The sequence below is a fragment of the Lathyrus oleraceus genome, chromosome 7, assembly GCF_024323335.1.
Source record: "Lathyrus oleraceus cultivar Zhongwan6 chromosome 7, CAAS_Psat_ZW6_1.0, whole genome shotgun sequence".
Classification (NCBI taxonomy): Eukaryota; Viridiplantae; Streptophyta; class Magnoliopsida; order Fabales; family Fabaceae; genus Lathyrus; species Lathyrus oleraceus.
Window position 1 is genome coordinate 436,223,833 of NC_066585.1, and position 288,358 is coordinate 436,512,190.

A 288,358-nucleotide genomic window follows, 5' to 3' on the forward strand; every position below is an offset into this window, starting at 1 on the left:
TTCTTGAGCACAAGGTCACCTTTTCTGAACACACGAGGTCTGGCCTTCTTATCAAAAGCTTTCTTCATTCTCTGTTGATATAACTGACCATGACACATGCCAGTCAATCTTTTCTCTTCAATCAAATTCAGCTGGTCAAACCTGGTCTAACACCATTTAGCCTCAGTCAACTTGGCTTCCATGAGCACACGTAATGAAGGAATCTCAACCTCTACGGGGAGCACTACTTCCATACCATATACAAGAGAGAAAGGGGTTTCCCTTGTTGAAGTGCGGATGGATGTTTGATACCCGTGCAAAGCAAATGGGAGCATCTAATGCCAATCCTAATATGTCACAACCATCTTCTGGATAATTTTCTTAATGTTCTTGTTCGCAGCTTCAATAGCCCCATTCATCTTGGGTTTGTAGGAAGAAGAATTATGGTGTGTAATCTTGAAGTCTTTACAAAGAGCTTCCACCATATTATTATTCAAGTTCGATCCATTATCAGTAATGATCTTTCTTGGCACACCATAACGACATATAATCTGATTCTTGATAAACCGCACAACAACTTGCTTAGTTACGTTCGTGTACGATGCCGCTTCAACCCATTTTTTGAAGTAGTCAATTGCCACCAAAATGAAACAATGTACGTTCGAAGCTTTAGGCTCAATCATGCCAATCATATGAATTCCCCACATGGAGAAGGGCCATGGGGAGGAAATGACGTTCAACATTGTCGGAGGAACATGAATCTTATCTGCATATATTTGACACTTGTGGCACTTCTTCATAAACTTGCAACAGTCAGATTCCATTGTCAGCCAATAGTAACCTCCTCGCAACATCTTCTTCACCATAGCATGCCCATTGGAATGAGTACCAAAGGAACCTTCATGGACTTCAGTCATCAACAAGTCTGTTTCGTGTCTATCCACGCATCTGAGCATAACCTAATCGAAGTTTCTCTTGTACAATACATCACCATTCAGGTAGAAATTTCCAGCTAATCTCCTCAAAGTCTTCTTATCTTTCAAAGATGCTCCATGCGGGTAAATCTGACTTTGGAGGAAACACTTGATGTCATAACACCACAACTTCTCGTCTTTGATCTCTTCAATATCAAACACATGAGCTGGCCTATCAAGAGGCATCACAGTCAAATTGGGAACCTCATTCCAATACTTTACTACATTTATTGATGCCAACGTTGCAAGAGCATCTGCCATCCGGTTTTCATCTCGAGGGATATGATGAAACTCAACATTTGCAAAGAAAGTTGAAATCCTCCTCGCATAGTCTCTATATGGTATCAAACCGGGTTGATTCGTCTCCCATTCACCTTTGATCTGATCCACAACCAAAGTTGAATCTCCAAAGACATCTAAATGCTTAATTCTGAGATCAATGGCCTCTTCGAGCCCCATAATGCAAGCTTCATATTCTGCCATATTGTTTGTACACTTGAAAGTCAATCTAGCTGTAAATGGAAAATGTGTGCCTTGAGGAGTAATAATCACTACCCCAATGCCATTGCCATACTGATTAACAGCTCCGTAAAATACCATGCCCCAACGGGAACCAGGTTTTGGCCCTTCTTCAAGCAATGGTTCATCACAATCTTTCATTTTCAAGTATAAGTTCTCATCATCAGGAAAGTCATATTGTACTGACTGGTAATCTTCAATCAGTTGATGGGCCAAATGGTCAGCCAAGACACTACCATTGATCGCTTTCTGAGATCGTTATTCAATATCATACTCTGATAACAACATCTGCCAACGGGAAATCCTCCCAATTAAAGCAGGCTTCTCAAATATATACTTGATTGGATCCATTTTGGATATCGACCAAGTGGTATGATTCAACATATACTGACACAGACGCTTAGCAGTCCAAGCCAATGCGCAACAAGTCTTCTCAAGCATAGAATACTAAGTCTCACAGTCGGTGAACTTCTTACTGAGGTAGTAAATTTCAAATTCTTTCTTTCCAGACTCATCTTGCTGACCAAGAACACAACCCATACTATCTTCGAGCACAATCAAATACATGATCAATGTTCTTCCTTCAACAGGTGGAGACAAAATTGGAGGTTCAAACAGATATTCTTTGATACTATCAAAAGCTTTATGGCAGTCTTCGGTCCAATCACAAGATTGATCTTTTCGAAGAAGCTTGAATATAGGCGCACATGTGGCAGTCATGTGTGAAATGAATCTTGAGATATAATTCAAGCGGCCGAGGAAACCTATGACTTGCTTCTCAGTTTTGGGCGTAGGCATCTCTTGTATCGCTTTGACCTTGGACGGATCAACTTCAATACCCTTCTCGCTGACAATAAAGCCCAACAACTTACCCGAACGAACACCAAAAGTACATTTATTGGGATTCAAGTGGAGTTTATACTTCCTCAAATGCTAGAAAAGCTTCAACAAATGCTCAACATGTTCCTCTTCATCAATTGATTTAGCAATCATGTCATCGACATAAACTTCAATCTCTTTATGCATAATATCATGAAAAAGAGTAGTCATTTCTCTTTGGTAAGTTGCACCAGCATTCTTCAAACCGAAAGGCGTCACTCTATAACAGAATGTTCCCCAAGGTGTAATGAATGTGGTCTTCTCCATATCTTCGGGTTCCATCTTGATCTGATTATATCCGAAAAATCCATCCATAAATGAAAAGACTTTGAATTTAGCAGTATTGTCTACCAAAATGTCAATGTGTGGCAGAGGGAAATCATCTTTCGGACTGGCTTTATTCAAATCTCTATAATCAACACACATGCGGACTTTTCCATCCTTCTTCGGCACAGACACAATATTGACCACTCATTACGGATATTCGGCTGTCACAAGGAAACCGGCATCAATCTGCTTCTGCACTTCTTCTTTAATCTTTACTACCACATCAGGATGCGTTCTTCTCAACTTCTGCTTGACTAGTGGGCACTCTGGCTTCAACGACAATCTATGCTCCACAATCTCAGAATCTAAACCAGGCATATCTTGATAGGACTAACCAAACACATCTGAATACTCTCGGAGAAGATTAGTTAACCCCTTCTTATTATCTGGACACAGTCGTGACCCAATCTTGACTTCCTTCATATCATCCTCGGAACCCAAGTTGACTAGCTCAATCTGCTCTTCGAATGGTTGAATGGTTTTTCCTTCATGCTCAAGAAGACGAGACAATTCATCACTCACTTCATCACTTTCCTCCTCAGCCTCAAACACAGGGAATTCAAAATTTGGAGAAGGAGAAGGATCATTGTATTTAATGGGGTTAGAAACCAACCTGCATAATGATTTGATTTTTTGATTTTAGAGAAGTGATTTATGACCAAATATTATGCAGATGGATAGGTTTATTTATTTATTTATGTTTTTTGTGATTACCATTTTCAGAATAAAGCAAAAAGTAAAAACAAAACATCATAGATGTGGATGAATAGAATTAATTTTATTGATGATCAAATTTGAAAATGCCCAACAATATTCACTTCTCCCTTAGGCATAGGAGAAGGATTTTTAAAAACAAATAAAAACAATTACTTAGATCGATGCATAATAATAGGAATATCAACAGCAGTCCAATTGTCGTAAGCCTTTCCATGCGTCACAAAATTGGTGCAGTCTTCCTCTTCGTCATCCTCTAGCACAACAGCTAAGTGTTGTTCATTGTCGTGAATGAACCCTCCGCTACGGAAGTTGAGTTGCACATCCTCTAATCTAGTAGCCGATGATCCTTGCTGAAAACCTAAACTGGTTCTGTTTTTGTTATCGGCGACCTCTACCACTCGCCCCCACTGATCAACAATTCCTTCTTCAACAATCTTCCTTGCATCTTTCAATGAGGACATAGGTGCCCCAACTCTCTTTTCAACAGCAAAGACAAGGCTTGGAACGGAGTTCCAACCTCATCCTCAGCTTCAACATAAGAGAAAGATGACAGGTGGATAACCAACAATGCCTTTTCCCCGCCAACAATGACTAATTTCCCATTCTTGACAAATTTGAGTTTCTGATGCAACATGGAGGTAACAGCTCCCGCCTCATGGATCCATGGCCTTCCCAGCAGACAATTGTAGGCCGGGTGGATATCCATTACTTGAAAATTAATTTGAAAATCACTCGGATATGTCTTCACCGGAAGGCCCACTTCACCAATCACTATTTTGCGTGAACCGTCAAAAGCTTTGACGATTACGCCACTATACCTCATAGGCGCTCCTTGATATGATAACTTTGATAATGTTGACTTTGGCAGCATATTCAACGAAGATCCGGTGTCAACAAGCATATTGTATAAAGTGTCATCTTTGTAGTTCATCGAGATATGCAAAGCCAAGTTATGATTCCTACCCTCCTCAGGGAGTTCCTCATCACAGAAACTGAGATTGTTCCAGGAAATGGTGTTAGCCACAATATGATCAAGCTGATCCACCGTAACATCATGTTCCACAAACGCTTGCTCTAAAACTCTTTACAGTGCTTCTCTGTGTGCTTCTGAACTTATAAGCAGAGACAGTACTGAAATTTTTGAGGGGGTTTGAAGTAGCTGCTCCACCACATTAAACTCATTTTTCTTTATTAATCAAAGTACCTTATCATCATCATTAGTCTTCAAATTGCTGGATTCACCAGACTGATGCTTTGAAGCACTAACATGATCTGCTGCAGGCATTTCCACTTTCTTTTTGATTGTTGAATCTTCCACATCTTTTGGGAACACCGACCCAAACACTCGACCATTGCAGGTCACCTTGGTAACATCAACAATGCTCACGACAAAATTGGTCGTAGGTAATGGAACCTCTTGACCATCCTTCACCATAGTTGCATTATACTGATAAGGAACAGTCTTATCGGATGTGTACGGGACTAGACCCGCCAACCGTATGACCAACGGCGATACCGATCTTTGGCTGATGTTGTTACTGTTACTGCTATCATATTGAATCACCACTTTCTTGGGATTCTTAAACACGGGAACGATCACATTCACATCTTCATCTACATGATGGGATTGTACAATCTGGATCATACCCTCATCCATCAACCGCTGGATGTCCCTTTTCACAATCTCACAACCTCTTGGATTAACACTACAGGTAGCACAACCATCATGGTCATGCTCACAATCGCTCACCAAACAAATTTCCTTGTGCATCATCACCAAGGACAAATAAAACGGACATCAAACACTTTGAACTCCCCAGGGCAGCCATCTACCATGTTGACAGATGAATTTCCATGAGCGGGCAGTGGGTTAGCTTTCACGTTGGGTGCACGGTCCTCAAAAGACACCATTCCACTTTTTACTAGCTTTTGAACTTAATATTTGAGAGGATAACAGTTCTCTATATCATGTTCGGGTGCTCCTTGATGAAAAGCACAACAGAGGTCAGGCTTGTACCACCATGGAAGTGGTTCAGGTATTTGCGGCGGATTTCTCGGTTGTAGCAGGTTCTTGAGAACCAACGATGGGTAAAGCTCTGCATATGTCATCGGAATCGGGTCGAAAGAGACCTTCTTCCTCTCAAAATTCTGTTATTGATGATTGTTGGTATTGTTGTTGTTGTAGGTGTTTGTTCGTTGTTGTGGTTGTTGTTGTTGACGTTGTTGTTGATGAACTGGTGTTGACTGACTGGCTGAAAACACAGGAATTACTGAAGATACTTGATGATGATGTTGAGGGATGGTTGACTCCTTCTGATCTGAGGCCTTCTCTGCCTCCCACTAGTTATTGTGTTGGCTTCATTGTCTTTCTTCTTACCGGAACTGCTTCCGTATGTCTTGTTGGATGATACCTCCTCCTTTGATAGCCGTCCTTCTCGGACACCTTCTTCTAGCCTCATCCCCATGTTTACCATTTCGGTAAAGTCACTGGGAGCACTGGCGATCATCTTCTCATAGTAAAATGAGCTAAGGGTCTTTAGGAAAATCTTGGTCATCTCCTTTTCCTCTAAAGGAGGGTTGATCTGAGCAGCGAGTTCTCTCCATCTATGAGCATACTCATTTCCTTATCCTTTTGAGACAACAATCTCAACTGATCTCGGTTGGGAGCCATATCAACGTTGTACTTGTACTTCTTAACAAATGCTTCACCCAAATCGTTGAAAGTGCAGATTCCTGCGCTATCCAACCCCATATACCATCTTAACGCAACGTCGGTCAGACTGTCTTGAAAGTAGTGGATTAACAGTTGATCGTTGTCTGTTTGGGTAGACATCTTGCGGGCATACATCACCAAATGACTGAGCGAACATGTGTTCCCTTTGTATTTTTCAAAGTCAGGGACTTTGAACTTCATTGGAATCTTCACATTCGGAACCAAATATAATTTAGCAGCACTCTTCCCAAAAAGGTCCTTACCTCTCAACGTTTTCAACTCCTTGCGCAGCTTAAGAAATTGATCTTTCATTTCATCCATTTTCTCATATACGTCTGGGCCCTCAAATGGCTCAGAATGATAAATGGTGTCTTCCACACGAGGCAAGATATGCACTACAGGCGGTGGCACAGACATGACCGGGCTAGATGCCGGCATAGAAGCAAATGTAGGTGCAAAACCTTCAAGCATGAAGTTTGGCGGCATTCCCCACGGGAATCCGGCAGGCATAGTAGGCGCGAAATGAGCGGCAATTACGGGAACAGTAGAGCTAGCCACCTCTGAAATGACAGTCCTCTGAGGAGGAGGAGTTGTAGGTGTTGGAAAAGATTGGCTCTGAGCAACTAAGACTGACTCCATCATGGCAGTCAGGCGGGCGATCTCCTCTTTTAGGTCTCTATTCTCTTGCTCAAGATGTTCCATGATTCTAGAGTAATTGGCGCGAGTATTTATACCGATGAGTCAGCTTGGCTGAAGCACAAAAGAAACACCAATGAGACATCTGGCGAAAGAGAAACCTGTTTATGCAAATGATGCATGAAATACAATGCTTGATTGTTTTTATTTTCGAGGAACTTTATATTATTTGCAAATATATATATAATATATATATATATATATATATATATATATATATATATATATATATATATATATATATATATATATATATATATTATATATATATATATATATATATATATATATATTATATATATAATATATATATATATATATATATATATATATATATATATATATATATATATATATATATATATATATATATATATATATATATATATATTATATATATATATATATATATATATATATATATATATATATATATATATATATATATATAACAGTAATTGCAACAATTGGATATGACCAAAAATTCTCTTTTATTTATATAATTGGAAGGATTACACTGAGTACAATTTCAGAAACCAAATACAAGAGAAAAAGAGACTAGTCATCCTAAGGACCCATAACAACAACATCAGAAGATCTGGCTGTAGGCGCGTACTTCCTTCGAATGCGTTGAATCTCGGTCTCAAAAGAAGCCCTCATCTGAGTCTTCTTGAGGACAAGCTGATCAACAATCTTCTTCCAAGCAACGGAAGGCTGAGGCATGCTAGAGGAAGATGAAACCTCCGGCTCTCTCTGTATCTTTGCCACTCGGTCTTCGAGTAGCTCAATAAGTGTGTCTTGGTCCTTAGACTCAAGCTGCAACTCCTCATGCATTTAGCTCAAAGCATGGAAACGCTCTGATAACATGAAATAATATCACATTCTGGGACTCGATTTAATTAAATTATATTATTATTCGCTTCAATTTATTTCATTTTATTCGATACTACTGGGTATTTTTCCTTCTATTTATCTCAGGTAGCTTATTTGAAGCATAAGTGAAAAAGGAAGAAAAGGAGGTGCAAAAAGGAATGAAGAGAAGCAATTTCACTAAAGCCCAACACAAAACTACAAGCCATGAGCGCTGAGCCTGTGACGAGCGCCACACAAGGTGTGACGAGCGTCACGCCCTGCTGCTTTGTGTTACGAGCGTAACACATGGTGTGACGGACGTCACACCATTCTCCTATATTTTTGGCTTCAGAAATGCAACAGAGGCACGTTGAAGCCTATTATTTCGTTTGACTCTTGGAACGTGAGGATTTTACACGGAAAGCTTTGGAAACCGTTACAAAGTGGACTAGTATAAATAGTCACTTCCTTCCAACCCTAAGTCTCTCTTCTTCGTTCTTTTTTCTTTTCCGGCCGTGCAAGCATACTTTACAGCATTACCTTTTTTACAGTTTTTACTTTATTTGCAATTTTTATTTTCTTTTCCAGTCAATCTTTCAGCACTTAATTAATTTTTCACACAATAGTTTCTACACCGGAAACTATTGTGTATCTTTTACTGGATCTAACCTTACGTTAGATCCTAGATTTTTATTCCTTCACTTTTTATTTTCCTGTCCGATTGAAGAATTCAAGAACAAATCCAACCGGTCTGTGGTGGAGTGTTCAAGATTGCCATTAATTATTCAGGTTCTTTAATTATTGTTTGAATTTATATATGCCCTGCATTATTGTTTATTTATATTGTTTGCCTGAGATGGATTTATTTAAGCATGATGATTGTTTAGATCTGTTTAGCATGTCCGGCTAATTTATTTAGGTATCGGTATGTAAAGTAAGCGGAATGAAGGAATCAAAACTAAGTTGGTTTAATTACGTTTAAAAATAAAATCACTCTTTTTATGGTCTCAATTTACAGGTTTAATACCTAGGTTTTTGTACGAGAGTAAAAGACTAAAGAAGTTAAAATCAATAGAACGAAAGTTTGAGTTTTTAACTGGACAGTGTAAATTGGACATTAATTCTAGATCAGGGCGAAAGCAATTTTTAGAGTTAATTAAATTCTAATCTCTTTCAAAAAGTATTTTTAAAAGTTAAATGTGAGGACGAGAGTTAAGCATTTGAATTTAATTATATAATCTAAGTCAACAGAGCGAGAGTTTGAGACGAGGGTGTTTAAACGATTAGTATTTTCTTAAAAAGAGTTTCTATAGATTCTATTGTTTTCAAAAAGTGATTTTGGACTTAACTAATAAGTGACAGCTACGTTAATTTAAAGTCATGGTCTATTCAACAGAGCGAGAGTTTGAGAGAAGACTTTTAATCAATGGTGTCCACTGAAAAGATTTATTTTAAAACCAAGAAACCAACGAATACTTGATTCCCTAATTATGACGAACTACATACCGATATCCGCTTAATTGATATTTAACCTAGATCTTACTTTAGTTTTAACTTTTCCCCCAAACAATCAAAGTATCATCCGCCTTAGCTTTACGAAGTAACCTTAGAAAACGGTATATCGATTCATAAGTCCCTGTGGGATCGATATCTTTTAAAACTACGTGATAGAACTATGCACTTGCAGTTAGTACCCCAATCGACTCATAAAGTCGCGATCAAGTTTTTGGCGCCGTTGCCGGGGACTTTTATTTAGTCGATATCGTAACTCTTCTGTTACGCTGTAGAGACTAAGGCAATTTTTATTTCTTCTTCTTTCGTTGATTTGTATGCCACACACTCGCTCACAAGGCGAGCCGTTTTACTTATGAATCAACGACATCGAACTATATCTCCGAGTCTTACGACGAATTCGGGAATATCGTGCTGCAAACAATCTCCCTCCTATCGAAATTCCTGATCTCAAAAATCTTCTTCCTTCACCGATACCCGAGATGGCAGAACTAGCTCGTGCTCTTCGAGATTACGCCGCTCCATCGCAAGATGAGCCGCATTCGAGTATTGCTCCACCCGCAATCGAAGCAAACAACTTCGAACTTAAGCCTTCGCTGCTACAGGCAGTGCAACATAATCAATTCTCTGGAAATCCCACCGAGGATCCAAACCTTCATTTATCCGTATTTGTTCAATACGCTGATACTGTTAAAGCTAATGGTGTCACTTCAGAGGCAATTCGACTTCGTCTTTTTCCTTTCTCGTTAAGAGATAAAGCTAGAAGATGGCTTCAGTCTCTTCCTTCCAACTCAGTCACAACATGGAATGAGTTGAAGAAAGTCTTTCTTGCCCGATATTTTCCTCCGAGCAAAACAGCTATGTTGAGAGCCCAGATAAATGGATTTAAACAGAAAGATAACGAGTCTCTTTTCGAAGCATGGGAAAGATACAAAGACATTATGAGACTTTGTCCACACCATGGTTTAGAGGACTGGTTAGTGATTCATACCTTCTATAATGGTCTCTTGTACAACACAAGGTTAACAATAGACGCCGTCGCAGGTGGTGCACTTATGGATAAACCTTATGCCGATGCTTATCAACTTATCGAAAGCATGGCCCAAAACCATTATCAGTGGGGAAGCGACCGAGCAATGGTAGAGAAACCTCAAACGAAAAGTGGCATGTACGAGATAAGTAGCCTTGATCATGTTAATGCAAAAGTGGAAGCCCTTGCCCAGAAAATTGAAAGTTTGAATGTATCACCTCCAACCACCGTGGTTGCCGCAACTTAGAATTGCGAAGTCTGTGGAATCCAAGGTCACACTCCTGCATATTGTCAACTCCTATCAGGAACCCAAGCAGAGCAAGTGAATTATGCTCAAGGAAATCCCTACTCAACTACCTATAACTCAAACTGGAAGAATCATCCTAATTTTTCATATAAGAGTAATAATGCTTTATACGCACCAGGACAAGCTCCAAATCAAGCCCCAGCTATACCTCCTGGATATCAAAAGCCGACCCCATCTACACCTAACAATAATGTTCCTAGGAAATCCAACTTGGAAATAATGATGGAGAACTTCATAGCTTCTCAACAGCAAACCAATAAAGATTTCTTAAACCAGAATATACACACTAGCGAACAAATCAAACAACTAGCAAGTAAAGTAGATGCCCTGGCTACCCATAACAAAATGCTGGAAACACAAATATCACAAGTAGCTCAACAACAAGCGCCTACTGCTGCCCCAACTGGTACATTTCCTGGACAGCCCCAACCTAACCCGAAAAGCCACGCTCATGCAATCATACTAAGAAGTGGAACGGAAGTGGAAGGACCAGTAGATCCAAGAACTGAAAACCAAAACTCTAAAAAGTCAACTGAGGAAGAAAGTACACCTAAGGAAAAGGAAGAGAGTAATAAGGAAACCGTAGAAAAGAAAGAACCTTATGTACCTCCACCACCTTATAAACCACCTATCCCTTACCCTCAAAGGCTTATTAAAACCAAAGATGCGGGCCAATTTAAAAAATTTGTTGACCTACTGAAACAATTAAACGTCACAATTCCGTTTATAGAAGCTATTACGCAGATGCCCTCATATGCTAAGTTCTTAAAAGAAATTCTTTCTAATAAAAGGAAACTTGAAGATAGCGAAACTGTTACACTCACTGCTGAATGTAGCGCTATAATCCAGAATATGCCTCCTAAACTTAAAGATCCAGGTAGTTTCTCTATACCCTGTCACATAGGAAAATTTGTCATAGATAAAGCCTTATGCGATTTAGGAGCCGGTATTAGTGTTATGCCTTTATCCATATGCAAGAAACTAGAAATGGGAGAATTAAACCAACTAAAATGTCTGTGCAACTAGCAGATCGTTCTGTTAGATATCCTGTAGAAATTCTTGAAAACGTTCCCGTGCGCATAGGTCAATTCTACATTCCAATTGATTTTATAATTATGGACATTAGAGAAGATGAAGTTACACCCATTATATTGGGAAGACCATTCTTAGCAACCGCCGGTGCAATCATAGACGTAAAACGAGGACGATTCACTTTCGAAGTAGGAGAAGAGAAAATTGAGTTCATTCTTTCCCAATTTTTGAAAGCACCTGCAATAGAAGACACATGTTACTTCATGGATATCATCGATGAATGCATAAAAGAAACAGAGTTAGAAAATGACAAATTGTCTGACTATCTTGTAGAAGACAAACTCAACCAATGTTTAGCAATAACACCGGACCCTACGCAATGCCTTAAGAAACCAACCCTAGACCTGAAAACACTTCCCAAAAATCTGAGATATGAATTCCTAGACTTAGAACTTGAACGACCAGTGATAGTTAATGCAGACCTAGGAAAACTCGAAACCAAAAAACTCCTGCATATCTTAAGAAAATATCCAACCGCACTAGGGTACAACATCACCGATCTTAAAGGAATAAGTCCTTCTATTTGTATGCACCGCATCATGCTAGAAGAAGACTGTAAAACTTCTAGGGAACATCAGAGGAGATTAAACCCGATCCTGAGTGAGGTAGTGAAGAAGGAAGTAACCAAGTTATTAGAGGCAGGTATCATATATCCTATATCTGATAGCAAATGGGTTAGTCCTGTACACGTAGTACCAAAGAAAGGAGGTATAACAGTTATCGAAAATGAAAAAGGAGAAACTATAACCAAACGAATCGAATCGGGATAGAGAATGTGCATTGACTATAGGAAACTAAACAAAGCAACCCGAAAAGATCATTTCCCTTTACCATTCATTGACCAGATGTTAGAACGATTAGCAAAACATTCTCATTTCTGCTATCTAGACGGTTACTCAGGCTTCTTTCAAATACCAATTCATCCTGATGACCAAGAAAAGACAACATTCACGTGTCCTTTTGGCACCTTCGCTTATAGACGAATGCCGTTTGGCTTGTGCAATGCTCCTGCAACCTTCCAAAGGTGCATGATGGCGATATTCGCCGATTTTCTCGAAAATATCATGGAAGTATTTATGGACGACTTTTCCGTATGCGGACAAAGCTTTGAAGAATGTCTTGAAAACCTAGAAAGAGTTCTAGAACGATGTGTAAAAGTAAACCTAGTACTTAATTGGGAAAAATGTCACTTTATGGTACAAGAAGGAATTGTTTTAGGACACATCATCTCAAATAGAGGAATTGAAGTAGACAAAGCCAAAATAGAGGTAATCGAAAACCTTCAACCTCCGAAAACTGTGAGAGAAGTACGAAGCTTCTTAGGACATGCCGGTTTTTACCGACGATTCATTAAAGACTTCTCTAAAATAACTAAACCTTTAACCGGACTATTGATGAAGGATGCTGAATTCATCTTCGACAACAAATGTTTAGAAGCATTCCAAACGCTTAAACAAGCATTGATCTCCGCACCCATAATGCAGACACCAAATTGGAATGAACCATTCGAAATAATGTGTGATGCCAGTGATTACGCCGTGGGCGCTGTTTTAGGACAACGAAAGGATAAAAAGCTTCACGTCATATATTACGCAAGTAGAACTCTAGATGAAGCACAAATGAATTACGCCACAACCGAGAAAGAACTCTTAGCAGTGGTGTTTGCACTAGATAAGTTTCGTTCTTACTTGGTGGGAGCTAAAATAATCGTTTACACCGACCACACTGTGATCAAGTACCTCTTAACAAAAAAGGATGCTAAACTTAGACTCCTAAGGTGGATCTTGTTGCTACAAGAGTTCGATCTGGAAATCAAAGATAAAAAAGGAACTGAAAACATAGTAGCAGATCACCTCTCTAGACTTGAAAACCTGGAACCGGAAAGAACATCGATCAACGATGATTTCTCGTACGATAAACTTATAGCTACTTTGGAAGAAAATAAAGCTGATAAACAGGTAGAAACCACCTTAGCTATATGTGTTACACCATGGTACGCTGATCTCGTCAATTATTTAGCTACCGGAATAGTTCCACCTACTTTATCCTACCAGCAAAAGAAACGATTCTTCTATGACATAAAACACTATTACTGGGATGACCCTTTACTTTTCAAAAGAGGCCCCGATGGTATTTTCCGTCGGTGTATACCTGAAGAAGAGGTAGAAAATATAATTCAACACTGTCACTCCGCTCCTTATGGTGGACATGCAAGTACATCCAAGACCTGCTCCAAAATCCTACAAGCCGGTCTTTATTGGCCAAACATATGGAAGGATGTGCATGCGGCTATCAAGAAATGTGATAGATGTCAACGCATAGGAAACATATCTAGACGTGACGAGATGCCACAAAAGGGCATTTTGGAAGTAGAGATTTTCGACGTGTGGGGGATAGATTTCATGGGACCTTTTCCACCTTCTTTCGGTAACAAGTACATACTCGTAGCAGTTGACTACGTATCAAAATGGATTGAAGCTATAGCTTCTCCAACAAACGACACACGAGTAGTAACTAGACTCTTTAAGAATATAATATTTCCAAGATTTGGTGTCCCAAGAATAGTAGTCAGTGATGGTGGATCGCATTTCATATCTAAGGTACTCGAAAAACTACTGTTTAAGTATGGCGTAAGGCATAGAGTAGCGACACCTTACCACCCTCAAACCAGTAGGCAAGTGGAAGTGTCTAACAGAGAAATCAAACGAATATTAGAAAAAACAGTCGCCACCTCAAGGAAAGACTGGTCATTGAAACTACTAGAAGCTTTATGGGCGTATCGAACCGCTTACAAAACTCCCATAGGGACAACCCCATTTAAGCTTATTTATGGAAAATCCTGCCACCTCCCGGTAGAATTAGAACATAAGGCCTACTGGCCTATTAAAAATATAAATTTAAACTATAAGGCCGCCGGTGAAAAGCGAGTCCTTGATATAAACGAATTAGAGGAACTCAGACGAGACGCTTACGAAAATGCCAGAATCTACAAAAAAAGAACAAAACAATGGCATGACAAGCGCATATCGAGGAAAATCTTCAAACAAGGCGATACAGTCCTGTTATTTAACTCTAGGCTAAAGTTATTCACGGGAAAACTACGATCTAGATGGTCAGGTCCTTTCTAAGTCACCAATGTTTTTCCCAGTGGAGCGGTGGAAATTAAAGGAAAATCCATTGAACCGTTTATCGTAAACGGGCAGCGTCTAAAACATTATCATCATGCAAAGAACATTGAAGATTCACAAGTCCTGCACTTAGACGTAGTGCCCCCAAATTTTATAGATTATATTTGATAGAGTTTATGTCGAGCTTGCGACATTAAACAAAGCGCTTAGTGGGAGACAACCCACAAATATTCTTTATCTTTATTTTTATTTCTTCTTTAATTATTCTTCTAAATTTTATTTAGTATTCATTCTTAATTTATTTTAACTTATAAAATTTTTATTCTTTTCTCCTTTCGGCATTTGGCCAAATCCTGACTAAAACTCTTGTTTTTCTTTTCTCTAGCTAACACTAACCTGATGGGACAAATTGATCGTATGGGTATCAAATTCAGAGGGAAAGCTCAGAAACAAAAGTTTGAGGAACTAGCAGAGAGAGAGATGCTACCTAGTTTGTATGCTGATGATTGGGCAATGACTGCCCTTGGACTAAGAGAGAGTGTCTTATATTTGCTAAGTCAAATAGGGTGGGAAACCACTCCTATCCGTAGACAATTCGTCACTTACCGGAGACTGACTCTAGAATTCCTTAGTTCTCTGATCTATCTACCCAGCCATGGAAAAGGAATAAACAGAGGTTTCATCCAGTTCAGAATGTTCAACATGGAGTATCAATTTAACATTCAAGACTTTACCAACCTTTTAGGTTTCCCTACCTCTTTTGATACATTCACAGTGAGCCAAGAAGAACTTTTTGAATATAGAGAACTCGAACACTTTTGGGGAAGCTTGACTGGAAATGACGATCCCGAGGAACATGAGTTTCTTTCTGGAAACATACATAACCCGACCTTTCGTTATTTCCATAAGATCCTGGCCCACACCTTATTTGGGAAGAAGTCAAACAGTACCTCAGTTTCACGTGATGAACTCTTCATCATATTTTGTGCTTCCCAGAACCGTCCAGTAAACGGTGCCACTTTTATGTTGGCAAATTTTGACCGCCTTATCCAAGATGAACGAGCACCAATTCAAATAGGCGGCTTGATAACCATGATTGGTAATGCTATCGGATTACGTCAACCTATGCTTGACCTAAGCCCTTTCTGTGGCATTGCGACTATAAGTATACCCTTCCTCTTCAACACTATGTTTATAGCAAACCTAGGGTCTGAAGAGTTTGAGCTTATAACTAACAACCAAGTTCTTTGCCTATTCACCTTGCCTAGTCCAAGGACTAGTGTTCATAACCGCAATAACTGGCTCTACAACCTGAACGGAATACCCTCTCCTGCTAGATCTACTGAATCCATCCAGGACTATGAGATTTGTGACGACCAGATCCCTTATGCTGAATCTGACCCTCAGACACCATCTGGTTATTATGATATTAATCCTCCTCCTCAACCTGTCTCGACCGAAGAATCGGCAATACCCGATCTTAGACATCATATGCTCGGAGCAAATTATAGCACCACCATTCAGGCTTTGATGTCAGAACAGGACGCCCTCAAAGAAGAGTTAGCTAACATGGGACAAGAATTTCTGGGATACATGAACAGTATGACAAATCAGTTCCACGAGTTGCTAAACCGTGTTAACTCCTTTGCCCCTTCGGCCAGAGATCATGCAGATGGATAGAAGTTGTTTTTCTTAGTTACTTAGTTTTAGTTTAGGTTATTCATTAATTTTGTTTCAAATTATTTTAGTATTTGTTTTTCTTTCGCATGTTTGCTTTTGTCTTCCAATGTTACATTATGATTATTTTATGAAGCTATTGATTTATTTTACTTTATTATGACTTATGCAATATCTATCAATAATGCTCTCAATAATGCAAGGCAATTTAAAAGTATCACAGTAGCAAAATAAAATAAACATATGCATAACAAAATAACAACAATAAAATATAATGATAAAAACAAAGTACGTTGCAAGAATGACTGTGTGACGAGCGTCACACAATCCATTACAGTCGTCACACCAAGTGCCTGTGACGCCCGTAACACCCCTGTCACGAGCGTGACACCTGCAGACTATGTGAACGTTACTAACCGTTGGAGACACGACCGTTACACCACCCACTTTTTACCTTCCCCATTTATTCACATTTACCCACATTTATTTACTTTTCAACAACTCCCTTTCCAACTTCCAAATCTTTTCCTATAAATACCCACCATACCTTTCTTCATACACCACAAACCATTCTATAAAATCAATTTCATTTCCCTTCTCCCCTTATTACCTCTTTCAAACCACTTATCGGTATGGCGGGAAACCAAGATTTCGGAAATATCATTTTCCGATCCGAAGATGAAAATTATCAAAGGGAGCAGTTTGAGCGTTTCAAACAGCGAGGCGTCCAATCCACCAGGTATCCTGATTTAAATTGTTTACAAGAATTAGGATTACTTCAAGGTATAGAATGGATGCTCCGCCTCGCTGATTTAACCTTTCTTTGCACTCATAATCAACCTACCTACCCCGCTCTCACCTTAGAATTTTTAAGTTCTTATTCGTACAACACTCCTACCGGTGAAGACGAGTACTTAACCGGTACCACAACCTTCCGCATGTTCAACACCGAGTACTCCCTATCCCAAAACCAATTGAGCACCATGCTACAATTCCCTGTAGAAGGTCAAGTCCACCCTAGGATACCTCCGAACTCTCAGTGGCATATAAACGCCTTCGACCTCTTTAGAAAAATTTTCGGTGTGGAAACCAACAACTGGGATGTATTACTTGCTTCGCATATACATAACCCAACCATCCGGTACTTCATCCGCATCCTGCAAAACACTATTTTTGGTCGACCGAACAACAACAAAGTCAACGCCAAGGAATTATTTTTCCTCCACTGCGTCTTTGCAGCAGATACACAGGTAAACGCTGCCTCCTTCCTATTTCATCATATCCGCGCCCTATGTGCTAGAGGCCGTCAACCTTTTGTAATCGGTGGATTAATCACCACCATAGCACTTGGCTTAAATCTTGGGGATCGACTTCAGAATTTACAATCTCTCCCACCCCTATTTATGGATATAAGCTACTGTCGGTCCAGCCGCCTAATCAAAAACAGGGTAGGTGGAGGGTATTACCTTATGGTGAACAACCAGGAAGTCCCAAGTGTTGTTTTACCCAACATTGCCCTAACAGATGTCACCAATCCCAACCGCCACATCTATGATCTGAATGCTCCCGAAGCTACCGAGCCTACACAAGCAAACCCGCCTCCAGACGAGTTTGCAGAAATGGAGCAAGGTGATCAGGTTCCTGCACAACAATCAGTCCCGCTCAACCCTTCCGATAATGCAGCTGGTCCATCCTCACGACGTCGTCGACGAAGAAGGCCAGCAACCAACGACGACATCATGGATGCTATCGATGGTATGCAAGCGCAGAATCTCGAAGTGATGCAGATGATGCGCCAGATGCAACAACAGCAGGAAGCGAGGAATGCAATAACCGATCAGCGGTTCGCTGAGTTGCTCAGCAGGTTTGACGACTTAGAAGTACGTCAACGATCACCAGGTCCAAGAACCAGAGGCGGCAGGCAGCATTGATTTTAGTTTCCTTTTCTTTTTCTATTTCTTTTATTTTCTTTGAAACATTGGGGACAATGTTTCATTTAAGTGTTGGGGGGGGAAAACCTTGTTCTTTGAATCTTCCCTTTTTCAAGTATGTTATCTTTCCCTTTTCATTGTTATTTCCCTTTCTTATCTTTAAAATATATATATATATATATATATATATATATATATATATATATATATATATATGTATATATATATATATATATATATATATATATATATATATATATATATATATTCTAAATTAAGTCCCTAGTGTGAAAAATTTCCATTATCTATTCCCCTCAATTTTCTTGAGCCAAAACAAAAATTTAACACAATCAATAAATATAAAGGTTGCTTATTTTATCAAACTTGAGTGAAATCAAGACAAAATTATTACCATACCAACGCTCTAAACAAATCTCAACATGTTAGATCAGAAAGGTACCTGTTATACAAGTCCCTGGACTTTTAACTTTATAGTAACCCCGAGTAGTTTATACAAGAAGTCAGCACCATCTTAATAGCAAACTACGTGGAGGGCCAATGAATATAAGTGAATGATTCCCAAAATAAAATATATATATATATATATATATATATATATATATATATATATATATATATATATATATATATATATATATATATATATATATATATATATATATATATATATATATATATATATATATATATATCAGGAAATGCACTAACTAAGTTAGGTGATCCTCACCAGATCATTTAATCTAAAGGTTGCAGATCATACAAAAACATAATACAAAAGATCCATTATGAGTTGGTTCAGTAGGTATCTGGTGCTGAATTGGTAGGGCGGACTACGGCCCGATCCCCCGCAATTTGCAATGGACCGAGAAACGAAGTTATCCGACTAATGTACCAGAGCTTCAAGCTAAAAAGGGGATCAGAATCACTAACCATTCACTCCACTATGTGCGTGAAACGATAAAGGGCTTAATGTGATTTCGCTAGAATGAAAACGGGTGAAATAAGAGAAAAAGAACTAGGCTGGTTATAATAGCATGACTCGAACTGGTTTGCATGAGGTAAGGTTACCGGATGTTGTAACGGTAGTTCTTGATGTCAAGATTAGACTCAGGTTATTTCTAAACAAGGTTTACTTGCAACCTGGTACGAATTGATGTGTGTTTTGAAATTTCATCTGGCTTATTTTTAAACGATTTCTATACTGTATCTTGCTTGAGGACAAGCAAAGGTCTAAGTATGGGGGAGTTTGATAACATGAAATAATATCACATTCTAGGACTCGATTTAATTAAATTATATTATTATTCGCTTCAATTTTTTTCATTTTATTCGATACTACTGGGTATTTTTCCTTCTATTTATCTCAGGTAGCTTATTTGAAGCATAAGTGAAAAAGGAAGAAAAGGAGGTGCAAAAAGGAATGAAGAGAAGCAATTTCACTAAAGCCCAGCCCAAAACTACAAGCCATGAGCGCTGAGCCTGTGACGAGCGCCACATAAGGTGTGACGAGCGTCACGCCCTGCTGCTTTGTATTACGAGCGTAACACATGGTGTGACGGACGTCACACCATTCTCCTATATTTTTGGCTTCAGAAACGCAACAGAGGCACGTTGAAGCCTATTATTTCGTTTGACTCTTGGAACGTGAGGATTTTACACGGAAAGCTTTGGAAACCGTTACAAAGTGGACTAGTATAAATAGTCACTTCCTTCCAACCCTAAGTCTCTCTTCTTCGTTCTTTTTTCTTTTCCGGCCGTGCAAGCATACTTTACAGCATTACCTTTTTTACAGTTTTTACTTTATTTGCAATTTTTATTTTCTTTTCCAGTCAATCTTTCAGCACTTAATTAATTTTTCACACAATAGTTTCTACACCGGAAACTATTGTGTATCTTTTACTGGATCTAACCTTACGTTAGATCCTAGATTTTTATTCCTTCACTTTTTATTTTCCTGTCCGATTGAAGAATTCAAGAACAAATCCAACCGGTCTGTGGTGGAGTGTTCAAGATTGCCATTAATTATTCAGGTTCTTTAATTATTGTTTGAATTTATATATGCCCTGCATTATTGTTTATTTATATTGTTTGCCTGAGATGGATTTATTTAAGCATGATGATTGTTTAGATCTGTTTAGCATGTCCGGCTAATTTATTTAGGTATCGGTATGTAAAGTAAGCGGAATGAAGGAATCAAAACTAAGTTGGTTTAATTACGTTTAAAAATAAAATCACTCTTTTTATGGTCTCAATTTACAGGTTTAATACCTAGGTTTTTGTACGAGAGTAAAAGACTAAAGAAGTTAAAATCAATAGAACGAAAGTTTGAGTTTTTAACTGGACAGTGTAAATTGGACATTAATTCTAGATCAGGGCGAAAGCAATTTTTAGAGTTAATTAAATTCTAATCTCTTTCAAAAAGTATTTTTAAAAGTTAAATGTGAGGACGAGAGTTAAGCATTTGAATTTAATTATATAATCTAAGTCAACAGAGCGAGAGTTTGAGACGAGGGTGTTTAAACGATTAGTATTTTCTTAAAAAGAGTTTCTATAGATTCTATTGTTTTCAAAAAGTGATTTTGGACTTAACTAATAAGTGACAACTACGTTAATTTAAAGTCATGGTCTATTCAACAGAGCGAGAGTTTGAGAGAAGACTTTTAATCAATGGTGTCCACTGAAAAGATTTATTTTAAAACTAAGAAACCAACGAAGACTTGATTCCCTAATTACGACGAACTACATACCGATATCCGCTTAATTGATATTTAACCTAGATCTTACTTTAGTTTTAACTTTTCCCCCAAACAATCAAAGTATCATCCGCCTTAGCTTTACGAAGTAACCTTAGAAAACGGTATATCGATTCATAAGTCCCTGTGGGATCGATATCTTTTAAAACTACGCGATAGAACTGTGCACTTGCAGTTAGTACCCCAATCGACTCATAAAGTCGCGATCACGCTCTTCCCACATACCTTTCTCTCTCTTCATCTTGGAGAGCGCGTCTTCCAACTCCTCTACATCTTGGTTAGGGAGAGTTAATGGCTTAACCACAACCATAGACATAGGTCTTTTACAAGGATAAGGCATCTTCAACTCCAAAGCTGTCTTCTTCACCCAAGTAGTGTAAGCTTCCAAAGCTACACAATTGCGTGGACCTAGCTCGGATCTTCCTTTCCTATGCAGATTATGCCAAGCATGCACAATCTTCTACTTTAAATGTTAGGGATCTTTATGAAGGAGAAGACCGATCCAAAATGCAGCGGAATTTAAAATTTCTCCTTTAGTGATCCTTACGAATGGATATGATCAGTGATAGAATCGTTACCTCTTGTGGCGATTGTAACCTTTGATGCAGATCTACGGAGCGATCATGAATGTTGAACGATGACAACGCCTCTACTCAGTCCACATGAACGGATTCCTTCAATCTCAGTGCTAGCTGCTATGAATGAAGGCATTGAGTGAGAGAGAGAGAGAGAGAGAGAGAGAGAAACAAAATTGCAACTGCACAAATGCTTCTACACAAGGGTTCTATTTATAGAACCACTTGTGTGGGCTGCAAGCTAAAAAGCCCACTCAAGTGTATGTGGCCCATATCTTATAATATGCCAAAATCACTTAAGCGCGTGGTACCTTACCATATTTCGTATTCTACTTAAGTACATCGTACCTTACGATGTTCTATAATTCACTTAAGGGCACCGTACATTACGGTATTCCTTAGTTACTCTATCTCTCATCAATCCGTCCTTTTGTGTGTGACCCTGTAGGTTTTCGCGGCATTGACAATTATATTAAATCACGTATTTAACATAATAAACAGTAAGCGATATCTAGCAACATATCACTGCTACCCAAGACACGAAAATGTCATGTGATCTGACAAATCCTTTTGTGATAATACTTATGTGTACAATTATCCTTTTGCCCTTATACCTATATTGAACACAAAGCATAGGCCGTCTCATCCTTGTCCAGTTCAATATTTGACCCATAGACATTTATCCTGTTACGCAGGATGGGCAAATTTCATCTAGGTCACTCATGTCCCTTAGCATGCTTCGTGGAGTACCCATCAATTGTCTTTATGGTCATCCAGTTACGGACAATGTTTGATCATCAATAAGGCACTCGACTCTACATCTAGGATCCATAGTGGTTTCAGGTCGAAGGGTGGTATACACCATTATCACCATGAGAATAACTTATGACACTTTGCATAATATTCTATATAGTATTCTCATAGTGGGTCAATCCAGTATAAATATTATTCTTAATATTCATACCTATGTTTAAGACTTGATAACTCCTTATCCATGATTCATGAGATGTGATCATCAGTCTACATACATAATAGTCTTAATGCTTTAATGTTATCCCACTTCATAATAAAGCTCGACTATGGATACTTTAAGAATAGTGTCCTTATGTTTAATGTCATCTCATGATTAAGTCACACTTGATACATTAAACGGACTATCTATTCTAGGGACTTTATTAGACAAACATAATAAAGAAAAAGCCTTTTATTATTAATAAATAATTCGATACAAGTACCAAAAGTATTGGCCTCTAGGGCTTACACCAACAATAACCCACTAGCACTAGAGCCAATCAGGCATACCCCTAATGCCCATAGATCTAGTATGACCATCATGCTTCTGCTACGTTAGAGGCTTTGTCAATGGGTCAGCAATATTGTCAAGTGTAGGTACTCTGCATATTTTCACATCTCCTCTATCTATTATCTCTCGAATGAGGTGATAACGCTTAAGTATGTGTTTGGATCGTTGGTGAGATCTAGGTTCCTTCGCTTGTGCGATAGCACCATTGTTATCACAATAGAGACCAATGGGATCCACAATGCTAGGAACTATGCCAAGTTCACTAATGAACTTTTTGATCCAAACAACTTCCTTTGCTGCACTTGAGGCAGCAATATACTCGGCCTCGGTTGTAGAATCAGCAACTATATCTTCCTTTGAACTTTTCCAACTCACAGCGCCACCGTTTAAGCAAAACACATAACCAGATTGCGATCTAAAGTCATCCTTATCTGTCTAGAAGCTAGCATCGGTGTATCCAATTACATCCAGCTCTTCCTGACCTCCATATATCAAGAATGAGTCCTTAGTCCTTCTCAAATACCTAAGGATATTCTTGACAGCTACCCAATGAGCATCACCAGGATCAGATTGGTACCTACTCGTTGCACTTAAAGCATACGAGACATCTGGTCGAGTACATAACATGGCATACATGATAGATCCTATTGCAGATGCATATGGAATCTTATTCACGCGATCCCTTTCTTCCTTAGTTGAAGGGGATTGTGTTTTTGATAGACACAGGCCATGTGGCATAGGTATGAATCCTTTCTTGGAATCATGCATATTAAAGCGTCTCAACACTTTGTCTACGTACGTACTCTGACTTAGGCCAAGCAGTTTTTATGATCTATCTCTATACATTCTGATTCCTAATATATAGGCTGCTTCACCTAGGTCCTTCATAGAAAAGCATTTCCCCAACCAAGACTTTACTTGTTGTAGGGTAGGGACATCGTTTCCAATGAGTAATATGTCATCTATATATAATACCAGGGAAATGATCATGCTCCCATTAACCTTCTTGTAGACACAAGGCTCATCTTCGTTCTTGATGAATCCATATTATTTTAATGTTTCATCAAAATGAAGATTCCAGCTTCTGGAAGCTTGCTTCAATCCATAGATTGATCTTTGTAACTTACATATCTTTTGGGCTTCTTCTGGTATGTCAAATCCTTCAGGCTGTGTCATGTACACATGCTCAAGAAGATTCCCATTAAGGAAAGCAGTTTTGACATCCATCTGCCATATTTCATAATCATGATATGCAGCGATAGCAAGTAAAATTCGAACAGATTTAAGCATTACAACTGGTGAAAAGGTTTCATCATAGTCAACCCCATGGATTTGTTTATATCCTTTTGCAACCAGTCTTGCCTTATAGGTATGTACCTTACCATCCATGTCAGTCTTCTTTTTGAAGACTCACTTTTATCCTATAGGGTTAACTCCTACAGGAGGTGTCGCAACGCGAAAAACAACCGGCGGAAAAAAACATGTTTACAGAGCCGCCACCGACGCTATTCATCCTATGACGGAAAGGGAGCGCAGGACTAACCTAAGAAATGGGAAAGGAACGGTCTTACGACCAGAGATTACAAGGTACGGGAGTCGGTTACGCAAGGGGAAGGTATTAGCACCCCTTACGTCTGTCGTACTCGACGGGATCCACGCTCAAAAGAATAGGAAAAGGTTGCTAATAAATTGCTCAAAAAATGCACACACACTGGAATAATAGAACAGGTGAAGGAGACGGAGGAAGGGGACTCGGCAGGATGTCGCATCCTGGGCTTACGTAGTTTGTCAGAAACAAACATCAGAGTCGACGTAGTTCGGGGAAATAGGAAACATGCTCGCTAGGATATCGCATCCTATGCCTACGTATCTTCTCTATCCAGAGTAAGAATCAGAGCACTCGTAGCTCGGCTAACGCACGCCGAAACAAAAACACCGAAAAGAGACGCTGAGATGTCAAAAGAAACACTCAAAAAGGAAACAGAATGTCAATCCATGGACTTACATCCGACTCCAAACAAACACCAAAAACAAGGAAACAGAATGCCAATACATGGACTTATATCCGACTCCAAACAAACCCACAAGGAAACAGAATGCCAATACATGGTCTTACATCCGACTCCAAATAATAGCACATGCTAACCAGCGAACACCAAAGCAAAAGGTTATCAGATTGGCAAACTAATAGGGAGTCTGGAACTCGAACCTAATAGTCGTCACACAAACACAAAGAGACGCTGAGACGTCAGAAGAACAGAAAGGTTGAACAAACAAACTAATAGGGAGTCTGGAACTCGAACCTAATAGTTGGCAAGCAAAACACACACACACAAAAGAAAAAGGTTGCCCGGAGAGATCTCGCATGATCTCCTGCCTACGTATCTCATCTGGTATGAGAATCAGGGCGACGTAGTTCCCCTTAACAGGGGAAAGGAGACAACAAACTAATAGGGAGACTAAGACTCGAGCCTAATAGTTGTCACAAAAACACAAAGATACGCTGAGACGTCAAAAGAAACAAAAAGGTCAAAGAGACGCTGAGACGTCAAAAAAAGAAAAGGGTGCCCGGAGAGATCTCGCTCGATCTCCTGCCTACGTATCTCATCTGGTATGAGAATCAGAGTGACGTAGTTCCCCTTAACAGGGGAGAAACTCTCTCCTAACCAGAGACCAGGGAAACAACAAACTAAAAGGGAGACTAACTCGAGCCTAATAGTTGTCATGCAAACGATATCCCTAGGTTGAGGTCTCTAATCAGAACCTAACTCACACAAGAAGCAAGTCAGTTCAAACAGCAAATAAACACCAATCACAAATGATCAAGCATCACACACTATATACAACCAAGAGGCTTAGACAAATGGTTGGGCTTTAGTCAAGAGGGGTCATATCAACCTCGACAAACAAGCCAAAACTGTAGGGGTATGCTGAAGCTCTTAACCACTAACATTGAGAGTTAGGGTGAAGCTGATCAAATATGGAAATGAGGATTAGACCTCATGCTCTTAACCCTGGCCTGGGTGAGCTCAAATCAAAGAAAGCGTGGGGATCCAGAAAGAGGGACCCTATTCCACTTGACTGACTCTATACAAAGATCTTGGGTTATGTTCAAGAGCATCAGCACATAGTGCGAGCATAATGAACGACTCACTGAATAACAGGGGATTGATTGCTAATCCCTTCTATCTGTCAATTGCCTCATTTGGAGGTCTTATCAAGTAACATGCCTCACTTGGAGGTCTTTGGCACAAATGTAAACAAACACAAACATTGCCTCTTAAGGAGGACTTCAGCCAAATGCCTGCCAAAAAAGTGACAGGACTTCCAGACTACATGGAGTAAGAAGGCTAAACAACCTCAGTGGTGTATCAACCACACTCCAAAGCAAAGCTCAAGCTAGCTAGCAAGCGACTAATGTACCTGTACAAAAGCTAACCAGTTAGTATCTCAGACAGAAAAACCAACAGTCAACAGTGTAACTTTCCAATATCTACACAATGCAAGTCACAAGTGCAAGCACTCAAGTGGATTCATTACATCAATTGACCTACAACACAACAAAGGTTAGTAATCAAAGGGACTTGCATCTCACAAGGTGAGATCAAACCAATCATTAGTGTCAAATACCTGAAACACTAAACACAATTGGTGAGTACAAACCACTAGTACAAAGACTAGGGTCAAAGGCAAATCAAAAGACCAAAACAGAAGTCAATATTTTACACAAAGCATATTCAATCAATCCACAAGATGTCCTCAAAAGGAAAAAAGCCAATTCACAAGGCAAAGCCCTCAAATAATCAAGGTAAAGCAAGGGCAAGCAAAGTGCACACAATTGGACATCCAAATGAGAAAATCCCAATCAAAACAGTAAAGCATCCAATAATCATGAAATTTTTTATAAAGGCTCCTCATGTTAAGAATGAACATCATACAAAAACTCAACTCCAGAAGAGATCAAATGGCATATGAATGAAAATGTACAAATGCAACATATAAATTGTGACACAAATTGTCACACTACATGTCCATGTGTCTAAAACAGTGATGTTAAATGATAAAAATCTCAAACCAAAGCTCAAAAATCACATCACATGTTAGGATCAAGCATGTCAAATTTCAAGGCAATTGGATAAACCATGAGCATTTTACAATCAAATGAATGCAACATATCAATATGGCATCATGTTCAATCAACAAATCACCATTAAAAATCCAGAACCAGACAATTCATGAAATTAATGCTAAAAAATAATAGACATCAAAACAAGAATATGGAAAAAAGTTTGGATCAAATTGGATCATCCTAGCATTTTTTATGATTTTTCAAAGTTGACTAAAATAAATGGATCAATGCATGAAAATAGGAGGGAAACAAAAATTTGAAATGAAATTAACAAAATGTCTTCACCAAGTATTGAACTCACGCATGGCAGGTTAACAAGGTTAGTAAAAGGCGCTAAAAAAAATTATATCCACAACATGCAAAGCCAGGACTCGAACTCAGGTACTTAAGATTCAATAGGAAAGCAAATTAAATCAACAAAATAAACACCAGCCAGGATCGAACACAAGAGCTGAAGGATCAAGGGCGCTCACAAAATAAATCTACAAAACATGCGCAAGCCAGAGTCGAACACAGGATCCTAGGGTTCAATTGAGCGCTCAAAAATAAGAAATCACAAACGCGCTAGCGTGGAATCGAACCCGCTCACACTCAGTTCATGCGAGGCAAACCCTAAGCAGAGTTGCAGACGGCGGCGGACGGCTGAAACAACCGTCTTCTCCGGCCAGCCAGGCGGAGCGCCGCCACAAAATTATGTAGAATTTCACAAACCATACACCGTTGGAAAGGTCTCGCTACGAGGATCATGAATATCATGTTATCTAAGCCTAATTCCTCATGGATCAAACGGATCGAGGCAAAACAAAATCAACATCCAAACTTTAAATCATCATATCTTCATCAATACTTAACCAAATTTAAATCTACTTATATCAGCATGTTCAGGAGACTGAGATTTACACATCTATGTACATGAAATGGCAAAAAATGATGATCGAATTTTCACCTACCTGGAATGCAGTGTTTAAAACTCGTGTGTTCAAGCTTCCAAAGTCTCCAGATCTACTCCTCTATGATTGCTTTGAAGCTTTGAACAAGAATTGATGGTTGAAAGCACTCCAATCCAGCTCAATCTTCAAGTTCCATTAACATGTTCATGCACTTGTGTAGCTCAAATCTGGACCAATTTCTTCGAACCAAAGCTTGATTCCTACTCAATAATGCTCAATGAACAAGATTATGCAAGAAAATTGATGAGTTATGTGAAGAAATTTCAAGTTTGAAGTGAGAGAATTTTTGGAGGGAAAATGGAATTTTGAGATCTCAAAGTTAGTTATGAGCAAATTCTGTTAGGGTTTGCTATTTATATAGTTCACTAATCACAATGCTAATCACAGTTAGGCTTGGTTAATCTTGATTAATGAATTATGAAATGTTTTTGCAAAATGCCAAAGTGAGCTTGCATGGCCATGTAGCACGTACCAAATCTCATGCAATGCTTGGATTTCACTTAAAACAAATCAATAATCATCATGGAAAGGTTAAATTGCTTGTATATTCCACCAAATTCAAATTATGAATTTTCCCTCCAAAATGCATATGAATGAACACATGATCATATGAACTTTTTCATGCAAGGCAATGATTCATTCGAAGAATATTGGTCAAGACAAGCATTTTGCAAAAAGAGTGGACCAATTTGGAGTTTTGGATCAAAAGTTATGTCATGTTGAACATCCATGTACACTTTGTGATCATTTGGCCATAACTTCTCAACCATTCATCAGATGAACATGATATAGGACTTTTTGAAAAGGGGAGAGAGAGATCTTCAACTTTCATGTTCACCAAAAATCCATTTGAAGCTTCTTTGATGTTAAAAAGTCAAGTTGAATGTGGACCAAAAACTTGCCATTTTTGGAAACTTGAAATTACAGGTCACTTTCCATTTTTGGAAACTTTTGCCATGACTTCAAAACCTTCAAGATAGATGTTTGAAATTAAAAATGGACCTCTTTTGAACATGATTTAGGTATTGAAACTTATTTCCCCACCTCATAGCCCTCAGTTATTGCACAGTTGACTTTTGTGGTCCTCAAATGACCTTGACATGCCCTGATCAGCTTGAACCTCCACCACTTGGGGAAATGGCTCAGAAATGAAACCCTAGCCCATGTAAGCTCAATATAATGATCATGTGATCTTCATCCCATAAAATGCCTCATCTCCTTGAGAAACCCTGGCTGGAAGAAAGTCAATGATCAGGGTTGACCAGAGGTCAAAACCCTAATCCAAAAGAACCTGAGGATGCACTCTGAAATCCTTGGTGATGATAGAACCATGATGATGGTGATATACCCTTGCAACCAAGATAATGTTCAAGACCTTTGAGGAATCAAGAAACCCTGACTGAAGTGCAAACCCTCAGATAGTTGATCATCCATTTAGAGAAACCCTCAGGCTTGAATCATGCAACTTCTCATCTTCTGAAGAGACCTTGGAGGATGACTTTCTCAATTTTCATATGATATGCAAAATGCAATGTCTAATGCCCTAAAATTGAAATTCAATGTGCTAAACTAGTCCCAAGAAGAGGAGGGCAAATTTTGAGGTGTTACAGGAGGCTCTACCAAGGTCCAAACTTGGTTTGTGTACATGGAATCCATTTCAGATTTCATGGCTTCTAGCCACTTCTCAAACTCGGGACCAGTTATGGCCTCTTGGTAGGTCACAGGCTCATCTTGATCCATGAGTAATACATCACCTTGATCAGTTATGAGATATCCATATCTCTCAGGTAGGTGACGTATCCTGCTTGACCTACGCTGGTCTTGTTCTACTTGAGCAGGTTGCTCTTCCACAACTACTTGTGTTTCCTGCTCTAATTCCTTCATAGGTGTATCAATGCTTTGTGATTCTTGAATTTCTTCAAGCTCTACTTTCCTCCCACTGATTCCTTTGGAAATAAAATCCTTTTCTAGGAAAACTCCAGTTCGAGCGACAAACACTTTGCCCTCAGAAGGATTGTAGAAGTAATACCCTCTTGTTTCTTTAGGATACCCCACAAATAAGCATTTGTCAGATTTGGGCTCAAGCTTAGTTGAGATTTGTCGTTTCACATAAACTTCGCAACCCCAAATATTCATGTAAGACATATGTGGTTTCTTACCACTCCATATCTCATATGGTGTCTTCTCAACCTTTTTGGATGGAACACGGTTAAGTGTGTAAGCTGCTGTCAATAGTGCATGTCCCCAAAAGGAGTTTGGAAGATCGGCGTGACTCATCATGGATCGGACCATGTCTAACAGGGTTCGATTTCTTCTCTCAGATACACCATTCCATTGGGGTGTTCTAGGAGGAGTAAGTTGGGATAGGATCCCACACTCTTTCAGATGGTCATCAAACTCTAGGCTTAAATACTCACCACCTCGATCTGATCGAAGAGTTTTAATATTCTTACCTATTTGGCTTTGTACTTCATCCTTGAATTCCTTGAACTTTTCAAAGGACTCTGATTTGTGTTTCATTAAATACACATAACCATATCTACTGAAATCATCAGTAAATGTGATGAAGTACTGAAAACCTCATCTGGCTGGTATGTTCAGTGGTCCACATACATCAATATGTATGAGGGCCAAAAGATCATTAGCTCTTTCACATTTTCCTGTGAATGGAGACTTTGTCATCTTTCCAATTAAACAAGATCTGCATGTCTCATATGATTCATAATTAAAAGAGTTTGGAAATGTGTTTCTCATTTATGTGGCCTAATCGACAATGCCAAAGGTAAGTTGGATTTAACTCATTAGGTTTCATCCTTTTAGTATTAATGTTATAAATAGGCATTTCAAGATCAAGGACATATAATCCATTGTTCATTTGTGTAGTAGCATAGAATATATCATTCAAATAAATTGAGCAACAATTGTTCTTTATTATAAATGAAAAACAAAACTTGTCCAAACAAGAAACGGAAATAATATTCCTGCTAATTGCAGGTACATGATAACAATTCTCTAACTGAATTATTAAACCACTAGGTAAAGTCAATATATAAGTTCTTACGGCTAAAGCAACAACCTTTGCTCCATTGCCAACTCGTAGGTCAACTTCACCTTTTGCCAAATCTCCACTCCTTTTTGGCCCCTGCACATTGGTACAAATGTGAGAACCGCATCCAGTATATAATACCCATGATGCAGAAGTAGATAAACAATTTCAATAACAAAAATACCTGAAGTTGAAGTCTCTACTCCATTCTTATTATCTTCCAGGTACTTTGGGCAGTTTCTCTTCTAGTGTCCAGTCTTACCGCAATGGAAGCAGGTGCCTTCCTTTGCTATGCCTCCACTAGGCTTCAAAGCAGCAACAGTGGGTTTGGATTTGGCAACTTCCTTGCCTTTCCCTTTATCACCCTGCTTGGTGGGTCTTTTGTTCTGTCTCTTTCCATTTCCGATCATCAGAATGGACTTCCCTTTTGACTTCAGATTCTGCTCAGCAGTTCTTAACATGGCTAGCAGTTTAGGAAGAGATTTGTCCATATCATTCATATTGAAATTTAGGACAATTTGACTGAATCTATCTGGCAACGATTGCAAGATCAAATCAGTCGCAAGTTCCTTTCCGAGGGGAAAACCCAACCTCTCAAGGTTTTCCACATACCCAATCATCTTGAGCACATGGGGACCTACAGGGGCTCCCTCAGCTAACTTGCCTTGAAAAAGGGCTTTTGAAACTTCAAACCTTTCATGCCTTGCTTGCTCTTGATAGAACATCTTCAGGTGTTCGATCATATCGAATGCTGCCATGTTCTCATGTTGCTTTTGCAACTCTGAGTTCATGGTAGCTAGCATGAGACAAGCAGTTTCATTGACATCATCGACATGCTTCTTATAAGCATCTCTTTCTGCCTTAGGTAAAGAACTAGGAGGTTCCTCTTCAGGAACAGGTTTCTCCAAGACATACAGCTTCCTATCATGTTTGAGGACAATCCTCAGATTTCGGTGCCAATCCAGAAAATTTATCCCAGACAATTTTTCCTTGTCAAGGATTGATCGCAAAATGTTGCTAGAGGTGTTTGTTGTCATGGTAATCTACATGAAAATAATGAAAATATAAGTATCAATAACATATTTAATTAGGCCTTTAATTAAATATTCTCCCACTATTTTAATCAAAATAAATGACCCTCACCATTTGATTCGAAAAATCCTGTTGGAAGATTTTCTAGTGGGTCGAGATCCACATTTCACTTTGTTTTAAGTCCGCGTAGGCGGATTACACATTTAGGTAGGAACTCCTTCCAATTGTATCTAATACAACTCTCGAATATTTTAGTTGGGTGAATAACTCCTTATTCCAATCCATCACATGGATCATTTCCAACTCTTGCTTCTAAACATATATAATCTTATTATAATTTGTTTAGTTAAGTTTGACCCATTGTTTTAGCAATTGGATATTACAATTATCCCATCGCACCTTATTAATATAGAACATGCACCTCGCGTAGGTGAAACCTACATTATCCAATACTAGTCTTGATGAGTGCTAAAACTTGGAAAGCATAAACTTAATATTTAATTTGAGGGAATTTGAAATTTTTCTGATCTCACCGGCTTATTTATCATATAAGTCGTCTCTCACATGCATCAACATACATTCACATGCATCAACATACATAATGAAACAGTTATGGCCCCTAGCGCAATTGTTCTCCCAAGCCAATGAGAGAACCTAAGCTAACTTAATAACGATCTAAGCTTCTCCAAGCAAGATCTTCAAGGTTGTCCTCCTTTGATATTGAATTCTTCTCTTTCTTCATAACATTAAATTACATAAAAGAAACTCGTTTTACATACGAGGGAGTGATATGAGAAAAGAAGTTACATTAAGAGATTAAAAGAGAGGCACGACACGCAGGTCGTATTTTAAAAATCCAAAACAAAATAAAGGAAAACTAAGACCATAACCGATCACCACAAGACAATAATAATAAACACATTTTTATTATTAATTTTAATTCTTTTAATTAATTAAAACCAAATTAAATTTCGGCGATCGATCACACTACGCAGAGTTAGCGGGGGGTCCGCTGCCCGGTCAACGGGACGGGGTTTCCGCTGCCCGATCAGCAGACGGTGGTTCCGCTGACCGATCAGCGAATGGGGGTCAAGGGGGCAGCGCCCCCTTGCAGGGTTGTAGGGGCAGCACCCCTGACCGAAATTTTTAATGAACAATTCATTTGAAATCGACGTTGTTTTTCGCATCAACACTTGATACTTTAAAGCACAACTCTTGCGCAGTTACAACCCTAATCGCATAACTCTTTGACAACACAACCCTTGTGCCGTCATTAACCCTAATGCACCAATTTCAGACCGTCAAAAAAACCTCGATTGTTGATTCAGTATGATTGATCAACACGTCATTGCTTCACCATACTAATGTCAGATCAAGAAGCAAATGACCATTGATCGCTCAAAGGAAAATAACCATTAAGTGTTTGAATGAACGAAACAGAAACAATATATCATATATACCGTATTTTGCATCAGGATTACTTATATCATATATATAATTTGATCGACCTCAATTGCATAACCTATGGACGATCGATGTATCGCTGCTTCACCATACTAATGTCGGATTCCGAAGCATAGTCAACATCAATCATCCAAATCGTACGCACATGATGCCAAATTTAATTACTTGTTTATTCTTTGATTCATTCTGTCTTTTAATCGTATTAATACAGAAAATACAGAAAATAAACAGCTATCAGATGCATGGTTTCGTAAGTGGCTCTGATACCACTGAAGGAAAAGAGCGATCTAAAACGCAGCGAAATTTAAAATTTATTCTTTAGTGATCCTTACGAATGAGCATGATCAGTGATAGAATCATTACCTCTTGTGGCGATTGTAACCTTTGATGCAAATCTACGGAGATATCACGAACGTTGAACGATGACAACGCCTCTACTCAGTCCACACGAACAGATTCCTTCAATCTCAGTGATAGCTGCTACGAATGAAAGCTTTGAGTGAGAGAGAGAGAGAGAGAGAAATGAAATTGCAACTGCACAAATGCTTCTACACAAGGGTTCTATTTATAGAACCACTTGTGTAGGTTGCAAGCTAAAAAGCCCACTCAAGTGTATGTGGCCCATATCTTATAATATGCCAAAATCACTTAAGCGCGTGGTACCTTACCATATTTCATTTTCTACTTAAGTACATCGTACCTTACGATGTTCTACAATTCACTTAAGTGCACCGTACATTACGATATTCCTTAGTTACTCTATCTCTCATCAATCCGTCCTTTTGTGTGTGACCCTGTAGGTTTTCGCGGCATTGGCAATTATATTAAATCACGTATTTAACATAATAAACAATAAGCGATATCTAGCAACACATCACTGCTACCCAAGACACGAAAATGTCATGTGATCTGACAAATCCTTTTGTGATAATACTTATGTGTACAATTACCCTTTTGCCCTTATACCTATATTAAACACAAGGCATAGACCGTGTCATCCTTGTCCAGTTTAATATTGGGCCCATAGACATTTATCCTGTTATGCAGGATGGGCAAATTCCATCTAGGTCACTCATGTCCCTTAGCATGCTTCGTGGTGTACCCATCAACTGTCTTTATGGTCATCCAGTTACGGACAATGTTTGATCAGCAATAAGGCACTCGACTCTACATCTAGGGTCCATAGTGGTTTCAGGTCAAAGGGTGGTATACACCATTATCACCATGATAATAACTTATGACACTTTGCATAACATTCTATATAGTATTCTCATAGTGGGTCAATCCAGTATAAATATTACTCTTAATATTCATACCTATGTTTAAGACTTGCTAACTCCTTATCCATGATTCATGAGATGTGATCATCAGTCTATATACATAATAGTCTTAATGCTTTAATGTTATCCCACTTCACAATAAAGCTCGACTATGGATACTTTAAGAATAGTGTCCTTATGTTTAATGTGATCTCATGATTAAGTCACACTTGATACATTAAACGGACTATATATTCTAGGGACTTTATTAGATAAACATAATAAAGAAAAAGCCTTTTATTATTAATAAATAATTCGATACAAGTACCAAAAGTATTGGCCTCTAGGGCTTACACCAACAATCTCCCACTAGCACTAGAGCCAATCAGGCATACCCCTAATGCCCATAGATCTAGTATGGCCATCATGCTTCTGCTACGCAAGAGGCTTTGTCAGTGGGTCAGCAATATTGTCAAGTGTAGGTACTCTGCATATTTTCACATCTCCTCTATCTATTATCTCTCGAATGAGGTGATAACTCCTAAGTATGTGTTTGGATCGTTGGTGAGATCTAGGTTCCTTATCTTGTGCGATAGCACCATTGTTATCACAATAGAGACCAATGTGATCCACAATGCTAGGAACTATGCCAAGTTCACTAATGAACTTTTTGATCCAAACAGCTTCCTTTGCTTCACTTGAGGCAGCAATATACTCGATTACGCAACGGAATGTGTCAAACTTAGTAAATGACACTTTCGATTACTCTTTACTATATATCTCTACAATAAAATCCACAATTAGAATGAAAGATATTATTATATAGATCATTTCTATAAAATTTAACATCAATAAAAAATCATTTGATATGAAACAAAATACACAGAATAAAAGAGATATTTTACAATTTTTTTAAGATTTGAAATTAATTGGAGCTTTGAAGTTTATAAATATCTTATTCAAGAAAACTTTTAAAGTTATAATCGGTTGTGTTCCAAATATTTTTTGTGGTTACTCTTCTACGTGCAATTGTGGTTGTCATGCGACACATTTAGTGGCTGATTTAAAATTATGTGCAAGAGTTATAAATATTTTAACTTTAGTTAATATAATTTGTTAGTTTACTCTACTCATTTTTTAGTGGGTATAAATTGTTAGGAAACTACGCAAAATTTCCCCATATTATCAGATTTGTGGAAGAACAAATTAACGCGGAAGCACACAAACTTAATGAAAATAAAATATATAAATTCATTAACCTCTCCTCACATGAAAATTTCACAACTCAATTACACTAAAAGAATTTATTGAAATTATGTTCTGATGATTACAAATGAAAGATACAAGGCTTTTATAGCCAATAAAACAAGAAAGATGAATGGTTATTATTTAACATCTCCTCAAAGTTCTCATAACCATTATTGTTTCTTTTTACTATTATTTTTCTTGTTTCTCCTTCATACTTTCTTTATCTCTCTTTTATTTTGACCAACAATCTCCCACTTGAAGAGTGATTTTAATCAGTCTTCACACCTTGGTCAAACAACAACGTTTATCAATTTATTATTCTAGCAGGCCAACTGAAAAAGAGCACAACTTCAGTTTATCAATTGTCACCACCTTTGTTAACATGTCAGCTGGATTCTCACTTCCTTGTGTCTTGCTCAATGTTAGTACCTCATCCTCAAGAAGAGATCTAATGAAGTGATAACGAAGACCAATGTGTTTTTTCTTGAATGAAATGCAGAATTCTTTGCTAGATGTATTGCACTTTGACTTTCACTATACAAAACACTCTTCTCCTGCATGAAACTCAACTCTGTAACAATCCTTGAAGCCATATTAATTCCTTACTAGCTTCTGTGAGTGCTACATACTCAGCCTCAGTAGTGGATAAAGCAACAATCTTTTGTATTCGCGATATCCAACTAACTGCTCCAGTACCAACAGTAAATATATAGCCAGTCGTACTTCTTCGGTGATCAACTTCACCGACAAAGTCTGCATCAACATATCCTTGTACTTTTATTTCTCCTTTGCCAAAGTATAGACATTTCTTTTTAGTGCCTCATAGATACCGCAAAATCCACTTGACTGCTTCCCAATGAGCTTTTCCTAGATTTGCCATAAACCTGCTTACAACTCCCACTGCATGGCCAATGTCTGGCCTAGTACATACCATTGCGTACATCAAACTTCCTATGGCTGAAGCATATGGAATCTTATCCATGAATTATATTTCTTCCTTCGTCTGAGGAGACTGGTCCTTGGATAGGCGAAAATGACTTGCCAAAGGTGTGCTAACCGGTTTGGCATTGCCCATGTTGAACCTTTACAAAATACGACTAATGTACTCTGCCTGAGATAACTGCAAAATTCCTCTTTGCTTATCTCTCATGATTTGCATTCCAAGAATCTTCTTTGTTGGACCCAAATCCTTCATGTCAAACTCTTTTGATAACTTCATCTTCAAGTTTCTGATTTCATCCATATCTGGACCTGCTACTAACATATCATCGACATAGAGTAGCAAAATGATGTAATTGGACTTATATCTCTTGAAGAAACAACAGTGATCGGCATTGCACTTCTGGAAACCTTCCTTGTGCATAAAGCTTTCAAACTTCATATACCACTGCCTTGGAGCTTGTTTCAGGCCATACAAGCTCTTCTTTAATCTGCACACCATATTTTGTTTCCCTTCCTCTAAGAAATCTTCAGGTTGGTGATTGTAGATCTCCTCATCTAAGTCTTCGTGAAGAAATGCAGTCTTCACGTCCAATTGCTCAAGGTAGAGCTCTTTGCTGGCCACAATACTTAAAACTGACCTGATAGTATTGAGTTTCACAACTGGAGCAAAGATTTCAGTGTAATCAACTCCTTCTTTTTGCTGAAATCCTTTGACAACTAGTCGAGCTTTGTATCGCTTAGAACCATCATGATCCTCTTTTACTCGATACACCCATTTGTTGTGAAGTGCCTTCTTTCCACTAGGTAACTCAACTAGTTCCCATGTCTGGTTGGAGATTAAAGACTTCATCTAATCTTTCATTGCAAGCTCCCACTTACTAGCATCTGTGGTCTGACATGCTTCTGCATAGTCTTCAGGCTCACCTCCATCAGTTAGCAACATGTAGTCCATGTATCTCCTATTGGGAACATGAGGTCTAGAAGACCTTCTCAATATAGAAGTTGGAGTACAAGTCTCTGATGCGTCATACTGTTGCTCACTACTTTGTTCAGTTGATTCCTCTAATTGAGGATTTTCAATTATAGGACTTTCTAGGATATCATCAACCTCTGCATAAACTGGGTCATTTAATTTTGATTCATTGGTGCTTGTGTTATGCCTATCTTTGTACATAACTCTTTCATTAAAGACCACATCTCTACTGCGGATCATTTTATTGTTTTCATCATCCCATAGTCGATAGCCAAACTCATCCTCACCATAACCGAGGAAAATGCATTTCTTTGATTTGGGATCAAGCTTATTCCTGCCATGATCACTAATGTGCACATATGCTACACATCCGAAAACTTTAAGATGTGAGAGTTTTACCTCTTTTTCGCTCCATACCTCTTCTGGTATTCTATGCTCCAATGGTACCGATGGACCTCGGTTGATTAAATAAGCTGATGTGTTGACTGCCTCTACCCATAACTGCTTCGGTAAGCCTGACTGCACACGTAAGCTTCTGGCTCTTTCAGTCAAAGTTCGATTCATACGCTCAGCTACACCATTCTGTTGAGGCGTACCTGGCACGATCCTCTCCATTCTGATTTCGTGCTCATAACATAGATTCTTGAACTTGGTGTCTATATATTCACCACCATTGTCAGTTCGGAGCTTTTTGATCTTCAATCCGGTCTCGTTTTCTACCATCGCTTTCCACACCTTGAAAGCCTCAAATACGTCAGACTTATATTTCAGAAAGTATACCCATACTTTCCTAGAATGGTCATCAATAAAAGTCACGAAGTATTTATTCCCGCCAATAGATGAGACGGTAGTTGGACCCCAAACATCAGAGTGAATAAGCTCAAGCCTTTCCTTCTTTGGGGTTCTCCCATTTGTCTGAAAGCTGACTCGCTTTTGTTTTCCAAGTATACAGTCTTCACACATGTCAATTTCTATTGACCTAAGACCTGGTATTTTTCCATTTGAGTGCATGATCTTCATCCCTTTCTCACTCATATAGCCTGATCTTTGGTGCCATAGATTGGGACTTTCATTTTTCGCAACGGCAATCAAGTGACAAGTTCTCGTTGTCTTGTAAAGAGTACCACTCTTTTTACCACGAGCAACTGTCATTGCACCCTTTGAAAACTTCCATTGATCACCATGAAAGACTGTTGTGTAGCATTCACTAGCCAACTGGCCTACTGAGATTAAGTTCTTTGTCAGGTCGGGAATATGTCTTACATTTTTCAATTCCCATTCAGACCCACCTAACTTAATCTTCACTACACCTTTACCTGCAATCTCACATGATTGCTCATTACCGAGGTAAATTTTACCGAGGTTTCCAGAGACATAATTATTAAAGAATTCTTTCTGGGAAGTGGCATGGAAGGATGCTCCAGAGTCTAACACCCAAGACTCTTCCTTATTCTCCAAAGAGCATATCAACGCGTCTTCTCCTCTTGAAGTGGAAGCAACATTTGCTTCATCCTTTACCTCTTGATTCTTTGGTGGGAGTCTACATTGATTTTTCTAATGCCCTTTCTTTCCACAATTCCAACATTCGATAGTCTTCGAATTATTGAAATTACGAGATTTCTGGATTTGGATCATCGGTCCTTTGATTTACCACGTCCATATCCCCTGGTTGAATTTCTTCCTCTTTCCTCTGTATGTAATACTGAAGAGGATGATGATTCACCCAACTCTCTTCGCCTGATCTCTTCACTGAGAACCAGATCACGAACATCATCAAATTTCATCTTTGTACTTCCTGACGAGCTACTCACTGTCGTGACAGTAGCACTCCAACTATCTGGTAAGGAAGACAAAAGTATCGATGCTCGTACTTCATCGTCAAACTCAATTCCAACTGAACTCAATTGGGTTGTTACAATATTGAGTTCATTGATATGTTGTGCAATTGATGTGTCTTCTGTCATCCGAAGTGTAAATAACCGTCTCATCAAATGAACTTTATTTGATGCTGAAGGCTTTTCATACATGCTTGAAAGAGCCTTCAAAAGACCAGTGGTTGTCTTCTCCTTCACAATGTTAAAAGCAACATTTCGAGATAACGACAATCGGATAACGCCAAGTGCTTGCCTATCGAGAAGGTTCCACTCATCTTCCTTCATCGAATCTGGCTTCGTTTCCATGAGAGGTTGATGTAGCTTTTTCTGATATAGATAATCTTCAATCTGCATCTTCCAAAAGCTAAAATCCACACCATCAAACTTTTCAATTTTCATTTTTCCTTCGTCTGCAGCCATCACTCCCACTTAAATCTGATTTTCTGAGGATCTTCTCTAAAAATTTCTTTACTAGAAAAAATTAAAAAATCAACCAACTGGCTCTGATACCAGTTGTTAGGAAACTACGCAAAATTTCCCCATATTATCAGATTTGTGGAAGAACAAATTAACGCGGAAGCACACAAACTTAATGAAAGTAAAATATATAAATTCATTAACCTCTCCTCACATGAAAATTTCACAACTCAATTACACTAAAAGAATTTATTGAAATTATGTTCTGATGATTACAAATGAAAGATACAAGGCTTTTATAGCCAATAAAACAAGAAAGATGAATGGTTATTATTTAACATCTCCTCAAAGTTCTCATAACCATTATTGTTTCTTTTTACTATTATTTTTCTTGTTTCTCCTTCATACTCTCTTTATCTCTCTTTTATTTTGACCAACATAAATTAACAAATTACTTTATTACATAAATTTATAATTTTCAATATTATTTAATTAAAAAATGAAGTAGATCAAATAATTAAATCTAAGAATTGGTCTAAATTAATAAATAATACTATTTTAATATTATTTAAATACTAACGTCCAAACGCGTACTCTGATGTCTGTTTGTCCGCTTTTTTTAATATGAATCTGCGTTAAAATTCAAACGTATTATTTTATTTAATTTTAATTTTAATTAAATTCTTTTTATATTAAATTTTGTGATATGAATATGCGTATAATAATTTAATTTTTATTAAATATATGATAAATAAATATCAATGAAATAAAGTAAAAAATAAAATACATTATATTTATTTATTATATTTATTTATAAGAAGATCTCTCATTTAAAAAAAAATAATAAAAAACTTAAAAGTCTAGAAATTACATTGAACAAAATTCAACATTACTTATGTCTAATGACTGCAGAAAATTATAAAATATGTTTTTTTTTTACATTTTAGGTTTAATTGTCCTTTTTTCCTAAGTTAATGTGTAAAATATAAATAGTGATTTTTTGTATAACAAATTCAATTGCAGTATAGAGATCCCAAATGACTTATCACCAAATAATTACTGTTTTCCAATTTTATTTGAATTTATGATACATTCTGTAATAGTTTTCAAATATACAATAGAGCTTCCATACAACAATGATTTCAAGCAGAACATTGTTTAAAAACTAGAGAAAAACTTGTTTCTACCGAGGTTTTATCCAACACAACCCTCAAAATAATTATACAATAATTCTATAAGGAATTTCTCCAACTAAATCAACTTAAAGCCTGAAAACAGTGTTGAATGGTACAATAAAATACATTATCAATAACACTTATTAGAAAATTGAGTCATATTTATAATTTTTACAACGTAAATATTGCAATCCATCTCAATAAAAGTAAAGTAAAAACAATTAATTTACAAATATTCAATATATCTCTTCCTCTTCTATTTTTTTACTTAAAAAACATCAAATCTTTATTTAAAAAAATATTTTATTCAAAATGAATGTGAAAATTGCACCGTAACTACTTTTTAATAAAAGAAAATAACAAAAATAGTTAAATGCAATTGTCTACGCTAAATGATGTATCAACGGAAACCAAAAAAATGAATAAAGTATCCGAGATGGAAGAAATAAAAAGGAAATGAGAGAGTGAGAGAAAAAGAGGAATAATAATAATAAATGGTGCATTCTTTCTCATTTGTTTCTTGTTTCCCGACATCACAATTTTCCATCATTTTATATCCATATTCTTTCTTTTGATAATTAAGTAAATAACAATATGAGATAAACTGCTTCTTTGTGTTACTCCAGACATGTTGAACATATCAAATTGCTCTAAATTATCATTTTTTTTTACTTTGCACAATTGAACATCTCCATATATTTTTCTCAATTTTGTCATGTTACATGAGATAACTTTTAAATAAGAGAAATTAAAATTAAAGAGAATTAAAATTAAATTATGTGAAATTAGAGAAACGGTTACAAACATATCAAATATCAATAGTAGTTTCCACTGTCCTCCTGTCCACCATTTGTCTTGACTTCATTCTCTTTTTTCTCTTTTGTTCTTTATGAATATTTTCTACAATTAGGTTAAATCGCATAGAAGTTAAGTATCTTTCTTTTCTTTTCTTTATCTTAATTTTCTTTTCTTTCTCTCTTTCATTCTCTTTCTTCTTAAATAAATGGATTAAAAGGGAATGGAAAGTTAATTATTTTGATATAACCGTAAAACAATTTTTACTCATTGATGCATTTTCTATGACCTTTTGTTATTGCAGTTTTTTTGAAAATAATTTTAATATAAAAAAACTAAAATATGAGATGGTAGAAGGTTTTTAAGTGTCTATAGTTGTTTATTATGAAGAGTGTAAAGTGGAATAATAGTGAGTTAATAGGAAAAATTGGAAGAAAAAAAGCTACATAAAAGAAAATTAATATAAAAATCAGCAAAATATTTGTCACCCACTAATAAACATGAGACACGTGGCACATAGGATCATCTCTTGACCAATCAGAAAATCACAATTCAAAATAACAAAAGCAAATTAGTATAAAAATCAGCGAAATATCTTCCACCCACAAGTAAACATGAGACACGTGGCACATAGGATTCCCTAGTTTTTAAATTATTATTATTATTATTATTTATTTTAATAATTATATTTTATCTATAACAATATATAAAAGGAAAACTTGGTTTTGGTGTAGCCTATTTTTCTACCAATTTTACCCTTACGTAACTTACATAATAACTTCTAATAACTTTTATTGAAACCACTATTATCATCTTTCACATAACTTCCTACTATTAATTTATTATATAACTTCCAATTAAAATTAACATTAAATAAAACAATATCATATATATTTTCACGTGCATTTATTAGAAAAGCGGACAGACCGGCACAGAGTGCCCGTCTAGACGCTAGTTTTTATAAAATGAATATGGGTGAAGTTGTGGGCTTTTGTCATATATTTAGACTCACACTTATTGTTCAACCCCATGATTTATTGGTATATTATTTTGATTTGATTATTTTTTAATTGATCAATTGGTTAGATTTTTAACTATTTAGTTAGTTTTAGTTGTAGTTGTTTAATTTTCATTTAATTATTAAGTGGTTAGTGAATTTTTTTATTGCATTACGATTTCGAAGCTTAAATTCAATTTAGCCTTCAAAAATCGTTTGGACGCATAGATTTATGCGCGACTTCTCATAGAGTGATTCCGACATGAATCCACTCTAAGTTAGCTTAGAGCTAAATTCAATTTGCTTTTGATTTCAATTCGGATTCTGGTCCCGTGGCTTACCCTTGAGCTTTCTTACAATGAGTTCTTGATCAATATCAAGATAGTTTTCATAATTTCAAACATTTTATAAATCATTTTCAAGTTAATACGAATCAAACCTCGATTAACATCGAGTGATTTTTCTCAACCAAACATGATATTAAAACTTTTTCTGAAAATAACTCGAAAGAAGAGGACTGTTGGAATCTTTCCAACAAAACCCTCGAATGATCGGTCTCAAGACACACATCTTTTGATAACCATTCATTCTTTTCTTTCGTTCTTAAAACACTTAAATCAACTTCGACAAATAAGGACTGTTGGGATCAAGCATTCTGGCGCAACTCTTTGAACAATTGATTCTTATCAAGCGTTTATTGTCCATGAAACAATTTTCATAATAACCTTGAATGAAAAAAGACTGTTGGAATCTAGCATTCCGGCGGAACCCCGGTTGATTGATCTCAAGGCTTAGGTCTCGTTCTCATCAAACATTTGTCATTCACCTATAAAATACATCCAACCAATTAAACTTTCTTTTCTCGCCGTCATGTGATCTTAAAGAAAACTTTTCATAAACGAAAGACATCTTGTCTTAAGATGATGCAAAGTAATGCTTTACCCATAATCTTTGAGTTGAGATAAGTGACTTTTTCCCGTGAATGATGATACCTAGAAATCCATTCAATGTGATGCAAACACGCTCTCTTCACCTATTTTAGGTAAAGCAATGTTTTCCGTTGATTAATACAAGATATCTTTCGCTAAAATCGACCAACAAACAAAACATTTTCTACCTAGAACTACATAAGCCTTGAATTCTCTACTGCACCTGGAGATACATAGGAGCAGGATTGTGAAATCTTATCAGACTCATTAATAAAAATTAGGTTTAGTTCCTTTTCTTCTTTTCCCTCTAACAATAAAAACCTTTTTAAGTCCTTTCTCATTAATAAAAATTCAAAAACATTTCTCTTCTGTTTTTTTTTCTATCCCAAATAAGTAGAAGATCGTAAACTAACATAAGTTAACATTCAAATAGAAACTCACTAAATGGTTCCCGTTGAGTACAACGGATGTGAGGGATGATAATACTTTCCCCTTGCATAACCGGCTCTCGAACCCTGATATTGGTTGCGATGACCATATCTTATCCTTTTTAGGGGTTTTATCGATATTTCCTCTTTCCCTCTTTGAGAATAAATAAAGTTCGGTGGCGACTCTGTTCATCCCATCCCGCGAGCGTGCGATCGTGATTTGTGAAAGTCGTGTTCTCATTTTTCGAGGTGCGACATAGGCCAAACTAGTGTTGTTTTATAAGGTTGCAACCTTTGATGAAACACACACTTTCAGCAACACTTTTGCTAAGTGTTTCATTGTTTCGCCTACAATAGAACTTTTCAATTGTTTCATTGTTTCGCCTACAATAGAACTTTTCAATTGTTGCATTGTTTCGCCTACAGCAACACCCCAAATTTAATTAATTAATTAATTTGAATTATTTCAATTTTTATATGATTAATGGGTGTTTTAAATTAATTGTGTATGATTGTGGGGGTAGGTATCCTTGAAATAGAAGTATGGAGGGAGTAAGAGTTTGATATAGTTGTTGATAATTAATTAGAATTTTAATTAGTGATTGAAATAAATAGTGTTTTATTCGAATTAATTAAATAAATAATAAAATAACTAGAATATGAGCATCTTAATTAAATAATGAAATTTAGTTATTTTACTTATTTAATGGGGATAATGAGAATTTTTAATAATTAGCCTATAATTATTTTATTTAATTGGTTGAAATAAAATAGAGGAGTAGAAATAGTAGGGAGAAAAAGAAGAATATTATTAGTATTATTTTATTAAAAGAAATTAGAGCCAAGAGGGGTATGGTGGTAAATAAGATGATAAGTGAGGGCAATGGTGGAAGTTCTTAATTGAGGGGGGATTAGGTTAATGATAAAAAAGTTAGTAAGAGAGTTTGAAGGGTTTTATGTAAAATATAATTTTATGGTGAGAAGAGGCAAGGGTTAGGGCTAAAGGAAAACTCAATTGTTAGAGCTTGAAGTGTGCATCTTGTTGAAAAATCTAAGGTAAGGGTGAGAACTTGTTCCAATAGTAAAGAGTATGGTAGAAGGGTGGAATGGAGGAACCTTTAACCTTCTTAGAGTTGGGTGTTTTGATTCATAATTTTGAATTTGGATGTTATGATGGTTTTTATATGATGATTATATGATGAATTATGTGTCCCTTATGTGCGTGTATGTTTCTATTTTTATGATTGAACATATATCCACCATTGTTGCAATTTCGGAGGTTTTAGGCATAATCTTAAAATTGTGATTAAATGATTTAATTATGTTAAAACTGCAAATTAACTTTAGATAATTATATTATTGCATGGGTTGTAATTTTATGAGCGTTTGACTTTTTACGGAATCGAAATCGGAGGTCCAGAAGGCCTCCAACGATGAAAAACGCAGAAAATTCTGCATTCTGTCCGTCACAATCGCGAGCCTTTTGGCCATAACTTTTGATCCGTAAGTCCAAATCGAGTGCCGTTTGAAGTATTGAATATCTGAAATAGAGAGATATAACTTTGTTTCATGGATAAAATAATTTTGGTGATTATTTCATGGATGTTTTAGGGGTTGAAGAAGATGAAAATTGTGTTGGAAATTTTAGAAAACAACAACTTTTTAGTAATGCCTTCGTGCACGGTTATGATCATAACTTTCAACTCGTGAATAATTTTGGATTGGGGTTTAAAGCATTAGAAAGATAACTCTAATATATATAATGTTATGGTGATAAGTTAATTGTTTGAGTATTATTCCTATGCCTACTATGTTGGTGAAGTTTTTGTTCATACGTTCGGTTAATAAATTGTTGACACATCCTGACGATTTTGGTCATAACTTTTATTTTGTAAGTCCGATTTTGATGCCGTTTGAAGCGTTAGAAAGCTAATGATCATACCTATAACATGTTAGTGATTGTTGAGATGTTTTAATAATATTAACATGCCTAGTATGTTAAAAAATTTATTGGTTTCTACGTTTGGTTGATGAATCGTTGCATTGTTGTAATATCATGGTCTGATAATTATGTTGTTATGTCGATGATGTTAAGATATTGACGAGTTGCTTATGTTTGTTGATATTATTCACGTGGTAAAATGAATTGGTTGTTGCATGATGAATGATGTGATGCATAAATGATGAGATGTGTGTGGGGATTCTTTAGGTGAACCTTATTGTGTTGATGCATGTTATTTGAGAGTCATGCATATTGGTGTACGGGCTTTGGTCCAATTTTGGTGAGCCTCGATTCTATGGTGATGGATCAGGTGTGAGTAGCTAATTCTTATTATGAGGGATTATTGAAGTGTTACATATGTTGATGGTAACGAGTTTTGGTGAGCCTCGATCCCATTGTGATGGATCGAGTGCGAGTAGCTAATTCCTATTATGGGGGATTAGTGAAGCGTTACCTATGGTGATGGTAGCGATTTTGGTGTGCTTCGGTTCCAAGAGGAAATTGATCCTATGGTGGGGATCATGGAGTGAGATGAACCTGAGTGTTCATATTTGGTACCATGTAACACCCTTCTAAAATACCCCAATAATTAATTAATTCAACAAAATATAAATCAGAGTAAATATGCAATTTAAGGGTGTCACACTTGACACTTCACACCATTCACCATAATAACTTGTCATGCTCATTTATTAATCAAAATAAAACATTGCACAATTCGCAGCGGATAGAGATCTAATCAATCATGCAAACCATGTAACACATTACATGTACAATTATTCAACAACCAAATGAAAACAAGGTAAAACATCCCGTCCCGATGTTACTTCTACCAGAGCATGACCCACTAAGGAACTACACTAGACTCCAAGCACTAGCTTCTACTCAATCACTGCTCGTTACCTGAAACATAGTTGTAAGGGTGAGTTCCTCAATCGATATAATAAGCATTATAAAATATCATGTAATGCTAAGTAATTTAACACATTTCATCACCCAAATCAGATCACACATTCAGCAACGGCAACATCAACTCAAAATCATAATCATACTCAACCCAACACATAACACACGTATAATATTGGAATACATCCATTCATATTATACGCCATACATACATTATGCAATGAAACTCCATGCATGCGGTACCGACTATTCGTGAACACATAGTTCAACCTCACCGATCAAACCCAGATACGGCTACCAAGCTCACTAGTCCCACTCATTTGAGACCTAGTGACTCACTCACTAATTCCTCACCATGGGAATTAGCTACCACCCCAAGGGCTATGCTATGCACGCTAAATCACCTAGCATGCAAACATCAACAACAATCCACAATAACTCACTCACTAATTCCTCACCATGGGAATTAGCTACCACCATAAAGGCCATACTATGCACGCTAAATCACCTAGCATGCAACCATCAACAACAATCTACAATGGACATATGCTCACACTCTAAGCCATAAACAGTCCATCCACAATTGCATACATAATAGATATATTCACAGCATTATGCATATCATCATACATTATCAGCATATTTATCACAGAAGCATATCATGTCATGCCAAATAATAAATCACAGTATTAGCATACTCTACTAATACCTATACTGCTCAAAACAACGGGAAATGATCCCTACTATATCATACACCAATATAGGCCAAACGTCAAATATGTACACAATATTTGAATATCAATTTTCCACTTTCCAAACAGTGTTAACCGGTTAACGCCCTGGGTTAACCGGTTAACGCAACACAGAACACGCTTCCTGGCACATTTTAACAGTGTTAACCGGTTAACGCCCTGGGTTAACCGGTTAACGCAAGACAGACAGCAATTTCTCATAATTCATAACAGTGTTAACCGGTTAACGCCCTGGGTTAACCGGTTAACGCAAGACAGAAAGCTGTTCCTGCGCTAACACGAACAGAATGCAGATTTCTCGCATTTTTCGCCGTCGGAGGACTTCCGGACCTCCGATTTCAATTCCGTAAAAAGCTACACGTCCAGAAATTTACGACTCACCCACATATAGATTCAATTACAGTTTTAACATAACTTATTCATCACCATTTACAGCATTCCTCATCCCAATTAGGGTCAATTCAATGGCTTATTACTACCCATTACATGTTAACCCATAATACCCATTAAAGGACGATAAACCCCCCTTACCTGAGTTAATCCGGCAAATCCTTTAGCCTCAAGCTTTTCCCTTCTTCAACCCTTATTCTCTTGCTCTTCCTCTTTGCCCTTTCTCACTTTCTGTCGCTTCTCTGGTTTTCACGTGAAAAAAACCCTTTTTACCAAATGGAACTCTTTATATATATTCCAACTTTATTATTCCAATAATAATAATCCAAATAATATTCCAATTATTTAATTAAATTAATAAATATACTATTAACTTGAATTAAATAATTATCATATTTTATCGGGGTGTTACAACTCTCCCCCACTAAAAGAGTTTTCGTCCTCGAAAACATACCTCAAGCGAATAACTCAGGATAAGACTCCTTCATCTGACTCTCAAGTTCCCAAGTCACATTGCCACCTGCTGGTCCTCCCCAAGCTACCTTTACCAAATCAATCTCTTTACCCCACAACTGCTTCAACTCTCGATCCTCTATCCTCATAGGTGATGTTTCAACAGTCAGGTTATCTCTCACCTGTACATCATCTACTTGGACCACATGCGACGGATCAGGAATGTACCTCCTCAACTGAGACACATGAAAAACCTCATGCAAATTCGCAAGTGACGGCGGTAAAGCGATACGATAGGCTACCTCCCCTATCCTCTCCAAAATTTGATAAGGACCAATAAATCGAGGTGTCAACTTCTTCGACTTCAAAGCTCGACCAACCCCAGTTATCGGAGTAACACGAAGGAACACATGGTCTCCCTCTTGAAACTCAAGTGACTTCCTCCTCTTGTCGTGATAACTCTTCTGACGACTCTGAGCAATCCTCATCTTCTCCTGAATCATCTTAATCTTTTCCGTAGTTTGTTGAACAATCTCCGGTCCAACCACAGCACTCTCACCGGACTCATACCAACATAAAGGTGTTCGACATCTCCTACCATACAAAGCTTCAAACGGTGCCATACCAATGCTCGAATGAAAACTATTGTTGTAGGTAAACTCAATCAAAGGTAAATAACAATCCCAAGCACCTCCCTTTTCCAAAACACAAGCCCTCAAAAGATCCTCCAGTGACTAAATCGTCCTCTCAGTCTGACCATCAGTCTACGGATGATATGCAGAACTCAATCTTAGCTTAGTTCCCAAAGCCCTCTGCAAACCTTCCCAGAACTTCGATGTAAATCTAGGATCTCTGTCCGAAACAATACTCGACGGAATACCATGCAAACTTACAATTCTCTCAATATACAACTCAGCTAATCTCTCTAACGGATAATCCATTCTGATCGGAATGAAATGAGCCGATTTTGTCAATCTGTCAACAATCACCCAAATAGCTTCAAAATTCTTAATTGTCCTCGGTAAACCAGAAACAAAATCCATACTGATACTATCCCACTTCCACTCTGGAATAGCCAACGGTTGCATTAGCCCAGACGGCTTCTGATGCTCAATCTTTGACTTCTGACAAGTCAAACAAGAATAAACAAAACTCGCAATTTCTCTTTTCATTCCCGGCCACCAAAATAACTTTTTCAAATCATGATACATCTTCGTAGCTCCAGGATGAATACTCAGGCCACTACGATGTCCTTCCTCAAGAATACTCTTCTTAAGTTCGATAACATCCGGAATACACACCCGATTACCAAATTTCAAAACACCATTCTCATCAACTCTGAATTCACCACCTTGATCTTGATTCACTAGAGTCAACTTATCAACCAAAAGCACATCGGATTTCTGACCCTCTCTAATCTCATCCAGAATACCACTCGTTAACTTCAACATTCCCAATTTAACACTATTGTGAGTACTCTCACACACCAAACTCAAGTCTCTAAACTGCTCAATTAAATCCAATTCCTTAACCATTAACATAGACATATGCAATGATTTCCGACTCAATGCATCAGCCACTACGTTTGCTTTACCCGGATGGTAATTCAAACCAAAGTCATAATCCTTCAGAAACTCTAACCATCTCCTCTGTCTCATATTCAGCTCTTTCTGATCAAACAAATACTTTAAACTTTTATGGTCACTGAAAACCTCAAATCTTGACCCGTACAAGTAATGCCTCCATAACTTCAGAACAAATACCACAGCTGCCAACTCTAAATCGTGTGTCGGATAGTTCCTCTCATGAACCTTGAGTTGTCTCGAAGCATAAGCTACAACCTGCTTATTCTGCATCAAAACACCACCCAAACCCAACAATGAAGCATCACAGTAAACCTCAAATGGTTCTGATGGACTTGGTAATATCAGAATAGGAGCAGTAGTTAACCTTCTCTTTAACTCTTGGAAACCTTCTTCACATTTTGAATCCCAAACAAACGCTTGCCCCTTTCTAGTCAACATCGTCAACGGTAACGCCAACTTAGAAAATCCCTCAATGAATTTCCTATAATAACCTGCAAGTCCAAGAAAACTCCTTATCTCAGAAACTGACTTCGGAGCTTCCCACTTAGATACCGCTTCTATCTTAGAAGGATCAACAGCAACACCACCTCTTGAAATCACATGACCAAGAAAACTAACCTCCTCTAACCAAAATTCACACTTAGACAGTTTAGCAAATAACTTCTTTTCTCGTAGAACTCCTAAAACCACTCTCAAATGTTCAGCATGCTCTTCTTCAGATTTCGAATACACCAAAATATCGTCAATAAACACCACAACAAACTTGTCTAGGTACGGATGGAAAATCCTATTCATATACTCCATAAATACCCCAGGCGCATTAGTCACACCAAAAGGCATTACAGAATACTCAAAATGTCCATACCTTGTTCTGAAAGCAGTCTTCTGAATATCCTCAGTTTTCACACGTATCTGATGATACCCCGATCTCAAATCTATTTTGCTGAACACACTCGCGCCAACCAACTGATCCATCAAATCATCAATCCTCGGCAAAGGATACCGATTCTTGATCGTCACTTTATTCAGTTGCCTGTAGTCCACACACAACCTCATAGTACCTTCTTTCTTCTTAACCAATAACACTGGTGCGCCCCACGGTGACACACTCGGACGAATAAATTCCTTATCCAACAGATCTTCCAACTGACTTTTCAATTCAGTTAACTCAACAGCAGACATACGGTACGGAGCCATCGATATCGGCCTAGTACCAGGTACTAAATCAATCGAGAACTCAACTTCACGCTCTGGCGGTAATTCATTCACTTCTTCAGGAAACACATCAGGAAAATCACACACCACGGCTAGATCGCAAATCACCAGTTTATCTTTAGCCTCCAAAGTCGCTAACAGCATAAACAACTCTGCCCCATCTGCTACTGCCTCATTCACCTGCCTTGCTGATAGAGACAAACTCTTTCCTTCCTCAATCCCAGGAAAAATCACAGTCTTATCAAAACAGTTGATATAAACTCGGTTAAACACCAACCAGTTCATACCCAGGATAACATCAATCTGCACTAGTGGAAGACACACGAGGTCCATCCCAAAGTCTCTACCAAAAATACTTAAAGGACAATTTAAACAAACTGAAGTAGTAGTCACTGAACCCTTCGCAGGAGTATCAATCACCATACCCCATGCATCTCAGATATCTCTAATTTAAGTTTCACAGCACAATCCAAAGATATAAAGGAATGAGTCGCACCTGTGTCAATAATAGCTACGAGAGGAAAGCCATTAATATAACACGTACCTCGGATCAAACGATCATCTGCAAAAGTCTCAGAACCCAATAAAGCAAAGACCTTGCCTCCCGACTGATTCTCTTTCTTCGGCTTAGGACACTGTGGACTGATATGACCCACCTCTCCACAGTTGAAACAAGTCACAGTCTTCGACCGGCACTCTGCAGCCAAATGACCACCTTTCCCACACTTGAAACACTTCTTCTCAGCACTGATACACTCATGGATACGATGTCCAGCCTGACCACATCTGTAACACTTAGCAGGGGCACTGGAGTCTCCCCCACTAGGTCTCTTCATCCCACTCTGTCTCTGGAAACCTTTGCCAGCTGCATACGGTTTTCCACGATCATTCTGATTCTTGCCTTTCCTATCAACCCTCTGCTGATAGCTCTCCGCTCTGGCCTTGGTATCCTGTTCAAAGATCCTACAACAGTCAACCAGGTCAGAAAACACTCTGATCCGCTGATACCCAATAGCCTGCTTGATCTCGGGACGTAACCCGTTCTCAAACTTCACACATTTTGAAAATTCCCCAGTAGCCTCATCATAGGGAGTGTAATACTTCGACAGCTCTGTGAACTTAGCAGCATACTCAGTAACAGACCGGTTGCCCTGCTTCAATTCTAAGAACTCTATCTCTTTCTTTCCTCTGACATCCTCTGGAAAGTACTTCCTCAGGAATCTCTCTCTGAACACCGCCCAAGTGATCTCAGCACCCCCAGCAGCTTCCAACTCAGTGCGGGCAGCAACCCACCAATCATCTGCTTCCTCTGACAGCATATGCGTACCGAACCTGACCTTCTGGTTATCGGCACACTCAGTCACTCGGAAGATCCTCTCGATCTCCTTCAACCACTTCTGAGCACCATCTGGATCGTATGCTCCCTTGAACATTGGAGGATTGTTCTTCTGGAACTCACTCAGTTGACGAGCAGCTCCCAGTCCCACAACATTCGGATTTCCTCCAAGTACTCCAGCTAGCATACCCAGAGCCTCAGCAATCGCAGCATCGTCTCTACCTCTTCCAGCCATCTCTATTCTGAAAACCCAACAAGCTAAAATAATAAGTACTGATAGGGTTACACAACACCTATCCCGTACAGGGGAACAGAATAATTACGACTCGACTCGACCGACTATGCTCTGATACCACTAATGTAACACCCTTCTAAAATACCCCAATAATTAATTAATTCAACAAAATATAAATCAGAGTAAATATGCAATTTAAGGGTGTCACACTTGACACTTCACACCATTCACCATAATAACTTGTCATGCTCATTTATTAATCAAAATAAAACATTGCACAATTCGCAGCGGATAGAGATCTAATCAATCATGCAAACCATGTAACACATTACATGTACAATTATTCAACAACCAAATGAAAACAAGGTAAAACATCCCGTCCCGATGTTACTTCTACCAGAGCATGACCCACTAAGGAACTACACTAGACTCCAAGCACTAGCTTCTACTCAATCACTGCTCGTTACCTGAAACATAGTTGTAAGGGTGAGTTCCTCAATCGATATAATAAGCATTATAAAATATCATGTAATGCTAAGTAATTTAACACATTTCATCACCCAAATCAGATCACACATTCAGCAACGGCAACATCAACTCAAAATCATAATCATACTCAACCCAACACATAACACACGTATAATATTGGAATACATCCATTCATATTATACGCCATACATACATTATGCAATGAAACTCCATGCATGCGGTACCGACTATTCGTGAACACATAGTTCAACCTCACCGATCAAACCCAGATACGGCTACCAAGCTCACTAGTCCCACTCATTTGAGACCTAGTGACTCACTCACTAATTCCTCACCATGGGAATTAGCTACCACCCCAAGGGCTATGCTATGCACGCTAAATCACCTAGCATGCAAACATCAACAACAATCCACAATAACTCACTCACTAATTCCTCACCATGGGAATTAGCTACCACCATAAAGGCCATACTATGCACGCTAAATCACCTAGCATGCAACCATCAACAACAATCTACAATGGACATATGCTCACACTCTAAGCCATAAACAGTCCATCCACAATTGCATACATAATAGATATATTCACAACATTATGCATATCATCATACATTATCAGCATATTTATCACAGAAGCATATCATGTCATGCCAAATAATAAATCACAGTATTAGCACACTCTACTAATACCTATACTGCTCAAAACAACGGGAAATGATCCCTACTATATCATACACCAATATAGGCCAAACGTCAAATATGTACACAATATTTGAATATCAATTTTCCACTTTCCAAACAGTGTTAACCGGTTAACGCCCTGGGTTAACCGGTTAACGCAACACAGAACACGCTTCCTGGCACATTTTAACAGTGTTAACCGGTTAACGCCCTGGGTTAACCGGTTAACGCAAGACAGACAGCAATTTCTCATAATTCATAACAGTGTTAACCGGTTAACGCCCTGGGTTAACCGGTTAACGCAAGACAGAAAGCTGTTCCTGCGCTAACACGAACAGAATGCAGATTTCTCGCATTTTTCGCCGTCGGAGGACTTTCGGACCTCCGATTTCAATTCCGTAAAAAGCTACACGTCCAAAAATTTATGACTCACCCACATATAGATTCAATTACAGTTTTAACATAACTTATTCATCACCATTTACAGCATTCCTCATCCCAATTAGGGTCAATTCAATGGCTTATTACTACCCATTACATGTTAACCCATAATACCCATTAAACGACGATAAACCCCCCTTACCTGAGTTAATCCGGCAAATCCTTTAGCCTCAAGCTTTTCCCTTCTTCAACCCTTGTTCTCTTGCTCTTCCTCTTTGCCCTTTCTCACTTTTTGTCGCTTCTCTGGTTTTCACGTGAAAAAAACCCTTTTTACCAAATGGAACTCTTTATATATATTCCAACTTTATTATTCCAATAATAATAATCCAAATAATATTCCAATTATTTAATTAAATTAATAAATATACTATTAACTTGAATTAAATAATTATCATATTTTATCGGGGTGTTACATACCACATGCATGTCGAGTCGGTGTTGAGTATATTGCATAAGTGTTGCATTTGTATTGGTTGTTATTGATGTGTTGTTGGATAAGATGTTGTTGCATATGATGTTAATGATAATTGAGATGTGGTTTTGTATGATGTTGCTGATAATTAAGAAGTTTTCGTGTATGATGATGATTATGATTTGGATGTAAGAATGTGATATATCGTTATGCATGATTGTGTAGATGTTGTACTCTATTCTTCATTCTATATCGTTATTATTGAAATGAATTCTCACCACTTCTGTTTGAATGTTGCCTTTACATGGGCATCGTGCAAATACTCAAGAGTAGTATTGCTGAAGTAAGTGGAAGGTAGCTCTTAGATTACTTCTTTATTTTGTTACATTTACTAGTGGTACCTTACTCTGATCATGTAACATCAGGTTGGGTTAAACGCTTATTTTATTCCTTATGTCTGATTATGTTGAAGTCATAAGACTAGTTTTGTTGTTGAGAATTCTTAAGATGTTTAGTTGATTGATTACAACTCTCTTATTTTGTTATTACAATTGAAGTTGAGACTAGATGTTATTACTTGCTTTATCTTCCACAACTGTGATGATAATTCTGCTTCGATGATACTTTAAAATGGAAGTGAGCATGCAGTGACAAGTCATGAATGTCTTATTATGTGAATATATAATACCGATCAGATGAGATGGATGTCGTATAAACATCCCAGATATGATTCAGATAAGTGGGATGTCGTGTAAACATCCTTATCACAAATGTGTGTATTGAAATTTATTGTTGAAACCCGTGTTACGGAGCAGGTCATGTGTGTTATGAATGTATGTAACGGTTTCTTATTTTTATTATAATAATTATTAATAATAAAAAACCAATTTTAATGTGGTCCATAGTTTTGGGATTTTGGTTCTGAAAAGGGTATGATTTATTTTGGTTTTAATGTAAATTGAAATGACCATTTAATTGGGTGGTAATGAGTTTTAATGGCTTTAAATTCTTGATGATAGAATCAAGCCTATAAATAGTCTTTGGTCCCCAAAGTTTTCTCTCATCAGAAAAGAAATACACCATCTATATTGAGAGAGCAAGAGCTTGGAAGAATCAAAGACAGTGCACTCACAACACTACAACAATGGCTGGAGGTAAAACCTCTAATTCTATTTCTGCATTTTGTTTTATTGATCTTGTTGTTCTTTTGTTATCATGAACATAGGATCAACATTTGGTATCAGAGCCATGTCATTCATGAATGTTACCGCTGGGCTGTTTTGTTAAACATGTATTTTGATTCTGTTCATATCCATATGATTTCATTTTTACTGATTATTATGCCTTATTATTTAATCTTTGAATTAAATTTGTGCATAAATTAAAATTGATTTATAATGTTATTATTTTGTTAAGAAATTGTATAAGATATCTTATTTATTTAATTTTGTTCTCTCATATAATTGAGTTACTATGTCTAGTGATCGTTATAATTTTGATTAATTTGGATTAGCCACAACATCCTTAAATTAATTGAAATTATTATTTTAAAGTTTTGAGATCACATAAATTATTAGACATAAAATTGTAATTAATTATACGTGGTATAATGAATTTTATCCTACAGGAATTTTTATTATATTAGTATGATTAATTAGGATAAAATGTCAAAATATTTTCATAACTTGCCCATAGGAATTATGAATTGGTACATAATTTGATAGTTTTATCATAAAGTATTAATTTTGGATAGAAAAAACAAAATTATATCATGCACGTAAAATGTGAGGTTTGAAAAATCTATCGCAATTTTTTTTAAAATCTTCTTACATTAAAATTTAGCGCACAGGTAATTTTTATGTTGCAAGATTTATTTTATGGTATGTTTATATTGATAATACATACAATTTGGATAATATTTATGCCTCAAATTTTGACATCAATTTTGTTTATCTTTTTAGCTTCTCAACCTACTAATTTTTCTGATATCTGATGTGATATTCCCGAGCTCAGAGGAGATAACTATAAGGTGTGGAAGGAAATAATTCTCCTCCATCTAGGATGGATGGACATAGATTATGCTATTAGGAAAGACGAACCACCTACAGTTACAGATGAAAGTACTCTAGCTGCAATCGCACTATATGAGCGGTGGGAGAGATCCAACCAGCTCAGTGTGATGTTCATTAAGACTAAGGTCACAGGTGGAATACGTGGTTCTGTCGATCAGCATGAGAATGTCTATGATTTGCTGAAAGCCATTGACGATCAGTTCGTCACTTCTGAAAAGGCTTTGGCAAGCACATTAATTATGAAATTTTCCTCCTACCGACTCACCAATGTGAAAGGTGTGCGTGAGCACATAATGAAAATGCGTGACATTTCAGCTCAACTTAAGAAACTTGAGGTTGATATGTCTGACTCCTTCCTGGAGCACTATGTCTGAATCAAAGGCAGTGCACTCACAACACTGCAACAATGGCTGGGGGTAAAACCTCTAATTCTATTTCCGCATTTTGTTTTATTGATCTTGTTATTCTTTTGTTATCATGAACATAGGATCAACATTTGGTATCAGAGCCATGACATTCATGAATGTTACCGCTGGGCTGTTTTGTTAAACATGTATTTTGATTTTGTTCATATTCATATGATTTTATTTTTACTGATTATTATGCCTTATTATTTAATCTTTGAATTAAATTTGTGCATAAATTAAAATTGATTTATAATGTTATTATTTTGTTAAGAAATTGTATAAGAGATCTTATTTATTTAATTTTGTTCTCTCATATAATTGAGTTACTATGTCTAGTGATCGTTATAATTTTGATTAATTTGGATTAACCACAGCATCCTTAAATTAATTGAAATGATTTTTTTTAAGTTTTGAGATCACATAAATTATTAGGCATAAAATTGTAATTAATTATACGTGGTATAATGAATTTTATCCTACATGAATTTTTATTATATTTGTATGATTAATTAGGATAAAATGTCAAAATATTTTCATAACTTGCCCACAGAAATTATGAATTGGTACATAATTTGATAGTTTTATCATAAAGTATTAATTTTGGATAGAAAAAATAAAATTATATCATGCACGTAAAGTTTGAGGTTTGAAAAATCTATCGCAATTTTTTTAAAAATCTTCTTACATTAAAATTTAGCCCACGGGTAATTTTTATGTTGCAAGATTTATTTTATGGTATGTTTATATTGATAATACATACAATTTGGATAATATTTATGCCTCAACTTTTGACATCAATTTTGTTTATCTTTTTAGCTTCTCAACCTGCTAATTTTTCTGATATCCGCTGTGATATTTCCGAGCTCAGAGGAGATAACTATAAGGTGTGGAAGGAAAGAATTCTCCTCCATCTAGGATGGATGGACATAGATTATGCTATTAGGAAAGACGAACCACCTACAATTACAGATGAAAGTACTCCAGCTGCAATCGCACTATATGAGCGGTGGGAGAGATCCAACCGGCTCAGTGTGATGTTCATTAAGACTAAGGTCACAAGTGGAATACGTGGTTCTGTCGATCAACATGAGAATGTCTGTGATTTGCTGAAAGCCATTGACGATTAGTTCGTCACTTCTGAAAAGGCTTTGGCAAGCACATTAATTATGAAATTTTCCTCCTACCGACTCACCAGTGTGAAAAGTGTGCGTGAGCACATAATGAAAATGCGTGACATTTCAGCTCAACTTAAGAAACTTGAGGTTGATATGTCTGACTCCTTCCTGGAGCACTATATTGTGAACTCTCTTCCGTCTCAGTATGGGCCTTTCAAGATCTCCTACAATACACGTAAAGACAAATGATCAATCTATGAATTAATGACCATGTGTGTTCAGGAAGAAGAAAGGCTTGTAATGGAACATAGTGAGAGTGCATTGCTGACAAGCACTCGCGGGAAGAACATAGCTTTCAAAACTGACAAGTCACAAGCTAATCAGAAAGGGAAATTCAAAATACCACCGCAAGGTGATATCAAGAAAGAAGCAAAGTGTTACTTCTGTAAAACGGGAGGACACATGAAGAAGGAATGCCCTGGATTCAAAGAATGACTTGAGAAGAAAGGTAATTTATTCTCATTTGTTTGTTATGAATCTAATATGACCGATGTTAATATTAACACCTGGTGGATTGATTCTGGATCAACAATCCATATAACAAATTTCTTACAGGGTATGCAAAACCTAAGGAAGCCAGTGGGAAGTGAGCGGACTGTCCTTTTAAGAAGCAGGATGGGCTCACATGTGGAAGCTATTGGAACTTGCAATTTAATTTTGAATAATGGTTTTGTTTTGAAATTAGAAAGGACCTTTTATGTACCATGTTTCTCACGAAACTTGATTTCAGTTTCTAGACTTGTACCTTTTGGATATTCCTTTAATTTTAAAGACACATTGTTTGAATTATTTTATAATTCGGAATATGTTGGGAATGGTATATTGTCTGATGGTCTTTATCGTATTAATTTACAAATCGAATCCATTTATAGTTCAATGCATGTTCAAACTGGCACTAAGCGGTGTAATATTAATGATAATTCTTCTATGTTATGGCATCGGAGATTAGGACATATCTCCATAGAGAGAATTAAAAGGTTAGTAAAAGATGGGGTACTTAATACTCTATATTTTGGTGACTTTGAAACTTGTGTTGACTGCATTAAGGGAAAGCAGACCAACATGTCTAAGAAAGGTGCCAATAGAAGTTCAAGTATATTAGAAATAATTCATACAGACATATGATGTCATGATATGGATGCACATGGTAAGAAATATTTCATCACTTTCATAGATGATTACTCACGATATATGAATATTTATTTGCTTAACAATAAATATGAAGCATTGGATGCCTTCAAAGTCTTTAAGGCTGAAGTTGAGAACCAGTGTGGAAAACAAATAAAGATAGTGAGATCAAATCGGGGTGGTGAATACTATGGTAGATACACTGAGAGTGGACAAGCACCTGGTCCATTTGCTAAGTTTCTTCAAGAACACGGACTATTTCCCAATACACCATGCTCGGTTCTCCGAACCAAAATGGTGTTGCAGAAAGAAGAAACCGAACATTATTGAACATGGTGCGGAGTATGCTTAGCAACTCTAATCTTCCTAAATCATTGTGGAATGAAGCACTAAAGACGGTTGTGTATATTCTAAACCGAGTTCCATCCAAGGTTGTCCCAAAGACACCATTTGAGTTATTTAAAGGATGGAAGCCGAGTGTACGACATATGCGCGTTTGGGGATGTCCGTCTGAGGTGAGGATTTATAACCCACAAGAAAAGAAACTAGATCCGAGGACCATTAGTGGGTATTTCATTGGATATGCTGAAAGGTATAAAGGTTATAGATTTTATTGTCCATCTCATACAACTAGGATTGTGGAGTCAATAAATGCAAAGTTTCTTGAAAATCATTTGACTAGTGGGAGCGATCAAATCAAAAGTTCAATTTATGTGCATGATCATATAGAGTATGAACCTTCCACTTCAAGTAATAGATTGGTTACTATTTACAACATCCCTCAAGTTCAAATGGATGTTGATCAACCAATCATCGAGACTCCACAAGCTACTGATGATCCAGTAAATCAAGTTGGTCATCAAGATAATGAATAATTAGTTGAACAACAAGATCCACAAGAAAATTTTGATCAAACATTAAGAAGATCTACTAGTACAAGAAAATCAGCTATTCCTAATGATTACATTGTGTATCTACAAGAATCTGACTATAATGTTGGAGCTGAGAATGATCCTGAGAGCTTTAGACAAGCCATGAGTTGCAAAGAGTCAAATTTGTGGTATGATGCCATGAATGATGAAATGAATTCCATGAAAAACAATGATGTATGGGATCTTGTAGAGTTACCTAATGGGGCAAAGGCCATTGGTTGTAAATGGGTTTTTAAAACCAAGAAAGATTCATTAGGCAACATTGAGAGATACAAGGCCAAACTCGTTGCTAAGGGATTTACTCAAAAGGAGGGAATCGATTACACTGATACTTTTTCTCCTGTATCTAAGAAAGATTCTCTTCGTGTCATCTTGGCATTAGTTGCACATTTTGACCTTGAGTTGCATCAAATGGATGTGAAAACAGCCTTTCTTAATGGTGATTTAGAGGAGGAGGTTTATATGAAACAACCTGAAGGTTTCTCTTCTAATAGTGGTTAGCATTTGGTTTGCAAGCTTAAAAGATCCATATATGGGTTAAAACAAGCCTCTCGTCAATGGTATCTTAAATTCCATGAAACGATATCCTCATTTGGGTTTATTGAAAACCCCATGGATCAATGTATATACCAGAAGGTCAGTGGGAGTAAAATTTATTTTCTCATTTTGTATGTGGATGACATACTACTTGCAACCAATGATAAAGGTTTTCTACATGAGGTGAAACAATTCCTCTCTAAAAACTTTGATATGAAGGATATGGGTGAGGCATCTTATGTCATTGGCATTAAGATCCACAGAGACAGACTTCGAGGAATTTTGGGTCTATCATAAGAAACCTACATCAATAAAGTTTTAGAGAGATTTAGAATGAAAGATTGTTCACCAAGTGTTGCATCCATTGTCAAGGGCGATAGATTTAATTTGAATCAATGCCCTAAGAATGATTTTGAGCGGGAACAAATGAAGAACATTCCATATGCTTCTGTTGTTGGAAGTCTTATGTATGCTCAAGTATGCACAAGGCCCGACATTGCATTTGCTGTTGGAATCTTAGGAAGATATCAGAGTAATCCAGGTATGGATCATTGGAAAGCTGCAAAGAAGGTGTTGAGATATCTTAAAGGAACAAAAGATTACATGCTAATGTATAGGCAGATGGACAATCTTGATGTGATCGGCTATTCAGACTCCGACTTTGCTGGTTGTGTTGATTCTCGCAAATCAACATCAGGATATATTTTTATGATGGTTGGTGGAGCTATTTCATGGAGAAGTACTAAGCAAACCTTGGTTGCTACTTCTACTATGGACGCCGAGTTTGTCTCCTATTTTGGGGCTACTTCTCATCGTGTATGGCTTAAGAGTTTTATTTCTGGGCTTAGAATCATGGATTCTATTTCTAAACCTCTGAAGATTTTTTGCAATAATTCAGCAGCTGTCTTTATGGCTAAGAACAATAAAAGTGGAATTCGAAGCAAGCACATCGACATAAAGTATTTAGCCATTAGAGAAAGAGTTAAAGATAAAATAGTAGTTATTAATCACATTAGTACTGATTTAATGATCGTTGATCCTTTGACTAAGGGCATGCCACCAATACAATTTAAGGATCATGTAGAGAACATGGAACTTGGGTCCTCCTTATGATTGTATACATACAGCTTATTAATAAAACTCTTATATTGTGATGTTTTCTCATTTTCATGCGCACATCAGTTTGAGAAAATATGTTACATCTGGACCAAGAGTAAACATTGGTTTATTCATCAAGTTAGTTACCATATTACAGATATATGCTTGAAAATAGACATGTTGTAATACATAGATGAGACTACTCGCTTTAAGTGGGACTCTCTCTATGATTCACATATTTATTTCTTGAGTAAGTTTTCCATGACTCATTTATGCCAATAATCAGTTCTATGGATCAAGTGGGAGAATGTAACAGTTTCTTATTTTTATTATAATAATTATTAATAATAAAAAAACCAATTTTAATGTGGTCCATAATTTTGGGATTTTGGTTCTGAAAAGGGTATGATTTATTTTGGTTTTAATGTAAATTGATATGACCATTTTATTGGGTGGTAATGAGTTTTAGTGGCTTTAAATTCTTGATGGTAGAATCAAGCCTATAAATAGTCTTTGGTCCCCAAAGCTTTCTCTCATCAGAAAAGAAATACACCATCTATATTGAGAGAGCAAGAGCTTGGAAGAATCAAAGGCAGTGCACTCACAACACTGCAACAATGGCTAGAGGTAAAACCTCTAATTCTATTTCCGCATTTTGTTTTATTGATCTTGTTGTTCTTTTGTTATCAGGAACATAGGATCAACATGTGTGACACCCTACGTGATTTTATTTTATATTTAATTTACGTGATAAATTATGTGCGGGGTTTAGGGTGTTACAACATAGGCCAAACTATTGTTGTTTTATAAGGTTGCAACCCTCGATGAAACACACACTTTCAGCGATATTTTTGCTAAGTGTTGCATTGTTTCGCCTACGGTAGAACTTTTCAATTGTTGAATTGTTTCGCCTACAACAACACTTTTATCAAATACTGCACTATTTTGCCAACAACAATAGTTTTCAAAGGTAGTATTGTTTTGTATTCTGCAATCCTTCACGAAGTTTTGTCTATTTTCGAATACAAACCTACTGCAACACTTCATAAGTGTTGCATATTTCTAAATTTAAACCTACTACAACATTTCACAAGTGTTGCCTATTAATGAATTCAAAATTAATCTTCACTTGAATATTTTCTTATCATTTTGGAACACACTCAAGATTATTAATTGTTAATAATTTACAACAGTAGTATTGTTTGTCGTCGTGGTGTTGTTCGCCGTGAAGGTGAGTAACAAAAAAAGATGAGCAGGGACGGATGCAGGAGTTTTAATATGTGGGGACAAAATTTATAAATTTGTTATACTAAAACCATAATATATTATTTATAAATAAATATTAAATATTTTTTAAATATTTTTTATTATTTTAAAATTACTAATAATTATTTATTTATTTATAATTATACAATATATTTTATCTTCACAAATCATCTGATAGTTCATAGCTCATTAATTTTTCATTAATTCTAATAAAAATATAGAATAATAAAGATAAGACGAAAACATTCCGCATATTAAAATATTTATATCATTTAATAGATTATTTTAGAATATATTTTAAAATGAAATAAGTATTTAGTACACTATCATTAGTATTACTAAAGAAATAGTATAATAGAATTAAATTTTTAATTCTAGTGGAGGCATGGCCCTGCATAACCATGTATGTAGCTCCGTCCCTAAGCGTGGATGTAGTATGGTGGTTGTGATGTTCTTCTTCGTGGTGGAGCTGGTGGTGTTGTTGTTCTTTGTGGTGGAGTTGATGGTTGTGAGTGATGGTGGTAGACCAAGGGTGTTTATGTGAGGTGACCGTGAGTGATGATGAGAGGAGAAGAAAACTTAGAAGCTCTCGGTTTGGATTAGACAGTGGATTCTTGTCCATACCTAATTACATCAAATAAAGAGAACTATTAGTCAAAAGAAAGTACCCTAGTTTTATTTATAAACAAAAATAAACATAACCAATTTATTATTTTAAATATAAACAAATAACCGATATTTTATTTATATTTGATGTGTTTGTGTCATAACTATTTTTATATTAAAAACTAAATGTTATAAATGAATTATAAATGGGTATTAGTTTAATGTGCTATGAATAAATTAAATATTCTCTCCACGCTAATACAACTACAACAATTAATTCTCTAAAAAATTATAGTGAAGAGTTTCTAGAGTTTTTTAAACTAAAAATATTTAATTAAATTGAAAAAAAATTATGTTATCTTATCTAAATGCTCTTAGATAAGTAACAGTTTAATTATATATACATTAGTAGATATATTTTCTTATACAAAATAAACATGTAAAAATTAACTTTCTTTTTTGAGAAAATGTAAAAATGAAGTAGTAAGTTTGTTTGGTAATATATTCATTTGTGGTCCGTGGATAAAATTTATTCTATTGTAGATATAAAATAAATTCTAAAATAGTGAAGTGAAGAATTAAATTAAATACCTAAGAAAAGTAGTGGGGCGAATTTAATTTTACTCAGAAAAGTAGCTTGGAAGACAACATTCGTCGGTAGGGTTGACCAAGTTATATTCAAATCATGTGCAATCCAGCCTAAACATGAATGGTTACCATAATGGGATAAAAACTGTACAACTATTGCAAATTTTACACCCTAATAAATATACTTTATTGTAGTAAAAAAACAGTTTTATACACTGTTTTCTCGGGACCATATTTAGAAGGAAGCTCATTTTATGCTTACATTTTTTGCAAAATCAATATACATGTATGAAGGGAAATATTCAACGTGGGCTTATGCATAAATCATAAACAAATGATCTGCATTATTATGAAATGCAAAAAAGTGTGATCCTACTAGGTTACCACATGCAACCAGAGTCCACGTTGGACTTTTGAATTTCATTATTGTTCCACTTGTTATCCTTTAATGCTTCCTCCTACTCCCCCAACGGCTCAGAACACGGGAACTTTAATACACACTGATATTTGATGAAGCCTATAAGAACACATTATACAATATCTGCAAGAGATCAAGAGCAGCAAAGTGACAGCTTATCAAAGAAACAAAAGAGCAGCAAAGTGTAAGAAAACGTGTGAAGGAGTTTTTCATTTCAATTGGACATTTATGGGCTTTCAAGTGAAATGGCTTTCTGTGAGTGTTCTACTTCTTTGTATTGTTCTTGATCTTAGTGTTCTTACTCTTGGTGATCACAAGCTTGACCAAGAAAGATTTGGAGATGATTGTCGATTTGGACGTGGACCTCGTTGTAGAGGTTGGGGTGGTCGTCGTGGTCGTGGTGGCTTTGGAGGTGGAGGTGGAAGAGGAGGAGGCTTTGGTGGTGGTGGAGGTCTTGGCGGCGGCGGTGGTGCGGGAGGAGGTCTAGGTGGTGGTGGAGGACTTGGAGGTGGTGGTGGTGCTGGAGGAGGTCTTGGAGGTGGTGGTGGTGCTGGTGGAGGACTTGGAGGTGGTGGAGGTCTTGGTGGTGGTGGTGGTGCTGGTGGAGGAGGAGGTAGTGGTGGTGGAGGTGGATTAGGTGGTGGATCTGGCCAAGGGGGAGGATTTGGCGCTGGTGGAGGTGTAGGTGGTGGAGCTGGAGGAGGTATTGGAGGTGGTGGGGGAGGAGGAAGTGGTGGTGGGGGTGGATTAGGCGGTGGATCAGGCCATGGTGGAGGTTTTGGTGCTGGTGGAGGTGTAGGTGGTGGAGCCGGAGGAGGTCTTGGAGGTGGTGGGGGAGGAGGAAGTGGCGGGGGTGGTGGATTAGGCGGTGGATCAGGCCATGGTGGAGGTTTTGGTGCTGGTGGAGGCGTAGGTACTGGAGCTGGTGGAGGCATTGGTGGTGGTGGAGGAGGTGGTAGTGGTGGTGGAGGTGGATTAGGTGGTGGCTCGGGACATGGAGGAGGTTTTGGAGCCGGTGGAGGTGTAGGTGGTGGAGCCGGGGGAGGTCTTGGAGGTGGTGGGGGAGGAGGTAGTGGTGGTGGAAGTGGATTAGGTGGTGGTTCAGGACAAGGAAGTGGATTTGGTGCTGGTGGTGGTATAGGTGGCGGAACCGAAGGAGGAATTGGTGGTGGTGGTGGAGGAGGTAGTGGCGGTGGAGGTGGAATTGGTGGCGGCTCAGGACATGGTGGTGGATTTGGAGCTGGAGCCGGTATTGGCGGAGGTTCAGGAGGAGTAGGCGGTGGCGGTGGTGGAGGAGGTGGAGAAGGGGGAGGAATAGGCGGAGGTTCAGGACATGGGGGAGGCTTTGGTGCGGGTGGTGGTGCAGGAAGTGGAGGTGGCACGGGTTTAGGCGGTGGTGGAGGTCATGGTGGTGGAGGAGGAATTGGTATAGGAATTGGTATTGGAATTGGGGTTGGTATAGGTTCTGGAGCTGGGCAAGGATCTGGTACTGGAACAGGTTCTGGTATTGGTGGAGGAAGTGGGGCTAAACATTAATCTTATATGGATTTATGGAGTTTTGCGACTTTTGTGGAGATGTTTACAATTTTTAATATAACTCATAATAAACTATTTATGAGTAATGTGCATTTTATGTGACTATTTTTACAAATTATTTTACTAAGTTTAAGGTTAGGAATCTTTTTGTTACAATCAATGCACTCTTATAATAATTTCAAATCATAGAGGGTTAATACTGTTAATAATTATTCGCAATATATTAAGAGTGATGATTAAACTATGTACTTCCTTATCCATTTGTATTTGCGGTGAGTACATTAGAGGTGACTATGTGTGCAATAAGCTAACCATGAAGTCTTTTTATTTCTGAGATATGAATAATTGATGTCTTGACCTAATCCTCTAGATAGATATTTATAGCTTCAACTCTCTCTTGAAGGAAGTCATCGATTTGCACATAAAGTCGAGCATTTGCAGCTTGACTTTGACCCACTTTAGAGCGTGATCGGTGACTTGTTACTCTAATATAGGAGATGTGGTTAGTCAGCTTAGTTATACTCATGACTATTCGGTTAAAATAGGGATACTCTCGTTGTTTGAGAGAAACATATTAGGTGACTATTCTTCTATAATACAAGGGGTATGGTGAGATTGCATTTGCATCTGATATGTGTGCAATCTTGCATAATCTCTTTTTCGACCTCTTATTTTATATTCAAGATATGAGGTGAATGGGTTGACACCATTGATATTCAATGTGAATGGGTCATAATATAATAGCCCATTGTCCCTCAAGCATCTAGCTTATAAGGGAAACGTGGTTAAAGAAGTACATTACAATCCAAAGTCTCTCAAGCATGAGGCTTCAAAGGGCGAAGTGGTTTAAGGAAGTTATAAGAGTTCACATTCTCTCAAACACAATACAAGCAAGGGAAAAGTGGTTAAAGGTGGACATAAAAGTTCACATTCCCTTAAGAAAGAGGCACGCAAGATCAAAGTGGTTAAATGAATACGTAACATTCACATTCCCTCAAGCACGAGGCCTGCAAGGGAGAAGTTGTTAAAGGAGGAAATAATAGTCCATAGTTCCTCAAGTACAAATCATGCAAATGTGAAGTGGTTGAGTTCGATGTTGTCTTCAAAGATGATGTTACTAGTGTGATTAAGGTTGACTTTTATCATAAGCATTTGATTAATGTAGATGATTAGGATTTCAAATTGAATGGTGGTTATAAAACCCTTGAATGTTTCATTTAATGTTGAAAATGATATCATGCATATGGAAGAACCGGTTGATCTGAGTCCTTCATTTTGTGGCATGCTTAAAAAACTAGACCTTTGATGTTCAAATATAACTCTTGGATCAAAGTTTATTCATTTTCTATAAATACATGGAAAACTCATGTCATTTCCATCACTTGTTTGTCTGAACTTTCTAAACCCATAATTGTTTCTTCTTCAACTTACTCTTTATTTCAACTTTAGTTATCCCACAATGCTTTTTTTTACAAGTACTTACCTTATCCCTCTTAATATCTTTCTATTTATAGTATGTTTTTATTACAAATTGAGGTGTGAATGGAAATGTGGTTTAACTTAAGACACGTGAGGGAGATGTGATTTATGGAGTCGTTGTAGAGTGAGTTCAAGGGAGGGAAATGGGAAGGTCAATTGTAAAATTATGGAGATGGAATGTTCGAGATTCATGATGGTAGCTCCAAACGTAGCTCTGATAGTGGTTTATGTAGCGATAGTGATGGTTTTTTGGTCTCTTCTTTCTCAAGACCGACGAGACCGCCAATGGCACTCACTGATGCAAGTATGGAATACTTATTTGATGAAGTGGTATGTGCCAACTCTTTTTATACTAATTAAGGGAGGATTAAAGCTTTTAGGGACGACTTGAATATATCCTCCTCAAAAAATGAAGATGATGTCTTGTTAGAAACATCTATGAAGGGTAAGAAGATATGTATAAGACGACCACAAGAGGTAGAGGAAGAGTACTTCTTTATGTACACATGTGTCTTGTCAGATATAGGGATGGATATTCCTTTTATCTCTTTTGAAGATGGAATCCTAAGAAGTATCAGCATAACTCCCTTGCAACTTCATCCCAATAGTGGGGCCTTCATCAGGGTGTTTGAGATTTCTTGTGGTGGCTTTGGGGTCATGCCTAACATATTTCATTTTTCCTCCTTTTATGGTACCAAAGGGGCTGAGAAGGGGAACATGGTTTCCATAAGCGTCTCCTAAATAGGAGGGTGTTCTCCATATATACTTCTAGCGACAAAAATAGGAAAAACAAAAGTTTTTAGGGTACGGGGGAACATCGTTTCCTAATGTCATATTTATGATGAGGGAATTCAAAGGTCCTCTCTATAGACCTATCAATCATGTGTCAATAGAGGGTTTTAACTATGAAAAAAAATATGCGAAGGTGAAAAAGATGCAGCTAATTTGTTAGAGAATTTGTACACTGTAAGTGTTAGGGATTTGATGGATGTTGAGGAAAATAAAGTAGAGTTTGACGAGTATTTGCATAAGTTTATATTATGCTTGTTTATGTATTTTAGTTTACTTTATATTTTGGTCTCATTGCTTCCATACCTCTTTTTGAGTTCTGGTCTAAACTCTTTTGAAGTCTTCCATAGGAACCAACCTATCTTTTAAGTACTCTTCTCTAGGGTCTAGGTCCATAATATTTATGATGTGGGTGTTGGGCCTTGGTGGCGGGCTGACAACCATCATAACCCTCTTTATCAGCTAAAAGGTATTTCATTATTAGGTATAGTTGTCACACCCCAAAATTTTCCCTCCCTTTTTCATGTTTCTCCTAAACTTTGGTTTAAGATTCATTTATAAGAGGTCAAACCCTTGTTTCTTGACCTTTGGGACTTTGTTTTATAGAGTTTTAAATCATGGTGCACCCAAACCCTAATTTTGGGGCCATGTGTTGGGAAGTTTATTGTGGAGCTTTATGCTTGGTTTGAAGACCTTGATTTGTTGGTTGACATCATGAAACCCTAATCAGGGACACTTGGTACTTGTGGGTCATTTTGGTTTGACTTTTGGTCTTGTAGTTGACTAAAACCCTAATTCATTGGAAGGATGTTCTTGACCACTATATCATGCATCATTAATCATCATGTTTGCTTTGATCTTGAGCATCATTCATTAAGTTGATCATTTTACCTACATGTTTACATGCTTGAGGATTCATCTGATCCAAGGCCTTGTTCAAGCATCCACACATATGCATCCTATTTGGCCTTTCCTAGTCCATTGCCTATGGTGCTTTCAAGTGCATAAGTCCATAGGTCATTGGTCCATGGTTCTTCATTCATTAAAAGTCCTCATGATATGGGGCATGTTTCGTTCAAGTATCCATGTGCATTAAGCCAAGTCTTGGAGTCATTCATTACCTCATACTCCATGGTATGCTTGATTCATTTGATTTCATTAATCCATGTTACCTTATAGGCCATCGACTTAGGTCTCTTGGTGTATTCACGTCTTTGGTTCATGATCTTTTGGTCCATTAGTTTCATTGTTCCATTTATGCTTCATGGTGCATTATAGGCCCATTAGTCATTGGTTTATCATGTGCCCCTAGTCCATTTGTTTTAGTTCGTTTAACTCATGCAATTATGATCCTTGTGATTCAAGTATTTTAAAGGTGATCGATTCATGGCTTGAACATGGATTTCAAGGCAAAAGTTCAATGTGAAGTACAAACATGCATTCAATCATAATGGTCATTCTATTCAAATAAAGTTATTTTCATTCATTCATTAACATGTACAATGTCCATTTCAAAAGAAAATATCAAAAATTGCATTATTTACAAAGGTTGACTTTTTGGTCAGACACTTGACCAAAGTCAACTATCCCATTTTTTCATCCCTAAACACTAATACTAATTACATTCCTATTCTTGCATCATTTCTTGATTCTCCATCATCATGTTGCTTCAAAAGCAAGAAATTACATTTTTTTTACAAGTTTGCCTTGGCCATGCCTTTGAACTTGGTCATGCATTATTGTTCTTTCCAACCATGAACCCATGTTGTGCCTTGGTTGAGACCTATAATCATACCAACATACCAGATCATAGTCCATACTTAAGCAACTAGTAGCATTTCACAAAACTCACCATGGCATGATACATCAATTAACACCACTTGCATCATGTAAAACTCACCATGGCATAATCAAACCCACCATGTTGTAGCCTACACACTTTGCATCTCAATACAGGGCCCTATGATATTAGATCATCACACCAGCTTACACAAACATTGATCATTGAAACTTGCCTTGCCCTGCAGTCCCAAATAATAACCCTATGAAAATCACATGCAGTAACATACATTAATTTTCCCTGCCATGAATTCATTTGTACCAGCCAGGAACTTGCAGCCTTGACTCATCATCATCAATCCACCTGCATCATCATAACCATGTATAACACTCACAACATAAGCAGTGAATCATAACAAATCAAATAACAAGCCATAATTTCCATTCATCACACAAAGGCAATACAATAGAAGCAATTAACATTCAAACCATTCATCAAAGTTAACATTCAATAGCAGTTAACATCTAAACATCAGCAGCAGGGATTTTCAAGAAAATCTAGAAACATAACTTTGAAGTTCCATCTAACCAATTAACATCATCTAATAAATCATTTTAACACTAACACAATTAACCTACATCACCTAAACATCACTTAACTGAACTAACATTTCCATTTCAGAACATTTGAACTTACACTTCAACTCGAAATAAGTTAACTTCTTTTAATAACAAAATTCAGTTAACTATTTAACACTCACTTTCAATTAACATTTTCTCTAACAGAATTCAGAAGCATAACCAACCTAACTAACTAGAATTAACATCGTGATTCACCATTAACTAACTCATGATTCAATAAAGTAACAGAGATATCAGAAATTGAAATTCACTAGTTAACTGATTTCCTATAAATTCTTTCACCATCCTCATTCAGTCATCCTCAATCATTTCTTCATTCGTCCAATTCAATTCAACACTCTCTCATTCTATCATAACTCAGAGCTCTCTCCCTCTCTTGAGTTTACATTTCATCTATATGGATTCTAAAATTTACATTAAGATTAAGAAGAAGAAGAAAGAAGAATAAGAAGATTGAGGAGAAGAAGATTCAAGTAGAAGAGATTTCGAAGGTTTCATAAAAGTTTACCTGAAGTTCAGATGTCTGCTCCGGTGAGTGCATTCTCTTACCTTCATCAATTTGTTGCATACTGGTTATTGAAGCTAGCAGAAATATACCTGAATGTATCGCACGCTCGAATATACAACAGAGTCGGCATCGAACTTTATTTATCCCTAAAGGGATGGGAAAACATCGATAAAACCCGGGGGAAAGAGATATGTTGGGTAAGGAAGTCGGTTATGCAAGGGGAAGGTATTAGCACCCTAAACATCCATGGTACTCCATGGGAACCGTTTTGATGGTTCTCACTTGAATAGGTATTATATCTAAGATTACTCGCAAAAGGATGGGAAAAGGAAAATAAATAGATAAAGCGCTCGGTGAGGATTGGGGCCCTCATGCCTACTGATCGGTCACCATTTTCACTATGTTTTCATTGCCTATCCGACAAGAAACCAAGGATATTGAAACACTGTGTACACATTATGGTACCTTTAAAGTTAATTTTCATTCTCGTAAGTTATTTAAGAAATTTTATTAATTGTTAATTTTATTTTGTGTTTTAGTGATTTTATGCTTTGGTTGTCGTGTTTATGCCTTCCAGGTCCACGGAGAAGATTCAGTGGGTTCAATGTGAGTAAGTGGAAAGTTTTGGCATGTGAAAAAAGAAGGTTTCCTAGTTCAGGAGGCCAGACACGGCCACCCGTGTCACCTGACACGGACCGTGTCAGGAGGAAGTCCAAGAAAGAATAAGCAATGTCCAAAACAGTGGTCTGACACTGCCCCGTGTCAGCGTGACACTGCCCGTGTCAGCCTGACACTGCCCCGTGTCAGCCTGACACAGCCAGTGTCAACCCAAAATGCTAATTTTCCAGTTTTCGGGCTTTTTCCCCGGGCTTAAGCTGCATGGACATTTTGGAGATCTCCACCTTCTGCCAAGGGATTTTCACTATATTAGGAGAGTTTCTACAATAGAAAAGGGGGGGATCTTGGAACGAGGCAAACACAGTATTCTCAAGCAATCAAGTATTACAAAGAGCAAGGAGTTCTGAGAGCGGAAGGTTTTCATGAGCGAAAGCGATTGAAGATCCAAGTCATCCAAATACTTGTAATGTGTAATTTTTATCTTGCATTCGTTTTGAACAACATGAGTAGCTAAACCCCCCAAATGTTATGGGGTGTCCCTGATTTAGAATTGTAACGAATTTGAGTTTACATTTGCATTTATAATATTATTCTTACGGTGACCTTTTGATGTGTTTAATGCTTTCTCTTTCGGACCAATCGAGATTGTTTTGTGGTTATCAATTAGGCTGGATCGCCATTGGTAAGGTTTTCATAAGGTTAATCTACAGTAGATATCACCTAGGACTAGGGATACCCTGTATGAATAAGAGTATTCTTGATATAATAAAGTTTAACTTCACCTTAATTGCCTATGGACATAGAAATTAGGGTAGAATGATTAAAGGTTTTCTCACCAAGGACATGAGAGAAAATACCCTTGAGAACTGGTAGTAACTGATATTTGTTGATGCAATAGTGACTCAAAGTTGTTACAGGGATAAATCATACACCTTCTCTGGCATTGTTCCTCTTACTTTTGCCTTTGCCTTTATTATTATAATTTTGAATTAAAAACCCCAATTATAATTTTTGTTTAATTGAATGATAATTTTAACTCGATATTGGCATGCAGTCCTTGAGATCAACATTCGGGGAATTTCCCCTTTATTACTATAATAGACAAAATAGTACACTTGCTATTTTTTCGATCAAGTTTTTGGCGCCATTGCTGGGGACTACTAAAATATCGAGTTTAATTTTAAGTTCAATTAAAATTTTGTTGCTCGGCAATAAAATTATTTTTTTGTCATTTATATATTTTCATTCACTAATCTGTTTATGCGAGGAGAGTCCTCAGTAGAATTTCTTTTTGATGCAGAAATTGAGAGAACCCTTCAACGAAGACGCAGAAACGTTATATTGGATTCCAAAGAAGAAGTTCCCTCTGATCACTCAGATTCAGAAGAAAAAAAACTATGGCTGAAATCCCTCTATAACAAGGGAAAATGAACAGTCGAGCCATGCGACGTTAAACGAAGTGCTTCGTGGGAGGCAACCCACGCGTTTTTATTTCTAATTATTGGTTGTGTTTGTTTGTTATTTTAGGTTTACACAGTGCCTTGCATAAAAGGGCAAAGGTACTCACATGGAAAAAGTTGGAAAAATGAGCAGAACAACAACTTGACACGGCCCGGTCAGGCTTGCGGATTTGAATTTTGTTTGGAAAATTTGAATTTCGTGTGGGCATGTCGCACTTCCCGCCCCAACCCCCTCAGTAGGGTACTGTGAGTCACCCTCCTTCTATCTTGTTCAAAAATATTGAGGTCAATGTTTAGTTCAAGTGTGGGAGAGGTTTTACTATGCTTTTTGCTTTTATTTTTTATGATTATTTCCCAATTTTTAATTTTTACCGGTTCATATTTGGTTTATTTTTACTATCAGGTATCATGTGCTGCATGTATTTCAGGGTCTTGGTGTACTGTTGAATTAGGTGATGACCATGAGTGGTAGTGGATGAAAGGATCACTCCATTTACGGTTGCTTGTTGTGAAGGATCTTCCCAGAAAGTCGATACTGCTGAAGAAAAGATCGGACGCAACTTCTAAAGCTCAACTAACGTAAGTTCCATATGCATTATGAGTTGAGTAAGAAGCCGCAACATACTAGAAGTACTATGGATGTTGTCAAGCTTTACCTAACATGGTGAGTGCATAAAAATCCAAACACATTTGTTATCATGAGCGATATTCAAGTATGTCTTTATCACTCTGACTTTGTGTAGGTTCTCTGGGAATTTCACTGCATGTATACATACACTGAGGCACGTTGTTTGATTATAGCCCTGAGCCTCTCTAGTCATCCTGTTAATGTTATCCCTTGTTAACCCCATTTGAGCATGTACCCTTTGTTTGTCTAACCACATAAATGTAACCCGCAACCCAAAACACTTCCTTACCCTGTTCGGAGTCAATGTGATGTCATCAAGCTGTGTTAAATTCTAAGTTTGGGGTAAACCCCATAAGTATCAAAAACCAAGGTGAGTATGAAAAAAGAAAAAAAATGACCATAAAAAAAATTCAGAAAATGAAATGTAGTCTATGGTTTGAAAGAAGCACTCACCAAAGGAAGAGCACTCAGTTGAAAAAAAAGAGAGAATATCAAAGAAAAACTGAGCAATTGAAAAAGAAAATAATAAAACATAGTGAAAAGAATATTAACATTGGCTCTGAATCCAAAACCACTTGTTTTCCTTTTTGTTTGTATTTACCACACCATAACCCATGCCCTGTTACAACTCGAAAGACCTCAAAAAGTATGTGTTGTGTGTAGTTGATACGAAAGGAGAAACTATTCAAACTTATGAGTTGATATTGCATATTCTGAATTGAGAGTGAAAACACTTTAACCCCGAGAGACTTGGTGAGAGTGTGATGTAAGTTGATAGGTGAAGCGGTATCTCGATGAGGAAGTGCGATAGAAAACTCATTAGGAAAAGCAGGAACTATACAAGGGAGAGTGAAGGCGTTGGCGAAAGATCTCAGCAGTATCATGGTAAGAATACAAATTTTGGGAAGTGAAACTTTATCGTATAAGACATTACTTGAGGACAAGTAACGAGACAAGTTTGGGGTTGTGATCGGTCACCATTTTCACTATGTTTTCGTTGCTTATCCTACAAGAAACCAAGGATATTGAGACACAGTGTACGCATTATGGTACCTTTAAAGTTAATTTTCATTCTCGTAAGTTATTTAAGAAATTTTATTAATTGTCAATTTTATTTTGTGTTTTCGTGATTTTATGCTTTGGTTGTCGTGTTTATGCCCTCCAGGTCCACGGAGAAGATCCAATGTGTTCAATGTGAGAAAGTGGAAAGTTCTGGCATGCGAAAAAAGAAGATTTCCTAGTTAAGGAGGCCTAACATGGCCACCCGTGTCACCTGACACGGGCTGTTTCAGGAGGAAGTCCAAGAAAGAATAAGCAATGACCAAAATAGTGGCCTGACACGGCCGCCCGTGTCAGCTGACATGGCCCGTGTCAGCCTGACACTGCCCCATATCAACCTGACACTGCCCCGTATCAGTCTGACACTGCCAGTGTCAGCCCAAAACGCTAATTTTCCAGTTTTCGAGCTTTTTCACTGGGCTTAAGCTGCAGGGACGTTTTGGAGATTTCCACCTTCTGCCAAGGGATTTTCACTATATTAGGAGAGTTTCTACAATAGAAAATGGGGGATCTTGGAATGAGGCAAACAGAGTATTGTCAAGCAATCAAGTATTACAGAGAGCAAGGAGTTCGGAGAGCGGAAGGTTTTCATGAGCGGAAGCGATTGAAGATCCAAGTCATTCAAATACTTGTAATGTGTAATTTTTATCTTGCATTCGTTTTGAACAATATGAGTAGCTAAACCCCCCACTGCTAGGGGGTGTCCCTGATTTAGAATTATAACGAATTTGAGTTTACATTTGCATTTATAATATTATTCTTACGGTAACCTTTTGATGTGTTTAATGCTTTCTCTTTCAGACCAATCGAGATTGTTTTATGGTTATCAATTAGGTCGGACCGCCATTGGTAAGGTTTTCATAAGGTTACTCTACAGTAGATATCACATAGGACTAGGGGTACCTTGTATGAATCAGAGTATTCTTGATATAATAAAGCTTAACTTCACTCTAATTGCCTATGGACATAGAAATTATGGTAGAATGATTAAAGGTTTTCTCACCAAGGACTTGGGAGAAAATACCCTTGAGAACTGGTAGTAATTGATATTTGTTGATGCAATAGTGCCTCAAAGTTGTTACAGGGATAAATCATACACCTTCCCTGGCATTGTTCATCTTACTTTGCAAACCCTTATTTTTCATTATTATTTGTCTTTGCCTTTATTATTATAATTTTGAATTAAAAACCCCAATTATAATTTTTGTTTAATTGAATGATAATTTGAACTCGATATTGACGTGCAATCCTTGAGATCGACATTCGGGGAATTTCTCCTTTATTACTATAACAGGAAAAATAGTACACTTGTTACTTTTCCGATCACATACGTATTCTCATTGTGCAATGAGAAAGTCAGAGAAATCGTAGTTCGAAGAACTAGTGATAGGAGGTGAAAAGAAGTGTGATCAAAGTATGGTCTGAACCAAAGAATATTGTTTTGAACTCCAACAAGGGGTGAAAACGTGAACCCAAGAGTAAAACTGGTATGAGCCAACAAGTGAGGGCCTACAACACTGTACTGGAATAACCTAAAAAAGATTGAATTAAGTGTTTGATTACATAGTACAAACAACTCTTGGTTCACAAAAAGGTACTAGATGGAGCATAAATAAATATTGTATTTGGTTCAAAGCATAGGGTATATCACATGAAGTGAAAGAAGGTAGAGTATGAATGCATCAATGGAGGTGAATGGAGTGAAGTGACTGAAGAAGTATAGTTTGAAACCAAAAGTCAATGTATATTGGAATCCATAGGAGAAATGGGATTTGTATCATAGAGGGAAATAAGCATTTGGGCCAAAAAGAAGGAATTAAATGTCTGGCAATAAGCTAAACAACTATAGGTACGAAAGCGAACTATTCATTAGGCGTCCTAAAACGATGTAGATGGAATTCCAAAGAAAGAGTATTTCGATGTCAAAGGAATAATATGTCACTGGGTGAATGATTTATGATCGAAGGTAGATAATGGATTATGAAAGATATGCGTGGCGCCCTAAGGCGGAAGAGGAATAATTAGAAGTATGCTCACCAAGGATTCACATCCTCGTGCATACGTATTCTCAACGTGCAATGAGAAAATCAGAGCAATCGTAGTTCGAAACTACAGAAAGAGAGAAAGGGATCGAGAGTTAAGAAAAGTATAGGTCGCACCAACAGAATGGTATCTAGGGAACTCACAAAAATAACTGGCTTCGAACCCAAGAGCAAAACTGGTATGAACCAACAAGTGAGGGCCCACAACACTGTATTGGAACCACCGAAAAAAGATTGAATTAAGTGTTTGATTTCATAGCACAAACAACTCTTGGTTCACAAGGCGGACTGCTCATTTGGCATCCTAAAAGGATGAGTATGAGACCCACAAGAAAGTATTGTTGGGTGCAATAAAAGAATATATCACTTGTTGGGGGAACAAACAATTCGAGTACAAAGGAGTATAATATCTTGGATCCATTAAGGAATAAACTTTGAACCAAAGAGCGAAAGAGGTATTAACGAGGATGTGGAGGAAACTAGGCATACCCACTCCTGTCATAACCAGAAACAAAGCGAATTAAATGTTTGGGTACAATCCAAACAGCTCTTGGTTCACAAGGTAGACTATTTATTATGCGTCCTAAAAGGATGAACATGGAAACCAAGGAATATTAATATTTGATCTCAAAAAGATGGTATTGGTTGATGAATGAAGAAAGATTGATTGATAAATAGGGTAGCTCGCGAAGAATCTGGATTCTCCTACCTACGTATCCTTATAGTGCATTAAGGAAATTAGAGCTTTCGTAGTTCAGCCCACTAGGGCTGAAAGTAAGATGATTGGAGGCAAAAGAATGTGACTGAATGGTTAAATCAGAATTAGAATGGAGAATAAGTAGACTTGATAGTTGTAGAATAAGAATGACACTAAAGTCTATGAGTAAAGGTGGATACAATAAGCAACGAGCCAAACGTCTCGCACCTAAAGATATCCAGAATGAGTGTAGGAAAGCTCCAGTCTCACTCCTTCTTTACCACTTAAGGCTCATGGCGTGTAGTTCTCGTCTTAACTTTCAAGTGGAGAGAGGATAATCTTTGTTGTTTCTTGTGTTGATGAAGACCTTATCAATCGTTCGATTCGAATTGCACTAAAGTCTATGAATAGAGGTGAATACGATGAGCATTGAGTCATTTGTCCCATACCCAAAGATATCCAAAATATCGATAGGAATTCTCCAGTCTCATTCCTTCTCCATTCTTAAGGCTCGTGTCATACAACTTGATTCATGATTGATAAGTTGTTAATGTAGTCCTTGCTTGTTGCATGATGCTTTATGAAGGGAGGGAGACTTGTCAATCGTATGATTAGAATTATGTTAAAGTCTATGAATATAGGTGAATACGATGAGCGTTGGGTCATTCGTCCTATACCCAAAGATATCCAGAATGGGGGTAGGAATTCTCCAGTCCCACTACTTCTCTATTACTTAAGGCTAGGGGTATTCAAAACCAAACCAACTCAATAGAAAATCGCAAACCAAACCAAACCAAATCGAAACCGCAAAAAACCGCATTTGGTTCGGATTCGTTTGGGTCATTTTTTAACAAAACCGCACGGTTTGGTTTGGTTTGCGGTTTGTATTTTGCAAACCGAACTAAACCAAACCAAACCGCATTATGTTACAATCCAAATTTTACTTATTCCACATCCAACCAAAACATCAAACCTAGTATATCTTAACCTTACAATTACAAACGATTTTCTCTTACTCACGCTTAGGGTTTCAATTTCAACCTTCTTAAATCTCTCATAGTAGTATCGCACATTCTTCTCGTCTTCTTTTCCATGTAGGTTTCGCCTATTCTACTCTAATAAGTCATCTCTTATGTTCTTTATTTTTCATCTTTTATGTTACTATTTTTTCTTTTAATTACATTTTTATCGCACATTTCTTCTCAATCTTGCATCTCTTATGTTCTTTTTTTCATCTTCTCTAATCTCTCATCTCATATGTTTTTTATGTTTTATTATAATGTCTTCGATATTATTTTATACTACTGTTTATATATGTATTTTATTCCACTTTTGTCTAATCTAATTTTTTGTATATTGAATGAAACATTTTTGTCTAAATATGATGAGTTTTTATGTTACTTAGTCATGTATGAATGACTAAATATAAAGTTATGTTGTTCTCTATAGTGTATGTATGGCATAATAAAAATATTATAAAAAACCGAACCAACCGAACCAACGCAAACCGCATTGGTTTGGTTTGGTTTGATTTCTAAAAGTCAACCGAACCAAACCAAACCGCATGTTTTTTTCTCTTGGGGTTCGGATGATTTTTATCGCCAAAACCGCCCAAACCGCACCACGAACACCCCTAGTTAAGGCTCATGCCGCATAATTCTAACTTTGATTTGACAAGCTCTTGAAGATGCCACCTTTGATATACTTGTATTATCCACTGCTTAGTATGACTGAGGATGCCTTGACTGAGAATCTGACTTGAGGCCTCGAGCTCCACAACTTAGAAGAAAAAGTCTTATTAAGTGACTAATGGTCTTTTGGTCACTCAATTTAGACGGTGGGATTATACAAGTTCAAAGGATTTAATTGATCAAAATTACTTTTGATCAATTTGAATCGGAGGGTTTGATTTAATTTAAAAACTAGGTTAGAACTTAATCTAATGGTTAGAATTATATAGACTACCCTAAGGGAACATGTAATTGTTAAGACTTGATTAAAAATCTATGTCAAAAAAGTTCCTAAGAGAACATGCACTTAAATAGTCAAAATGACAAAATAACCCCTAAGGGGTAAAATGGTCAATTCACAAAAAATCCAATCATGAACACAAATTTATTTCTAATTAAAGTCTAATTAGAACCTATAAATTGATTAAATCCTAAGATCTATTTTAACCTAATGTTCAAGAATTTACTAAATTCTACAATTAGCTAAAATCTAACTATTTTCTAATTCCTAATCTAACTAAACTATATTAAAATTTAATTAGAAAACTATACAAAACTCCAATTAATTCCTAAATTCTAATTAAAATCTAAAGCCTAATTAAACCTAATTAAAATGCTAACAAAACAATTACCAAAAATATCAACACAAAGTAAAATTAGAATTGAAGGTAATTGAAATGGTAATTAACATGTTGGGCCAAGGGGGTGCAAGCCCTGAATAAAGAGTGCAGAATTCATCAAAAGGGGATTTGGGCCCAACAGAATAAGCCCAAATACTAAGAAATGTAGTTGGATTTAGCAATTGTGTTGCTAAGCAAAACAGGGGTGTAGCAAGCAAATATTTAACTTAATGGCTAAGCCCAACAGAGTTTGCAAATGAGCATGTAAAAAATTCTGCACTCACTCTTTCATCTCTACACATCATCTTCTAATTCTCATGTCAAAACAGGACCACCACCAGAGCTCCGGCACCACCGCGCCGGAGGCGGCAAAGTTGGCTGGAATCAAGAAAAAAACATTACTTTCTTACTCCTCTCAACCTCTTCTATCATAATCCCTCATCTATTCTAACCACAAATTAATCAATTCTTGAAATTAAGCCATTAAAGTCAAGAACGCTAAGCACAAAATCTGAAATTAAATGGAGGTGGAGGAGAATCAAACCATCAAACCTTGGGGTTTTGATTCTCCACTACATAATCTACGATGTGGTATCAAAATTTCAGTAAACAAGCAAAGATGAAGATTCACCGACCTACAAGACGGAGAAATATCTTGGAACTTGTTGAAATTTGGAGGTGATAAAGATGAAGAAGAGAAAACCAGAGGTATGCTACTTTGAACCTTTAATCTTCTACTTCTACTATGAATTCCTCCTCTTCGAGAACCAACTCTGAAAAATTCTAAATTTAATTGCTGTTGTTGATGCTGATTATGTGAATGTAGGGATGATTATTAAGTGTAAGAGGTTTAGCTCAATTGATAACAAACTTCAATGTGAATCTTTCTCCAATGGTGGTTTGAGCTTTGGTGTAGGGAGAGGAATTGGAGAAGATGAAGTGAGAAAAGTTGAATTTGCAATGAGTAATTTGAGAGTGATCAAGTCATGATTTTTTGCTCCCCCTTGTGTTTATATAGGTTACAGGTTTGGATCTAATGGAGGTTCGGAGTTAGTTTTGATGTGGCTTGGAGTTAGTTTGATGTGGTTTGGAATTACTTAAAATGGTTTGGAATTAGTTTGAAGAGGTTTGGAATTAGTTTGATGTGGTTTGGAGTTAGTTTGATGTGGTTTGAAATTAGTTTGATGTGGTTAGTTTGGGACTGTTATGACAGTTGAGGGATGTTAGAATAGCTTAAAGTTGATGATTTGAAGTGTTGGGAATACTTGGTTTAATGCATGAATGTTATGGTAAGTTGCTGCATGATTATGTAGAGATTTCAATGTGCATTGATGCAAGCATTGGGGTTGGTTTGGAGTGCAAAGGAAATTGCGTTATTGCTGGAAAAATGCACATGAATGCAATAATGCACATGATGCTTGTTAGCAAGTGTTAATTATGAATGAATAACGCACATGAATGCAATATGAATGAGTATCAAACCATAAGTTAGATGAGAAGCGAAAAGGGAGGGCAAATTTTAGGGTACAACAGCTACCCCTATTTAATCTTCTTGAACCTGAACACAAGAATTGCGGAAGCTTTTTCAGGTATTCAAGGTAGAAGAGGATTAAATACTAACGTATCCAAAAACATTCCCGTTGGGAATGGATGTAATATGATGAGAGCCAAGCTAAGGTTAGGATATGGGTTAGTAAATAAAACTGGATTTTTATCTTTGCTTTTCTTGTTTGCACGGTTTCATGTTACGCTAACTGAATGATATGCATGAGGAAACGACATGATTAATGCATGATAGTGATTTTTATACTGGTTACACCAGATGCTCATGTTGCGGGAAGTGGGAATTTTGGGCTAGGATAAGGTTATCCAGACATGATTCTCCGAGACCTACTTCAAGCTCAAAAGTTATTGTCATACCTCTGGATTATATCCGAAACATGGAGAGAGTTTGTACTTGTGTAGCCTTCCTCTGCCCCAATATACTGTAGATTTGCACAAACTGCCCCAGTCACAAGTTAGAGTGATCTCATTATCTGAGTATTTCAAACTGGCTTGCCCCATCGTCTTGAAATTGTATTCCCTTGATCAACCGTCTTGGGAGTGATTGACTTCTCATGCTCTTGAGGTGGTCTGGCACAACATGAGCCTTGAATTAATATTTTTCTCTATCTAGATGATTTAGAGAGATTTGTAGAATCTCGACACGGTTGCCCCAGATTGACGAACTCTTGAAGAGATTTGAGCTGTGGGATATCAGGAATTTGTTCGACCTTCCCAATATGTAAGCTCCCTTGATGCCAAATGATTGTTCGCATGTAAAATCCTCATTTCGAAAATGATAATTGTAGTGTCATGTTCATGCAAGTTTTGAAAATTCAAGTGTGTTCACTAAGGATTATGACATCTAGTGAACGAATCACTGATTAGAATGTCGTATCAATACAGATGACAAGCAAATCTTTAGGAGTCAGCTTAACGTGATCTTACCATAGTATGCTTTCGAAATAAACCATGCTTCAATTAGGACAATATTTTGCACCTTCGAGACATAACCTGCAATCTTTTCACCTTCTCCCATCTGCAGTAACTCATACTGCCTTCGCAATGCCTGTAACTTGACACCTATAACCTTCTCATCACCTTTATAATACTTGACAAGAATATTCCATGCCTCCTTTAAAGATCCAGCATGAGAGATTCAATCGAAATGCGCAGCATCCACTGCAGATTGAATGAAAAACGCATCATTATAATCTTTCTTCTTGGCATCATTGTGGTTGATTCTTAGAGCGTCATTTATGTTGTAAGCAAGTTCAGAGACGCCATTAGTGACCATTTATAGGATTTCTTGGAAACAAAACAAGGATTTCATTTGCTTACTCCATCGATTCCAATTTTTGTCGTCAAGAATTTAAAGAGAATTGAAAATACCATTGTCACCATTTGTCTCTACAACAAATACGATTCACGATCCCTAGAAACACCACCAACATGCAAATGTTTAATCAAGACCAAAAAGAATAAACCAAAATCTATATACTAATTTGTTAGTGTTGAAGCACTTAAATGAGAAAAGTGTTAGAGAGAATGTGGGGAATAAAAAGTAATTTGTATTATTGTAATTTAATTATGTAAAATACAAGTTGTCATACCCCAATTTTGTCCGGCCATTTTGGTTTACTCCATGAGATTTCTTTGTTTCAAAAGTCCCATATTTAGAATTTGCATTTTTTAGAAACATGTATGTGTTTTTTTTTTAAATTAAAAGTCCCATGTTTAGATTTTTTGTATTTTAAATAGAATTGTGTTTTTTTTAATTTAAAAGTCCCATGTTTAGATTTTTTGTATTTAAAATAGAATTGTGTTTTTTTTTAAATTAAAAGTCTCATGTTTAGATTTTTTGTATTTAAAATAGAATTATGTTTTTTTAAATTAAAAGTCTCATGTTTAGATTTTTTGTATTTAAAATAGAATTGTGTTTTTTTTAAATTAAAAGTCTCATGTTTAGATTTTTTTGTATTTAAAATAGAATTGTGTTTTTTTTAAATTAAAAGTCTCATGTTTAGATTTTTTGTATTTAAAATAGAATTATGTTTTTTTAAATTAAAAGTCTCATGTTTAGATTTTTTATATTTAAAATAGAATTGTGTTTTTTTTAAATTAAAGGTCTCATGTTTAGATTTTTTTGTATTTAAAATAGAATTGTGTTTTTTTAAGTCATTATACTTAAATTATAAATTTGTTTTTTAAATTAAGTCATTATACTTAAATTAGAAATTTGTTGTTTTTAAAATTAAGTCATTATACTTAAGTTGGAAATTTGTTGTTTTTTAAAAAAAAGTTGAAATTGACTAGCATAAATAAATATTGAGTTAATTTTTTTTTAAAAAAAGAGCTTAAAAGATAATTACATAATTAAAATTTAATTCAAAAAAATTCCTAATAATCCAAAACAATTGCATAACTGGCCAAAAAGAGAAATTCCAAATTAAAGTTTGTACATGTTACAAGCAATCCCTAAGTTCATAATCCAAAAGATCTCTGTTACATCAGAAATAATTTTATTAAAAAATTGGAATAAGACACAGCAGTTTGTGGCAAATTTCACAGACTTTTCCAAAAGCTCTTTTGAAAGTTCCCAATTCAAAAGCAACTCTTCAGAACTTTTGTCAATCAATCAGCATCAACATCACTTCACCTGCAAAAACCAATTCAAAATCAAAAAACAGCTTATTCAAAAAGCACTTTTCAAAAGCGCTTAAAAAACTGAAAAATAACTAAACAAATTACTCAGTTTGAAGCTTTATCCATAAGGTTAACATAAACATCCAAAAAGCACTTTTGGCATTAGCTTAAAACAGAATAAACCAAATCCCACATAATCTGGGATGGGAAATTCAAAAAGCAAGGAGTTTCTTAAAGACCGTATCTGATCTTCAAAAACGAAAGGGGGGAGATTAACAGCAAGAACAACAACAATAACAGGAACGATATTTTTTTTCTCAAAAGAACCTAATCAAGGACAACAACAACATAAACATGGCCAAGCAATTCTTCAAAAAAACCTAAAACCAAAACGAATACAGCAAGACATCAACAATACAACATTAAAACAAACAGAAACCAAATTGAAACGACGCTACCGGAAACGCAACCCCCAACCGCCGCCGTCACAACCGTCTCACCACCATCAACCCTCACTAACCTCAATCGCAACGGTAACAGAAACAAAGGAAAAGAGAAGAAGGATTTGGCGAGCACCGTCGCGAAACACAAGAGGAAGGAGATTGTATTGACGTCGCGATTTAACGTCATCTATCTTTGTTTATACAACTGCGTGATTCGAGCAAGCAAGGCGATTATCTGTGAATCGGAGAGTGTGTCGTTGACGAGCGCCGGCGTGAAGGGAGCACATCCGTAACGGAGGTGCTGGCTTGCGATGATGGTGAATCAGGATTACGTTAGCATCTGAGAACGGCGAAGTGATGAGGCGCGGTGAAGATGCTGAGGCGAAGGTTATTGATTTTGACTGTTTTTTCATAATCGCTTTTTTCTTCTCCCTATTTCAGCTTGTGTGGTGAATGTTGATGTTAACCTCTTTGAAGCATTGGGCCTCAGGCCCAAAACAGGCTCTCTACATAATACACTCCCATGTTTAGTTCGTACACCTCCCTGCAGTTTGGGCCAAACGTTACCAAGGCCCATTCCGCACTTTTAAAACTCATATGCCTTGTTTTGCACCCAGTTAGTTTAGATTAAGTAGGATTAGACTTAGGATTAGTTGTTAATTAGGATCAATCTTAGGGAATAACAATTAGCTAACTAGATAATAATTAGGATAAGTTTAGATACTTTCAGGATAGTTTAGATTAATTTTTGAATATTAATTAGAATTATAAGTTGATTTAGAATTATTTTAGAATTTTTAATTTGATTTAGAATGATTTTAGATTTTAATCTTTGTTAATATTTTAGAATTTAATTAGATTTTTTTAGAAAATAATTGTAGATTAATTAGAATTATAAGTTGATTTAGAATTATTTTAGAATTTTTAATTTGATTTAGAATGATTTTAGATTTTAATCTTTGTTAATATTTTAGAATTTAATTAGATTTTTTTATAGAAATAATTGTAGATTAATTAGAATTATAAGTTGATTTAGAATTATTTTAGAATTTTAAATTTGATTTAGAATGACTTTTAGATTTTAATCTTTGTTAATATTTTAGAATTTAATTAGATCTCTTTTTTAGAAATGATTGTATATTAATTAGAATTATAAGGCGATTTAGAATTGTTTTAGAATTTTTAATTTAATTTAGAATGATTTTAGAATTTAATTTTTATTAATATTTTAAAATTAATATTTTGGATAATAGTTTAGAATCGAGATTTTCGATAGTTTAATATTGTTTTGAGTTTTAATTTAATGATACTTTTATTAATTGTTTAAACTTTAGTTATTTGTTTTAGATTTAATATTTTATTGCAATTCTCTTGATTATTCCATGTTGATTTCAATTAACACCTAACACTTAACGATTAACTCTAATTTTTAATTACCGCAATTAACATCTAACTCTTTTAAATTCCGCTTCTAACATTTATTTTTTATATTTATTTTATATCATTGTACATTCTTCATCTCATCTTAAAATGAACCTAAAAATAATAAAGACTTAAAAATACAAAAAGATTATAATTCCCATGCCATCAGTTCAAACCAATTTTTAAAACAAATAGAACTTCTCGATTCAAAGTCGAGCCCATTTTAAATGCCTTTGTAAGTCGATCACTTGAAAAAGCATCGCCATCATCCTCACATGGCTTACTCTTGGGCCTTCTTACAATGAGACTTATTCGATTTTAATTAATTCAATTCATTCATAAGAACACAAATTTTAAAACCTCGATCCGACATCGAAAGTTAAATTAAAATACTTAATCACATTTAAAACAACACTTCATTTGAAAATGAAAAGGGGGATGGTTTTGAGTTTTCAACTCCTCTCCTCGATTATTTGAATACGAGTTTTCTTACTCGGTTAGTCAAATGGTCGTCATTTCTAATTCATTTAAGCACAAACAAATCAAATCCTTTTACAACAAGAAACTAAAAGGGAGATAACTTTGAGTCTTCAATTTTTTTCTCCACGACTATTTGAATACAAGTTCTCTTACTTGGTTATTCAAATAATTGTCGTTCCTCTACAAACTTCTAAACCCGATTAAATCAAATTATTTTCATAATAAGCTAAATGAAAAAGGAGATGACTTTGAGTCTTCAACTTCTCTCCTCAATTGTTTGAATACGAGTTCTCTTACTCGGTCAGTCGAACAATTGTCATTTTTTTACAAACATACAACTTAATCAAATCATTTTCATAACAAACTGTACGAAAAGGGAGATGGTCTTGAGTTTTCAATTCCTCTTCTCAAATGCTTGGATATGAGTTGTCTTACTCAGTCATTCAAGTACTTGTGGTTCATTTTAAAAAATACATCAACCATACCCAAACCTATTTTCATAATCACTCAGATGAAAAAGAAAGTGGTCTAGAGTCTTCTATTCCCTTTCCCAATTATTGGGATACGAGTTGTCTTACTCGGTTATCCGAGTATTCGTCATCCAGTCAAAATACATTAATTATCATTAAAATCCTTTTACAATTAAGGATAAAAAAGAAAGCGGTCTAGAGTCTTCTATTCCCTTTTCCCGACTGTTAGGATACGAGTTGTCTTACTCGACTATCCAAGGAATTGTCTTCCAACCAAAAACATCTCAACCAAACAAAATATCCAACATATTAATTCAACTTGTCACCTCCGTGTGATCAAAACTCTTTTCAAAAAGAACACTATTTAATCCTTTCTAATGCGCACAACAAACTAATGCTTAAGCCTCCGCCGAGAGTAGACAAGCCAACGTTTAGCCTTTAGGATGCGATCTAAACAGTCGTTCATTAAAAGACACCAACCAACCGTAGTTCCCCGAACTACGAATGCTCTGATTTCCTTATTATACCATAAGGATACGTAGGCAGGAGATTGCTGTATCTTCGCGAGCACACTAATAAAAAACCTCCTCTTTCCCTTTCTGAGGTTCTCATCCATTTCTATTTTTTAATGATTTTATAACCCAAAGATAACAAACAAACATAAATTAACACTCGAAACACACATTAGAACTAAAAGGTTCCCGTTGAGTACAACGGACGTAAGGGGTGCTAATACCTTCCCCTTACGTAATCCACTCCCGAACCCGAATATGGTTGCGACAACCATTATTCTATTTCCTAAAGGTTTTATCGATATTTTCCTATTCCTTCATTGGGATAAATAAAGTTCGGTGGCGACTCTGTTCGAACATTAATTTTTCCCGCGACCATCGCGAGGAATCGTATTTTTCGAGATGCGACACAAGTACTTACTTGAATCCCAAGTAATTAATATAATTTAATTAGGTAGTGTATTGTCGGTGTAAATTTTCTTTACACCATCATCCAATAGAATTATAACGTTCTGCCATGTCATACCAGTATTTTAAAATTAAATGTGTGATTTGGCGGGATGCACGTCTTTGATTGGTTGACAGTGTAAAAATATTTTACACTGTCAGTGTATAGTCTTCTCTGTGTGTGTGTGTATAGTCTTTTCTCTCTCTCTCTCTCCTCTCTCTCTCTCTCTCTCTCTCTCTCTTCCTCTCTCTCTCTCGCTCGCTTCTCTCTTCTCTCTCTCTCTCTCTCTCCTCTCTCTCTCTCTCTCTCTCTCTCTCTCTCTCTCTCTTCTCTCTTCTCTCTCTCTCTCTCTCTCTCTCTTCTCTCTCTCTCTCTCTCTCTCTCTTCTCTCTCTCTCTCTCTCTCTTATATATATATATATATATATATATATATATATATATATATATAATATATATATATATATTGCAAATATCTTCGAATGATTGTATAGCTATTTGTAAAGAGATATTTTACAAATCAATTTTAAAATAAACAAAATAGTACAAAGTAATTGAAGGCAAGTATAAAATTTTTAAAGTATCTTTCTATGGAAGTAATTGAGGGCAAATATAAAAGCTTTAAATTACCATTCTATAGAAGATAATCTAAAAATATTACTATATAATAACACGACTAATAATATAGTACAAAATAATAATATTAACTTTATTAAATTTAATGATAACGTAAAAATATATTACATATCAAAATATTTTAAAATATTAAATTATATAAATAAATTAAATTTTACAAATTGATTTAGTAGAATACATAATCATTATAATTGACAGTATAAAAATAATTTATATTATCAATTCACCGTCTTTTTTTTCAATTTTATTATGATCTTAAATAATTGATTGAAAATATGTGCAGCTAATATTCACATAATTAGAGGTTCTGGGTTTAGTCTTTTCTAATGTAAGTGATACCGTTGAATTTAATTGGATACATGTCTCTTTCTTCAATCAAGTGATGATATTTAAAATCCCATTATTTTTGAAGAGTTTAAAACTAGTATACAGAAAGTGTAAAACAATATTATACGTACAACCTATTAAAGTTTATATATTTGATGTGTCATATTAATATTAAAATATATATATATATATATATATATATATATATATATATATATATATATATATATAGATATATATATATAGATATATTATATATATATATATATATATATATATATATATAATATATATATATATATATGATTTGGTGGGATATAACCTACATATTCCATTTTGTCATTTTATAATATTATTTTAATTTTAAAATAATTAATATTTTAAATTAATAATTAACATTAAAGATACTTATACCTAATAAAACTAAAAGGTACTTCCTCCATTTCATAAAAAGTATTAGTTATTATTATTTTCTCATTATTATACCTTTATTTATTAACTTTTATTTTATTCAATCATTTTTTTAATTATAATTAATAAAAATATTATAGTAAAAGATATTAGTTTTATTATCAAATTCAATATATTTAATTATTTTTTAAAAAATTAATAAGACATTTTTTAATGAAATGGAGTAGATAAGAATGTGCATTATATAGCCTTGTATTATTTTTTCACGACCCAATTTACAAAATAAATTCTATACACGTCCTAAAGAAATGCATGAAACGAGTGTAAAAAAGAAGAAGCGGTGGCGTTGAATTTGTTATTTATGAAGGCTAATATCCAACGTTGACAAATACATAAATAACGTATGAGTGATCCAACTACATGCACTTAGAGTCCACGTTGGACTTTTTGACTTTCATCATTTTTCCACTTGTTCTCGTTTAAAGCTTCCCGCTACTTCCCCAACGGTTCATAACACGTAATATTTAATACACACTCATACTGGACGAAGCCTATAAAAGCATAGTCGTCAATATCTACTAGAGCAGCAAAGTGAAAGAGTTTTTTTGTAAATTTCTATCGGGTATTTATGGGTTTCCAAGGGAAATGGTTTTCTGTGAGTGTTCTACTGCTTTGTATTATTCTTGATCTTAGCATTTTTGTTCTTGGTGATCACAAGCTTGACCAAGAGAGATTTGGAGATGATTGTCGATTTGGACGTGGACCTCATTGTAGAGGTTGGGGTGGTCGTAGGGGTGGTCGTGGTGGTTTTGGAGGTGGAGTTGGAAGAGGAGGAGGGTTTGGTGGTGGTGGAGGACTTGGAGGTGGATCCGGACAAGGCGGAGGATTTGGAGGAGGTGGAGGTCTTGGTGGTGGCGGAGGAAGTGGAGGTGGATTAGGTGGTGGATCGGGCCATGGTGGAGGTTTTGGAGCTGGTGGAGGTGTAGGTGCTGGAGGTCTTGGTGGTGGTGGAGGAGGAGGTAGTGGTGGTGGAGGTGGATTAGGTGGTGGATCAGGTCATGGTGGAGGTTTTGGTGCCGGTGGAGGCGTAGGTGGTGGAGGTATTGGTGGTGGTGGAGGAGGAGGTAGTGGTGGTGGCTTAGGAGGCGGCTCGGGACATGGTGGTGGATTTGGGGCTGGTGTAGGTGGTGGAGTTGGAGGAGGCATTGGTGGTGGCGGAGGTGGCGGTAGTGGGGGTGGAGGTGGAATAGGTGGTGGATCGGGCCATGGTGGAGGCTTTGGCGCTGGGGGAGGTGTAGGTAGTGGAGTTGGAGGAGGCATTGGTGGAGGAGGAGGAGGAGGAGGAGGTGGTGGAGGCGGTTCAGATGGTGGTTCAGGACATGGTGGAGGATTCGGAGCTGGAGGTGGTGTTGGTGGAGGTGGCGGCGGAGGTGGTGGAGGAGGTGGAGGAGGAGGTAGTGGTGGTGGTTCGGGACATGGAGGAGGCTTTGGTGCGGGTGGTGGTGTAGGAAGTGGAAGTGGTACAGGTTTAGGTGGTGGTGTAGGGGGAGGTCATGGTGGAGGAGGAGGAGTTGGTATAGGAATTGGTATTGGAATTGGAGTTGGTGTAGGAGCTGGAGCTGGCCAAGGATCCGGCAGTGGTACTGGTTCTGGCTCCGGTATTGGTGGAGGAAGTGGAAGTAAACATTAAACATGATGAATACATGAAGCTATGTGACTTTAATTTTCAACGTACCTTAAAATGAACAACGTGTGAAAAAAGTCTTTTATGTTTATTGTTATTAACTCCATATATTACTATTGTACTGTGTTTAAGCCTTTAAGGTTTGAAAACTTATTATAATCAATGAAGATTTTACACTCAAATATGTAACTATTAGCATTCTACTACAAGTGGGATCAAACTCTCAATCTTTTTATCACTTCACCTCTAAATTTTTACTCTGCACTCTTATAGATATTGCTTATGATATGATCCTATGTTAAAAGAGAAAGAAGATAAATGCGACAAGATATTAGAAAAAGATAGTAAATTAAAGTTTAAAATTAATAAACACAAACAAAACTACAATAACAAAGTTTCTACTAGTAACATCTTTCACTTAGATCATATGTAACTTCTTATTGTATTTAATTTTTTTTATATACAATGTGTTTATTTAGTATTTGTCAACATTAGGATAAGCTTTCAAAATTACTTCATTACATAATTCATAAATAATATGAAATAAAACATGGATTGGGTTTATGTTACCACTATGTTTTCATGGTTTGGGTACTACACATATATTATGTTTATATCCATAGATTTAGAAAATAGGCTTACCAATTTCCTCTCATTATTAATTTATCATCTTTTGAATTTTCTTTGAAATTAAAAACAAAAAAAAATGCTATAAACAAATTGACATTTTGGTTTAGAGGTTTCATTTGCTATCAATTGCCCCGATGATTTTTTACATTTTTTCTTTTTTAATTTTAAAGAAAAGTCATGTTGTTTATGATAATTGAGTGCCATTCCAACAATGTCATAAAAACTTAAATTTTTAGTGAATTCGGCAAGGGGGAATATCAATCACAAAGAAGGAAGAGTTGATGGATCAAAGTCGCTCAAAGAAAAGGCGGAAAGGCCAAAATTGCAACTAAGCTTGATAAATATATAGTTGGACTTGGATATATTTGGTAAAATGAAGTTAAAAATTGTGAATTAAGTTCTACTCAATAGATAGTACAAAATATATAATTTGTAACAATTATTACATCGTCCAAATTAATCATTCCGGTAGAATTTATTCAATTAGGTACATATTTTTTCATTATTAAGTCCTTTTTTATTACGGTTGAAATTACAACCGTGATAGAAAAAAATATTTATATGATAATGAGTTTGAATCTTAATACTAATAATTTTAATTCTTTTATATTTTTAAATAATTTTTTATTATAGTTGAAATTTCAACTTTGATAAAAAGTGACGTCGGATGATGAGTTCGAATTTTAATATCAACAGTTATTTTATTTTTTTTATTTTTTAGTCATTTTTCAACACGGTTGAAATTTCAACCGTTGTGAAAAGTGGTGTTTTCCTTTTTTTAATTAAAAATAAATTACATTTTCAAGATATGTATGGTCATAGATGTTTTTATAAACAATCACTTAGTTTTAAATTTATTACTTGAACGATTAAACTAGTAAGTTTTGGGGCATGTTGTGCTAAATTTCTAAAAAAAGGAAGTGTGCATAAATGTGGGCAGATATTGCCTTGAATGCTGACTATTTCGGAAAAATGATTAAATTTGAAAGTAAATGTATCAATGATTTCGACTAAGTCGAAATAGCAACTTAAACGAAAAGAAAAACGAGTAAATGTAGATGAAACGAAAAGAAACTTTATTCGCATAAGTAAAAATTGGTAGGCAAGTACATTTTTTTAGAGACTCGTTCCTCGCTTGCGTATGGGTACTTTGAGTTTTTATTGAAGTTTATAATGATTTTGCCACGTCAAATCCTAACATTAGAATCCCTATTTATAGTACTACAAAACTAATTATCTTCAACATTCAACTATCTTTCATTTGACAGGTCACCTCTACATGCTCTGTCTGCCTTCGATTGATCTTCACGTGTCTTTGTGTTTTAGACAAGACCAAAAAACAGTTATTTGGTTTGATTTTGAATTCGCTTTGGTTGAACCTCCTTCGATCTGTCGAATTTTGTGAATAATCAAACTCTTAGAAATTTCACTAAGTACCAAACCAAATCCTTCATACGTCGAACATTGATGTTTTGCTCCAATGTCTCTAGTCGAAAGGCGTGTAACCTTGCCTTGTGTTTGTGCATAAATTCTAACTAATTCCCTTGTCCAATTAGTAATTGAAACTTTTTGACTAACAAATTGCCCCAAAAAAATGCCACTTTCAATTCATTTTTTAGAGACAGATAACATTTTTGAAATTTCACCACTACTCAAAGTTATGCGTTGACGTCACTGTCATCATGGCTATTACTTATAACGTCTTTTCGAGATGCACGTGTTTAGAAAAACCATCATGGCTTCGAGTTCCTAGGAAAATTATGGATCACACACAATTCCAACTTCCCACTTTCTCACTCTTCGTGGGACACTTGTCAAAAAAGTTTTTTCTGAGTTTATTTTCTTTAAAGGACGGTAAAGAAAAATTGAAGAAAACGAACGATTTTCTCCCAAAGCTATAAATAGCTTTTTCTCATCTTCTTCTAATTTCTTCAATTTTTCTTCATCTTCAGCAAGATTCAAAGTTTCTCTCTAAAAAAATACTCAACCTCCATTTACTTCAACTCAAATGGTATCCACATCAACTCTGGACCAGAAGATTCCTCTTATTGCATCCATTACTATGCCAATTCTTGCTGGAAATCAATTGTTCGTCCCTGAACCTCCTCTTCGGGAAGAAAAAGCCCTTATTTGGAAATCTTATGTATTAATTTCTTTTACTATTTCTGACATTACTCATGCTTCTTCCGGTCCTTTCCTTGATTTTAATGTGAACGTAGAAAGAGTTAGTGAGTTCTTCCTCTATTACCACCGTACAAAACCTCTTGCAACCATAGATCAACCCTTAGATTTTACTTATATATCTACCTGTGTATTTCACTTGGATTTGTATACCAATCAATCTAACTACCTTAATTGGTTAAATAAGGTAGAATCCAAGAAAGTACAGGTTTGGAAAGATCAAAGTCTTTTCGACCTGCTCTAACTATCTAGGGTAAGTCATGTATACAGTCATGTAGCGGGGTATTCGTTACCTTTAGATTTATTGACTAAATCAAAAGTAAACATATAATTCGAGTCGTCACTGCACTTCTATTTATCCAAAGGAAAGGTTAGAAAGCGAGCAAAAACCAAGTAAGAAGTTTTATCAAATCAAAAACTAATAAAAATGTCAGAGATCTGGGTAAGGGGGTTGGTTATGAAATGGGAAGGTTTAAAGCACCTAAAACATCCTTAGTACTCTAAGGGAGCCCTTTTTTCAAAGATGTATTGTAGGTTGGTATTTATGAAAAGATTTGTGCAAACAAGATTGGGGAGATGAGAAAAGAATATACATATTTACGATTTTGTTGTTTGAATGGATAAACCCATTGCCTACGTACCATCACAAAGGTAGGACCAAAACCTCGTAGTTCGGGGTAAAAATCTCAAAAGATTGGTGAATTGATTTGATCAAAAGCCTTAAGGTCTTTTGTTATCAAAGGGAGAAAACTCAACCTAAACCAACAATCCACCATGTGAGAAAAGCTTCAACATACTAGTGAGGGATCCATCCTATAATAAGTATGGAAGACTTATAGTCCAATTACTAAGGATAAGGTGAGGTTTACATCAACCACTATGATAACTCAAACCTATGGCTAATGTTTATGAAAAAGGTTTTAACAAAGGTGGCCATTGGAACCACAAAAACAACTTGAAGTGAGTTGTATTTACAAGTTAGAAGTATTCACAAAATAAGGTCAAAGTTGACTTAAGATTCATTCAAAATAAGTATTAGTGAAAAGAATTTTAAAAAAAAAATCAAAGGCATAAGGCCTAGGTTTCTAGTTTGAAAACAATGTCAATGTTTGCACAAAATGAGTTTGCCTTGGGTTAGAGTGAGGAGAAGAAGAGAAGGGCTAGTCTTAAACATGCAAAGATAAGAGAAGAGATAAAACCCTTGGAGTTCCTCTTCTTGAGATCATAAAGATGATTCAAGATGCTCCTTCCTTTGGACTTAGCAAATAACCCAAACAATCAATCAAATATTATATTCAAGCTCCTAGGATCTCCACTTGACTTGTCTCTCTTAACTTGGCTACTCATGACAATGGTCCTTCTTACTATCTCAAGTTTGGAATCCCTATCACACAAGAGCAAACATCAAAAAGTTCACAACACTAAGAGAAATGGACAAAGAATGAGTTTAGATTAGAAAGTCCTTTGAAGTCAACTTTTAAATTAAGCATTCTAAAGGCATGATGCCTAGTTGCTCTTCAACAAGTTTAGCATTCTAAAGGCATGAGGCCTAGTTGCTCTTGAACTCCTTAAAGCATAGGTAAGGTCCTGATTCTAAGTCCTTTCTCCTTTTTGCATTGGGTTCACAAACAAAGACAAAACAAACACAAAGCAACAATATATTTATATACAATAATGAGCTCAAATGAGCAAAAGGAAAATGACATAAACATAAAGTATGAGCTCAAATGAGCAAAGGGAAAAGCAATATGAATTAATGAGCAAGAAAGTAAATTGCATTAAAGTAAATTGCAAGAAATTAAATGCTTGAATTAAAGTTAGTAGTTAATAGTTAATGTTAGTGTGTCATAAAAGAATTTAGCGTTATGTTAAGCAATCGTAAGTGGACTAATGTAGTAGTCACACCTATCTGAGGCCGGTCAATAAAACTATAGGCAAATAAACACAAGTTAGAGATCATGACTAGTAAGCCAAGCTCCTATAACTTGCCATGCCAAAAGAAAAGAAGGAAAGGCCTTGTATGAATTTTAGGTTTTTTGCTTGACCAAGAAGCAACCTATCTTGGACACAAAGCAACTCACTTGATCTTTAATCAAGTTGAGTTTGATTTGGATCAAAGAAGGTTAAGCCTCTCATATGTCAAGACTAACCACAAGTCATTAACTCATTGGCCAAAATAAAAAGAAGAAGATGAAGATGAAATGAAATGGATAAAGAAAATTCAAATGGAATAATCAAAACACAATGATCAAATGTGAATGAAATCATCATCAACCAATGTAAAACAGAGGAGAAATGAAGGTTAGAAGTCAACAAAGTCAAACATATTTTTTTGGTATTTTTGAAATTAAAATAAATGCAAAATTAAAATGGTTAAAATGTGGTCAAACCTCAAATTCAATTCAAATCAACTTCAACAAGTCCAATTGAATCATCATAGGTCTAACATTGGTCAAACAAGGTTTGACAAATTTTCTCAACATTTTTTTAAAACAGAAACTATTTTAAAACAATTAAAAAACAAATAAAAATAACACATTATGAATTAAAATATCAAATAAATCTCAAATCAATTAAGAAATTGATGAGATTATTTTTCATAGACTTATCATGATCCATATGTGTTAAGAAAATATTTTTGGAATTTTTGAATATCAAAAAGTATTTAAAATGAATTAAAAACTATTAAAAACCAAATAATTCACAAAAAATATTAAATGGAATCACAAAAATAATTAAAAATCAGATTATGAAACTAGATTTTTCAAGAAATTTTTTGCCATTGGTCTCATATTTTTGTGATTCCAAATAAAATAGTTATGATTTTTTTTTAAATAAAAAGGTATAAAAGAAAAATAAAACAGAAATTAGAAAATGCTAAAAAATCAGGAGCGTTGGATTCACTTCATTAATTGACGTGGCAACATCCAAGGGTTCAGAAGCGCGCGCGTACCATGGTCACAAGTCAAATGCATCACACAACGAATTAAAAAAAGTAAACAGAAAGCATGGCCATGATTAGAACGTGTGAGTGAGATCCAAAGGCTCAGGAGGATCCACGTGGGGATGGTGGTGGAAACCACCATCTTCTCCGGTGGACCAACCAACTCCGGCCACCAGTTGCAGGTTTTTGAACCTCAATAAAAATACACAAACGTGGTACCAAAATGAAGTTGGGGTGATGTACATCACCCCTGTAACCTTGGATTGTCCTCAAGATCTCTATCAAGTGAGAAATCTGAGCTGGAAATTCAAGGTGTGCAAACTGAAGTGCTTTAAAACATGAAATCAAAGCCACCACTGGCTTGCCTCTTGCACGAGGACTTCAGAAAACCATTTGAACACAAGCAACTCACATTGTATGATGAGATTCAGATCAAAACAGTTGGATCATATACCTTTGAAGAGCAGCTTTAATCAGCACGATTCCTTCCAACTTTTGCTTCCAATTTGATCTTGAGATGTGATATGAATGCAAGGCTAAGGAATAAGTCTTGAAGATCAACTGATTTTGTTGAAATTCAAGCTTGAATTGAGAAAATAAAAATCAGAATTCCTTTGGTATGGTTGGGTTTTCACTTCTGCAGAGTTTCAGGTTGCCTTAAGGTTGATATTTGAATGAGGGAAGCATTGTATTTATAGCTGGAGCTGATGCCAAGTGAGGGAAAACTCGTGTGCATGAAGCTTTGGGTCCTCCATGCATGGGCCTGTACAGGCACATGTGAGGCCCAAAAATAAGTGAATTCACAAGCTGAGATCATTCCAAGTTGAAATGGACGTGCAATTTGAACTGCAATGGCTTGTGCATGAAGATTCAAAGTGAAATGCATAATTGGTCACAAATGTTCACCTCTTCGAAAGTCATACATAGAAAATCCAAACATAGGCATGTGAGTAATGGTTAGAAAGGTCTTGACATAAGGAACAAAAGCTATGTTGGTAAAAAATCCATTTGGAGTTTGGAAATTTGTGAAATTTGGCCTTGAAGTTTGAGGTACAAAACATGTATAAGTTTCCTTTAAATTTTTTTGCCAAAAGTGACTAACATCAAGCCCTTATGTTATGCAAGTCTTAAATGGAAAAACCTTCAACATAAAAGTTGTATATATCTTTAAGATGATAAATTTAGACTCAAATTTTGCATCATTTGGATTTTGGATGAGAAAGTCATGGGCCCTTGAAGTTAGGCATTTTCAACATTCAATGGTTTTGGTCCAAAGTGACCTATAATGTTTTGTATTATCACATGTGTTTATTTTAGGATTATGAAATTTTGTACAACATAAAATTTGAAGTAGACACCTTAAGCTTTCCAATGAAATTTGTCTCACCTCAAAATCATAAAAAATGAAGAAGTTAGGTCCTTGGGAATTTGACCCAAAATAAGGGTTTCAGTCAAAATGACCTATAATGTTTTGAAATGAATGATGACCTTCCAAGTTTCAAATGAATTTTTTATGAACATGAAAGTTGTTCATATGGTTCTTAAGAATATATTTTCTCTTGGGGTCATCTTCATTTGACAAACACATCAAAAGTTAAGTCTCAGTGGATCTCAAATTAGTCAGATGACTTGACTGGTCAACTTCTCAAGGCCAAACTTCAAATCTTGATGAGTGAATGATTGAGGATACTCACATAAGCTCATATATGAATAAAATAATGAATTAAAGAACTTCCCTTGATTTAATTTGATCATAGGTTGAGGTTGCTTCATAAGCAAGGCACAATTAATGCATAGTTGAATTAGGGTTTCCTTGGGAAACAATCCTTAAGCCCTTTGGTTTATCTTGATCAAATTGGAAAATTGAGATACTTGGGAGACATATATTATGGTTGAGATCTTTGGGAACCATTTTCATGCTTGCTTTCATCTTCATCTATCCATTTCATTGAGCTTAGGAGCCTCCTAGGAGCAAGGGATCTCATGTGATCACTTGAGCTTCAAAACAAAAGAATTTAGTGACATATTTTTGTGATTTTGGTTAGTAAACAAAATAATAAAAGCAATAATATACAATTCAATCATGCTTGGTGGTCTCAAACCAACTCGCACAAGTCCCAACCCAAGGGTTAAGGAGTCACTCATGTTATGATCCTTGAGGCAATGCTATGATGCCATGAGGGATCTTAGGGTCAAAATTAGGGTCTTACAAGTCAGAAAATGTTTCTTGGTGCGTTTCACTTTTGGAAGGGTTCAACAAACATCTTCTAACTATGTTGTGGCATGTTTACACCGACATTGTTTGATGTGGCTACCATTACTAGTCTTCGACCAACTAGCAAAGTCTTCGACCCATTTATCCAAAATGACAATAACATTGGCTTTAACTCAAAGTGTGCTAGCTTTACCAACTTCATCGTTGACCATTTTGACGAGACAACCAAGGAAGTTTCCGACAAAGAACACATTACCTTCTTGTCCCAATGGTTGTCACAATTTGTTTTTTGCTCAAGCTCTTTGCAAGTAGCAAAGTTTGTCACTCTAGCCAACCAACTACATTCTAGGAGAAACGTCTATTTAAGCCAATTATCTCATGCAATGAAAACATTTAGAATCACTTTATGAAGCTTCAGACTTGGCATCTCATGCAATGAAAACATTTAGCCTCGTCAACAATCCCAAAGGCCACATTTGAGCCATCTTTGATGGCTAACAAACCCAACAAACCCGTTGAAGAACCCAAGGAATGGTCAATCAAAGGAAGTAGACTAACATTACTTACTCCTACTGACAAAGGGCTTTTGGCACAATAGAGATTCATTAAATATTGTATGAGGTTTGTGAAGCGTTACATGTTTATTTTCCACATGGCTCCCTTTGTAGATAGACTTTATGGCACTACATGGTTCAGAAGAGAATTCCGTGCACTCGATGTTGAACACCAGGCTGAATCCAATGAGATCTGGAAAGCTTTTTTGACACAAAAACTATTGTCAACAATGCTTTCGACCAAAAAAGGGCCAAATAGGTTTTTCTGGGTATCTACCCAACCTTGTGGATCAATAATTTAGTTTTTTGTCAGCTCAAACCTAATTCCTACTTTCAGTGCAAGAAGGACCTATGCCTGAGCATTGTCTGAATGTCTGAAGAGACATATTTTGAAATACTTGCATGACAATCTAAAGAAAGTTTAGAGCTTAGCCATTTCAAATTCCAAAAATCCTTCTACTGCACTCGAGAGTTTGACACCTGATGGAAGGACTATCAAACTGCAAAATTTGTCAACGTGATGACCAAGACGCATCATCTAACTAAAGCTTTCATTTCCTTGTAGACCAAGTTTGAAAAAAGTACAAGTACTCACATTAAAGATATTTGTGCTTTTCAATGTTACTTAGAAACTGTGTACAATCCTCATGACCTTTGTTGGACCATCTTTGAGGCAACTGCTACTTTAAAAGAAAAAACTTATTGAGAAAATACCAAAGCTAAAATGTCCCTCATATGTGAAGGATAAATATCTTTTTGCTTTGTTTTTTCATAAGTAGAATAATGTATAAAATACTTATAAAAAACCTTCCCAAATAATGGTTTCGACCAAGCATGATATATACAATTATTGCGATCACCTTTATATCAATATCAATCACGTCGAAGACTTATCCGACATTGTTGATGGTGAGGCATTAAGGCTCATTTGATTAAACTTTTTCTCCTTTTATGTCTCTTGGTCTAACTATGTTGCACTTCTGTATAGCTACCGCTTTGAGAAAAGCCACGAGGGATGTTGTCGATGTAGGTGACCAGTATGGCCAAGTGCCAAAGGTAATACTAGCATTTTCTTCTAACTTTGCATTTCATGGTAGAAGTATTCTAACTCATGTTTCAATCTATAAAGTAAAAAAAAGATTATTTCCACTGCTGTTACTGTAACACCCCATTTTTTTATTAGATATTTAATTATATTTTAATTGTTTGAATTATGGAGTTTGATGATTTATTTTATGGCTAGGTGTTGGGCGGGTATGTATTCTTGAGATAGAGGTATAGAGAAATGATATAAGTAAGTAGAATAATTTAAAATTGTTTTGATAATTAAAAATAATGTTTTGTTTATTTTTATTATATTAATCAGTGAAAATAGAATAATTTGGCTAAATATGAGAAATTGAGAAAGTTAATGGGAGGAAGGAATATGAGATAATTAAGTTTGGGACAAGTTGGTGATTTGGAAAAGTTTACCCTAAAAATAAAAAGTTAAGAGAAACATAGGTTTAGGGAGATTTTCACAGTATGTGACATCTGAGAAAAGGGAGCAAAGAGGCAAGAGGCAAAGTAATCAAGGGAAGAGAGTGAAGGTTTCAATTCAGAATTTTTCAAGGAATTCAGGTAAGGGTGAGAACTTATTCCAATAGTAATGGGTATGGTAGAAGGGTAGAATGGAGAAATCTTTAATCTCTTTAGGATTGGGTGTTTTGATTCATAATTTTGAATTTGGATGCTACGATAGTTGTTATATGATGATTATATGATGGATTTCGTGTCTCTTATGTGCGTGTATTTTTATGTTTTTATGATTAAACATATATCCACCATTGTTGCAATTTCGAATGTTTTAGGCATAACTTTAAAACTGTGATTAAATGATTTAATTGTATTAAATTTATAAATTAACTTTAGATAATTAGAGTATTGCATGGTTTATAATTTTCAGAGCATTTGGCTTTTTACGGAATCGAAATCGGAGGTCCAAAAGGCCTCCAACGATGAAAAACGCAGAAAATTCTGCATTCTTTCCGTCACGACCGCGCTCAGTGCGAAAACCTTTTTTGTGTTTTTTGGTCGAAATCGTTTTGGCTATAACGTTTGATTTGTAAGTCCAAATCGGGTGTTGATTGAAGTGTTGGAAATATGAAATAAAGGGCTATAACTTTGTTTCAGGAATAAAATAATTTTGGTGATTATTTCATGGACGTTTTGGGGGTTGAAGAAGATGAAAATTATGTTGGAAATTTTAGAAAACAACAACTTTTTAGTAACGCCTTTGTGCACGGTTTTGATCATAACTTCCAACTTGTTAATCATTTTAGGTTGGGGTTTGAAGCTTTAGAAATCTGACTCTTTGAAATATAAAATGATGGTGATAATTGAATTGTTTAAGTATTATTCTTATGCCTACTGTGTTGAAGAAGTTTTTGTTCATACATTCGATTAATGAATTGTTGACATATCCCGACGATTTTGGTCATAACTTTTATTCTGTAAGTCCGATTTTGATGTCATTTGAAGCATTATAAAGTTAACGCTCAGACCTATAACATGGTAATGATTGTTGATATGTTTTAATAATATTCACATGCCTAGTATGTTAATAAATGTATTGGTTTACACATTTGGTTGATGAGTCATTGCATTATTGTAATATCATGGTGTGATAATTATGTTGTTATGTATGATAACATGAAATAATATCACATTCTAGGACTCAATTTAATTAAATTATATTATTATTTACTTCAATTTATTTTAATTTATTCGATATTACTCGGTATTTTCTTTCTATTTATCTCAGGTAGTTTATTTGAAGCACAAGTAAAAAAAGGGAAGAAAAGGAGGTGAAAAAGGAATGAAAAGAAGCAAATATCAAAAGCCAAAGCCCAGCCCAAAAGCACATGCGTTGTGCCTGTGACGAACGTCACACATGCTGTGACGAGCGTCACGCTTTACACACTTGTGTTACGAGCGTCACACATTGTGTGACGGACGTCACACCATTTCCCCTATATTTTTGGCACCAGGAACGCAACAGACCACGTTGAAGCCTACTATCACGCTTGACCGTTTGCAACGTGAAGACTATGTACACGGAAAACCCTTGGAAGCAGTTACAAAAAGTACCAATATAAATAGTAGCTTTTGGAAAAGCTCTCGGGTCGTCGTTCAATTTTCTTCTTCCAGCCGTGCAAGCATACCATTATTTTTATTTACTGTTTTTGCTTTTAATTGCAGTTTTTATTTTTATTTTCTTTTCCAGTTAAGCTTCCAGCAATTAAATAATTTTTCGCACAATAGTTTCTACACCGGAAACTATTGTGTACCTTTCACCGGATCTAACCTTACGTTAGAATCTAGTTTTTTTATTCCTTCGCTTTTATTTTTCTGTCTAATTGAAGAATTCAAGAACAAATCCAACCGGTCTGTGGTGGAGTGTTCAAGACTGCTATTTAATTACTCAGGTTCATTAATTATTGTTTGAATTTATATATGCCCTGCTTTATTATTTATTTATATTATCTGCCTGAGATGAATTTGTTTATGCATGATAATTATTTAGATCTGTTTAGCATGTCTGGCTAATTTATTTAGGTGTCGGTATGTAGAGTAAGCGGAATGAAGGAATCAAGTTAAGTCGGTTTAATTACGTTTAAAATTAAAATCACTCTTTTTATGGTCACAATTTACAGGTTTAATAACAAGGTTTTTGTACGAAAGTAAAAGACATAAAGAAGTTAAAAGCAATAGAACGAGAGTTTGAGTTTTTGACTGGACATTTTTAATTGGACATTAATTCTAGATCAGGGCGAGAGCAATTTTTAGAGTTAATTAAATTCTAATCTTTTTCAAAAAGTATTTTTAAAGATTGAATGTGAGGACGAGAGTTAAGCATTTGAGTTTAATTATATAACCTAAGTCAACAGAGCGAGAGTTTGAGATAAGGGTGTTTAAACGATTAGTGTTTTCTTAAAAAGAGTTTTTACGGATTCTATTATTTTCAAAAAGTGGTTTTTGACTTAACTAATAAGTGACCGCTACGTTAATATAAAATCATAGTTTATTCAACAGAGCGAGAGTTTGAGATAAGACTTTTAATCAATAGTGTCAACTGAAAAGATTTATTTTAAAACCAAGAAACCAACGAAGAATTGATTCCCTAATTACGACGAACTACATACCGATATCCGCTTATTAGATATTTAATTTAGATCCCATTTTTAGTTTTAACTTTTCCCCAAACAATCAAAGTATTACCCGCCTTAGCTTTACGAAGTAACCTTAGAAAACGGTATATCGATTCATAAGTCCCTGTGGGATCGATATCTTTTAAAACTACGCGATAGAACTGTGCACTTGCAGTTTGTACCCCAAATTCGACTCATAAAGTCGCGATCAAGTTTTTGGCGCCGTTGCCGGGGACTTTTATTTAGTCGATATCGTAACTCTTCTGTTACGCTGTAGAGACTAAGGCTTTTTCTTTTCTTTCTTTCTTTTGTTGATTTGTATGCCACATACTCGCTCACAAGGCGACCCGTTCTACTTACGAATCAACGATATCGAACTATATCTCCGAGTCTTACGACGAATTCGGGAATATCGTGCTGCAAACAATCTCCCTCCTGTCGAACTTCCTGATCTCAAAAATCTTCTTCCTTCGCCGATACCCGAGATGGCAGAACCAGCTCGTGCTCTTCGAGATTACGTCGCTCCATCGCAAGATGAACCGCATTCGAGTATTGCTCCACCCGCAATCGAAGCAAACAACTTCGAACTTAAACCTTCACTGTTGCAGGCAGTACAACAGAACCAATTCTCTGGAAATCCTACCGAGGATCCAAACCTTCATTTATCCGTATTTGTCCAATACGCTGATACTGTTAAAGCTAACGGTGTCACTTCAGAGGCAATTCGACTTCGTCTTTTTCCTTTCTCGTTAAGAGATAGCGCTAGAAGATGGCTCCAGTCTCTCCCTTCCAACTCAGTCACCACATGGAATGAGTTAAAGAAAGTCTTTCTTGCCCGATATTTTCCGCCAAGCAAAACAGCTATGTTAAGAGCCCAGATAAATGGATTTAAACAGAAAGATAACGAGTCTCTTTTCGAAGCATGGGAAATATACAAAGACATGATGAGACTTTGCCCACACCATGGTTTAGAGGACTGGTTAGTAATTCATACATTCTATAATGGTCTCTTGTACAACACGAGGTTGATAATAGACGCCGTCGCAGGTGGTGCACTAATGAACAAACCTTATGCTGATGCTTACCAACTTATCGAAAGCATGGCCCAAAATCACTATCAGTGGGGAACCGAACGAACAATGGCAGAAAAACCTCAAACGAAGACTGGCATGTACGAAATAAGTAACCTTGATCATGTTAATGCAAAAGTGGATGCTCTGGTCCAGAAAATTGAAAGTTTAAATGTATCACCTCCAGCCACCGTGGTTGCCATAACTCAGAATTGCGAAGTCTGTGGAATCCAAGGTCACACTCCTGCAGATTGTCAACTCCTAACAGGAATCCAAGCGGAGCAAGTAAACTATGCTCAAGGAAGTCCCTACTCGCATACCTATAACTCAAATTGGAAGAATCATCCAAATTTTTCATATAAGAGTAATAATGCTTTATACGCACCTGGACAATCTCCAAATCAAGCCCCAGCTATACCTCCGGGATATCAAAAGCCGACCCCATCTATGCCTAACAATAACGCCCCTAGAAAATCCAACTTGGAAATCATGATGGAAAACTTTATAGCTTCTCAACAACAAACCAATAAAAATTTCTTAAACCAGAATGTACACACTGGCGAACAAATTAAACAACTAGCAAGTAAAGTGGATGCCCTGGCTACCCATAACAAAATGTTGGAAACGCAAATATCACAAGTAGCTCAACAACAAGCGCCTACTGCTGCCCCAACTGGTACATTTCCTGGACAGTCCCAACCTAACCCGAGAAGCCACGCTCACGCAATCATACCAAGAAGTGGAACGGAAGTGGAAGGACCATCTGACCCAAGGATAGAAAACCAAAACTCTAAAAAGTCAACTGAGGAAGAAAATAAACCTAAGGAAAAGGAAGAGAGTAATAAGGAAACCGTAGAAAAGAAGGAACCTTATGTACCTCCACCACCTTATAAACCACCTATCCCTTACCCTCAAAGGCTTATTAAGACCAAAGATGCGGGCCAATTTAAAAAAATTGTTGACCTACTAAAACAATTAAACGTCACAATTCCGTTCACAGAAGCTATTACGCAGATGCCCTCATATGCCAAGTTCTTAAAAGAAATTCTTTCTAATAAAAGGAAACTTGAAGATAGCGAAACCGTTACACTCACTGCAGAATGTAGCGCTATAATCCAGAATATGCCTCTTAAACTCAAAGACCCGGGTAGTTTCTCTATACCCTGTCACATAGGAAAATTTGTCATCAACAAAGCCTTATGCGATTTAGGAGCCGGTATTAGTGTTATGCCTTTATCCATATGTAAGAGACTGGAAATGGGAAATTAAGACCAACTAAAATGTCTGTGCAACTAGCAGATCGTTTTAGAGAAGATGAAATTACACCCATCATACTAGGAAGACCGTTCTTAGCAACTGACGGTGCAATCATAGACGTAAAACGAGGACGACTCACTTTCGAAGTAGGAGAAGAGAAAATTGAGTTCATTCTTTCCCAATTTTTGAAAGCACCTGCAATAGAAGATACATGTTACTTCATGGATATCATCGATGAATGCATAAAAGAAACGGAAAAAGACAAATCATCTGACTATCTTGTAGAAGACAAACTTAACCAATGTTTGGCAATAACACCGGACCCTACGCAATGCCTTAAGAAACCAACCCTAGACCTGAAAACACTTCCCAAAAATCTGAGATATGAATTCCTAGACTTAGAACTTGAACGACCAGTGATAGTTAATGCAGACCTAGGAAGACTCGAAACAGAAAAACTCCTGCATATCTTAAGAAAGTATCCAACCGCGCTAGGATACAACATCACCGATCTTAAAGGAATAAGTCCTTCTATTTGTATGCACCGCATCATGTTAGAAGAAGACTGTAAAACTTCTAGGGAACACCAGAGAAGACTAAACCCGATCCTGAGTGAGGTAGTGAAGAAGGAAATAACCAAGTTATTAGAGGCAGGCATCATATATCCTATATCTGATAGCAAATGGGTTAGTGCTGTACACGTAGTACCGAAGAAAGGAGGAATAACAGTTATTGAAAACAAAAAAGGAGAAACTATAACCAAACGAATCGAATCGGGATGGAGAATGTGCATTGACTATAGGAAACTAAACAAAGCAACCCGAAAAGATCATTTCCCTTTACCATTCATTGACCAGATGTTAGAACGATTGGCAAAACATTCTCATTTCTGCTATCTAGACGGTTACTCAGGCTTCTTTCAAATACCAATTCATCCTGATGACCAAGAAAAGACAACGTTCACGTGCCCTTTTGGTACCTTCGCTTATAGACAAATGCCGTTTGGCTTGTGTAATTCTCCTGCAACCTTTCAAAGGTGCATGATGGCAATATTCGCCGATTTTCTCGAAAACATCATGGAAGTATTTATGGATGACTTTTTCGTATGCGGACAAAGCTTCGAAGAATGCCTTGAAAACCTAGAAAGAGTTCTAGAGCGATGTGTAAAAGTAAACCTAGTACTTAATTGGGAAAAATGCCACTTTATGGTACAAGAAGGAATTGTTTTAGGACACATCATCTCGAACAGAGGAATTGAAGTAGACAAAGCCAAAATAGAGGTAATCGAAAACCTTCAACCCCCGAAAACCGTGAGAGAAGTAAGAAGCTTCTTAGGACACGCCGGTTTTTACCGACGATTCATTAAAGACTTCTCTAAAATAACTAAACCTTTAACCGGACTATTGATGAAAGATGTTGAATTCATATTCGACAATAAATGTTTAGAAGCATTTCAAACGCTTAAGCAAGCGTTGATCTCCGCACCCATAATGCAGACACCAGATTGGAATGAACCATTCGAAATAATGTGTGATGCCAGTGATTATGCTGTAGGTGCTGTTTTAGGACAACGAAAGGATAAAAAGCTTCACGTAATATATTACGCAAGCAGAACTCTAGATGAAGCACAAATGAATTACGCCACGACCGAGAAAGAGCTTCTAGCAGTAGTATTTGCGCTAGATAAATTTCGTTCTTACTTGGTCGGAGCCAAAATAGTCATTTACACTGACCACGCTGCTATCAAATACCTCTTAACAAAAAAGGATGCTAAACCTAGACTCCTAAGATGGATCTTGTTGCTACAAGAGTTCGATTTGGAAATCAAAGACAAGAAAGGAACTGAAAACGTAGTAGCAGATCACCTCTCTAGACTTGAGAACCTTGAACCGGAAAGAACATCAATTAACGATGATTTCTCGTACGATAAACTTATAGCTACTTTGGAAGAAAATAACGCTGATAAACAGGTAGAAACCACCTTAGCTATATCTGTTACACCATGGTACGCTGATCTCGTCAATTATTTAGCTGCCGGAATAGTTCCACCTACTTTATCCTACCAGCAGAAGAAACGATTCTTCTATGACATAAAACACTATTACTGGGATGACCCCTTACTTTTTAAAAGAGGCCCCGATGGTATTTTTCGTCGATGTATACCCGAAGAAGAAGTAGAAAATATAATCCAACACTGTCACTCCGCTCCTTATGGTGGACATGCAAGTACATCCAAGACCTGCTCTAAAATCCTACAAGCCGGTTTTTATTGGCCAAATATATGGAAGGATGTACATGCGGCTATTAAGAAATGTGATAGATGTCAACGCACAGGAAACATATCTAGACGTGACGAGATGCCACAAAAGGGCGTTTTGGAAGTAGAGATTTTCGACGTGTGGGGAATAGACTTCATGGGACCTTTTCCACCCTCTTTCGGTAACAAATACATACTCGTGGCGGTTAACTACGTTTCAAAATGGATTGAAGCTATAGCTTCTCCAACAAACGACACCCGAGTAGTAACTAGACTCTTTAAGAATATAATATTTCCGAGATTTGGTGTCCTAAGAATAGTAGTCAGTGATGGTGGATCGCATTTCATATCCAAGGTACTCAAAAAACTGCTGTTTAAGTATGGCGTAAGGCATAGAATAGCGACGCCTTATCACCCTCAAACCAGCGGGCAAGTGGAAGTGTCTAACAGAGAGATTAAACAAATATTAGAAAAAACAGTCGCCACTTCAAGGAAAGACTGGTCATTAAAATTACCAGAAGCTTTATGGGCTTATCGAACTGCTTACAAAACTCCCATAGGGACGACCCCATTTAAGCTTATTTATGGAAAATCCTGCCACCTCCCGGTAGAATTAGAACATAAAGCCTATTGGGCTATCAAAAATCTAAACTTAAACTATAAGGCCGTCGGTGAAAGGAGAATCCTTGATATAAATGAACTGGAGGAACTCAGAAGAGACGCCTATGAAAATGTCAGAATCTACAAAGAAAGAACAAAACAATGGCATGACAAGCATATATCAAGGAAAATCTTCAAACAAGGCGATGCAGTCCTTTTATTTAACTCTAGGCTAAAGTTGTTTCCGGGAAAACTACGATCCAGATGGTCAGGTCCTTTTCATATCACCAATGTCTTTCCCAGTGGAGCAGTAGAAATTAAAGGCAAATCTATGGAACCATTTACCGTAAACGGGCAACGTCTAAAACATTATCACTATGCGGAAAACAATGAAGATTCGCAAATCTTACACTTAGATGAAATGCCTCCAGAATTTATAGATTATATTTGATAGTTTTTATGTCGAGCTTGCGACATTAAACAAAGCACTTAGTGGGAGACGACCCACAATTTTTTTTCTTCCTTAATTATTCTTTTAAATTTTGTTTAGTATTCATTCTTAATTTATTTTAATTTATTAAAAACTTTTCTCTTCTTCTTTCGGCATTTGGCCAAATCCTGACTATAACTCATGTTTTTCTTTTCTCTAGCTAACACTAACCTGATGGGACAAATTGACCGTATGGGTATCAAATTCAGAGGAAAAGCTCAGAAACAAAGGTTTGAGGAACTAGCCACGAGAGAAATGCTGCCTAGTTTGTATGCTGATGACTGGGTAATGACTGCCCTTGGACTAAGAGAAAGTGTCCTGTATTTGTTGAGTCAGATAGGGTGGGAAACCTCTCCTATCCGTAGACATTTCGTCACCTACCAGAGACTAACACTAGAATTCCTTAGCTCCCTGATCTATCTACCCAGCCATGGGAAAGGAATTAGCAGAGGTTTTATCCAGTTCAGAATGTTCAACATGGAGTACCAATTTAATATTCGAGACTTTACCAACCTTTTAGGTTTCCCTACCTCCCTTGATACATTCACAGTGAGCCAGGAAGAACTTTTTGAATATAGAGAACTTGAACACTTTTGGGGTAGCTTGACTGGAAATAACGATCCCGAGGAACATGAGTTTCTCTCTGGAAACATACATAACCCGACCTTCCGTTATTTCCATAAGATCCTGACCCACACCTTATTTGGAGAGAAGCCAAACAGTACTTCAGTTTCACGTGATGAACTCTTCATCATATTTTGTGCTTCCCAGAACCGTCCAGTAAACGGTGCCACCTTTATGCTAGCAAATTTTGACCACCTTATCCAAGATGAATGAGCACCAATTCGAATAGGCGGTTTGATAACCATGATTGGTAATGCTATCGGATTACGTCAGCCTATGCTTGACTTAAGCCCTTTTTGTGGCATTACGATTATGAGTATACCCTTCCTCTTCAACACTATGTTTATAGCAAACCTCGGATCTGAAGAGTTTGAGCTTATAATTAATAACCAAGTTCTTTGCCTATTTACCTTGCCCAGTCCCAGGACCAGTGTTCATAACCGCAATAACTGGCTCTACAATCTGAACGCAACACCCTCTCCTGCTAGATCCACTGAATCCATCCAGGACTATGAGATCTGTGATGACCAGATCCCTTATGCTGAATCTGACCCTCAGACGCCATCTGGCTATTATGATATTGACCCTCCTCCTCAGCCTGTTCAGACTGAAGAATCGGCAATACCCGACCTTAGACATCATATGCCCGGAACTGATTATAACACCGCCATTGAAGCTTTGATGTCAGAACAAGACGCCCTCAGAGAAGAGTTCTCTAACATGAGACACGAAGTTCTAGGATGCATGAACAGTATGACAAATCAGTTTCACGAGTTGCTAAACCGTGTTAACTCTTTTGCTCCTCCGGCCAGAGATCGTGCAGATGGATAGAAGTCGTTTTTCTTAATTATTTAGTTTTAGTTAGATTATTCATTAATGCTATTTCAAATTATGTTCGTATTTGTTTCTTTTTCGTAATCTTTTGTTTTCCTCTTTCCAATGTTACATTATGATTATTTTATGAAGCTATTGATTTATTTTACTTTATTATGAATTATGCAATATCTATCAAGAATGCTCTCTACTGTTGCTACCTACATAACTTATTAAAGAAAAATATATTTATGCACTATTATACAAAGTAGAATAGCATGCAGGGGAAATTTAAATAGCAGAATAAAATAATCTGAAGCAAAACAAAATAATAAAAATTACTATAATTATCATGAAGAACGCTAGCAGTAACCATGCCAAAAAGATTGTGTGACGAGCGTCACACAATCTATCACGGACGTCACGCCAAGTGCTTGTGACGCCCGTCATGCCCCTGTAACGAGCGTAACACCTTCTGACTAGGTGAACGTTACAAAGCCGTTAGAGACGACCGTTACACCTCTTCACCTTTTTACCTTCCCCATTTATTCACATTTACCCACATTTATTTACTTTTCAACCACTCCCTTTCCAACTTCAAATTTTTTTCCTATAAATACCCACCATACCTTTCTTCCTACATCACAACTATTCTATACAACCAAATATATTTTCTTTTCTTTCCTAATTACTTCTTCCAACTCATTCATCAGTATGGCGGGAAATCAAAATTTCGGAAATATCATCTTCCGATCCGAAGATGAAAATTATCAAAGGGAGCAGTTCGAGCGTTTCCAACAACGAGGTGTCATCTCCACCAGGTATCCTGATCTAACTTGTTTACAAGAATTAGGATTAGTTCAAGGTATAGAATGGATGCTCCGTCTTGCTGATGTAACCTTTCTATGCACGCATAATCGACCTACCTACCCATCCCTAACCTTAGAATTCTTAAGCTCATATTCGTACAACACCCCCGCCGGTGAAGACGAGTACTTAACCGGTACCGCAACCTTCCGTATGTTCAACACCGAATACACCCTATCCCAAAACCAATTGAGTACCATGCTACAGTTCCCAGTAGGAGACCGAGTCCACCCAAGAATCCCTCCAAACTCAAACTGGAACATAGTTGCCGCCTTCGACCTCTTTAGGAAAATATCCGGTGTAGATGCCAACAACTGGGAAGAGCTCCTTGTTTCCCATATCCATAACCCAACTATCCGGTACTTTATCCGCATCTTGCAAAACACAGTTTTTGGAAGACCAAACAACAGCAAAGTCAACGCAAAGGAATTATTCTTCCTCCACTGTGTCTTCCAAAGAGATACACAGGTAAACGCTACCTCTTTCCTATTTCATCATATCCGCACCTTATGTGCTAGAGGCCGTCAACCTTTTGTAATTGGAGGATTGATCACCACAATAGCACTTGGCTTAAACCTAGGGGACCGACTCAAAACTTTAGAATCTTTACCTCCCCTATTTAGGGATATCAGCTACTGTCGGTCCAGCCGCCTGATTAAGAACAGAGTAGGCGGAAAATACTACCTTATGGTGAATAACCAGGCAGTCCCAAGCGTTATTCTACCCAACATTGCCCTAACAGATGTCACCAACCCCAGCCGCCACCTCTATGATCTGAATTCTCCTGAAGCTACCGAGCCTTCACATACAAATCCGTCTACAGACGAGTTCGAAGAAATGGAGCAAGGTGATCAGGCCCCTGCACAACAATCAGTCCCGCTCAACCCTTCCGATAATGCCGCTGGCCCATCCTCACGACGTCGTCGACGACGAACACCTGCAACCAACGACGACATCATGGATGCTATTGACGGTATGCAGGCGCAGAATCTCGAAATGATGCAAATGATGCGCCAAATGCAACAACAACAGGAAGCGAGGAATGCCATAACCGACCAGCGGTTCACTGATTTGCTTAGCAGGTTTGACAACTTAGAAGTACATCAACGATCACCAGGTCCAAGAACAAGAGGCGGCAGGCAGTATTAATTTTAGTTTCTATTTCTTCTTTTATTTATCTTTTGTTTTCTTTGAAACATTGGGGACAATGTTTCATTTAAGTATGGGGGGGGGGGGGGGGGGGAACCGTGTTCTTTCTATCTTCCATTTTTCAAGTATGTACCTTTCTTTTCATTGTTATTTCCCTTGAAATTATATAAAAAAAAAACAAAAATATCCTATTATAATATAGATTTATTTTAAGTTAAGTCCCAAGTGTGAAAAATTCCTATTATCTATTCCCTCAAATTTTCATGAGCCATAACAAAAATTCAACACACTCAGTAAGTATAAAGGTTGCTCATTTTATCAAACTTGAGACAAATTAAGACAAAAACTATTACCGCCAAACACTCTAAACAAACCTCAACATGTTAGATCAGAAAGACACATGTTATACAAGTCCATGGACTTTTAACTTTATAGTAACCCCGAGTAGTTTATACGAGAAGTCAGCACCATCTTAATAGCAAACTACGTGGAGAGCCGATGAATATAAGTGAATGATTCCCAAAGTAACAAAAAAAATATTTATATCAGGAAATGCACTAAGTAAGTTAGGTGATCCTTACCAGATCATTTAATCTAAAGGTTGCAGATCATACAAAAGCATAATATGAGTTGGTTCAGCAGGTATCTGGTGCTGAACTTGGTAGGGCAGACTACGATCCGATCCCCCGCAATTCGCAATGGACTGAATAACGAAGTTATCCGACTTATGTACCAGAACTTCTAGCTAAAAGGGGATCAGAATCACTAACCGGTTACTCCACTATGTGCGCGAAAAGATAAAGGGCTTAATGTGATTTCGCTAGAATGAAAACGGGTGAAATAAGAGTAAAGGAACTAGGATAGCTATAATAGCATGACTTGAACTGGTTTGCATAAGGTGGGGTTATCTGAGGTTGTGACGGTGGTTGTTAATGTCGAGATTTAACTCAAGTTACTTCTAAACAAGGTTTACATGCAACCTAGTACAAATTGATGTGTGTTTTGGAATTACATCTGGCTAAATTCTTAAAACAAGTTTTATACTGTATTTTGCTTGAGGACAAGCAAAGATCTAAGTATGGGGGAGTTTGATAACATGAAATAATATCACATTCTAGGACTCAATTTAATTAAATTATATTATTATTTACTTCAATTTATTTCATTTTATTCGATATTACTCGGTATTTTCTTTCTATTTATCTCAGGTAGTTTATTTGAAGCACAAGTAAAAAAAGGGAAGGAAAGGAGGTGAAAAAGGAATGAAAAGAAGTAAATATCAAAAGCCAAAGCCCAGCCCAAAAGCACAGGTGTTGTGCCTGTGACGAACGTCACACATGCTGTGACGAGCGTCACGCTTTACACACTTGTGTTACGAGCGTCACACATTGTGTGACGGACGTCACACCATTTCCCCTATATTTTTGGCACCAGGAACGCAACAGACCACGTTGAAGCCTACTATCACGCTTGACCGTTTGCAACGTGAAGACTATGTACACGGAAAACCCTTGGAAGCAGTTACAAAAAGTACCAATATAAATAGTAGCTTTTGGAAAAGCTCTCGGGTCGTCGTTCAATTTTCTTCTTCCAGCCGTGCAAGCATACCATTATTTTTCTTTACTGTTTTTGCTTTTAATTGCAGTTTTTATTTTTATTTTCTTTTCCAATTAAGCTTCCAGCAATTAAATAATTTTTCGCACAATAGTTTCTACACCGGAAACTATTGTGTACCTTTCACCGGATCTAACCTTACGTTAGAATCTAGTTTTTTTATTCCTTCGCTTTTATTTTTCTGTCTGATTGAAGAATTCAAGAACAAATCCAACCGGTCTGTGGTGGAGTGTTCAAGACTGCTATTTAATTACTCAGGTTCATTAATTATTGTTTGAATTTATATATGCCCTGCTTTATTATTTATTTATATTATCTGCCTGAGATGAATTTGTTTATGCATGATAATTATTTAGATCTGTTTAGCATGTCTGGCTAATTTATTTAGGTGTCGGTATGTAGAGTAAGCGAAATGAAGGAATCAAATTAAGGCGGTTTAATTATGTTTAAAATTAAAATCACTCTTTTTATGGTCACAATTTACAGGTTTAATAACAAGGTTTTTGTACGAAAGTAAAAGACATAAAGAACTTAAAAGCAATAGAACGAGAGTTTGAGTTTTTGACTGGACATTGTTAATTGGACATTAATTCTATTCTAGATCAGGGCGAGAGCAATTTTTAGAGTTAATTAAATTCTAATCTTTTTCAAAAAGTATTTTTAAAGATTGAATGTGAGGACGAGAGTTAAGCATTTGAGTTTAATTATATAACCTAAGTCAACAGAGCGAGAGTTTGAGATAAGGGTGTTTAAACGATTAGTGTTTTCTTAAAAAGAGTTTTTACGGATTCTATTGTTTTCAAAAAGTGGTTTTTGACTTAACTAATAAGTGACAGCTACGTTAATATAAAATCATAGTTTATTCAACAGAGCGAGAGTTTGAGATAAGACTTTTAATCAATAGTGTCAACTGAAAAGATTTATTTTAAAACCAAGAAACCAACGAAGAATTGATTCCCTAATTACGACGAACTACATACCGATATCCGCTTATTAGATATTTAATTTAGATCCCATTTTTAGTTTTAACTTTTCCCCAAACAATCAAAGTATTACCCGCCTTAGCTTTACGAAGTAACCTTAGAAAACGGTATATCGATTCATAAGTCCCTGTGGGATTGATATCTTTTAAAGCTACGCGATAGAACTGTGCACTTGCAGTTTGTACCCCAAATTCGACTCATAAAGTCGCGATCAATGTCGATGATGTTAAGATGTTGACAAGTTGGTATTGTTTGTTGATATTATTCATATGGTAACATAAAGTGGTGGTTGCATGATGAATGATGTGATGCATAAATGATGAGATGTGTGTGGGGATCCTTTAGGTGAATCATGTTATGTTAATGCATCTTATTTAAGAGTAATATGTCTTGGTGTACAGGCTTTAGTCCAATTTTGGTGAGCCTCGATTCTATGGTGATGGATCGGGTGCAAGTAGTTAATTCTTATTATGAGGGATTAGTGAAGCGTTATCTATGTTGATGGTTGAAGCTAGCGGAAATATACCTGAACGTATCGCACGCTCGAACATATAACAGAGTCGCCATCGAACTTTATTTATCCCCAAAGGAAAGGGAAAACACCGATAAAACCCGGGGGAAATAGATATGATGGGTAAGAAAGTCAGTTATGAAAGGGGGATGTATTAGCACCTCAAACATCCATGATACCCCATGAGAACCATTTTGATTGTTCTCGCTCAAATAGGTGTGATATCTAAAGATTACTCGCAAAAGGATGAAGGGAAAGGAAAGAAATAGATAAAGTGCTCGGTGCGGATTGGGGCCCTCGTGCCTACGTATCCTCATATTGCAATGAGGAATTCAGAGCTTCGTAGTTCAAGGAACTAGATGCGGGAGGTGAAAAGAAGTGTGATGACAATATGGTCTGAACCAAAGGATAGTGTTTTGAGCTCCAGCAAGGGTGAAAATATGAACTCAAGAGTAAGATGGCTATTACTAGTACACGGGCTAGTAGGACCGTCGTTGTAGGGTAAATCCAAAAAGATGAAGAAATATGTGTTTGGGCACGGTCCCAAACATCTCTTGGTTCACAAGGTGATGCAAGAAGGAGCACAAAGAGATAGTGTAATTGGCTCAAAGATAACTGGTATATCACCTGGAGTGAAAGAAGGTAGAATATAAATGCATCATGGAGATGAACGGAATGAAGTGACTGAAGTCACAGAATAGGATATTTGGTGTTAAGTGACTGAAGAAGTATTGTTTGAAATTGAAAGGTGAAAGTGTATTGGAATCAATAAGAGAAATAGGGTTCATACCATAGAGAGAAAATAGCTTTAACTGATACATGGACCAGCAGGCCGCCACTATAGGGTGTTTAGCCAAAAAAGAAGGGAATTAAGTGTTTGAGGGTGTAGCCCAAACAACTCTAGGTAGAAATGTGGACTACATTAGGTGTCTAAAAGGATGTATATATAATTCCAAAGAAAGCGGTATTTCGATGTCAAAGGAGTAATGTGTCACTAAGTGAATGATTTATGATCAAAGGTAGGTAATGAATTGTGAAAGATATGGATGATGCCATAGGGCGAAGGAGGAATAATTAGGAGTATGCTCGCCAAGGATTCGTATCCTTGTGCCTACGTATTCTCATCGTGCATGGAGAAAGTCAGAGCAATCGTAGTTCAGAACCACGAGAATAAAAAGAGAGACATTTATCTAAACAACGGGGGCTCACAAGACAAACACCGCTTCAAGGAATGATTATAGTATTGTATAGTAGAAGGAGTAGTATCACTTGCTGGGGAAGCAGATAGTTCGAGATCAAATAATGATAGTATCTTGGATCCAAGAAGGATATAGTCTCTGAATCGAAGAGCAAGGTAGGCACTTACCAATACATGGGCTAGTACGACCGCCACTGTAGGGTAAATCCAAAAAGGAAGACTGATTTAAGTGTTTGGGCATGCCCCCCAAGCAACTCTTGATTGAGGAGATGGACTATCGTTAAGACATCCTAAAAGGATAGACAAGGAGTCCAAGGAGAAGTATGGTTAATCTCAAAAATATGGTATAGATTGAATGAATGAAGAATGATTGATTCATAAATAGGGTATCAATAGATAAGGTAGATTGATAAATAAGGTAGCTCGCGAAAAATCTGAACTCTCTTGCCTACGTATCCTTATAGTGCAATAAGGAAATCATAGCTTTTGTAGTTCAGCCCACTATGACTGAAAACAAGGTGATTAAGGAGGCAAAAGAATAATTGAATGATGGAATAGAAAGAGTGGAATAGACTTGATAGTTACTTGATAAGGATCACACTAAAGTCTATGAGTAAAGATGGATACGATAAGCAACGAGCCATACATCTCGCACCCAAAGATACCCAGAATGAGTGTAGGAAAGCTCTAGTATCATTCCTTCTTTACTACTTAAGGCTCATGGCATGTGATTCTCGTCTTAACTTTCAAGTGGAGAGAGAAGAATCTTTGTTGTTATTGTGTTGATGAAGACCTTATAAATCGTTCGATTCGAATTGCACTAAAGTCTAGGAAAAAAGGTGAATACGATGAGTGTTGGGTCATTCGCCCCATACCCAAAGATACTCGGAATGGGGGTAGGAATACTCTAGTCCTACTCTTTCTCTATTACTTAAGACTCGTGTTGTACAACTTGAATTATGATTCATAAGTTGTTGATGTAGTCCTTGTTTTGTATTGTTTCATGAAGAGAGAGACTTGTCAATCGTATGATTAGAATTATGCTAAAGTCTATGAATAGAGGTGAATACGATGAGCGCTGGGTCATTCGTCCCATACACAAGGATACTCAGAATGGGGGTAGGAATACTCAAGTCTTACTCCTTCCTTATTGCTTAAGGCTCATTCCACACACTTCTAACTTTGATTTGACAAGTTTTTTAAGATGCCACCTTTGAAGCACTTGTATAATCCGCTGCTTAGTATGACTGAGGATGCCTTGATCGAGAATCTGACTTGAGGCTTCGAGCTCCACAGCTTAGAAGAAAAGTCTTATTATTTGACCAAGGGTCTTTTGGTCACTCCATTAGATTGTGGGATTATACAAGTTCAAAGAATTTAATCGATCAAAATTGCTTTTGATCAATTTGAATCATGGGTTTGATTTGATTGGAGAAACTATGTTAGCACCTAATCTAATGGTTAACATTGAACTATGTTATCCTAAGGGATCATGTCATTGCTAATTGTAAATTCTATGTTAGAAAAATCCTAAGGGAACATGTTGATGTTAATTGCAAATTCTATGTTAGAAAAATCCTAAGGGGACATGTTAATGTTGAGACTTTGGATTAAAATTCTAAGTTAAATTCTATCCCTAATGGAGCATGTGATTATATGAGTAAAAATGTCCAAAATTACCCCTAAAGGGTAAAATGCTCTTTTGATAATTTTTAACGAATCTAAAATTCTAATTAGGAAAATTTTAACTGAACTCCTAATTGATCTAATTAACCTTAATTCTAACAATCAAAATTATCTAATTAACAAAACAAATAAAAAACTAATAAAATAGGAGGGCCTTTGCAAAATAGGGGGTATAGGTCTGGTTTGGATGTGTGCTAGAAAAGGAAGACAAGATAGGGTTCAACTGCATGGGCTTCAGTTGCAAAAGCTCAATGCTGAAAAAAGTTCTTTTTAGCCACGGGGTGCAGCAGAAAAATTAAGAGTGAGAGGGTATTGCATTGGGCTTGGAGTGTGACAAGCCCAGAAAAAAATAAGCCTAAAGATTGGGAGTTGGCTTTAAAAAAATCAGCAAAAAATTGAATGTACATGCGTGCTCTTTTCCATGGCCACTCAGATCGCCGACACCAAAGCTCCTCCACGGGCCACCGCGTTGGAAATCGCTTCCGGCGGCGACCACCAAAAATGGACATCAGAACCACCTCCACCTTCATCTCTATCTCCAAAACAAGAATCTAAACTCCAAATTCTCTAATTTCTTGGTCCAAATCCATAACTGAGACCAAATCCTCAAGAATCCCTAAAAACTCAGATCTACAATACACCTCCATGAACAAGATTTAGAGCTCCTCGTGATAGGGGTTTACAACAACATGGTGTAATGTTCAGCACAGCAATAAAAATGAAATGAGATGATGAAAAATGGACCTACCTCCGAAGCTGAGACTTGCTCTGACGAGTGTTGATTGGAGAAGATGAAGACGAAAAATCACTTGTACTAATAGGTACGGTATTGCTTTTACTTCCTTTCGATTAACTTGTCTTTCAATTCTTCTTCTTCAAAATAGCTTTACTTCCTTCCGATTAGCTTGTCTTCCAATTCTTCTTCTTCAAAATACTGTAGTGTGATGAAGTTGAGCTCACTCTTCTTGAAGCTTCAATGTGAAGCTTCAATGGAGTTTTGGAAATTGAGCTTTGAGTATGAGAGGGAGAGGATTCATAAATGATTGCACAGGATTGAAGATGATGTTTGCAAAAAGTGTAGAGAGCCTTAAAATGATGATGAAGGTGTAAATTTATAGTGATTAGGCTTGGGGTTAATGTGGCTTGGAGTTAGTTATTAACAGGTTAGGAGTTAGCTTAGGAGTTAGTTGGGATGAACTCAGTGAGTTTAGGCAGTTAAATTACTGAGTTAGGAATTAATTGGTTAGTTTAACTTAATGGAATGTGTTCAAATGGTTGTTTATGACTAGCTATTGCAGGTGAGAACTTGAATGAAATTAGGCTTAGATGTTAGCTAATGACATGCTATTTTTATGACTTAGGTGTGGGTGACTTGCAGTTGTAGGTTACCAATTGTGTGGTTATGTTATGCAACCTGTGATTTTGGTTTTGGTTATGTTTGTGCAGGTTCAAGGGTATGTGAATTTTGCTGCACTTGTTCTGATGCAGATTTAATGTGTTCAAAATGTATGTGGTTGAAGCTTGATGAAGTACCAAACTTTGAAGTGTCGTCGAGTGCTCACGGTTTTTTCTGGTATTTATGCAGGTATGCATTTGTCGTGAATTGAAAGCCTTGGCTATCTTCAATGGTGGGAGTTCCTGTTTCAATCCAAAAGTCCCATTCTCACAGCAGTGCAAAATTCCTGCAAAACAAGCTATGGGTTGACTCAAATAGGGAATGAGTCAACTCAAACAGAGTTTATCCCAGGGTTCAGTCGACCTGGGAGTCGACCTGTTCGGACCCGCGGCGAAATGATTCAAAGTAAAACTAGAAATGATTCGACGCAAGGAGTGAATGAGTCGACTCAATCAGGATTTCCCAGAATTGAGTTAACCTGGGAGTCGACCTGTTCAAACCCGAAGGGGCAAGGTTCAGGAAAAGAAGGGGATGAGTCGACGTGAGGAGTGAGTGAGTCGACTCACTCAAGTTTCCCAGAATTTAGTCGACCTGTTCGGACCCGAGGGTTTTGCGTCGAGTCATGAGTCGACTCACAGAGTTGAAACCTCCAAATATGAGTTTTTTTTCAATGTATTACACCTTTTTTTCACCTTTTTTGTATGTAATGAATATTTTAGGGATGAAAATGAATGGAATTGACCAATTGAATGAAAATGAATAGGCTTAATACATGAACATGACCATAAACTCAAACCCAAAATCTATAACTGACACATAAAAGCGAGAAACATGAACCTATGGACCAAGCGAAGGCGGATGAAAGTTATGAGACCAAGGACTCGGATTATGACCAATAGACTCGACCACCCAGGGGACAAAATGAATGGACCAAACACACATTGAGTGAAAGTCCACATGAGATTAGGGTTTCCCACATCATCAGATGAAAAGTCGAGTTGAGGGGCCCATCAGGACACATTTTTCTTGCTTAAGGCACAGGTCTTTGAATCAATCAAGATACTTCTCAAACAAAGCCAAAGTTCCATGATCCCCGTCCTTAGGCTTTGGAGGCCTTTGTGCGTTGGTGCAAGTCCAAACCAAGTATTCCTAGTTATTATACAACAGACTAAAACCCTGCAAGTCAAACACTTGGAACCCATGGTAATGAATGGTGCTTATACATGAGTTATTAATGTATACAATTGAAACCTAGTCAGATGGTTAGAAGGAGATGCGAAGAAAAGGGGAGGGCAAATTTTAGGGTACAACAGTTGTCCCTATTTAATTTTCTTGAACCTGAATACGGGAATTGTGGATGCTTTTCAGGTATTCGAGGTGGAAGAGGATTAAATACCGACGTATCCAAAATTTTCTTGAAAGGGTGGTCATGATGTTGTCTGACAGATCTTTAATGCGTGTGAGATATCATGGTGGTGAGTATGATATGCATGGTGCATGATGTATGCTTTATTTTCATAATGCGTGCATGTTTAATTGTTTGGTCAAATGTATGTCATTTGTGAGGAATATGGTTATTTATTGTGATGGGGACTCCGACTCGTCATCGAATATTAGAAGGTGAAGGTTGCGAAATCCAGGTGTCAGCACTATTGTCACGGAACCGCCTAGCTGCTGGAGGATACCGGGACACCGAAACCAACAGGGCATCCAAATGGATGTCACAGGTGTTCGAGCAAAACCATTTTTGAGCTACTGGTCATCCTTTAAGTTCATTGGGATTTTACAGTAATGAATAGTGCTTCCCTTTAGTGTAGCTTTTATTATTCTCCAAAATTTTAAGGCATTATATGAATAAGATAAATCAACCATTTTGCATACAAAATACAGAAGAAGAAAAATACTTGATAAAGGAAACTGAATTTCGTTGATTATGAAATTGTACATATGGTGTATACGAAGATGCAGACACCCTTGATGAGGATGTTGCAAAAATTGAAAAATAAATGAAATGGCAATGGGAAATATTTTGTATATTTTTTTCATTGATTACAACATTGGCCTTAGTCTACTACAGAATTTGAATCCCAAGACCTGGCTTCGCCTGACGATGATTGGATCGATCTTTGACCATCTGATATCTAGCTTGTAGCATAATGGGCTCAAGGGTCACAGTCAATGCTTTTATCCCTAACTTTTTCCTGGACATTTTTTGTTCTTTTCGTCCACCGGGATGCTCCTTTTTGCCTAAGTCGCCCTCTCGGGTTTCCGACTTAGCAACCTTTATATTTGTTCCCTAACTTTTGCATGGACAATTCATTTTTTAGGTCCATCGGGATAGCCGTTTTTGCCTAGATCAATTTGGTGAAGATTAATCTAGCGGGTTTTTGTCATTTCTTTTTAGGTATAATATTTTTTGACTATGTCTGCATTCACTGGCGATGGCAAGTCTTCCACATCCATTGTTGTGAGGATTAGAGACCCACCTAAGAAGGCCTTCTTGATGAAGAAAAGTCCCTCGTAGTTGGGAGTCCATTTGCCTCGCGGGTCTGAGTGAATGGCAGAATAACTTTTGAGCACAAGTTCCCCTACGCGGTACTCACGAGGAAGAACTTTCTTATCAAAAGCTCGTTTGAGACGTCTTTGGTACAACTGACCATGACAAACGACCGCCAAACGCTTTTCTTCTATCAGATTCAGCTGGTCATACTGTGATTGAACTCGTTCAGCTTCATCGAGGTCGGCCTCCATGATGACTCTGAGTGAAGGGATCTCAACTTCAATTGGTAGGACAACCTCCATCCTATATACCAACGAGTATGGAGTTGCCTCAGTGGATGTGCGGACCGAGGTTCTGTAACCGCGTAGAGCAAAGGGTAACATCTCATGCCAGTCCTTGTATGTCTTGACCATTTTCTGGACGATCCTTTTGATGTTCTTGTTAGTTTCTTTTACGGCACCGTTCATCTTAGGCTGGTATGGTGAAGAGTTATGGTGCTCGATCTTAAATTCTTCGCACAACTCCTTCATCATGTTGTTATTGAGATTACTGGCGTTGTCAGTGATGATCTTACTAGGTATCCCATAGCGGCAGATTATCTCTTTCTTGATAAACCGGGTAACCACATGTCAAGTGACGTTGGCATATGAAGCAACTTCGACCCATTTCGTGAAGTAGTCGATGGAGACCGGGATGAATTGATGATCGTTGGAAGCTTTAGGTTATATCATCCCAATCATATCAATACCCCACATAGAAAAAGGCCATGGAAAGGGCACAAAGATCTTGTCACCATATATCTAACACTTATGACATCTTCTGACAAAGTTGTAACAGTCAACCTACATTCTCATCCAGTAATACCCAGCCCAAAGGATCTTTTTGGCTATAGCAGGACCTTTTGCATGTACACCCTCGCAGCCTCCGTGTATGAATTTTATCATCGTACTAGCTTCATGTCTATCCATGCATCCGAGACAGTACATAATCATAATTCCGCTTGTATAACACATCACCATTTAGGAAGAATTTGGAAGAGAGTCTTCTCATAGCCTTCTTATCAGTAATGGATATACCCTCGGGATATTGTCATTTCTCCATAAATGTCTTTATGTCATGGAACCAGGGCTTATCATCAGGATCGGCCTCGATTGCTAGAGAATGTGATGGTTCATCTAAGTGGTCAATATAGATAGCTGGTGCTTCATTCTTCCATTTGACTTTGAACATAGATGCCAGCGTAGCTAGAGCATCGGCTAACTGATTGTCTTCCATAGGAATATGATGAAAAGAGATTTCATCAAAGTAGGGTACCAGTTTTCTGATATGCTCCTTGTAAGGTATCAACTTGATATCCTGAGTCTCCCAATCACCTTTTACCTGACTTGTTACCAGAGCTGAATCACCATATACCTCAAGAATCTTGATCCTTAAGTTGATGTCTGCCTCCAAGCCGTAGATACATTCTTTGTATTCTGCCATATTGTTGGTGTAGTAAAAAATCTAGCGGTAATTGTAAGGTGGAAAACGGTCAGAGACGTGATAACAACACCTATGTCATGGCCTCGAGCATTGGAAGCACCGTCGAACATGAGTGTCCATCGTGATCCTGGTTCAGGGCCTTCCTTGGGGCTTATCTCGAAACCTGGCATAGTGAAGTATCTGATAAACATAATGTTTTCGTCTGGAAAGTCAAACCTCAACGGCCGATAACCTTCGACAGGCAAGTGAGCAAGGTAGTTAGACATAACACTCCCCTTTATTGCTTTTTAGGTCACATACTGAATATCATACTCGGTCAATAACATTTGCCATCGGGCAATTCTACCAGTAAAAGCAGGCTTTTCGAAGATATACTTTATCGAATCCATTTTGGATATCAATAAAGTGGTATGGAAAATCATATATTGTCTCAGGCATCGAGCGGCCCAAGTCAAAGCACAAAAAGTCTTCTCCAAAGGTGAGTAGTTGGTCTCACATTCCGTGAATTTCTTGCTGAGATAGTAAATATCATGTTCCTTCTTGCCCGTGTCGTCATGTTGGCCTAAGACGCAACCCATAGATTCATCGAGTACTGTGAGGTACATAATGAGAGGCCTACCAGGAACCGGTGGTATCAGGTTTGGTGGTTCTTGCAAGTACTTTTTTATTTTATCGAATGCTGCTTGGCAATCATCGTTCCACATAATCAATTGATTCTTTCTCAATAGTTTGAATATCGCTTCGCAGGTAGCCGTTAAGTGTGATATGAATCTGGAGATGTAATTGAGTCAGCCAAGGAAACCTCAGACTTCTTTTTCTGTTCGGGGGGACGGCATTTCTTGGATGGCTCTAACTTTTTCGGGATCAACCTCAATACCTTTCTGACTGACTATGAAACCTAAGAGTTTGCCGGATCGGACCCCAAAAGTGCACTTATCTGGATTCAGTTGCAACTTAAACTTTCGGAGTATGAAAAACAATTTCCTCAGGTTCACCAAGTGATCTCCCTCAGTTTTGAATTTGGCAATCATGTTTTTAATACACAGTGCTAGTTGCTACGAATGAAGGCTTTGAGAGAGAGAGAGAGAGAGAGAGAGAGAGAGAGAGAGAGAAATGAAATTGCAACTACACAAATGCTTCTACACAAGGGTTTTATTTATAGAACCACTTGTGTGGGCTCCAAGCTAAAAATCCAACTTAAGTGTATGTGGCCCATATCTTATAATATGCCAAAATCACTTAAGTGCATGGTACCTTATCATATTTTGTATTTTACTTAAGTACATCGTACCTTACGATGTTCTACAATTCACTTAAGTGAACCGTACCTTACAGTGTTCCTTAGTTACTCTATCTCTCATCAATTTGTACTTTTGTGTGTGACCCTGTAGGTTTTCGCGGCATTGACAATTATATTAAATCATGTATTTAACTTAATAAACAGTGAGCGGGATCTAGCAACACATCACTTCTACCCAAGACCCGAAAATGTCATGTGATCTGACAAATCATTTTTTGATAATACTTATGTGTACAATTACCCTTTTTCCCTTATGTCTATATTGATCACAAGGCATAGACTGTGTCATCCTTGTCTAGTTCAATATTGGGCCCGTAGACAATTATCTTGTTACGCAGAATGGGCAAATTCCATCTAGGTCACTCATGTCCCTCAGCATGCTTCATGGAGTACCCATCAACTGTCTTTATGGTCATCCAGTTACGGACAATGTTTGATCAGCAATAAGGCACTCGACTCTACATCTAGGGTACATAGTGGTTTCAAGTCAAAGGGTGGTATACACCATTATCACCATGAGAATAATTCTTCTCCTTACAGATCTAAGATGAATAGGGTTGTTGAAGCTGCAAACAAGAATATCAATAAGATCATTCAGAAGATGGTTGTGACCTACAAGGATTAGCATGAGATGCTCCCGTTTGCTTTGCATGGGTACCGTACGTCCATCCGCACTTCAATAGGGGCAACCCCTTTCTCACTTGTTTATGGCATGGAAGTTGTACTCCCAGTAGAGGTTGAGATCCCACCATTGCGTGTTTTGATGGAAGTTGATCAGTCTCCAAGTATCCTTATTTTCCGACACTCATTCAGCACCCTTGTAAGAAGTCGGTAACACATTAGTCCACTTATTTTATTGTTCTGTTTAGTTATTTATATGTTTGGTATTATTGTCTCTATTTGTTGAGTACATGTTATATGCATCATCATACTCCATTTTATGTCCTTTGTGGTAGTTCTTTTGATTTCAGGTATAAACAAGTGCATCATAGGGATAGACAAGCAAAATTGGCTATTCGGGCCCTTCGGAAGAAGAAAAAATGAACTTACAAGAGCCCTGACACGACCACCCATGTTGGCCAACACGGGCCATGTCAGGAGAAGAGGCATGGAAATGGAAAATAGGGAGTTGACACGGGTGCCCGTGTCAGCCTCCCTGAAGGGCGTGTCAAGGCATAATGTCCCCCGGAAGCCAACACGGCCAGGCGTGTTGCTTGACACGGCTAGTGTTGGCTTGGGCACTTGATTTTCCAGTTTTTGGCACAGCTTATCCCAGAGGGCATTTTAGACTTTTACGCAAGGAAAATTGTCATCAGGACCTATTTACAGTGGATTTGAATATGGAGAAAGGGACTTTTTACACGATAGAAAATTGGAGACGATCAAGATTAAAGCAGTGAAAAGCGAATAAGAACGGAGATCCTTTAAGTGCGGACGCAATTGAAGATCAACGGAATTCCGACCTTTTTGTAATGTCTCAATTTTACTTTGTATCTTATTTGAATAATATGATAGCCTAAACCCCCAATGCCATGGGGTGTCCTTGAATTGATCATGTAATGACTCTGATGTTTGATTTTCCTTAATACATGTTCTTTGATTTCAATTTCACTGTATGAGTTGTGTAATGCTTTCTTTTTGGCAAAAATTAAGCTTGATGTATGGTTAACGATTAGCAGGACTGCAATGGTTAAGGTTTTCATACAATGAAACTATATTAGAGATCACTTAGGACTAGGGATACCCTATAGTTATCAGATTATTCTTGTTAATTTAAAATGCTTGGTTTCTTTATAATCAACTAAGGACTTAGAGAACCAAAGGTTTCCCTCCGAGGTCTTAGGGGGAAATAATCTTAAGATCCGGTAATTGAAACAATGTTCAGTATTAAGGAGATATACACTCAAGGGTCATTATAGGAGATTTTTATACACCTTCCTTGGCATATCATATTAATCTGTGAAAATATTTATTTGCTCTATTTTTCCTTACAGTGAATTTTACCAAACCAAAACTCTTACTTTTGTTCAATTGAGTGACTGTTACACCTATATTACTGCGCAATCCTCGAGATCGATCTTTGGGAAACATCCCTCTTATTACTACATCGGCGAAAATAGTACACTTGCTATTTTTCCGATCAAGTTTTTGGTGTCGTTGTCGGGGATTGCCAAATATAAGTTTAAAATTATCTCAATTGAAATTTTGCTCTGCAACTAAAATTTATTTACCATATTTGGAATATTCTATTTCGATTATATCAACTAATTTGTGTCTGATATTTGTATGCGAGGTAAGGCCTCAGTTGATTTTCCTTTTGACGCAGAAATTGAGAGAACCTTGCGGGAGAGACTCAAACAAGCTCGATTAGCCAGATTGGAATCAGACAAAGAAAAACTTTCCATCCATTCAAGCTCGGATTCATGTCCCGATAGAGAGATCGAAACTATGGTTGATGTTCCACCATTAGCAGAAAGACTGTTGGGAGACTACGTAGGTGCCAATGCACAAATCGGCAGATTAACTATTACTAACCAACCAGCGAATGTGGCTAATTTCTAGCTGCACCCGAGTACTATTAATCAGCTTGAAAGGAAGCATTTTATTGGAAAAGTGAATGAAGATGCAAACAAGCATTTGCAGAGGTTTCTGACCATGAGCAACACTCTGAAAATTGATGGTCACACTGAAGAAGCCAAGAAATTGAGAATGTTCTCGTTTACCTTAGCAGAAGAAGTTGAAGAATGGTTTTATTCTCTACCTATCGGTAGCATCACAACTTGGGAAGAAATGGAAAATGTATTCTTGAATGAGTATTTTCCAGCATCGATGTTTCTGCGGAAGAGGTATGAAATTTTGAATTTTAAGCAGAAAGACAGGGAAACTTTGGGAGACGCCTATATGAGATTCAAGAGAGTCCAGGTAGCCTGCCCAACCCATAATATGGATGCAATTGAACAAATACATATGTTTGTGAACGGTCTTAAAATAAAGACCAAACAGTTGATTGATACCGCAGCCAGTGGTTCCAAAAAAATTTCAATAGCCACTGGTATCAAGAAGATCATTGAAGATATTGTTGCTAATGAGCACATGGAGTTGTGTGATAGGGGTTAAAGAAAACCATAAGGGGTTATAGATTTAAAGCTGGAAACTAATAAAATCCGTATTGAAGATACTATAGCTGCTGAAGTTGATAAGAAGCTGAAGGCAATGAATATAGGCACCCAACCGGTGGCACAGATCCAACCGGTCCCTACTGTATGCTGTGAAATTTGTAGTGGTCTGAACCAAACTTGTTATTGTTTTTAAACTCCTCAACAAGTGGAGGAAATCAAATTTTTGAAGCAGAACAATCCTTATTCCAACACATACAATCCGGGTCTGAAAAATCATCCCAATTTCTCATGGAAAGATCAAAAAGGAACCGCTCCTCAACATGGTCAGTACCAAACTCAATATCATCAACAACAACATCAACAAGCCCCTAAGAAAGCTGATTGGGAAATTGAAATTGAAAGAATGGTTGCCCATAATGTTCAATTTCAAGAAGAAACCCAGAACAATCAGAAAAACCCCACGGCATCCATAAAGAAACTTGAAGTTCAAATGGGGCAAATCGCTCAGCAACTAGCTTTGAGTTCTCAAGCACAAGGTTCTCAACCTAGTGCAACCGTGACAAATCCTAGAGAGCATAATAATGTGAGTATGGTGACAACACGAAGTGGTAAAGCTGAGGAAGTTGTTGAGTAAGTGGATGAAGAGGAAGACCAATTGATCGAAGTGGACCTTGAGATCAAAGAAAATGAAGTTGTTAGAGAAGAAGTGGCAGCACTGAAACCGGTTGTGTAAGAAAAAGAAATAGTCATTGAGCCCAAGCCGGTTGTTAAGCTCCCATTCCCCACTAGAAACAAGAAAAAAGGGCAACATGAGAAAAAATTTCAAAAATTCTTAGAGTTGTTCAAGAAGCTGGAAATTAACATTCCTTTGTTGGAGGCACTTGAACAAATGCCTACATATGCTAAGTTCATAAAGGATATCATTTCAAAGAGGCGTACCACCGACACTAACCCAATTATTCTAAATGAAACTTGTAGTGCTATTTTATAGGGTATGAAGATTTCGATAAAAAAGAAGGATCGAGGAGTTGTCACTATCCCATGTACTATTGGAGATAGGTCGTTCAACAAAGCGCTGATTGATCTGAGAGTTAGCATGAGTCTCATGCCATTATCTATTTACAAGAAGGTTGGTATAGGGGTTGTGCAAGATACCAGAATGACACTCAAATTCGCTAATCATTCGGTAGAAACCGTATGACACCGTTGAAGACGTTCTGGTGAAAATTGATAAGTTTGTATTTCCGGTGGATTTTGTAATTCTTGAAATGATGGAAGATGAAGAGATCCCTCATATTCTGGGGAGACCCTTTTTGGAGACGGGATGGTGCCTGATAAACATAGAAGAAGGAACAATGACACTTAAGGTTTATGATGAAGAATTGAAAATTGATGTTCAAAACACCATGAGGTACAAGGATGATATTTGTACCAGTCATACTATAGAGGTTTTGGATCAGGTGACGACTTATAATCAACCTTTTCCTACACCACAGTCACCTTTGGAACGAGTGTGAAGTTTGTCCATTTTCAAGTCGGATGAAGAGGTGGACAACGGGGAATCTGAAGTACTTGCCTTATTGGACACACAAACCCCGTGGAAAGGATCTCGACCACGCCGATGAGAGGATTTACGCCTACCTCAATCTAGTGAGGAGAATGAGGAACCTAAGAAGGAAACAGAGTTGAAACAACTTCCTGACAATCTCAAATATGTCTTTCTCGAACCTGAAGGAAAACGTCCTGCTATCATAAACTCAAGCCTTCAGGATATCCAAGAAGAAAAGCTCATCCAAGTCTTGAAAAAGTACAAAAATGCTATTGGATTGGCAATTGAGGATTTGAAGGGTATTAGCCCTACTATGAAGGTTTGTATTGATTACAGAAGATTGAACACAACAACTAGGAAGGACCATTTCCCTTTGCCATTTATTGACCAGATGTTAGAGAGGTTAGCCAGGCATGACTACTATTGTTTTCTAGATGGATACTCCGGGTATAATCAGATTGTTGTAGCACCAGAAGACCAAGAAAAGACAGCATTCACATGTCCATATGGTGTTTTTGCTTACCGAAGAATGTCATTCGAGTTGTGTAATGCTCCTGCCACCTTTCAACGGTGCATGACTTCCATTTTTGCATACATGCTCTAAAAGCATAAGGAAGTCTTCATGGATGACTTCTTAGTTTTTGGATCCTCATTTGATAACTGTTTGACTAATCTCTCTCTTGTTTTAGACAGGTGCCAGAAAACGAACCTAACTCTGAATTGGGAGAAATGTCACTTCATGGTGCGCGAGGGGATAGTTTTGGGCCACAAAATTTTGTATAAGGGAATTGAAGTTGACCAAGCAAAAGTGGAAGTGATCTCTAAACTCCCACCCCCGGTGAATGAGAAGGGTATCAGGAGTTTCTTAGGACACGCAGGTTTTTACCACAGGTTCATAAGAGATTTCTCAAAAATTTCTAAACCACTAACCACTTTATTAGTTAAAGATAAGGCGTTTCTGTTCAACAAAGAATGCACCAAGGCCTTTGAGACATTGAAAAGCAAGCTGATTTATGCACCTATTGTTATTGCCTCAAATTAGTCTCTACCATTTTAGATCAAGTGTGATGCCAGTGATATTGTTGTAGGGACAGTCTTAGGACAGCGAAGAGAGAAGTTATTACATATCATTTACTATGTGAGTCATGTGTTGAACCCAACACAGATGAACTACGCAACCACGAAAAAAGAGTTGTTGGTCGTGGTTTACGCTTTTGATAAGTTCAGGCAGTACTTGTTGGGATCAAAGGTTGTAGTATATACGGATCATGCCACTTTGAAATATCTATTTGCTAAGCAAGACTCTAAGCCGAGACTCCTCAGGTGGATCTTACTCCTCCAAGAATTTGATGTTGAGATATGAGACAAAAGAGGATGTGAAAACACAGTGGTGGATCATCTATCCTGCATGTCACCTATTGAAGAAACAGAAGAAAAGAGACCGATAAAGGATGAGTTCGCTGATGAACACATCCTAGTTGTTATTGGTATCCCATGGTTCGCAGACTACACGAGTTATTTGGTGGGGGGAGTAACCCCCAACGGTTTTGATTCTAACAAAAAGAAAAAGTTTGTTCATGATTGCAGGTTTTACTTGTGGGATGACCCATTCCTATACAAAAGAGGAGTGGATGGGCTGGCCAGAAGATGTGTCCCAGAGGAGGAGCAAAGAGATGTACTTACGGCTTATCCTAATTCGGAGTATGGAGGACATTTCAGTGGAGACCGAACAGCAGCCAAAGTTCTTCAATCAGGTCTATATTGGCCTACTTTATTCAAAGATGCCCAGGACATAGTCAAATAATGCGACAGGTGTCAAAGAACAGGAAACATTTCAAAGAGAAATCAAATGCCGCAAAATGCTATGATGGAGGTTGAATTGTTTGTTGTTTATGGAATAGACTTCATGGGGCCATTTCCACCATCTTGTGGGAAAAATTACATCTTGGTAACAGTTGACTATGTATCCAAGTGGGTGGAAGTTGTGGCATTACCCACCAATGATGCTAAAGTAGTGGTGACATTTCTGAAGAACAATATCTTTTTGAGATTTGGGGTGCCAAGAGAACTTATCAGTGATGAAGGCACTCACTTTTTGAACAAACTGATGGAAAACCTGTTGAAGAAGTATAATGTTAAGCACAAGATCGCCACTCCGTATCACCCTCAAACAAGTGGCCAGGTCGAAGTGTCCAACAAGCAGATTAAGAAAATATTGGAAAAGACGGTGTGCGCATCTAGGAAGGATTGGGCACTAAAGTTAGAAGATGCACTATGGGCATACAGAACAGATTTCAAAACGCCCATAGGCATGTCCCTGTATCAATTGGTTTATGGTAAAGCTTGTCACTTGCCACTAGAGTTGGAGCACAAGGCATTTTGGGCATCAAAATTCTTGAATTATGATCTGGCTAAAGCAGGTGATCCCGCATCCTTCAACTCCATGAGTTAGCGGAATTTCGGAATCAAGTGCATGAAAATGCTAAGCTATACAAAGAAAGGACAAAGAAATGGCACGATCAGAAGCTGCAGAGAAAAGAGTTTGTCGAGGGACAGCTAGTGCTCTTGTTCAACTCCAGATTAAAGCTTTTTCCATGAAAGTTGAAATCCAGGTGGTCGGGTCCATTTTTGGTTCACAAAGTGTTTCCCCATGGAGCTATCGAACTGAAAAGTCCAAATAGTGGGGACACCTTCAAGGTAAATGGGCAACGGTTGAAGCACTACTATCCGGGATAGGAAAGTAGTCTAATTGAGAATGTTCGTCTCCAAAGATGAGGGAGACGACCGTCGAGCCATGCGACGTTAAATGCAGCGCTTTGTGGGAGGCAACCCACACGGTTTTTGTCTAACTATTTCCATGTTTGGTGTGTTTACAGCTTCATTCGTAGGTTCAAGGTTACATCGCGCAGTCCAGAAGAGAATGGTTAATTAAGATTGTCGGACACCGGAAGAACAGGGATAAATCTGAAAATAGTGAAAAAAGTCCAAAAAAAATTGAAAAATCAGGGCCATGACATGGGCGCCCGTGTCAGGCCCAACGGCCATATTTTTCAAATTTTGTCTTTTTGTGTTTTTGTGGACCCCCCTCGAAATTTTCACCACTTAAACACATTTTACCCATAATCCACCAATAAAATATGATTTTTCTTGCACTCTCTCTCTCTCATTTTCATATTATCCTTCTCCTTCCTCTCACTTTCTCTACATTCCTCCATTTCCAAACTCACATAAAGCTCCCAACTTTACCGTCATTCCCCGTCCAAATTGCTGACACCCTTCACGAAAGTTGTTCTACGCGCCATCCTCTACAAAGCTACGGTAATCTTTTTCCGTTTTCCTTAATAAAAAAATTGGGTGATAAATTGTATTTCAGGAAACAAAAATACCGCCGAAAAGAATCTCCAAAGGGAAGTAAGCAGATGCGGAATCATCCCGTCCACGGAAACGGATAATCCACCATCCAAATTCACATGACATAACTTTTGACAACCCGGAGCAGGAATGGAGGTACGCATCTCATTTCAAACGGAAAATCACTCCCACAAGGTACCTTTGCTCCGATACTCTATTTCAATTAGGTATGTCTGAAGAATTGGATAAGATGTCCCATGTGCTTGGAATGCTTGAGTTTGTCCATTGTGAGGCACCAACCTATGAGCGCATCACATTAAAATTTCTGAGCACAATTGAGTTCAAGCTTAAAAAGGGTTGGACGGGTACAAATATGTACTTTGGAGGAACCATGTCTTTTAGGTTGTACAATGTCAACCACGAGTTGACAGTAGAGCAGTTGAGCGAAATTCTTCGCCTACCCCTTTATGGCCCCGGAGCCGTACCAAACAGCTTTGATGCTAAGAGGTTCTGGTTGGCCATTACGGGATGATCCGACTATGTGGCTAAAGGGGCAAAGGCGTAGAGTATTCAAAACCCCTATTTTAGGTATGCCCAAAAGGTTCTAGCTATTACACTGTTTGGCAGGGGTGACAGTACAGGTGTAGCCACCCAGAGAGAGTTGTTCTTTTTGTTTGCCATGGCAAACTGGGTAGCTGTGAGTGTTGCAACATTTGCTGCAGATTATCTGGGTCACATGGGGAGAGCAGCCCAATGGGGAATCTCCATAGGGGGCATCATCACTCAGATTGTCCACCATTTTGGATATGACCCTACTGCACTTAATGAGACACTGGTAGTAGGTAAGATCAAACTTGACATGAACGCATTGGTCCAGCAAGGTATGATTTCACAAGTTTCTGATTATTATGCCTTAATGAGTTCGGTCCAATTTATTATGACTCTTCCTGACCCTGCACGCATTAGCATCTCAAACACGGCCAATTAGCTATATGAAAGTGTCGTCCAAGATGATATGGACGAGCACAATGCTGACACATTTGTTGCAGGTGACCACCAGGAGGAAGAAGTACAGGAAGAGATGCAGGATCAGGAGCAATTTGCTGCTCCACCAAAGGACTCCATGCACCCCGGTGCTGGTTCGTCATATGTGACACCGGACTAACGGTCATGGATACAAACAGAAATTGGCGATCTCTGAGCGGAGCAAACACGCCAAGGAGTAGAGCAAGCCCGTCAAGGGACTCTGATGGATGAGATACACACGATGATGCAACGTATGATGTTGTAATTTCCACCACCACAGTTAGCCGGTGTGAGTCCCTCTCTATCTTGGATTAAAACATTGCGGACAATGTTTAGTTCAAGTGGGGGGGTTATTATTTATTGTTTTTGTTGTTTGTTTTGTTCTTAATATTTTTGTTTTAATTAGTTGTGTGGTACTCTATGTGTTACAAATAAAGGACATTCATGTAGGATAAACGATGAAGCTTGGAGCGATTGGATGGAAGGCACATCCCTCTACTTGCTCTTCTAGAAACCCCCAAAGGTTGATGCTACTGACACGAAAAATAGGACACGACTCTCTGTCACTATATTTTGCAGGGACACTTTGCAACCGAAGAGAAGACGAAGCTACATCACACTGAGAGACATCTTGGAAGCCTGAAAGCTAGACAAAACATGGCGAGAACTACAAAATGTCAAACACTTGTCATCATGATAGTTGTTCAGGTATGTCTTCATCTCTCTGGGTTTGCATTAGAGATACTGAAATTTCATAACACACTATACACGCTGAGGCATTATTTTTGTATTTTAACCCTGAGCCTTTCCAGTCAACCCGTCATTATTACCCTTTGTTCACCAATTTTGAGCCATATTTCCTTTTGTTTGTTATTTTACCATTGTATATAGTCATTAGCCCATACAATACCACACCTTTCATAGATAAGTGTTGTTTACCCTGAAGCTGCTGAAAAGCCTAAGTTTGGAGTTTCATCCAAATTTGGGGACACCGGCAAACCTTAGATAAGTGCAAAAAGATGGAAAAAAAAGTCAAAGAAAAAGAAGAGAAAAAAAAAAGAAAAAAAGAAATCATGAAGGACTTATCTAGGAATATTATAGTTGGCAAAGAGCATGCTTAAAAGAGCGATAAAAGAAAATATATGTGCCAATGAACCTCAACAAAAACGGTGTCCAAAAGAAATACCCCCGAGTTTTAAATTTGAACAACAGTACGAGGGTAATAACACGAAATCTGAGCCTAACCCCTAGTATTCCCTTTCTTTTGTTTTAATTCCCCACCTTACACCTTAGCCTCTCTACAACCGAAAAGTCCTCGAATAGTGTGTGTTGTGTGTTGCTTGTTATGAAGGTATTTGTATTCCAAACCTAAGAGTTGACTTTGCATGCTCTGTTTTCTTGAGTGTAAACACTTTGATCCCGAGAGATTTGGTGAGAGTGTGAAAACCTACAGGGCAAAAGATGTGTCAAAGTTAAAGTGTGGCTAAAGTCGGAAATCATGAAAGAGTAAAATTGTGATTGAAAAGTGAACAGGAGAACGCGAAAGATCGTAGTAGCATTGTCGATGCGAAATTTGGGGGAAACCGTCCTGATGTCTCGAGCATTACTTGAGGATAAGCAATGAGATAAGCTTGGGGTTGTGATCAGTCTCCAAGTCTCCTTGTTTTCTGACACTCATTCGGCACCCTTGTAAGAAGTCGGTAACACATTAGTCTACTTATTTTATTGTTTTGTTTAGTTATTTATATGTTTGGTATTATTGTATCTATTTGTTAAGTACATGTTATATGCATAATCATACTCCATTTTATGTCCTTTGTGGTAGTTCTTTTGGTTTCAGGTATAAACAAGTACACCAGAGGGATAGACAAGCAAAACAGGCGTTTCGGGCCCGTCGGGAGAAGAAAAAAATGGACTTATAGTAGCCCTGACACGGCCACCCGTGTTGGCCAGCACGGGCCATGTCAGGAGAAGAGGCATGGAAATGGAAAATAGGGAGCTGACACGGCTGCTTGTGTCAGATGACATGGCCCGTGTCAACCTGCCTGAAGGGCGTGTCAAGGCATAATATCCCCAGAAGCCAACATGGCCAGGCGTGTTGCCTGACACAGCCAGTGTTGGCTTGGGCACTTGACTTTACTTGCATTTTGGACTTTTACGCAAGGAAAGTTTTCATCAGGAACTATTTACAGTGGATTTGAATATGGAGAAAGGGACTTTTTACACGATAGAAAATTGGAGATGATCAAGATTGAAGCAGTGAAAAGCAAAGAAGAACAGAGATCCTTCAAGAGCGGACGTGATTGAAGATCAACGGAGTTCCTACCTTTTTGTAATGTCTCAATTTTACTTTGTATCTGATTTGAATAATATGATAGGCTAAACCCCCCAATGCGATAGGGGTGTCCCTGAATTGATCATGTAATAACTCTGATGTTTGATTTCCCTTAATACATGTTATTTGATTCCAATTTCACTGTATGATTTGCGTAATGCTTTCTTTTTGGCAAAAACTAAGATTGATGTATGGTTAACGATTAGCAGGACTGCAATGGTTAAGGTTTTCATACAGTGAAACTATAGTAGAGATCACCTAGGACTAGAGATACCCTATGGCTACCAGATTATTCTTGTTAATTTAAAATGCTTGGTTTCATTATAATCACCTAAGGACTTAGAGGTTAGATTGAATACCAAAGGTTTCCCTCAGAGGTCTTAGGGGGAAATAATCTTAAGATCCGGTAATTGAAACAATGTTCAGTATTAAGGAGATATACACTCAAGGGTCATTACAAGAGATTTTTATACACCTTCCTTGGCATATCATATTAATCTGTGAAAATATTTATTTGCTCTATTTTTCCTTAGAGTGAATTTTACCAAACCAAAACTCTTACTTTTGTTCAATTGAGTGACTATTACACCTATATTGTTGCGCAATCCTCGATATCGATCTTTAGGAAACATCCCTCTTATTACTACATCGGCGAAAATAGTACACTTGCTATTTTTCTGGTCAAAAGTCAAGTTGACTGAAGTTGAATGGTGTCAGACCAGGTATGACCATCTGAATTTGATTGAAGAGAAGAGGTTGACTGCCATGTGTCATGGTCAGTTATACCAACAGAGAATGAAGAAAGCTTTTGATAAGAAGGCCAGGCCTCGTGTATTCAGAGAAGGTGATCTTGTGCTCAAGAAGATTCTATCTTTCAAACCCGATTCTAGGGGAAAATGGACTCCTAATTATGAAAGCTCATATGTTGTTAAGAGAGCCTTTTTAGGTGGTGCTTTAATTCTTACAACTATGGATGGTGAGGAGTTCACACATCCTGTGAATGCCTAAAAAAGAAAGGAACAACTCGCTAAGTTGAAAACCTGAAAGGGCGACTTAGGCAAAAATGAGCATCTCGGTGGATTGAAAACCTGAAAGGGCAATCCAGGCAAAAATTAGAGACATAAAACAGAAAAAAAAAATATCCCGATAGATTGAGTACCCCACCTTAGGGAAATTTATGCAAAAGTTAGGGATTATGGAAAGTAACTGCACTCGGTTGATCTGCAGTCTGAGAATACTTTTTGGGCAAGTCATCTGGTTCTGATTCGTCATCTTCAACTGAAGCCAAGAGCATAGTGGATATTGAAGTTGGTAGAAGGATTAGTGATCATTGTATTCAATGTAGTCTTTTTCCATGTAAATTACCATTTTTCAACTTTTGTAAAGATCTATGGAGTCTTGTCATTCATAGACTACCATTCTATTAAATAAAGTTGAGCTTTTTATCCAATTGTTTCTACTCTTATTTACCTTTCAGCCAAATAGAATTAAATTTTATGATGATCATTTTGAAATCGAATTTTAAAATAAAAAATCATCTTTCTTAAAATAATAAAAGCAATTTCTTTTAAAGAGCAATCAATTTCATTAAAGAATATCAACAGTAGTCTGAGAACAGGTAAGTCCTAAAATGTGAAGTATTGTTGGTCTTCCCCAAGCAGTTGGTTCAACAATTCAGTTTTGCCAACCGAGTTTTGTGATCGCCTCCCCAGCTGAGTTGAAGGCGCATATTTCTCAACGGTTTGCATAGATTCAGTACCGAGTTTTGTTGATTCTTGAACAGTACTTTTGGTCTTCTGCGAGGTTGTCTCCCATTTAATATGGTGTTGACCTAAAATTCCCCGCAGAGTTGATGATTCAAATCCTCAGCAAATTTGTTCTCTTTCCCCAACCAGGGCCGAGCCTTTGAGATGGATGATTTATGTCCATCCCTAACTCTTTTTTCTCCAATCGATGCCTCCATCCTGTCGAGATTAGCCGAGTGTTGTATCGATGATTCATATCAATGACATTTGTATCATTCGTGATTATTTTGTTAGCATGATCATCAATCATATATACATATACATACACATTCATATATTTCATTATGCATTGTTATCGCATTGGATTCCTTACTTCTCTGCTTGGTGGTATCCTTTCTCCACGCAGATTTGGTACGTCTGTCCTCCCGCAATGGTAGAATGTCATCTCATTAAGCAGAAAGAATTTAACCTTTCTCATTTCCCCACTGAGTTATTTCCTCATGGATGATTATTATTTCAGTTTCCACCCCAGTTGATAATCTGGATGGAACCACTCCCCCTAAGAATCTATTACCCAGTAACTGATAATATTCTTCTCAATTTTTGAGTACATTACTTTTGCCCAATACCCGGGAAATTGTAATTTACTTCCTTTTGTTATCCCCGGCGGATTCATTTTACGTTTCCATAGGAAGTTTATCCTTGATATGTTCATCCTAATGGATGACAGATACTCTTTCCTTTTGAGTCTATCCTTGATATGTTCATCCTAACCGGTGACAGATATTCTCTTTGTGGTTTTATACCCCGTAAAAAGGTAGTTGTAATCCCTATTTGCTTTCCCCAAAGAGTTAATCCTCAATATGTTCATCCTAACCAATGACGGATTTCCTCCTCTTTGCGGTCTTCTACCCAGTAACCGGTAGTTATAAATCTTGATTTCCCTTCCGAGTCTATCCTAGATATGTTTATCCTAATCGGTGATGGATTTTCTCTTTGGTAATCTATCCAGTAACTGATAGATGTAATTCCTACTTTTCCCCAGCAGTCTATCCTCGATATGTTCATCTTAGCCGATGACAGATATTCTTCCCTTTGAGTTTATCCTTGATATGTTCACTTTAACCAATGACGGATATTATATTCCTTTGGTCTTCTGCCTAGTAACCTATAGTTGTAAATCCCATTTGATGTATTCTCCAGCAGGTTGTTCTTTCCCAGTAACCGGTAATGAATACACCCTCTGTTTTCCTCAGCGAGTCATCCTTGATATGTTTACCCTAACCGGTAACGGATACCTCCCTGTCAGACTATGTTATCTCCTCACCCAATAACTGATAATAGATGATATATTTCTGGTACTCCCGTGTTGAAGATTATTCTTCCCCAGTTGAGTTTGATTCAGGCAGTGCAGTTTTGTTCTGATATACTTGTTTCCCCTGCGGATTTTCATTTTATCTCAGGCCGAGTCCTTCCATTGATTTACTTTCATGGAATCGTCTTGTATCCCCTAGCTTTTTTAGTCGTAGCCTGGCCTACACACATCTTTTTATCCCCAGAGTCTTTGTCTCTCTAGTGAGCTTTCCTTACGGAATGCATTATGCTCCTGCGGACTTTCGGTTTCTTCGGATGTTTTTCCTTTGTGGCCATATTTTCCCAACAAAGATTATTTTAACATTCATATCATATGCATCATGAGGTCTCTTAGGGACTAAAATTTGTTTCTATGTTTTTATTTAAGTCCATTTTACTGAGTCGATACGAAGATTTTAACCTTCATCTCCTCAATTAGAACGTCCTTAAATAGGGGCAGCTGTAAGACCCCAATTTTGACCCTAAGATCCCTCATGCTATCTCATCATATGCATTGAAATTGGGATCACACCTTGGCATCCTCCTTAACCCTTATTCATTGGGTTTGCATTAGGAGATATCACCAAGCACATTTTGATTGTATTCATACTTTGTTTTCATTATTTACTAACCAAAATACCAAAAATATGTCAATGTATAGTTTGTAACTTTTATAGGTAGTATGCTCTATCAAGCTCATATCTAGGGTTTGAGACCCTGAATGCAAGGAGAACAATCAATAATTGGTTCGCATTTGGCTCTAAGCATAATATATGGATCCCCATGATCTTCACATGTCATTTTATTCAAGAAATCATTAAGAGTTTGGAGCTTGTTTTACTTGGAAACCCTAATTCATTTGGGTAACTTGTGTGACTTCTTTGATAAGTTTCTTCAACAATTGATCAAATATTTCAAAGGATACTTCACATTACATCATCTTACCTATATATTACCCTCCACGAGTCCCAAAAATCAAGATAATGTCAAGCTAGTAAGATGGTTCATGGTGGTTGACTAGAGAAAGTCAACTGGTTAAGACTGAAGTTCCCTAGACCCTATCTCCTACAATTTTTGTCATATAAAAATAATTCCAAGAGAAAAGTTACTCTAAATGAAATTTCAAACAACTTTCATGTTGAATTAAAGAGCTAGTTTTTCTTTTAAAGTCAATTTTTATGGTGAAAGATTATAGGTCATTTTGTCTAAACCCTAATTTAGAGGTCAACTTCCCAAGCCCATAACTTGCTCAATTTTTATGAGATGAAAGCCAATCAAATTCCATGGTCAAATCCAAGATGTCTACTTCAAAATTAATGTATGGAATAAGTTCAAATTCAACTTGAAAATGCATGTGCCAAGAGGAAACATTATATGTCATTTTGGGCTAAAACCATTGAACAAGTGATTTCCTCAAATTCTAAAATGCATAACTCCTTCATGACAAATCCAAATGAAGTCAAATTTGTGACCAAATTTGAGAGGTTTGAAAGAGCTACAACTTTGATGAAGGAACTTTTATCTTTGAAGTCTATAGAAAAAGTTATTCTAGGTGGAAGAAGTGAACATTTGACTTGGGACTTAGAAAATTTTCAAATATGTTTGATTTACCAAACTTCCACCTCAAAATTAATCATGATCCAAGCTTCAAATTAAAAAATGTTCAACATGAAATTTGTTCCCCTTGATCTCACATTTCCAAAAAGTCCAAGATCATCTCATTTGGACAAAATATGAAGGACTTGCACATGGGTGCAAATTGAAGAACCATTTGGATAATTTCCACTCCCACTTTTCATACACGATTGCATGGCATGACAACATGATTTCAACATGATTTACACTCAATTTTGGACCTAATTGCATCACTTAATGGGCCTATAGTACGCCCATGCAAGCATGCAAAGAGAATTTCACAAAATTGCCAAATTTGGAAGTGCGTAGAAATCAATCTCATGGCCTATAAATAAGACCCTCATTACTCAAAATTGAGGACCTCATGCCCAAGCTTTGAACCTGCAACCCTAAACCCTAACCATTGAAGGATAAGCTTGAAGACTTTCTTTGAAAATCGAGTTTCAAATCTCCATCTGTTTTGATATTGAAACTCCAAGAGTCCATACCTTTCATTGATCTTAATCATCTCCAACAAGCACCTAAAGAAAGGCCAAGCATAATTGAAAGCAAGATCGTGCCAATCTGAAGCTCCATTGAAGGTGAATTTTCAGAATTTTCATCTCTTCGATTCTCCCTCAATTCTTCACCATTCTTGTTGATTTTTGTTTGTATGAAGTCCTATCAATGTAGGCAAGAAGATTGAGTTGCTTTGAGGTTAAATCGAAGCAACTCAGCTCATGATCCTCAAAATTCAAATCCTTGTATCTTTTTATATACTTGGAATCAGAGAAAATTTAGGCCAGATTCGTGCTCCATAGCATTTTTCCTTCAAATTAGTGTATTCACTTTTCATTTTCCATTGAGTTGAGCTTGGACCAGACCAGTGGTGCTCACCGGAGAAGATGACCGGAGCTAGGGCTCAGGTGGTGCGTTGGATTAATCCAGGCCATCTGATCTGTTTGAAATGTTTTAATCTCACACGTCCATTGTGATTACCATGCCTGCAGTGCATTTGACTAAGGACTTTATGGAATGCGCGCTCCTGGTCATCTGATCTGCCACCTCAATTAATGAGGGAGATCAGATGGCCCTTGTTTTTTTGATTTTCTGATTTTTCCATTTAATCCTTTTATTTTAATTAATTTATATCAATTTCATTTTTAATCCAAAAAATATGAGACTTTCACCAACAAAAAATCAAATATTTTCCTCTTTCATTTTCATGATTTAATTGTTTTTATGCATATTTTTAATTGTTTAAAAATACTTCTGACTTTTCAAAAATTATGAATTTTTTTGTCTAAGGTCCTTTGACCTTGTTTGACCTAGGAAAAATCTCTTGGCCATTTATTTGGCGTTTTGAAGAGGTTTTAGGTTTTTGACCAAACATAATTCAATTTTAATGCATTTTAATTTGAATTTTAATTGATTAATTGTACAGAAATTATGTTGAGCCATTTTTATTGACTTGAGAAGTTTGACTATGTGTTTGGGCCTTGGTCAAGATTGATTTGACTTTTGTTGGATTAAAATCATTGGATTTAGGGGATTGATGAAATGTACGTTTCATCTCCCAAAATGAATGAATGATTTTAATTTGATAAAAGTCCTCCCTTGATCAACTTGTGTTTGTCTCGTTTCCCCTCCCACTTCATCTTCAATCCCATTCTTTCCCATCCCTTTCATTGACCAATGAAGTTTCAATATCCTAAGGCTAATTGGTTCATCAATGACTTTATGTTAGATGAACCAATACAAGTATGGATGAGATAAGTCCATCCTTTGATCTTTTTCTTTTTGTGTGTGGTATGTTTTAGGAGTATGGTTCATTATACCATATCTCTAACATACATTAACACCAAAATTTCTATTACCCGACCTCAGATAGTTGCGACTTCTACATAAGTCCAATTACGATTTCTTAACATAGCGCTAAATTTTGACCCTAAAGGCATATCATTCTAGTAAGTGAGATTGTAAGTCTCCCCCTTTTTATGGTATTGTATGGAAACTTGGACTTTTTTCCTTCCTTTGGAAGATGTCTTGGTTCAAGGATCCATGCTTATGAATAGAGGGTTGAGTGTTCTCCAAAAAAATGACTTAATCAATTGAAAAGCAAGAACATCACTAACATCTAATCAACTAACATGTGACTAACTTTTATTATTCTTGCTTTTAATTTCAAGTCATTTAGTTTATGCAATTTAAATTCAAGCCAATCACCATTTCATTTTTCATTTACATATCATTTAACTTGTTTATGTTTATGTCATTTTTACTTTGCTCACTTGAGCTATATATTGTGATTTTACCTATTTGTTTGTGGATCTTGTTTGTGTTTGTGGTCTTAGGACCTTAAAATACCTAATAAACAACAAAAACCCTAAAAATATTTGTATGGACTGTTGGATTTGATATGAGCTCTTGGACTTAGAACTAGGCAACACTCCATATGCAAAAGGACTTGGCCAATGCCAACATTTCTGAAACCAAATTATTGTGATTTGAGCTTTCATTTGATGCAAGTATTGGGATCCACATGAATTCATTTGCTACATGGTCTTGATACAACTGTTACTTTGAACTTGTGTCTAATGCCTTATTCTGAGTCAATCAATGAGTATATCATCTGATGCATGAGAAGAAGAAGACTATGAAGTTGCTTGCTTGGAAGTGGCTATCTTTATTTTATGCCTTGCTCTTCATTTTGCTAATTGCTTATTGATATTGCTTGATTTAAAGTCCAAAGGGAAAATGGGTTTCTGTATGACATTCTTGTCTGTTGGATTGCATCCCATTGGTCAGATCTTTTTAACTCTTAACTTTTAAATTTCTGCTTAGGATTAGTCTCTTCATCTCCTATCACTTTCTTAAATTTCAAATCTCTCTCCCCTTTCAAAGACTTTATTTGCTTGTGATTTCTAAATTTAGACCTTATTGCAAATTAGAAACTTTGGCTTTATGCCATTGCATTTTTAAACTCTTTTCTCAATCAAACTTGTAAATGAACTTAACTATATTGACTTAAAATTTCAAAAGACAAAAAGAACTAACACTAATTCAAACTTTTGGGCCCCTTTGTGCCTCTTTTAAACTTAACCTTTTGTTAAAATTAATCCACTCACTCTGAAATTGATACCATGAACTATGAGGTTTTTATCCCTCATTTTCATGTTGGTACGTAGGCACAAGTCCGAAGGTCTTGTCAAACACAAAAATATAATTAACGAATTCTTTTATCATCCCCACACTCTATTTATTGCAAACATCTTTTATACCAAAACACATACACACATAAAAAAAAAGGGCTCCCTAGGAGTACCTAGGATACTTTGGGTGTTAACACCTTCCCTCTATGTAACCAACCCCCTTACCTATAATCTTTGGCATTTTATTGGTTTTGATTTGAAAACTTATTATTTTTGGGTTTTGTTCGTACTTTTCCCTTTTCCTTTAGAAACAATAAAAGCGCGGTGGCGACTCTGGTTTTATTGACGTTAAGTTTATCGATAGCTTAATGGTCATGAATTTACCGCTACATACCTCATGTAACATCATATCCTAAAAGTTATCAGAAGGTATTTCATTTTGCCTTTGAATCCTTGTTGAGTGCAAATAAATATTAGAAGACAGAATTGCATCATGCCCAAACATTAGTCGGAAAGGATTTATGTTAGTCACTTCCTTAGGAGAAGTTTGACAAGCCCATATAGCTTGATCTGGTGTTTTATGCCAATTCTTAGGTTTTTGGCCCATGTGTTTTTTAATCAATTTGATTATTATTTTGTTGACCGCTTTGACTTGTCTGTTTTCCTGAGCATAGTAAGGTGTGGGCGTTAGAAGTTTGATTCCAACTTCTGAAGCAAACTCGGCCATATTTCGGTCGGTGAAGATAAATCCTTGATATGTCATTAAGGTTTCAGGTAATCTAAACCTGTAGAGGATATGACTCTGAACAAAACTTATCACCATGTTTTGGTTGACTTTTGCCAATGGTACTACTTCGATCCATTTGATAAAGTAATCAATACCTACCAATATATACTTATGTCCTTTAGAGGGTGATGGTCGAACTTCGCCAATTAGGTCTAATGCACAACCTCTAAAAGGCCAAGGCTTTATAACTGAATGTAATTCTCTAGCATGGAAATGTTGGATCCCAACATGTTTTTGACAATCTTGACATCTTTTGGAAATCTCTATGTAGTTTTTAGCATAGTTGGCCAATATATGCCTATTCGGAACAAAAGTTATTTCATTTTGTGACTTGTTTGATGAGCGACACAAGATCCATTGTGGACATCAAAGACTTATACTGCTCCACTTTCACTAAGACACTTCAAAAGGATCCCTTATGGGGTATTTTTAAACAATTCGCTACCCATGATGGTATAACTTAGGGGCCTACGTTTAACTTTTTGATTCGTTGTTCTTGTAGGATTTTCCAAGTATTCCATAATAGGTCTTCTCCAGTCATTGTTTGACATATTATCAATGGCAAGAACATCATACTCATTGGCTTTCATGTACTTCAAATGTCAATGGAAGTAGGTATGTCAAAGGAAGTGGAATTTGACGTTGGGAAGAATTTCAATTGAAGAAATCTGAAGATTATGTCTTTGATCTCTTCTGTCATTAACCCGTCAAAGCTTATAGATAAGAAAATTGTTGGTGCTAGAAGAATTTCAATGGATGACTTCCAATCTTCTCCAAGGAAGATCCTCCAGAGGTTCTTGAATCTTACATTACTGGTTTCTTGGCAACATGTGTAACTCCAGTTGTATTTTCTTATGAAGAACTCCCAGATCATCCTCTTGATGCGTACTTTCTCAAGAGAAAGAGAAATTCTTAGTCTTCTGGTGATGTCACTTTTGGAATTTCCAGACCCCTCACCAAGGTTACTAGGACTTCTGAGATTCTGAGAGACACATGAGTCCAGAAGAAGAAGTTGTCAGTTCTGGGAACGCTAGAGTTGTTAAAGTGTCTACTCCTTATACTAGACCACATGGTAAGTCTCCTATGACTAAGACTTCATTTAATTATGTTAGTTCTGATCTTACTATTTCATTTATTTCTCTTAAAACATTTCCATCACCATCACCTTCCACTCAATTTGGAACCATAACAACTCCCCTTCCAAAACAACCAATTGTTTCTTTAACAATCCCAATACCAATTCAAACAATAGTTGAATCAACCATCATCACTACTATTCCAATAATTTATGAAACAACAACATTAACCACTACCCCAGTAACCACAATAATTATTCCACCAACATTGCTCTCCCAAATCCTCAATAGAAATGAAAACACTACACCTGAGCCAACCCCCGCTATCACGATTGAACAGCCATCTGAGCCAACACCACCACCAACTTTTAAACCAACCCCCACTGACCCTCAACCTAATCAACCAGAAGACTACTCTTCTAATTCTATCTTTTTCACACCATCTTTTGTCACACTCACATTACCTGTAGTACGTGCCTTTCCAGAAGACACACCCGCTCCACCAACTCTATACTCCCAACCTATCTTAGATAAACTTGTCATTGACACCTTCATGGAACGAATCATAAACAATGAATCTTCTACTCCTGGTTCTTCTAACCAAACCATAAACATCTATTATAACCAAACCATATACATCTCTTCTAACTCTAAGATAGAATATGAACCTCACCCTATCACAAACCCTGAGGAAATTGATGATTTAGTTAGATAGTTCGAGTCATAGGTGAAGCTAGCGGAAATATACCCGAACACATCACACACTCGAAGATACAACAAAGTCACCATCAAACTTTATTTATTCCTGAAGGAAAGGGAAAATATTGATAAAACCCAGGGGAAGAGAAAAAGGGTAAGGAAGTCGGTTATACAAGGGGAATGTATTAACACCCTTCATATCTATTGTACTCGATGGGAACCGTTTTGATTTTTCTATGCTCGGATGGGTGTTACTATCTAAAGATTACTCGCAAAAGGATAACGAAAAAGAAAATAAGAAGATAGAGTGCTCGATGAGGATTAGGGCCCTCATGCCTATGTATCCTTATAGTGCAATAAGGAATTAAGAGCTTCGTAGTTCATGGAACTAATGATGGGAGATGAAAGAAGAGTGATATACTTCTCCTTGTACACAACAATACTTTCTCTTGAGCCCCACCTATACCCTTTTAGGACGATATAGTGGCAGTCCATCTTGTGAGTCAAGAGTTATTTGGCTTGTCCCCAAACATTTAATTTAGTCTTTTGGGGTTTAAACACTGATTTACTCTTCGATTCCAAGTTCTATCCATTTGTGGGTCCCCTTTATACCATCTTGTTGGTGCAATACTTTTCATCACTTTCGATCTCTCCTTTTGTTCTCGTGGTTCCACGAACTATGATTGCCCTGATTTTCTCATCGCGTAGTGAGAATACGTAGGCACGAGGATGCGAATCCTTGGCGAGCATAATTCTAATTATTCCTCCTTCCTCCTTAGGATCCACATCTTTCATAATCCATTATCTACCTTCGATCATAAACCGTTCACCCAGTGACATAGTATTCCTTTGACACCGAAATACAACTTTCTTTGGAATATCCATATACACCCTTTTAGGACGATATAACGGTAGTCCGCATTTGACCCTAAAGTTATTTGTCTCATACCCTGACATTTAATTCCATCTTTTTTGGCTAAATACCATATAACGACGGCCATGCTAGTCCACGTATCGTTTAACGATGTTTTCCTCTATCGTGCAAATCCCATTTCTCTTATGGATTCCAATACATCTTTACCTTCGGTTTCAAATTACACTTCTTCAGTCACTTGTTACCAAACATTCAATTATGTGACTTTGGTCACTTCATTCCGTTCATCTCCATGATGTATTCATACTCTATCTTCATTCACTACATGTGATATACCAGTTATCTTTGAGCCAAATACACTATCTTTTTGTGCTCCATCTTGCGTCACCTTATGAACCGAGAGTTGTTTGGATTGTCCCCAAAAACTTAATTCTCCGTATTTTTGGCATTATCCTATAGCGGAAACCATGCTAGCTCACGTACCGGTGAAAGCCAATTTACTCTTGGGTTCATGTTTTCACCCCTTGTTGGAGTTCAAAAATAAAACCATTTGGTTTAAACTATACTTTGATCACAATTATTTTCATCTCGGACCACTAGTTCTTTGAACTACGGAGCTCTGAATTCCTCATTGCACTATGAGGATACGTAGGCATGAGGGTCCCAATCCTCACCGAGCACTTTATCTATTTTCTTTTCCTTTTCCCTATTCTTTTGCGAGTAATCTTTAGATATAACACCTATTCGAGCGAGAACAATCAAAACGGTTGCCATGAAGTATCATGGATGTTAAGGGTGTTAATACATTCCCCTTGCATAACTGACTTCCTTACCCAGCATATCTCTTTCCCCCGGGGGTTTATCGATGTTTTCCCTTTCCTTCGGGAATAAATAAAGTTCGATGTCGACTCTGTTGTATGTTCGAGTGTGCGATACATTCGGGTATATTTTCGCTAGCTTCACTCATGTCACACAATTTGAATCTTGATTGACAAGCTCTTGAAGAAACACTTTTGATGTGTTTTGCATAATAGTCCACTACTTGATTTGTCTGGGATGCCTTGACTGAAAGTCTAAACCCGAGGCCATAAGATCCACAATATTACAGGAACTAGTCTTACCAAGTGATCAGTGACCATTTATACTAGACATTTCACTATTTAACCGTAAATAAGTCAGGTAAACTGTGTAAACTGAAGCATTTTTAGTTAGATATAAGCTCATTTCTATAATATGAAGTGTGTTGTTACTTGTGAGTTTCTTGAGGATATTTTACACTTTTGGGTATGTTAGCAGGTCAAAAACTAGTCTGGAAGCTCAGGAAATCAAACGTCAGATGCGAAATTAAGCCCGAGCAAGAAAACAGAAGAAAAAAATCAATTCTTGGAGAACCTGCTGTCCATACGCGTATGGCCTTACATGATACGTGTATGGACCTTCCCAGTACGCGTAGCATACGTATATGACCAGAGGGATGGAAAATCTAGCAAAAAGACAAGCTTCTGGTGATACGCGTACCAGACTGGGCAATACGCGTACCAGACTGGGCAATATGCGTACCAGCCTGGGAAATACGCGTATCAGAGGTTGTCTTACGTGCAGTACGCGTTTGAGACTAGGCAATACGCGTATGAGACTGGGCAATACGCATATGGAGCCCAAAATCAGGAAAAATCCAACTGAATAGCTATTTAGAGGGCAGAACACGATTTTCCAGGGGTTGGACGATTTTGGAGAGAAAAAAGACGCGTTTTGAGAGCTGGAGACTCTACAATTATCAGAGGATTCATATGTTCAAGAGTTTTCCGATGATTGAAGATTGATTCCTCCAGAAATTCTGTAATGACAACAATGTTCATCTTTTTTTTATTTCTATTATGAGTAGCTGAACCCCCCATTGCTAGGGGGTGAACCTGATTCTGAATGTGACAGATTTTATGTTTATGAGTGCATTGACTATTTCTTCTTCTCCATTGATTTGTTCATATTATCGTTCTTTATGCTTTATTCGTCGGACCAACGAATGATGATTAATATGAATAGTTTAAGCTGGACAGCGATTATTCATTGATCTGGATAAGAACTTTGGATAGTAAAAATAACCTAGGACTAGGGATTTTCTATCTGACCGGTAATTCTTGATATTTGAATGCTTGAGTATGAACTTAATTATTTATGGACATAGTAATTAGGTTACATAATCAAATGTCTGTTCACTAAGGAATTAGGAATAGATACCCTTGAGGACCGGAATTAATTGGGCAGGAATATTGTCTAAGCCTTCATAAATTATATCTGTTACAGGAAGTTTCATTCACCGAACCCTAGCAATCTTCTCTCATTTGTATCTCGTTCAACCTTTTTACTTGTTTTATTTATTTGCAATTGGTAGTATAATTACTCACAACACAAAAACCAAAGGCTTTTGTCTAATTGAAACAATCTATAAACTCTGTATCGTCAAGCAGTCCTTGAGATCGACAAACGGGGAATTTCCCTTTTATTACTACAGTGAGAAAAATAGTACACTTGCTATTTTCCCATCAAGTTTTTGGCGCCGTTGCCGGGGACTGCCAAAGATAATAGAGTTTATTAATTTATTTTCAATTAGAATTTTGATGCTCTGCATCCAAAATTTTATTTACTGTTAATTTTTTTTTCATTATTATTATAACTAATTTCTGTCAAATCTGTGTATGCGAGGTAAGGCCTCAGCTAATTTTCATTTTGACGCAGAACCAGAGAGAACATTGCGCACAAGGCTCAAAGAAGCTAGAAGAAAGAAACTGGCAAACTCTGACACCGAAGAACCAGCCACACCTGGCACACCAGTCTCTGTTCGCTCCGAAAAATCTGAGTCAGACACAGATTCACATCCAGACACTGTTAACATGGCTGCAGACCCACCTCCAGCGGAAAGACTTTTAGGTGACTATGGCAGACAGAATAACCCAGCAGTGCGGTTGACCATTGTTAACCAACCTGTTAATGTTGCTCACTTCCAGTTACACCCCTCAACTATCCGCCAGTTAGAAAGCAAACCTTTTGCAGGAAAGATCAATTAGGATGCAAACAAGCATCTGCAGAGGTTTCTGACTATGACTACATCATTAAAAATTGATGGGCATTCTGAAGAGGCAAAGAGATTGGTCATGTTCCCATTCACGTTATCTGAGGACGCTGAGGAATGGTTCTATTCCCTACCCGCGGGAAGCATTACTACTTGGCAACAAATGGAAACAGCATTCTTGAACGAGTATTTTCCTGCTTCTGTGTATATCCGTAAGAGGTATGACATTGTGAATTTTAAACAGAAAGACGGAGAGACACTTGGAGATGCATACAAAAGATTCAAGAGATGTTTAGTTGCATGTCCTACACATAATCTGGATGAAACTGAACAAATGTAGAATTTTGTAAACGGGCTGAAGATGAGAACTAAGCAACTCATTGATACAGCTGCTGGTGGCTCATCTAATTTTTCAACAGCGACCGGTATCAAAAAGATCATCGAAGCTATTGCAGCGAATGAGCATTTGGAATTATATGACCGTACTGTGAATCAGCCGGAGGGAAAAATTGACTTGAAATTAGCAAATCAGGTGGTGAAAATGGAAGACCAGATTGCAGCTGAGGTTGAAAGAAGATTGAAAGCTATGAATTTAGGTACCCAGACTGTTGCTCAAGTTCAACCGGTTCAGACTATGATTTGTGAGATTTGTAGTGGACCACATTTTACCATGCATTGTGTTGCAACCGCAGAACAAGTGCAAGCTATAAATTACCTGAGGCAAAATAATCCCTACTCAAATACATATAATCCGGGGTGGAAAAATCATCATAATTTCTCTTGGAAAGATCAGCAAGGTAATATTCAGAACCAAGGACCTCCACAATAACAACCACCTTACCAACCACAATATCAATCGCAACAGCAACCTTATTAGCAACAAGTACCGAAGAAAGCGGATTGGGAGATTGCTATAGAGAAGATGGCGACTCAGAATATGCAATTTCAGGAGGAAACCAGGAATAATCAAAAGAGCACCAATGCATCCATTAAAAATCTGGAGATTCAATTGGGTCAGATAGCACAACAGATAACAAATTTTCAAACACCGGGCTCATTACCTAGTGCAACAGTGACAAATCCGAGGGAGCACCATAATGTGAGTGCGGTAACAAAAAGAAGCGGAAGATCTGTTGAAGATCGTAAGAAGAAGAATGAAGAAGAAGATCAATTGCTTGAAGTGGACCTGGAAATCTTAGAAAACAAGACACCACCTGAGGAAGAAAGTGTAATACCGCCGGTGGTACAAGAAAAGCTCCCTGAACCAAAACACATCATTAAGCTTCCTTTCCCACAAAGAAACAAAAAGAAGAAGCAAGATGAGAAAATATTTCAGAAATTCATGGAGTTGTTCAGGAAATTAGAAATCAATATTCCATTCTCTGAGGCACTCGAGCAGATGCCTATCTATGCGAAATTCATGAAAGACATCATCTCCAAAAAGCGCACCACTGACACTGACCCTGTTATACTAACTGAAACTTGTAGTGCTATTTTGAAGGGTATGAAGATTCTAGTAAAGAAGCCAGATAGAGGTTCTGTGACCATCCCGTGTACCATTGGAGATAGGTCCTTTAAAAGGGCGCTGATTGATTTGGGGCTAGTGTTAGCCTTATACCTTTGTTTATTTACAGGAAGCTAGGAATTGGAAATGTTCAAGATACCAGAATGACACTTCAATTTGCTGACCACTCAGTGAAGAGACCTTTTGGGGTAGTTGAGGATGTTCTGGTCAAAGTTGATAAATTTGTTTTTCCTGTTGATTTTGTAATTTTGGAAATGCCAGAAGATGAAGAGATACCGCTAATTCTGGGCAGACCTTTCTTAGAAACAGGTAGTGGCATGATAGACATGGAGGGAGGTACCTTGACCCTAAAGGTATATGATGAAGAGCTCAGAATTGATGTCCGAGATACTATGAAACATAAAGAGAATATGTGTACAAACCACTCCGTGGAAGTAATTGATCAAATTGTAACTAGCACAATTCAAAGAAAGTTTCCTGAATTACCGTTGGAAAGAGTTCTTAGTCTGTCGGTCAGAGAAATTGAGGAGAAGGATGATGAAAAAGAAAAAGAAGTGCTTGATATGCTGGATACACAACCCCCTTGGAGGAAATCCAAACCACGCAGGTGGGAGGATCTGAGAGCTTCACCAGAATTAGAAGATGAAAAAGGTACTGAAGAAACATAAAAGTGGTATTGGTGTTTTAAATGAGAAGAATGGCGACACCTTCAAGGTTAATGGTCAGAGGTTGAAATCATATAATCCCGGTAAAGGGGGACCAATTGAAACTGTTAAACTCATCTGAGTATGAGGTGTCCCGTCGAGCCATGCGACGTTAAACGAAGCGCTGCTTGGGAGGCAACCCAAGAGAGGTTTGAAATTTCTTTGTGTATTTTTCTTTTTGGTTTATTCAGTTTTTATTTTCTTTTGCTTTGATGTAATCACCTATTATAGGTTGTCTTAATCTAATGAATTTGATTTTGTTTACCTCCATTTTCCTGTTTATTTCGTTAGATATGTGACTATGTCTGGCTATTGGTTATCTTGATCACTTACACCAAATACTTGGGTGTCCTCTCATTCAGTCCCCTTGACTGTAGATACTGTTGTTTATGATTGGACGCACTGGTTAAGATTAACATCAGAACCACAAGCACATGAGCTTTGAACTCAGAGGTATGATAGAACAAGTCAGCTTAACCCGTCCTGGTGAGATCAGAAAAAGCCAAACACTTATCATCATATGAGAGATATCAGGTATGTCTTTATCAGTCTTGGTTTGCGTATGTTCTTTTGTTATTATTAGTTGTACGAATACACACACTGAGGCATGTTTTTGTTTATCACCTAGAGCCTTTCTAGCCATCCCATCTATTATTATTATCCATTGTTTCACCCTATTGAGCCTGTTAATCATTTGATATACCCGTTTTTTCTAAAATCCATGACCTTGTACCTATCCTACCCTGTTCAGAGTATGTGAGGATTGATTTCATCTCTACGTTTATATCTAAGTTTGGGGTTGCTGTTGGAATAGCAACCTTTAAGTTTGGGGTAGCTTTGCAGTACGTGAATAGTAAGTGAATGTCGTATAAAAAAAAAAGAAAAAATAAACAACAACAACATGAAAAGAAAGAAAGAGAAAAGCGAAAAACAATAAAAGAACAGCTTTTGAAAAATGCTACATTCACTATAGATAAAAGGAAAAGAGGATTGCAAAACCCTACAAGAATAATAGGAAAGAAACGTAGTGAGAGAATGATTTCATGTACTCTGAACCAAAAACCTTGGTTCAAATTTCATACCCTACCTAAACCAAAGCCCCGTTACAACCCAAAAGAAAAAAACACCGTTGTTCCAATTTCATACCCTACCTAAACCAAAGCCCCGTTACAACCCAAAAAGACCTAAAAAAGTGTGTGTGATTGTACATGTTGATAGGATGAGAGAATTTATTCAAACTTCTGATTTGATATTGCATATTGTGATTTGAGAGTGATAACACTTTAACCCAGAAAGACTTGGTGAGAGTGTGATATAAGCTGACAGGTAAAGTCATATCTCTGAGGGAAAGAGTTTCTAGCTCGTTGGCTATGTGGAAAAATCAGAAAACCTGAAAAAACATCAAGAGGTCCAGTGCGAAAGATTTCAGCAGTATTGTGGTAAGAACTGTTTTACAGTAAGTTTGGGGTGACATGATCTTTGATGGTAATAAAATGTTACTTGAGGACAAGCAACAAGCTAAGTTTGGGGTTGTGATCAGTCACCATTTATGCTAGACATTTCACTATTTAACCGTAAATAAGTCAGGTAAACTGTGTAAACTGAAGCATTTTTAGTTAGATATAAGCTCAATTCTATAATATGAAGTGTGTTGTTACTTGTGAGTTTCTTGAGGATATTTTACACTTTTGGGTATGTTAGCAGGTCAAAAACTAGTCTGGAAGCTCAGGAAATCAAACGTCAGATGCGAAATTAAGCCCGAGCAAGAAAACAGAAGAAAAAAATCAATTCTTGGAGAACCTGCTGTCCATACGCGTATGGCCTTACATGATATGCATATGGACCTTCCCAGTACGCGTAGCATACGTATATGACCAGAGGGATGGAAAATCTAGCAAAAAGACAAGCTTCTGGTGATACGCGTACCAAACTGGGCAATACGCGTACCAGACTGGGCAATACGCGTACCAGCCTGGGCAATACGCGTATCAGAGGCTGTCTTACGTGCAGTACGCGTTTGAGACTAGGCAATACGCGTATGAGACTGGGCAATACGCGTATGGAGCCCAAAATCAGGAAAAATCCAACTGAATAGCTATTTAGAGGGCAGAACACGATTTTCCAGGGGTTGGACGATTTTGGAGAGAAAAAAGACGCGTTTTGAGAGCTGGAGACTCTACGATTATCAGAGGATTCATATGTTCAAGAGTTTTCCGACGATTGAAGATTGATTCCTCCAGAAATTCTGTAATGACAACAATGTTCATCTTTGTTTTTATTTCTATTATGAGTAGCTAAACCCCCCATTGCTAGGGGGGTGAACCTGATTCTGAATGTGACAGATTTTATGTTTATGAGTGCATTGACTATTTCTTCTTCTCCATTGATTTGTTCATATTACCGTTCTTTATGCTTTATTCGTCGGACCAACGAATGATGATTAATATGAATAGTTTAAGCTGGACAGCGATTATTCATTGATCTGGATAAGAACTTTGGATAGTAAAAATAACCTAGGACTAGGGATTTTCTATCTGACCGGTAATTCTTGATATTTGAATGCTTGAGTATGAACTTAATTATTTATGGACATAGTAATTAGGTTACATAATCAAATGTCTGTTCACTAAGGAATTAGGAATAGATACCCTTGAGGACCGAAATTAATTGGGCAGGAATATTGTCTAAGCCTTCATAAATTATATCTGTTACAGGAAGTTTCATTCACCGAACCCTAGCAATCTTCTCTCATTTGTATCTCGTTCAACCTTTTTACTTGTTTTATTTATTTGCAATTGGTAGTATAATTACTCACAACACAAAAACCAAAGGCTTTTGTCTAATTGAAACAATCTATAAACTCTGTATCGTTAAGCAGCCCTTGAGATCGACAAACGGGGAATTTCCCTTTTATTACTACAGTGAGAGAAATAGTACACTTGCTATTTTCCCATCAAGGGTGTTAATACATTCCCCTTGCATAACTGACTTCCTTACCCAGCATATCTCTTTCCCCCGGGGGTTTATCGATGTTTTCCCTTTCCTTCGGGAATAAATAAAGTTCGATGTCGACTCTGTTGTATGTTCGAGTGTGCGATACATTTGGGTATATTTTCGCTAGCTTCACTCATGTCACACAATTTGAATCTTGATTGACAAGCTCTTGAAGAAACACTTTTGATGTGTTTTGCATAATAGTCCACTACTTGATTTGTCTGGGATGCCTTGACTGAAAGTCTAAACCCGAGGCCGTAAGATCCACAATATTACAGGAACTAGTCTTACCAAGTGATCAAGGGACCTTTGATCACTTAAAATAGACTAATCGATTATACACAATCAAATAATTTAGTTAAAAATCTCTTTTGATCAACTTAATCAAAGGGAATGAATTAATGGTTAATTATATACAACATGTCTAAAGGTCAGATGATTCACAAATCCTAATATAGAGGAACATGCATTTCAAGATCTAAAACCCTAAATACTAAGGTTAATTTGCACAAATTGATCAATTAGGAAATTGGTTTCTAAAAATCAAAATCTAATTAAAAAAACTAATTAAACCTAATTATATCTAATTATAACCTAATAAAAACTCCAAAATTCCTAATTAATTCTAAAATCTAAATCAAGTCTAAAATTCTAACCTCATTAATCTAATAAGATTCTAAAAATTCAATTAATTCTAACATTCTAACCTAATATCCTAATTAATTCTAAATCAACCTAAATTTCTAATTTTCAAGAAATTCTAACCAAAAAATCTAATTAGCCTGATAAAGATTCTAAAGAACTAATTAATCTAATCCTAATTAAACTATAATACGAACAATCTAATCATGAGAAAACAAACAATATGGGATGATTAACTAAAATGGCAATTGGGCTCTAATGGAAAGGGGGAGGTGCAGGCCCATTCAGGAGGTACGAAGCAAAATGTTTGGACGCTCAAAAGCTCATAATTGCATTAGAATATTGCTCCCTTAACGTTCAAACGCTCCATCATACTTCAAGGCGCACCACTACTACTCCTCCATTCACGACAGAATGTAATCGAAGGAAACGACTCCAACTCGCGGTTAATTTCTTCAATCAAGCGTACTTATGAGGGATTCATCTTTGTGCACCAAAATCTAAAAAGAACAGAATCAGATTGAAGAGAAAAAACTCACCGAATCGAAGCTTCGATGCAAACAGGTATCAAAGTCTTTCTCCTTCTTTTGTTTCGATTCCTTATTCTTCTTCTCAAACTCCTTTCTACTACGTGTGTTGAATCGAGAGTGACTAAGACGAAGTCATTTCCGTGATTGTTGCGTTTCTCTGTATTCTTGACGCGTGGTGAATCAAAATGCTTGAACTTGACAATGGAATAAACCGAAACTGGATTGAATGAGAGTGAGGAAGAATTTGTGAAATTCTGAGATTGTGATGAGAGGATTTTTTTGCAGTGTTTTAGAAAAATGATTGAAGCTGATTTTCAATGAGTGTGATGGAGAGAGATTCTGAAATTTGCTGAGTGATCTCAATGATTGGTGATGATTAGGTTTATATAGAGGGTCAGAGTTAACAGACTCCAACTCCGTTAACTTTGCTTAGTGTAAAACATTTAGGGGTTATAAACACAGTTAGATTTTGACAGTTAGATTTAGTTACGTTCAGTTGAATTAGTTGCTTTGTAACTGTTAAATGTTAGTTAGTTAGGTGGTTGATAGTTAGTTAATTGTTGTGAAGTGTAGTTAGTGAACCCTTTGAATTTCAGTTATGATGTGAATCATTTAGTTAACCTGATGTTAGATTGTTGTTTTTCTGATATGAGCTGCGATGAATCACTTAGTTGAATTGGAAGTTGTTAACTCAATGTTAAAAAAGCTGTTAAATCTGATGTTAAATTGAGTTAGATTTTATTAGTTATTAGTTAAAAAAGGTTAGCGCGTTGAACTGTTGAATCAATTAGTGAAACTCAATTAATTCTGTTATAACTGTGCAGTTTCTGTTATAGGTTAATGTTTTTTTATTGTACAGTAGAATTACCTGTTAGTATAGGTTGATTTTGGAGTTAATTATCAATGATGAATATTAGTTAAAGAAGTCATTTGAAAATTATTTAATAGATTTAGTGAAAATAAATTTGGAAAGAATTAGAGCTCGTTTGAATGAGTTTTGCTTTTTAATTTTTAAAAATTATTTTGTAAAATTATTTTAAAAAGTCTTTTTAAGAAGAGAATAAATAAAAAAATTGTTTGATAATTTAACTTTTCAAAATTATTTTAGAAATATGAAAATAAAAAATTCATTTGATAAGCTAATTTTCAAAAACAGTTTTAGAGATGAGAAAATAAAAAATCTCTTTGGTAGTCTATTTTTTAAGAACACTTTTATTAACAAATATATATTGAAAATATTTTTATTATAATTAATAATTAAATTTTGATCTATCAATTTGTGCTAACTACTTTAGGTTATTGGGATATCTTACCTCTGGCGTTCTTTAACTAGGCCTTAGCACACTCTTGTAGAATTTTTCCTCTGAACATATTCAACTGAGAATACTTTGAAAATCTGGATCAGGATCCTCGATGCCCTTCTCTACAGCCGTCCACGTGGTGCCTATTGTCTTCATGCCTTCCTATAATTAGGTTTTTGAGCCGTACTTTTTTAAAAAATAATCTTAAGTAAATTTATCATATATAATTTGTATGTATTTACTATGTAAAACTTTTTAATTGAAATACATGCTAGTGATACATTATTAGATTAATTTTTAATATATTTATTTGATGTAATATAGTTGGATGTATATGTAAAATATTTTAAAATTAATATATATATATATATATATATATATATATATATATATATATATATATATATATATATATATATATTATTTCATTAATGAAAATATAAAAAATCGAAAGAATTAAGTTATTTAAAGAAAAAAAACTGAACTTGAATGCATGAATAAAATTAAAATGATCCGCCATTAATATTTAAGATTTAGTAATGGTTTTATGCTAAACATTTATACAAATCATAATTATTATATTTTATGGATTTTTTTCTTCTGAAAATCCATCGTACAATATTAATATCCTTTTGAAGTTATAAATAAAAAAATAAAAAAATCATCAAAATACCATTAATAAAAATTTATAGTTTTTCGTAAATTTTTACTTTTTGAATTTTTTTTACAAAAAAAAATAAAAAATGAAAACTGAAACTACATATTAAAAACTGAAACTACCTTTACCAATTTTACTTTTTCAGTTTTTAAAACTAAAAAACAAAACTAATTTTCAAAACTACTATTTTAAAAATAGTTTATCAAACAAGTTTTTTAGTTTTTATTTTTTAAAAATTAAAAAACAGTTTTTGAGAAATGATTCAAACAGACCCTTAGTTACTGAGTTGAAAAACCAATTAGTTATTGAAAATTAACAAGATGTTGAATTAGGATTTTCTAAATCTATTATGTTCAAGTGTTAAATAGATTCAATTAATGGGGTTAACAACTTTGGTTAGGAAGTGGAGTGGTTTGATTTGGTTGAAATTGTAGTTTCAATTGTCAAGGTTAGAATCCTAGGTATGCGATGCATTGTTAGCTATTGTGGAATTGGATTTTAATGAGTTAGTGGTGATTTATTTAATTGTTTTTTATGGATTTCTGCTTTATATCCTACAGGCTGCTGAAATAGTAGCAGAGTCGTATTGCCCTGTGGTTAAGAGAAAGCTGATGTTGCATATTGATGTATGATAAGGTCAATAATTGTTGCACTGGGTTTTGTTCCTGCTTGTTCAGAAGGAGTTTCAATAGAATCCAAACCATCTTTTGATAGTTGCTTTTTTTTATTTGAAGTGTGCTTTAGCTCCTTGTGAATATCAGCAGATAATGTGACGGTTGCAGAGAAAACAAGAGTTTACATCCACTTTATTTAGACAGTAGAAATTGTGATACAACTCTGTTCATTCAATGGAGATATTGGACATGGGAAGCATGCCAATTATTGATTGCAATGACCACTTTGATTGCTTTGGATTTGAAGACTTTGGTCATGAACAAGTATGGTTGGATGCTAATGTTTTAGGAACTTTTAGGGTAGATGTTAGAACCTTAGATTAGATGTTAGAACCTTAAGTTAGATGTTAGTTTATGGCTTGTTTTTGGAATGTACATTTGTAATGCATTGCCATGGACTTGAATGGAAACTCTGTATTGAAATGAATTTGTAAATGGAAAGTTTGAAAGTTGAATGAAATTGCATTGAATGGAATGTGTACATGAATGGAAAATGTATATGAATGAAAAACATATATTGAATGTAATTGTAAAATGGAAAATTTATATTGAATTGGATTATGGAAAAGTGTTGAATGGTTGAATTTGAATTGAATGCATCAAAAATGGATGGAAAAAAATGGGATTAATGGTTATGAACTTGAATCTTAAATGCCTACTAAACAAAAATGTGAATTGAACCAAATGACATAACGAACGTACATGATCAATGATACCAAAATCAAATGGACCTATGAATGAATGGTTGACTTTGGTAAACTAGTTGATCAAAAAGTCAACATTTGACCAAAGTCAACTGTGGATCTTAAACTAGGGTATTTTGATGGACTTGAAAATGCACATATGATTTGTAATGTAAACAAGATATGGTTTAAATGGAACAATGGTTAATGCTTAAATGTTAAGCACCATGAATGACCTTGATTTAGAACCAAACTTGATGTATGAATGAATCAACCATCTTTGATCATCTGAATCATATGAATGAAATGAATTAAGATGCATGGATGAATCAAGAATTAGAAGCCCTTATGAATCATCATGGACTAATGACAAACAAAAGACCAAAAGATCAATACCTTAGTGCCATTATGGATCATGAATGAAGGACCATGAGCCTATACAATTAAAACCATCAAAAGACATAAGTCAATGGCCTAGGAAATGTCAAGTAGGATGCATATGTGGATGCTTGACCCAAGCCTTGAATCAGATGAAGTTTCAAACATATAGGTATGTATGTCAACTGTATGATTTCTATGATCACATGGAGTATTTGGATGTTGGATAATGCATGATATGATAGTCAAACACCTCCTCCTAATGAACTAGGGTTTCAAACAAACACAAGGTGAAAAGTCCAGCAACAAAGTACATTAGGACCAAAACTTCCTTGATTAGAGTTTCATGAGGCACACCCTTCAATTAGTGTGTCTTAATCAAGCATGATGCTCCACAAATAAGTCCCTAATGCATGGGCCCCTAATTAGGGTTTAGATAGCCATGATATGGCCCAAAGAGTATCCACAAGGTCTCATAGCCACATCATCAAGAATTAGGGTTTGAATGACCTAAGGAATACCATGATGAGGTCTCATTGAATCTGCATCTCAAAGATCAAGCAAATTAGGGTTTCACTCCCAATATGAACAGATAAGAGCCATGTCACATTCTAAAAGTTTGATCCACAACCAAACCCTAGCTTTGCCAACCAGAAGCTTTGAATCTATGATGATCAATTATCAAGTGTCAATCATGAATGAATGATACATATGAATGAAACATGAATATGTATAGATGAATCCCAAGTCAAAGATTGAGTGAAAAGATGAAAGGGGGGATTTTGGGGTATGACAGTTGCCCATATTTAATCTTCTTAAACTTGAATGGGTGAATTGCGAGAGCTTTTCGGGTATTCGAGGTAGAAGAGGATTAAATATCAAAGTATCCAAAAAAAAATCCCGTTGAGAACGGTTATGAGGTAAGTACATATGGGATATTGAAATGGCAGTTTGACTTTTATATGTTCATCTGCTGGGATTTATTAGGATGTTCTGTGGGGATATCAATTTCCAAAGAGGAACATGATATGCATGTTGCATATAATGTATGCTTTATTTTTATGAGGTGTGGATGTTTATGTGGCCATACATATTTTATTCACAGGGTAGGGTTTCTGGTGTAGGGGAGATTTCGACTTGTCACTGACTATACCAAAGAAACTGTTATTTATGAGAATGTTGTGTGTTACCACCACTTCTGGGGATTTCACATGATCGTGCTGGAGAGCTCAAAGATATATGATCTAATAGGGAAGTCATCAAGACATTTCCAGATATCAAGCAAAAAGTTTCAGACTCCCGGTCATCTTTAGGATTCTTCGGGAGGCAACAACAATGCATAAGGTTTTCTTTTAATGTAGCTTTTATTGTTCCCCAAGTTTTATAGCATTACATGATCAAAATAAATTGGTTATTTTGCAAACAAAATGCAAGAGAAATGAAAAGCAACTGATAAAAAGAGATGAATTTTATTGACTATAAAATTTGTACATACAATGCGTACAAGGATGCAGATATCCTTAAAGAGGAAATTGAAAAAATAGAAAAAATAAAGGAAATGACAATGGTAAATATTTTTTGTATTTTTCCATTGATTACAACATCGGTTGTCATCCACTATAAGATCTAGATCCCAATACTTCGCTTTGATTGACGATGATTGGATCGATCTTTGACCGTCTGAGATCTAGTTGTAGAGATATAGGCTCAAGAATCATAGCTAAATGCCTTTATCCCTAACTTTTGCCTGGATATGTTCTATTTTTTTCATCCACCGGGATGCTCATTTTTGCCTAAGTCGCCCTTTCGGGTTTTCAACTTAGCGAGCTTTATATTTTTTATTTGATCCCTAACTTTTGTATGGACAATTCATTTTTGGTCCATTGGGATACCCCTTTTTGCCTAGATTATCCTTGTGAAAGTCAATCTAGCATACTTTTCATCAACATATTTTTTAGGCATAATATTTTTTAACTATGTCGGAATTCACTGGCGACGGAAAATCATCCTCATCCATAGTGGTAAGGATTAGGGCTCCACCTAAGAAGGTCTTCTTGACGACAAAAGGTCATTCATAATTGGGAGTCCATTTGCCCCGAGGATCTGAGTGAATAACATAATATCTCTTGAGAGCGAGCTCTCTTGTGTGATATACACGAGGAAGAACCTTCTTATCAAAAGCCCATTTGAGGCGTCTATGGTACAGCTGACCATGGCAAATAGGCGTCAAACGCTTTTCTTTAATTAAATTCAGCTGATCATATCGAGATTGAACCCATTCGGCTTCGTCAAGGTCCTCCTCCATGATAAAGTGAAGTAATCTCAACCTCGATTGATAAAACAGCCTTCATCCCATACACTACTGAGAATGGATTTGCCCCAGTGGAAGTGTGAACCGAAGTCCTGTAGCCATGTAGAGCAAAGGGAAGTATCTCGTACCAATCCTTGTAAGTTCTGACCATTTTATGGATAATCTTTTTTATATTCTTATTTGTTGTTTCTATAGCACCATTCATCTTAGGCCGGTATGGTGAAGAGTTGTGGTGTTCGATCTTAAATTCTTCACACAACTCGCTCATCATTTTATTATTGAGATTACTGGCATTATCGGTGATGATCTTGCTAGGAATACCGTAGCGGCAGATTGTCTTTTCTTAAAGAACCGAGTAACCACTTGTCGAGTGACATTAGCATATGAAGCGGCTTCCACCCACTTAGTAAATTAATCAATAGCAACTAGAATGAATCGATGATCGTTGGAAGCTTTCAGCTCTATCATCCCAATCATATCAATACCCCACATAGAGAAGGGCAATGGGGAAGTCAAAACATTCAACGAAGTTGGTGGCACAAAAATAATGTCACCGTATATCTGAAACTTGTGACATCTTCTAACGAAGTTGTAACATTTGACCTCCATTATTGTCCAATAATAACTAGCTCGAAGGATCTTCTTGGCCCTGGAAGGACCTTTTGCATGTACGCCCTCGCATCCTTCATGTATGGATTTTATGATTGTGCTTGCTTCATGTCTATCCACGCATCTGAGCAGCACAAAATCATAATTCCTTTTATATAACACATCACCATTCAAGAAAAACTTAGAGCAAAGTCTTCCAAGAGCTTTCTTGTCAGTAATGGACATGCCCTCAGGATATTCATGTTTTTCCATATATGTCTTTATGTCACGGAAGCAATGTTTATCATCATAATCTACCTCGATTGTTAGACAATGTGTTGGTTCATCCAGGTGGTCGATATGGATAGCAAGTGCTTAATTCTTCCATTTGACCTTAAACATGGATGCCAACGTGGCCAAGGCATCTACCAACTGATTTTCTTCCCTATAAATATAATGAAAATAGATTTCATCAAAGTTGGGTATTACCTTTATAATATGCTCTTTGTAAGGAATCAGTTTGTTGTCCTGAGTCTCCCAGTCACCCTTAACCTGACTGATTACCAGAACGGAATCTTTGTACACTTCAAGAATTTTGATTCTTAAGTCAATGGCTGCCTCTATATCATAGATGCATGCTTCACATTCTAACATATTATTGGTGCAGTCAAAGCATAATCTAGAGGTAAATGGAAGGTGGAAGCCAGTTGGAGAAGTAATAATTACGCCTATTCCATGACCTCAAGCATTGGAAGCACCGCCGAACACGATGTCCATCGCGATCCTGGTTCGGGGCATTCTTGGAGGCCTAGAATAGCGTAGTCTCTGATAAATATGATATCTTCATCTGGAAAGTCGAACCTCAACGGTTGATAACCTTCCACAGGTTAGTGAGCAAGATAGTCAAATAGAACACTCCCATTTATAGCTTTTTAAATCACATACTAGATATCATACTCGGTCAACAATATTTGCCAACGAGCAATCAACTAGCGACAACATGATTTTCAAATATACTTTATTGGATCCATTTTGGATATCAACAAAGTAGTATGGCAAACCATGTATTGTCTCAAGCGTCGAGCAGCCCAAGCCAAAGCACAACAAGTCTTCTCTAAGAGTGATTATCTGGTCTCACACTTAGTGAATTTCTTGCTCAAATAGTATGTTGCATGTTCTTTCTTGCATGTGTCATAAGGCTGACCCAAAACACAACCCATAAATTCATTGAGTACCGTGAGATACATGATAAGATGCCTACCATGAATATGTGGTATGAGGATTAGTGGTTCTTGCAAATACTTTTTTATTTTGTCAAATGCTACTTGACAAACATTATCTCACACAATTGACTTATTTTTCCTCAACAATTTGAATATCGGTTCACAGGTAGCCATTAAATGTGATATGAATATGGAGACGTAATTAAGTCGACCAAGGAAACCTCGAACTTCTTTTTCTGTTCAGGGAGGTGGCATATCTTGGATTGCTCGAACTTTGTAGAGATCAACCTCAATGCCTTTTTGACTTACTATGAAACCCAACAATTTACCAGATTGGACCCTAAAAGTGCAATTTGCTGGATTTAAACGCAATTTGAACTTTCGGAGCCTGGAAAATAATTTCCTTAAGTGTTCCAAATGATCATCTTCAGTTCTGGACTTGGCAATCATGTCATCCACATAAACCTCAATCTCTTGCTGAATTATATCGTGAAAGAAGGTTACCATGACATGTTGATATGTTGCCCCTGCATTCTTCAAATTGAAAGGCATGAATTTATAGAAGTAAGTTCCCCAAGGCATGATAAAAGTTATCTTCTCCATATCATCTGGCGACATCTTTATCTGATTATACCCTGAAAAACCATCCATGAAAGAAAAAAACTAAGAACTGATTTGTATTGTCAACCAAAACATCAATATGAGGCAAAGGGAAATCATCCTCTGGACTTGTTTTATTGAGGTCACGATAATCTACACACATTATGACTTTCCCGTGTTTCTTCAAAACTTGAACAATATTGGCGACCCATTGAGGATATTTAGAAATAGCTAAAACGCCAACATCAAACTACTTCTTAACTTCTTCTCTGATTTTAAGTGCCATGTTGGGTTTGGTCCTTCTGAGCTTCTGCTTAACTGGAGGACATTCAGGCTTGAGTGTTAGGTGATGCTCAACAATGTTGGAGTCCAAACCTGATATATCTTGATAAGACCAAGTAAAGATGTCAACATATTCATGCAGTAACTTGACCAAATCAGAGTGTACATGCTTCGTAAGAGATGCCTCAATCTTCACCTCTTTTTTGTCTTCTTCAAAACCTAAGTTAATGACTTCTATTGGCTCTTTATACGCCTGAATCTCTTTCTCCTCGTGCTCAAGGAGCCTTGCTAGCTCAGCCGGTAATTCACAATCTTCCTCACTATCATATTCAGCTTGGTTGATTGAAAGTTCAGACTTACAATAGATTCTTGCCGAGTTGTTATCAATGGATTTATTTGCTCTGCATGTTATGAGCTTACTTTTAAGTAAATGTCCTTTGTTAGGTAGATGCGGAATAAACCATCTATACAGCAAGGGAATACATCATATAATGGTTCCTTTCTTCTTCTGAGTCTTCGTGTGGATAGAGTAGTAAGTATCAACAAGAATAATGGGAACATGATTCCTGGTTAGAAAAATATGAATAGCAGCCAGGTCCACAAAGTCTTCAATATTAGGGAACAATACAATCACATAGATGAGTAAAGCTAGAATAGCGTTGAAAGCCATCCAACTTCCAGCGTCAGCAAAAGTAGTGGCCTTATCTACCCGAAACTTCGAGGCAAAACCATGAATTCCACCTTTAAGCTTGAGGTTAAGCTCCACTTCCTTCTTCTCCATATGGAGGGCTTCAGCAATAATATGAGATTTAGGGAGTTCTTTAGTGTAGACAAAAGGAACTAGATTCTTAATCCCAATCTACAAAGTATGAGAGTATTCTTCCAGAGTCGGTGTTAACTGATAATCTTGAAAGGTGAAACATCTCAACAAAGGGTCATAAAATTGCACAAGAGTGTGCCCATTTATGGTGTTGACTTCAATGTTAAGATTTCCATAAGTTTTCTTGAACTCGTCTTTGTTTTCAAGAGTCATATGTGCCCATAGTCCTTTCAAAGCTTTCAAATACGGCTCCACAAGCTTGTAGCTGTGAATGCCTTTTCTGTTAGAAGTCATACTTTTATCTTGAGTACTCAATCAACAATTTGGGATCTTGGATTCGTGGAAATGCATATGTAAAAAATGATTTTATCATGATGTAATGACAATGTATGATAGAATGATATGCATCAACATAGATTCAAAGCTCTGGAATATTCTGGATGATCTGTATATTATGTTTGTTGTAAGTTCAAAGGTTTGACATATCATGAGAAACAGGGTATATAGAGTCTATGGTTTCCTGCAAAAAACCTATATCCCCCTCACATGTATGTTATATTCTCCAAAGGTGGTCCCCTAATAGGTCTCCCAGAGTTATCAACTCAAAATGAAAATACCCTTTTGTAGTGAATTCTCGTAGGACAAACGTACTTCCAAATGAATCTAGTCTGGGTGTGGATCTCGTGACAACCTAATGCGCGAAGCACAAGTACACACGACTACCCACAAGTCTACCCTGTATGTATACTCACTTGGGTATTGAGCTTTTCTCATGTAACATCACCCTAACCCAACAACATCATATATAGATATCCAGAATAATAGAGCATACAAATGCAAAACAGTAAAGAAAGCGATAAATATTATAAAGATAAAGTGAGTAAAGCATAAATATAAACACCTAAAGGAAGGAAACAAATCAAATAAACTAGGTTCGACTCCTTTTAGAGACTAGGGAGTATCCCAAGCAGTAGAATGTCCCCAGCAGAGTCGACAGCTGAAGCTAGCGAAAATATACCTGAACGCATAGCATACTTGAACATACAACAGATTTTCCATCGAACTTTATTTATTCCCAAAGGAAAGGGAAAACATCTATAAAACTTGAGGAAAGATAAAATGGATAAGGAAGTCGATTATGTAAGGGGAATGTATTAGCATCCCTTACATCCGATGTACTCAATGGGAACCGTTTTTATTGTTTTAAGTTTAAATGGGTGTTATATCTAAAGATTACTCGCGAAAGAATAAAGAAAAAAAAGAGAATAGATAAAGTGCTCGAAGAGGATTAGGGCCCTCATGCCTACGTATCCTTATAGTGCAATAAGGATTTCAGAGCTCCGTAGTTCATAGAACTAATGGTGGGAGATGAAAAGTAGAGTGATAACAAATATGGTTTGAACCAAAGGATAATGTGGTTTGACTCCAAAAAGGGATGAAATATGAACCTAAGAGGAAAACTGGTCTGAACCAATATGTGAGAAGCCCGAGGCATGTAAGCATTATATACGGTCTGGTCGAAAACAAAGAGAATTAAGTGTTTGGCATCAAGGTAAACATCTTTTGATCCAAAAGAAGACACAATATGAAGCTCAAAGGAATAATGCATTTGACTAAAATAGAGAGTATATCACATGGAGTGAATGATTGGTAAAAGGTATTGTATGAATGTAGTAAATAGTGAATCATGAAGATGAATGGAGTGATTGGGAGAAGTAACCCCAGTAAAAGAATTGGATGTAAAAGTGACCGAAGGGTATAATTTGGAATCAAAGGTAAGGGTATATTGGAACCTAGAAAGGAAATGGTATTTGAAACCAAGAGTAAAGGTGGGATGAAGCAATAGGTGGGGAGCCTGAGGCATGTAACCACAATATATAGTCTGGACGAAAACAAGGAATTAAGTGTTTGGCATCAAGGCAAACATTTTTTGTTATGAAGGTGGACAATTGTCCTAAAAGGGTATATATGGTATTCCAAAGAAAATTGTATTTGGTTCCAAAGAGAGATAATAGGTAACTGAGATGGATGGTTTAATGATTGAATGTAGGTGATATAAATCGTGAAAGATATGGATGATGCCCTGAGGCAGAAGAAAGAATAATTATACTCACAAAGGGTTCGAAGCCTTGTGCCTACATATTCTCATCATACAATGAGAAAGTCAGAACTTCATAGTTCGTGGAACTACGAAAACAAAGAGAAGAGAGATTGGAAGTGATGAAAAATATAACTTGCACCAAAAGGAAATGGTAGCATAGGAGCACACCAAGGTAAATTCACTTTAAACCCAAGAGTAAAGGTTGCTTAGACTAATATGTGGGGGGCCTGAGGCATCATACCACTGTATTAGAATGACCAAAAATAAAGGAATTAAGTGTTTGGCATCAAGGCAAACATCTCTTGGCTCACAAGGTAGGCACTGGTATTTCCCTAAAAGGATAAGTATGTGACCAAAGGAAAATGGTACTTAGTCCAAGGAAACAATTATATCAATATAGGGAACAAACAATTTGAAACCAAAGGAGAATTGCATATTGAATCCATGAAGGAATAAACTTTGAACCGGAGAGTAAAGGTGGAATATACCAATATGTGGGGGTCCTGAGGCATCATACCACTGCATTGGAACAACCAAAAACAAAGGAATTAAGTGTTTGGCATCAAGGCAAACATCTCTTGGTTCACAAGGCAGGCATTGGAATTGCCCTAAAATGATAGGTATGGAACCCAGAGGGATAAGGTATTTGGTTTATAAAGGATGGTATTGATTGGTGAAGAATTAATAAATAAGGTAGCTCACGGAAAATCGGAATCCTCGTGCCTACGTATTCCTACTATGCAATGAGAAAGTCAGAGCTCCGTAGTTCGGCTAACTACGAACAAAGACTGCAAGAAATTGATGAAGTAATAGAAATGATAACTGATAATGAAAGATGAAGAAGACTTGATAGTCATTGGATATGAACCACACTACAGTCTATGAGTAAAGGTGAACACGATGAGCAACTGTGTCATTCGTCCCGTACCCAAAGATATTCAAAATGAGTTAATGGAATTCTCCACTCTTATTCCTTTTTTAATATTTAAGGCTCATGGCATGTGATTCTCATCATAACTTTCAAGTTGATAAGGAAGAATCCTTTGATACTCCTTATGGTGATGAAGACTTTATCAATCGTTCAATTCGAATTGCACTAAAGTCTATAAACAAATGTGAATATCTTGAGAAACTGGGTCATTCGTCTCATACTCAACGATACCTAGACAAGGATAGGAATGCTCCACTCTCATCATTCTTTGTTACTTAAGGCCAATGTCATACAACTTGAATCATGATTGATAAGTTGTTGATAGAGACTTCTTATTGTTGCATTGTTGCTTTATGAAGGGAGACTTGCTAGTCATTTGATTCGAATTATGCTAAAGTCTATGAATAGAGGTGAATACGATGAGCAACTCGGTCATTCGTCCCGTGCCCAAAGATATTCATAATGAGTTAATGGAATTCTCCACTCTCATTCCTTCTCTATTTCTTAAGGCTCATCTCACACAATTTGAATCTTGATTGACAAGCTCTTAAAGGAACACCTTTGATGTGCTTTGCATAATATTCCACTACTTGATTTGTTTGGGATGCCTTGACTGGAAGTCTAAACTTGAGGACTTGAGATCCACAACATTACAAGAACTAGTCTTACCAAGTGATCAATGGACTTTTTTGATCACTTGAATAGACTGAGGGATTATACACAATCAAAGGATTTAGTTAATCAAAATCTCTTTTTATCAACTTAATCAAAAGGAATGAATTAATGGTTAATTATATACAATATGTCTAAAGGTCAGATGATTCGCAAATCCTAATCTAGGGGAACATGTATTTCAAGATCTAAAACTCTAAGTACTAAGGTTAATTTGCACAAATTGATCAATTAGGAAATTGGTTTCTAAAAATCAAAATCTAATTTAAAAAAATAATTAAACCTAATTATATCTAATTATAACCTAATAAAAATCCAAAAATCCTAATTAATTCTAAAATCTAAATCAAGTCTAAAATTCTACCCTCATTAATCTAATTAGATTCTAAAAAATTCAATTAATTCTAACATACTAACCTAATATCCTAATTAATTCTAAATCAACCTAAATTTCTAATTAACAATAAATTCTAACCAAAAAATCTAATTAGCCTAATCAATATTCTAAAGAACTAATTAATTTAATCCTAATTAAACTATAAAATAAACAATTTAATCATGAGAAAACAAATAATATGATATAATTAACTAAAATGGCAATTGGGCTCTAATGGAAAGGGGGAGGTGCAGGCCCATTCAGGAGGTATGAAGCAAAACATTTGGATGGTTCGTTTGGGCCCTAGGCCCAAACATCCAAGGTCTGAAAATGCCACTCGAGTCCAACACACTCAGAAGCCCATCACTTCATTAGAACATTGTTCCATTAACGTTCAAATGCTCCATCACACTTCAAGGCGCGTTGTTGTTTCTCCTCCATTAACAATGGAAGGTAATCGCAGGAAACGACTCCAACTCGCGGTTAATTGCTTCAATCAAGCATCCTTCTGAGCGATTCATCTTCGTGCACCAAAATTTCAAAAGAATTAAATTGGATTGAAGAGAAAAAAACTCACTGAATCGAAGATTCGATGCGAACAAGTATCAAAGTCTTTCTCCTTATTCTGTTTTGATTCCTTCTTCTTCTTCTTAAAGTCCTTGCTACTATGTACGTTTAATCGAGAGTGACTGAGACGAAATCGTTTGCGTGATTGTTGCGTTTCTCTGTATTCTTTACGTGTGATGAATCAAAATGCTTGAACTTGACAATAGAATGAACCTAACTAAATTGAATGAGAGTGAGGGAGAATTTGTGAATTCTAAGATTGTGATGAGAAGATTTTTTTGTAGTATTTTAGAAAAATGATTGAAGCTGATTTTAAATGAGTGTGATGGAGAGAGATTATGAAATTTGGTGAGTGATCTCCATGATTGGTGATATTAGGTTTATATAGAGGGTCAGAGGTAACAGACTCTAACTCTTTTAATTTTTCTTAGTGTAAAAAAGTCAGGGGTTATAAACACTATTAGATTTTGACAGTTAGATTTAGTTAATTTCAGTTGAATTAGTTGCTTTGTAACTGTTAAATGTTAGTTAGTTAGGTGGTTGATAGTTAGTTAATTGTTATGAAGTGTAGTTAGTGAACTCGTTGAAATTCAGTTATGATGTGAATCATTTAGTTAACCTGATGTTATATTGTTGTTTTTTCTGTTATGAGCTACGACGAATCACTTAGTTGAATTGGAAGTTGTTAACTCAATGTTAAAAAAGTTGTTAAATATGATGTTAAATTGAGTTAGATTTTATTAGTTATTAGTTAAAAAAGGTTAGTGTGTTAAACTGTTGAATCAATTAGTGAAACTCAATTAATTATGTTATAACCGTGTAGTTTCTATTATAGGTTAATGGTTTTTTATTGTACAGTAGAATTACATGTTAGTATAGGTTTATTTTGGAGTTAATTATTGTCATACTCTCATATTTAATCTACCTCCACATCACCTTCTTGAACCCTAATTCATTAGCATACATCAAATACATGTCATCTCATATGCATCTATACCTAATGATCCACAATAATCCACAAACTCAAGGCATGAGATTCATCTGTGAAGCTTCAAGATCCTCTGGTCATGTTAGGGTGTGCCTGATCAGTCACCATTTTCATTATGTTTTCGTTGCCTAGCCGACAAGAAACCAAGGATTTTGAGACACTGTGTGTCATACGGTGAACTGACTTGGGGTATTTTGCTTTTTATCGCAATGTCGCGGATAGCAAGAGTCGCCACCGACTTTTCTTTTATCCAATAAGGAAAGGTGGAAAAGAACAGGGAAGACCTCAATAGATTTTGGGTTCGGGAGGTACATTATACAAAGGGAAGGTGTTAGCACCCTTTGTATCCATGGTTATCCATGGGCTCTTAATTGCTGGATCACTTATATTTTTGTCTGAAAAGTGTTCGTGAATCGTTTAAAAAATGTTTCGAAAAGAGAGTTTAACTTTGTAATGATTCTCGTATGAATGTATACAAAGTATTTATCTCGTTTGATTTTGAAAACGGTTTAGAAAAATGTAACTTGGTAATGATTCTAGTATGAATGTATACCAAGTGGTGATTTTCTAGGATTTGCAAAGTGTGAGGGGTGGGAAATGTTTTAGGTTATGATCCAGCAATTGAGAGTTATACCTTCCTAAGGTCGTTATGAACGTTTCCTATCCTTATGAGGGTAAAACTGTCCTTACTATTGAGAAGTAAGTAATTTTACCCTTTGGATGTTTAAGGGTCATCGTAGGGTCATCGATAGGTCATTGAAGGCAACAGTTGTAAGGATACCTTAGCATTCGAAGGGACGATCATCATTTAACCGTAGGCTACACCGAAGGGTCATCGAGGGACGAAATCATATATTCGAAGCAACATCCGAGGGACCATGATTTATTTTATGATGATTTAACCGAAGGGTCTTTGCTAAGTGTATCCCTACATTCGCGGGACATGACCGTTATACCGTAATACCGTAGGGCAGCAAAGAGAGGTCCAAAATCACATGTTTAAAGGTCATATTTTAAAGTCAATTAGGTGATTAGGATGAATCTCCACATTAAAATCAATACATTAAAATTAATACATTAAACTTAATACATTAAAATTAATTAAGCAATTTAGGGTGGATCTTCATAAGGGTATCCCACAAATAAAGTGGAAGGCCTAAACAACACTCTTTTCCTAGGATATGTGAACCTTTACAACATTCAGCAAACGGGTTAGAATACCAATCAGGGTGCAATCGAGGATTACACCGCAAAAGAAAACACAGCAGCATGAATGTCAGGCAAAACAGTGCATAATTAACATAGAATAGATCAGGTTACGCATAGGACATAACAAATATCAACGGCTGTCCCGTTCGCCTCTGCCTCGCCTAGCGAGGTCCTAGCGAATGCTCGCTACATGCTCGCTTAGCGATGTGCTAGCGAGCGGCTGCGGGTTTTGAATTTCAGAACAGTATGATCTCAGCATGCTGCATGCCTTATTGCATTCAATTACAGAAATAATATGGTCAAACACTCAGGATATTTAGGCGTACTGGAATTCACATGCAAAGTCTAATTACATATCCAAAAATTCAATCATGATGTATTATGTATTTAGAGATTTACAAATTGGAAGCATAAAACAATAATGATACACAAACCTGTTTGCAATGGAATGGTAATGCTGAATTGGCAAGTCACTTTTGGTATCGGGTTGAGTTGGGCGGCGGTAACTTTGGTGCGGATGAGCGGCCGTCAGGGTTTCTTCACTCCGACTTCTCTGGGCTACTCTCCGGGGTTGCTATGCCAGGGTTTTCGGCCGTCTCCGTCTCGGTTTTTCGTTCTCCCCTTTTCGTTCTGGAGTTGGGGTATTTATAATACTCCTTTGATGACCTAATGGGCTCAGAATGAAGCCCGAAATTTTCTGTTGTCTGTCAGCTTCGCTAGGCGAGCGTGTAGCGAACGTGTAGCGAACGTTCGCTAGGCGAGCGTGTAGTGAACGTGTAGCGAACAGGCCAGTTTGGGCCATTTTCTGGATTGGGTCATTCGTGGGCTGGACCTTTGTTCCTTTAAGATCAGTGTCATAAAAATGAGTCGGAGTGCCCTGAAAAATGTCTTAAAATATTAATGGGCAAATTTTGGGGTATGACAGCTGCCCCTGGTCAATATTCTTGAACCGAGAGAGTCAGAATGGTATGTACGCCATTCGTGGTCTGGAGGTGGGAGATTATTGAACACTTAGAACGCCCCAAAAATTTGCACTTGTCAATTAGTTAGTCTGGATGGAGATGGGCTTAAAGATGCCATCTAGGAAGTTTGATGATGAGAGCTTCAGAGTGTGTCGTACGTTAGAAGATATCTGAAGTCATGGGTGTCACTGGGTCATACGCCAGACCGTATAGTGAGTCATTCATTAAGCCGTCGACTTCACTGGGGATTTAGAATGGGTCATACGCCGCTGGGGATAACAGATCAGAATGGATCATACGCTAGATCGTATCTGAGTTGCAGAATGGGCCGCCTGTTAGGCTGTATCTGACGAAAAGTAGTCGTACGCTAGACTACACCTCGGGATGTACCGTACGCTAGGTAGTATCTGAGGTATGAAGATCCGAATGGGTCGTACGCTAGACCGTATTGTTGGAGGAGTAATATGTTGTGCCGAATCAAAATGAGATAAGAATCCGAATGAGTCATACACTGTTGGGGATAAAGGATCAGAATGGATCGTACGCTAGATCGTATCTGAGTTGCGGAACGAGCCGTCCGTTAGGCTGTACCTGATGATGAAGGGGGTAGTCATACGCCAGACTACACTTCAGAAATATACCGTACACTAGGTAGCATCTGAGGAGATGAAGGTCTAATTGGGTCGTACATTAAACCGCATCTGAGCAGAATGAGCCGTCCATTAGGCTGAATCTGATCATAAAAGGGGGTAGTCATATGCTAGACTACACTTCAGAAATGTACCGCACACTAGGTAGCATCTGAGGATATGAAGGTCTAACTGGATCGTACATTAAACCGTATTTGAGTTATTGAAGGTCAGAATGGATCGTACGCTAGATCGTATCTGAGTTGAAGGAGTCATATGTTGAGCTGAATCAGAATGAACCGTACGCTAGGCTATATCTGATAGTATTTGTATATGTTGTATTTGCAATAAATGTCTGGGATGAGCTTATAGATGCCATCGTTAGGAGGATGTCAGAATGAATGTTGACATGGAGTGTATCTGAAAGATGTATTTGAACCTGAACGTAATCGATGAAGATGTCCGTCTGAATGGCTCTCTATTTTGACTGTATCAGGAAGATAATTAACCTGAAAAATAAAGTTAGCTTCATGCCATGTCATGATGCATGAGATGTTTTATGCTTTCGAAAATAACTGCAAACGATGTATGCATGCGTATGCTGTGAAATGATGTAATGAATGAATTATGCATCTGAAAAGTTCTTCCTGAGGACTCTACTGGGGAAAACAAATCTCAATCTTCTGGTTGGGAGATACTGGTATCGATGACCCTTTCTTAGTCGGGGATGCTTGATTTCTGTCTGATGGTAGAAATGTTCAACAGAAGCCTGGCTGGGGGTGGAAGAGATGACCCATTTGTCTAGTAATGCCACTCTCTTCTGGGAATGACTGGCTTTGCTGGGGAATAGGATTAGCAACGGATTCATTGGAAAGCATGATTAGACCTTCTCCTCGATCCTGAAGCCTAGTAGTAATCGCTATTTCTATTTTATGCACGCATTTTTGGTAAACATCGATCATATCCAAATGCATATATTAATTCGAATTAAATCAATGGACGTTTATGCAAACAAAACAGAGAAAGTAAAACAAGAGCATTTTTTTTTGAAACTAAAATTATATTGATTTCGAAAGAGGGCCTATAAACAGGCAATTTGTGTACAAGGAGACAAAAATCCTAGTAAGAGGAAATTGTCAAGAAAACAAAGAGAAAGCTATGCCGAAAACGTCCTATTGACTTTAATTCCACTGCTGCCATTATGTCTTCAAGCCTCTCATCTCCTGCTGTCGGATAGAAGTGATTAGCTTGTTCAGTCCTTTGAACTTGGATGAAGCTGTCTGAGAACGGGACATAGTCATACGCTTTAATCCCTAATTTTTGCCTGGACCGCCTTTTCAGGTTTTCGATCCACCAGGATACCCCTTTTTGCCCAAGCCGCCCTTTCAGGTTTTCGACTTGCTGGGTGCCCATTTTTTTATGTTTATCCCTAATTTTTGCCTGAACCTTTTTGGTTCGCCGGGATGCCCTTACTTTTGCCTAGGTACGTCGACCTAGCAGGTCTCTTTTATGCATAGTATTTTTTGACTATGTCTGCGTTCACGGGATACGGGAAGTCTTCGCCGTCCATTGTAGTAAGCATCATGGCTCCACTAGAGAATGCCTTCTTAACTACAAATGGCCCTTCGTATGTGGGAGTCCATTTGCCTCTGGGATCACCTTGTGGTAGAGTGATGCGCTTTACCACCAAATCACCAATATGGTACACCTGTCTCCTGACTCTTTTGTTAAATGCCTGGGTCATGCGCTTCTGATATATCTGTCCATGACAAACAGCCGCAAGTCTCTTCTCATCGATCAAGTTTATCTGGTCGAGTCGAGTCTGAATCCATTCATCTTCATCTAAGCCCACCTCTTTCATGATTCTTAGAGAGGGAATCTGGACTTCCACTGGTAAAACGGCTTCCATTCCGTAGACTAAAGAAAAAGGAGTTGCTCCTGTCGAAGTGCGTACTGAAGTGCGATAGCCATGAAGAGCAAACGGTAACATCTCATGCCAGTCTTTGTACGTCACCGTCATCTTTTGTATGATTTTCTTGATATTCTTATTAGCAGCTTCCACGGCGCCGTTCATCTTTGGCCGGTACGGAGAAGAGTTATGGTGTCGTATCTTGAACTGCGTGCAGAGTTCAGTAATCATCTTGTTGTTCAAATTAGTACCATTGTCAGTAATAATTCTTTCAGGAACGTCGTATCGGCAAATGAGATTATTCTTGACGAATCGTGCCACCACATTCTTGGTGACAGAAGCAAATGAGGCTGCCTCTACCCACTTTGTAAAGTAATCAATAGCAACAAGGATGAAGCGATGTCCATTAGAAGCAGTAGGTTTAATCTCTCCAATCATGTCAATGCCCCACATCGCAAAAGGCCAAGGGGCTGTCAACACGTTTAGTGGAGCAGGAGGCACATGTACTTTATCCGCATAGATCTGGCACTTATGACAGGTTCTGGAGTGACGGTGGCAATCAGCTTCCATGGTAGACCAATAATATCCTGATCTCAGAATCTTCTTGGCCATCGTATGTCCACTAGAATGAGTCCCAAAAATACCGTCGTGCATATCTCTCATAATCTTTTCTGCTTCCTTTTTATCCACACAGCGAAGCAAAGTCGAATCGTGGTTACGTTTGTATACTACTCCATTACTCAGAAAGAACTTAGCGGAGAACTTCCTCAGGAATTTTTTGTCATTGATGGATGCCCCTTCAGGGTATTCCTGAGCTTCTAAATATCTTTTTACTTCGTGGAACCAGGGTTTTCCCCGTACTCCCTCAGTGTTAAGTTCATAACAGTATGCCGGTTCATCTAGTCGCTCAATGGTGATCCTGGGAGCTTCATTGTCCCATCTGACTCTGAACATAGATGACATGGTAGCTAATGCGTCTGCCAACTGATTCTCTTCTCGTGGGATATGTTCGAATGTAATCTCTTCAAAGTATGGGATTAATGTCATCACTCGTTCTCGGTAAGGGATGAGATTCGGATGCTTAGTGTCCCATTCTCCTTTGATCTGACTGATTACTAATGCTGAGTCTCCGTACACACTCAAAAACTTGACCCGCCGGTCTATAGCAGCCTTGAGTCCCAAAATACATGCTTCATACTCAGCCATATTATTGGTACAATGAAAACATAGTCTAGCAGTGAAAGGCGTATGGTAACCCTCGGGAGAAATGATTACCACACCAACACCATTGCCCAATGCATTAGAAGACCCATCGAAAACCATAGTCCATCGGGATCCTAGTTCGGGTCCTTCATCCGGTCCAGGTTCTTCATAATCAGTAACAAGCATGACATCCTCATCTGGGAACTCAAAATTCATAGATTGGTAATCATCCACTGCTTGATGAGCCAAATGATCGGCTAGCACGCTTCCTTTGATTGCTTTCTGGGTAGTATACTGGATGTCGTACTCTGTTAGAATCATCTGCCATCTTGCTATTCTTTCGGAGAGAGCGGGTTTCTCAAATATGTATTTGATAGGATCCATCTTAGAAATCAATAAAGTGGTATGATTCAACATGTATTGTCTTAGTCGGCGAGCAACCCAGGCCAAAGCACAACAAGTTCTCTCGAGCAGTGAGTATCTTGTTTCACAGTCGGTAAACTTTTTGCTAAGGTAGTATATGGCATGCTCTTTTCGACCAGACTCGTCATGTTGCCCCAACACACACCCCATTGAATTTTCTAACACGGTCAAATACATGATTAGAGGTCTTCCTTCAACCGGTGGCATCAGGATCGGAGGTTCCTGGAGATACTTCTTGATTTTGTCAAAAGCTTCTTGACATTCCTCATTCCATATCATCTCTTGATTTTTCCTCAGTAGCTTGAAGAGGGGTTTGCAGGTGGCGGTCAAATGGGAGATAAATCGGGCAATGTAATTCAAGCGTCCCAAGAAACCTCTGACTTCTTTATCTGTACTGGGAACTGGCATTTCTTGAATAGCTCTCACCTTGGCTGGGTCAACCTCAATCCCTTTACCACTGACAATAAAGCCCAAGAGTTTGTCGGATCTTACTCCAAAGGTGCATTTGTTCGGGTTCAACCTCAACTTGTATTTCTTCAACCTCTCGAACAGTTTGTATAAATGATCGAGATGTTCCTCCTCAGTATGAGATCTGGCTATCATGTCATCCACATATACTTCTATTTCATGATGGTGTTAGACGGTGTGGCTAGTGATCGAGAGGGGGGGTGAATAGATCACCTCTTTTAAATTTAACGGATTTAACGTTTTATCAGAGTTTTCAAAGTTGGCGGAAAAATCAGTCCCGAATCGACTTCCGTCTATTCTGAACCGCTACTAGAAAGCCGGACACACAGGTTTAATTGTTGGATTTTAATGAGAATGACAGAAACAATTCACACCAGAAATTTAACTAATTTGAATGCACTTATCCTTAAAGACTATTTCCAATGAACATAATCAAGCTAACCGTTTTGTCAAACAGTTGGTGTGTGTGTGATTGATGATAAACAGCAATGGAGTTTGATTAAAGGTTTTATTGCCGCTGCTGTCTTGCAAAAGGGGCAGTCACCACACACTAACAGAGATTGCAAAAACAGTTTTAAAACGTAAAGAAGATTAAGGTAAGAATACGATACGCAGAGATTTGGTAAGGAAGTTCCCCACGTCGTCCTCGCGTGTGGGTACGTCTCCCTCTCAATTTCAAATGAAATTGAGAACTTTGATTATCAATTATTGCCGAATCCGTTGATACAAGGTTATGATACAAAGACAGAATTCTAAACTCTAAGAACCTCTTCTTGTATAAACCTTCACTTGATCTGAGCACGATCAAGATTTTCCTGCACAAAGTTGCAAACAATTCACCGGTTCCACGACCTGCTTGCGAAATCCCCCGATCTCCAAACGCAACGCTGCGGCTGAATATGTTCTGCAAATGTGACTCCCAAACCCTCAAGAACACTCCAGTTCTTGAAGGACAAACCAGTAGGTTTTTCCTAGAAACCCCCTTCAATCTTCGACTCAGCTAGATCCTCGATCGTTCCACTGCAAACCACAGCTAGATCCTTGATCGTACCACTGAACGTTATCTCGATGCTTCTTTAATCCAAACAACAAGAATGGTTATGTGTAAATGTTCTTGAAGAAAAGTGATTGAGAAGATGAAGAAGATGAAGTCTCTTTCAGGTTTCTAATTGCTCACAAAACAATTGCTCCAACACTGCTTTTGATCTGTGTTCAATTGTTTTCCCTCAATGAATTCGTGTTTTTGCACTGCTGTCACAACCTGTGTTTTATATGCTGCAAAACTGTTGCTGTTATAACATAAAACAGTTTTATGTATTGATGCATAAAAATGTGTATCGATGCATACTGTAAGTAATGTAAATTTTGGTGAATTTTATTATTCATGTATCGATGCAAAAGTCGTGTGTATCGATGCAAGTGCTTATTACACTAGTATGTATCGATGCCTGGTGCGTATGTGTTGATACACAGGCTGTTTCAATTAGTCATGTATCGATGCAGGGATCGTGTGTATCGATGCATAGAGTATTTTGTCTTCCATGTATTGATGCATGACTCGTGTGCATCGATGCATACTGAACTGAAGGATTTTGTGATTTATCACATGCTGTATGTATCGATGCAGAGGCTTTATGTATCGATGCTTACTGACATAAAATGCATTTTAATTGTTATTTAAAGGGAAGTATCAATGTAGGTTTATATGTACAGTTATGCAACAATAGAGTGGGATGAAAAACATAATAAAACACACATGTATCATGTAATGCAATGCACAACCAACATTTGGATGATGATCACACAATTTGCTATCATTAAAAATTAATTCAAGGTAAAGAATTCTCTCACAAACTCCCCCTTTTTGATGATGGCAAATTCTTGGCAAGATGTGTGATACTCCCCCTGAGTTTGTGCATATCTGCAGTTTCTCCCCCTTTGTCAACATCAAAAAGAGGAAGAGACAAATTTATCAAGGTAGCATAGTGTAGCAGGACATGGCAAACAATGGATAACAGGCTATCAATCACAAAGAATGAAGAATAAGGGCAATAACAATAGAGATAAACAGAATTGGAAAAGCGTTTTAAAGATACGAACGAGTTTAAGAGTTACATAAGCTAAACCATAGTGTTCAACAAAAGAAAAACTAGAGCAATATGAGATGAAATGAGATGAAATGCAGGTGGGTTAATTTGGATTGTTGCCACCACAGGACTCCTCATCATGTCTGTCAGGATCTCGGTAGCTTGGCGGAGGCGGAGGAGGAGGCATTGTGTCCGGATTTTGGCCCATGAAGGAGTATTGCGTAAATCGGTTCTGAACTTCAATGCTTCTAAAACTGTCCATAATCCCAGGATTTTCACGGCAGTCATCCATAAAGCCGGACATTTCGTTGTAGAAAACTTGATGCCATTTAACTAAGTCTTGGTGCCAAGCGTGTTGATTGTGATACATCCGTGTATGCTCATCATGCCAGTCCCGATGCTCGTTGTGCCATTCAGATTGTTGAACATGCCAGTATCGTGCTTCTTCATGGCGTTCTTTGTTGACAATTTCCATCTGTTGAAGCATATGAGTGATGTCCGCATTTGGTGTTGGGGCTGAAGTACCACCGGAGAATGGAGGGGCTGTAGGTTCAGGTACGTAGTTGGTAGGAGACCACCTTCGTGGCACCCACTCACCCCAACCAGTATTGGCTTCAGGTTGTGGTGCATCTGTTTCAGCCGCATCCTGCATCTCTTCATCAGGCTGATCTTCAGCAAGATGGATGCGTTCCGAAGGCACGTCAAAATTGTAAATTCTGGTTTTGGATTTTCTTTCGAAGAAATAGAAGCATTTGCGGTCCTTGTCCCACCGATATCCCATATGCGATAGAGTGGCAGAGTCAAACTCTTGAGCTGCAGATGGAGATAGGAGAGGCACAATAGGTATTGCAACTTTCCAAAACTTAAGAATTTTCATTATCTGAGAAGCATAACCTAGAGCCACATTCTTGGAGCTGTCTCGCACAAAGAATAGACGTTTTACAAAGTAGTTCGCCCAATTTAGAAGAACCTTATTTTGCAGAATATAGAGAAGATGTATGCTAGGCCTATCTAACCGAGAGTGTCCGCTGTTTGTTGGACGCAGAATATGTGTGATAATCCAGTGAAGAATACGCGGAGTTTGCTTGATCATACCTGACGTGACGTGTTCATCCTCACTCAACGGTCTATCAATCTTTAGGATAGAAGTTGTAAAGTCCTGCATGTCAAATTCAGGATCAAAATGCAGGTCATGCCAGCACTTGAAAACCATCGACGGAGACGACATTTGAAATACCGTTTCCCAATCAGAGGCTTCAAAGGTATATGTTCTGACTCCGATTGAACACCGGAACATATAGCCTCTACCAGTTTGTAACCCAGCATAAAAGATCCGAATGAAATCCTCATGATAATCATCTTTTGTGGACAGAAACGACCCAAGTCTTTGTGCTTGTAAGAGTTCAACGACTTCATTTAGGTGTAGGTGAACAGCATCTGTTTTATCAAAGACGTGAGGTTTCATGACTAACCTTGTCTTGAAGGACTCTTCAAATTCAGCAGCAACAGCAGGATGAAGTAGCTCTAAGGCATTTGAAGGAACTTCAGGTGGTTGGTGAGAGGTACCGGCTGCTTCCTTTCCCTTTCCTTTTCCTTTTGCTCTGGCTGGAATAGTGCGTGGAGGCATGGTGATGTGAGATTTAGGGTTTTACCAAGTTTATGAGAGAGAGTGAAGATGAGGAGGATTAGGGTTAGCCACTGGTTTTGGGGTTTTTGAGGGCAGATGAGATGAAGTAATGAGATAGGAAGTGATATGATTGGCTGATGTGTCGATGCATGAGAGAGAAAGAAATGCATTTAATTCAGATAGCATCAGTATGTATCGATGCAGATAGTCATGCGTCGATGCCAAGTATTCAAAATTGTCATGTGTATCGATACATGCGATGGATGCGTCGATGCCAAGTGTTTACAATTGCCCTGTGTATCGATACATGCGATGGATGCATCGATACATCCTGAAGCAGTTTTTGAAAAAATTGAATTTTAGAATATATGAATCGATGCAGGCTTCGTTTGTGTCGATGCATACTGATGCTGAACCAGTTTTTAATGAATTTTAATGCAGTATGAATATGCATTATGCACTGTCATGATGATTATGCTCAACAGAGATTCAGAAGTTAAATTGTTGGTGTGCACACAATATGGACAAGGAGTATATGCAAACAAATTTTAGATCAACTAGAATAAGAACATATGTTCTAACATACATAATCACTTAGCAATAAGAAAATTGTAGAAAGGATTGATATTACCTCTGTTGAAGAACTCTTGTGATGGATAATTGACATCTAAAACAGCTCTTATCAACCATGGTGAGGCATAATATAATTAAGAGGTAACATGCTTATGACATCAATTGAGAAAGATCTAGGATTCCCAATTTGCGACGAATGTTGAAGAAAGGCTCCGTTGCCAATGGTTTAGTGAAAATATCAGCAAGCTGATTTTTGGAATCAACGTGCTCAAAGACAACGTCTTCTTTTTCAACATGGTCACGAAGGAAATGATGTCTTATCTCTATGTGTTTAGTGCGTGAGTGTAAAACAGGGTTTTTAGTAAGGTTTATGGCACTAGTGTTGTCACATTTGATAGGAATACGTTTGAGTTGAATGTTGAAGTCTTGTAGTTGCTGCTTCAGCCATAAAATCTGAGCGCAACAACTATCGGCTGCAACGTATTCTGCCTCTGCAGTTGACAAAGCCACAGAAACTTGCTTTTTGCTATGGCAACTGACCAAGGAGTTTGAAAACAGGTGACATGTGCCACTTGTGCTTTTCCTATCTGATTTGCAGCCAGCAAAATCAGAATCGGAGTACCCTACTAAGCTACAATCACTTCCTTTGGAGTACCAAAGCCCATATTTAGGTGTTCCGTGAAGATATCTAAATATGCGCTTCACCGCTTTTAGGTGCGATTCCTTAGGATTTGATTGATAGCGTGCACACATACAAACACTAAACATGATGTCTGGTCTAGAAGCAGAAAGATATAAGAGATATCCAATCATACCTCTGAACCTTTTGACATCTACACACTTACCGTGCTCATCCTTATCTAGATTTCCGTTGGTAGGCATTGGGGTGTCGATTGATTTTGAATCATTCATTCCAAAGCGCTTGAGTAGTTCTCTGCAGTATTTTGTTTGACATACTGCTGTACCCTCATCAAGTTGCTTTATTTGCAGTCCTAGGAAGTAGTTCAGCTCCCCTATTAGACTCATCTCAAATTCACCCTGCATAACCTTAGAAAATTCTTCGACCAAGTGAATGTTAGTTGAACCAAATATGATATCGTCGACATAAACTTGAACTAAAAGAATGTGCTTCCCTTTGTGTTTAATAAAGAGTGTATTGTCCACTTTACCTCTTGAATATCCATGATCAATTAGGAATTTGCTAAGCCTTTCATACCAAACCCGAGGGGCTTGTTTAAGACCATACAAAGCTCGTTTTAATTTGTAAACATGATCTGGATTTTCAGCATTTTCAAAACCGGGAGGTTGTGAAACATATACTTCTTCATTTATGACACCATTAAGAAAGGCACTCTTTACGTCCATTTGGTAAAGCTTAAAATCCTTAGAACACGCATAGGCAAGCAAAAGACGTATAGCTTCAAGGCGAGCAACTGGAGCATAAGTTTCCTCATAGTCTATGTCCTCCTCTTGGTTATACCCTTGTGCTACTAAGCGTGCCTTGTTCCTAGTAATCACTCCGTTTTCATCAAGCTTGTTTCTAAAAACCCACTTAGTGCCTATGATATGATGATCTCGCGGATGAGGGACAAGTTCCCAAACGTCATTTCTTTTAAATTGATTAAGCTCTTCTTGCATGGCCATTAGCCAAAATTCATCAATCAAGGCCTCTTTGGCATTTTTAGGTTCTACTTGTGAAACAAACGCGAAGTGAGAACAAAAGTTACTTATCTTAGACCGGGTCATTACTCCCTTTGAAATGTCTCCCAAAATGTTGTCAATGGGATGGTCTTTTGAGGATCTCCAAGCTGTTGGAAGATCATTCACTTCAGCTGTCTTTTCTTCCTCAATTTCTTCATGACTAGTATCTTCCTCCTTCTCATGGGTAGCTGTTTTGGACTGATCAGTTTCCTCAACAGTTTCCTTGAGTATGTCTTCTGTAGATACACCTGCGTCATCAAAAGAAATACCTTTTCCGACATTTTTCGGATAAGACTCATCAAAAGAAACATGAACAGATTCTTCAACAGTAAGTAAACGCTTATTATACACTCTATATGCCTTACTTGACAGTGAGTAACCAAGAAAAATACCTTCATCCGCTTTTGCATCAAACTTCCCAATGTTTTCCTTACCGTTATTCAAAACAAAACATTTACAACCGAATACGTGAAGATGTGACAAGTTTGGTTTTCTTCCTTTCAAAAGTTCATAAGGAGTTTTGTTTAAAATAGGGCGAATTGAGATTCTGTTTAGAACATAACAGGCTGTGCTAACAGCATCAGCCCAAAAGTATTTTGGTAATCCACCCTCATTAAGCATTGTTCTTGCCAACTCCTCTAAAACGCGATTTTTACGCTCCACAACGCCATTTTGTTGTGGAGTGCGAGGAGCTGAAAAGTTATGCTCAATACCATACTTGTCACAAAACTTCTCAAAGTGGTAATTTTGAAACTCACCACCATGATCACTACGAATTGTAACTATTTTGGAATTCATTTTGTTTTGGGACAGATTTGCAAAAATTTTAAAAGCAGAAAAAGTTTCATCTTTGCTATGAAGGAATATAGTCCAAGTGAATCTAGAGTAGTCATCAACTATTACAAAGCCATAGTAATTTCCACCTAGGCTCTTTGTCCTAGAAGGTCCAAAGAGGTCCATATGGAGAAGCTCAAGGGGTCGTGAAGTTGAAATTACATTTTTAGATTTAAAGGACACCCGTGTTTGCTTTCCCATTTGGCACGCGTCACATAGGTGGTCTTTTGAAAATTTTATTTTTGGTAGACCGACTACTAGATCCTTAGACACAACCTTATTAAGCAAATCGAAGTTAACATGCGCTAGACGTCTATGCCAAAGCCAAGAATCATCATTCAAGGTGACTAGACATTTAGTACTTGTTAAAGGTACATCAAACAAGTCAAGCATATAGATGTTGTTTACTCTTACACCCTTAAACACAATGTTTTGTTCAACATGTTCAATTATGCAGCAAGTTTTTGTAAACGACACTTTATAGCCCATGTCGCATAGTTGACTTATGCTTAACAAATTGTGTTTAAGTCCCTCAACTAAATGGACATTTGAAATAGTAGTGGTGGAGGGATTACCTACACTACCTTTGCCGAGTATAGCTTCTTTGTTGTTGTCTCCATAAGTGACATATCCCTTCTTCTTTGCCTTGAAGTCTATAAAGAGCGATATGTCACCGGTCATGTGCCTCGAGCAGCCGCTGTCAAGAAACCACCTTCTATCTGCGGAGGCAAGGCACTCATCCTACAACATCAAAAGAGAGAAGTTGGTACCCAATTTTCATTGGGTCCAAGTGGGTAAGTGCTAACATGGTTGCCTTTTGGCTTCCATTGGTAAATGCCTTTAGGGACAAGAAATCTCCTAAATTTGCATTTTTCAATGGTATGGCCAGCATGGCAACAATAATGACATAAACCATGATGATGTGTTTGTTGTTTCTTGTTCATTGAATCCTTTAGAATAAAAGAGTATTTTGCATATGGAGGATTCAATGACTTCTTAAACAACTTGGGGTCAACGGCATAAGTAATTTTAGGTTGTAGCGCTTTCTCTAATTTGACCTTAAGAGTGTTTACCTCTTTTTGCCAAATATAACAAGCGTCACAATACCTAACTCTACTACATCCGTCAATGTCAATAGTTTTTGAATTTTCTGCAATACTAGTTTTCAATGCTTCTAAATCAATTTCAGCTTTGTTTACTTTACCTTCCAAAAAAGAGAAAATATGTTTGTCGGAAGATAGTCTTTTAAAAGCATCTACAGCTTCGTTATGCAGTTTTTCAAAAGCTATTTTTAGTTCTGAAAAAGACATAGAGGAGAAATTATCGTAATAGGCTTGTTTTACCTTTTTGTCATTGTTTTTCTTCTTGTGGTAGGACAGATTTTTTTTGTGAGCCATAAGGCACAGATTTGCAGCTTCATCATCATCACTTGAGCTTTGTGTGCTTGATGAATCACTATCACTTTCCCATGCAATATACGCTCTTCTTTGTTTGCTGTACCCTTTTGGCGAATCTTTTCTTTGATCCTTGTACTTCATAGGGCAGTCCGTTTTATAGTGTCCGGATTTACCACAGTTAAAACAGGATCCTCTTCCTCTACTCTTCTTGTTCTCTTCTTGTTTCGAATTTGTAGATTGTTTTCGAAACTTCATGAGATTTTTGTCGGAATGCTTGACTCCATTCTTTCGAATGAATCTATTGTATCTCCTTACAAACAGTCCCATTTCCTCATCATCCGAGTCTTTGTCACTACTTGAATCATTGTCGCTTTGCTCTTTTCGTGAGGACTTAGAGCTAGAAGCCACAAGAGCTATTGGCTTCTTCTCTCCCTCTTTGTCTCTTTTCTTCTCCTTTTCCTTCTTACTTTTATTCTCATATTTTTCAAGACTTTCCAAAGCTTGCTGATGTTCTTCCAGCTTTCCAAACAGAGTTGTAATCGTGAGTCTTGTAAGATCGTTGGCTTCCTTGATTGCTGTAACTTTAGGTTGCCACTCCCTGCTAAGACACCTGAGAATTTTATTAGTAGCAATTTCATTGGAAATAGGTTTTCCAAGAGCATTCAATCGGTTAGTTAGATGAGTGAATCTCTTTTGCATGTCGGAGATGGATTCTCCTTGTTTCATGCGAAAGAGCTCAAACTCTTGATTGAGTGTGTTAATGCGGGACTGTTTTACTTCAGTAGTACCCTCATGGGCAACTTCTAAAGCGTCCCACATTTCTTTAGCTGTCGTGCAATGGGATACTCGATAATACTCATCAACACCAAGTGCTGAAATTAACATGTTACGAGCTCTCCAATCGCACGACCACTTTTTCTCATCTTTCTCATTCCAATCATCTTCTGGTTTAGGTACTATGGCGCCAGCCGCATTTGTCATAGTGATTTGAAACGGACCGTTTTCAATGGCAGCCCATACTAACCTATCCACAGAATTTATATGAACTCGCATGCAGTCTTTCCAGTAGCCATAATTTTCACCGTTGAAAATAGGCGCTCTATTATACGCCCCCTTTGGTTCAGAATCCATACTGTTACAGGCAGCCACAGAGCACCAGTGAACCGGCGCTCTGATACCACTTGTTAGACGGTGTGGCTAGTGATCGAGAGGGGGGGTGAATAGATCACCTCTTTTAAATTTAACGGATTTAACGTTTTATCAGAGTTTTCAAAGTTGGCGGAAAAATCAGTCCCGAATCGACTTCCATCTATTCTGAACCGCTACTAGAAAGCCGGACACACAAGTTTAATTGCTGGATTTTAATGAGAATGACAGAAACAATTCACACCAGAAATTTAACTAATTTGAATGCACTTATCCTTAAAGACTATTTCCAATGAACATAATCAAGCTAACCGTTTTGTCAAACAGTTGGTGTGTGTGTGATTGATGATAAACGGCAATGGAGTTTGATTAAAGGTTTTATTGCCGCTGCTGTCTTGCAAAAGGGGCAGTCACCACACACTAACAGAGATTGCAAAAACAGTTTTAAAACGTAAAGAAGATTAAGGTAAGAATACGATACGCAGAGATTTGGTAAGGAAGTTCCCCACGTCGTCCTCGCCTGTGGGTACGTCTCCCTCTCAATTTCAAATGAAATTGAGAACTTTGATTATCAATTATTGCCGAATCCGTTGATACAAGGCTATGATACAAAGACAGAATTCTAAACTCTAAGAACCTCTTCTTGTATAAACCTTCACTTGATCTGAGCACGATCAAGATTTTCCTGCACAAAGTTGCAAACAATTCACCGGTTCCACGACCTACTTGCGAAATCCCCCGATCTCCAAACGCAACGCTGCGGCTGAATATGTTCTGCAAATGTGACTCCCAAACCCTCAAGAACACTCCAGTTCTTGAAGGACAAACCAGTAGGTTTTTCCTAGAAACCCCCTTCAATCTTCGACTCAGCTAGATCCTCGATCGTTCCACTGCAAACCACAGCTAGATCCTTGATCGTACCACTGAACGTTATCTTGATGCTTCTTTAATCCAAAGAACAAGAATGGTTATGTGTAAATGTTCTTGAAGAAAAGTGATTGAGAAGATGAAGAAGATGAAGTCTCTTTCAGGTTTCTAATTGCTCACAAAACAATTGCTCCAACACTGCTTTTGATCTGTGTTCAATTGTTTTCCCTCAATGAATTCGTGTTTTTGCACTGCTGTCACAACCTGTGTTTTATATGCTGCAAAACTGTTGCTGTTATAACATAAAACAGTTTTATGTATTGATGCATAAAAATGTGTATCGATGCATACTGTAAGTAATGTAAATTTTGGTGAATTTTATTATTCATGTATCGATGCAAAAGTCGTGTGTATCGATGCAAGTGCTTATTACACTAGTATGTATCGATGCCTGGTGCGTATGTGTTGATACACAGGCTGTTTCAATTAGTCATGTATCGATGCAGGGATCGTGTGTATCGATGCATAGAGTATTTTGTCTTCCATGTATTGATGCATGACTCGTGTGCATCGATGCATACTGAACTGAAGGATTTTGTGATTTATCACATGCTGTATGTATCGACGCAGAGGCTTTATGTATCGATGCTTACTGACATAAAATGCATTTTAATTGTTATTTAAAGGGAAGTATCAATGTAGGTTTATATGTACAGTTATGCAACAATAGAGTGGGATGAAAAACATAATAAAATACACATGTATCATGTAATGCAATGCACAACCAACATTTGGATGATGATCACACAATTTGCTATCATTAAAAATTAATTCAAGGTAAAGAATTCTCTCACAGATGGATCATATCATGGAACAAAACCACCATAGCACGCTGGTACGTTGCCCCTGCATTCTTTAAACCAAATGGCATTACTTTATAACAGAACGTGCCCCATTGCGTCACAAACGTAGTTTTCTCCATGTCCTCAGGCGCCATCTTAATCTGGTTGTAACCTGAGAATCCATCCATGAATGAGAACACCTTGTGTTGAGCGGTGTTATCTACCAGAACATCAATGTGCGGGAGTGGAAAGTCATCCTTGGGACTCGCTTTATTCAGGTCTCGGTAATCTACACACATTCGCACCTTACCATCCTTCTTTGGCACTGGTACCACATTGGCAACCCATTGAGGATAAGAAGTAACAGCCAGAAAACCTGCATCAAATTGTTTCATCACCTCGGCTTTGATTTTCTCAGACATTTCAGGACGCATGCGACGAACCTTTTGCTTAACAGGACGACATTCTTCCCTCGTTGGCAGTCGATGCACTACTATATCGGTATCCAGTCCTGGCATGTCGTCATAAGACCAAGCAAAAATCTCTACATAGTCATGTAACATCTGAATCAACCTTCTTTTGACACTGTTTTCCAAGCCTGCTCCTATTTTGACTTCTTTCTTGTCTACTTCGGTACCCAGATTTACAATCTCAACTGACTCCTCGTGCGGCTGTATAGTCCTCTCTTCCTGCAGTAACAGTCTGGCAAGTTCTCCAGGTACTTCACAATCTTCTACACTTCCATCATCGGCTTGGTAGATCGGATTTTCAAAGTCATAATGAACAGTAGTAGAACTATTATCAACAGGATCCAGAGTGGGTATGGATCTGCAATTCGTTACGTGAGTGTGTGTAAGAAAACATAGCTTGTTTGGAAGATGACAGAAAAGACAAAGAGCGCAATATTTGAATGCAAAAAGTCCATTGATTTATTGAATATGAATATGCTTATGAAAATGACAAAACCCTTAACAAATTAGCTATTGTGCCCCGGGCATAGACACAACGCTTGGAGAAGTTCAATTGTAAAAAAAACAAAAATTTGCAACACCAAAATAGACAATAACAATTACTCCTGACTAAAGGAAATCGGGATAGTGTCTTCAGCCTTCCAATTATTGAGTCCGTTGCCAATTGTTGGGAAAATCCAGCTATCCAGGTCGCAATCGCTGTCAGCGTCTTCTACAGCATTAATTTGACTCTTGGCTACCTTCTCAGAGCTAAACCCCAGGCCAAATTTGTCAGACTTGTACGGTACGTCGATCAGTTGACCCCAGCCAGTACAGCCACCATCTTCAACCACAGCTTGAGCGTCCTTCAGGGAAATCATAGCAGGAGGTGTCCGAATAACCTTGGGCACACCGGAAGTTGGCTTAAGGGCAGGATTGGTCGGAGGAACTACTTCAAATGACTGACAAGGAGTCTCAATGAATTCACCATCCATCTCGACGTATCTGAAGGCATGCACACTAGTGACAATGTACTCTTCTTCTCCACACACGGTGACAATTTTGCCCTCTGTGGGATACCTCAGCTTTTGATAGAGAGACGAAGCTACAGCACCTGACCCATGAATCCAAGGGCGTCCCACTAAGCAGGAATAGGCAGGACGAATGTTCATTACATGGAAGGTAGTATTGAAGACTTGAGGTCCTATCTTGATAGGGAGGACTACTTCGCCATGGACAACACTCTTCGCACCATCGTAAGCACGTACCACAATGTCACTAGGTTTCAGTTTGATGCTTTTACAGTCCAGCTTATCCAGCACAGCTGTTGGCAGCACATTCAAGGAAGAGCCATTATCGATCAACACATGAGACAAAGTGATTCCCCTACACTCAATGGAGATATGCAGGGCTTTATTGTGATTCTTTCCCGCTGGTGTCAGGTCAGCATCGGAAAAGCCTAGGCCATTGTCAACAGCCAAGTGAGCAACATAATGTTCGAACTGATCGACAGATGTCTCCTGAGGTACATGAGCGGTCTTCAAGAATTTTATCAATGCATTGGCATGAGGTTCAGAGGATAACAACAAGGATAACATCGAGATCTTAGACGGGGTATGCCCCAACTGTTCTACAACATCAAAATCACTCTTGCGAATGATTTTCAGCACTTCTTCCATTTCTTGTTTGGCAACATCTTCGGGAGTAACTTCGACCGGTGTCTCTGACTGAGAAGGATTGACTGGTTCCTTTCCTCGAGTTTCAAGGACAGGAGGTGAGATTTCTGGAGAGAAGATCCTTCCACTTCGAGTAATTTTACTAGTCCCAACGATGTCATTAGGATTAGTAGCATTGTCAATTTGCTTTACGCCATGGACGTAAACATCACCGCCATAATTCCACGGAATAGCTTTGCTTGAGGAATACGGGATCGGGCCAGGTGCAGTAATGATTAGGGGAGCTACCCTGGGCTCAACAGTAATCTTCACAGGCGCCCTAATAGCGGTAATCTTCATTGGAACTTTGGACCTAGCAATCACAGATATTTCTTCAATAGGGTTTTCCGCCTTAGGAATCTTTTCGAAGAGAACTGTACGATCATCCATCAGCCGTTGAATACCATTCTTCAATTCCCAACAATCATCTGGTTGGGATATACAGAGATTGCAATCTTCAGCACAACCTGGAAATAAACCAGCTTGCAATAAATTCCTCTTTATGATCGGGAGAGGAGATGTTAAGTCCGCCACATTGGAAACGTGATCGTCGTCATCCACGGCATTAACCGTCTTGTCATGATTAGGCATAGGAGCAGTGATGACATTAGGGGTCTCCGGAGGCTCAAACTCAATTTCTCCAGCTTCGATCATATCCTGAATCTTATTCTTCAATGACCAGCAATCGTTTGTATCATGCCCGGGGCTATCGGAGTGATATGCACACCTGGCATCAGGGTTATAACGAGAAGAAGTAGTGTTGGGATTCGTAGGAGGATCTCTGAGGGTGATCAAATTTGCCTTTAGCATTCCCTGCAGTGCCTGTGCCAAGGTCATATTGATCCTGGTAAACTGCCTTCTTGGCCTGTCTTGTTTGGGCTGGAAGTTTTGAGATGGTGGTGCTGCAATCGTAACTGCTCTGATGTCATGGTCACGGTTTTTCTTGTTACGACCCTTTTGACCGTACACAGCATTTGATTCATTCCTCCCCTGATAGGACCTTTTGGTGCTTGCAGAGGCAGCCGCCTGTATCTTTCCACTTCGGATGCCGCTTTCAACACGTTCACCTGTCAATATAAGTTCAGTGAAACCTGATGAAGAACTTCCCAGTAGATGGCTGTAGAATGGGCCGGTCAGTGTGCCCATGAACATATCCACCAATTCTCTGTCAGTCATAGGGGGTTTGACTCTGCCAGCCAAATCTCTCCACTTTTGAGCATATTCTTTAAAGCTTTCTTTAGATCCCATAGTCATATTCTGCAACTGTAGCCGGGTAGGTGCTAGTTCAGAGTTATACTGGTACTGTTTATAGAAAGTTGTTGCTAAATCAGTCCAGGTGCGGATGTCAGAGCTCTCGAGCTGATAATACCATTCCAACTGTGTGTCAGACAGGCTCTCCTGGAAGAAATGGATCCATAGCTTCCTGTCAGTGGTATGCGGCTGAATCTTTCTCACATAAGCTCTCAGATGCATCTGAGGACAAGACGCACCATCGTACTTAGTGAAAGTGGGGATTTTGAATTTGCGAGGAATGGTCACATCGGAGACCAGACCCAAACTTTCGAAATCCAGACCGGGCGCCTTCTGACCCTCCATAGCTAGCATACGTTCTTCCAGCAATTTGTACTTATCATCTCTTGGAGAGTACTGTTCATTTTCATAATCTTCATCGTCATCCTCAGGGTTGGAGAAATCAGCATTCTCTTCCTCTGAATCATTCTCCGCCCCCTCTTCTGGACCATTCGGGATTCCAAACTTGACTCCTGCGGCCTGTCCTTTACGCCTTCTTCCCGGGTTAATGAAACTCACAGCTTTCTTGTCTTTCTTCTTTTCGAGCAAAAGAGCCTTCAGTTTCTCCTGCCCCTTGGATAAGCTTAGCATCATCTCCTTGAATTGAGCATTCTGAGTCTGGAGATCTTTGACAGTTTGTTCGAGATCCATTTTTCTGTTTGTAATGAAGACCGTGAGAACATTGAACTTGTAGAATACCTGTTATGCAGTGTTATGTTATGTTATGCAATGCATGAAATGTTTTCAAGGACTTTTGGAATTTAACTTTGCGTAAATCACCAACAAGAGAGAAATGTTTATTGCTAATTTCTTTGATCAATGTTCATTACAAAAGGAATAATAATAAAAATACAATGAAAGCTCAAGTCTCCCAGGGGCGACTTCTTTTTGGGCGAAGATACGCATTGAGTCTTCGTTCCTCATTAAGCTGACTGGTAAGTTCTAACACTTTCTTCCTTTCTGCGATGAACTGAGTCTCGAAAGTATCCCTTTCTTCTCTCAACTGGATCCAGGATCTCTTTAGTTCCTCAACGTTGGTAGGCATATCTGGATAAGGAATGATCTGAGGAGCACCTCCTTCAGCTTCAGGTTCGACAATCTGAGGTCCGATTGCAAGATATGGCATGACAAGTTCACGAGCTCTGGCGCGTACCCATCTGAGATAAGGTTCCATAGGAATAGAATTTTTCTGTCCTAACGTACCTCTCTTCACCATGCCCCAAGCTCGTACAAATCTTTGACGGAGGCCTTGGGAATCGTTGTCATAGTCGAACATGATGCCTTCGATGATCATTTCATGTGGACCATCTCTTCGAGCACAACCAAACTGTCGCAGAGCTAAAGCAGGATTATAAGTAATACCTCGTCTTATTCCTAGGATTGGTACATTAGGGAACTCGCCACAACGGTTAATGATGGTAACATTTTCCTTGAACTGAGGACACCAACAGATGTCTGGGTGGGAGAGCGACATTATCCTTTGAGACCATTTCAAATTCTGCTCGTTCTTCAAGACTGATTGAGGAAGGTGCGAAATAAACCACCTAGACAACAAAGGTATGCAGCACATGAGAGTCCCTTGCTTCTTCATGGTACGAGTGTGGAGGGAATGCAAAATGTCTCCCAGCAAGGTAGGTACAGGGTTATGAGTGAGAAATATCTTAATAGCATTCATGTCTATGAATTGGTCTGGATTAGGGAATAACACCAAGCCATAGATTAGCAATGCCAGGATGTCTTCGAAAGCACGGACATTCATAACTTTTAAGAATTCTCGGGCCTTATTTGTCAGGAATTTGGCAAGTAAACCCTTAACTCCACTCCTTGTTACCCAATTAGCTTCAATGTCGGACTTCGTCATGTGTAAAGCTGCGGCAACTTCTTCAGACTTCGGAACCTTTTCTAAACCACTGAACGGTAGTTGATCAAGGATAGGTATCCCAAGCAGTCTGGAGAATTCTTCCAATGTGGGTACCAACTGATAATCTGGGAATGTGAAGCAATGATGTTTAGGGTCGAAGAACTGGAATAAAACTCTCATCATATCTTCTTTGAACCCAGTGGTAACTAAATTGAGAAGAGAACCATGTCTCTTGATGAACTGCGCATGATCGGAAAGTTCTGACACTAAGTTCTTGAGTTGAGGAGAGATTGCTACAAGATTAATCCGGATGGTCTTCCTGGGAGCCATAGCTTTACAAAACAGAGCAAAGTTAAATCCCTAAGTCCTTGAAATGGTTATAATGTCATGATATTATGATGTTATGATGTTATTATGTTATGATGTTATGTAAACAAACACAAGCAAGTCACACAACAATCACTCCTAAGTTTTAAGGCTTGCATGAGTTCCATAGGTAAGTACCCTCCCTACTGAAGTCTGGTTGGTTCAACCTGTCCTAGAATAGTAACCGGGTTCTAAAAGGATCTCCAATCATTGACCTTCCTTCAAGTCCACTTCAGTGCAACACCAAGTGGTTGACCGAAGCTTCCCTAAAGTCCAATCTCAAGGAGTGTAGTATCGAGTCTCAACCAACCCCAGTCGGAACCGAAGTCAGTTATCTCACTACTTTCTAATGGCCAGGATGAGTCAATTAAGGTTCTAAAGGTCTGGTTAATGCTTTAATGACACCACGCAGATGCCAAATTTTTCCTCAAGTAAACATGAGGAACATCAGGACATCCAAAGTGTCACATTAACCGTAGCCATCATTTTAACCATTCCAGTATACGCCGGATAGTCGCGATGATCTATTGCTACTTACCTAAGGTACACTAGATCCGGGTGTAGGATCTTTCACTCAAGAATACCCAAGCAATCCCTTAAAAGTAAATCAGACAATTTTAAATAAGTGATCTTGTTTTTTAAGGTAACCTCTCTTGTAATCGTCCCCAGCAGAGTCGCCAGTTCTGTCATACGGTGAACTGACTTGGGGTGTTTTGCTTTATATCGCAATGTCGCGGATAGCAAGAGTCGCCACCGATTTTTCTTTTATCCAATAAGGAAAGGTGGAAAAGAACAGGAAAGACCTCAATAGATTTTGGGTTCGGGAGGTACATTATACAAAGGGAAGGTGTTAGCACCCTTTGTATCCATGGTTATCCATGGGCTCTTAATTGATGGATCACTTATATTTTTGTCTGAAAAGTGTTCGTGAATCGTTTAAAAAATGTTTCGAAAAGAGAGTTTAACTTTGTAATGATTCTCGTATGAATGTATACAAAGTATTTATCTCGTTTGATTTTGAAAACGGTTTAGAAAAATGTAACTTGGTAATGATTCTAGTATGAATGTATACCAAGTGGTGATTTTCTAGGATTTGCAAAGTGTGAGGGGTGGGAAACGTTTTAGGTTATGATCCAGCAATTGAGAGTTATACCTTCCTAAGGTCGTTATGAACGTTTCCTATCCTTATGAGGGTAAAACTGTCCTTACTATTGAGAAGTAAGTAATTTTACCCTTTGGATGTTTAAGGGTCATCGTAGGGTCATCGATAGGTCATTGAAGGCAACAGTTGTAAGGATACCTTAGCATTCGAAGGGACGATCATCATTTAACCGTAGGCTACACCGAAGGGTCATCGAGGGACGAAATCATATATTCGAAGCAACATCCGAGGGACCATGATTTATTTTATGATGATTTAACCGAAGGGTCTTTGCTAAGTGTATCCCTACATTCGCGGGACATGACCGTTATACCGTAATACCGTAGGGCAGCAAAGAGAGGTCCAAAATCACATGTTTAAAGGTCATATTTTAAAGTCAATTAGGTGATTAGGATGAATCTCCACATTAAAATCAATACATTAAAATTAATACATTAAACTTAATACATTAAAATTAATTAAGCAATTTAGGGTGGATCTTTATAAGGGTATCCCACAAATAAAGTGGAAGGCCTAAACAGCACTCTTTTCCTGGGATATGTGAACCTTTACAACATTCAGCAAACGGGTTAGAATACCAATCAGGGTGCAATCGAGGATTACACCGCAAAAGAAAACACAGCAGCATGAATGTCAGGCAAAACAGTGCATAATTAACATAGAATAGATCAGGTTACGCATAGGACATAACAAATATCAACGACTGTCCCGTCCGCCTCTGCCTCGCCTAGCGAGGTCCTAGCGAATGCTCGCTACATGCTCGCTTAGCGATGTGCTAGCGAGCGGCTGCGGGTTTTGAATTTCAGAACAGTATGATCTCAGCATGCTGCATGCCTTATTGCATTCAATTACAGAAATAATATGGTCAAACACTCAGGATATTCAGGCGTACTGGAATTCACATGCAAAGTCTAATTACATATCCAAAAATTCAATCATGATGTATTATGTATTTAGAGATTTACAAATTGGAAGCATAAAACAATAATGATACACAAACCTGTTTGCAATGGAATGGTAATGCTGAATTGGCAAGTCACTTTTGGTATCGGGTTGAGTTGGGCGGCGGTAACTTCGGTGCGGATGAGCGGCCGTCAGGGTTTCTTCACTCCGACTTCTCTGGGCTACTCTCCGGGGTTGCTATGCCAGGGTTTCCGGCCGTCTCCGTCTCGGTTTTTCGTTCTCCCCTTTTCGTTCTAGAGTTAGGGTATTTATAATACTCCTTTGATGACCTAATGGGCTCAGAATGAAGCCCGAAATTTTCTGTTGTCTGTCAGCTTCGCTAGGCGAGCGTGTAGCGAACGTGTAGCGAACGTTCGCTAGGCGAGCGTGTAGCGAACGTGTAGCGAACAGGCCAGTTTGGGCCATTTTCTGGATTGGGCCATTCGTGGGCTGGACCTTTGTTCCTTTAAGATCAGTGTCATAAAAATGAGTCGGAGTGCCCTGAAAAATGTCTTAAAATATTAATGGGCAAATTTTGGGGTATGACACTGTGCATGCATTATGGTACCTTTAGAGTCAATTTTCATTGCAGTAAGTTATTTTAGCATTTTTATTAATTATCATTTTTATTTTATGTTTTCGCAATTTTATGCGTGGGTTGTCTGTGTTTTTGTCCTCCAGGTCCAGGTAGAAGAGCCGAGGGATTTAATGCAAGACAATGAGAAGTTCCAGCAACCAAGGAAAGGAAAAGACTCAGTACATGAGGCCCGACACGACCACCCATGTCAGATAGAAGGTAAAACAAGTAAGAAGGAACCAAAGACAGAAGCCTGACACGGCCCGTGCCAGGTCGTGTTGAAGCATCTTGGGCGTGTCAGGCTGGACAATGAACTGACACGGCCACCCGTGTCAACTTACACGGGTTGTGTCATCCCAGGCGTAGATTTTTTCCCATTTTTGGGCCTTCCACCGGGCTTGAGTTGCATGAACGTTTTGGAGATTTCCACCTTTTTCTTAGCGATTTTTCACTATATTAAGAGAGTTTCTACATGAGAAAAGACCTTCTTGGGACGAGGCGAACACAACATTGTCAGACGAGCAAGGATTACAGAGATCAAGGAATTCGGAGAGCAGAAGGTTTTCATGAGCGGAAGCGATTGAAGATCCAAGTCATCCAATTACTTGTAATGTGTATTTTTTATTCTGAATTTGTTTTGAACAATATGAGTAGCTAAACCCCCAAATGTTAGGGGTGTCCCTGATTTAGAATTGTAATGACTATGAGTTTACGATTGCATTTATAATATTATTTTTATGGTAATCTTTTTATGTGTTTAATGTTTTCTCTTTCTGACCAATCGTGATTATTGTATGGTTATCAATTAGGTTGGACCGCCATTGGTAAGGTTTTCATAAGATTACTTTACAGTAGATATCACCTAAGACTAGGGGTACCCTATATGAATCAGAGTATTCTTGATATAATAAAGCTTAACCTCACCCTAATTGCCTATGGATATAGAAATTAAGGTAGAATGATTAAAAGTTTTCTAACCAAGGACTTGGGAGAAAATACCCTTGAGAACTGGTAGTAATTGATATTTATTGATGTAATAGTAACTCAGAGTTGTTACAGGGACAAATCATACACCTTCCCTGGCATTGTTCCTCATAACTTGTAAACCCTTATTTTTACAGTATTATTTTCTTTTGCCTTTATTTTTATATCTGAATCTAAAAACCCCCAACCATAGTTTTTGTTTAATTGAATGATAATTTGAACTTGATATTGACTTGCAGTCCTTGAGATCGACATTAGGGAATTTCCCCTTTATTACTATAACAGGCAAAATAGTACACTTGCTATTTTTTCGATCAAGTTTTTGGCGTCGTTGTCGGGGACTGCCAAAATATAGAGTTTAGTTTTATAGTTCAATTTAAATTTTGTTGCTCTGCAATAAAATTATTTTTCTGTCATTTATATAATTTAATTTGCTAATTTGTGTATGTGAGGAGAACCCTCAGCTCAATTTCTTTTTGACACAGAAATCCAGAGAACCCTTCATCGGAGACGCAAGAACGCAAGAGTGGATTCCAAAGAAGAAGTTTCCTCTGATCACTCTGATTCCGAAGAAGAACCAATGGCTGATAATCCTCCGATTCCACCTCATCCACCTCCGAAAATACTCCTAGGTGACTATGGAGGTGCAAACGTGCAAGGTGGTAGACTGACCATTGTCAACTAGCCGATAAATGTGACGAATTTTCAACTGCATCCTAGCACAATCAATCAACTTGAGAGAAAACCTTTCACTAGAAAGGTTAATGAAGATGCCAATAAGCACCTCCAAAGATTTCTGACCATGAATACCACTTTGAAAATTGATGGTCATACTGATGAAGCAAAAGAATTAAGAATGTTCCCATTCATTTTGGCTAAAGAGGCGGAATAATGGTTTTACTCTCTCCCAGCCGGCAGTATCACATCATGGGAGGAGATGGAAACTGCGTTCTTAAATGAATATTTCCCAGCATCAGTATTCATTAGAAAAAGGTGTGAAATTATGAACTTCAAATAGAAGGATGGTGAATCATTGGGAGATGCCTACAAAAGATTCAAAAGGGTCTTAGTAGCTTGTCCAACTCATAATATGGATCAGACTGAACAGATGGAGATGTTTGTTAACAGGCTGAAAATAAAGACAAAACAATTGATTGATACAGCAGCCGGTGACTCAACAAATTTCTCAACAACCACCAGTATTAAAAGGATTATTAAAGCAATAGCTGTCAATGAGCATCTGGAATTATACGACGGGTGTACTAGCCAGGTTGAAGGGGTAATTGATCTGAAATTGGAAGCTAATAAAATTCATCTGGAAGACACAGTTGCTGTAGAAGTGGAAAAGAAATTAAAAGCTATGAATATAGGTACTCAACAGATAGCTCAAGTTCAACCAACTCAGGCCATCACTTGTGAAATATGTAATGGACCTCACCACACGGTTTATTGCTTTGCTACCCCTTAACAAATTGAAGAGATAAAATTCTTGAAGTAGAATAATCCCTACTTTAACACTTACAACCCAGGTTGGAAGAATCATCCCAACTTCTCCTAGAAAGATCAGAGAGGGAATGCTCCGCAATAGGGTCAAGGACAATATCAGACTCAATATCAACAACAACAGCAACAACAAGCACCTAAAAAGGCAGATTGGGAGATTTCCATTGAAAAATTAGCCGCTCACAATATTCAGTTCTAAGAATAGACTAGAAACAATCAAAAGAACACCACTGGCTCAATAAAAAATCTTGAAGTCCAAACGGGTCAGATAGCACAACAGTTAGCTTCAAATTCTCAAACTCCAGGTACCTTGCCAAGTGGTACAGTGACAAATCCGCGTGAGCATAACAATGTTAACGATGTAGTAACCAGAAGTGGTAAGTCAATGGAAGAACCAGAAGAAAACGGTATGGAGGAAGATGGATTGTTAGAGGTCGATTTAGAAATCAAAGAAACCAAAAACCAAGATGAAGAAGTAGTGCTAATGCCTGTCAAGGAGAAAGAAAAAGTTCCTAAACCAATCATCAAACTCCCCTACCCTCCGAGACAAAAGAAGAAAGATCAACATGAAAAAAAATTTAGAAGTTTTTGGAAATGTTCAAGAAACTTGAAATAAATATTCCATTTTATGAAGCTTTAGAACAAATTCCAAATTCATGAAAGACATCATCTCCAAAAAGCGCTCCACAAATATAAACCTGATTATCCTGACTAAAACATGTAGTGTCATTATCCAAGGTATGAAAATTCTTGTGAAAAAGAAAGATAGGGGATCGGTTACTATTCCTTGCACTATTGGTGATAGAAAATTCAAGAAGGCTCTGATTGATTTGGTAGCGATTGTGAGTTTGATGTCATTGTCCATCTACAAAAAATTAGGCCTGGGCACCGTTCAAGACACTAGGATGACGCTTCAGTTTATCAATCGTTCTGTTAGGCGACCTTATGGAATAATGGAAGATGTTCTGGTAAAGATAGATAAGTTTGTATTTCCGATTGACTTTGTCATTCTATAGATACCTGAAGATGAGGAGATTCTTCTCATATTGGTCATACCGTTTTTAGAGACAAGACGGTGCATGATCGACATGGAGGTAGGAACAATAACTCTCAAAGTCTATGACAAAGAGCTGAAAATTGATGTGCGAAACATGATGCAATACAAAGATGATATTGGCACAAGCCACACTGTAGAGGTAATAGATCAGGTGATTGCTCAAGAGATTGAAAAGAAAATGCCCCAATCACCGTTAGAATGTGTTTTGAGTTTATCGATTTTTGAAAGTGATGAAGACGAAGGGGAGTCATAGGTACTCGCTATGATGGAGAAACAACCTTAGTGGATTATATCTAAACCACATCGATGGGAAGATTTAAGACCACCCCCACCATCAGAAGACACTCAAGAGCCCAAAATGGGGGCAGATCTGAAACAGTTACCGAGAAATCTGAAATATGTGTTTCTTGATGCTGAAAAGAAATGACCAGTTATTATCAATGCAAGTTTACAAAGTGTCAAAGAAGCAGAACTCATTCAAGTACTAAGAAAATACAAGAGTGCGATTGGATGGGCAATTGAGGATTTGAAAGGTATAAGCTCGACAGTTTGCATGCACAAGATCTTGATGGAAGATGACCACAAGCCGATGGTTCAACCACAATGAAGACTTAACCCAACCATGAAAGAAGTGGTCCGCAAAGAGGTTGTAAAATTGTTGGATACATGACTAATTTACCTCATATCCGATAGCTCATGGGTTAGTCCAGTACACGTGGTACCCAAAAAGGGGGGAACTACTATGATAAAAAATGAGAAGAATGAGTTAACCCAAACTAGAACTGTTACAGGTTGGAGAGTTTGCATCGATTACCGGAGGTTGAATATTGCAACAAGAAAAGACCACTTCCCTTTACCATTCATTGATCAAATGTTGGAAAGGTTAGTCGGTCATGACTACTATTGTTTCCTTGATGGGTACTCGGGATACAATCAGATTGTTGTGGCTCCTGAAGATCAAGAGAAGACCGCCTTCAAATGCCCTTATGGTGTTTTCTCTTACAGGAGAATGCATTTGGGTTGTGCAACGCATCTGTCACTTTTCAGAGGTGTATGACATCCATATTTGCTTACATGCTCGAAAAGCATATGGAAGTATTTATGCATGACTTTTCTGTGTTTGGTTCTTATTTTGATAAATGTTTAACTAACTTGTCCCTTGTGTTAGAAAGATGCCAGTAAATAAATTTGATCCTAAATTAGGAGAAATGCCATTTTATGGTACATGAAGGGATGGTGTTGGGACACAAGATTTCCAACCGAGGCATCAAAGTAAACGTAGCAAAAGTGGAGGTGATAGCTAACTTACCACCACCAGTGAATGAAAAAGGCATCTGAAGCTTCTTAGGACATGCGGGGTTCTATCGCAGGTTCATTAGAGACTTTTCCAAAATCTCCAAACCATTAACAAGCCTACTAGTGAAAGACACACCTTTGCTTTTTGACAAGAAGTGAGCGAAGCTTTTGAGACCCTGAAGAAGAAACTAGTGTCTGCTCTCATAGTTATTGCCCCTGATTGGTCTCTCCCTTTTGAGATCATGTGTGATGCAAGTGATAATGCAATAGAGGCAGTACTAGGACAGCGAAAGGTGAAGCTCTTGCATTTGATCTACTATATGAGCCATGTGTTGAACCCCACTTAAATGAATTATGCAACCACTGAAAAAGAGTTACTCACGGTTGTTTATGCTTTTGAAAAATTCAGATCATATTTGTTAGGATCAAAGGTAATCGTTTATACTGATCATGTAGCTTTAAAATATCTTTTTGCTAAATAGGAATCAAAACCACGGTTGTTGCGATGGATTCTACTTCTGCAAGAGTTTGACCTGGAAATCAGAGACAAAAAGGGGAGTGAAAATATTGTTGCTGATCACTTATCTCGGATGTCTCCAATCCAAGAAACATAAGAAAAACACCCAATTAGAGATGAGTTCATCGACGAATGTATCCTAGTCGTTACTAGTGTTCCTTGGTTCGCTGATTACGTAAATCATTTGGTAGGTGGACTAATACCTAATGATTTTGATTTTAACAAAAAGAAAAAGTTTTTGCATAATTGCAGGTTTTATGTGTGGGATGATCCGTTCTTGTACAAAAAATGAATATATGGGTTGGTTCGGAGATGTGTCCCAGAGGAAGAACAAAGGGACATCCTCAGAGCTTGTCATAACTCAGAATATGGAGGACATTTTAGTGGAGATAGAACAACAACAAAAGTCCTCCAGTCTGGGTTGTACTGGCCTACACTGTTCAAGGATTCCCAAGGGATAGTGAAAGAATGCGACAGATGTCAGAGGACAGGTAACATATCAAAGAGAAATCAGATTCCTTGGAATGCCATGTTAGAGGTAGAACTGTTTGATGTTTGAGGAATAGACTTTATGAGACCTTTTCCATTGTCCTTTGGAAAGCATTACATTCTGGTCATTGTTGACTATGTGTCAAAATGGGTGGAAGTCGTGGCATTACCCACGAATGATGCTAAAGTGGTGGTCGATTTCCTAAAAAATTACATCTTCGCTCGGTTTGGGGTACCAAGGGCACTCATCAATGACGAAGGTACCTATTTTCTGAACAAGCTGATGGAGAGTTTGTTAAGGAAATACAATGTCAAGCATAAAATTTCCACACCGTATCATCCCCAGACAAGTGGACAAGTTCAAGTATCGAATCGGCAGATAAAGCAGATTCTGGAAAAGACTGTCAGTGCTTCGCGAAAGGATTGGTCGATCAAATTGGAGGACACGCTATGGGCATACAAAACAGCATTCAAAACCCCCATAGGTATGTCCCCCAACTTGTTTATGGTAAATCATGTCATTTATCGCTCGAACTCGGGCATAAGGCATTCTAGACTACCAAATTCCTGAACTATGACCTTTCTAAAGCGGGGAAATCTAGGATTCTTCAACTACAGGAGCTAGAAGAATTCAGGAATCGAGCATATGAAAATGCAAAGATATACAAAGAACAAACAAAAGCGTGGCATGACTTGTTAGACGGTGTGGCTAGTGATCGAGAGGGGGGGGGTGAATAGATCACCTCTTTTAAATTTAACGGATTTGAAATTTAATCAGAGTTTTCAAAATTGGCGGAAAAATCAGTCCCGAATCGACTTCCGTCTATTCTGAACCTCTACTAGAAAGCCGGACACACAAGTTAAATTGCTGGATTTTAATGAGAATGACAGAAACAGTTCACACCAGAATTTTAACTAATTGAATGCACTTATCATTAAAGTCTATTTCCAATGAATAAAATCTAGCTAACCGTTTTATCAAACAGTTGGTGTGTATGTGATCGATGATAAACAGCAATGGAGTTTGATTAAAGTTTTCTTGCCACTGCTGTCTTGAAAAAGAAACAATCACCACACACTAACTGAAATTGCGAAAACAGTTTGAAAAACGTAAAGAGGAGTAAGGTAAGAGTACGATACGCAGAGATTTGGTAAGGAAGTTCCCCACGTCGTCCTCGCGTGTGGGTACGTCTCCCTCTCAATTTCAAATGAAATTGAGAACTTTGATTATCAATTATTGCCGAATCCGTTGATACAAGGTTATGATACAAAGACAGAATTCTAAACTCTAAGAACCTCTTCTTGTATGAACCTTCACTTGATCTGAGCACGATCAAGATTTTCCTGCACAAAATTGCAAACAATTCACCGGTTCCACGACCTGCTTGCGAAATCCCCTGATCTCCAAATGCAACGCTGCGGCTGAATATGTTCTGCAAATGTGACTCCCAAACCCTCAAGAACACTCCAGTTCTTGAAGGACAAACCAGTAGGTTTTTCCTAGAAACCCCCTTCAATCTTCGACTCAGCTAGATCCTCGATCGTTCCACTGCAAACCACAGCTAGATCCTTGATCGTACCACTGAACGTTATCTCGATGCTTCTTTAATCCAAAGAACAAGAATGGTTATGTGTAAATGTTCTTGAAGAAAAGTGATTGAGAAGATGAAGAAGATGAAGTCTCTTTCAGGTTTCTAATTGCTCTCAAACAATTGTTCCAACACTGCTTTTGATCTGTGTTCAATTGTTTTCCCTCAATGAATTCGTGTTTTGCACTGCTGTTGTAACCTGTCTTTTATATGCTGCAAAAACAGTTGCTGTTATACCACAAAACAACTTTATGTATTGATACATAATAGTGTGCATCGATGCATACTGTAGGATATGTGAATTTTTGGTGAAATTGATTATTCATGTATCGATGCAAAAGTCGTGTGTATCAATGCATGTGATTATTACACTAGTATGTATCGATGCCTGATGCGTATGTGTTGATACACAGACTGTTTCAATTAGTCATGTATCGATGCAGGGATCGTGTGGATCGATGCATAGAGTCTTTTGCCTTTCATGTATTGATGCATGACTCGTATGCATCGATGCATACTGAACAGAAATGTTTTGTGATTTATCACATGCTGTGTGTATCGATGCAGAGGTTTATGTATTGATGCATACTGACACCAAATGCATTTTAATTGTTATTTAGAGGGAAGTGTCAGTGTAGGTCTATATGTACAGTTATGCAACAATAGAGTGGGATGAAAATTATAATAAAACACACATGTATCATGTAATGCAATGCACAACCAACATTTGGATGATGATCACACATTTTGCTATCATTAAAAATTAATTCAAGGTAAAGAATTCTCTCACAAACTCCCCCTTTTTGATGATGGCAAATTCTTGTCAAGATGTGTGATACTCCCCCTGAGTTTGTGCATATCTGCATTTTCTCCCCCTTTGTCAACATCAAAAAGAGGAAGAAACAAATTTATCAAGGTAGCATAGTGTAGCAGGACATGGCAAACAATGGATAACAGACTATCAATCACAAAGAATGAAGCATCAAGGTAAAGAATCATTCACAAAGAATGAAGAATAAGGGCAATAACAATAGAGATAAACAGAATTGGAAAAGCGTTTTAAAGATACGAACGAGTTTAAGAGTTACATAAGCTAAACCATAGTGTTCAACAAAAGAAAAACTAGAGCAATATGAGATGAAATGCTATGAGATGAAATGCAGGTGGGTTAATTTGGATTGTTGCCACCACAGGACTCCTCATCATGTCTGTCAGGATCTCGGTAGCTTGGCGGAGGCGGAGGAGGAGGCATTGTGTCTGGATTTTGGCCCATGAAGGAGTATTGCCTAAATCGGTTCTGAACTTCAATGCTTCTAAAACTGTCCATAATCCCAGGATTTTCACGGCAGTCATCCATAAAGCCGGACATTTCGTTGTAGAAAACTTGATGCCATTTAACTAAGTCTTGGTGCCAAGCGTGTTGATTGTGATACATCCGTGTATGCTCATCATGCCAGTCCCGATGCTCGTTGTGCCATTCAGATTGTTGAACATGCCAGTATCGTGCTTCTTCATGGCGTTCTTTGTTGACAATTTCCATCTGTTGAAGCATATGAGTGATGTCCGCATTTGGTGTTGGGGCTGAAGTACCACCGGAGAATGGAGGGGCTGTAGGTTCAGGTACGTAGTTGGTAGGAGACCACCTTCGTGGCACCCAATCACCCCAACCAGTATTGGCTTCAGCTTGTGGTGCATCTGTTTCAGCCGCATCCTGCATCTCTTCATCAGGCTGATCTTCAGCAACATGGATGCGTTCCGAAGGCACGTCAAAATTGTAAATTCTGGTTTTGGATTTTCTTTCGAAGAAATAGAAGCATTTGCGGTCCTTTTCCCACCGATATCCCATATGCGATAGAGTGGCAGAGTCAAACTCTTGAGCTGCAGATGGAGATAGGAGAGGCACAATAGGTATTGCAACTTTCCAAAACTTAAGAATTTTCATTATCTAAGAGGCATAACCTAGAGCCACATTCTTGGAGCCGTCTCACACAAAGAATAGACGTTTTACAAAGTAGTTCGCCCAATTTAGGAGAACCTTATTTTGCAGGATGTAGAGAAGATGTATGCTAGGCCTATCCAACTGAGAGTGTCCGCTGTTTGTTGGACGCAGAATATGTGTGATAATCCAGTGAAGAATACGCGGAGTTTGCTTGATTATACCTGACGTGACGTGTTTATCCTCACTCAACGGTCTATCAATCTTTAGGATAGAAGTTGTAAAGTCCTTCATGTCAAATTCAGGATCAAAATGCAGGTCATGCCAGCACTTGAAAACCATCGACGGAGACGGCATTTGAAATATCGTTTCCCAATCAGAGGCTTCAAAGGTATATGTTCTGACTCCGATAGAACACCGGAACATATAGCCTCTACCAGTTTGTAACCCAACATAAAAGATCCGAATGAAATCCTCATGATAATCATCCTTTGTGGACAGAAACGACCCAAGTCTTTGTGCTTGTAAGAGTTCAACCACTTCATTTAGGTGTAGGTGAATAGCATCTGTTTTATCAAAGACGTGAGGTTTCATGACTAACCTTGTCTTGAAGGACTCTTCAAATTCAGCAGCAACAGCAGGATGAAGTAGCTCTAAGGCATTTGAAGGAACTTCAGGTGGTTGGTGAGATGTACCGGTTGTTTCCTTTCCCTTTCCTTTTCCTTTGGCTCTGGCTGGAATAGTGCGTGGAGGCATGGTGATGTGAGATTTAGGGTTTTAGAGAGAGAGTGAAGAAGAGGAGGATTAGGGTTAGCCACTGGTTTTGGGGTTTTTGAGGGCAGATGATATGAAGTAATGAGATAGGAAGTGATATGATTGGCTGATGTGTCGATGCATGAGAGAGAAAGAAATGCATTTAATTCAGATAGCATCAGTATGTATCGATGCAGAGGGTCATGCGTCGATGCCGAATATTCACAATTGGCATGTGTATCGATACATGCGATGGATGCATCGATGCATCCTGAAGCAGTTTTTAAAAATTTGAATTTCAGAATGTATGGGTCGATGCATGCTTCGTTTGTGTCGATGCATACTGATGCTGAACTAGCTTTTAATGAGTTTTAATGCAGTATGAATATGCATTATGAACTATGTCATGATGATTATGCTCAACAGAGATTCAGAAGTTAAATTGTTAATGTGCACACAATATGGACAAGGAGTATATGCAAACAAATTTTATATCAACTAGAGTAACAACATTTGTTCTAGCATACACAATCACTTAGCAATAAGAAAATTGTAGAAAGGATTGATATTACCTCTGTTGGAGAACTCTTGTGATGGATAATTGACATCTAACACAGCTCTTATCAACCATGGTGAGGCATAATATAATTAAGAGGTAACATGCTTATGACATCAATTGAGAAAGATCTAGGATTCCCAATTCGCGACGAATGTTGAAGAAAGGCTCCGTTGCCAATGGTTTAGTGAAAATATCAGCAAGCTGATTTTTGGAATCAACGTGCTCAAAGACAACGTCTTCTTTTTCAACATGATCACGAAGGAAATGATGTCTTATCTCTATGTGTTTAGTGCGTGAGTGTAAAACAGGGTTTTTAGTAAGGTTTATGGCACTAGTGTTGTCACATTTGATAGGAATACGTTTGAGTTGAATGTTGAAGTCTTGTAGTTGCTGTTTCAGCCATAAAATCTGAGCGCAACAACTACCGGCTGCAACGTATTCTGCCTCTGCAGTTGACAAAGCCACAAAAACTTGCTTTTTGCTATGCCAACTGACCAAGGAGTTTGAAAACAGGTGACATGTGCCACTTGTGCTTTTCCTATCTGATTTGCAGCCAGCAAAATCAGAATCGGAGTACCCTACTAAGCTACAATCACTTCCTTTGGAGTACCAAAGCCCATATTTAGGTGTTCCGTGAAGATATCTAAATATGCGCTTCACCGCTTTTAGGTGCGATTCCTTAGGATTTGATTGATAGCGTGCACACATGCAAACACTAAACATGATGTCTGGTCTAGAAGCAGAAAGATATAAGAGAGATCCAATCATACCTCTGAACCTTTTGACATCTACACACTTACCGTGCTCATCCTTATCTAGATTTCCGTTGGTAGGCATTGGGGTGTCGATTGATTTTGAATCATTCATTCCAAAGCGCTTGAGTAGTTCTCTGCAGTATTTTGTTTGAGATACTGATGTACCCTCATCAAGTTGCTTTATTTGCAGTCCTAGGAAGTAGTTCAGCTCCACCATTAGACTCATCTCAAATTCACCCTGCATAACCTTAGAAAATTCTTCGACCAAGTGAATGTTAGTTGAACCAAATATGATATCGTCGACATAAACTTGAACTAAAAGAGTGTGCTTCCCTTTGTGTTTAATAAAGAGAGTATTGTCCACTTTACCTCTTGAATATCCATGATCAATTAGGAATTTGCTAAGCCTTTCATACCAAACCCGAGGGGCTTGTTTAAGACCATACAAAGCTCGTTTTAATTTGTAAACATGATCTGGATTTTCAGCATTTTCAAAACCGGGAGGTTGTGAAACATATACTTCTTCATTTATGACACCATTAAGAAAGGCACTCTTTACGTCCATTTGGTAAAGCTTAAAATCCTTAGAACACGCATAGGCAAGCAAAAGACGTATAGCTTCAAGGCGAGCAACTGGAGCATAAGTTTCCTCATAGTCTATGCCCTCCTCTTGGTTATACCCTTGTGCTACCAAACGTGCCTTGTTCCTAGTAATCACTCCGTTTTCATCAAGCTTGTTCCTAAAAACCCACTTAGTGCCTATGATATGATGATCTCGCGGACGAGGGACAAGTTCCCAAACGTCATTTCTTTTAAATTGATTAAGCTCTTCTTGCATGGCCATTAGCCAAAATTCATCAATCCAGGCCTCTTTGGCATTCTTAGGTTCTACTTGTGAAACAAACGCGAAGTGAGAACAAAAATTACTTATCTTAGAACGAGTCAATACTCCCTTTGAAATGTCTCCCAAGATGTTGTCAATGGGATGGTCTTTTGAGGATCTCCAAGCTGTTGGAAGATCATTCACTTCAGCTGTCTTTTCTTCCTCAATTTCTTCATGACTAGTATCTTCCTCCTTCTCATGGGCAGCTGTTTTGGCTTGATCAGTTTCCTCAACAGCTTCCTTGAGTATGTCTTCTGTAGATACACCTGCGTCATCAAAAGAAATACCTTTTCCGACATTTTTCGGATAAGACTCATCAAAGGAAACATGAACAGATTCTTCAACAGTAAGTAAATGCTTATTATACACTCTATATGCTTTACTTGACAGTGAGTAACCAATAAAGATACCTTCATCCGCTTTTGCATCAAACTTCCCAATGTTTTCCTTACCGTTATTTAAAACAAAACATTTACAACCGAATACGTGAAGATGTGACAAGTTTGGTTTTCTTCCTTTCAAAAGTTCATAAGGAGTTTTGTTTAAAATAGGGCGAATTGAGATTCTGTTTAGAACATAACAGGCCGTGCTGACAGCATCAACCCAAAAGTATTTTGGTAATCCACCCTCATTGAGCATTATTCTTGCCAACTCCTCTAAAACACGATTTTTATGCTCCACAACGCCATTTTGTTGTGGAGTGCGAGGGGCTGAAAAGTTATGCTCAATACCATACTTGTCACAAAACTTCTCAAAGTGGTAATTTTGAAACTCACCACCATGATCGCTACGAATTGTAACTATTTTGGAATTCATCTTGTTTTGGGACAGATTTGCAAAAATTTTAAAAGCAGAAAAAGTTTCATCTTTGCTATGAAGGAATATAGTCCAAGTGAATCTAGAGTAGTCATCAACTATTACAAAGCCATAGTAATTTCCACCTAGGCTCTTTGTCCTAGAAGGTCCAAAGAGGTCCATATGGAGAAGCTCAAGAGGTCGTGAAGTTGAAATTACATTTTTAGATTTAAAGGACACCCTTGTTTGCTTTCCCATTTGGCACGCGTCGCATAGGTGGTCTTTTGAAAATTTTATTTTTGGTAGACCGACTACTAGATCCTTAGATACAACCTTATTTAGCAAATCGAAGTTAACATGCGCTAAACGTCTATGCCAAAGCCAAGAGTCATCATTCAAGGTGACTAGACATTTAGTATTTGTTAAAGGTACATCAAACAAGTCAAGCATATAGATGTTGTTTACTCTTACACCCTTAAACACAATGTTTTGTTCAACATGTTCAATTATGCAGCAAGTTTTTGTAAACGACACTTTATAGCCCATGTCGCATAGTTGACTTATGCTTAACAAATTGTGTTTAAGTCCCTCAACTAAATGGACATTTGAAATAGTAGTGGTGGAGGGATTACCTACACTACCTTTGCCGAGTATAGCTCCTTTGTTGTTGTCTCCATAAGTGACATATCCTTTCTTCTTTGCCTTGAAGTCTATAAAGAGCGATATGTCACCGGTCATGTGCCTCGAGCAGCCGCTGTCAAGAAACCACCTTTTATCTGCGGAGGTAAGGCACTCATCCTACAACATCAAAAGAGAGAAGTTGGTACCCAATTTTCATTGGGTCCAAGTGGGTAAGTGCTAACATGGTTGCCTTTTGGCTTCCATTGATAAATGCCTTTAGGGACAAGAAATCTCCTAAATTTGCATTTCTCAATGATATGGCCAGCATGGCAACAATAATGACATAAACCATGATGATGTGTTTGTTGTTTCTTGTTCATTGAATCCTTTAGAATAAAAGAGTATTTTGCATATGGAGGATTCAATGACTTCTTAAACAACTTGGGGTCAACGACATAAGTAACTTTAGGTTGTAGCGCTTTCTCTAATTTGACCTTAAGAGTGTTTACCTCTTTTTGCCAAATATAACAAGCGTCACAATACCTAACTCTACTACATCCGTCAATGTCAATAGTTTTTGAATTTTCTGCAATACTAGTTTTCAATGCTTCTAAATCAATTTCAGCTTTGTTTACTTTACCTTCCAAAAATGAGAAGATATGTTTGTCGGAAGATAGTCTTTTAAAAGCATCTACAGCTTCGTTATGCAGTTTTTCAAAAGCTATTTTTAGTTCCGAAAAAGACATAGAGGAGAAATTGTTGTAATAGGCTTGTTTTACCTTTTTGTCATTGTTTTTCTTCTTGTGGTAGGACAGATTTTTTGTGTGAGCCATAAGGCACAGATTTGCAGCTTCATCATCATCACTTGAGCTTTGTGTGCTTGATGAATCACTATCACTTTCCCATGCAATATACGCTCTTCTTTGTTTGCTGTACCCTTTTGGCGAATCTTTTCTTTGATCCTTATACTTCATAGGGCAGTCCGTTTTATAGTGTCCGGATTTACCACAATTAAAACAGGATCCTCTTCCTCTACTCTTCTTGTTCTCTTCTTGTTTCGAATTTGTAGATTGTTTTCGAAACTTCATGAGATTTTTGTCGGAATGCTTGACTCCATTCTTTCGAATGAATCTATTGTATCTCCTTACAAACAGTCCCATTTCTTCATCATCCGAGTCTTTGTCACTACTTGAATCATTGTCGCTTTGCTCTTTTCGTGAGGACTTAGAGCTAGAGGCCACAAGAGCTATTGGCTTCTTCTCTCCCTCTTTGTCTCTTTTCTTCTCCTTTTCCTTCTTACTTTTATTCTCATATTTTTCAAGACTTTCCAAAGCTTGCTGATGTTCTTCCAGCTTTCCAAACAAAGTTGTAATCGTAAGTCTTGTAAGATCGTTGGCTTCCTTGATTGCTGTAACTTTAGGTTGCCACTCCCTGCTAAGACACCTGAGAATTTTATTAGTAGCAATTTCATTGGAAATAGGTTTTCCAAGAGCATTCAATCGGTTAGTTAGATGAGTGAATCTCTTTTGCATGTCGGAGATGGATTCTCCTTGTTTCATGCGAAAGAGCTCAAACTCTTGATTGAGTGTGTTAATGCGGGACTGTTTTACTTCAGTAGTACCCTCATGGGCAACTTCTAAAGCGTCCCACATTTCTTTAGCTGTCGTGCAATGGGATACTCGATAATACTCATCAACACCAAGTGCTGAAATTAACATGTTTCGAGCTCTCCAATCACACGACCACTTTTTCTCATCTTTCTCATTCCAATCATCTTCTGGTTTAGGTACTATGGCGCCAGCCGCATTTGTCATAGTGATTTGAAACGGACCGTTTTCAATGGCAGCCCATACCAACCTATCCACAGAATTTATATGAACTCGCATGCAGTCTTTCCAGTAGCCATAATTTTCACCGTTGAAAATAGGCGCTCTATTATACGCCCCCTTTGGTTCAGAATCCATACTGTTACAGGCAGCCACAGAGCACCAGCGAACCGGCGCTCTGATACCATTTGTTAGACGGTGTGGCTAGTGATCGAGAGGGGGGGTGAATAGATCACCTCTTTTAAATTTAACGGATTTGAAATTTAATCAGAGTTTTCAAAATTGGCGGAAAAATCAGTCCCGAATCGACTTCCGTCTATTCTGAACCTCTACTAGAAAGCCGGACACACAAGTTAAATTGCTGGATTTTAATGAGAATGACAGAAACAGTTCACACCAGAATTTTAACTAATTGAATGCACTTATCATTAAAGTCTATTTCCAATGAATAAAATCTAGCTAACCGTTTTATCAAACAGTTGGTGTGTATGTGATCGATGATAAACAGCAATGGAGTTTGATTAAAGTTTTCTTGCCACTGTTGTCTTGAAAAAGAAACAATCACCACACACTAACTGAAATTGCGAAAACAGTTTGAAAAACGTAAAGAGGAGTAAGGTAAGAGTACGATACGCAGAGATTTGGTAAGGAAGTTCCCCACGTCGTCCTCGCGTGTGGGTACGTCTCCCTCTCAATTTCAAATGAAATTGAGAACTTTGATTATCAATTATTGCCGAATCCGTTGATACAAGGTTATGATACAAAGACAGAATTCTAAACTCTAAGAACCTCTTCTTGTATGAACCTTCACTTGATCTGAGCACGATCAAGATTTTCCTGCACAAAATTGCAAACAATTCACCGATTCCACGACCTGCTTGCGAAATCCCCCGATCTCCAAACGCAACGCTGCGGCTGAATATGTTCTGCAAATGTGACTCCCAAACCCTCAAGAACACTCCAGTTCTTGAAGGACAAACCAGTAGGTTTTTCCTAGAAACCCCTTTCAATCTTTGACTCAGCTAGATCCTCGATCGTTCCACTGCAAACCACAGCTAGATCCTTGATCGTACCACTGAACGTTATCTCGATGCTTCTTTAATCCAAAGAACAAGAATGGTTATGTGTAAATGTTCTTGAAGAAAAGTGATTGAGAAGATGAAGAAGATGAAGTCTCTTTCAGGTTTCTAATTGCTCTCAAACAATTGCTCCAACACTGCTTTTGATCTGTGTTCAATTGTTTTCCCTCAATGAATTCGTGTTTTGCACTGCTGTTGTAACCTGTCTTTTATATGCTGCAAAAACAGTTGTTGTTATACCACAAAACAACTTTATGTATTGATACATAATAGTGTGCATCGATGCATACTGTAGGATATGTGAATTTTTGGTGAAATTGATTATTCATGTATCGATGCAAAAGTCGTGTGTATCGATGCATGTGATTATTACACTAGTATGTATCGATGCCTGATGCGTATGTGTTGATACACAGACTGTTTCAATTAGTCATGTATCGATGCAGGGATCGTGTGGATCGATGCATAGAGTCTTTTGCCTTTCATGTATTGATGCATGACTCGTATGCATCGATGCATACTGAACAGAAATGTTTTGTGATTTATCACATGCTGTGTGTATCGATGCAGAGGTTTATGTATTGATGCATACTGACACCAAATGCATTTTAATTGTTATTTAGAGGGAAGTATCAGTGTAGGTCTATATGTACAGTTATGCAACAATAGAGTGGGATGAAAATTATAATAAAACACACATGTATCATGTAATGCAATGCACAACCAACATTTGGATGATGATCACACATTTTGCTATCATTAAAAATTAATTCAAGGTAAAGAATTCTCTCACATGACTGATGCATTCAAAAGAAAGAATTTTAGGAAGGACAACTGGTGTTGTTATGTAATTCCGGGTTGAAGTTGTTCCCTGGAAAACTAAGGTCAATATGGTCGGGACCTTTTATGATACACAAGGTATTCCCACATGGAGCCATCGAGCTTAAAAGCCCAGCAAATGGAGACACTTTTAAAGTAAATGGGCAGAGAGTAAAGCCATACCTCCAAGGGCATGAGAGTGGTATGATAGAGAAGGTTCATCTTACCTAAGAAGAGGGACGACCGTCGAGCCATGCGACGTTAAACAAAGCGTTGCATGGGAGGCAACCCACTGAAGTTTAATTCTAATAAGTATGTGTGTTTTGTGTTTTTATTGTAGGTTTACACAGTGCTCTGCACTAGAAGGGAAAAGCAATCAAGTACATACATGAGTCATAGTGGATAGAAGAACCGGACCTGAGGAAAAGAGAATGAAAAGTCTGAAAATCGGGCAAAATAGCATCCTGACACGGTCGCCCGTGTCAGTTGACACAGCCTGTGTCAGGGTCATGGGAAAAAACTGAAAATGAGAAAAATAGTAGCTTGACACGGCCCGTGTCAGGAGTACTGAAGGAATGAAAAAGAATTGCTTTTGGCAATGGCTTGAGACGGCCGCCTGTGTCAGATGACATGACTCGTGTTAGGAAGCCTAAAACCCCACGCCTTGGACAGTGGCCTGACATGGTCGTCCGTGTTAGATGATATGGCCCGTGTCAAACATACAAATTTGAATTTTTTGAATTTTTTTTGGATTGTGTGGGCCCACCCATCTTAATTACCCACTAACCATTCATTACCCATCCATATCCCTTCCCAAAACTCATATTTTCACCACTCATCACTCATTCTCTCTTATATTTTCATCTTCCCCACACTCTTTCTCTCAAATTTCTTCATCCTCCATTAAAACCCTTCAACTAAAGCTTCCATATTTACCACCTTCACAACCCAGAAGCCAAAACTCTCTTCATGACTCTTGCTCCATTTTCCGCCCTTATCCTAACCATGGTTTCAAAATTTTCTAATTCCAATTCCAAATTTTTCGATTTTCCATTTTTTTTGCAGGTCCAAAATGCCCCCGAGAAGGATTTTGACAGGAAAGCAACAGTTGGCCGAGACATCGAGGTCACGAAAGAGACCCAGCCGGAACCCGAATCCGCATAATATTGTCTTTGACAATCCAGAGCAGGAGAAATGGTATCAAGTTCATAGGAAGCGAAAGCTCACACCTACCAGGTATATGTGCGAGCAAACCCTTAATGCTTTAGGTCTGAAAATTGAAGTGGACAAGATGTTCCACGTACTGAGGATGCTGAAATTTATGGGCCTTGAAGCACCGACTTATGAGCGCATCACACTCGAATTTTTAAGCATGTTGGAATTCCAACTAGTAAAAAGGCGGATTAACACAACAAGGTATTATTTTGGTACTTTAGTTTCTGTCTTTTCAATAATTAACATGAATTATCTGTGGAGGAATTGGCTGGGATTCTCCGACTCTCGCTGTACGGACCAAGGGCGGTCTCGAATGTGTTTTCGCCAAAAGATTTATGGATTGCCATCACTAGGAGGACGTATTGCACCTCCAAGGGTGCTAAGGCCTCCGACATCCAGAACCCGTGTTTTCGCTATGCCCAGAAAGGTTTGACATACACCCTGTTCGGACGGGGTGATAGCACGGGTGTGGCAACTCAGTGGGAGTTGTTTTTCATGTACTCGATGGTGCAAAACCAAGCCATCAATATTGCTGCCTTTGCAGCTGATTATTTGGGCAGAGTTGGTCGGGCGGACTCTGGGGGTATCTCTATTGGAGGCATGATTACCCATATCGTAGAGCATTTTGGGTATCATGTGGTTTTGCTTGGTGACACCTCGGTGGCCGGTAAGACTAAAATTGATATGGCTGCTCTGATACAGCAAGTTATGATTTCCGTTGCACCAACTTACTATTCTATTCTCATTCATAAGAGATTTATTACTGCACTTCCTGATCCGAACAAAGTAAGTATTAGTGACTGTGAAAATTGGTTATATGTGAGTGTTAACCTTGATACTAAGGAAGGCTATGACATTGAGAACTTTGATACAGGTGAACAGTTTGCAGGTGAACGGAGTGCGGATGAAGTGGTAAATAAAGAGGATGAGCCTCATGAGCAATTTGTACCCCCGCCTCAAGAACCTTTCCATCAGGAAGCAGGGTCATCATCCATGACTAATGGGCCTGGGTACAGACCGAGCTCGACAACCTGAGAACCAAGCAAAAGCGGCAAGGCATCGAGCAGACTCGACAAGGGGCAATGTTGGATAAAATGAACCTCATGATACAATAGTTGATGTTGCATTTTCCACCTTCACCTCCTCAGTAGTGCACTGTGAGTTTGCCTCCTTCTACCTTGTTCGAAAACATTGAGGCCAATGTTTAGTTCAAGTGTGATGGGAGGTTTTATTTTGCTAGTATTTTGCTATTTGTTTTGTTTTAATTATTTTACCATTGTTACTGTTTTGCATTTGGTTTGTTTCGTTTTTAGGGTACTATGTGCTGCATGTGTTTTAGGTTTGTGGTACTATAGTTGAATTAGGTGATAACCATTAGCGGGAGTGGATGAAATGATCATTCTATTTACCATTGCTTGTTGTGAAGGATCTTCCCGGAAAGTCGATATTGCTGAAGAAAAGATCAGATGCAACATTTAGAGCTCAACTAACATAAGTTCCATGTGCATTCTGAAGTAAGTAAGAAGCCACACCATGCTCAAAGTACTGTGAATGTTGTCACGCTTTACCTAACAGGGCGAGTCATAAAAATCCAAACACATTGATCATCATGAGCGAATTTCAGGTATGTCTTTATCACTCTGAATATAGCCCTTGAGCCTTTCTAATCATCCCGTTAATTTTATCCTTTGTTAACCCCATTTGAGCCTGTACCCATTATTTGTTTAACCACGTAAATGTAACCCACGACCCAAACACTTCCTTACCATGTTCAGAGTCAATGTGATATTATTAAGTTATGTTAAAATTCTAAGTTTGGGATAAACCCCATAAGTATCGAAAACCAGGGTGAATGCTAATTTTTTTTGAATAAGAGAGAATGATCATAAAAAAGAGAGAGAAAATGAAAAGTACTTGATTGTTCGAAAAAAAGCACTCACTGAGTTGGTATTGCATATTCTGAATTATGAGTGACACACTGAGTCGTCTAGGACATTACTTAAGGACAAGCAATGAGCTAAGTTTAAGGTTATGATTACTCACCATTTTCATTATGTTTTCGTTGCCTAGCCAACAAGAAACCAAGGATTTTGAGACACTGTGCCCATTATGGTACCTTTTAAGTCAATTTTCATTGCAGTAAGTTATTTTAGCATTTTTTTTAATTGTCATTTTTATTTTATGTTTTCGTGATTTTATGCGTGGGTTGTCTGTGTTTTTGTCCTCCAGGTCCAGGTAAAAGAGCCGAGGGATTCGATGCAAGATAGTGAGAAGTTCCAGCAAGCAAGGAAAGGAAAAGACTCAGTACAGAAGGCCTGACACGACCACCCGTGTCACCTGACACAGGTCGTGTCAGGCAGAAGGAAGAACAAGTAAGAAGGAACCAAAGACAGAAGCCTGACACGGCCCGTGTCAGGTCAGATGGAGGTCATGTTGAAGCATATTGGGTGTGTTAGGCTAGACAATGAGCTGACACGGCCACCCGTGTCAGCCCAGGTGCAGTTTTTTCCCGTTTTGGGGGCTTTAACCAGGCTTGAGTTGCATGGACGTTTTGGAGATTTCCACCTTTTGCTTAGGGATTTTTCATTATATTAGGAGAGTTTCTACATGAGAAAAGATCATTTTGGAATGAGGCAAACACACCATTGTCATACGAGCAAGGATTACAAAGATCAAGGAATTCGGAGAACGAAAGGTTTTCATGAGCGGAAGCGATTGAAGATCCAAGTCATCCAATTACTTGTAATGTGTATTTTTTATCCTGAATTTGTTTTGAACAATATGAGTAGCTAAACCCCCAAATTCTAGGGGGTGTCCCTGATTTAGAATTGTAATGACTATGAGTTTACGATTGCATTTATAATATTATTTTTACGGTAATATTTTGATGTGTTTAATGCTTTCTCTTTCGGACCAATCGTTATTGTTGTATGGTTATCAATTAGGCTAGACGGTCATTGGTAAGGTTTTCATAATATTACTCTGCAGTAGATATCACCTAGGACTAGGGGTACCCTGTATGAATCAGAGCATTCTTGATATAATAAAGCTCAACCTCACCCTAATTGCCTATGGACATATAAATTATGGTAGAATGATTAAAGGTTTTCTCACCAAGGACTTAGGAGAAAATACCCTTGAGAACTGGTAGTAATTGATATTTGTTGATGTAATAGTAACTCATAGTTGTTACAAGGACAAATCATACACTTTCCTTGGCATTGTTCCACATACCTTGTAAACCCTTATTTTTACAGTATTATTTTCTTTTGCCTTTATTTTTATATCTGAATCTAAAAACCCCCAACCATAGTTTTTGTTTAATTAAATGATAATTTGAACTCGATATTGACTTGAAGTCCTTGAGATCGACATTCGGGGAATTTCCCCTTTATTACTATAACAGGCACAATAGTACACTTGCTATTTTTCCAATCAGTGCCCAAGCCACCTTAACCCTAATTTAATCCTCAAGCATCCAACAAAGCTTGGAGGATCATTCAAATTATCTCACCCACTCTCTAAACCCAATTTGGATGGTGATTCCCTTTTGAAGAAGCATCAAGATTCATCTGATCACCCAAGGACCCTAACCCTATCTATTAACCCTCATTTGGCTTGTATAAGTCATGATTCACCATGGATCTTAACCATGTCATTGAGGAACCCTAAAATCCAAAGTTTTTTCATGCCCCACACCTTTGAAACAGCTCAATACGACCCTTGCATCACCAAACCCTAATTCATCTGACCTTGGTTCTTGACAAAACTTGTCGCTCAAGAAACCCTAATTTAGGAAACCATTGATCGTTGACCTTGCTTAATTTTGATCATCCAATCACCCCGTCACTCATTAAAAATCAATTCATGTCCATTACGATCAAAATCCATCATTTGAACATCCATTCAATCAATGTCACAAGAACTTGGTTTGGTCATGTTTTTTCAACTTTCAATGCATTTGATCCACCTATGAACTTGATCTCAAATCATCCCACAAAGGTCCAAATCGCATTTACCGTCATAGTATGACCATATGAACTTAAAACATCCACCATTGTGCCTTGGAAATTAAGAAATTACAAAATCCAATTTTTTGGTCATGTTGGTTGGTTACATTTTGGCAAGAATGGCCCATGGAAAGTCCCAAAGACCATAACTTTCTCATTTGACAAGCTTTTTAAGTTAAAATTTGAGCCAAATGTCCTAAATAAGTTCTTTTGCAACTTTGTTTCAAGGTCTAAGACCTAATTCATTGAGTAAGAACCTCAATTTTTGCATTGGCCAAGCTGGTCCAACATGCCTACCATTCCCTAAAACATGACCAAGACCACTACTTTAGCACATTGTCATTTCCAAGCCACAACTCCTTTTGACCTGGTTCTTTTTGTATTCAATCAAGGACACGGTAAGGAACAATTAGCACAAGTTTGAAACAAAATGCACGAGCCAATTCATTTGGCCTTGGTTCAATTATTGATGATCATCTTGATTGGCCAAACTAGACATGTCAAGACAGATTTTGCATTTCCACTCACCAAGCCCTCAAAACACTTGGATCTGATCCCAATGGTCCCCAAACATATTGCATATGATAGTGTGGTATAGTTGGAAGTTAACTTGGATGCCAAAACTCATCCAATTGTAAAACCCGATCCCATGTGCAAATTTAGATTTTGCCCAAAATGGCAAAAAGCAAAATCCATAGCAGGCCAAACCAAGTCTTTTATCTGTTACTAATCCATGCTAAGGACCGAAGCAAGTTGATCTGAGGTGCAAGCAAGGTCAGGGCACAACCACACCTGTCCCCCCAAGTTCAACCTTGAGCGTGCTTCGAGCTCCACACCATTCTAAAGCAAGCATTCACTTCCTTCCATCCAAACCATCCAAACACCTTCCCTATAAATAGGGGAAGATGTCCCCTTCATTTGACAAGATTCTGAATCCAAAGAAAATTTGTTGCTAACCTAAGCTACACCTCTATAAATAGATATTAGTATTTTGAGTTTCAAACTATTTCAACTCCAAACAACCACCCATAATTCATCACTAACCTCCACTTAAAGTTTCCCAAGTCCTAACTCACCTTCCATGAGCCTCACCTGAGATGAGTCGTGTCATCGGAACTCCACCCTCAGATTAATTCTGATCAGGTAGTTCCAGTCACCCCCATCTCTGAAACAAGTTACCATTCACCTCGAAATTCCCTTCTGATCATTAACCTTAAACTTTTGGCTTCGATTAATCCATTTTCAGTATTTAATTTTTAAATTAGGTTAAGTTTGTTCATCTGGTTCTTAGTGAAATACTCCACACTCAGAGCCAATCAATGGCTCATGAGTGTGGGGGGTGATTCGAATACATGTTTACAAGTTATCACCATGCTTTAATCTGATCAAAAACACTGATTTTTGAAGTTGGATTTCTGAGTTCCAAGGTTGAAGACGACTCTAAGTCATTGCTTCATGCAAAACTTGAATTCAAAAGCCTGTTGTGTCCCACTCTGGTTGGTTGGTCAATGCGCGCATCCATTTTTGTTTATTATTTTATTATTTATTCTGTGAAACATGTTTACTTGCACAAGCGAGCGCTTGGCCTAGTGGGAGAGGGGGTTGATCCCCCATGACCCCAAGGTCAGGGGTTCAACCCCCAACATGTACATTTCCATTATTTTTATTTCTTTTCACTTTCATTTTGTTTAATTTTACCCTAATTGTTAATACCTTAGGATTGGCATTAATTTTGTAAAACAAATAATGTAATCATCTCTGTTGTTTTAATATGTTGGGTTGAAGAAGTTCAACATCTGGACCAACATGTCATGTACGATGTCACGACATCATGCCTGTGACATCGTACATGTGTAGAAAACTGAATTAATTAATTCAGTATATATTCTGGGATTAGTAAGGATATTTGGTGAATATCCTAACTCCCATGTGGAGTTCTTAAAGACTCGATCAGAATATATATAGGCTCAAAATAAGGAGATATATATGGAGAGATTTTAGGATTGAAGACCTTGATTGTAGCAGAAAGTTTCTGCTGAATTTGTAACAGCAAAGAACAAGTTTGCTGCGATTTCTTAAGGCCCAAATTCAGTTGGGTGATTAGGTTATAAATAGCATATTGTAACCTAGTGTTTGTAAGCCTCATAGAATAAAAATTTAGGGGTGTGTGTGAGGCGAACCTCCCAATCTGTGGGAAGGTTACCATGTGTTTCTCAGTGGTAAAAGCTGAGAGTATTTGTAACTCAAAGCCTGTAGGCAAGAGTGATTATGTTCTTGAATGAAGTTGTGAAGCAAGTTCAAGTTGGTTAACATTACATTGTATTTGTAGTGATAGGAATGGAAACTGGAGGTTTCTATCTAGGAGTTCCTAGGTATAGATTGCATTGGGTAGGGATTAAGTGAAGAGTTGTAAACGGGGGAGTTTAACTCTGAATTAATACTGCTGATAGTGGATCTTCTTCCTGGCTTGGTAGCCCCCAGACGTAGGTCATGTTGGACTGAACTAGGTTAACAATTTCCTGTGTTTGTTTTCCTTCTGCATATGTTATAATCTTGTATGCCATAACTAAGCTTGTATTTCAGTCTGCCTACCAAGATAATAACAGACCTGATACATAGCCTTCTGGTTGTATGTCAATCAGAATGTCGTGACATTCATCATTGACAGCATATACTGAATAATAGGCAGGTTGGTTTTTATGCTTCAGTTCAGTATATATTTAAGTCTGGTTTTCAAGTGAAAACAGACCTGGCCAAAGGATCATTGTGAAGCTGTCAAACTGGATGTCTAGACAGTTGTTCATGTAGGTTGATACTGAACTAGAGACTGGTTGGTCTTTTACAGTACAACAAATTTAGCACAGTCTGTTTCTCAAGAACATAACAAAATCAGCATGATGTATATGTTCTGACTGTCAAACTGAATGTTGTGACATTCATTCCTGACAGCATGTGCTAAAGTGTAGGATGATTAGTTTTTCTGTTTCAGTATTTTTCTCAGGCTATTCTTTAGGAATCCAACAGCTGAGCTAAAATCCAGGAAACCAACTACTACCCTACAATTAATGAACCTAACAAATAGCCTATTTGTTAGCAATCTAATAAGTGGTAATTAGATTAATGTATTCAACCTTTATTTCAGGAAATACAAGTAAAAGGCAAGCACACTGGAATAATGTAACAGATGATCAATATTAAGACATCGTGCAGATAACATGTGTAGGAAAACAACAGAAGTGAGAACGATGATTGATCTCTGCTGAGGTTGTATAACTGATGCAAAGGACTAGGGGTTCCTTCGTTCTAGGGTGACATAGAAGGAGATGTCGTGACATCTGTGAAAGCGTGCTTTAGTACAGGGTTTAATGTGTTAACTGTCTTGCTATGTTAGTTACAATGTTGGATCAGATGTCATGACTTGGAGTAGAACATCTAAATTCTGACTACGCCAGAATTTCACTAATGCTTCAAACCCCAACCCAAAATGATTCACGAGTTGAAAGTTATGATCAAAATCATGCACGAAGGCATTATTAAAAAGTTGTTGTTTTTCTAAAATTTTGAGCATAATTTCCATCTTCTTCAATCCCAAAAACTTCCATGAAATAATCACCAAAATTATTTTATCCCAGAAACAAAGTTATAGCCCTCTATTTCAGATATCCAACACTTCAAACAACACTCGTTTTAGACTTACATATCAAAAGTTATGGCCAAAACGATTTCGACCGAAAAACACAAAAAAGGCTCCCGCGCTAAGCGCGATCGTGACAGACAAAATGCATAATTTTCTGCATTTTTCATCATTAGAGGCCTTCCGGACCTCCGATTTCGATTTCGTAAAAATCCAAACACTAAGAAAATTATAACTCATGCAATACTCTAATTATCTAAAGTTAATTTACAATTTTAACATAATTAAATCATCTAATCATTATTTTAAGATTATGCCTAAAACCTTCAAAATTGCAACAATGGTGGATATATGTTAAATCGTAAAAACAAAAAAATATACGCACATAAGCGACACAAAATTCATCATATAACAACCATCATAGCATCCAAATTCAAAATTATGAATCAAAACACCCAACCATAAGGAAGTTAAAGGTTCCTCTATTTTACCCTTCTATCATACCCACTACTATTGGAACAAGTTTTCACCCTTACCTGGATTCCTTGCAAAAATTCTGAATTGAAACCTTCACTCTCTTTTCTTGATCACTCTTCATCTTGCCTCTTTGCTCTTTTTTCTCAAATATCACGTACTGTGAAAATCTCCCTAAACATATGTTTCTCATATTCCTTATTTTTAGGGTAAACTTTTCCAAATCACCAACTTGGCCCAAACTTAATTATCTCATATTCCTTCTTCCTACTAACTTTCTCAATTTCTCATATTTTGCCCAATTATTTTATCTTCACTAATTAATATGATAAAAATAAATAAAACATTATTTTTAATTATCAAAACAATTCTAAATTATTCTACTTACTTCTATCATCCCTCCATACCCCTAACTCAAGGATACATACTCCGTCAACACCCAACCATAAAATAAATCATCAAAATCCATAATTCAAACAATTAAAATATAATAAAATATTTAAGAAAAACACGGGGTGTTACACTTGACCCAAGCCTTGAATCAAATGAAGTTTCAACCATATAGGCATGTAGGTCAACTGTATGATTTCTATGATCACGTGGAGTATTTGGATTATGGATGATGCATCATATGATAGTCAAATAGCTCCTTATAATGAACTAGGATTTCATACAAACACAAGGTGAAAAGTCCAACCACAAAGTACATTAGGATCAAATCTTACCTGATTAGGGTTTCATAAGGCATACCCTTCAATTAAGGTCTCTAAATCAAGCATGATGCTTCACAAATAATTCCCCAATGCATGGCCCCCCAATTAGGGTTTAGATATCCAAGATAGGGCCCAAAGAGTATCCACAAGGTCCTATAGCCACATCATTAAGAATTAGGGTTTGAATGACCTGAGGAATGCCATGATGAGGTCTCCTTGAATCCACATCTCAAAGATCAATCAAATTATAGTTTCACTCCCAATATGATAAGATGAAGAGCCATGTCACATTCTAGGAGTTTGATCTATAAGCAAACCCTAACTTTGTCAACCACAAGCTTTGAATATATGATGATCAATTATCAAGTATCAATCAATCATGAATGATGCATATGAAAGAAATATGAATGTGTACAGATGAATCTCAAGTCAAAGTTTGAGTGAAAAGATGAAAAGGGAAGGGTAAATTTTGGGGTATGACAGTAGTCAGTTCTCGTCTGGTAGTTAAGTTTTCAAAACTAGTTCCTGTATGGTAGTCCACCCAGTTCCCGTCTAGTGGCCTAATTTTCATGTTAGTTCTCGTCTAACGGATAAGTATCCAGTTCTCGTATGGAAGTTGAGTTTCCAAATCCAGTTCACATTTAGTAGCCTATCTTTCTTGCCAGTTTCCGTCTGATAGCCCTTATTAAATTCAGTTCTCATATGGTAGTGGTCATTTTCATCAGTTCCCGTCTGTTAGTCCTTTTTTAAAGTCAGTTCTCATCTGGTAGTTCAATTTCAAAGTCCAAATTTCATTTTGGTATACATCAAATAACCTATGCATGCATTGATCAATCATCACATAAATCATCATCATTCATTAATCACGTCGCTTCGCTCATGCATATCATGCAACACATAATCACATGGCACATCATGCACGGAGCATACATGCATAAAACTCATCCAGAATTCGGTGACCTCAAGATGAAGTCTAGTGCAATCCTAAGCAAAATCCAGATTCCAAAGCTAGCCTCAAAAGCAAACTTAGTTCTTTTTTTTAGTACAAGTTGCAAAAGTTGCTTTCAGAAGTCATTCAGTAATGGTGATGTTTCTTTAAGACGAAGTTCTTCCCTAACACAATGACTGATATTTCCCCAAGTAAGCTCTAGTGTCAGTGGATTTTTTTCTTGGTTTCCCTAGTAGATATTTCTGCACAGAGTTTATAGTGGAAATTTCTCTAGCAAAGTTTCACGAGCTCCTCAGGTGAGTCTCCTTTCAGTAGGATTCCAGATGGTATCCCCAACATTGTTATCCTTAGCAGGTCTTTATGATATATTTGTCTAAGGTAAACATATCTCCACAAGGATATCTCAATTTAACAATCTCCAACAAGTCTCATGTGCGGTTATCCACAAAAAGTCTTTTTCTACTCCCTAACATATTTGTTTCCAGCCAAGAGCAGTTGGATACATTTGTTTGCATATATTTGTTTTCAGTCAAGATCAATTGGATACTTTATTTGCAAAAGCTTCAACCAAGAGTAGTTGAATGCAATTAGTTTTAGCCAAGAGTAGCTAAATGCAATGTTTTTAGCCAAGAGCATCTAAATATATTGTTTGTATAAATTTATCTTTAACCAATAGCAGTTGGATACTTGGTATTTGCACATATTTGCTTTCAGCCAAGAGTAGCTGGAAGCAATAGCTCCAACCAAGAGTAGTTGAACGCGGTCAGTTTCATCCAAGAGCAACTGAATATGATAATTTCTTGCCCAAGATAGTTTATCTTCAACGAATGGCGACTGAATTAACTCTCACAAGTACATTTATCTTCAAAGAAAGGCATTTGAGTATGGTGTTACTAGTAATCTATCCCCCACTAAGACAATGCTTAAATATGATTACATCCTCAACAATCACATTTGGATATGGCTTTATCCATCCCATGGAGTGCTGCTTAACATGTTTACATGTTTGTTTCGATCCACCATCAATAAGAAGCAACAAAGCATAATACATCAACATTAGAAGAGTCTAGTGTCTGTCAAGAGCACTACACAAGATTTTTTTAAATCCCCATAAGAGTCCATTTTCAGTCAAGAGCAACTGAATTTGTGTCCCTAAAGCATTTGCGTAGCATTTGATGACTAAGTAATGAAGAGTTTTGCTTAGTCTCGTTGCATTCATCATTTCATGATTAAGAAATTGAGAGTATTTCTTAATTCCTTCATTGCATTGATGAGTAAGTAATCAAAAGTATTTCTTAGTCTCAGTGCACTCATTTCATTTCATGGTTAAGAAATCAAGAGTATTTCTTAATTCATTGCATTACATCTGATGATTAAGTAATCAAGAGTATTGCTTAGTCTTAGTGTATTGGTTTCATTTTCATGGTTAAAAAATCAAGAGTATTTATTAATTCCTTCATTGCATTTGATGAGTAAGTAATCAAGAGTATTGCTTGGTCTCAGTGCATTCATTTCAATTGATGTTTAAGAAAATAAGAGTTTATCTTAACCATATTTCATCCATATCATCTGATGATTAAGAAGTCAAAAGTATCTCTTAATCACAGTTCATCCACATCATATCCCTCGCACTCAGAGGGAAAAATTTGGGTATGTTTAATATTTAAACTATCTTTCACCATGACGATTTAAAGATAAGAGTTCTTCATATCCTCTGGTTAAAGATGTTTAAATAGGGACAACTTTCATACCCTAATTTTACCCCGAACATTTATTCATCGAAGGATTTGTATCATAGTTCAGTCAGTCATCCATTAGTTCAGTTAAAGTTTCCATTTAGTCAACATTCGATTCGTTTTAATTGAGTTAATTACACTTCATGCATTTTCATCGCCTCATGCATTGTTTTAAGTCAGTCCAAGGTCATCAAAATGAAATTTCAATTCTACATGCAGACCAGTAAAAATGATTAAACATTGTGTGTAAAATTAACGGGTAAAATGTTTCAAGTTTTGACCTGTATCAGACTTTTTTGATGAAACTACGTTGCGCGTAGGTTGTGTTAGTGTACTTGATTTATTTTTACGACGCTGTTTACAGTTGTATTTTTACCAGTTAGTGTTTGTTTATCCATGTACTTTTAGTTGTGATTTTGATTATTTCCAGTCTGTTTTCTGAAAGTATTTTTTGCGCTGATCATTTTGATGCACTCCTTTTAATTTTTTTGGACATTTTTGCGCTTTATTTTTATTCATTTTTTATCGTTTTATTTTTGGTTTTTTAGCCAAAATAATCGGTAGGACTAAATAGAATTATTCGAGTATTTAATTGGAATTTATGTTGTGTTTGTTTGTTTTAATTTAATTACTAACCTTTTGTTAAAAAAAATCAAAATTAAGAAAATAGAAAAGAAGAAGTGAAAAACGAATCTTTTATGATTCAGTCATAACCTATTCTCCCTAACTTTAGACCAACCCTAAGACCACCTAAACTATTTTTTTTCCAGATCCCAGTCACATCATATACACACACACACATGTTATGTTCAAAGCGGGGGACTTTTCAGAAAAACCACTCACCTCATTCACCATATAACATCTTTTTCATTCTCCAACTGAAGACCACTGTACAAACCTCATGTCAATTACCACCTCTCTTCACCATATTGCATTCTTTCTTTTTCATTTTGAAATCCATCTATACAACAAATCCCATGATAATAAAACTCTCACTATAAGACACTAACCATAAAAACAACATCAAGCCAATAACAACATTGGCAAAATCAAAGGAGTTGACAAGGAGAAAAGGAAAACAAGTTGCTGTCACGCAACCCGTCGGAACCACCAACCAAAATGTGATATCCGCCCTGCTTCAAATGAGAATGCATCAACAACAACATTAGCTTTCGTCTCCAGTAATATCCATAACGCCGGAAGACTCACCGCCTTCGTAACCTTTGACGCCGCCACTGTAAGATTTTATTTTTCTTGATTTTTTCTCGATGAACTTATAAGAGATTCATGTGTTTTGTATTGGTTTGTGTTTGTAATAATTATGAGAAGTTTTATTTAAATTAAAAGAGATAGAATATGAAAGTGAGTGAGGGATATGAAGACAAGAGTTGTGAGAAACAAAGGAGATGAGAGATCTATGAGTGAAGAGTGAGGAAGAGATGGAAGGCGGCACCACCGCCGCTGGGCAGGCCGACCGATGCCCCTCCGATCAGCCCATGCATTGAGAGAAAGGACAATTCCAAGAGTTGTTTTTTTCCTCCTCTGTTACACCCACGTTGAGGAAGAGAAATAAGAGAGTTTAAGCTTTTCCTTTTATTCATTTCCACATGTCCAAATTTAATTGGAAGTATTTTGAAATTTGAACTTTTTTGGTCTCCCCTTCTTCGCCCCTCCCCTTTTAATCATGTTGTTTTCACTTTTTATTTATTTAATATTATTCATTATATATCTATTTTATTTCTATTTTTATTATTATGCCATGAAATTAGATTTAATTGTTAGATGGATTGGTCCTAATTGGGTTTTGATGTTCACACTCTTTTGTTATGTTTGCACCCATGTCCATGTGTTGTATCCGTTTCATGATTCTTATTTTTGATTCTTTTAATTTTATTAAGTTCATTTGTGTAATATTTAATTTAATATATTTTTTATTTAATTGATTAGTTGTTTAGATTAATTATTTATTTTTTTAATTGATATGTAGAATATTTGATTATTCAATTTTATTAGGTTTAGTCATTTAAATAGACAATCTCTATTCGTATTCATACCCTCATATGTAAATTGTAAGTTGTAAATGCGCCTAAGAGGGGGGGGGGGGGTGAATTAGGTGGTTAAAAATTCTTCGATCTTGTTTCCGGTTATTGATTATTTTTCGTTTAAGTGCGGAAAAATAAATTGCGGAAAGTAAAAAGACATCGGAATTTATAGTGGTTCCCTTCACAATCCGAAGGTACATCCACTCCCCTTTCGACTCGAAAGAGATTTTCACTATAGTTAGAATTATCATACAGCCTGCTCACACCAATGGTGATGCTTACTATCTAACCTATAGGTAAACAAGTGTGCAAGAACAATCCTCTTGCAACACCAACCCTTGTGTCCAACAATCCTGGATCACAAGTCAAACAGAAATAAATCTTTTTGATGATTTGAATAAAGTGTAGTGTTATCAATCTTCTCTTGATTGATCTTCTCCTTAGATAAATAATTCACTCAATGAATAATATATAAGTGTTCAACAAAAATGGAATGAGATGAAAATTTGGTTATGAACACTTTTATGAGAATTTGAAAATATGAAAGATCTTAAGTTTTTATGAAAGTTCTTGGAGGTGAATTTTCATTTTAAAAATTCAAGAATTTATATTGACAAAACACCTTTTCAAAGAGGTATAATTTTCTTCATAAAAATTGATGAAAAGGTATAAGTTTTTGAAAATCATTTTTCACTGAAACGAACAGTGTTAACCGGTTAACCAAATGGGTTAACCGGTTAACGCGTATAACGTTAACAAGGAAGTTCAAAAACAGGTTCGTTAACCGGTTAACCCATATGGTTAACCGGTTAACACTGTTGAAATGCAGAAAAATACTTTAAGAAAAATGTAACTTTCATTTCAACATGTTAAAAATTAGTTAAGTTTGTAACACCCCAAAATTTTCCCTCCTCATTCATGCATTCATTTAGCATTTCATATTGCATTTCATCATGTCAATCAGAATTAGATCCGAAAAAAAAAAATAATAATAATAATAATTTTTTACAAAAAAAATAAATAAATAAATAAATAAAATATATATATATATATATATATATATATATATATATATATATATATATATATATATATATATATATAATAAAAAAATTTGGACTTGGGTCTCTCTCATTTGAGCCCACAAAACCATGAAATTCAGTCTATAAATACCAAGGCTTCACTTGAGAAAAAGGAAGAGAAGCAAAATACTCTGAGGTTTCCTTGGAACAAAACCCTGGACAAAACCTGAAGAGAAACCTGACAGAGAACTCAGAGCAGCCTCCAAACCCTGAAGGGCCTCACGGGTGCAACTCAATTTCAATCAAGCTCTCCAATCAGGTTTGCCCTATTCCCATTATTTTACGCCTTCAATTTGAATATTTTAAATGTGTGATGTATTATGAATGGGTGAAACCTATGCCTTGAATGTTTAATCACATGATTTCTGAAGTGTATGCCACAGGGTTTGAGGTTTCTGAAACCATACTGTTATCCATGAAAAAAATGCTTATGGTGTTTCACTAACCCTTTTGTTGAGTTTTTGTGAGGGCTCACATGACTTTTGCAGGGATAACTTGCGTGGTTTCCCACTTTATTTGTGGGATAACCCCTGGAGGTTCATTCCGATTACCTGTACTGACCCACTTTCTTTGATGATGTTAGCTTGGAAGGATCTCAGGGTTTCCCATTCCTCTAATTGCTGTTACTTCGGATCTTTATCCGCGTGGTACTTTTACATTTTTCCCGCATTTTACTGCTTTCCTAGCTGGAAGACCTCGATAGGAGTCAATGTTTTTGTGTTTACTTTATGCAGGTTCCTTTGTCCAGGGTTAAGAGCTATGAGGTCTTATCCTCATTACCCTTTTGCATGCGCGTTCCTACAATGCAAACAAACCCTTCATTGATTTTTCTTCTCCATAACACACGTTTACTCCTACTACAGGCGAGTAAGTCTCCAAAGGTCGAGCATCCGGTAGATTGCGTAGTGACGTCGTTCGTCCAAAACCCAATCCACAACCCCGTAGTTAGCCGAACTACGGCTTGCTCTGATTCTCATTCCAGATGAGATACGTAGGCATAAGACGCGATGTCTTAGCGAGCACACATCCCCCAACCCATAGGTCAGCCGAGCTACGAAGACTCTGATTCTCATATTCAGATGAGATACGTATGCAGTGGATGCGACATCCGCGCGAGTCATTTTCATTTAACCCTTTTTTTTGGTAAACAGCACAAGATAAACTCACACCCTTTAGACGAAAACTACAAAAGTGGATCCCGTAGAGTACTACGGATGCGTAGGGGTGCTAATACCTTCCCTTCGCATAACCGACTCCCGAACCCAAGATTTGGTTGCGAGACCCCGTCTTGTCCTTTCCTTTTTCAAGTTTACTTCGAGCGTTTCCTTTCCCCCTTTGGGATGAATAACGCACGGTGGCGACTCTTCTGTCATTTTCTTTCGCCGGTTGTTTTTTCGCGCACTGTATTTTTCAGGTTGCGACAGCTGGCGACTCTGCTGGGGACTAAGAAGTTGACCTCTTGCTGGTCCATCTTCCCTAAGCGAGTCCCTCCTAGCTTGTGTGATTTCTTGTTTATTGGGTGTTCATGCTTTTGTACATTTATTTGCTTACCTGCTTGCTGTAACACCCCGATAATAATATGATAATTATTTAAATTAAGTTAATAATATATTTATTAATTTAATTAGATAATTGGATTATTATTATTATTATTTTGGAATTATTGAATTATTATTATTATTGGGATAATAATTATTGGAAAATATATAAGTTGGAATTTAGAAAAAATCCCATTTTTTGGTAAAAAGTTATTTTCACGTGAAAAGGGAAAAGAGGCAGAAAAGGGAAAAAGGGAAAAGAGCCAAAGAACGAAGGTTGAAGGAAGGAAAAGCTAGGAACTCCGAGATTTGCCGGAATTAACTCAGGTAAGGGGGGTTTATCATCGATTAATGGGTATTATGGGATAATATGTGATGGGTAGTGAGAAACCATTGATTTGCCTCTGATTGAACGATGCATGATGAATTTGTGAACTTTTGGGATGAACGAAATTTGGATTATAATTGAAGAAATTCGTAGGAATTAGAGGTAGAAAGGTTAGCAATTTGTGAAATCGAAAGTGTATGATTCGTGTTAGATGATATGAATGAATTGTGTGTAAAATTTGGACTGTGGAAGGTTGAATTGGATAGATCTCGTAGTAGAGAAAGCCATTGCAGATCTGGAAATTCTGGTTTCTGGTCATACGCGTATGGCACTAGGCAATACGCGTATGAGATGGCTGGTACGCGTATGGATGAGGCCTTACGCGTATGGGTGAGGAAAATGATATTTTGAACGTAGATTTGTCTCTGTTGGTACGCGTATGGGAGAGTGGTACGCGTAGCATACGCGTATGAGGCAGATGATACGCGTATGGGTTGGGCGAGGAAATGCGCCATACGCGTATGGGCATAGGCAATACGCGTATGGGCAGACTTGTGGTTTTTCTGAGCTGTTGTTGTGCAGTTTTTGGTTGTTTAGGCTGAGTGATGTAACTTAGCTGATGTATGATGTAGTAGGGATCATTTCCCGATGTTTTGAGTAGTATAGGTATTAGTAGAGTGTGCTAATACTGTGATTGTTGTTTGGCATGATGTAATATGCTTTTGTGATAAAATGTGTTGATAATGTGTAATGGTATGCATAATGCTGTGAATGTATCAGTTATGTATGCATTGTGAATAGACTGTTTATGGCTTAGAGTGTGAGCATATGTCTATTCTTGAATTGTTGTTGATGTTGCATTGCTAGGTGATTAGCGTGCATATTGTGGCCTTTATGGTGGTAGCTAATTCCCATAGTGAGGAATTAGTGATGTTAGTCATTTTGGACTGTTGTTGATGTTGCATGCTAGGTGATTTAGCGTGCATAGCATGGCCCTTGGGGTGGTAGCTAATTCCCATAGTGAGGGATTAGTGATGTGAGTCACTAGGTCTCAAATGAGTGGGACTAGTGAGCTTGGTAGCCGTACCTGGATTGGTCGGTGAAGTTGAACTATATGTTCACGAATAGTCGGTACCGCATGCATGGAGTCTCATTGCATAAAATGTGTATGGCGTATAATATGAATGGATGTATTCCAATATTATACGTGCGTTTGTGTAGATATTGAGTATGAGTATGAGTATGATTTGCATCGGTATTGAATATGATGTTTGAGTTGATGTACCGTACTGAATGTGTTATGTGATTAGGGTGATTAATGTGTTAAATTACTTAACATGACATGATGTTTTATAATGCTTATTATATTGGTTGAGGAACTCACCCTTACAACTATGTTTTCAGGTAACGAGCAGTGATTGAGTAGGAGCTAGTACTTGGAGTCTAGAGTAGTTCCTTAGTGGGTCATGCTCTGATAGATGTAACATCGGGAAGGGATGTTTTAAATGTTTTACTGTTGGTTGTGAACCATTTTACATGTAATGTGTTACATGTTTTGATTGATTTGATTTATATCCGCTGCGATTTATGCAAATGTTTACTTGATTAAATAAAGAGCATGACTGTTATATTGGAACATGGTGTGAAGTGATTATGTGACACCCTTAACTGCATAATTACTCTGATGTTGTATTTTGAGATTTAATAAAATTATTGGGGTATTTTAGAAGGGTGTTACACTTGCATGCATCTGTTGTATCTATTGGATCTGTTTGTTTGTTTGTATGGATGGGACGTTCTATGAGAGATAAGCCCATTACCCAGGCTTGAGTGTACACACAGGTTTTAGAATGGATGATCATGAGGCTTGCGTGGCATGTTGCTACGTTAAGTCGTTCGTGAAGAACCACACCCAGACGAGGTTTCTTTTGGATATATTATGTCCTACGGATGTTCCGTAACGACATGGTGTTCCTTTAGAAATCGTCGACTCTGGTGACCATTTCCCGAGAACTCAGTCGAGGCCTCTCCTCCGAGACGTGATTATGTTAGCTCTGGTGGGTGCATTCTCGCTGATCAATCCGAGGACCCCGAGACCGGGAACTTGCTTTAGGATGTCCTGTTGAGGGGAGTCAGTGGAGGTCTTTTATCCCGTAATAATGCCAAACCTTCAGTGGTAAACGTATTATTCGCGACTGAAGGGTTGAAGCTGACGAACTTCTGTTCTTAGAACCTACCAGTGAGGGGTGGGCTAAATTCAGGAAACCTTAACCTCCAACCAACCCGGTTTTCTGGAGCAGAGTTTTGGTCTTGTATTATATTCCTCAGTGAATTTCTCTCCAGGAAGTGCAACCTGACAGATGTTCAAGCGGATCCATCAATTCTGATTGACATGCCTTTGCATTGCATAACATCATCTGCATATTTGCATCCAACATCTCATGCTTATTCATTTGCAGGGTATTCCCTTTCAAAACGGGGGTGCCTTAAAACTGAACAAGCAGTGCATCGCATACCGTGCATATTAACCCTTGTCTGTTTTGCAGGTGTCACCGCAGTGTCTAATGTTTGTTCCCTGTATCAGGCAGTTATTGGTCCCAAGCAAGTTCACAGATACCCGACAAAGGAAAACCGTCCACGACTAGCGATGGACCAAGTACAGAAAGAGCTGGCTGATATGCGTGAAAGGATGGATCAGTTCATGACATTGATGACTGGTATGGCAGCAGGTCAAGAAAAGCTGAGGGAATTAGTTGGGCAACCGAGGCCTGAGGTGGAGATACTAAATGCTGAGGGAAACCCTGGTAACCCTGGGAACACTGATAACCCTGTGAACACTGGTAACGCGGGTAACGCAAATGCTGATGGAAACCCGGGTAATGTTGGCAACACAGGGAATGTTGGAAATGGCATTGGCGGAAGGTACAATGTGAATCAAGGAATTCGGATTAACGGGCACCCCGTTACTGAAGATTATCAGTATGATCAATTTTCTTTGCACGACGAGGCCCTCGAGACCACTCGCCGTATGGATGAGCTTGCTGAGAAGCTCAAATCTTTGGAGTCTCAAAATTCCTTAGGCTTTGATGTCACAAATCTTGGTCTGGTTCAGGGAGTAAGGATTCCTCACAAGTTCAAACCCCCTACTTTTGAGAAATACAACGGGGCTTCTTGCCCACGCACTCATCTCCAATCTTATTTGGGAAGGTTGGGAGCTCACACGGAAGATGAAAAGCTGTGGATGTACTATTTTGAAGATAGTCTAACTGGAGCTTCTCGTGAATGGTATTCTCATTTGTCTCGTACTACCATCAAGAGCTGGAAAGACTTGGCAGAGGCTTTTGTCAAGCAATATCAATACAACTTGGACATGGCTCCAAATCGGACCTTGTGGCAAGGTATGTCCCAGACTGCCAAGGAGACCTTTAGAGAATATGCTCAGCGTTGGAGACAGATTGTTGCGTCCGTCCAACCCCCTATGTCTGAAAGGGAGATGGCGGACATGTTCATGAACACTCTTCAAGGCAATTATATTGAGAGATTGGTTGCTTGCCCGTCAATCAGCTTTGCAGAGATAGTAATTGCTGGAGAAAGAATCGAGAGTCTGTTGAAGATGGGCCGAATTCAAGACAATAGTGTTTCCAACCCATCAGGTCCCAAGAGACCGTTTGCTGGTAACGGTCAGCGAAGAAAAGAAGGCGAGGCAAGCGTTGTGTATGCCGGCAGAGGCAGGAGTAAAGGACGCCCTAATTATTATCAAGATCAAGTGGCCGCAGTCACTATTCCAACACCTGTTCCTCAACCGCAATATCATCCGCAACAACAACCCAGGTACAACAATCAACAACAAGGAGGTAATCCGGGTCAGTAGAGACACTATCAACAACGTCCAAGGCAGACGGACCGGGTCATCGAGCCAATCCCAATGCCTTATTCAGTATTACTTCCCAAGCTGATTGACATGAATCTGGTTACGTTGAGAACTCTGGCCCCACCAATCGATCCCAATAATTTGCCTAGAGGTTATGATGTCAACGCCAGATGTGCTTTTCACTCCAATGCACCTGGCCATACTACAGATAATTGCAAGGCTCTCCAGTTAAAGGTACAAGATTTGAGAGATGCCCAGGCTATCAATTTTGCTCTGGTGCCTAATGTTATCCAGAACCCGATGTCGGCTCACGGCGGGCAGAGGATTAATGCTGTTGATAGTGGGGAAACTTTGAATTTGGTTTCTGATGTGACTAAGGTGAAGACTTCGCTATCGGTGGTTAAAGACCGACTTCTGAAAGGACAGATTTTCCCGGGCTGTGGGGAAGAATGCAGAAATTGTCAAGCTGCCGAAAACGGATGTGACAGTTTGAGAAGGGGTATTCAGCAGCTGATAGATGAAGGTTGTCTTCAGTTCGATCAGGCCCGTCCGGTGAAGAATGATGTATCGACGGTGACGTTTTATTTCACTCCTGAAGAAATATATGTTCCCGAGAGACTCGCTCCGACAATAATATATTTCCCAGAAAGTACAGAACCAGCAGCGGTGAACATCGAAAGTTCAACACCAGTCGCAATTTACTCTGACAGCCCTCAACCGACTTTGGTTGGTCCAATCACCATCACGGTACCAGGACCTGTTCCGTATGAGAAAGACAGTGTTATCCCGTGGCACTATGGGGCTGATATCTACTGCCAGGGGCAGAAAGTTAACGAAGAAGACATTGACATTGGTAGCTCCGCTGTAGACAATGTTGGAGGGGTTGGTGGCTTCACTCGCAGTGGACGCCTATTTGCACCATCAACATTACGCGCGAATACTGAAGCCGAGGCAGCTGCCAAGGCTAAAGGGAAACAGATATCCACCGAAGAGGTTACTACTGAGGAAGATCCTCCTAAGACCGCATTCGAGAAGGAAGTGGATGAGTTTATGAGGATTATCAAGAAAAGTGACTACAAGGTTGTCGACCAGCTAAATCAGACACCCTCAAAGATCTCCATTCTCTCACTATTGCTGTGCTCTGAGGCGCACAGAGCAGCCTTGTTGAAAGTATTGAATATGGCCTATGTTCCACCAGAGATAACTGTTAACCAGCTGGAGTCGGTAGTTTCCAATGTAAACGCTAGCCGGGGGCTAGGTTTCACCGATAATGACCTGACATCTGAGGGCAGGAATCACAACAAAGCCTTGCATATCACAATGGAGTGCAAAGGGGTGATGCTTTCCCATGTTTTGGTTGATACAGGCTCTTCTCTGAATGTTCTTCCAAAGAAAGCCTTAATGAAGTTGGATTGCGATGGCATCATCCTGAGGCCAAGTAACTTAGTTGTGAGGGTTTTTGATGGCTCTAAGAGAGCTGTCTTTGGCGAAGTTGAGTTGCCAGTTAAGATTGGACCGCAGGTGTTCAAGAGCACCTTTTATGTGATGGATATCCAGCCTGCCTACAGCTGTCTGCTAGGTCGGCCTTGGATTCATGCTGCCGGTGCTGTTACTTCTACCCTCCACCAGAAGCTCAAATATGAACTAGAAGGTCAGATCGTCACTGTATGTGGTGAAGAGGATATTTTTGTTAGCCACATGTCTACATTTAAGTATGTAGAGATGGATGGCGAGATGCATGAGATGCTGTGTCAGGGCTTCGAAACTACAAACATCAATGAGGTCGCGCCCGAAGCTGTCTTTTCACCTGAGTTTGAGAAGGTCGGGACTTCTATCTCTTCATACAAGCAAGCTGTCGAAGTGGTTAAAGCTGATAATACCCAAGGCTGGGGCAAATTTGTGGAGCCGGTCATCAAAGAAGACAAGTTTGGATTGGGGTATGCTCCGGGATCTCAGAAGAATGAAACCGGTACTCTCTCCAGCGGGGGTTTGGTTTCCCCCCACATCGTCAATGCTGCAGATGAAGACAAGGCTGACAGCGACTGTGACTTAGATAGTTGGATTCGCCCGTGTGTCCCGGGAGAAAAGCTCGACAATTGGTCGTCTGAAAAAACCGTCCGGGTTACTCTGCTGAAAGAGTGATTTTTATTGTTTTCCTTTATTACATGCATAATAAAGTCTTACACTTTGCCCAAGGTGTAACGCCTCATTTGTAGGGCCATCCATTTAGTTACGTTTCACAATTATTTTTATCATCAATAAAGGACGGCTTTTGCAAACAATTTTGTGTTCTCTTTCTTTCAGTTTTTTTTTACTTTTTACAAAAAAAATGGTAATGTTTCTTTTTTCGTTTTTCCTTTCTTTCAAAAAAAAAATCTCTCATTCTAAGGTAAAGCATGATCCTCACTGCTAACGACACTGCTATGGCCAAGTATGACTTCGACAATCCTATCTATCAAGCCGAAGAAGGGGCTGAGGAAGATTGTGAATTGCCTGAAGGGTTAGCCAGATTGTTGAAACAGGAGGACCGAGCTATTACACCTTATCAGGAGGTGGTTGAGACCATCAACGTTGGTACCGAAGACGACAAGAAAGAGATCAAGATCGGGGCCAGTCTACAGGCCGAGAGGAAAGACCGTTGATCATGTACTTGACTGTGTTAGAAAGGTCAATGGGTTGTGTGCTCGGTCAGCATGACGAGTCAGGTCGGAAAGAGCATGCAATATACTACCTTAGCAAAAGTTTACCGACTGTGAACAAAGATACTCATTGCTCGAGAAAACTTGCCGCGCTTTGGCATGGGCTGCTCGCCGACTAAGACAGTATATGTTGACTCACACGACTCTATTGATATCAAAAATGGATCCAGTCAAGTATATTTTTGAAAAGCCATCACTTACCGGAAAGGTTACTAGGTGACAAATGATACTGACAGAGTATGACATCCAATACACTCCACAAAAAGCCATCAAGGGAAGTGTCTTGTCAGACTATCTTGCAGAGCAACCGATTGATGATTACCAACCTATGAGGTTTGACTTTCCTGATGAGGACATCATGTTTCTCAAATCGAAAGATTGAGAGGAACCACTCCCGGAGGAGGGGCTTGACCCTGAATCCAAATGGGTTGTGATGTTTGATGGGGCGGTCCACGTCAATGGTCGCGGAGTTGGTATAGTGTTGATCACACCGGAAGGGGGTTCATATGCCATTTGGTGCCATAATAACTTTTCCCTGCACCAACAATGAAGCCGAATACGAAGCTTGTATCCTAAGACTTGAGGAGGCCGTCAATATACAGATTAAAACCCTGGATGTATACGGGGATTCAGCTTTGGTCATCAATCAAACCAACGGGAAAAGGTGCTATGTTGGAACTACGTACCCAGAATTGACATATCTCGGTTAGAGACGAATGAAGAAAGAATTTGGTCAGAAAGTGCGCCCTCGGGGGTATCAAGTCGGTGAATTGGTACTCAAAATATTTCTTCCTCCCAACACAGATCACAGGGGCAAATGGACACCGAACTATGAGGGTCCGTACGTGGTTAAAAGGATTTTCTATGGCGGAGTTTTGATGCTAACAACCATGAATGGCGAAGGATTCCCGTCCCCTATTAACTCAGACGCAGTTAAAAAAAAATACTTCGCATAAAATAGACCCGCTGGACGATAAAAAGAATAGTCCGGGCAAAAAAAAGGGCATCCCGACGAACCAAAAAAAAAAGAGAATAAAGAGGTTCGGGCAAAAATTAGGGATATAAAAAAAGAGTACACCCGGTGAGTCGAAAACCCAAAAGGGCGGCTCAGGCAAAAATGGGTATCCCGATGGATTGAAAACCCGAAAAGGGGGCGATCCAGGCAAAAGTTAGGGAATAAGCGAATGACTGTGATCTGAGTTCATCAGTGTTATATCACCGTTTCATTCAATCCGGCAATCTTCGAAGGTTAAAGATCGACTAATCATCCACTTCAGAAAGCAAGATGAGCAGAGCGTCTTGAGGACATACGAGTCATAGCAGAGTCGAAACTCAGTGGGACCCCGTATCCCCGTTGTCATTAGGATAGTTCTCTTTTTATAGCGATCACCTCTTTTCAGGGATCAGCTTCCTAATACCCTCACCTATTCCTGGCACAAATTTCCTCCCCATTAAGAGTCGAATAATTCAGTTAAAGAGCCTCTTTATTTTTCATTTATCAGTTTGTTTGCAAAAATGTCCGAATTTTTGATAAAACATATTGCATATGAACATAATGGTGGCTTTTGCAGATGATTTGCACAGGAAAACATTTAAAATTGCTTTGAATGTGCTTAATCCCGAACGGTGAATTCAAACCGAGTAATTCCCCCGAGGCGTACGTGTATTTTTGGTTGCAGGTCACAGGAACCGGATGCCAAGTCATGAATCCTCATCCCCAAGCGGTTGACAAAGTCTCTCCTCAGCAGAGCATGTTCCCCAACAGAGTTGACAGTATCCAGACTGTCTATCCCCAGTAGAGTTGACAGTATCCAGACTATATATCCCCAGTGGAGTTGACAGTGTCAGACTGTATCTTCCTAGCAACAGCGGAGTGGTTGCATAACCAACAGATGAGAGGGTGGCGTTCGCAGTGTTCATCTCATTCCCCAGCATATTATTTTTAACAGATTTGTTAATCCCCAGCTTGAGGGCGATTAGCAAGTTCATATCCCCAGCAAAGGCCGTTTCCTACGACATTTCCCCAAGAAGTGTTTTCCCCACAGACTCTCCTCACAGAGCCTCGCCGAACAAAGTTTCCATAGTTGATACTCCCCCCGCAAGGTCAACTTTTCAAGCAGCCAATTTATTTTTGGTGGCTCATTGGTCCCGGCAGACGGATCATTCCCCACAGAGCATTCAAGGATTGATACAGCGATCTGTTCCCTACCGGAGTTTGCTTCCCCAAGTAGATTTCTTTTTACACCATGCATAAAATTTGCATTTGCACGCATATCATATCAAGCATACACATAAGCTGATAAACAGGTTCTTCCAAGCAGACTGAAGAATTACTTTACAACCAAGGTCATGAGATCCAGCCAGAGGATTAAGCGTGAGTGATCCAGCCTGAGGGTCGTTTTGAAGATTCAGCCTGAGAATCGTTTTCCAGTGATCCAGCCCGAGGGTCATTTTGAAGATTCAGCCTGAGAATCGTTTTCCAGTGATCCAGCCTGAGGGTCATTTTGAAGATTCAGCCTGAGAATCGTGTTCCAGTGATCCGGCATGAGGTTCATTTTGAAGATTCAGCCTGAGAATCGTGTTCCAGTGATCCAGCCTGAGGGTCCATTTCGAAGATTCAGCCTGAGAATCGTGTTCCAGTGATCCAGCCTGAGGGTCATTTCAAAGATTCAGCCTGAGAATCGTGTTCCAGTGATCCAGCCTGAGGGTCATTTCGAAGATTCAGCCTGAGAATCGTGTTCCGGTAAGCCAGCCTAAGGCTCAATTTGAAGATTCCCCAGTGAAGTCGCCTACAAGCTTTATTTCCCCAGCAAGCCCAAGTCTAATTGAGGAGTCGTTACAACATGTTCTAGCCCGAAGAATATGTACGAAGCCCAAAAGTGGAATATTCTCAAAGCTGCATATCTAATATGAAGGTTGGGTGTAGATTTCAAAAGAGGGTCAACCAGCGCATGCCTCAGATGCGGGATCCTAATGACGGGAATTTATCATAAAAACAATCCAGATCTAGCCAGAAGATCGAAGTAGATTCAGCCAGAGAATCGAAACAAAGAAGATCTAGCCAGAAGATCGAAAATCGCAATAATTCAGATCTAGCCAGAAGATCGAAGTAGATTCAGCCAGAGAATCAAAGGAAATAGATTCAGCCAGAGAATCGAAATGGAGGAGATCTAGCCAGAAGATCGAAGAAGATCTAGCCAGAAGATCAAAATCGTATCCAGCCCGAGGATCAAAATTAATATCCAACCAGAGGACTAAATTGAGTATAGGTTCAGCCAGAGGATCGAAACTCCAGATTAAGCCAGAGGATCGGAAGAAAAATAAACAGCACGGTGTATTTCCGCGTTTTTGTGGTGTTCTCGGAGCGCAAATTTTCGGTCTGTCTTTGGTATTCAATCACAGCTCACCCCGTTTGTCTGATAAGCTGTTCGCTTTCATCCTACTCGGTTTAGCTGATGATTGAATAGGGGCAGCTGTAACACCCCAAAATTTGCCCTCCTCATTCATGCATTCATTTAGCATTTCATATTGCATTTCATCATGTCAATCAGAATTAGATCCGAAAAAATAATAATAATAATAATAATTTTTTACAAAATAAATAAATAAAAAAATAATAATAAAATAAAATAAAATAAAATATAATAAAAATTTTTGGACTTGGGTCTCTCTCATTTGAGCCCACAAAACCATGAAATTCAGTCTATAAATACCAAGGCTTCACTTGAGAAAAAGGAAGAGAAGCAAAATACTCTGAGGTTTCCTTGGAAGAAAACCCTGGATAAAACCTGAAGAGAAACCTGACAGAGAACTCAGAGCAGCCTCCAAACCCTGAAGGGCCTCACGGGTGCAACTCAATTTCAATCAAGCTCTCCAATCAGGTTTGCCCTATTCCCATTATTTTACGCCTTCAATTTGAATATTTTAAATGTGTGATGTATTATGAATGGGTGAAACCTATGCCTTGAATGTTTAATCACATGATTTCTGAAGTGTATGCCACAGGGTTTGAGGTTTCTGAAACCATACTGTTATCCATGAAAAAAATGCTTATGGTGTTTCACTAACCCTTTTGTTGAGTTTTTGTGAGGGCTCACATGACTTTTGCAGGGATAACTTGCGTGGTTTCCCACTTTATTTGTGGGATAACCCCTGGAGGTTCATTCCGATTACCTGTACTGACCCACTTTCTTTGATGATGTTAGCTTGGAAGGATCTCAGGGTTTCCCATTCCTCTAATTGCTGTTACTTCGGATCTTTATCCGCGTGGTACTTTTACATTTTTCCCGCATTTTACTGCTTTCCTAGCTGGAAGACCTCGATAGGAGTCAATGTTTTTGTGTTTACTTTATGCAGGTTCCTTTGTCCAGGGTTAAGAGCTATGAGGTCTTATCCTCATTACCCTTTTGCATGCGCGTTCCTACAATGCAAACAAACCCTTCATTGATTTTTCTTCTCCATAACACACGTTTACTCCTTCTACTACAGGCGAGTAAGTCTCCAAAGGTCGAGCATCCGGTAGATTGCGTAGTGACGCCGTTCGTCCAAAACCCAATCCACAACCCCGTAGTTAGCCGAACTACGGCTTGCTCTGATTCTCATTCCAGATGAGATACGTAGGCATAAGACGCGATGTCTTAGCGAGCACACATCCCCCAACCCATAGGTCAGCCGAGCTACGAAGACTCTGATTCTCATATTCAGATGAGATACGTATGCAGTGGATGCGACATCCGCGCGAGTCATTTTCATTTAACCCTTTTTTTTGGTAAACAACACAAGATAAACTCACACCCTTTAGACGAAAACTACAAAAGTGGATCCCGTAGAGTACTACGGATGCGTAGGGGTGCTAATACCTTCCCTTCGCATAACCGACTCCCGAACCCAAGATTTGGTTGCGAGACCCCGTCTTGTCCTTTCCTTTTTCAGGTTTACTTCGAGCGTTTCCTTTCCCCCCTTTGGGATGAATAACGCACGGTGGCGACTCTTCTGTCATTTTCTTTCGCCGGTTGTTTTTTCGCGCACTGTATTTTTCAGGTTGCGACAAAGTTAAATATGGAAATGTAACACATGATTGTTGAATACTTGCATACTAATCTAAGAGTGAATTAGATATACCTTAGAAGTGAATCAACAAACTTGCACAAGTGTTGGCTTGAAAAATAAGCTTGAACCAAATGTTGGTTATGCATATGTGGCTTGATCACTTTGATGCTTGAATTCTCTTGAAGCTCTTCTCTTTTTGCATTGATACATGTTGTCTTCATCAAAATTCTTTTTGGATTGAAGCTTGCTTCTACAATCTCCCCCTTTTTGATGATGACAACCAACTTTGAGAAAGATGCTTGAGAGTGAAGTTTCTCTAATTTGATTCTCCCCCTAAGTTCAAGAACTCCCCCTAAATGAGAGGCATAACCCAAAAAATTCTGCATAGAGAAACCATTAGAGAAACAAGTCTTCTCCCCCTTTGGCATTAGCAAAAAGGAAGAAACTTATGAAAAAGAAAAGCATACAAGCATACACGCATGATGTGATCATTAAATAAACATTCAAGCACATATGATGACAGAAATATAATTGGATTAATTGTTAAGTGTACGGTAAACATAATCAGCATAATCATACTCTAGAACTAAAAACAGAACAACACATGACAATAACATAGATAAAACATAGTGCTTTAATCTTCTTCCGAACTGTCCTCATTCTCCTCGCCTTCCGTTTCACTACCGGCTTCACCTTCATCATCTTCCACGGGAAGGTTACGAGAACTCAACACAAGGTTTCAAAGGCTTTTGATAGCGCAGGTGGTTTCACGGTGTTGGCTCATCATGGTGGTATATAGGAACATGTTTGTAATGCCACCCTCAGGAATAGGGAAGTTTGAAGAAGAAGACCCGTCATCATACTTGTAAGATCCGTCATTGCATTGAACAATGCCGGTATTCTTCATAATAGTAACGTCGTTGATCTCATTGGCGGTTGTGGTCATAGCAATAAACGGTTCTCTTCCGATTTCCATGTCTGTTAATTCCAAAATCCTTGAAATAAGACGACCATACGACAACCTAGTCTTGAGGGAGAGTTGTTGTTTGAGATGATACATCATGGTAGGAAGCCAATTAATTCTGATCTTGTTCTTTATAGCAAATAGAACCTGCATCTCCAAGTCATTGATTTATGCAAGATTTGAATCCTTTAGCAGCAAAACATGGCAGATAACATAATGTAGCATTCGATCATCAACAAATAAGTTCTTCGCATAACAAAGTATGCGAGAAGTACGTTGTCCCGACACAACAGCAACCCTTGGAAATCTACAGATAGAGTAATAATATTCCATTTTATCATATTGAGCCCATTTTCCATCAACATGGTTAACACCTTTCCGAAGAAAAAAATCCCGAATAGGGAATCCTAAGAGACGCAGCCAGCGAACTTAGGTCTGTCTCAATTTCACAATCTCTCACAGTGGCAAACAGCATATGTTGATCATCATCATTCAGATTCAAGGTGAAATGGTTCAGAAAGGATTTTACCAAATCAGTATAAATTTTGCCATTATCAATGATAAACTCATGCAACCCTTGAAATTTTAACAGTTCAGGGAAGGTGAAAGTAATAGGTGTGAAGGGTCTGAGGTTCACATACTTACCCTTGAGAAGATGTCTAACCCTGACTTTGAAATCCATTCTTCTCTTCTTTGTTGTTTCCATTTTCATCTCTTCCTCTTCACTGCTAGATGCTGACACATGAGCCTTTCCCATTCTTGGAGGAGCCATGGAAGAAGATGGAGATTCTAGGGTTGAGAGAGATTTTCGGAACAGGATTTTGAGAGTTAGCAAGAGGGTATGGTTGAGTGGGGTTTAATGGGGCTTTAATGACACTCAAGAAGATTGAAAGTTGAAGAAGTGAGATGAGTGCTTTATGGTGAGTAAATGTAGAAGGAGTAGGAGTTATGAGGTGTAGGTGAAGAGTAAAACACATGCACCAAACATAAACACACATACCAAAATAAAATTAAAATTAAAAGGTACTAAACATTCTATTTTTAAAAAAAAATGCAGAACTGCTTTCTGAGAGGCGTTAACCGGTTAACCTATTCCGTTAACCGGTTAACGGACTGAAATTTTCAAAAATAATAAAAAAACAGCAGCTCTGTTTTGAAGAATTGGGAAAAGATTTTCACAAAGTATTAGCACTTATCAATATTCAATTTTCGATTTAAAAATATTTTAAAACCGATAATTTTCGGACATGCGAAAGGAAGAAAAACTAAAAACGGCGAAAAGGAAGTGCTAGCATTGCATAACATAAAAAATGAAAATAAACAAATTTTAAGCAACTATACCACATAACAAGCAATTTTAAGAAAAGGTTAGATGTCACCTTCATTGAGAATACCAAGTTCTCGCCGAATCTTGAAAAATTGCTCTTTAGCCAATGGTTTTGTGAATATGTCGGCAAGTTGGTTATGTGTATCCACGAACGTAACATCTACATCTCCGTTAAGCACGTGATCTCGAAGGAAATGATGCCGGATATCTATGTGCTTCGTCCTTGAATGCATGACCGAGTTCTTTGTGATGTTGATGGCACTTGTGTTATCGCATCGAAGAGGAATGCAGCCGAGATCTACACCAAAATCAAGAAGTTGTTGCTTAAGCCATAAAATCTGTGCACAACAACTGCCTGCTGCAATGTACTCCGCTTCAGCTGTGCTAAGTGCGACACATGCTTGCTTCTTGCATGCCCACGACACTAGTGCATTCCCGAGAATGTGACAAGTACCACTTGTGCTTTTTCTATCGGTCTTACATCCTGTATAGTCAGCGTCAGAATAACCAATCAAGGAGCATATACTACCTTTTGGATACCATAGTCCTACGTTCGTTGTTCCTTTGAGGTATTTCATAATCCTCTTCACGACAGTGAGATGCGATTCCTTCGGGTTTGCTTGAAAGCGTGCACACAAACCCACACTAAACATAATGTCAGGACGGCTTGCCGTCAAATATAGTAATGAACCAATCATACCTCGATATTTTGTAATATCTATTGAAACTCCGGATTCATCTTGATCAACGTACGTTCCGGATCCCATAGGAGTGGACATCACTTTGCAGCTATCCATATCGAATCTTTTCAACAATTCCTTGTAATACTTGAATTGGTTGATGAAGATGCCATCCTTTGTTTACTTGATTTGTAGTCCAAGAAAATAGTTCAATTTTCCCATCATGGACATCTCGAATTCTCCTTGCATCATGATTGAAAACTCTTCGCAGAGATCTTTGTTTGTTGAACCGAAGATGATGTCGTCGACATGGACTTGAGCCAATAAGGTGTTACCCTTGATCTTCTTTATGAACAAAGTCTTGTCAACCTTTCCTTTTACAAATCCCTTTTCACATAGAAAGTTGCTGAGGCGGTCATACCACGCTCTTGGTGCTTGCTTTAAGCCATATAATGCTTTCTTCAACTTGTACACATGTGAAGGATTCTTGAAGTCCTCAAAACCCGGAGGTTGTTTGACGTAGACTTCTTCATTAATATAGCCATTTAGGAAAGCGCTTTTGACATCCATCTGAAACAATTGAAAATTCATAGAACAAGCAAAAGCAAGTAATAATCAAATTGCTTCTAACCTTGCTACCGGGGCGAACGTCTCATCAAAATCAATTCCTTCCTGTTGGTTGTATCCTTGTGCGACCAATCTTGCTTTGTTATGAACTATGATCCCATTCTTATCAAGTTTGTTCTTGAATACCCATCTTGTTCCTATGATGTGCTTGTTGTCCGGTCTTGGTACAAGACTCCAAACTTGGTTTCTTTCGAATTGGTTGAGTTCTTCTTGCATTGCTACTATCCATTGATCGTTGCTTAAGGCTTCATCGACTTTGGTTGGTTCTATTTGAGATACAAAAGCCATGTTGAGACAAGCATCCTTGAGATTTAGTCATGTTGCAACACCTTGGCTAATATCACCAATAACTTTATCGATCGGGTGATCTCTATGAGTTTTCCATTCTTTCGGTAGATCATGATGTTCTTCAATGATTAGTGAGCCATCTCCTTGTGGTATTGGTTGAACATTTGAAAGTTCCTTTTGTTGATGTGACATGTCTATTATATCATCATCATCATCATCAACAATAATGTTATCCTCTTTCGAGGGGTTAGTTTCATCAAAAGATACATGCATTGATTCTTCAATAGTAAGAGTTCTTTTATTGAAAATTCTAAAAGCCTTACTAGATAGGGAGTAGCCAAGGAAGATACCTTCGTCGGATTTCTCATCGAACTTACCAAGGTTGTCCTTTCCATTGTTGAGGACAAAATATTTGCATCCAAAGATGTGAAAGAAAGATATATTAGGCTTCCTCCCTTTGAAAAGCTCATACGGAGTCTTTTTGAGAATCGACCGAATGTTGACACGGTTGCTTACAAAGCATGTTGTGCTAACTGCGTCCGCCCAAAAATATTTAGGAAGGTTGGAGTCACTGAGCATTGTTCTTGCGAGCTCCACCAAAGATCTATTCTTTCTTCCTACGACACCGTTTTGTTGTGGTGTTCGTGGTGCGGAGAAGTTGTGGGAAATTCCGTGCTCTTCGCAAAATTCTTCAAAGAATGTGTTTTGAAATTCTCCACCGTGGTCACTTCTTATGGAGGTTATTGTGAGGGACTTCTCGCTTTGAATTTGTTTCGCATACTTTTTGAAAGCCTTGAAAGCATCACTTTTCTGCACAAGAAACAATGTCCACGTATATCTAGAGAAATCATCAACAATCACTAAAACGTAAACATTACCTCCAAAGCTTTTCGTTCTTGATGGACCGAAGAGATCCATGTGCAAGAGTTGAAGTGGCCTCGACGAAGATACAACATTATTGGATTTGAAAGTTGTCTTGGTTTGCTTTCCCTTTTGACATGCGTCACATAACTTATCCTTGATGAACTTAATCTTTGGAAGACCAACAACTAGATCATGCTTTATCAACTTGTTCATGTGCTCCATGTGAATGTGAGTGAATCTTTTATGCCATAACCAAGCCTCGTTGTTGTTTGTCATTAAGCATTTTACCTTCAAGGAAGAGTCATCAAAAGAAGTCATAAAAGTATTATTAACCCTTTTACCTTTTAGAAAAATGTCATGGGTGAATTCATGTTCTATCACACATTCATCCTTTGTGAAGTTGATCCGGAACCCTTTGTCACACAATTGACTTATGCTAAGTAGGTTGTGCTTTAGGCCTTCAACATAAAGTACATCTTCGATGATGGTAAAAGGAGGTGCTCCAATGGTTCCTACTCCAAGGATCTTTCCTTTAGTGTCATCACCGTATATAACATATCCTTTGGCCTTTAAAGATAGATGTGAAAATTTGTCGACGTCGCCCGTCATATGCTTTGAACAACCGCTATTAAGATACCATTGATTCGAAGTTGTCTTCAAGCATACCTACAAAACAAAATCAAGTTTTGTTAGGTACCCAAATTGCTTTGGGTCCTTGGTAGTTAGTACCCTTTTTAACCCACACATAATGCCCTTTTGCAACGCCAAAGGTTCACACATAGCAAGCATTAGGTGTGTGTCCTTTGATTCCACAATAAAAGCAAGTAGGTTGAAAATGACTTCTATATCTAGGAACATGATTCTTCTTCTTAGCAATCATTTTCTTTTTATGACTTTGATGCACATTTTTGGAATTGTTTACTTTCTCTTTAACAACTTGTTCACTTGCTTTAACAAAAATGGTCTCATTTGTGCTTGGTTTGGAAAACTTAGAATATCCTAATCCACTTTTATCATTAGAATACCTTTGGTGCTTAAGAGTTTCCTCCAAGCCAATTTGACCTTTTTCATATCTTTCTAAAACTCTTTTAAGTTGAACAATTTGAAAAGATAAAGACTCACAATTCTTACATACAAGACTTTGTTTTTCATCCATCAACTTTTGTTTTTCATTTTCAATAAATTTTTCCAAAGCAATATTTTTTTCTTCTAAGGATGAAATTTGTTTCTTTTGGGATGAAATACTTTTATACAATGTCTTGCATTCTTTTAAGAGTTCATCTATAACATCTTGTGCGTCATTGTCATAAACTGAAAAATTGCTACTAACCTCATCGATTTCTTCATCGGAGTGATGTGAAGCCATAAGAGCCATGTTCGCACATTCATCGCTTTTCGATTCCGAAGATGAACTGATCTCATTATCGTCCCAAGCAACATAAGCCTTTTTGTTTTTGAATTCCTTCTTGCCTTTGAATCCTCCTTTCTTTGCAAGTTTCGGGCAATCCGGCTTTATGTGACCTTGCTGTCCACATTCATAACAAGTGACGTCTTGCATTGATGTAGATGCTTCCTTTTTCCTGAAATGTTTATTCTTTTTAGGATAAGAGGAATTTTTATTTTTATTAAAAAACTTACCAAGCTTCTTTACAAGAAGCATAAAGTTCTCATCTTCGGACGTCTCATCATCTTTGTCATTTTTTGAATCAACCTTCAAGGCAATCCCCTTGGACTTCTTTTCTTGACTTTCGTGCTTCTCGAGGCTTCCAAGTTCTAATTCGTGTTCTTGATGTTTGCCAAATAGAGACGCGGATGTCATCGTTGAGAGACTCTTCTTTTCCGAAATAGCGGTCACCTTCGGTTGCCATTCTCTTGTCAAAGATCTTAGGACTTTCAGGTTGAGATCATCATTGGTGAAAGTTTTACCGAGAGCAATCAAGTGATTTGTTAGATGGACGAATCTCTTTTGTAAGGCAACTATAGATTCACCGGGCTGCATGCGGAACATCTCGTATTCTTGACTTAGAGTGTTTAGCCTCGATCTCTTCACTTCGGTGGTTCCTTCATGTGTTTCTACCAAGATGTTCCAAATCTCTTTTGCCGATTTACATTGAGATATACGAAAGAACTCGTCCATACTAAGAGCGCTTTGGAGTATGTTGATTGCCTTCTTCTCATTCAGAATATTTTTCCTATCATCTTCGTCATAAGTGTTTTTCAACTTTGGGGTACCAACTCCATTCACCACATTCACCGGTTTGTGTGGACCTTCTTCAACTGCTTCCCATATACCTTCCCCTTGGGCCTCAAGATGTGCCTTTATTCTGATTTTCCAGAAATCAAAATATTCTTCGGAGAAGAGTGGGGGCTTGTTGCTACTTCCACCGTCTTTGAAACCGGGTTTATGCTTGCGGAAGCCATGCTGGATCTCTAGGAACAAGTTACCTATAACTTGCTTTGATGCCAATTATAAGTTGTAAATGCGCCTAAGAGGGGGGGGGGGGTGAATTAGGTGGTTAAAAATTCTTCGATCTTGTTTCCGGTTATTGGTTATTTTTTGTTTAAGTGCGGAAAAATAAATTGCGGAAAGTAAAAAGACACCGGAATTTATAGTGGTTCCCTTCACAATCCGAAGGTACATCCACTCCCCTTTCGACTCGAAAGAGATTTTCACTATAGTTAGAATTATCGTACAGCCTACTCACACCAATGGTGATGCTTACTATCTAACCTATAGGTAAACAAGTGTGGAAGAACAATCCTCTTGTAACACCAACCCTTGTGTCCAACAATCCTGGATCACAAGTCAAACAGAAATAAATCTTTTTGATGATTTGAATAAAGTGTAGTGTTATCAATCTTCTCTTGATTGATCTTCTCCTTAGATAAATAATTCACTCAATGAATAATATATAAGTGTTCAACAAAAATGGAATGAGATGAAAATTTGGTTATGAACACTTTTATGAGAATTTGAAAGAGTGATTATCTTAAGTTTTTATGAAAGTTCTTGGAGGTGAATTTTCATTTTAAAAATTCAAGAATTTATATTGACAAAACACATTTTCAAAGAGGTATAATTTTCTTCATAAAAATTGATGAAAAGGTATAAGTTTTTGAAAATCATTTTTCACTGAAACGAACAGTGTTAACCGGTTAACCAAATGGGTTAACCGGTTAACGCGTATAACGTTAACAAGGAAGTTCAAAAACAGGTCCGTTAACCGGTTAATCCATATGGTTAACCGGTTAACACTGTTGAAATGCAGAAAAATACTTTAAGAAAAATGTAACTTTCATTTCAACATGTTAAAAATTAGTTAAGTTAAATATGGAAATGTAACACATGATTGTTGAACACTTGTATACTAATCTAAGAGTGAATTAGATATACCTTAGAAGTGAATCAACAAACTTGCACAAGTGTTGGCTTGAAAAATAAGCTTGAACCAAATGTTGGTTATGCATATGTGGCTTGATCACTTTGATGCTTGAATTCTCTTGAAGCTCTTCTCTTTTTGCATTGATACATGTTGTCTTCATCAAAATTCTTTTTGGATTGAAGCTTGCTTCTACAAATAAGCATGCTAACTTTTCACATCAATTTCAATTTCAAACCCTTTTCACCACGTCTTCAAACTTTCGAACCATTGCTCGAATCCTTTCAAAAACAAATTTCACTTCATTAAAACAATTCATCTCAAACCATTTTCACCAACGCGGGTGCTTGATCCAACCTCAAATATCTCTTCCGCTTACATCAAATTATTTTCAAATCAACTTCAAATACTTGATCCAACACCAAGTTGTTAATTTTCAAAACCTTTTCACAATAAAAATAGAAGAAAAAAGTTTGATTATGTTTAGACCTTCTCTCTCTCTGATTATTCGGGCATTGCTGTAGAGCTCCCTGTATGAATAATCATCTTCCGTTAATGAATTTTAACTTGATTCGTCACACATTTTCTTAATAACCTTTTGGATGAAAACAGTGTGATTTGGTTTAACCATCTTCCTTCTCGAGTATTTGAACACTGTTGTAGAGCTTCTTGCTCAAATACCTGTCTCCACATAAAAGCAACTCACCTCATCAAACTTCTTTTTCGCCCTTGCACGACTTTGAAAACCTTTTCATAAACTATTATGCTTTATCCATTTTGACACGAAACAAACAAAGACTTCAACCTTCAAGAGCGAGCAACAAGTTAAGGTTTAACCGCTCAAACGCGATCTAAACATCACTATTTAAAAGCAACCAACAAACAATTATTTTCTAACACAGAACTACGTAGCCTTGAGTTCTCCATCGCATAATAACTATAAGATAGCGAATGATCCACGCTAACACTCGTTCGCATGACTAACTAAATGAGTATCGTTGAGTACAACAGACGTGAAAGGTTCTAATACATTTCCCTTACATAACCGACTCCCAAATCCGATCTAACCACGACGACCATTCCCCTTAGTTTTAGCCGGTTTTATTTGATATTTTCCTATTTTTTTGAAAGAAAGAAAGATCGGTGATAACTTTATTGTTATCTGAGCGTGCGACGCGCCCAAGTGTATTTTGCGCCGCGACATAATTATAATTATGCGTTGGGAAAATAAGGTGTTATATTTGTGCCGATCTTCGATACAATGGAATTGAGGTGTACCTGCAAGGTTAACACTCCAAGACATAAGTCACAAAAATTAGAAGTTAGAGAGATAAAACTTTGTAAGAGTGAATGAAAAATACTTGTCATAACGCGTAGACAAGATTATATATGACGAATGACTAGAACCGTTTCCATTGGTGCAACGCGAAATGTGAGAAATCGTTGGATTGAATTCAATGTCTAATGACGAGCAATTAACTTGAATATGATGTGCGATTTTCTAAAGAGAATCCACTTATCCATCATTCTACTAGAAATATATTTTGAATTGGACCTTTGGTATTTGACTGCTATTTGGCCGACTCAAAATATCATTTATCCACATTTTATGAAAAAATAGTTTAATCCTTGCTTTATTTTGATTCTAATAAAAATATGCATGAAAATTGAAGTCTATTTTTTCCTTAAATAATTGAAAAAAGATAAATATTTTATTTTTGAAACTAAACATATTTCTTTTATGTACTTAACAAAAAAAACATAAAAATTACCAATTCAATATAATAAGATTTAAAATATCCCTTAGCAAGATTTAAAATTAAATATGTTAACGAGTAATTGCTAAACACGTTATTTTTAGTAAATTAATTAAGAATCTTCCAACTTTTTTGGTAAATTAATTATTAAGAAAAGTAGCATTAACTAAAATGGGTCACAATACATTACAGTGGTCCACATCACAGAGAATCATAGCATACATTAACCACTCTTATAAATACAGAGCCTCTCTTCTCTTCCCGCCGTTTCATACAGAAGAGTGTGTTTTTTGTGTAGCGAAGCGTGCTTTATGATTTTCGAACTATCGTCGTTTCATTGATCTTCAAAATAAAACGCTTCTTCAATCGCAAACCCTAAAACACGTTCTCTCTCTCTCTCTCTCTCTCTCTCTCTCTCTCTCTCTCTCTTCTTCACCCGCTTCGTCAATGGAACTCCGTCCTCGTCGACTCCTTACCGATGATGTGGATTCTGGTGACTACATCTTTCTTACCTTTACTTCGTTTAATCTGAATCTAGATAGTAAGGGTTAATGTGTGATTTTGGATTTGGATTGTTGAAGATGCAATTTATTGTGTTCGGTTTGGGGTTTCTCTTTGTAGTGTGGAGTTGAGGATTATTATTTTGAATAAGGTGTGCTTTTTGTTAATGTTTGCTGATTACTGATTACTTTGTTTTTTTCCCTATGTATGTATGGATTAGCGGCTGAGAAGGGGAAGCAGCCGATGGATGATTCTGATGGAAAGTGTGACAGTGACACTGAAAGTGATCTTGGTTCGTTTTTGAAATCTGATTCTGATTATGAAGGTAAATAACTTTCATAAATCAAAATTCAAACGGTTGCAAGCTGATTACCTTTACTTTTTGTTATTTTTAAATGCAAACTGTTGCTAGGGTTTGTAACTAACTTTTCATAAATCAAAATTCAGTTACTCCTATTATGGAAAATTCTATTACATTTTTATCAAAAATGTTGCGAGTATGATCTTAAACTTTAGGGATTGTTAATGATGTGGTAGTCTGTTTATGATTCTAGTTAACTTATGATTGGAACCTGAGTTAGGAGTAAAATTTACTAGATGAAAACTAAAAACATTTTTACGTAGATGAAAATTTTTCTTTTGAAAATTCAATGCAGCTGAAGCCGTTGACGAGCACTTAACTTTTGACTTGAATCAAGTCCCAACTTTAAGCGGAAATGATTCTGATTGTGATTCTTTAGCTAAAAAGATAATGGCACTGTCTCGAAAGAGAGGAAGAGAATCCCTGATAAAAATCGAAGGCCTGAGTGATTTAGAGAGAGAGCTGGAGCACGGTGATGAAGCTTCAATTGATTCACCTAAGGAGAAAAAGAAGCGAAAAGCAAATAAAACGAAAAAGGGAGTTCCTAAGCCAGTGTTGTTATGGCATGCTTGGAGAGATGAGCATGAAAGATGGATTGATCAGAATTTGTTGGAAGATGTTAACTTAGATCAAAGTGAAGTGATGAATGAGACTGCCGAGGCATCGTCAGATCTGATTGTTCCTTTGCTGAGGTACCAAAGGGAATGGTTAGCATGGGCTTTGGAGCAAGAAAATTCTGTAAGTAGAGGAGGAATCCTCGCCGATGAAATGGGTATGGGGAAAACTATTCAAGCAATTGCCCTTGTTCTTGCTAAACGTGAATTTCAACAAATGAGTCGCGAACCAGATGAACACCCACATTCACCCGGGTCATCTAAAGTCCTTCCTGCGATCAAAGGAACCCTTGTCATCTGTCCTGTGGTTGCTGTTACTCAGTGGGTTAGTGAGATTGATCGATTTACTTTGAGAGGAAGCACCAAGGTTCTGGTTTATCATGGGGCAAAGAGAGGGAAGAGTGCTGAACAGTTCTCAGAGTATGATTTTGTAATAACAACATATTCTATTGTTGAATCGGAGTACAGAAGGTATGTGATGCCTCCTAAGGAGAAATGCCTATATTGTGGAAGATTATTTTACGAGAGTAAATTAATTATTCACCAGAAGTACCACTGTGGGCCTGGCGCTATTAAAACTGAAAAACAATCAAAGCAGACAAAGAAAAAGAAAAGTGGTCAGAGTTCAAAGTGGGATGGAGGGTTGAAGCAGGGCTCTATCAAGAAGAAGAAGAATGAAATATCCTCAAGAATAGAAGACAATGAGAAGTCTTGGCTCCATGCTGTTAAGTGGCAGAGGATCATATTGGATGAGGTCAGTTGGGATAATGTAGGATTATGGTTAAGATCTAATTAAATTATACTACTTGTTTCATTCCGAAAAGTATTATTTTATAAATTAAAGAATCATTTTGTATTCTCTTTCCCTATTTCTAAACCAACTTATATTTGCCCTCTTTCTTGTATAACTGCCTAATTAAGCTTTTATTGTCATCTTTTATCTCCAGCTTATTGCTATAGAAAAATCAAGAAAATAGTATTATTACTCAAGCTTAATGTTTTGACTTCGTAGCTATGTATCACATTTCTTATTGTGTTATGTATTATTACAAATATTATATTAGGTTCGGACATTTAACTTTTTGATACTTCAATGATTTGACTTGTTTTTTTCCCATTAATAGGCCCACTATATAAAATCTAGGCATTCTAACACTGCAAAAGCAGTTCTTGCTTTAGAGTCTTTCTACAAATGGGCATTAAGTGGCACACCCCTTCAGAACCGTGTTGGAGAGCTATATTCTTTGGTAAATTGCCGGTCTTTTTGTTAATAATTTATTCATTGTTTTTTTATATATGATTTGTCAAATAAAGCAACTCCTAAAATATAGCTTATTATCTTATCCAACATAATTGAAATACAATGCCATGTATGCAGGTACGATTTCTGCAGATAGTTCCTTATTCCTATAACCTATGCAAGGACTGTGATTGCAGGATGCTTAATCATAGGTTTGACTTGGCTTACAATCAGTATATTCAATGCACTTTTTGGTTTTTAATTTAGCAGGCAGTGATTTTACTTAGGGACCCAATTTAGTACTAAGGGTTTGATTATTAATTTTTATAATTCTTAGGAAGCTGAAGTGTGAGCTTAATTTTCTCATGTTATCTAAAATCAATAAAACTCGAAAGGCTTTTATGTATCTAGTGTCATCTGGGTGCTATTCACGTTCAACCTTTGCAACATTGTGGTTTATGTAATATATGATTATCTTTTTTCTGCTTTCAAATGCGTAATCAATAGTGTTTTATCTGTTTGCATGCTTTAATTGGGAAATTGTTAACTTTAATTAGGAAATTGTTAGGACACTTAGTTGTTAGCTAGGAAGACCTAGAAAAACTAAAGAGAAGTTATTAAGAAATATCTCTGATTAACGATTTGGATAGAAGCATGGTCCTGGATAGAACATTATGGCGGAAATTGATCCATGTAGCTGACCCCACTTAGGGGGTTAAGGCTTGGTTGCTGTTGTTTATTATCTCGTATCAGTAAAAAAACCAGTTTAAACTTGAGAGACTTGATGTATCTAATGTCCCCTGGGGATTTGCAATCTTGCGGTTTCTGTAATATACAAATATTCCTTTATTGCTTTCAAGTACTTGATGAATATACTAAGTGTTTTTTCAGTTTGCATGCTTCAATTAGGAATTTTGTTAGGACTAAATTGTTTATATTTCTTATTACCATTATTTCATTGTTTACTGATTATATTTGCTATACCTGTGCTCTTCTGCAGCTCCTCTAGACAATGTTCAAATTGCCCCCACAGTTCTGTTAGGCATTTTTGTTGGTGGAACAAAGTAAGTTCTGCAGTTTTTGGTCTTTTTTGGGTTCTACATATTAGAGTGAGTCAGAGTGAGAAGTCATATTCCTTGTAATTTTATACTGAGATGTTTAGCTGATGTTTTTATTATATATTACAACTTGATCAGAATATTGCCACACCAATTCAATCATATGGATATGGTGATGGGGGGAAAAGAGCTATGATATTGCTCAAAAACAAAATTTTAAAGAGCATAGTGTTAAGGCGAACTAAAGTTGGCAGGGCTGCTGATCTGGCACTTCCTCCTAGGATCGTAAGTTTTTGTTTCCTGTTGTCTAAGTTTGGATTTCTTCATTTGGAGAGACTAATTTATTCTGCAACATATCTACCTGCAGGTATCATTGAGGAGGGATAGCCTAGATACAAAAGAACAAGATTATTATGAATCACTATACAGTGAAAGTCAAGCACAGTTTAATACGTATGTCAAATTCTTTATTTTACTGCGTATAATATGGTAAAATACAGTTTTGTATTTAACAAAATTGAAATGTGTTTGACACGAATGGCATTATATTTATTTAGCGGTGTTGAATTTATGGATCAAATTACCAAGTTGCGAATCTTCAGCAGTTCTATTTATTAATGAGGGTTGTCTAGTATCTCTATAACCCCATAAGCCTGGAAATCTTCCTTTAGAATAGTGATACCATGATTTTTTTTTTGAAATCAGGGGTTGAAGTTGTGCTTGTCTATAACAACACAATTGTTCAAATTACATACATGATACATGAGTAATGAGTTATATAAAAGAGGTGCATGAACATAGTAATAGTATTACTGCACTATTTCCCGAGTTTGCTTGTTGTGGGAGAAGGAGCAGCGAACAATTTCAGACGTTTGCATGTCTTGCTGATCGCGCTGCCACATCAAATGAGTTCCCCACTGCACCGCATCAGTAAACGCGAGATGATGTGTGAAAGCATGCTATCTCACGAGATTTCACGCGCGATCTTGACGACACTTGGGACTAAATATCTTGTCTATTGTTTTGTAAGGAGAATGTACATATATATAATCATGAGTCTCCTGATCTATTCCGATAATTATAAAAAGGACTAACTAAGAGAGGAAAGATTAAATCAATACAATCAAGACACAATCACCCAATATCCTAATGGGTACTAATCATAATTTCAATATCTCAACATTTCCCCTAAAGGTGATGCATCATCATGTCATATGCATCCATCTTATCACATATGTATGTAATCCAAGAGCATTCGTAGAGATTTGGCAAGGATATCAACAACTTGATCCTTGGAATTGACAAAGGAGGTTCTGATGATTTTGGTGATAATCTTATCTCTAAAAAAACGTGACAATAAACTAGATTGGAGAAGAGGCGCAAAGTTGATTCTTAGAACTTGAGTTGGGCCTAACTCAACATTAAAAAATCGGCTTGTAAGGTGACAATTTCTCCTACTTTTAAACATATGGTGTTCAAGCCATCTCTCGTCCAATGTGAGACTTTTAACACACCTCTCACGCCTAGTGCGGTTACATCTGAAGTGTAATCCGAGTGACCCAATAGAAGAAACTTGATAGCAGGTGTTCCAACGGATCTTGGACAAACTCTGATATCGTCTTAGAATTTAGATTGGGCCTTATTCAACCTTATAGAAACAACTCGTAAAGTCAGGATTACCCTCACTTATAAAAATATATTTAAGTCATATCTCATTTAATGTGAGACTCTTTACACTGATCGATTATCACACAACTTCCATCAGACCAATTTTACACTAATGAAGGTCAATGCAATAAATGCTTCAATCACAACAGCTCACATGTGGCATGAGCCATAGTTATGATACTATCTTAAAATTTAGGTTGAGCTTAACTCAATTCTACTAAGTCGGCTTGTAAGGTGACCATAAAAACATATACTCAAACTATCTCTTATCTAACGTGAGACTCTTAATAACAACAACAATGCATATGAGGTAAACAGTAATGGTGCTTATTACCACACTATATCCAAAGCAGATAACCTATATATTATGATATGTACGTGTCAAGAATGAGATTTTTTTCTCACAAGTAATAAACATAGGATGAACTGGTTCTAGATTTTCTTCGCTTAATGGGTTATGGTTAGTTTTTTCATTTGTTTAGTTGGTATGAAAAAGTAGTTATTGTTATCTTGACCCACCATTTTACCGTTACAAAAATTCAGATGGAAAATTAGAAGGGAAAACTGATAGGAGCCATTGTGAAAGTTATTATGGAGGTTACTTTATATTGAACTGAAGTCAAGCGTTAAACTGGCAAATATTTGTGGACACCAAAACCTGCTATTTACCTTATAAATAATAATTAATTAGTCTCTCTTGCATATTCTCTGTTTCTATTTTATCATGTTCAATTTCAATAGCTGTATACAAATGTTTAACTTATGAAATGCCAACATAAACAAATCTTTGCATGATTTTTTTTTATATAAGGCATGGTTTTATTAATATGCTTTCTCTTTTGCAGGTACGTACAAGAAAATACTCTGACGAATAATTATGCTCATATTTTTGACCTCCTCACTCGACTACGTCAGGTGAATGATAAGGGACATAAAAAATCATACACTTTTGTGGTGGTATTGGTATTTTTTCATGCTTTAAATTTGGAGACACATTTAAAGAGTTAAATATGTTTTTGGTCCCTCTAAATATATCAACTTTCATATTTAGTCTCTTTGAATATTTTCTCAAATTTTGGTCCTCTTAATTTTTTGCTATCTATATTAGTGGCTTTTTTGATGACATGTCATTGATAAAACTAAAATATCATTAGTTTAATAATTTGTCAATTTAATATTCAATCTTAATTTTTTTAAAGTTATTGATTTATAAATATCAACAACTTATTTACATTAATGCATAAATATAAATAAATGCTTTCAGCACGATTGAACTATAGATTGAACTAAGCTGACACATAAATTGAGCTACCCCACCCACCCATATTCAATCCTTATTAATTTATCTATAACTTCAAATTAAAGAATCAATTGTTAAACTACAAATTAGAGAAGCATTTATTAAACTAAAGATTAAATAGTTAAGTTATTAAATTAACGATATTTTAGAATTTTAATAATGACATGTCATTCAAAAAAGTCATTTGGAACATGCCACGTGAACTTTTGTTAAAAAACAAATATTAAAATTGGTAACAGAATATTTGGAGGGATTTTTAGAGGGATTAATAAGGATAGCTGGTATATTTAGAAAACCTGAAATCATATTTAACCCTCATTTAAATTATGGAATTTTTAGTTTTTACCACTCATAACTAAAGTATCTTAACTTCTTGTATTTCTAGTCATTTTAACACGTTTCTATCTTTTTTTTTTTTTTTAGTTTTTCCATGCTGATGAATTCATTTAGAATCAACTTTGTTGCGGAAATTGTATTTGTAATAAAAATATATAGCCTGAACTTCAGCTTACAATTTAAGAATACAAAATCATATCAATAAGCTTTTCATTTAAAAATATATTTTTTCAAGTTAGAAACTGTTACAAGAACAGTTGTCATAAATTGAACAGGCACTATATGATATACATTTATTTTTATTTTAAAACCAAATGACTTGTTTGAAAGATGGTTTTATGCTTTATTGAACTAGGAAGTAAGCTTCCTTATTTTCAATTAAAAGTATATGTTTGTACTCTTTTGTCTCCGGAAGGTGTATGTGATCTTCTGCCACGGGCTTATACATATCTGGCTTAAACATACAGGCTGTGGATCATCCTTATCTTGTGGTGTATTCTCCAACTGCAGCAGCACTAAAAGGAGGGAACTTGGTTAGTAATGGTAATGTTGAAGTAGAATGTGGCCTTTGTCATGATGCAGTTGAAGATCCTGTGGTTAGTACATATCTTTTCTTTTTCTAATTAAACTTTCATTTTTTAAAATGCTATATAGAAGTTCCTCTGCTAATTTTGATGTGCTACTAATTTTCCTTTCCTTTTAATTTATTAATTCAGGTTACCTCTTGTGAGCATACCTTTTGCAAGGGATGCTTGATAGATTTCTCTGCTTCCTTAGGTCAAGTATCATGCCCCTCATGCTCTAAGTTACTCACTGTTGATTTGACTTCCAACAAGGATACTGTGGTTCATAGAACAACAATTAAGGGGTTCAGACCTTCAAGCATTTTAAACAGAATCCAGATTGAGAATTTTCAGACAAGTACTAAAATAGAGGCATTGGTATGTATAAATCTTTTGTTAAATGATATTATATATGATTTTTATCTTCTTTATTTCTGGCAAGTATATGAGTAGTTCTACTAGCTTTGGGTTGGTTTTTCCTTTTACCCGCAAGATGCAATCGATCAATGGATTGATGCATGTTTGAACAAATTTTGATTATCTGAAGTGGGGTGTTGGTGAAAAGTTGAAAGTTCCTGCCATGTGACTAAGGTCACAGGTTTAAATTGTGGAATAAATCCCTTGTAAATGGGTCTTTCCTTTTCCGGAACCCCGGCACTGCAGAAGCTTTATATTATTAATACCAAGCATCCTTTAAAGGGAATTTTAGTTAAGTTATTAGGATTTTGGGCTTACAAAATTATCACAGCTTATATATGTATTGAAAGACAATGCAGTTGAAATTCGGGAGGGTGGGTAGAAGTGGGAGTGAGTTGGGGTGGGGAGAGCGACTGGCTGTATGACAAGCATCAGCTGGAAAAACTATTTTTTTACATGGCAACAAAAATAATATGCGTTTATTAGTTGGTGTATATTCTGTCATATTTTACAATGTCTTGTTACTCTTTGTCTACCTCACTGAGTTTAAAATGGTTGTAGAGAGAAGAAATTAGATCTATGGTTGAAATGGATGGTTCTGCAAAAGCTATTGTTTTTAGCCAATTCACATCATTCTTGGATCTCATAAACTACTCCTTGCAAAAGGTAAATTTACTTCACTTTTTATTTTATTTATAAATGGAAAATGCATTGGGATGATGACACAGTGAACTAATTGCAGTCAGGTGTATCTTGCGTTCAACTGGTTGGAAGTATGACATTGGCTGCTCGGGATGTTGCCATTAAAAAATTTACCGAAGACCCAGACTGTAGAATTTTCCTAATGAGCTTGAAAGCTGGAGGCGTTGCTCTGAATTTGACCGCAGCATCTCATGTAAGTAATCTTTTTTTGCATGATTATGTCAACCTTTTGGTTTTCCACTGTTTAATTTAAGTTGAGTTGTGAAGTAGCCAGAATTGTGTTATTAGTGGGTCATTGTTTGTAGAGTTATGTATGCAGTCTATTTTCTGAACCAGTTCACATGTTCTAGAATTCTATGTATGATTAGATCTTCATTATTGGAGTTTTTAGCGTTTGTTGAAGATAGTTTATCCCTTAATTGACTTTCAATTCTAAGTTACTCTCTCCGTCCTACAATGAGTGGTCCAGTTGACCATTTCACACATATTAAAAAAAATGATATGAAAGAGAAAATATGATATTTTTACTATAGTATCCTTATCATGTATAGGGAATGATGAAAGTAATATTAATTAGAGGGTAAAATTAAAAAAGATGCAATGAAAATTAAAATAGATCATTCATTTTGTGACACTCTTTTATTTCCTTTATGCACATTATACTGATTAGAATTGGAATTAGATGTTGATGTGAGAATTGAATCACAATTAGGATATTCTCCTATTTATAGACTGATTTCCAACTAATCTCCTAACAAATAACTGCCAAATGATAAATTGCTACATAAAGTCGTTTGTCATTCTTAAGTTGGATTTCTCACATGGTTAACGCTTTGTTTATTACTCAATCTCAGGTTTTCCTCATGGATCCTTGGTGGAACCCTGCAGTTGAGCGTCAGGCTCAAGACAGAATTCACCGTATAGGGCAATACAAACCAATCAGGTATTGCTTCTTGCACACACTAAAAGAAAAATGTTAAAAGTTAATAGAAGAACATATAGATGGATTCTTTTATTTTGAAGTTCCAACATTACTTCTGTGTGCAGAATTGTGAGATTTGTCATTGAAAACACAATCGAGGAGAGGATCTTGAAACTTCAAGAGAAGAAGGAATTAGTATTTGAAGGGTAAGTTTGAAGCTATGATTGAATTGAAGGTGCTCTGCATATTTTTCCATAATAAGTAATGACATATCCTTTGTTGTCCCTCCTTAATAGGACTGTAGGTGGTTCTACAGAGGCTCTAGGGAAGTTAACGGTGGCCGACTTGAGATTTCTCTTTGTTACCTAGGCTGGCTATCTTGACAGGAAAATTTGTTGATACTTCCTATAGAATACATCTTTTGGGAAATATTTTTTGATGATATACATCATGTAACTTGCATGAAGCTTAACAGAATGTATGAGTCTGTTAATAGGAGGTATATTTGGCTATGTGTGAGGCCCCCCCCCCCCCCCCCCCCCCCCCCCCCCCCCCCCCCAACATGAATGTGGGTGGTGAAGTATTTTTTTACTTAGGGGCCCGGTTGTTTTGATTTTTTTTTTTAAATGATTGCTATAGTGTATATATTTTGATGTAATTCTTTTTATAAAGAAAATTTTCATAAAAGTTTGATTTGCATAGTTATTTTTAAAATATTAGTTTAGATATTTTATCATTTTATCTAAAAGAAATTTGGATATCAAAATTTTAAAAAAACATTTAATTTTGTAATTATTTTAAATAATTTTTTATAAAAATCATTTTTGAAATATAACTTTTTGAAAAAATTATGATTTTGATTATACTTTCTTCAATAATATAGATTTATGTGTATATCAAAATTAGTCTTTTAAAGAAAAAATTTATTTTTTTGAAGTGAAAACAAACTGGTTCAATATTTAAAAATACTATTCTTACTATCTAATTCAGAGACCTTCTATCTATATTTTTGAATTGCTTAAATTTATTTTTTATCTTAATATTTTGGATTTTTTTACGAAAATAATCCATTTTTTCAAAGAAATTCCCAAAATATCCTTGGTTTTAAAAATTTTCCAAACTACCCCACTTTTAAGAGGAGTCGCCAATTGAATTGGAAACTCCTCTTAAAAATTGAATGGAGATGCCAATTGGATTGACTAGGGTAGGTGTCCTAGCCAATCCAATTGGCCCTCTTGTGTAGGATTTAAGAGGAGACGTCAATTCAATTGGAGACTCATTTTAAAATGCAATTTTTGTGTTATAAATAGATGTGTTGTGTGAGTAATTGTTCCACATCTCATATAATCATTTGACAACCATTCTTGATGTTCGTCGCCGATACGGAAAGGTGATTTATGCGAGAGATAAACCTCAGATGCTGATGCTGTTCTGGAACATCACTACGTTCGATCAACTGAAGAGGGAGTTAATTCGTTGGTTAGTGTCGCTACCGGGATTTCACGATACCGAAACCGGGACTAAAGAGATGCCAAAGATAGGTAAAGTCAGAAGAGTCGCTACCGAATTTTATTTAGTTTACCTCTATCGGAGAGGAGAGGGGAAATAGTCGATAAAATCCTCGGAAAAGAGACGCGCACAGGAAGCACTAAAAGAGAATAAGGAATCGGTCTCGCAATCGAGATTTGAGTTCGGAAGTCAGTTACGTAAGGGGAAGGCATCAGCACCCCTTACGTCCATGGTACTCCATGGGAAACATTTGGGTTGTTTTACATACATGGGATTTATCTATTCTTGTTTTATTTTTTTAAAAGAATGTGTGAAAAGAAGGGGAATGTTTTTGTTATTATAGTGCTCGCCAAGGATTGGGACCCTTGTGCCTACATATCACTCATTCGGGGATGAGGAATCAGAGTTCCGTAGTTCGGAGTAGAAAATATTTGTGTGTTGGTTGATTTTACCTTTGAAAAAAGGGTTTTCGGGATGATGCCCTAAGGCACAAAAAAGAGTTTGATGAGTTGTATTGTTTTTACCTTGAATAAGGGTTTTATGAAAGAATGTTTGTGATTATATTGTACTAAAGTCTATGGGCGGAGGTGATTATTCTAGACAACAAGCCAAACGTCTTGCGTCCAAAATAATCAGAGTGAGGGTAGGAATGCTCCATTCTCACTCATTCTCCAACACTTAAGGCTCGTGGCGCACAATAACAATCGTAATTATTAAGTGTTTTGAATTTGATTATGAAAATGTCACTTGACGTTGAATCAAGGGTTTATTTTATTTTGATTATGAAATTTGGCTTATGCAACATGAATGCAAAGTAACCAACAAGAAATTAAAGAGTCTCATTGTAAGGTAGCCCAAGAGAAAACCTTTTGTATGCAAAAGTGACATAAGCTAAACAAATGATAATGGTCTTACAAACATGTCCCCCTAAGGTGGTGCCATGATGCCATTCTTACAACAAGCATGTAAGTTACGGATGAAAATCCAAGTGCTTACAAAGTATCACAAAGAGTAATGAAAAGACCTCCAAGCAAAGGTCTTAAGATGAAATCCTCTAAGTCCAAGTTGATTAAGAGTGGAGTGAATATTTTTGCTCTTTATCATTTTATCATGTTTTTTTTATTTTTATTTTTGATGTATGATGACAATAAAATAAATAACAAGTAAATAAACATGCATGATGAGTTTGCACAATGATGATGATAATGAGTACTTGAATGTAAATGAACAATAAAATAAATTGCAAGGAAGTAAAGTGCAATAATACAAATGTTAGAAGTTAGTAGTTAATGGTTAGTGGTTAGTAGAATAACAATAAGCAAATAGAATAACAAGTTAATGTAAAGAGAATGGTTTCATCTATGTATCAAATGACCCAAGTATGGTTGAAATAGAGGCAACCTATCAATGCCTCAAAATATCATGAATGATCTATTGATCAACCATTAATAGGTTTGAAGTATTGAAGATTTAATCAACTCTAAACAACCATGGTCATGACCTAATAGAACTCATCCACCAAATAAATGTAACAAGTCAACAATAAATATTAAATGATAACAAGAAACAATGTAAAGGAAATGGTTTCATCTATGTATCAAATGACCCAAACATGGTTGAAATAGAGGCAACCTATCAATGCCTCAAAGTATCGTGAAGGATCTATTGATCAATCATTAATAAGTTTGAAACATTGAAGGTTTTATCAACTCTAAACAACCAGAGTCATAATCTAATAGCTCTCATCAACCAAATAAATGTAAATGACAACAAGAAACAAACCTTCACACCCATGTCTCCCTTCAACCGTCCCGGTCGCCCATCAATGAGTCAACCACATCCCAACTTCTCTGGCATAGGTCATGAGCTCAGCTACGGCGGTACACCATCGATGCATACTAAAGACTATGCCGACTTGTCTGACTACCTCAACAAACCTTCTCCTGTAGTTGGTAGTGACGCTCCTGGCCTCTTAGATGCTCAAACACCGGTACCGAATCATCAATGTGGGTTAGGGCCACGAGTTAGGGTAGCTAGAGGATGTGGGACCGGAGGTCAGTTAAGTGATCCCGATTATCACCATTAGGTTTCTTTGTGTAAACGGCAAATTTTATTAATATCAATTGGTCCTATATCAAGTTTATCTATCACGTATACCATTTACCAAAAAAAAATTGCATTTTAGGAGGAGTCTCCAATTGAATTGGCGCCTCCTCTTAAACCCTACACAGGGGCGCCAATTGGATTGGCTAGGGCACCTGCCCTAGCCAATCCAATTGGAGCCTCCATTCAATTTTTAAGAGGAGTCTCCAATTCAATTGGCGACTCCTCCTAAAAGTGGGGTAGTTTGGGATTTTTTTTTGAAATCAGGGGTATTTTGGGAATTTTCCTTGAAAAAGTGGGTTATTTTTGTAAAAGATCCCAATATTTTACTATTAGGTGTTATCTCAATATTTTTTATTGCCATTAGTTTGAATTCTATCTCATTTAATTTTATTTCATATTTAACGTAACATCTTATTTGGTTTTTTCGTTTAATCTTACTACACATTAGTGCACCATTGCTTTTTTTGATGAAACATTAGGGCATCATTGTTGGTCATATAGTCTGATGAAAAGTTCTCTTACCTTGAGTTGGTATTTTCATATTACATCAAATACACGAATACCATATTACATCAAATACACGAAGCTCTCTTATATTTCGTTTTTCTATTTAGTCTTGCTATACATTAGCGCACCATTGTTTTTTTTATAAAACATTAACGCATCATTGTTGGTCATATAATCAGATGAAAAGTTTTTTCAGCTTGAGTTGGTATTTTCATATTACATCAAATACACGAGGCCCTCTTCTATTTTGTTTTTCTGTTCAGTCTTACTACACCTTAGTGCACCATTTTTCTCTTTCTTCTTTTGGTTCTTATGTGACTTGCACTTTCACGCTTTGCTTAATTCATATCAATAGACTTATAATTCAATAAATCCTACTCATCTAATATCAATTTGCACCTCTGTTCGTTTTCAAGTGTCACATTTTAGATTTTTTTTTGTTGCTTTTTAAGTATCATTTCAAAATTCAATGTAATATTGATTGTAGTATTACCAAAATTATCCCTAATTATTTATTATAGAGAAAGAAAAGAAATAAATTACTAAAAAGTTAAGGATATTATTGACAAAAAAATTATTGTTTAAAAAGTAATAACAATTATTAGTTGTCTTGGTATCTGTAAAAAGTAAAAAAAAAACTATACTAAAAAAGAACAGATAGAGTATCAAACAATCATATGATCCAACAGAGTATAATTAGATTCATCTAAAAAGATCTAATCTGAAATAACTTAATTACTCAAAGTAAAATTAATAATTATCATGAGTTGATAAAAAATATTCATTGAAACTAGAGGAGAATATGTTCTCCATTAAGTCCAATGTTCTCTAAATTTGTGCTAAAAACTCATGGTTATCTCAAATTCAGAACCCTAAAAAAAGTAGCAAAAAACCCTTTATATAGCAGTATGAGTGTGTAAGAAAAAACGCTTCATCGCGATCGCATTGACATATATCACGCCTGCAATATGACGTCATCACGCCCACGACGAGAGCATTGCGACCATGAGAAAAATAGAGAAAAATCACTTATTTTCTTCAAATTTTCACTAAGTCCCAACTTTCTTCCTCTTTGTTATTTTTTCTCACTTCTTCCATATTTTGGCTTAGCTTTTGCTCATAAATTCATCGATTTGTCCAAAATTACTCGCAAATATTACGTAATGAATAAGTGTCATCAGTTGCTCATTCCATTTTCAATTCGAAGGGCATCACATTATATTGATAGTTCACTCATTCGATCATGAAAGTCATTTTCCATTTGTCTGGTTCATACATGGGTATTTAGTTGTAACTAGAATATGCATCCATGAAAGATAGAAGTTTATAGTCGAGTGAGTTGTCAAATAATTTGTCAATGTTTGGCAGAGGGTGAGATTCTTTAGGGCATGGTCTATTAAGATTTGTATAATCTACACACGTTTTCCACTTTCCTGAAGCCTTTTTTACTAGCAGGACCTTAGAGAGTCATTCGGTGTATCTTGCTTCGAAGATGAAATTAATATCTAACAATCCTTGAATTGTTTTTGTTGTTGCGCCAACCTTCTCATGGGATTGACACATCCTTCAGTAGGAGACATATCAGGCTCCTGAATCGACGTTCAGCTTGTGGCACGCCACACTCAGGTCAATGCCAAACACTTTGTGTGGTGAAATGGAAAAAAGGCCAGTGTTGACTTTCAGCCATCCGATAAGCCGTTCTCTTACTTCTAATGTGAGGTCGACACCTATCTTTACGAACTAGGAATGATTTCCTGTTAGAAAAAGATTTGCTCATCACCTTAAACGATTTTGATGATAACAAAGTATTTAAAGAACAATAGGGTTTACTAATGATTATTCTAGTGTGCATGATCTAAAGACATTAACCTTGATATAAATCAAGTTAGTCACTAAAAAGAACCATTAAAGTGAAGTAAAGTTGGTCTATATCTGAAGAATCAGAACCAAGCTTTCAGACTCTGAAGAGTTTACTCTAGTCTTTAAGATGATGAACCTAAGCTTACTTGAAATACAAAGTTCAGCAAAAATCTGAAGATTGGAATCGTTTGAAGCAAGCAAACTCTATTGTAAATGAATGACTCCACATTTCTTGAGCAAGCTTCATCGGTAATTCCAAAGATACTGCTTCAAAGAAATTTGTTTACATCAAGTCACAAACTCTGAAAGTAATCATCTAGACTAGTTCTGATCAAGACTCTAATGAAGGAAAGCTCATAACTAGTGAACTTTAGACTCTGAAGTCTCACTCTAACCAGTTTTTGAAGACATACTTTAACTTCTGATCATGCTTTAACTAATTCTACAAAAACCTCTGATTCAGCAAGTTAAGTATAAGGATAAAAATGAATCCAATTAAGCTTCAACAAACGTCTACAAGAAGTCTCTAGTCAGAAGTTATCAAAAGAAGATCACATGACCACGATATACTGCTTTATGTCGAATCAAGATAAAGTAATGCTGTCAGGGTCTGATCTCTTCAACTATTCTGAACTCTGTTCTGCTTCTCTCAACGTCTTTATGCTAGCTGAGTTTATAACTCACTCTATTGTACAACGACTAAAGACCTTTAATGATTATTTGTACCATTAGTAATATCAATCTTTAATAGATATATTCTCAGTGTCTATTTAAGAAGAAGATAAACTGTCGGTTGTCTCTGACCAAGAATGAATGGGGTTGAAGAATCCATAACTGTGTTCACATAGCTATGATACTAGTTCTGAAAAAAGATTTAGAGACATAATATGTGTTTATACAAAAAACAAAGATAAAATAAATACACACTAAATAGAAAATATAACCACAAGGGTTAAATGTGTGAGAGCAGGGTGAAAATGATCAAGATGATCATCAGAACAGAAAGGTATAACAAGAAGAAAATCTGTGCAAGGATAGAAGAAGAATGAAAACTTCATTCTTCCATACTTAGAAGCAATCAACTTATATTCTGCTAAATAGTTTGTAACCTTTGTATATATACTTAACCAAGAAGCACTTACATAAACACAAGGTTAATACCAGACTCTTTTGTTAAGAGAATTTGAAGACTCTAGTTGATGTGCTCAGAGTAATTATGTTTCTGTTAGATTGAGTAAAGAAGTCTCTTGCTGGGTGCTTGAGCATTGAAGTCTCATGCTTGCAGGCAAAGTAGGAAGTCCTGAACGGGTTGTTCAAGTATTAAAGTCTCATGCTTGAAGGAAGAACAAGGAAGTCTTGATTAACGTGATTGAGCATTGAAGTCTTATTCTTAAGGACAAAGCAAGGAAGTCTCGATCAATGTGATTGAGCATTGAAGTATCATGGGAAGAGAAGGAAGTCCTGAATGGGTTATTCAAGCAGTGAAGTCTGATGCTTAAGGGCAGAGTAGGAAGTCTCAATCTAGGTTGATTGAGCAGGAAGTCTTGAGCTGCTGGCTTAAGCAATTGTAATCAGTCTGATTATATTTAAAAGCTCTTGTGTTGCAAGGGGATTCAACTACTCTCGATTTGCAAGGAGCCATGATATATTGTGTGTCTATTTATTTATTTTTGAATTCACATTCCGCTGTGCAACAAACTCTGAAGTCAGACTCTGATCTGATTCGGCCTCTTACTTGTATCAGAATTTGAGGTTGACACCTTAGGTTCTAAAATAGAGTTAAGAAAAGAAAGTAAACCTTTCACTGTTGTTACCCACTATAGTATCCGACTCTGAACATGGTTCATAATCTGATGTTCCAGAATCAAAAGTGAAAAGATATTTTCGGGCATACACAATTCAACCCCCGTTCTTGTGTATTTTTCTCACCTTCAGTTGGTATCAGAGCCGACTGTGCTTATTTCACTTAACAGTGAAACATAAAAGATCTGGTGAGAAAAAGATACTCGAGCAACGACTCAACTTTCCTTGAAGTTTCCTCTATTAGTTACAAATGGAAACCACACAAGGTAAAGAAAGTTGAGCTGAAGGACATCAAGAAACTTGTTTCTACTCCAAGTCACTTGTTTTGTGAGTATGAAAGGATTTTTAATCTTTAAGACTGACTCGTGGGACAAGTGTGCTTATTGAAGAAATCAAGAAACCTTTTTTGCTTTAAGTAATTTTATTTGTGATTATGAAAGGATTTCTTAATCCTTAAGACTAACTTGTGGGGTAAATGTGCTTGCTACAGGAATCAAGGTTTAATATTGATCTGCTTGTTTAAAAGGAAGACTGATTAGATTTACATATCCTCAAAAGACATAAAAACCAGATGAAACTTTTGTTTAAGAATATTCTAATGGGGATTATGATAATGAGGAAATGGCCTTCCTTTTCAAGATACTTCAACAACTGACCAAGAGTAACAAGGAACTCTTTGGTAAAAGCTCTAACTTCAAAGGTTTCAGTTTCAAGAACAGAGGAGACGATCAAAAGATCTGCTACAATTGCATCAAGTCTGATCAGTTATGAAATGATTGTTCTAATCTAACAAAAGGACAAATCATTTAAAGGAAGCCTTATGAAGGAAAGTTTCAGAGAAAGTTTAAGAAAAGTCTCATGGAAGCATGTGATGAACTTGATGATGAAGAAGATCAGACAAAGGAGCTGAAGAAGCCAACCTTACACTGATGGATCTTACACTCTTTGATTTAGAGTATGAGTCAGGTTTTGGCTCTGAATCTGATGAAGAAGATATGGTATATTCTAACCTATCTTTGTATGATCTTATTCATAGTTTCATTAGCTTTTTTCAAGATTAGGCAAGGAACATGAAGGCTATTAAGAAACAACTTGAGTTTCTTAAAGAAGAATTGAAATCTTCTAAAAGAGACTATTGAAACATTGGTAAGAAATCTAGCAACTGACTGAGCAGGATATGACTCTTAAAGTTTTCTTAACAGTAGATCTTAACAGAACTTTGATTGTATCCATGATCTATGTGTAACGGTAAATTCATGACCGCTGAGCTATTGGTTAGCTCAACGTCAATAAAACAAGAGTCGCCACCGCGCTTTTATTGTTTCCAAAGAAAAAGGGAAAAAGTACGAACAAAACCCAAAGATAAGAAGTTTTCAAATCAAAACTGATAAAATGTCAAAGATTACAGGTAAGGGGGTTGGTTACACAAAGGGAAGGTATTAGCACCCAAAATGTCCTAGGTACTCCTAGGGAGCCCTTTTTGTGTGTAAGTGTTTTAGTTGAAAAAGATGTTTGCTTAAAATTAGATTGGGGAATGAGGAAATAATTTATTATTTACATTTTTGTATTTGACAAGACCTTTGGTCTTATGCCTACATACCAACATAAAAATGAGGGATAAAAACCTCGTAGTTCGTGGTAAAAATTTCAAAGATGGGTGGATTAATTTTAACAAAAGCTTAACGATTTTTTGTTATCAATGAGAGAATACTCAGCCAAACATACACTGATAATGAGGGCTTTGCAACATTTACGAGGGAGGGCTCCAATTTGGATTCAATCAACAAGTATGCCACTAACCCCTAATAAATGGAAAGTATTACAATCAACATATCATGGAATGGGAGAATTATGTCTCAACCAAAGATAACTCAAATCTAAATGCTCTCTTTTGAAAAGTTTAAAAGGAAAAGGCACAAAGTGGCCAAAAGGATTAAATGAGGTTGTTATTTCTTTTTGTCTTTTTGAAAGTAAAGTCAATATGATTAAGTTCATTTACAAGTTTGATTTAAGAAAATAATTTGAAAATCAATCATAAGACCAAGGTTTATACTAATTAAAACAAGTCTAAGTTGAAAATAACAAACAAAGAAGTTTTTTCTTTTAAAATGAGAGGGAGATTTTGAAATTAAAGAAGGGGGAAGAGATGAAGGGACTATCCTAAAAAAGATTTAAAAGTTTAGGAAAATATCTAACCCATGGGAAGCATCCACAAAACAATAAAGTCAGATAGAAACCCATTTCCTTTAGATTGTCAAGCAAACAACAAAGCCATAATCATCCAAGCAATTAATAAGAAGACCAAATGGTATCAAATAAAGATAACCAAATATCTAAGCAAGCACTCCAAAGCAAGCAGTCTTCAATGTCCTTTAGATGTATAAGATGAAAAGTCCCTTGAAACATACTCACATAGACAAGCATCAAATAATATTGATAAGATCCAAATAATAATTTAGATAAAGAGAAAGTATATATATCAGATAAACGAAAGGGAGTTTCTCAAGGCTTGTATCAGATGAATGGAATTGGCCAAGAAATGGTCTCAAATTAATGGCATTGTCCAAGTTCTTCCATAGCTCAGGAATGTTGTCTACTCTAAGTCCATAGGTCATAATCAAGTCACAGATAGAGGTCCAACAGTCCACCAATATATTTTTTAGGGTTTTTGTTTTTATTAAGTGTTTTAAGGTCCTAAGACCACAAACAAAACAAGATCAGAAGTACACAATATATCACAAGCACAAATACAATGGCTCAAGTGAGCAAAGTGAAAATGACTGAAACATAAATAATTTGCATTAATGATAAAGTGTAAGAATTTAAATTGCATTAAAGTAAATGAAACTTAAAATAAAGTCAATACAAATAGGTGTTAGTGAATGTTAGTGAAGAAATAAAGACTGTTTAAGTCATTTTATGGAGAACACTCAACCATCCACTCACAAGCATGAAGATATGAACCTAGGCATCATTCATGAGAAGGGCTCCAACTTGGATAAAGTAAACAAGTATGCCACTAGCTCCCACAAATGGAAAAAAGGGCAAAATCTTCACAAAATACAATGAGGAATGAGAGACTTACAATCTCATTTACGAAAATTCTATTGCCTTTGGGATAATTTTAGCGTTATGTTAAGCAATCATAATTGGACTTATATAGATGTCACAACTATCCGAGACCGGTCAATAATAATATTAGTGTTAATTAATGCTAGAGATAAGGTATCAAGACCAAGCTCCTAAAGCATACCACACACAAAAATAAGAAGGGATTGACCTATCTCAATCAAACTCATGTTGATTCATCTAACACAAGATCATTGATGAATCAACTAGCATTTTGATCTATGAGAAATCATTGGCCAAGAAAGGGATTACGGAAGAAGTGAGATGAAGATGAAGAGATGAAGTGAGAGAGATCCTAAGTTGGTAAAGGGATGAACCTCACTTGATCAATATCATTCATTCATCTTGAGGGATGAAGTTCAAACTTCATCAACCCCCTAAATCCAATGGTATTGACCAAGTCAAGGTCCAATTCAACCAAGACCAAGGCCAAATAGAAGTTGAGTCAACACCAAGTCAATAAAATAGCTCAAAAAAATATTAAAGCAATTAAAACAATTTAAATTAAATTTTAAATGAAGGAAATACATTTTTAAAAGGTCAAAAATCTAAAATCCCTTCAAATCACCAAAGAAATGGCCAAGGGATTTATCATAGGTCAAACAAAGTCAAAGGACAATTGGCTAATTTTTTAAAGCATTTTTTGAAAGTCAGAAGTATTTAAAAATCAATTAAAACAAATAAAAAAAATCACAAAATTCACTAAAAATATCAAACTCAATCCAAAAATTAATTTAATTCAGAAATGAGAAGAGGAAATTATTTGTGAAATTTTTGTGGTAGTCCCATAATTTTTGGATTAAAAATGAAATTATAGTGAATCTAATAAGAAAATGCTATTTAAAAATTAATTTGGAAAAATAAAACAAATCAGAAAAACAAGGGCCATCAGATCTTCCTCATTAATTGAGGTGGCAGATCTGATGGCCAAGCGCGCGCTATCCATTGTAATCTCTAGTCAACGCGTGCACACAAATGGCAATTACAAGGAATAGACTAGATTAGAACATAGCCACGAGATCTTATGGTTTGGACCGTGCCAACACACCACCGAAGCCCTAGCTCCGATCATCTTTTCCGGCCAACTCACCCGATTGGTCAGATTAAAATGTTTGTAAAAATAGATGGATCATATACCAATTTGAAGAAAAAAACATGAGGATTCCAAATATCACATCTAAATATTCCAATTCTCACTCTATAATGAGAAAATGGAGTTGAAAATTGAGGTTCCAAAATTGAATTGCTTCGATTCAACCTCAAAGTAACTCAGTATCAATGCCTACATTGGTAGGACTTCAGTCATACACAAATCAAGCCAAGATCTTAAGAAATTAGAGAGAATGAAAGAGTTGAAATTTGAAGAAATTCACCTTCAGGTAGCAGCTTTGGAGGTCAATTCTTGATGCAATTCCACTCGGTTCTTCTTCATCTTGCTTGCAGGAGTTGAATGGAGTGAAAATGACTGTGAATCCTTGGAGTTCTTGTTCACAAACAAAAGTTGAATCAAGAACTCGATTTCAAAGAAATCCTCAAGGTATTCTCTAAAGTGTGGATATGGGATTGCTTGGGCGAGCTTGAGCAATGATCCTTCTCCAATCTGAGGCAATGCACTCCATTATATAGCAAAGGAATTGATTTTTACACCATTCAAAATTTGAACAAAAAATAGTAAGTTCATGTGCATGGGTGCATGTGCATGTGTTCAGGCCCAAATGATCATTGAAATCCACTCAAATTCATGCCAAAATGCTACTGATGTCATAACATGAGGCCATGCAAAGTTGTGTAACAATTGAGTTCAAAAGTTGCTAAATCAAGCTATGAAAAGAACCTATGCGCAAGTCCCTCATTTCTTGTCCAAATGGAGCGATCTTGGGTTCTTTGGAAAACTACCATTATGAGGAACACCTTTGATGTTGTGACTTTTTCCATTTGAAGCTTGGAGCATGGTGAATTCTGACCTTGAAGTTGGAAGAATCAAACATACTTAAAACATTTTCTAAGTTAAAAGTCAAATGACTAAGACTCTGTAAGAGGTGTCCAACATTGGTTTGACTAAGACTCTGTAAGTGACCCCCATGCTCTTCAGATTTTTGGAATTCAGAGGCTCGCCAACATCCACAATTACATCTTCCATCATTTTGATGGAGATCAGGTGGTCCACCATCCCACTTTCTATCAGGACGTCAGAGATGAGCCTCCCCAGAGGGATGTAATTTCTGGGTTTCATGTGGATTCTTATATCTCTGACTGAATCCCTAAGATATTTGAAGAGTAATGAGGGCAGATTCATCTTTAATCCTTTCTGAAGGCAGTACAAGATACATTTTTTATCTGTGTTTTTGTAGTCTAATGAGTTTGAAGCTGGACGATGGTGGATGGTTCCCAGAATAATCTTCAACTAAACCCTTAGATTCTGGTAAAGTTCCTTGTTCTTGGAGGTTTTCCCTTCTAGGTTCTGATTGAATGTATTATGTACTATCTTCTGGGACATGTATTTTGCCCTAGGGTTGATGTTGTAGATCCTTCTACCCCCATTCTTTTCCATGTTCAGAAGCTTGGCTATGGAATTCTCTGTGATGACCATTTTACCCCAAGGACGTAGGAGAGAATGTAGTGGCCGTCACAGTCTGCAAATCTCCAGAATTCCTTAACAAGGAAGGTGTATACTGGACCGTAGAGTCTCTTGAAGTAATTTACCCAGCCTTGTTTCTCTAGTTCTTCAGTAAGATCAATGCCGTTACGCTTCAAGTTGTCAAAATCCACTTGCGATTCACATAAAACTTCCAGCTTCTCAAATGGCATGGCAAGGTTTATGCAAGGGGGACAGTGAAGAACGTGGGGTTCTTTTTAGGAAGTTATCGAGGTTATAGCAGTTTGAGTGATAACTTGTTGTGGAGATTCAACATGTTGTTCAGTAGCATCCATTTGCTGAGAATAATTGTGAACCTGTTGTTGTTGAGAATTCATTTGGAGTTTGGCAAAGATGAAGATTGTTGATGTTGATGATGATGAAGGTTGAAGTTGCAGATAATTTTTGAGTGAAAAGGGTTTGTGTAGGTTGTGAGTGAAAAGTGTGAAAGTGAGAAGTGTGGAAAATATATATACATAACCAATTAATACACAAAACGACAGCGTTTAAAAGAGTGGGGAACACAAATAATAATTATTCCAGAATTCTGAGTTGACACACTTGGGGGGTATTAAATGAAACTAATGATGATTGTCTAATCTCAAGAATATGCACACTGCTCGAGGAGATCTCAACAGTTTGACTCTTGAGTTCTGAGCTAGATAGTTGTCTAGAAGATCCAAGGCCACACGTTTGAGAAACCACATGTTGATGTTTCTGACAACAAGAATACCAAAAGGTTTCTGATCCAAAAGGTTTCTAATCCAAATAAAATCTAACTTGTAGAACCAGATGACCAATAAATGATTAAGTCAGAGCCTATTTTAACAAATCAGAAGAGAAACACGAGTTTAAATTCATTATGGGCAATCTGCCATATTTAAATGTTTCAGAATGAAGGAAAATCTATCTTCAGCCAAGGGTTTTATGAAGATATCAACCCATTAATGGTCTGTATTTGTGAATTTTAAACTTTTTACCCCTTTCTGAACATAGTCTCTGATAAAATGATGTTTAATTTCTATGTGCTTCCCTCTTTAATGGAAAATAGGATTCTTACATAAACATATGGAAGCAGTATTGTCACAAAAGATAAGGATGTTACTCTCATATATCTGAAAGTCTTCAAGCTGGTTCTTCATCTAGAGCATCTGAGTGCTGCATAGTGAAGCTGAAATGTATTCTACTTCTACAGTTGAGAGTGTAATGGTTGATTATCCTTTTCTAGCCCATGAAATGAGGTTTCCTCCCAAAAATTGATAGTTCCCGAATGTGCTTTTGCGTTCCAGTATGTCTCCAACGTAATCTGCATCATAATACCCAGAAAGTGTATACACTAATGTTTTCTTGTACATTAGGCCCATGTTAGGAGTTCCTTTCAGATACCTTAGGATTTTCTTAACAACAGTTAAGTGATTCCCTTGGATCTGACTGGAATCTGGCACAGAGACACACGCTGAATAATATATCTGGACATGTAGCAGTCAGATAGAGAAGAGAACCTGTCATACCACAATAGAGTTTTTGACAAAACTTTTGACTTACCTCTTCTTTCTCCAAAATGCAAGTGGGGTGAATGAGAGTCTTTGCTGGTTTGCTTTCTGACATTTCAAACTTCTTTAGAATGTATTTTATGTATTTTCTTTGATATACATAAGTAGCATATGATGTTTGATTGATTTGAATCCCCAAAATGAACTCTAGTCCTTGCATCAGACTCATTTCGAATTCAGCCTACATTAGCTCAGAAAATTCTTGACAGACAGAGGGGTTAGTAGAACCAAAAATTATGTCATCAACGTATATCTGACAGATCATAAGGTCATTTATGATGTTTTTACAGAAGAGAGTGGAATCAACTTTGCCTCTGATAAAATCATTTTCCAGAAGAAAAGAACTTAGTCTTCCATACCAAGCTCTGGGAGCTTGTTTCAGACCATAAAGATGTTTTTTCAGTTTAAAAATATGTTCTAGACATTTTGAGTTTTCAAAACCAGGAGGCTGATGAACATACACCTCTTTAGAAGTATATCCATTCAGAAACACACTTTTGACGTCCATGTGAGATAGTTTGATGGAGTAATTTATAGCAAAAGATACAAGTAGACAAATAGATTTTGACCTGGCGATTAAAGCAAAGGTTTTATTGTAGTCAATAACTTCTTTTTGACTGTATCCTTGTGTCACCAGTCATGCTTTGTTTTTGACCACTTCACCCTTTTCATTGAGTTTGTTTCTGTAAACCCATTTGGTTCCGTCACGTGGGTTCCCTTGGGTCTTGGTACAAGATCCCAGACATCGTTCTTTGCAAACTGATCAAGTTCTTCTTTCATTTCCGGAATCCATTATTTGTCTTGAAGAGTTTCTTCATAGGATGTTGGCTCTATACGAGATACTAGTCCTAAAAGTGTTTCTTCAGAAACTTTGAATGTTGATCTTGTTCTGACAGGTAAATCCTTGTTTCCCAGAATCAATTCTTCAAAAACATTTTGTCTACTTCTTGATCTTTTCTGATTGATTGTGACTTCAGGTGCTGATGACGTTTCCTTTTATGCTTCTTCAGATTCTTTAGTCTTTTCGTCAGAACCTGCAAGTGTTATCTCTAAATCTGCAAAATTCTCAACTAGCTTTGACTTTTCAGAGTCAAGCTTATCATCAAATCTGACATGTATTGATTCTTCCACAATTTGTATTTCTGTATTGTATACTCTATAACCTTTAGAGCATTCTGAGTACCCCAACGTAATACAATTTTGTGCTTTAGATTCAAACTTGTTCAAATTATGTTTAGTATTTAGGATAAAACAAGTACATCCAAAAGGATGAAAATATGAAATGTTGAGTTTTCTTCCCTTACACAGTTCATAAGGAGTCTTCTCCAAAATAGGTCTAATAGAGATTCTATTATGAATATAACACGCTGTATTCACAGCTTCAGCCAAAAAGTGCTTAGCTACATTTGCTTCATTGATCATGGTTCTGGCCATTTCTTGGAGAGTCATATTCTTCCTTTCTACAACTCCATTTTGTTGTGGAGTTTTAGGTAAGGAGAAATCATGGGATATTCCAGAGGCTTAGAGGTAGAAATAAGTCAATGTGTAGAAGTTCTAGAGGCTTAGAGGTAGAAACAAATTTTTTATTTTTGAAAGTTGTTTTAGAAAATTTTCCTTTCTGACATGCCTCACAAAGGGCATCTGAAGAAGACTTCAGCTTAGGTAGGCCTCTGACTAACTCAGGTTTATTTAGATAAGAAATCCTCCCCATTGCTCTTCATTTACAAACATTAAACATTTTACATTTTGATCTTTTAGATCTGAAAGCTTAATTTTGTAAATGTTGTTCTTCCTCTTACTAGTGAAAAGAACTATGCTATTTTTCTGATTAACAGCTTTACATGTTTTTTGATTAAAGATTATATCATAACCGTTATCACTTAATTGACTTATGGATAACAAGTTATGCATTAATCCTTCAACATAAAGGACATCAGAAATAGAGGGAAGATATCCATTACCAACTGTTCCAGATCCTCTTATTCTTCCTTTCTGATTTCCTCCGAAGCCTACGAAGCCAACGTCTTTAAGTTTTAGGCTTTGGAACATATGCTTTCTTTTTGGCATGTGTCGCGAGCATCTAGAGTCCAAGTACCATGATTGGTGTTTTTACTCTGCTGCACAAGATATCTGTAACATATACTATTTTATCTTTTGGTACCCAGAATCTTTTAGGTCATTTATGATTAGTTCTCCCAGAGTTTCTAGAAACTTTGGGTTTTCTAGCATTATTAAACTTTTGTGTTTGTGCATGTGTGTAATGATAAGAAAAAAGAGATTTAGATTTATCTTCTACAGAAGGTATTAACTCATCTTCATCAGAGTCATATCCAATTCCTCTTTTCTTATTGTGACTAACACCATAAATCATAGAAGCATTTTGCTTCTTTCAATCCCATTGTTCAAAAATTTATGAAAAACTTTTTCATATTTATATATGATGTTGTTAGAAGTTGGTGGAGCTTTGGAAAATGTTTTTTCATGCTTTAAACATTTTTTGGTTGAAAATTCATTTTCTTTTTCAAGGATAAAATTGTTTTCTTTAAGTTCAGAAACTTCTTTGTCAAGCTTATCACACTCTTCAACAGTTTCTTCATGAACCCTTTTTAAGATCTTGAATTTCCGTCGAAGCTTTTGATAAGAGCTTAGAGATTCTGATAAGCAGGCTTCCAGATCAGAATGAGAAAAATCAGGAAATACCTCCTCAGAGTCAGATTCCTTTTCGGATGAGCTTCCAGAGGTGGTAGCTATGAATGCAACATTTTCTTGTTCCTCTTTAGAGTCAGATTCAAAAGCGTCATATTTAGAGTCATCCCAGGTTTCCATGAGTCCCTTCTTAGTTTTGAAGGAGTTTTTCTTTAATCCTTCTTTTCTGGAACTATCTTTCTTGAGCTTTGCACATTCATTTCTGTAGTGTCCAGGTTCTTTGCATTCATAACATGTTACCTCTTTGTTTGGTCTGCCTCTGGAAGTTGACTCTGGACGATCTCCCTTCTGTTTGGGTCTTCTGAAGTTGTTATTTGTTTTTCTCCATAGTTTTTTGATTCTTCTGGATAAGTGAGATAACTCTTCTTCATCATTAGAGTCTTCCTTTTCAGAGTCATCGTCGTCTTCTTCTTCATCTTGAAAGGCTTTTTTCCTTTCTGGATTTCTTCTTTCTGATCTAGACTTCATAGCCCCCGATTTGCTTTTCTTTTGAGGTTTATCTTCCTCTAGCTCTATCTCATAACTCCTGAGGGAGCCGATGAGTTCTTCAAGGCTTATGTTGTTCAGATCCTTGGATAACTTTAAAGTAGTAACCATAGGTCTCCACTTATTTGGAAGACTTCTTATTATCTTTTTGACATCATCTGTAGTTACGTATCCTTTATCCAGAACCTTGAGTCCTGCAACTAAAGTTTGGAATCTAGAAAACATTACCTCAACAGCTTCATCATCTTCCATTCTGAAGGCTTCGTATTTTTGGATTAAGGCCAGAGCCTTAGTCTCTTTGACTTGATTATTTCCTTCGTGATTCATCTTTAAGGAATCAAAGATTTCTTTAGCTGTTTCCCTGTTGGTGATCTTTTCATACTCATTGTAGGATATTGCATTCAACATAATAGTTATGGCTTTGTGGTGATTCTTGAAGTCACGCTTCTGATCATCACTCATTTTTCTTCTTGCAATTACGATACCAAGAGCGATATGGATGGTTCATAACCATTTGTTACTATATCCCATAGGTCAGCTACATAGCCTAGGAAGAAGCTTTCAATTCTTTCCTTCCAATAATCAAATTTCTCTCTATCAAACACTGGAGGTTTAACGTTGTAGCTATCTCTTTCATTTGTGCTAGCCATGATGTTTTTCTCACGCTGGATCTCTCTACACTATTAAGTGTTTGATTCAAAAATCAATAACAGAGCCGAAGCTCTGATACCAATTAAAGGTAGAGAAAAACAAGAAAGGGGGGTTTGAATTGTTTTCACTGAAAAATAAAAACTTTTAGCAACTCTACACACACCAAGGTAATAACAAACAACACATAATTTTATCCTGGTTCGCTTGAAAATCAAAGCTACTCCAGTCCACCTGGCCAAAGTGATTTCTCCTTCAATAAGAACTTAATCCAATAATCTAGGAAGATTATAGCAATTGTCTAAGATTTCAACAATCTCTTAGCCCTCTCAAGTCTACAGACTTCACAAGTCTCTTAAGGAATTACAACAACTATTGAGAATTACAAGAATGTGTGTGGTGCTTCTAGATAAGAAAGATGAACACAATTAAATAGATAATCAAAGATCACACAAAGAGCAAAAACTCGTGTGTGACAACTAAATTTTACAATGACAAGAGTTTGGTGCATGATTCAAGGTGTATAGTAGAATTCTTGTGAGATAGCTTCGTGTATTGGTATGATGATAGTGAGGCCTTTTATATTGCTTGGAGATGATACTGTTGGAGAGAATATTGATGATGATATCTTTGCCAATAATGGGACTTCATGACATTAATTTTCTTGTCCTTCCATAGTAGTCTTGGAGTGTATTCAATATTATCCATATAGAGATTCATACCATACTTAGAATACTTATTTGTCAAGTTTCTGATTTTGATTGGTCAGATGATCTGTTGGGCGTGAATCAGAGTGAGCGGAAATCGAATTCTTTTCGTAGATCTTGTATTCTTCAGATAGTTGCTAGTTAAGTCTTCTTTAGATGGTTATTTGACTGATCTTCAGATAGAGCGTCTTCAGAGTCTACAAATGTACATTCGTCAGAGTCTTTGGGTTCTTCATAGTCTTCAGATTTTGTATGTGATTTTCTTGGATATGCTTGTGTTCATCGTCAGATATGATTTATTTAATTCCGAGTCAACTGTTCTGGACTTTGTGTGATATCCGGTATTGTTTTATCAGATTCATTTTACGTTATAGTGCCGCACACTTAGAAAATTTATTAGGGTACCAAATTGTTTCATTCTTTGTTATCATAAAAACTTAGAGATAAATTGCAGAATCAAAATCTTGTTCTAACACCAGGTTCTGGCCCTTCTTCAAGCAATGGTTCGTCACAATATTTCATATTCAAATACAAAATATTTTCGTCAGGGAAATCAAACTGCACTGGCAGATAATCATCAATAGGTTGGTGAGCCAAGTGGTCAGCCAAGACACTACCTTTAATCACTTTCTGAACTCGGTATTCAATATCATACTCAGACAACAACATATGCCAACGAGCAATCCTCCCAGTTAAACCATGCTTTTCATATATGTACTTGATTGGATCCATCTTGGATATCAACCAAGTAGTATGATTCAACATATATTGGCGCAAACAATTAGAAGCCCAAGCCAAAGCACATCATGTCTTCTCAAGCATAGAATACCGAGACTCATAATCGGTGAACTTCTTATTGAGGTAGTAAATAACATATTCTTTCTTACTAGATTCATCTTGTTGACCAAGAACACATCCCATACTCTCTTCAAGCACAGTCAAATACATGATCAATGGTCTTACTTCAACATGAGGAGACAAAATCAGAGGCTCAAGCAGATATTCTTTAATACTGTCAAAAGCTTTATGGTAATCTTCGGTCTAATCACAAGACTGATTCTTCCGAAGGAGCTTGAATACAGGTGCTCATGTGGCAGTCATATGCGATATAAATATTGAGATATAGTTCAAGCGGCAAAGAAAACCTCTAACTTACTTCTCAGTTTTGGGCGCAGACATCTCTTGTATTGCTTTGACCTTGGCAGGACCTAGTTCAATATCATTCTCACTGATAATAAAGCCCAACAACTTACCAGACTGGACACCAGATCTACACTTATTGGGATTCAAGTGGAGTTTATACTTCCTCAAATGCTGGAATAGCTTAAATAAATGCTCAACATGCTCATCTTCAGCCCTTGATTTGGAAATCATATCATCAACATAGACCTCAATCTCTTTATGCATCATATCATGGAAAAGAGTGGTCATGGCTCTTTGGTATGTTGCACCAACATTCTTCAAACCGAAAGGCCTCACTCGATAACATAATGTTCCCTAAGGCGTAATGAATGCGGTCTTCTCCATATCTTCGTGTGCCATCTTAATCTGATTATACCCGGAAAATCCGTCCATAAAAGAGAAGACATTGAATTTAGCTGTACTATCTACCAACATATCAATCTGTGGCAGAGGAAAATCATCTTTAGGACTAGCTTTATTCAAATCTCTATAGTCAACGCACATGCGGACTTTTCCATCCTTCTTCGGAACAGGCACAATATTGGTGACCCACTGCGGTTATTCAGAGGTAACAAGGAAACCAACATCAATATGCTTTTGTACTTCTTCCTTGATCTTTACTGCTATGTCAGGAGGTGTTATTCTTAACTTTTGCTTGACTGACGAACATTTTGGCTTCAATGGAAATATATGCTCCACAATATTGGTATCAAGACCTGAGATGTCTTGATAAG

At 37.4% G+C, this 288,358-nt stretch overlaps 3 protein-coding genes, 1 long non-coding RNA gene, 2 other non-coding genes and 1 pseudogene across 7 annotated transcripts; 4 read left to right on the forward strand and 3 right to left on the reverse strand.

The window, feature by feature from the left end:
- Positions 1-5,416: 5,416 nt before the first annotated feature.
- On the forward strand, positions 5,417-132,917 carry LOC127104218 (uncharacterized; annotated as a pseudogene).
- Positions 10,029-10,135, reverse strand: LOC127109922 (small nucleolar RNA R71). Its single transcript, XR_007797166.1, has one exon. It is a non-coding gene; the product is annotated as a small nucleolar RNA R71 (small nucleolar RNA).
- Positions 65,646-67,595, forward strand: LOC127106099 (glycine-rich cell wall structural protein 1). The gene has a single exon (XM_051043380.1). The coding sequence runs from the start codon at positions 65,997-65,999 to the stop codon at positions 67,302-67,304; it is 1,308 nt and encodes a 435-aa protein (XP_050899337.1). The 5' UTR covers positions 65,646-65,996; the 3' UTR covers positions 67,305-67,595.
- Positions 85,320-86,441, reverse strand: LOC127106101 (uncharacterized). Its single transcript, XR_007795274.1, has 2 exons — positions 86,120-86,441; positions 85,320-85,556 (listed from the first exon to the last, which is right to left on the reverse strand). It is a non-coding gene; the product is annotated as an uncharacterized LOC127106101 (long non-coding RNA).
- On the forward strand, positions 91,013-92,613 carry LOC127106100 (glycine-rich cell wall structural protein 1). Its single transcript, XM_051043381.1, has one exon. It carries the CDS (start codon positions 91,320-91,322, stop codon positions 92,379-92,381), a length of 1,062 nt encoding a protein of 353 aa, XP_050899338.1. The 5' UTR covers positions 91,013-91,319; the 3' UTR covers positions 92,382-92,613.
- Positions 105,953-106,059, reverse strand: LOC127108926 (small nucleolar RNA R71). Its single transcript, XR_007796424.1, has one exon. It is a non-coding gene; the product is annotated as a small nucleolar RNA R71 (small nucleolar RNA).
- A 124,422-nt stretch (positions 132,918-257,339) lies between the features above and the next one.
- On the forward strand, positions 257,340-268,120 carry LOC127105669 (ATP-dependent helicase rhp16). 2 transcript variants are annotated; one of them, XR_007795100.1, is made up of 17 exons: positions 257,340-257,604; positions 257,833-257,937; positions 258,269-259,341; positions 259,712-259,834; positions 259,966-260,039; positions 260,828-260,891; positions 261,024-261,170; positions 261,253-261,338; positions 263,399-263,468; positions 264,657-264,785; positions 264,906-265,130; positions 265,731-265,835; positions 265,912-266,064; positions 266,726-266,814; positions 266,919-266,999; positions 267,090-267,292; positions 268,068-268,120. XR_007795100.1 is itself a non-coding variant. In XM_051042871.1 (16 exons), the coding sequence occupies exons 1-16, from the start codon at positions 257,559-257,561 to the stop codon at positions 267,160-267,162; spliced, it is 2,643 nt and encodes an 880-aa protein (XP_050898828.1). In that variant the 5' UTR covers positions 257,340-257,558; the 3' UTR covers positions 267,163-267,305. The 2 variants fall into 2 exon arrangements, 1 of the variants encoding a protein (XP_050898828.1); XM_051042871.1 differs by lacking the exon at positions 268,068-268,120 and having other exon boundaries at positions 267,090-267,305.
- The last annotated feature ends 20,238 nt before the right edge of the window (positions 268,121-288,358 follow it).

Excerpts from the sequence above, each read along its gene's own strand:
- LOC127106099 (XM_051043380.1), top strand. The coding sequence starts at position 65,997 with ATGGGCTTTCAAGTGAAATGGCTTTCTGTGAGTGTTCTACTTCTTTGT.
- LOC127106100 (XM_051043381.1), top strand. The coding sequence starts at position 91,320 with ATGGGTTTCCAAGGGAAATGGTTTTCTGTGAGTGTTCTACTGCTTTGT.
- LOC127105669 (XM_051042871.1), top strand. The coding sequence starts at position 257,559 with ATGGAACTCCGTCCTCGTCGACTCCTTACCGATGATGTGGATTCTG. Across the intron at positions 257,605-257,832 it reads TACCGATGATGTGGATTCTG|CGGCTGAGAAGGGGAAGCAG; the intron begins GTGACTACATCT and ends TGTATGGATTAG. Across the intron at positions 267,000-267,089 it reads AAGGAATTAGTATTTGAAGG|GACTGTAGGTGGTTCTACAG; the intron begins GTAAGTTTGAAG and ends CCTCCTTAATAG.